Consider the following 288358-nt stretch of genomic DNA (forward strand, 5'->3'; position numbering starts at 1 on the left):
TTAACATCATATTCATTTAATGATCATGTATACAAATAATTTATTGAATGCAAATTTACTACTGTCAGAGTCTATAACAACGAGTCTTCAGTTTCGTAGGTTTTGAAAAACATATATATGAGGAAAATCAATATCCACTGAGCATATTATCATGGGGTTTTTATACGTATTTTGATTAATTTTCAATAACCTACGTATTAACGTTAACAATTCCAATGTACCTATCAATCTGATAACAATTATTTTTAAAATGTGCACAATCGCATGGTTTTCATCACTGACATGGCTTTAATATAATATCTATTGTAAATATTACGTATTTTATGGAGGAAAATATAACAATTCCATTACAATACATGTAATATTTTACTTTACTAAATAATACTATTTGAATCGTTAGCTCGCGAAAATGTAGCGTGACAAAAAATAAGAAATAATAATATTAATGATAAAAACCAAAAAAACTCGTTTGATCTAGATTTTAGAGTGACGCAATTGAATATTCAACGTCACCGCATTTTTTCACCTCATTGGAAGTAATAAGTTTGGCTAAGAAGGTATAAGGAATATATATATATTATATAAACGAGCTGCAGACTTCGCAGTATAGCGCAACTGCGCTCAGTGGTCGTCAGAACGTAAAACTTATACGGCGTATAATGTTATTGTGTTATTTTTTTTTTTAGTCCCTTTTTTCTCCCTTAACGTCATTTATTTTTTTTTCTACTCTGCTCCTTTCTCCCGGATCTTAAGGACACTGCAGCCCGCGATCACCACCACCACCGTTTTACTCAAGGATTACCGGGACCACGTTGTCTGTATATGTATATAAATAGATATACATAATGTATCTGTGTATACCTGATGCCATAATACACAGCCATCGACTATGAAATAAAAACAAACATTCTTTGTCCATATTACGCTATAATTATACACGTAAATAAAAATCAAATATAACGCATGTTTTAAATATTATGGGTCTGAGATTTATCCGGACATAATAAACGCTTGTCAATATCATGATCATATCATGATCGAAATATACCTATTGTTATACATGGGAAATTTTTGATATGAAAAAGTAGAAATGAGTAAAAGTAGTAATGATTTATGATAAAGAAGCCTGAACTAGACATGATCTCGCAGTGATACCGAGGGTAGTCACCATGAATATTTAGTCACTGATGTAGCCAGAGACCAATGGCTATACTGGCTACCCGTTGATTATTCTTGTCTGCTCATCACTATTGTCTATTATTAATTTTGATATTTTTTGTGAGATACCCACACATCGTTCGATTTTTGGGTTTACATCATTTGTGCATCAATATTATTTTACAATAGAACTACGAAAAAAGGCACATACCCAAAAGCACAAGTTGTTTACTAACTATTACTTTAATCTTAAAATTCGCACATCTCTAACTTTAGTCTCGTAATTATGTAAAAATAACGTGACATTATAACATTATGACATTAAGTATTGATTTATTATATTTTTTTCTTTTTTTGCCTCATTAATAATTTTTATTCAAACTAAATGTGTATTATATTTTTATTATAATTTATAACTATGGCTGTAGTGTGCCTAATTGAACAAGATTTATGTATCTTTATTATTTTTAAGCTTAAAAATCTTAAATTATTCACTATCCATATAATAATATTCTATGTTTGTAAATTTTTATAATTATGACTACAATGCAATCAAATTAATCCAATTTATTTTAACTATTTGTATTTATTTATTATACATTGTTAATGACAATCATTGAATTTTCAATCAAAAATTATTTTATTATATAATCTATTGTTCAGAATGTTGATGCGCATATGATGTAGGGTGTAAAACGTTTCCACCAAAAGTAGACCTTTCCTTATTCCTCCAATACCCGTTTCCACCAAAGGTGTATCTTTCACTTTTCCACCAATATGCGTTACCACCAAATAAGATCTACCTATAATTATTAAACCACGGTTAATTTACCAAAATAATTTGTATACTACGCTTATATTAAAATCTATAATGCATTAATAAGTTTATTTAAAATACTAATGCTGGATTGAAAAAATGATATATTAGTATATTTAGTTATGTATATATTGTATATACTTATATATATAATTGTTTGATATTTTTTTTTCAATCGTATAGAAAATAGGAATTGCGGAAAAAAAATCCCCCGACGAACGACCCCGGAAAAAAATCCCCAACCCTAGGAAAAAAAATCCCCAGACCGCAATATTACTCACAACCTCATGAAAATGGTTTGGTTAGCCTACACACCTACTCACAGTAAAAACATAGCATATAAAAATATTTCCAATAATTAATGCGTCAATAATACAAAATATAGATAGTAATAATAGAATGAATAATTATAATATAATAATTATCAAACAATTATCATTAAACGTAGGCACCTATTCACAGTAAAAACATATAATAATATAATTGTTTGTAGTTTTTTGAAGTTTTCAACAAATGTTTATGTGATGTTTTCTATGTATGAATGTATGATAACATTTTCAAAATATTTTAAATATTTTAGAGCTATTTAGGTATAAATCAGTTATGATTATGACTTTATATATTAGACAAAAAACTGTAAACATTTGACATTTTTAAATGCAATTATAACGGAAAACCAAAATAATTAATACCAAAAATTACGAACATTTTCTAAAAATGCAAAAAAATTTCAATTTCTATAATTAAGTATTGCAAATTTAAAACAAGGTGTCTCATAAGTGTCTGAAAAAAATTTAATATACTCTATGGGACATACTCGGTACTCGGTATTTTTTATAGATATGTTTAGTTAAAATTATAAGAATAAAAAATATTTAAAAATATAATTTTTTAATAAAAACTTTATTTTTCTAACAACTATACTAATTTATTGAATAATATTATATAATAATATAGTATAATATAATATAATATACGTATTTGCAATTAAATATTAATAATGTGGTAATTATAGATACCAATTAATGTTTAAAAAATATTTGTGAATGAGGTTGTGAGTAATATTGTAGCCTAGGGATTTTTTTTCCGGGGATTTTTTTCCGATTACCAGAAAATAGTAGTACCTATACAATAATTGTTTTTGTAAAAACGTGGTAAATAATTTTATTTGGTGGAAAGAGAAATATACACTTTTGGTGGAAACGGGTATCGATGGAAAAGGAAAAGGTACACTTTTGGTGGAAACGAGCATTACCTATGATGTATGATAATTTGGTTCAGGTAAACGGACAATGCACAAACGATAATCTACCACCGATGCGCAAACGATGTACGCTATATTGGAACAGGTTAACAGATGATACAAAAATGATATACGACCGAGCTACCTATCACAAATAAGAGACCTTAAGTCTTTCTGAGAAATAAGGATGGTCAATGGGATCGTGCATCACATGCGCTGAGGCTTATAGAAGACGACAGGGCGGGACATGGATGCATGGAAGAGTCTACGGCGTTGGATACTTCTGAGCAACTTCGGTATCACTTCGTCACGATACTGATGCACTGCCATCCAGCGGAATTGCAAAGCATGACGGAAGACTTAGATCACCGTTAGAAAGTCGTAGACCGCTCGACGATGGTGACTCTGGACGCCATCGAGTTCACAGGAAACACGCTGCATCGAGAATATTCATGCCAATAATATTATAAGGAATCTAATAATATATTGACATATTTCCGATGCAATATAATTGCAATAGTATGTTCTATACTCACAGGCATTTAAAATATTTGCATTGATTTCGAGGTATCCTTGATAGATTATATACTTAAAACATTTATCAAAATAAATATAAAAACTGAAATAAAACAATTTCGTAATACAAAATTAATTTATTAAATGTATAGAGATGTATAATTTTACTTGAAAAACTTCAGTGTAACTTTTAATCTTTAAAAGTAGGTAAAAAACTACTTTAGTAGAAACAATTTGTTTGAAGTATCAATCACTCTCCTGAGTTGAAGTGAATGCAATTTAATGTAGGAAGGTACATAATTATAATATTGCTTTCATTGAGAGTCATATACCTGATACAGTATTGTAGAAGATTAATATAATTTAGAATATAATTATTACAAAATGTATATATTATTCTGTATTTATTGTGTTATTATTCTATGTAATGTTATCGTTTATTATTAATTATATTAATACTATTGATCCCAAGATTACAAATTTTTCAAATTAAAAAAAAAAAAAAAAAAAAAAACTACTTTTACATTTAAAGGGCTGTTACATGTATAAAGTGAAACAACTTAATATATTTTTTATTCATATACCTACTAAACAATAAAAATAATCAATGATATTATGTTACTTAGCCACTTAGGCACTGTATATAATATGATTTAATATTCCTCATGCATTGTATGCGTAAAGCTGTTACTAATTAAATGTGTGATTTTACGATAAATTAATTTTAATTTTTTGAAATGACTAAACCAACGGATGAATTGTATCAGAAAATAATGCATTTATAAATTCTCTTGAGCCCTTTCACACAATTATAAAAATAAATATTTTTGAGTATAAACGCATAAATATTGAGTAAATAGTATATTTGCTGCTATCGTAGCAGGAGCTACACTTCAATTTGAGCAGCAGCTAAAACAGCTAAGATATAACATTATAATAATAATATATAATAGGTAACTTACCTTGGGTGTTAGTATATATATATAATATAATATGTCGTAGCCATTTCGTGAAATCGATCTTTTCGTGAAAAGATGACCATTTAGTGAAATAGAAAAACGTTTTTTACACTTTGTGAAATACAAAAATATTTCACGAAATTATCACTTTTTCATGAAATAGTCACTCAAATTTAAGATCGAGTAATTTTTTTCATAAGTGAACGGCCACTTTGTGTACTGAAATACAATATTTAACAACTTATTATACTCTTATAAACTTAACTTAAACATGGGCGCATAGGCCTGCCGGGCAACCGAGCATTTCCCGGTGGGCCCCCTTCGTATTTCGGTTATTGGGGCTCTTTAATATCATGTATTATTAAATTTTTTTTCATATGGGGGTCCCTTTTTAAAATTTTCTGGTAGGCCAAAAATGGCCTATCCACCCATGAACTAAAATAATTATGTATAGTAATAAAGTTTATTTATATCAAATTAATTTATTAACCGTATTGTAAACATTTTTTATTTATTAGAGCAGGAAAATGAATTGTATTTTAGCTGAACAAGTTGACAAACAAAAATAATTAACCTTGCGTAAAATTGTCCAAATTGTATCTGGAGGTCAGGGATTTTTAAGTTGTTCGTGTAAAAGTGCTTGTCAAACGATAAGATGTGTTTGTTTTAAAGGTAGTCTAAAATGTAACAGTCGTTTTCACAATTCAATTTCCTGCTCTAATAAATAAAAAATGTTTGCAATACGGTTAATAAATTAATATGATATAAATAAACTTTATTAATATACATAATTATTGAAGTTAAATTTATAAGGGTAGAATAAGTTGTTAAATGTTGCATTTTAGTAGCACATAAAGTTACCGCTCAATTTGTGACAAAAATTACACAATGTTAAATTTGAGTGACCATTTCATGAGAAAGTGACAATTTTGTGAAATATTTTTTAATTTCACAAAGTGTAAAAAACGTGTTTCCATTTCACGAAATGGTCATCTTTTCATAAAAATATCGGTTTCACGAAGTGGCTACGACAGATAAATGAATAGAATGAAAATAAAGATGTTTAAAATTAACTTTACAATAATTGTTTTAATTTTTATCAGTTTATTATAAAATATGGGAACCTTATACTTAACGAATTTCCTACCCGTTGACTTACCTATTTTCTGGTGATTATGATGATAGTCATAATGTAATATTATTTAATAGCGGATCGATTTAAAGTATTATTCGTTTTGGAATTGACAACATAATTGATCAGTATTTATAAAAACTTCATTGGCGTGCATCTAGTTTAGATATTACCAATAAAAAATGCAATACAATTTTGACTGACAATGGTTTTGTAAATTTGTTGAAATTTAAAACCACAGTAGTATTAAAAAAAAAAAAATTATCCATTGTACATTTAAAAATAATTAATAATTAAACTAACCTTAATAATTATTAAGTTTACTATATTGAGCTATAATTTATATTTTATTTCCACATAGTTTAAATCTTTCATAAAGATATTTTTAAATATTTATATTATGCAGAATGCAGATAATTGATTATTGTCGCTATTATTTTCATTATTTGTATAAGTAGCATTAAAAACTATAAAAAAAATAGTTGTTTCATTTAAAATCATAATAATCATTGTCTAATTATTAGACTCTAATACAAATCCCAAAGAACATGAAAAAAAAACATTTTGATCGAAAATCAATTAATAACTAAAATATTTATTTAGGTTAGGTAGGTTCTATCAAACGTATTCACAAAAGGTTTGCAACCAAATATTTATTTTAAATGTAATGTATTCGGTGTTCCTCATTGACTGATTAGTATAGGTAGGAATCGAATAATTCGAATGTAAAACATTTTGTTTTTAGTTTACATATTAAATGTATATGTATAACAGGCTTCTATATTTAACACAGTTTTCGATTATCTACATAAGTTTATTAATTTTCTACGTTCGCTAAATTTTGTTTACATTGAAATCGATTCTTTCGATTTTACAACAATTATTAGACCATCGTTATTTATATAGGTAGGTATCAACTTTTTTGCATTAAAACAGTTTTGCTATTTTATTTTTTAGCGTAATCAAATGAATGACTATATATTCGACTGTAAAACATTTTGTTTTTAGTTTACATATTAAATGTACATGTATAACAAGCTTCTATATTTAACACAGTTTTCGATTATCTACATAAGTTTATTAATTTTCTACGTTCGCTAGATTTTGTTTACATTGAAATCGATTCTTTCGATTGTACAACAATTATTAGACCATCGTTATTTATATAGGTAGGTACCAACTTTTTTGCATTAAAACAGTTGTGCTATTTTATTTTTTAGCGTAATCAAATGAAAGACTATAATCCAATAAGATACGTGATACTTTATTCCAGAGGTTACCAAAGTGATCTACATCAACCACCTTGGGTAAGGATAGACATACCTGTTACTTATTCTGCTCTATGGAGTATTGCTAGAAAGTTTTCGATAGCTTTTCCGTCATCATAATGCGTGGAAAGGATTTCATTAACATCTGACTCATCTTTCCCGTTAAAGATATAATTTTTTAACACTAACTTTGATTTTTTTTCCATGTTATTACATTTTATTTGCATTTTATTTCGTTTTGGTTATTACAAAAAATATTTGAATATTGCCATTATCAAAAAAATAAGGATAATAATAAAAATAACACGTTTTTTATTCAAAACATTGCGCTCCATATTAAAGCCTATTTGGGTGAGAAGTATCGTTTAAGCTATTAAAAACACCTAGATGAATTTGTAAAAATTATATTTTAAGGGTCTATGAAAATGGAAAAAAATGGTACGTGATCTACAGAGAAAAAAGTTTGGGACCTTTGCTTTATTCTATACACCTAATGCTTATAATTAATTACACGTTTGCCAATTAAAATAACTACACCACTTCATAAACCATATTGAAATAACTATTAACTAAGTACTTGATAACTCATCATGTGATTAAAGAGACAAAAATTTAAGAAAAATAATAACTGAAAAAGAAAACTGGTATGTAATTAAAATCAAATAGGTACTGAGTTACTATAAAATATATAAGATTTAGAATACATTTAAACTGGTATAATTTGCATTGATCCCTTTTTTGCAAGTTCTGTGAAGATTCAAAAAGTATCAAATTATTAATGGTCACAATATTTTTGATGAAATTAATCAGTTTTTTTGTATCGTATAACGAAAATAATTATTGGTTCATCTAATGCAAAGAACTTTCATTTCCTATAGAACAATTCGATGCTAGTTGTAAATGACATAAATAGTCACGAATACATCACATCACCTGTATTTTAAATTTAAATCCAATTAATACATTTTAGTAAAACATTGTAATTGTTAGGTAATTTTGATATTGTTACTTTTACATTTGAATAATATTAAATAAAAATAAATATTTTTGATTACAATTTTCCACCGTTTGGCTGTCGGTCGATGACAACGTTTGGCCACCATACTGCATAATATAGACAATTTCTGTGTTAACTGTGTGTGTTTGGTTAATAACGCTAATTACATAGTCACCAGGTGGTTGTGTTTTAGTGATTAACAATGGTATAGTTAGTAAGTATTCTTATGTTACACATTCTCGTACAGTTTTGATTCTCGATCCTTAAAATTTTTTTCTAATATTCGTTTTACGTACAGAAAATAAAATTTTAATTTTAATTAATATAATTTCATGTTTTCTGTCAGTTTTTGATTAACATTTTCGATTGAAAGCTAGCTCAAGATCGTGTGGCAGCTTTGCTTCCTTATAAATTCAAGAAATTCAGAGATGTTTTTATGCCAGAACAATTTATTATTGTGATATCTGGCTGGATTTATGTCCTCTGTTATCTCAATACCTTTTTTTTTATGTATATTCATGCAAAAACCTCGGATGAATAATTAATTGCATATATGGCGTGTTAGTGGAGTGGGTATCATAGTAAACAACACCATATTACCATTTATAAGAAACTTCATATTATAAAGCAAAAAAAAATTGTCATCTACAGTTGGATCTCAGTGTGGATTATGTTTTTACATTAAGACAATTACAAAGAAGCATTATAGTTACAATAAACCTCTACCCAGTTCGTGTCCCGCTATCGTTCAAGTAGCACGTGTGTGTTACCTTTGTCTTAGTTATTGCTTTTACAGCTGTCGTTAGCAAGTTATATAACATTAACGTCAACACTTATCGCAGGTAGTATGTAATATATACATGTACGCATATACCTTTCTCACAAATAAATGAACAAACCAACTAAATCGCCGTCGACGCGTTGTCGTAAATTCCAATTCAACCCAACATAAAATGTCTACACAAAACCAAACCAAAATCCAAGTATCTAAATCAAACATGCCACCTTCTTCACCAAACCAATAAACCAAAAATCCTATCTCTTATAGGTACCTCAAAAAATATGGATAACAATTTGGCACAACAAAATATTTCAACCCAAAAAAAAACTTTCTCAAAAATTTTAAATCCTAATCCGTTTCCAAAAAAAATATCAGGCCATTATATTTGATATGGAAAACGAAGAAATTCAATTAAAAGATAACATTATTGAAATAGTAAAAATAACCAAACCAGAAAACATTATATTCGTCTCCAAAATATAAAAAAAAAAAAAAAATGTGTATCTTCGCGATCTTATCTAATAAATTAATTCAAGACAATGAAATTCTAGAAGTACAAGTTCAAAATATAAATTTAAGAAAGCTATACAACCTGGAAAAAAGAATCATCCTTGCAAATGTATACCCCAATATACCACACGAAATAATAATAGAAGCATTTAAAGAACACAACATAACACCCACCAGTCCTATATCATTTTTACGCGCAGGTCTTCACATCGAAGGTCTTACTCACATACTAAGTTTTAGACGCCAAATGTATATATCACCTGAAGACGAAAACAAAATACCTAGCTCTCTACTTGTCAATTTTGAAAACGCAAACTATCGGATATTTCTGTCTAATGACGAATTAACCTGCTTTCTATGCAAAAAAATCGGACACACATCAAACAATTGTCCCAAAGTGAATGAACTTAAATCCACTGAGACAAATAATATAAGCCCATTGTCAAATATCTTAACACAGGCAGAAGCAAGTGAACCCAAAACACCTGTTGACCTAGATTTGGAAATTGAATTTTTTGAACCGATCGACTATTCTCAAACCAACAATAAAGATCAATTAATTTTGACAGAACCATCTCCAATCACTAAAAGACTAGCTTTAACACAATCTCCCACATTGTCAAGCTCAACAATATCAAACAATGTGACCCCTTCACCAAACAAAATCAAAACACATAAACCTAACCCTTCCAAAAAATCTAAATTAACTCATGTGACTGAAATCTTCTTAGAGAACATTGACACACACTTATTACCAATTAAAAGTTTTCTTGCCAACAACAAGGAGTTACCCATCAATTATCCACAATTCAGAGATATAATCGAAAAGACACAAAGCAATCTATATATAGAATATATATGTGAACAGTACAACATCTCAATCAAAATTATGTTAGATATAATTGAAAAAGTCAGACCTAAACTTCAATCAAATCGTATTAAATTACGATTCACAAAACATCAATATTATTTGCTTACAAGAAACCAACTTTACCGATAAATCATTGCCTAACATTTAAGGCTACCAAATTTTCACCAAAAATCGACATAACTGCAGTAGGGCCAGTGAAGGAATTGCTATTTTTACTGATAATTCGTACCCAGCACAAGATACCAATAATATCCCAGCTGAAAGTCACTGCAGTCAGATTAAAAGCCAAAGAAAACTTAACTACATGTAACATATATTTACCTAACCTTAATAATTTCAACCTAAATGATATTCAAGATATAATTAATTAATTTACAACAACTTTTTTTTACTTGGTGACTTTAATAGGCACAACATTCTGTGGGGTTCTCAACACACCAACGCCAGGGGTCACATCTTGAAACAATTCTATCCCTAATATTAATATGATATTAAATGATGGAAATGACACTACACACTTCACTACAGCTTCAGGCAATACATCTTCAATCTATCTAACTATAGTATCTACTTCAATAGGCTGCAATTCCAAATGGAAAATAATACCAGCAACATATAGTAGTGACCACTGGCCCATCATTATCAACGTCAAGTATCGAAATAACATGGAACATTACGAACTACCCCCTAAATGAAAACTAAAAAGTCAAAATTGGAAATTTTACACACAATTAACCGAATATGAAATAGATAAATTGTATATACCAGATAACGAAGATGCTGAAGTAACACTTAGAACTCTCAAAAATATTATTTTAACCTCAGCCTCCAAATCCATTGAGATAACATGATACAAAGGAAAAAATCCAGCGGTCTCCTGGTGGAACGAAGTTTGTGATACATCTATTAGGAACAAAAAAAGCCTATAAAAAATACAAAAATATATTTGACTTAATTGATTTTAAAAGACTCATAGCTATTGTCATACGAACCATTATCGATAACAAAAAAACTATCTTGGCAGCACTTCACTAAATCATTATCAACCACTACTTCCGCATCGGAAGTTTGGGGAAAAATTAAAGCAATGAAAAATATACCAGTAGGTACACAAAAACATCAAATTTTTACATATTGATACCTTAAAATTTAACGGCATCTATAGACATAGCAAATGAACTTGGTCGTAAGTATGAAGAAAATACTAACAACTCATAATTAGACCCACATTTCCTAGAACATAAAAGAAATAATGATTTAGCAATATTTAACAATATATTTAAAACACCGCAAGCAAACTCACTCATTGACGAAGATTTAAGAGCATTAAATGATGAAATAAATATTAGCGAAATAATGTTAAGTCTCAATAGATCCAAAAGCAAGAGCTGTGGTTCCAATAATATTCCTATGAATTTCATACGATACTTACCTACCCAAGGAATCAACTTATTATTAAAAATATTCAATAACCTTTAACGGACCAACAAATTCTCCAAGCAATGAAAGAAAGAAACAATAATTCCTATCCCAAAATCGTCAAATAATTAACACATTACTGAAGGTTATTGGGCTATATCACTCCTCTGTGCATTAAGTAAATTATTAGAAATAATAATTAATAATAGACTCAGTTGGTACCTTGAAAAAAAAACCTACTTGGGGAAAAACAATTCAGTTTCCGGAAACAAAGAAGTAACTACGATTGTCTTACCAACATTGAAACTGAAATTCGTGACACATTTATTACAAAACAAAGTATGATACTTATTGACATATGCAAAGCCTACGATACTGTATGGAAGGTATAATGTGCTTAAAACTATACACAACTGGGGGATTCACGGCAAAAATTCTGCATATCTACATAATTCCTTATCAGACAGATCATTCATAGTAAAAGTCAACAACACGCTCTCAGAAGAATTCACGCTAGTCAATGGAGTGGTGCAAGGTTCCCCATCAGTTTTACACTATTTTTAATTTCAATTAATGAAGTCACTTAGATAAGAAAACTTCCCACACATATCAATATATTTGCCAATGATATTTATTTACACTGTAAACGCAAAATCAACAAATCCATAGTTTTCTCTAAGAAAATAAAAAAAGCACCGGAACAAGAAATAAAACTCAATAATGCAATTATACCCATAGTCAATGACATAAAAATTCTTGGAATGTTTTTTGACAAAAATCTGAATTGGAATAAGCACTTGTCATTCTTAAAAACAAATACTTCCAAAACCACCAACATAATTAAACTTCTAGTGAACAACAAGTGGGATGCTCAAAACGAAATTCTCACAATGTCTACAAAATACTAATTAAATCCAAAATAGAATACGGTGCTATTTACGGCAATGCAAAAAAAAAAACAAATCTAGAAAAACTTGAGACAATTCAAAATAACAACCTACGCCTAATAACAGGTGCATTTAGAAACAGCCCTATCAAAAGTCTTCTATACATTACCTATCCTTAGAAAAAAGACGCAAATTACTCGAACTATAATACGCTTTTGTTTAACGACGCATCCAAAACTGAAAACTGCATCGCATTCGTAATAATAATTAATGGTTTAATAGACAAATTTAGATTACCTTTTCTAAATAGCATATTTACCGCAGAAACCTTAGCGATCCAAAAAACAATCCATATAACCAAAGAAATCCCTAATAACTCCTTCAACATACTAACCGACTCTCTGAGTACTCTAGCAAGTATCCAAAACCCTAAAAGAAAATAAAATAACCACCAATATTATAAACCTCTTCAACAGCACTACCAAACATATAACACTAACATGGATTCCTAGCCATACCGGAATAGAAAGGCAGACATAATGACGAAACAAGCAACCAGTGATCAAATCATTGAAATGTTAAACTTTCTCTCCAAAGATTACCTTAAAAGAGAAGCTAAAAATATCATAATAAACTTATGGCGTAAGGAATGGCATTGACTGAGGGACAACAAATTAATAGAAATTAAACCCACCACCGATAGATGGATTAACCCAAAAAACATAACAAGAGAACAAGAAGTAATTTTAACCCGCTTAAGGATTGGACACTCCTGGCACACCCACAAACACCTCATGGACAAAACTGACTCAGAACCATGCCTCACTTGCGGATCTGCAATCTCCATCAAACACCTTCTATTAGAATGTTAATATGAATATGAATTATTCATATAATGAGAATATGACAATATTATCAGACAGGTGAATACAAAATAAGATTGAATAAGGAAATAGTGAGATTTTCGGGAGAAGAGAACATCATACAAACACTTAGAGGAAGAAAAATTATCTAGCTGGGACATAAATGGAAATTGAGTGTCATATTAAAGGATGCATTTAACTGGAAACCAAAAGGTAAGATACCACTCGATAGGCTGAAGAAAAGATAGATAGATGAATAAAACAAGATTTTCTGGCTACTTTGAATCGATAACCTGGAAGATGGCAAAAGATAGTGAGAAATGGAAGATGCTGTGTAAAATATTAATGGTCCTTAATGGCCAATAAAACCAGATAAAAAAGAAGAGAGACGAGTAGATACTTAAGTCTCGTAATTTAAGGCCCTTTAAATCTTTAAAGAATTTCTTTTTTACAAGTAATAACATAAAAATCATATAAGCCAAAAAGGTAATTATCAGTCATCATATTATAAAAAACACTAACATTATGCGTTTCCCTCATTTCCCCAACAGAAAATTGTCTATTTACTATGGCCATTGTGGGGTGGTTTAAACTTTGAACAACGATACGTTGTTACAATTACCCCTCTTTTCACAATTTTTAAAACCACATTTCCAGTCAATTACATACATAGTGAGTACACTGACTTTAAATTTTACATGCATGAGTTTTGATTAGTGCAATTTATTTTTGAGTGTTTAAGGGAACTTGAAAACAATGTAATTTATTACAAAAAAATATTTTATATGTGTGTTTATTTGTAACTCAACTTAAGCATCATTTTTATGTGTGTTTATTTGGGATATTAACCGTTGGCACAATTTTTAAGTTTATTTTTAATGATATTTTGTATTTGGATGAGTACTTGAAGACGATATAGGTATTGAGTAAACGGATATATACAGGGTGATTTTTTTATCATGAACCACTAATTATTTCAAAAAGTATCAATGTTTTTTAAAATATTTTTTTACAAAGTTTCATATTGTTAAAAAAACAACGTTTTTATGAAAAAATTATATTTTTTTATATTTTTTATCCTTATAATTTTTTAAGTTTTTTACTTTTTTGAATGGCAACATAGAGTTTTAATTTCATATTCCAAAGCAGAATATTTTTCTAAGTATTTTGATACGTAAAAATCGAATTTTGGACGAGTAGTTCATGAGTTATAAGTATTTAAAGTTTAGACAAGCGGAGTAGTGGACAAACATTTTGCGGGGTAACCCCGTACCACTCCACTCCGCCAATCTAAACTTTAAATACTTATAACTCATAAACTACTCGTCCAAAATTCGACTTTTACGTATCAAAATACTTAGAAAAATATTCTGCTTTGGGATAAGAAATTAAAACTCTAGGTTGCCATTCAAAAAAGTAAAAAACTTAAAAAATTATAAGGATAAAAAATATTAAAAAATATAATTTTTTCATAAAAACGTTGTTTTTTTAACAACATGAAACTTTGTAAAAAAATATTTTCAAAAACATTGATACTTTTTGAAATAATGAGTGGTTCATGATAAAAAAATCGCCCTGTATATTATAAACAATATGTTTTTTTTTTACTATAATTATACTAATCACTTCTCCATTGAATAGTATACTATGCAAGTAATTTGGTATTGCCGATGTGTGCTGTAACTTACTTCCCGATCAGTCATAAGTGAAAATTATGTTATTTGATACTCATTCAAACAATTTTGTTCATGGATTTCAACATACGAATTTATGAAAGACAGGCAGAACATTCGTATGTTCCAACTAATTCCCTTGGTATAAATGATTATAATAAAAGTAAAAATGATACGAAACGATGTATCTTATTAATAATATTGTTAAGTCTTCAACTTTTTCATATAACTGTTCTGTGATACTTGTATGATAATATAATAATATTTAAATATCTATGAAAAAAATATTTGAAGAACAATCGAATATACATATATGGAATATTAATTTATCTTTTCAAACAAACAAATAATTTTTATTGAAATTTTTAGAAAAAAAATACGTACTAACTGAAATTGATCAGATATAATCCAAACAAAGACTATCTATCTAAGGTTATCAAACAATTTAACGAATTTTAATTTTGACCTCCTGAAAGTATAAACTAGATCAAATTGGCTTACAAAAATCTACATCGAAGTTTATGATCGGGGAATTTTTTCAGCCGAAAAAGTTGTGAAGATGAATTTATATTAACGTTTTCAAATACTTCACTTAAACGTCTAAAATTATTAGAATAAACAAAATAAAGTTGTTATTTATTTTTAAGCCTTATCTCCTCGTATGATACTGTTGGGGATTGCATTAAATCATATCACGATGTCTGTTAACTGTTTAACCTGAACTCTGAGTATACCTATGTTGCGATACACGTATTCTACCTATACAGGCACACTAACATAACTTCATAAAGAATAACTTTGGTCGTTTACATTTATAATTAATCGAAAAAGTTCAATTATTTCACAGTTTTATTTGTATTTTGTAAGTTCGTACCAATTCCAACAGAGAGCTTTAAAAGTAACTGTAAGTTTCAATTAATTTCATCAATTATCACTTTGTTTTCATTCCACCTTAGTGATTTCATAACAGTAGTAGTTACCGACTGTATTAACAGATAACTGTTCCTTATTCATGTGAAACAAAAATAAAACATTACGTTTTTGAAATAAGATATTGATAAAACAAAAATAATTAAATCATTATCATTAATCATTATAATTTATGAATGTATTTTCTCAAATGATTATACAACAATCTAATTTTAAACACTTAAACTTTTTAATTTATATCATAAAATTTAAAACTTGGTAGAGTTATAATAGATAGTATGCAATATACATGAATAATGGTCAGCGGAACAATAGATTTCATAGTCTATACAAAATCCGTGTAATCAATAGGATATCCCTACATTATGTATTACGTCAGATTTTTCTGTTCTTGCCGTTTTAGGTCATGTTAAAGTTTAATATTGTCAAAAGTTTCGAGTAAAGCATATTATATCAATGTGATAACTTAGATTCAAATGCTCATATTTTATTCCGTTAAAATATTCATTGTTATAATATAAATATTTATGAGCTAAATTGACTCACCGGAAAAAGATATAAAAGTTTTAAAAAATATAAGTCTTTAAAAAAAATAAAACTAACAGTTAGTTTGTTTCTAATTTTCAACTCAAGTGGTATTGTATTTCGTTTTAAAGTAAATAATCTAATTTTAAGTATATTATAATGTTTTATAATGAAATATTTCAATGAATACAAATATAATTTAGTACCCAGAATTCATTTCTTCTTTTGAAGTTATTCAACCATAACGCTACGTTCCTCTTTTATTCAAGGTTTTCAGATTAACTATAGAAAGCTCTCATATACTAAAATAAGAGTTGAAAATTTGATGACTTAAAAAAATAAATTAAAAAATGCAATTATGCCAAAATATTTTTAAATTATGCACTATAAAAATAACTAAAAACTACAATATGTCACTAAATAAACAACGTAATTTAACTTGTTTATGCTGATATCGAAATTCTTAAGTCCATTATTAGATTTAAAATTTTAATATCCAATTAAAAGTAGTATGATATTTTACAAAATATGATGAAATATGATATTGGAAATTGATATTTTAAATACAGATTCCACAAAAATAAGTAAAAATATTATTAAGTACACTTAAGATATCGTATTTAATATAAGTATAAAAATATTTAATTTATGTATCGATACAACTTTTGAGTACATAGAACATTTTTTGACCAATAAAAGATGTTGTTTCATTTATTCTAATCTCGTAAGAATGTCACGTTTGATATGTTACTCAAGCGTGAAAAGTGATATTTTATTTTATACGTACCTACGTTTATTCTTAAAACTAGCCAACTCACGATCTAACAGGAAATAAATGTATTTAGAGTTGAAATTTTGTTCTAATAGTAAAAGTTCGAGTTGAAGCTAGTCCATAGTATAAGTGAAATATTTTATTCATACTACATAACCAAAACGAATAATTAAAATAATATTTATTTGTTTTTTTCTGAATGATAGAGGTTGATCATATTATAGAGATGGATATGTATGAATTTTTTTTTCATGCCGTCATTGTGAATTATTAACGCACGAGAACCAATGACTTTTTAATTGTCCTAGTTTCATTAGGGGAGCAAAATTTACGCATGTATGGTTTAAACTGTAATTTAATTTTAAAAATATTATTTTTGTTTCTAATTGTACACATCACCTACGTAACGAGGTACAATTTAATGAATAATTAATGCTACTGTTGGGGAAAAGATTGGAGGGTAAAATTAAAAACGACGCTTTTTACCTCGTTCAACGGACAGAGGGTGTGAAGCGTGTATTTTATACATAAATAATAACGTGATATGGATTTTAATGGATATATTGTTGACGTCTTTTTACTCGAATCATACGCTATAATCATCATATTATTAAGAATAATTTATCCACGATAGAGGCCCATTTCTGACACATACATTTCTAAAAATGAAAGAAAAGCTTCTATCAATGGTTGAGAGGTTTAATAAAATAAGAATCATTGCTCAGTCTCAAAATACGTATGATACTTGGTTTCAGAATGTTCAAATGGGTTATTGGTTTGTTCTAAAAGTACTGAAATAGATTAGGTAACTATTTCACATTATCGGTTATGATACAGTTCTTTTCAGGTTTAGAATAAACTTATTCAATATTAATTAGAATGATATTCAAAAAAATTATAAATTATATATTAATCTATACATATATAAATGAATATCAAAGAATTTAAATTATATATTTGGTTTACTCAAATCGTTTTATTTTGATTATGTTTTAATAAAATATAATATTTTTGAATGAAGGCTATTTTGGTTTGTAGAATTTAAAATTCAAGTCAAACAAATTTTGACATAACTTGGTGATCCAAAATCCGAATATGGTTCAAATTTGATTTAGTTTGTGGTATTTAGATTTTTGTAGTACAATTTACGAAAATAACAAACTTTGATATCTATATTATATTGTACACATGAGCTTAATGCTCTAGACGTTTCAATAAATGTATATATCTGGTTTAATAAAACTTATAAGTAATAATAGTGAGTAGGTGTATTTTCTTACTCAATGTAATTCTAATAAAACAATAATCTTAATAGTATACCATTTTAATATTTGTAAATCTTAATAACAGTAAAATGGGTAAATGTAATTAAACACCAAATTGTTCGAATATATTTTAACATATTATTAATTCGGATACTTTGGTGAGTAGTATAATAATTATGCAACAATTATGTTTCATTTTTTAGATTGTTTACTATCGCTAATATACTTAACAAAATATTGGGTGTTTAAAATGCATGAATAGTAGGTACTTTCAATAAAAAAAAAAAAAAATATGAAAGCATTTATGAAAAAAATATATTTCGTTCATTTCAACACTCGTACTAGCCTAATTATTAGGCCCTAATACCACAATTAGTAATTACCATAATGCACTAAAGTCTACTATAAAAATAAGAAATAATAATATTATATTTTACAAAATGTGTAAAGTATGCTTCATTGAAAAAATATACATACATAATACCTACTACCCACAATTAGACTTAGAACGTAAATGTGTGCTTACAACACATAATGCAATATTATAATATATGTAATTATTATATCCTAATAATTGTACTACGATCAGCTTGGTTAAACAAAATAAAATTAAGTTTTGATAAATATTATCAAAACTTAGATTACGTCATTATTTTAATATTTAACTATTTAAGTCTACGTAATATTGTGTTTATAAAATATGTATTCGAGAAAATATATCAACGCCATATTATGGTTCCTTTGAGTTGGATTGATTGACGTCCCGAAAACATGTAACATGGTGGTACAATAAAATGTCATAGTTATTTGAATAACATTTCGCAATAAAAATTATCTGATTTGAAACCCATTTTTTTACAATCTAAATAATTAAATTAATGTTCTTAGTAAACCTCAGTAGAATTAAAAATTATTTTCTTAAATCTGATCACTTTTGATCCTTTTTTTATTTACAGTGATACAGATGTTTTTGACAACGTTTAATCAGAACGACATTCTCTTTGATATCCTTTCTAAAGCAATGCACTAGCCTTTCACGTAGTCGTTAGGTTTAGATAGGTATCTACCCTGTCAGAAGTGGTTTGATATTTTTCTGTTGATGGTTCAAGAAAAGCTACTCGCCCATATACCACTAGGTCAAATTACAAAAACATACCCTAATTTTTTTTTAATGCTTAAGTTTTACTAATAATCGATAATTTTAATTACACAATAAAATGAATATAATCTTATTCCAATTGAGACTGCCCAGTCATAGAATCACTTAAAACTCAAAATAATTATAGGCTTATAAACTTGGGGATAAGACTAATATTGTATTGTTACATCTAGAGCGTTGCATTAAATTGTTTATAAAACTGAATTAGTTAATATAAATTAGTAGCTATATTTGATATAAACATATACTTTTAATTAAACATTGTGATCCAAACGTACACTATATCTTCAGTATTATAATAAAAAAAAACATTTTTAAATATCTGGATGGTTTTTTATTGAGTCCAAGTTAATTGTCAGATATGTCCACGATTTAGATTATTCTTGATTAAATAGAGCATATTTTATTGTGTATATTTTAAATATAAACCACATAATCCATATAAATATATAATTCAATTTTTTTATCGCTTTATGAATTTTAAATTATTAAAATGAAATATTTTTAAATTAATTTCTATAATATTATTGGTTGATTTGTTGAACTATCATTGGCAACTAATAGGATTGCCAATATATTATTTTTATTTTTAGATTTTATCAAAAACAAAAATCCATTCTTTATTCCAATCACAAGTCATTCGTGTTTAAAAAAAAAATAAAAAAACATGTCATTGTAATTAAATTCTAAATAAAAATAACTGCATAGGTACTTATTATAAATAATAGACATGTGTTAATTAGTATCTAGAATTTACCAGTTTTAATTACCTAATTTCTAATTCTTATGCAAAAAATATTTTTGTTATTTAGAAGAAAAAAAGTTTTAGTATTTTATATAATTTTTATTGTATGATGTAAATCATACTTCCTAGCTTTAGTTTTAATATTAATTACTTCTAGAAACCGGAAGTAAATGAATACTTATTATTACAAAATGCAACTATTAATACATTTATTTCAATTTTAACTATACATGTAATTCATGTTAAATTGTCTAATATTTGTCTCTCTATTAGTCAGTTTGGTTTTAATAAGTTTAAGCTACGAAAAACATTGTTTTGAAGTTGTAAACTTTAGTGGAAAAATACATATTATTCATTTATAAGTAATGCATACATTTGGAAATGCCTAAAATATTACCTACCAGTTACCAAGTACTCACATATTCAAAATAATAACCATTACCCTAAGGTGGTTTAGTAAACCACAATTTTTTTGTTTAAGCCACCTCTGTGTGACATGCCTAATGGTTTTATGTTTAAAAGTCTTTTAATATTATTAATACAGTTTTTCTTAATATCCAGTTATGTTTTACTAGAATTGAATAACATTTTATATGGTTTAATAATTAAACGCGTAACTAGCCTTGACGATGTTGACCTATATTATATACTATACTATATAACCTAACCGTGACGACGAGGGGGTACAGATTCTCGACGATGTCGTATTATTGATGGCGAGACGAAGGGCACGAAACACACATTTTATTCGGGTTGTAAACGACGGGACAACGTGAATAATGAGCTGACGAAAAAAAAGGAGAGATGTTTTTCGCCATTTGCAACGATACCGACAAAATACAACAAAACGTACACACACATGTAAAAAGTATCAGTGTCATGATAGCGTCACTCCGCCAGAAAGGCATGTGGATCGCGTTGCGGCAAACATCTGACATTGGAAATGACAATGCTGCCAACCGACGATAGCAGTTTCACAGGTACAAGGCTACGTTATTCATGTTGGCCATACCGCTACCAAACAGCATTGTTTAACATCATTATTGCAATTACAATATTTGACTAGAACAATACATGGAAAAAATTGTTTATGCAAACATATTATTCATGTTTTTAAAACTTGTATAGTCAATCATTTTTATCAGTCATTTAGTCAATCAACTATTCATATATATATATATATATATATATATATATATTATATATGTTATAAGATTAATATAATAAGTGTTTTATATGAATCTAGGACAAAATATCCAAATTTATCCGTTTTTACGTAAATTAATAGATTACACTTTACTTTCTAATAAAATTAACTCAAATATCAAATTATTTAATTACTTATAGAAATATACCTAATATATAATAATTATATAAATATAATTAATAAATTATATAATAAATAAATGACGTTAGTTGTAATAATATCACAAAATATACTGCAAACACATTAGTCAAATAGTCAAATAATATACTACACTATTTTCTAAAAATTTAGAAAATCGTTTTTAAAAATTTACTAATTAGTAATTACTAATTATTACTAATTGTAAAATAAATTACATTAATAGTAGCTAATAACATCATAAACTATACTGCATACACATTATTAGTCAAACCCCTGCGTTGAGTTTTAATTATTGTTGATATATGTATATATGTATTATATATATATTATATTAATTACAATATATATATATAATATTAACAAAACTCGCCAAGCTCAGCTCATGGATCGACGCGCAGTATACATACACGCACATTTTTTTTTTAAACATTTTTAAATTTTTAGAAAATAGTGTAGGTAGTCATTTTTTTAGCAAATTATTCTTGTATTCATAAAAACAAATTGTTTTATATTATTTTACTATTTTACTAATGTTTGTGCAGTATAGTTTGTGATATTATACTAGTAACGTAATTTATATATTTAGGAGTTAATTTTATTAGAAATAAGTAAAGTGTAATCTACAAATTTACGTAAAAACGGATAAATTTGGATATTTTGACCGTTGGATGTTTTGTCTTTGGATATTTTGACCGATTACCGTTTTATATAGATAACTATTTATTTGATTATTTAAAAGGCTATTCTATGGTATATATATGTTATAATAATAAAATATTTAGTGATCTGAGTTGATTTATTGAAAATTATCAAGAAGAAGATGATTTAATTAATATGAAAAAAACAATTAAAAACATTAACATTTAGATAAAAAAATAGTAATTGATTTTTCGATAAATTATAGCGATTTTCTTCTGTTTTATTTAGCCAAGACTTTCAGTGTTAGTTCAAAGTAGGTACCAATTTTGGAGACATATGGATTAGTAAGAATTATATTTTATTCGTAAACATTATAAATATATATATCGTATATACACTATCTAATCCCCGTGAACTTCTTTGCCTGTTAAAAATACCAACTATATGATTCAAAATTATTGTTGGTTAATTCATCGTTTATACTCGGTTAGTCATGATCAAAACTTCCAGTGACAAATTCCCATAGATTTTCCATATTTTAATTCCCATAGAAAATTGTTAACACAGTCATTTAAAATAGGTACTCATATTCAATCATAATATTTTATCGCATTCTTAGCTTTGTAAATATGAAACAATTTTTAAAATTGGTCCCTTATAACAAATAACTGCCTATTTTTTTACTCAAACTATCAATCGAACTATTTTTGGGATTCATAACTGCATAGAAATGGAGTTATTATAACAACAAAAAACTGAACCGCCACGGGACACCTGTCAGATGTGAAACATCGAACATTTTCTTTTGGTAATAATTTTAAACTTTTTCCACAAGAACATACAAAAATATACCTGGAAGTCTCCTAATAGACGAACTATGAATCAAATCGACCATATATTGATTGAAAAAAGGTATAGATCAAGTTTATCAGGTGTGAGAAGTTACAGAGGAGCAGACTGTGATACTGACTACCTTCTAGAAATATATAAGTTTCGTCTCAAATTACAAAAAACGAGTAGACATTAACAAAAAACACTAAAATTTGACATCGAATTATTAAAAGATGAAGAAAGAATACAAAAATATATCACTGAGATTACAGGTAAATTAAAGGAAAAACAAAAAACATATGAGAGAGAATTGGACTGGAGTATCTTAAAAAAGGCTATACTTGAAGCGGCCCACACCATACTAGGTGAACCAAAAAAACAAGAGAATAATTAAATGGTTTAATAGTAATTATTTCCTGCATAGGTTGTTGATGTCAACCCCATGTGCTTATGTTTGTATAACATTATCGCACTCACGTTCGTGATATTTTGTTGATTAATTATTATTTTGTGTTGCTATTTATTTGTAATTTGTTAGGACTAACATAGGTAGTATTTAAGGTCATCCCATGTACATCATATTTTCCTTACTTCTATGCATACAATAAATTTTATACACTCCAATAGTAAGAAATTATTTGTTTTTAATGTATATATATATATATATACATAACTTTCACTTTACCTTTTCTATGGGATTACATTTTTGAGTAGAATTCACCCTGAGACAGCTGGAATACAACCATGTTTATTTAAACTGGCTATCACAGCTAAACATAAAGTAAGAATCGACAACGTACTATCCGAAGAATTTCAAGTGGTGACAGGCTTAAATCAGGGTGACGCTCTCTCGCAACTACTGTTTAATATTGCACTAGAGATAGTCGTACGAAGTATACAAAGATATAACCATGGTATCGACATAGGAACAAACAAGATTGGTATTTTAGGTTTTATAGATGATTTGAACATAGTTGGTGACGATGGAGAAAGCGTGGCACAAAGCACCGACCTCATTAACGAAGCAAAAACCCTAGGGCTGATTGTAAATAATAATAAAACCAAAGTGATGGAGCTATTACTAGAAAACAACCAGGTCGAAAATGTAGTGATACAAGGGCATATATTTAAAAAACTGCATCAATTTACATATCTGGGGTCCGCCATCAGTAGTAATAATGACTGGTCTATTAAATTAAATAGCCGAATCACCAAGGCGAAAAAAGCATCCTTTTTGTTTACCAAATACTTAAAATTAAAAATGTTTTCTAGAAGAACCAAAGTAAACCTCTACATAGCGGTAATTAGACCGACGCTAACAGATGGATGCGAGGTGTGGCCTTTGACAAGCAAAATGGAACAAAAACTCATATAATTCGAAAACAAAATATTGAGAAACATCTGTGGCGCAGTATACGACAATGACCTGGGGTGGAGAGTTGACAGGAATACCAAGGATAACCAACTTTGTAAAGGCCAAAGAATACAATAGTTTTGGCTGAATAAAAACCTACAGGAAAAAAGCCAAGAAGATGTCCAAAGAAGCGATGGTTAGATGGAGTTTAAGCAACCCCATAACCACCCCCCCCCCCGGATACACCACTGGAAACGCATATGTTTTGAAGCAATATTATATATTTCAAATATAGATACTAAAATATTTATTTGTAAATACGCTAAATTTGTATAATATATAATATATTGAACAAATAATCATTAAAAACCATAAAAATGACCTAATAATGCTAAAAATGCTAAAAATGATTTTAAAATAAAAATAACATTAACTTTGAAACACTCGTTACATGAACCGAATTATGTGCTTGGAAAGCATTATCTATGATCAACCAAAAAAAAAGATGCACTTTGCATTGAACTCCGGCTCCTATTAAAAGGTTAATTTGTTTTCAATTTTGATCTCCTCACATAAGTAAGGAGTTCGTAGTAAGTTCGTAGTAATCGTGGAATTACAATATAATATGTATAATGTATATGTAATGCCATGGTATACGAAAAAATAAAAAAAATAAAATAAAAATTGTAATGCTAAAATCAAAAGGTTTTTTTGTTTGTGCAGCGTGTATATGCGATAGATTTACTTTAAAGATTCAAGTTCAGATAATTTTATCATATTTTATGGTAGATATTAAACAGGGTAAATAAAACTAAATACTTCAAACAAGTTTTACTTTGATGGGTAATATTAATTTAAGTGATTTATCCGTCTAAACCTGTCTTTGACGGTGAATTTCTTTACACAACACTCTTTTATCATATAACCCAAGTGCTTCAGGGGACCTAAAATCATACACCGCTCGAACTAAATAATATGTACAAGTGGTGTTAATGTGTTATACGTTTCATATTATATATGATTTTCAGAGTTCTGATCATAAACCTATAAAATGGAATAATTATATCTTTTAGATAATATACATAACTAAACATAAACGTTTAGTGTCACATTTCATCATTTTTTTATTGACTATGTTACATGTGTAGAAATCTTCTATTACAATTTCTTAAAACCCCACGAACGCATTTTATACTCTGAATATTATATAGTACAATAGATAAGCTCTTTTGTAATGACAGCAATTTACATTAAAAAAGGCAGGTAAGTCGTGAATATCGCTCTGCTGTACAGTAGGTTACAAATGGGTTACTGTAATGGATGGAATTAAATTTGAATCCAATGATATTATATCATTGTATACGAAAAACGATTCTGATTTTCGTGATTTTTACATATGTTGTTAAAATTCAAACTTTAAATGCTTGTAAAAAAAAATCGTGCCAATATATTTCTTTTATATTTCATCTGCTATTGTAAAAATATGTTAAAAATATGTTAGGAGCCTTATATAAAATTTAAAATTCTTAGATATAAAAGGAAAATTTTTTATGAATTTCTAGCATAAAATAATTTTTGAATTTTCGTGATTTTTACGTATGTTGTCAAAATTCAAACTTTGAATGCTTTTTAAAAAAAATTGTGACTACGCATTTCTTTTATTTTTCAACTGCTATTGTAAAAATGTGTTAGGAGCCTTGTATTCAATTTTCAAATCTTAGAATTAAAAAGAAAATTTTTATGAATTTCTAGCTTAAAATAATTTGTGAATTTTCGTGATTTTTACGTATTTTGTCAAAATTCAAACTTTGAATGCTTATAAAATAGAATGGTGACTATGAATTTATTTTATTTTTCAACTGCTATTGTAACAATATTTTAAGAGCCTTTTATTAAATTTTCAAGCTTTTCTACCTAACAAATACAATTTTAACGATATTAATTTTAAAAAAACTAATAATGATCGAAAATTTCAAATGCCTATGAATAGTTCAACTTAAGTCAAAAAGTTGAAAATTACATGGTGGATAGAATATACTTATATAAACATTCGGTGAAAATTTCATGTATCTATGGTCATTCTTTTTAAAGTTACATCAAAAACCAAAATCGATTTTGTCGAAAAATGTGAGTGTGTAAAATTTCCCGTTTTTCCCTTAATTTTCAGTATGTTTTTCTCGATTATTTAGAAAATTATTAAGAATTTTTCACTTTTGACCCCCAAAGTACCAACTAGATTCACTTTCTGGTCGAACGAGGTACTGAAGTCAAAAATCGAAGCATTTTTACTGCCCCAAAACATGATGACAGACACAAAAAAAAATAAATAAAAAAATAAAAAAACACATCATGGTAAAATCAATACATTCATCGCTCCGCTCAGAATCTAAAATAATAATTAAAAAATATAGGATTGATCAAAATAATGAATAAGTAGAGGTGTAAATATTCAAATTGATCATTTTATAATTAAAAATTATAATTTGTAACTTTTATAAATTTATTTAAAACATCGATACCTTCTAAATTTTGATAAATAAATAGATGACGGTGATTGTTGAAAATATTTCCAAAAAGCTGATAGAATTAAATAATAACACCTTGTATACGTGTTTTGTAGGTTACATTTTAATAATATATCACTTAACAAAAATATTTAATTGCAATACTATCATATGATCTGGAAATTTTTCTAATTGTTAGTTAAAGGGTTTTCTATAAACTCTCATCCTAGATATAAATCTTTATCATTTGCTTAGCTGTAGCGAAGATATTTAGTAGGGAATATAACACTTAATTAAATAATGTACTTAATGTCCCTTATGGTAGTTGTTGTATTCTAAGAGTTTTAGCCCATTCCATCATCTTCTCTAATATATACATTTAAGCTGGCTATACATGAGTGAATTATTTTGACAGCAATCATACTATTTTTACTAGACTGTTTAGAAGTTGTATTGTTGACTAAAAATGATAGCTGCAAAGACAAATTAAGTACTCCCTTAACAGTGATAATACAATTGGTTTTACCGATTATTATCTTTTGTTAGCTATCTAAATAGTTATTGAGTGTTAAAATTCTTGCAATAGTATAGTAATAATTATCAATGTACTAAATAAATGAAAATCTAGCTCTACTGTAGATACTAAAAAATATTGTAACTAATTCTGAGAAAGTTTCATACTTAATTAGTTGATTGATATTGTTGGTTAATTGTATCATGGTGCAAATAAATGTGGTAGTACCTAGATAGGATTCTGGTCGGTTAATTCCATCAAACTATCAACTCTTAGAATTAGGTTCGACCTAATGGGAGCCGAATTAAAAGTACCAATAGTTAGACGAAAAAAGTTTTTCTGAATACAGCTTCGTGAGGTATGTATACAAAAATACATAGTGTGTTCACGCTAAGAGGTGCCACTAAATATTTCAAATTGATTACCTTGCTGTATTTAAATGTGGTTTACACTAAATGACTGATAGTACTTAAATAAATTAAATTAAATAAACTTGATTTAATAAATTAAAATTATTAAATATAATTTTTAGATAAATTTCAAAATTTTAACACTTACTAAAGTATGCACGATACAGCTTACTTTTTTTAAATAGTCACACCAACTTTTTTACATATTCAGATTGAGTATTCTTTTCAATGTATGCATAAAAATTTTTTTTCGAATTAAAAAATTGGCATATGAAATTTAACGATGAAATTTAAGCTAATTCTAAATATTAAATTAGCAACCTTATTTCAGAAGAATAAATAGAAAATAATTAAAGTAAATTACGATTAAATAGAGTTTATTTATATATTATCTGTGTGTAAACAGATATTTAACAATATTAGATACTAGTAAGCAAGGCTCATGAGTTTATAATCTAAAAAATGCCTAAATAAGTTTGCATTTATGCACTAAAAGCTGGGAAAATATGCATTGAAATATGCCTTTAAAAGTTCAGAAATATGCATTTATATGCACTAAAAATCTAAAAATATGTATATTAGAAAATAAAAATATTATGACTACAAATTAATTTTAGAATAACAAAAAATTTTTATTCATACTTGTAAAAGTTATATTTTATTTATATTTATTATACTTATGTACCTAATTTCAAAAAATAAATTAAAAATATCCAGTCTATCCAGTCCAGTCAGTCAACCGTTCATTTAAAATCTGCAATTTTTTTAATCCGATTTATTAAACAATATAAAATACAAAATACTTAATTAAATAATTTATATTAATTATATAATTTATTATTTGCTAAAAATACTCTAATATGCACAATAAAATAGAAAAATGCATAAATATGACCAATAGTTTAAAAAAAACCTCTAAATAAGTATACGAAAATATGGAAAATAAAATTTCACATACTCAACCACAGTACCTTGAAATGAATTTCTATATCACGTAGCATTAAATAAGACTTATCAGGATTGATATGCAAATGCATGCACTCACGAGTCCTGCTAACAAGTAACAATAAGTTGAATTTAGTTTAAATTTCGTCAAAAACAAATTAATTGTTAATATTAAATTGCATAAACCTAGGTACCAATTTTTTAATTACCTAGAAAAAACTTTTTATGCATAAATTGCTTAGAAAAAATACACTATCCGAATATGCAAAAATAAATTGGTATTACCCTTTAAAATAAAGTAAGTTGTCTTGCGCATGCGCGTATCGAAAGTGTTAAAAATTTAAAATTTATCTAAAAATGTTTATTTAAGTACTATCTGTCATTCGGTTATAACCCCAATTCAACACAAGGTAATGAACTGAAATATTTAGTGATACCTATTAGCGTGAACCCTTTAGTAAATTATAAGGTGAAAAGTTTTTGCTACCTATATTATCAATGATTTAATAATAACACTGATCATAGTCTGACTCTGATAAACAAGTTAATAGACTTCAACACCATTTGGGAACGATATATGTTCAACGAAACTCACGGACAAAATCATTTAAGTAATGATGCTAGACTACGACATCGTAAATCGTATTCAGGAATACACCTCACCAAGTATTATGTGATACCAGGGTAGAATACATTTATTAGAATCATTTTGTATCATATAGATTTACACAATGCGATGTTAATTTTGGATGCTTTATGCATTTTCAGTCAGTACCGAGTTGATAATTTTATTTTCCCGTAGGAATTCAAGTATACAAATATAGAAGCTGAACAATAAATACACGAAGCGTATAATCACAACGAACAGCTGTTATTATTAATTCAATAGAACAAGATACAGCGTTAAATTATAGTAAAACTGTCACGATCCTAAACATACATTAATTGAAAAAACAACGTATTTTTTTAAGTGTAAAAATATGGGTTTCGTTATTGGTTAACAGCAGTTACTGCCTGAATAAAAACAATGTTTAATGATGCAGAAAATAGCCAATAATATTAAAAACTAGCTAATACTGCAAACATATTTTTGTCGCAGATGATAACATCAATATAGCGTGCATGTACAAGAATGTTTTAAAAACCTGTCTTTAATGTTTATTCTAATGAACTTCGTTTTTGGTTCATCTTTTCGAGGCCAGTAAATACATATACAAATTTATCATGGCTTTGTCAGGATATTAATACGATACAACTACAGTTTATTGATATAAATGTAGGTATACGATAATGGATTAATGGATTGATATCCATTCAACGTCAGTACCTTTTTTTAATTAGTCCGATGATGTTTTAATTGCATTTTTTTAAATCAAGTACAGTGAACACATGTTCGTTTGTATACACGTACATTTATAAATATGGACGACGTACCTATACATATATGAAATCACTGAAAAATGGTTTGGTTATAAATTATTGATATTAAACAAAAAATCAAACTATTAATGACAAGTTACGAAATACATAATATTTACAAAAGGAAAAATATCAAACTTATGGTACTGATTAATAATATTCTTTTATATTAAAAAATCATATTACAACTTATAAGTATTTATAATATATTTTATAATTATAAAAATAACTTAACTTATACTATTACCTACCAAAGTTTATAACGACTTATAGTGTCATTATGAGATCAAATATCAGTACATTAAACTATGGAAGTAAGGTGGCAATAAGGTTGTATCAACAATATTGTGTGAAAATGAGTTGCAAGTCACCATGATTTTGTAGGAAGGCGAGAAGCTTTTCTTGTGTTTATTTAACATACTGAATTAATTTCACCTTACCATTAAACAATGTACACAAAAACCCTTAGCTGAGCAATATCTATTGCACAGAACTATATAATAATTTACTAAACACGATAAATCAAAGCCAATAATCGTGTTCTGGTAATTAGCTTGTAGTTAAAGCTAAGCTATTCACTTAATTATAAAATAGGTTTCTTTTCACAAATTTTAAATCGAATACATTTTTTTTTATAATTTATTCGATTACGTTATTATTCCAAAACATATTGTGTAATAATATTAATCCCACCAAAAACATAATACATGTTAAATTATAGCTAAGTTCAATACTATAATATATGCCTTGGTTGTTGACTTCAACGACAAAAGAAGTGAGATCTAAATGGATGCCAAGTTCAATGGTCAGTCCTGAAATTTATTAATAACAACATAAAATATAATTTTTTCTTATAACTTAGGATAATGTTTTGAAGCCTAAAGTCTGACTTGGCTATTTGTCATATATGAATTATTATTAAGTATAGGTACCTACTAAAACAGTCATGGAAGAGCACTATGTTCGATATCTAGTTCTACCAGCAAGCCAAATTTTTAGAAGAATAAAAAAGAACTCACAACTTTAGAATTTGTGAACTTGCAAAAGGTATAACATAATTCGTATATAGAAACTAGCCAAGTCAGACCTTAGGCTTCAAAACATTATCCTAAGTGATAAGAAGAAATTATATGTTATGTTGTTATAAAAAAATTTCAGGACTGACCATTGAACTTGGCATCCATTTAGATCTCACTTCTTTTGTCGTTGAAGTCAACAACCAAAGCATATATTATAGTATTGAACTTGACTATCATTTTACATATTATATTATGTTTTTGGTGGGATATCATTACTTTTTGTACGTAAATTTTTAATTAGCTACTTATTTATAATGAAATTATTTACAAATGGTTTTTGTTAAACTATTGTATTTACGGGTTATAATTGTCTTTTTTGTGTTATTATTTATATTTTCTTGAACTTTTGAAATGGTTGAGTGAATTGCCTATTCAGTATCTGGGTTTTTTTTAAGCGTTTTCTGTTTGTAGTTAATTTGGCCAAGTCAAGGTGGTATATCGTGCGCATATGTATCTCGTAAGTCTGAATATATGAGTCAAATTTGATATGTTTATGTGGAATATATTTTGAGTTATGAGGGGGTCAAAAGTGGCTCCAAATGGTTCGTGTAATATCACACACGGTTCTGTCGCCAGTTCTGTTAGCTAGATAGAACTAGGCTTGACACGCTACCACGTGTCTAGAAAAGTCATGCACTAAAGGTAATATTATCTTATTCGACGATTTATTATTTAAATCCTAAATTTTATATCTTTAATTGACTATAAAAATAATCTAATATTTAAAGGTATTTAGAAGAAAATAATATGTGTTAAATTTATGTGTAACTTACAATGCAATTACCATAACATCTCAAATAAAACATATTCTGAGTTTGACAATGTTATCAAATTAATTTATTAAATTTTAAGATAACTACACCTTAGTTTTAAATGTGTATCAGTTATTGTTTATAGCTATAAAATGTTACATATCAACATTCAACATAGGTATTTCTAATAAATCACATGTTATACTCGTATAATTTTTTTTCTCTGTTCATAAAAATGATTGTTGATCTAGACGACATTTACACTCATATTAGGACGATAACGTCCTGTCACAATCAAAAGAATATTAACAAGAAAAGAGGACTAAATACTATAATATTATAAAGATTTATAGTATTAATATCTTAAAATTAGTACAATATTAATAATTTGGCGCTATAACTAAAAAACAAAAAAAAAAATTTAATAAGATCCAAATAAATAAAATGTTTGCTCATTTGAGGCGGGTAAAGTAACCACGAATTGTTTCTAGTTTATTTTACATATATTGTGTATAAGTATTACTGATAATAGATTATTAAATGTTGGCAAGGACGTTAACCTAAGAATCGTGTCTTGTTAAAGTTTGTGGCAAAACATATACAAATTATTTTTTAATATGTCATAAAATTATACATCAATTTTTTACTATTAGTAGTATATAACAATATTCAGCTAGAATAATAGTGTAACAGAAATATCTGACAAATCAAATAAATTCTGATGTAGTCAATATAATTTATAAATACATATACTGAAAATATATTACTTACAGACGGTCGCTTGAGTTACACTTATAATATTATTTATTTTAATTTTTAATACTGACATTAAAAATTCAAATCTGATATAGATACATTTAAAAACATCAAAATTTTTAATATCTAATTTATAAATTCAGTATTTAGACAAAATTGATTTAAGTCATATAATTTTTTGAAATCACATTATTTCTATTAATTAAGTAAAGTTGTTTTATTCATGTAAAAAAATTTAATCTCAAAAAGTACAAACTCTTTAAATATTAAATAATCATTTGAAAATAGGTAGGTTCTTACTTGTTAAAATCTTAACATTACTTTTTTAAAAGTTTTTTCTTCTCAAATCAATGAGCCTTTCCTACTTTTAAAATTGTTGACATTTTGAAAAATCAAATGATTTAAAAAAAAATCAGATTTACAAATTGACTATTTTGAACTAGTCAAAAAGATTTACGACAGATTTGAGTTTTTATTTTTAGTTTATAAAAATATGTATTCCCAATTTTACTACAAGTCTGATGCAAACGCTTACAGACGTAAATTATATATAAAACAAACACAAAAAAAGGTGGGTAAGTCGTGGATGTCACTCTGCTGTACAGTAGGTTACAAGTGGGTTACTGTAATGGATGGAATTAAATTTGAATCCAATGATATTATATCATTGTATACGAAAAACGATTCTGAGCAAAGACGGGTTATCTGTCTAGGATATATTATAGATTATTAAAAATTTTCAAATCTTAGATATAAAAAGAAAATTTTTTATGAATTTCTAGTTTGAAATAATTTGCGAATTTTCGTGATTTTCGTGATTTTTACATATGTTGTCAAAATTTAAACTTTGAATGCCTGTAAAAAAAATTGTGACTACGCATTTATTTTATTTTTCAATTGCTATTGTAAAAATATGAATGGAGCTATGTATTAAATTTTCAAATCTTAGATATAAATGGAACATTGTTTATGAATTTCTAGCATAAAATAATTTATGAATTTTCGTGATTTTTACGTATGTTGTCAAAATTCAAACTTTGAATCCTTGTAAAAAAATTGTGACTATGAATTAATTTTATTTTTCAACTACTATTGTTAAAATGTGTTAGAAGCCTTGTATTAAATTTTCAAGCTTTTCTACCGAACAAATACATTTTTATCGGTATTTATAGAAAAAAAAACTAAAAAAGTTGAAAAATTAAATGTCAGTAAACAGCTCAAAACAAATCTAAATATTTTGAAAATGTTATCAAATATAGAAAATATCTACATAAACATTCAGTGAAAATTTCAAGTATCTGCGGTCATTTGTTTTAGACTTTTAGAGTTACACCAAAATAAGAAAATCACTAAATGTGAAATCCAGTGGAAATCCAATGCTGTAAAAATTTAAATTTCAAATGCTCATAAAAATTTAATTTGAATTTCCGGTGGACTTTTTATTTGTGATAAAGAATGAAAAACTTGTAAGAAATCTTGTATTAAATTGAAATTTTTTTATGAATTTCTAGCTTAAAATAATTTGTGAATTTTCGGGATTTTTACGTATTAATTTTGTCAAAATTCAAACTTTGAATGCTTATAAAATAGAATTGTGACTATGAATTTATTTTATTTTTCAACTGCTATTGTAACAATATTTTAAGAGCCTCGTATTAAATTTTCAAGCTTTTCTGCGTAACTAATGAATTTTTATCGATATTAATTTAAAAAAAACTAATAATGATCGAAAATTTCAAATGCCTATGAATAGTTCAACTTAAGTCGAAAAGTTGAAAATTGCATGGTGGATAGAATATACTTATATAAACATTCGGTGAAAATTTCATGTATGGTCATTTGTTTCAAAATTACATCAAAAACCAAAATCGATTTTGTCGAAAAATGAATGTGCGTAAAATTTCCCGTTTTTCCCTTAATTTTTAGTTTGTTTTTCTCGATTATTTAGAAAAGTATTAAGAATTTTTCACTTTTGACCCCCCAAAGTACCAACTAGATTCACCTTCTGATCGAACGAGGTACTGAAGTCAAAAATCGAAGCACTTTTACTGCCCCAAAACGTGATGACAGACACACACACAAAAAAAAAAAATACACATCATGGTAAAATCAATACATTCATCGCTCCGCTCAGGATCTAAAATATAAAAAATATTGATTAGAACATAAGTTATTTAATTTGCCAGGTCTCTTTTTTATACTCAGTATACTACAGCTATTGAGAGCTGGAGGATAATTTTGACAATTTATGTTGCAAGAATCGCGTGTAAGGGCATCCCTTCTTAAATCATAGAAAATTTTGATATTATGAGACATCAAAGGACTTATAAAGTATCATAATACAATGAGTAAAATGAATGATAAAACCCTTTGCTAAAGTGAGTGCGTTATATAGAATCGGTCAGTCTTTCATACACTTAGCGGACCTCGACCACTTATTTCGTTAGTATAAGAATAATGGCACATCCATTCTTATATTCGAGAATGAAACACGTCAATTTTAAAATTACATATTTCATAATACTGCAATACTTAATAGCGCCATTTACACATACTATAGTTTATAATTTATTACAGCTATGTGATTTCGAATTAAATTAATAAGCGACTTCCTCATTGTCGGTCTTATCGTGGTTTATATTTAACTAAAACTTAATGAGCTCTTCGGCGTGCTTACTCAAGAGTGTGTATCTTTAAGACTACGCGTGTGAGGATATGTATGTGTAGATTTGCGCGTACGAGTGTATATGATTATCAAACAAATGCGTAGGTAATATGAATACGTTCCGCAAAATTCACAACATCATATAAAAATATTTTAACCCAACTGAATTTAAAGAACTCCATTACACAAAACCGGAAAGTGTTTGATTAGTATGTGCTCATAAGTTATAAGTTATAATTTATATCTTGTCCCCCATAGATCGATTTAATGATGTGAAGTAACAGAAGATAAAATAGAAAAATAAACCAATAAAATACATTAAATACAATTTTTAAATTATCTATAAAGTATTGCAGCAATATGAATCATTTGAGTTTAAAACACATACAAACATGCATAACCTAGCACCTCCAGTCATTTATAGATTCAGGGTTTTCAAATTTTATATAATATTATAGTTAAATTAAAAGTTAACTTAAATATTATGATTCCACGAAACTACTCATAACCTCTTGTGACAATGAAAAAAAAGCAAAGTATATAAATTATTTTATTCATTCAAAAAAAAATTAACATATAGATTTATTTAAAAATATACTATATCAAGTAGAATATATTTGATATTTTTAAAGAATCTCAACTAATAAAATATGTGTATGTTCTTATGTATGTGTGTGTGTGTGTGTGTGATGTTAACAATATTTACTAATATACAATGTAGGTATATGTATATGTATAATATAATAATAATAATAATAATAATAATATAATATATATACATATAATATATATGTATAATATAATAATTATAATAATAATAATATAATATGTATATAATATATATATATGTACAATGTACATATATCAGATTGTACACTGATGTGTGTGTATAGCCTATGTAAGCTTCTTAATAGTATACACATCCATATCATTATAATATAGGGACCTATACTATACCTTTAGTAGTAAAATGTAGCTCAACACTACTTTGTAGGTCATAATTAAAAAGTTGGGTTGGGCTTTTGATTGACCTACAAAAATGTAAAGATTACGATTTTCTTCGTTGTAAATTGAGAGGCGACAATGCAAAACGTACTATTTCCATTTTTTGCTTTATCCAGAAACATGGATTTTCTATAGTAGCTTATCAGAAAGTCATAGTAAAAATCTAAAGCATTCAAAAATACATTAAAAAAAACTGAACTTACTTATGATATATGTTTATATTTCAATTTCAAATTTGGTAAATTTAAACATCATTTTATAAAGTGAATAGTGCCTAAATATACTATTTCCACCACTAAGTTCGTTTTGTCAAAATTCGATGGAAATAGTACGTATTGGTTATATTTCACCATAGCGTACTATTTCCATTAAATAGTACATTTTGACATAATTTAATGAATAAAGGTAGATAGACATATTTTTTAATATTTTTTTAACAAAACGACCTATAAAAAAAAAAGGTTAGGTTAGGTTAGTTGGTGATTTTTTAATCGCTATAAGAATAACTTATAAAGAAACATTGTATTAAATTTTAAAGTATTTTGATTGGTCCAAAAAAGTGTTTTCAGAAAAATTTAAAATTTCAGTTGTCTATAAATATCTCAAAAAAAATCAAAATATTTTGAAAATTAAATCATGTAAAGAAAATGCCAATCTAAATAACTGGTAAAATTTTCAAGTATCTACAACTTATACTTTTTAAATAATAACAAATATTTAAAATCGTTTGAGGATAAATCGTTATCTATACGCTATTTCGTAAAAATTTAAAATTCAAACGCACTTAAAATTTTTCCTATAATGATGATTCGAATTGAATTTTCTCTATAGCTACTTGAAGGAAAACTTAGTGTTGTATTTTTAACCCTTAGTTATAACCACAAAAATTTTTATGATTTTTCAACTTCAAAATTACTTGCAATTTTTAGCGTTTTCGACAGATTTCGTAAAAATTTGAACTACAAACGCCTATAAAATAATTTTTTTTAGCTCCAATAAGAACAACTCATAAGGAACCTTGTATTAAATTTTCAAGTTTTTTTGTTCATCCAAACATTTTTTACCGACACTTCAAAAAAAAATTCTCATAAAAATCGAAAATTTCAGTGGTCTATAAATAACTCAAAAAGTCAAAAAATTTTGAAAATTAAACTGTATATAGATAACACTGACATAAACATTTGGTAAAAATTTCAAGTATTTACAGTGATTAGTTTTTGAATTACAACCATATAAAAAATCGATTGATAGTTTTTAGAATATATGCCATTAGGTAAAGTGAAAGGATCACAGGAACAGTAACGCAATTCAAAACAAAAATTTTTGGCTACATTTCCGACATATTTGTGTGATACTGAATTTGAAATTTTCCATACTTCAATATAAAAGTTTAACAAAACCAATTTCTACAATTCGCTTTAAGGAAACATCGTAAATACGCACAGATGAACGATTCGTTACTTTCCAATCTTAAAAGTAAATATCTGTATTTGTTCAATAAGCGAGGTGAAATATGGAAACGATTTTATTGCTTTACAGCTTATAAGCAGTGAAAATAGTGAAAATAATAATTTACAATAATGCTTATAAAATCGTTCTGTGTATTTTTAACTATTTCATATTATATATTTTTGAAACTCACAATATTTTTTTCAACTAAATAAACAATCGTAATTCAATATTATAATTTTAGTTTCCCTTTTAAATATTGTAATTTGATTTAGAGCTATTAAATATACAACCTACATCGTAATTTCAAAAAGGTTTATCTTTTAATTTTTTTTTTTTTGTTTGTATTTAATTATCAACTTTGTAATATATGATATACAAAACGTACATATAAATACATCAATTATAGAATCAATATTAAAGTCTTTGTTTTCGTATACAACCCGTCAGCTTACAACCTTTTTACTCCTATGTTCGATTTTTTTTTACCAACAATATCAACATATTTAAATAAACATTTTCTGCGGAAAAATAAATTTTCCGATAGGGTGTCAGGATGCTGGGTGACGTAGTAGAATTCAAACTGTACCCATTCATCTATTTGACGATTAAATAAATATTGAAGCACAGAAATCGAATACTCGTTGATTTACGTGTAAACGAAGCAGAAAGCATATGTATGTCAAACATATACCTTTTATTAAATTTATATATTATGATTATTGATTATAAAAGGTATCGTTCATATGTCAATACGTTCTCAATTCCTTTTATACCGGGTATTCTTTTATCATTGAACACTCATTATTAAAAAAATTATTAATGTTTTTGAAAATATTATTTCTATAGTTTCAAGTTGTTAATAAACCAACGTTTTTATTAAAAAATTATATTTTTAAATATTTTTTTATCCTTATAATTTTTGAAGTTTTTTACTTTTTTGAATGGCAATATAGAGTTTCAATTTCATATTCTAAAGCAGAATATTTTTCTAAGTATTTTGATTTGCGGGGTAACCCCGTACCACTCCACTCTGCCAATATAAACTTTAAATACTTATAACTCATAAAATACTCGTTCTAAATTTGATTATTATGAATCAAAATACTTAGAAAAATATTCCGCTTTGGAATATAAAATTAAAACTCTATGTTGTCATTTAAAAAAGTAAAAAAACTTAAAAAATGATAAGGATAAAAAATATTTTAAAATACAATTTTTTGATAAAAACGTTGGTTTTTGAACAACTTGAAACTATGTAAAAAAATATTTGGATTTGAGTAACCTGGTCGATGATGGAAGACGTTTAAGTAGTCAGGAATAGGATAAGATAAGCGCTACATTATAAATATGAGATACACGAAAGATCACTTTCATAGGGAGATTTCTAACAACTTTGTTGAAGTTAAGATCGTGGTTTGGGTATTAGTTGTTGTTCTGTTCACCAGTTTTTTGAGAATACCCGATATCTCCAAAGGGGAAGTAGGTTTTTCAGGAAAAGCTATAGGTAATGGTGATTGAAGATTATTCAATTACTGTAATAATAGTAACGCTGGTTGGGAAATACAATATGGTTTGAATACTCTTGATAGTTCTTCAGCAAAAATATCTACTGTGTCTTTATCTGGAAACTAACACTATGATAACGGAATACTATTTTAATTATTATTATATGATATGTGTGTTTTTTTTTTTTTTTATAAGAATTTTTTTAGATTATAATATTACTGTTTATTAATTGAAAAATAAATTGTATAAGATTATTAATATTAACATTTACTGAATTACGCTTGGAAATATTTATACACCGTTTAAACACTTCTGATCAAAATCATTGTTCGTGTAGGTTCAATAATTTATTGATCGGATTAAATTTTATAATACATCCTTTACAGAAATATTATATGGAACACAAGCTAGAAGGGCTGCCTTCCTTCACGAAAATGAACTCGTTGGTATTCGGTAAATAGTTTTCCTTTTATTTCTATGTAAACATATATACAAAAATATAGAATCGGGAACCAATGACAAAACCTGATCACGTTTTGGGCCCGCGTATGAAAGTCCGTTCCGTGAGTCTCATCTGGATAAGTGTAGCCATCACAAGTGCTCGGGGGGGGGGGGGGGCTAATCAATGGTGGGTCGCCCAGAAAATGAAAATTTTGGTTCCACGGAGCCTCGTCATAATCGTCGTGTTTCTCGTTGAGTCAACTGCAATGATATATGCTGCTTGTGTCGTAACTGGTTGACTACTGACAGTCGTTGGGGTTGTGCTACAGTGGTTGTATTCCACTGAAGACAATACCATGTTGCAATTAAGTTGTTGATTGATCGTGTGTTGGTCGTAATATGCCGATATATATGGTGGAAATATCAAGGTATGACGATCGGGATACGCTTATTGTGTGCCGCTGGTGGCACTTGGTGTCTTGTTCCTTCAAGTCTGTTTGTGCAATATTGCCGTTGGATCGATGGACGTCGCGTCGGGCGTCGAATCTTCATGCCGAGTGCCCCACGCCTACGGCTATCGCGAACTGATGGTTGTTGTCACCTGTTACCTCTCGCGCACTCAATGTGCCAGGACGGTCGATTTACCATGTCACTGAGCCCCCTTGTTGTGGTTTGCGCGTCCGACATTATTCTACGTTTGTTGTACGCACCTTCGTGTTTTGGTCGGCCGAATAGTATTTCAATAGCATCAGCACGAGTTTTTGTCTTACCTACGGACCGCCGTGTTCCATTTTGTGTTGCACACTCTCCACGTGCCAGGCCGGTCGACTCGTCTTGTCACCCCGCCCCACGTTGTGTCCCGTTTGTCCGTCGGACACGTCGTTTGACAACTTATTTCTTACGCCCTCCGTTGCGCTTGGCTGGCTGACGATTAGTCACAAGTTCGCGTTGCCAGACAATCCGTACGCCATCGTTGTGCGTGTCGCCGTTTTGCTTGGCCGTCGTGCTCACTGCTCGGCCGTATCGACTACCGTGTGTTGTCTGGACCCGTTGTTTGCACACATCGTCATTAGTGCCGATTACTGTTTCGTCCCATCGATACCCCCCCCCCCCCCTACGCTATACAACCTTCCACTTGCTGTCACGTCGTGAGTACCTACGTGGTTCCCACCCGTTGCTCCGTGACCTTTGCACAACGGTGTGCTCAGGTATACCAAACGCTGCCATTAAGTGTGAGCCGTTGCCTCGTCGACCAGATTGGCATTTCTGTTTTCCAGCACCGTGGTCCAGGTGTCAGCGGCCACTATCGCCTTCGCCTTCAGATAAACTTTTTATTGTTATTTTGTTTTTCACATTGTTTATGTTCGGAACCTAGTGCCGTATATTATTATATATTTATATAATATAGTCATTTTGTAAGTATGATCATACCCCTTCCCCCCACTTTGTATGTACAAAATATATTGTTATTGAAAACGGCAATAGATTTCACCGATGTTATACCCATGCCTGGATAGTGCTTTAGATTCATTTAATACAACCTACTCATCCTATTCATATCATTAATATTTATTCTTCTTGTGTGCCACAAGTGCCGAGCGGCCAGCTAGCGATAGTTTCTTCAATAGCTCCACCACGGTGCATATTCAAAGTCTTTGTGTTTTACGTTTCACTATTGTATATTTAAAATTAAAGGTTAGTATTAAGACTGGCTTAAGTTTTGTAACTGCACCGGTATACTCGTATATACTCTTTTTATGGGAAACCCCGGTGCCGGTTGGATGAGTTTATCAAGAGTGATGAGGGAATTTCGCATTTTTACTATAGTGCGAGTTAAATGCTTGTTGAATTTTTTCCTCATTAGCCTCTTGAAACTTATTTCTTTACAAACTATCTTTGTCAGTTAACCATCTCTGACAAAAGTGTGTGATTATATTGTAAACACGTTGTTTCGTATGAAGTGTTCGTGTTGAAGAAGACCTTTTAAGGTACGTGTTTTTTTGTGTGCCGTGACAAATATTTGATGATTTTCACACACTCAATGCCTAGCCTGATATACTACAGAGTGGATCCCACAGTTTTTAGTTTATTATTTAAAAAAAAAAAATTAAATAAGTACCTATCAGATTGGTTAAGAAGCCAAATTGTTGATATTATTATTTGTTTGAGTGAATAATCCGACCATAATTTTAGTGAGAACATTCTTATCAGAAGATTTGTGTATGTGATTTGAATTATCAATAAATACAAATTGAAAACTAAAAATCCAGTGGCCTTGATAATTTTAGAAAATTATAAAATAATAATTATTAACATTTAAAAATAATTTATTAAATATTGAATAAATCATATTATTTGTTTTTATATTCACTATTAATATCATCATCAATATAAAAGAGTTATTCCACTCTAATTTGACCAATTTTTGAAAAATGTTAATACATCTTTAAAAATTATTTCTAAAACAAAACAGTTGTGCAAGTTCAATTGTACACAATTTTTTTTATTTTTAGATTTATATGACTATTTAACATAACGATTTCTAATTATGAGGTGCAAAAAATAATAGATAATTACATTTAATAGATAGATAGTTTTAAAAATGTTTTGGATTTTCAGGTTTTTGATATATTCGATTTTTATTTTATCACTACACGATTACAAGCGAGATTAACGTTGTCGTTTTCGTTTTGTTATTATAATATTATTCTGTGCGAGTGTGTGTTTGATGGACGATAAGGCGTAAAAATCGAGCAAATCGAAAAACATTGATCTCCTTGTTGGTCACATATATATATATTGCGAGTTTCGACGTGTCACTGTCGTCGACTACATAATATAAATGTACCAGCAGATCCTAATGGATGGAAATGGCAAATGTTGAAGGGATTGCAGCACCGCTGACGCCAAATCGCCGTAAATTCTGCCGGCCAGGCTAAGCGGAAACATGATAACTCGACTTTTGCAGGTCAAAATAAAGATTACCATCTATATGGGTACTTTTGATGGTAATGCGGTATATTTTATTGATTTATAAATAACGCTAAAACGAAGTCTTCAAAAACCCGATAAAATCAGATTTCAAAAAGCAAAAATACACAAGTTTTAAGTTTAAAATCATAATATAATAGTAACTGTAAAATTGAACGCAAGTTTATATTAATTAAATTTTAACCAAAAGCATTATAATCATTAAGGTTTTCTATATGAGACTTGCCACGTATTCATAATTTTTGTTTTATCATAAAATTCTATACTGATGGTTAGTTAACTTTTGTTTACCTTTACCTATTAATTTTGAAGTATTAGAGCAGATGATTTATCATCAGATTCGATTAAAAATAATTGTAATATTTGAAAGTGTCATCCTAAGACATAAACATCAAAATGTACATAACCCCTATTGGTTTCATTGTGATGTATCATCAGCTTACTAGCAATATATTTGAGTAATTATCGATGATCCGGCTAAATTATCTATGTTGTAAAATACAAATAAAAAATGATTTATTTTATCAATATTTAGAAATTTTTCATATTTTTATAACAATCTATTTAGAATACAAAAATAATTAAAATGCGAAAAAATGATTTTGGATTAGATATTTATAAATTACATTTAACAATATTGTGATTCTCTTCAAACCGTCACAGTGAGACAAACACACTTTAGAACATAAAAATCCTTATAATTTTTTTTATAGTTAAAAAACGTGTTTATATGAAAGGAGTCTGAAAATTATAATCCATAACTATTAATATTTTTTTATAATTTAAACTTTGTACTTCATTGTTTATAATGATAATTATACCTACTATAAAATGTATTACGTATATTATATTTAACTTAATAAGTATTATATTTTAAATAAAATAAAGGATTTAGAATTTTATTTAAAATATTTATTGAACTTATAAATGTGTATTTTTAATTTTGGTATCTTATAAAATACTTATACTCAAATGAATACAATTTTGGTTAAGTAATTGTTAATCGTTAACCTAAGCATTATGTTGATGTTTTGGTAGTCAAAATCATTCGTTGAAAAAATAGTATAAAATTATCTGACAAATAATTTAAACTAATCTTAGTTATTGTTTAGTTTTATTTTGGTTCTCATTAGTTTTGAAATATAATAAATAAAACTGTGGCTTAGTGAAAATAGACGCAATGTCCAAATAGAATATTGTTAAGGAAATTAAATTTAAAAATATGATAATTTAAAAGAAAATTAACATTTATGAGCTTAATTATTTATTTTTCATTATAAATTAAAGGTACATTTGTGTTTTACAAAACCAGAAAATATATTAGTTTTATTTTTACATTGGATTTCTCTATGGATAGTAAATTACTGAATATGATATTTTTATGAAGAATAACAATTTGAATAATTTTTTTTTTTAATAATAATTTTCTATGTTTAATTGAATTCCAAAAATAATTACGAGTAGATGTTATCGAGGTTAAAGTTATTTACAAGATTTTTTGAAAGTTAAAAACGAAAATTCTATAATTGAGGCGTTAACATGATATAACTCTCAATTTATGAAAGTATAGCTACTATTTAAATAGAACCTGGTATATTGTAATTTACCAACTGTAAACATTGCATCAAATAATATAATTAATATTCATGTACTTCGGATAACCTAAATAATGAACATTTAACTTACTGCACGAGGCATACCAATGTAAACTTTTCCTCTCCTAGATTAATTAAATAAGTATATTTTTACTTAACTTTTAACCTTAAATTTTCTTTTTATTTATGTTATCATATTTAGTTTCTTGTATGCAAAATGTAAATAGTTGGTGTTTCTCGCCCTCTTAATTAATAACAAAAATACCACCTATAGATACGATAATTACAAATAATTAGTAAGCAGAGAAAAATATAAGAATAATAAAATTCGCAATGTCAGGTAATTTATTGTTTATTTTAGGAACCTGCAGTTTATCAAGCTATTATGCTCGCATAGTGATTAGAGGTTGAATAAACGTATAATAATAATAATGGTAATAATAATAACAATAACAATTATGATAATCATAAGTTGAATTTATATTTTTTTAATAAATTATAATATACAATATAGATTATAATACAGTTGGTCTTTATTGAACATTAAAAGCGATTAAGGCGAAGGTTTTATTTAATATTATACTCCGGAATTAAATGCAACACGGTATGACACATCAACAATCACTTATAATTGTTATTTCTATTTATTAATTTTCACTCGATAATCGTAGTGCCATCGTTACGGCATGGCGAATGAAACGGGTTCTTTTGTCACGGATAATACATTTATATAATAATAACATTTCTTATTGATGAGGGAGGTGGTGATAGGTGTTACCCGAGTCGCAACGAAGTAAAACGAAGATAGGCCAAGAAACTGTCGAGTGGCCGCAAATTGGCACTGCGAATAAAGTCGACATAGTGAACCTTGCCAGATATTCACGTTTTGTGTGACCACATTTCTATGACATAATAATATATTATATTATCACAATCTGTGTACCTAAAATAATGTGCCGCTACAAAGACACTGAGCAAAGAGATGAAAGCTATAATATTGTATTAACGGTGCCGGTGACTTTATTCCTACGATCTATATTGTTGTACATTAATTATGACGCAGATTAGGTTTCTATTACAATGAGTCGTACAGCGTACTATTAAAATAAAAGAAGTTTGCCCAAAACTGGCACATAATGATAAAAATGTACTGTACTTTTTTTGGTTGTTTTTTATTTTTTACACCAATTTACCCACATGTTTGACATGTCTAAAACTAACTATGTCATACTGCAGATACCCTCGGTAACCATAAAAACGATGATGATAATAATAATAATAATAATAATAATAGTTATCATAATTATTACCAATCACAATTATTGTACTGTGAGTTTTTTCCCACATTAATTACCGTGAAGATGTAATATAATGACGTGCGTGATAATATAAGTATTGGTACCATTGGTACCGATATCATTATACCACACGGAGTATAAGTTGAGGCCGACTACTTGACCCTACTAACACTCGCTATATATCTAATATATTGGTGTTGAAAAGAATGAGTGTCTGTGCAGACACCCTTGACAGTGGGCTGCAAAACTACCCCAGTATTCAAGATTGTTGATGTCAAAAATGCTCAAATATTGACTTTCTTTATAGTTTTAAAATAAATGTTTTATGAGAGGAATAACAATACAACAAGCTCGTTAATATACTTGCCTATGGCGTTATTAGATTGATACATAATTTAATGGTACCATGTGGCACAAGTCATTCGAAAACCAATGATAATAGATATTATAATGCTATTTTAAAAATACTACAACTGTGAATGAGATAATTTAGAGTTGTGTAGTCCAGTATACATTTATACAATTCTACATTTTGGTTTGATATAATGATAAAATCCGAAATTATCAGTGTCTAATCAAATATTACGTCATGATATCAATATAATAATGTACGCCAGGTACCGATGTTTTGAAAGTACAATCAAATTTATTGCTTTAAGATGATGTAACCAAAAAAAAAAAAAGGATTAATTAACTATAAAGACAATTCAAAATTTTATATCGTTGATGGTTGTAAGTGATAGCATTGTTTGTATAAGTTGTATTTTCAAGAATAAATAATAAACTAAATGTGAAATCGGTCCAGCTTTTCACGCATGATGATTTGACCAAGGGAAACAGGGATTCATTTTTATATGACCACGCTCTTAAAAAGCTTTTAGACTTTTTTTAATTTTTAAAATTTTTCTCTCCGTCAGAACCATGCTTCAAGGAATATTATAAAAAAGAATTAGTGAAATCGGTTCAGCTGCTCACGAGATTTGTGCATAGCAACACATTCAGCGATTCATTTTTATGTTATAAAAAGATTATATAACTAGTTTTTATGGACAATATTTGTATAATTACTTACGTATAGCATAATAAAACTAAAAATGATTGTTCGTTCGAAATTATTTGACAATTATGATTAAATGGTGAAAATGTGTGTATATATTATATATTTAAGAAATTACGGTTTTTAAGGGGATTTACCAAGTGATTTATAATGATAACACGTTGAAGAATTGATAAAACTTAAGTAAAAATATTTTAGATACGATAGAGATTGTCTTAAGTGAATTTAAACTCCACATGCAACAGTTCCATGTGCTTTAGTATTTTTCATTTTTATCTCGATTTCTTATAAGCAAAATAATATTTCTATTATACATCGGTGGGAGGAAAATTCTCTACACTATTCAATATTTACGATTTCGAGTAAGACGTATGCAAACATGCACAATTAGAATAACTATTAGACACCTACATACCTATATAAAAATGTAGTACATGAATCGTTTTCATCGTTTTCATCTTTTAACATATAATTTATATTTTCCCGTTTCTGCTAAGTCGGATATCAACCGACTTCTACCGTTTTTCTTTCTATGGTGACCATAGATCTGATATCAGTTTCAACGTCTTCAAAATATTGATGTTTAGCAATAACGTCAACCATAACAGTAGCTTATTTTTATCAAAGCAGACTAGAATGAAATTATTATTGCAAATTGTATTATATTAAAACTGTAGGTATACTTTGACAGAAATTTTGAATTTTTAAAAATATGTTTGATAGGAGAATTGGCATTTATTATACTAATGAATTATAAACATAATAATATGCTTTCGAGAAGATAATTATATGCAACATTTTGGCACTCATCACTTCACTTCTCGAAACAAAACCGCTCCTCGGTAAACTGTAATAATATTTTTCATATTTAGACTAAAAAGGAAAAGTAAACTTTTTCATGGAAATGTGTGTCAGTGGTTCATTGTGTTCCTAATTGTATAGAAATAGCAAGATATCAATATTAATACTGAATATAATAAAAATAAAAACAATATCGTTTGCAAAGTGAAAATACTGACATTGGTTTTTATTTCAAAAAACAGAATGGTTTTTAAAATGTCTTGATTCTGGTTTCTTAAACTATCCGCCCAAATTAATCGTGCAACTATAATAAAGTTTTATCTGATGATTACGCTTCCACTTACCATTTTCGATTTTATCGAATTTGCACACAAAAAACATTTATTATATTGTTATAATGATAATAATGTAATAATATCAATACCTTATAATACCACGCCGTGACCACGTTACACTTTTATAGATGCAAATCCAGGTTTTCACACATTCCATTGTTTCTCAATAAATCACTCGAATTATTATTTATACCCAATAAACTCGGGATTATCCCCTCGCGTTAGTGACTTATTTTTGGACTCCAGTATAGGAGTTAACGCATTTGAAGTGGGTCAATATGTTAATATATTGCCAACGAATTCTTCATTAGTGTAATAGTATATACATATAATAAAAATCTATTGTTGTTTTTTTTTCAATTTGACACCGATTATTCGGAAAGATTTGAAATTTGTTCGACATTACAGTATTACATATTATATATTATTACAGTATACATTTTGTATTTTAACTGTTTATTTAAACACTTTAATGATTTTTCAATCTGGTTTACCAGTAATAGGGTTACTTTAACTTTAAAATTTTTATAGAAAAGGATATTTTAAATTAATTGTCGATGGTATAAAGCTTACATTTGTGTAAACTTTACATTTTATATAGATTATGAAGTACGATTCCATTACATACATTTTTATTCTAATTAAAACGTTAAAATAAAATAAATTATTATAATTCATATTCTATGGAAAAATTAATCATTTATAAAAATTTCAAACCATCCTATTTATATAATTATAAATGGTATTTTTATACTTGAATAAATATTTGATCTATATTTTATAAATCCTAAAATTACATAACTAAATATAGCATAACAATTTTTAAATTAATTTTCATGCCTTTATTTAACATGTTAAATTATTAATATATTTTCTAAATCAAAAATTATGTTTTAAGATTAAATTTTTATTTACTATTTATTTTTGTCAAAAAATAATAATGAAGCAATCACCCTTAATATGAAAATATTACGATAGCCTATTATCACATATTTTTTTTAAATTTATAAACCATATATGATTTATCTAACTTATAGTGATTCCCAAATGAAGTGTCGCAGCACACGTCCTGTGTGCCATGTATTTGAAAATTAAGCCGAGACAACTTGAACTTTATAAAAATACTACCATAAAATAATTATAAAATTATATTTCAAAATTTTTTTGAAATTATTATATTTAAATTTGTAAAATATTTAATCAAGTGATTAAAACTAGTTTGAATTTAAATAAAATAATATTGATTTATCATCAGAATTCTACATTTTACAAATCTTATATATTCTACAATATATTTTATTCAAAGAGTGCTGTAACTTATAATAATAAATAATACGATGGTGAGATTGGAAAGCATTTGGGAACCACTGAATTATTACCCGTATACTAGGTAGGTAGCTTAGTACACATTTGTATTCATTGCAGATCCGACACTAATTAGTTAGTTATTTTGTCAACATAGCTTTAAAAACACTGTAATCACCGGCAGTGAAATTTAATGTCAAGTTTTAGACTTCATATGCAGCTTAATTATTATACAAAATTAATATAGTAATATTATACATCGATACTATTGATACAAATATTGATGAATTGTATACATATTTTATTAATTGTCTTCTTATATATTTGCAATAATGAAGTATTTTAATTGTTGTAATTTTACAAAACATAAAATACAATCTTGGATGTACGAGAATTTGAAAGTTAGTGGTTCTATTAGTAAGTTCAACTATTGATACCTATAATTATTATAAGTGATTATAATAATTCTATTATAAATACTAGTCTTAGATGTAGTCAAATTGCCTATATAACACGCCGTGTGATCATAAATTTTATTTTAAAAGGAATTTCATATCAACTTTTTTTCACGCGAATTTACCTAGGTAGATACTACCTAAACTTTGTATATTTTACATAGGTATCGATAAAACTTATATACAATAAAAAATTTAAAACCGTAGGTATTTATATTTATAAAATTGATTATTAAGTTAATTTAAGATCGTTCATCTCACTTTATCAAATGTTAACTAATTTTATTATGTAAAAACTTAACATTTCTAAACTAGTGATTATATGGAATGATGTATATAAAAATAGTTGAAAAATTCCGTAAAATTAACCTCTTATATGTCATAAAAAAACTAAAAACGACACATTTTTCTAATTTTTTTTTTTTTTTTTTTTTATAAACATGTGACAAAGGCTAATACAGAATCAAAACTCGTGAGTAATATTTTGTTGATTAATAATAAGAAGCATTCATAATAGACACACCTCACTCAATCAATTAAAATCATTAAATATACTGTATCATAAATAAAATATTCACATCACTCTTTACACATATCATTACAGAGTTTTCATAAAAGAACACAACGTGGCAAACTATTTTCTATATTCAAGCTTCCACTTAACCTTATATTTTTTAAATGATTTTTCGTATCCTAAAATATCAAATAATCTAATTAATTATAGGTAAAAACCTAACTATTTTTTAGAAGTTTAAAATTATAACACAATATTTTATAATATAAAATATGTAAATGCAACTTTTATTATCTAGCTCTAAATAAACATTTGTCAAGAATGAATATTAAAAAAAATATAATAGTAATAAAACACTAAAAGCAATTAATTTATAATTTTAGATTCTGAACAAAGTGATGAATGTATTGATTTTACAATGATGTGTGTGTGTGTTTTTTTGTGTGTCTGTGTACTGCATAACTAGTCGAAATAATGCTTCAATTTCAAACTTTGGGGGTGGTTTCCGATGTAAAAGTGAATATCTTTGGTGTATTCAAAAGTAAACATTTTCCAACAGTTTTCAAAAAAATTGAGAAAAATATAAATAAAAAATGACAGAAAAACGGGAATTTTTACGCAAAACCAGTTTTCGACCAAATCGATTTTTTTATATGGTTGTAATTCAAAAACTAATCACTGTAAATACTTAAAATTTTCACCAAATGTTTATGTTAATGTTATCTATATACAGTTTAATTTTCAAAAATTGTCGAATTTTTTTAAGTTATTTATAGGCCACTGAAATTTTTGATTTTTTTGAAGTGTCGGTAAAAAAGTTTTAAATGACCAAAAAAACTTGAAAATTTAATATAAGGTTCCTTATGAGTTGTTCTTATTGTAGCTAATAAAAATTAAAAATCGTTTGTCACAATTTTTTTTATAAGCGTTTATAGTTCAAATTTTTACAAAATATGTCGAGTAGTAGGATTATTTACCTTTTTCCATTTTAATGGTTCTTTAGTGGCTCCAACAATAGAATTAAGTTCATTAGCTATTTGCTGCCAAAGTGCTTTAGATTTTTTGCTAGTGAACGTAGAACTAAATTTTCCCTTGTGAAGTTCCGGATGGGACTGCATGTACGAAATAAATGCTTCCTTTTGAGCAAATGAAACCGACTTCCCTTTAAATTTGTTTGACATTTTTAGAAAGGTTACTGTCTTACTGATTTAAAAATGTATAGTACCAAAAGACAATGACAAAATACCTTGTTTTATTATTCATCCAGTTGGCCGTAATTGGCCTAATTGATAAATAATTTATCGTTATCAGCCAAACACAATGTTATCTCATGGAATAATTAGCTTAATAAATGATTACAATTCGATGGTCGAAAACTCGATGGAAAGTCACTTATTCGATATTTGAATATTCGATTAGCTCTAGAGAATAGCTCAGATCGAAAAAAAACGAACAAAACAATTATCTCGATCGAAAATAGACAATCGAATAAACTTTTCGACAGTCGTTTTCGATTGATTTGAGAATAGGCCCCCAGAATCGTTTTTCGTATACAATGATAAGTAACTATCATTGCATTCAAATTTAATCCCATCCATTACAGTAACCTACATTTACAACAAAGACTATTCTCAAACGGTTTTCGACTGCTAATTCGATAGTAGTTTTCGACTATTTACAACGACAGTAGATTATGAGTCGAAAACGGTTTTCGACACATAATTTCCAATTTAATTCTATTGTTTATCAGTGGTTAATATTGTTAAACTGTTAAATATATTTTATCTCATTGCCGATTTAAAATACTTTTAACTTTCTTAGTCATTTTTTCTATTACCTATAATAGTTATACTATTAAAGTGTTAGTTATGGCATTTGTTGATGACGATTTAGAAATTTATATGCAATTGAATGGCATAATAAACATGGAAATTGTTAATGATATTGACGATAGTGAACCAAGACGAATATTAAAACAAGAAGATCCTTTTGTTGGTAGGTGTAACCTTTATTATAACTAATATTTTTTACAGCAGGGCGACATCCACGACTTACCCGCTTTTTTTTTATAATCATACCTAATTCAGTTCTCAATAATCTCTTTGTATGCATTTATTTTTATTTTAAATATGAAACATTTAGCAAAGTTATTATTTATCACACTAAGTAATATTGCATTATATTTTTGTTATACTTGCGTGCCGTTGGATACTTTATTATATTATTTACTACTGATTATACGCCAACAATAATATAATCAAATTATAAAACTGACTCCGTCGTAGAAAGTTTAAGATTTGTATTCTGTAGTTATTTAACTTGTATTTCTAAATCTTACTATAGTTAAGTACCACAAATTTTAGCTTCCCTTATAAATTATTATTGATTGATTCATGTATGCTCCTTCACACATACTTTTCATTTTGATTCACAAAATTATAAAATTCACATAATATTATTAATGAATAATTATAAAAATGAATTGTTGTTTACTTATACTCAAAACCACATTCAATATATTTCATGATATAAAATAAGGCTTAAAATCATTAATCTACATAATAGTTTAGAAATATAATCAAGTTCAGCCACAACGTCCAATGTGAAAACACGTAGGTACATTACAATCGTCCGCGCTCCGTTATCATCTTAAATAATCATTAGTCATAAATTAGATCTCAAGCATATCAATTTTACCTCATATCTGTATGAATAAATTTCAGAAAACACGGCATCACATCCTCTTTGCGCACGTCTAAATCTACGAAAAAAAATTGTTCAACACATTAATTTTGCCTAGTTTAAATGACACAAAAACAAAAGATTTTATCTCACAAAATCTATACGCCTTTCTCGACACCGATGAAAATAATGTATTCACCACAACTATAATAACACGATGGAAGATCTAGACTACTTTCCTCACAAAAATCACAATATGAAGCCTCTATCCCTTTCCATTCACATAAAAAATGTAACAAACTTCCCCGATTCCAACACTCTCCTCAAAAACATCACCAGCCCAAATGGTTTCACTTGTAAGTCTACTCCATCATATTTCATTATACAACACTCAGGTCTCTGTAACTACAACACAATTATAGATAATTAAATGAAAATTAAGTTAGTCTCCATTCGTACACCTCTCTTAGTCATCGCACATTCAGGGTTGTCATAAAAATTTACATAATTTCATCTCACTCATCGAAATAAGTTCTGCTCTTGCAAGACATGTCAAACTAGGACATTCAGCTAAAAATATATAAAATTTTAGAAACGAAAATAATTGCCACATCCCACCATTCATCTGCTAGAAAATTTAATTTAAGTGATATCTACAGCAAAATATCTCTTCTGAATACAAAATTTATAATAGAAAAAATGTACAAAAAATACTAGGCCCACCACTATGCAACAATTGCATGGCCTACGGACACACAAAAAACAACGATAATCATGAAGCTCGATGCACCTTAGACCATACCATGACCTTCAAGATATGTCCATAATTTAAGTCAGAATTTAATATGGCTGCCTTGAAAATTCAACCTATCAAATTTTCCGATTTCAACACTTAACCCAGAAGCAAATCATATGCAGAAGCCACCAACAGTTAAAATAGGAACACAGACCAAATTTCTAATACCTTTTCAAACTTCATAAAACTCTTAATTCCCCTTCTTTCTTCGGTTCTAAATGCACTAAGACAATACCTCTCCATAATTTATTATCATTGCACAACATCAGTTATTATAAAATCTTATCTACCACCTACCTATCCTCATTAACTCTAATTGAAATTTTTAAATTATATTCATTAGCTCGCATTTTTATCTTAATTGTCAAAATTACCAATACTATCTAAACTATGTTATAGATATTAGTATTAATAATATTAACTGACTTTTAATAGCACGTTATATGCTGAAACATTTTAATTTACTTACAAAACTTTAAAAAAAAAAAAAATTGTATTGTGTACAGAAATATTGGTACCTATACCTTTATCTTCAAACCAGGTATTCGTATATCTATGATAATATAAAGTATTATGAATTATGATAACTACATGCAATGTTTTTGGTAAAATTGATAAACTATGCCTTATTCAAAATGCGTCCTAATTGAAAAATAATTTATTTGTTTCAAAATAGAATATATGACAATATTTAAATATAATATATCCTAGACTGACAAATCATCTCCGTTCAGAATCGTTTTTCGTATACAATGACACCTATCATTGCATTCAAATTTAATCCCATCCATTACAGTAACCTACTGTACAGCAGAGCGACATCCACGACTTACCCGCTTTTTTATCATAATTTTATTTTATAGAAACATAACGAAAATATTTTAAAATGCTTATAAGTAATAAAAAATTAGTTTAAACATTTTGAAAATTTATTTGCGCATAGACATAAGTAATTTGAATTAAATTAAAGTAAAAATTATTGAATTTTCTATGGTAAATATTTTTTTTTGTATTCTAACAATATAAATTACTCTAATTGTTAATAAGTGTTTAATGACTTTTTTTGTTTTTTTTTTTTATAATATGTCGTCAATTTTGAAAATGTGAGGTGCTTTACACTAAGCGTGTATTCTAAACAATTCTAATTTCAAATTTTATTGAAAATATATTTAGTATTAGTAGTAGTTTAAGTATTTGCAGTTAATAGTAAATAGTGTAGTAATAGTGTACCTAAAACTGATTTTAAGTAAATATACCATGCATATTTTTAATTGGTATATTTTAATTTTTTTTCCAAGTAAGTAAATAACTGAGATTTTAAATTTTAGCCGAGATATATTTTGATTTGAAACTCACGCAAAAATTTGAGAATTGAATCATTTTTACTCTTCCAAAAAAAGAAATAGGTGACAAAATCACTCCACTCAGAGTCTAAAAATGTTAAATTTTTACAACATAATAAATTTATACCATAAAAAACCAACATCGTAAAATATTATCAAAGTTATTAAACTGACAAAAATAATAATTTTTATGATAACGTAATGTTTGAGGTTCTCAAATAATTGATTGTACATTGAAATTGCAATGCTTCCTATGTGGGTTTTTTTAATTTCAAAATGTTATGATTTAATTTTAATCAGTGGGTCATGTTTAATTATAATGTGTTCTTACACCTACCTACACAATATCCATTATATGTATTATTACTTGTTTACACATTAGTAATTTGTATATGTAACATTTCATACGAAAGAGGTTCATATAAAATATTTACAAAAAATGAAGGTAATATTTGTCTTTGTCAGTCATATATTATGTACCTATAGTCTATAGTTCTATACATATTATAAGTTATTGACTGTATTGACATAACCTATTTTATGTTCAAATAATTAAAGTGTAATGCAATGTGTATTAAATGTGTAAGTTTTAAATTTAAAAAATGTGGGTAAGTTGATGTTATCGTAATGGATGATATTACATTTAAATTCAATGATATAATACAATTGTATACAAAAAACGATTTTGAGCCGAGAAGATTTGTCAGTCTAGGATATTTTAAACTAAATTAAAGATATACGTTATGATTTAAAAAAAAAATAAAATAAAAAAGGTATATATCCACTGAAAAATAAATTCCAAATTATTACATCAGATTATTTATTATGTACCTCACTCAAAAAAAAAAAAAAATGATATATCATGTATTCTCTAGATGTGAAAACCATTTTCGTTATGCATTAATTAGTACTTAATGAAACTTTCATAACTAATAATACTTATAAATGAAATTAAAAAAATAAAAATTTTTTTCTTTGTTACAAGTTCACGTATATTTTGTAAGTACTCTGTTAGAATACTCAGGTGGAAGACATTTATTTTTTGAAAATTACACAGAACAATAAATTTCCTTACATTAATTTCAAAGTTTTAATTAGGTATGTGTAAATTTTGAATTTCTCAGTTGTTGTAGAAAATGGTTTTGATTTATATTGATTAGATTTATTCATAATTTTATATTGATCAAAATTACATTAAGTATTTCATTAATTATGGTTACTGAACATTAGTGAACGAAATCTTCCGTAGCTGTCACGAGATAATATTTCATGGAACTGCCTTTTATAAGTTTCATTCTATGTGATCATGCTATCAATGACCACACAAACTTTTCCACTTGTGGAACAAGAAAAAAAATGTATTTTCTTTTCTTATGTTATAAGATGAATATATGAGTTAATTTGTTTTACCTTCCATACAAATTATTTAATATTAAAACATATATAGGTACATATGCGAGTATTAATATTACATGAATTTATTTATTTCTCCAAGTAGATGTATTAGTGGTTTTTAATTATGCAGTATTCTGTGATATTATATACATAATTTTATATTATTTAAGGTCTTGTAAAAATATTTAAAATTTATTGCTAAAAAAAAACGATCCAAAAATTATATTTAAAATAGGGGGTTCCATTTAAAAAAATAGTGAAGTTTTGTTGTGCGTTCCAAGTCATAGGAATTTATGATTGATTAGTCTAGATTAATGTCCCACAAAATAAATTGAAAGATATATACAAGGCAATGAGTGATAAAGTGTACACTGTTATTTTGGGAAACACGGTATAGTATGCTGTACAGTAAGTAGAGATGTGAGTTTGTATTATACGGTGGTATAAAACTGTATTATACGAGGTATTATACACATGGTATAAAATTATTTTATACAGACGGTATAAAAAAAAAAAAGCGTTATTTTTAGTTATTACCACGATTTAATACGAGTTAACACCAATATAAAAACAATTATCATTTATTGTAACATGTAAGTGATAATCAGTTGTCCGAAAAATGATAAAAAAGAGTTAGATAAGTTATTTCTAGTCACTATGTATATGGACATATGGTACCTACATCGTGGTAGCATGACTAAATATTAATTTGGTGAATTAGGTCTTAAATAATTCTTGTGTTATGTGTTTTTTGAAATGTTTTCTGACCTTCTAGCCGTTTTTTCAATTTATCCATTTTAAAATAATTCATATTTCATAATTAAGAATGGAGTTAAATCCTTTGTTAAATTACCTATAATTTAAGAAACTGCAAGGTTTAATACGGTATAATACTGGTATAATACCGGTATAATACGGTATAATACTGGTATAATACCGGTATAATACGGTATAATACAAAACAAAAATAAAATACCGTATTTTAACATCTCTAACAGTAAGTATACTTTTACAATATTTAAATTGTCAATTATTTATATTATAATACAGATTAATACATTGTATACATGTGCGGCAATGTGTACAGTACCTATAAAAATTACAAATTAAACTCAATAAGAGACGGTTATATTATAATGCGTTTATCCTAATCAATGTTTAACAGCTGAAATACCTAATGCAAATATATTGAAACTTTTTTACTGTTCAGTGAGAAAATAATTTTTCTACTAAAAAATATATTAGTTATCCTTAGTTGTAATTGGTCTGGGTGGTTAATAATATATGTGTAGTTAAGACCATAAATAATAATAATAAAAATGGGAATTGGTAAAATTTTGATGAATTTTTCTGTTGTTTCTATATCGAATTTCCAATTAAATCGATGTAAAACGTGAACTTTTATGTAGCTATCATAAAAAATGTTAAAATAAAAAATAAATCATAAATCATCGAGCAACCGACAACTTCTCATTCGTTCAACGCGCGTTGAGTATAAAGAAATCGAGTTATTTTACTTGGATGATTTTGTGTATAAAATAAATAAACCCGATAAATATACTCTTTTTTGGAAATATCGTTCTTTCCTGAACATTATAAATATTGAAGTTTTTGTTTTTTACAAATATTTGTAAACATTACATAGTTAAATATACACACGCTGGACAAAGTAAAGCGTTCGTGCAAAGCAGAAAAAATAACATTAAAAATAAACAAACAAAATAACGTTATTTGAAACTACTCACCTAAAGTAGATTTATCTGCATTTCAGCATCGTACACGTGAGTCGTTTATAAAAGATAAAACACATTATTAGGTTTATATGGTATGAATAATTTATATAATGAATAATTATTTTTGTTGATTTGTATTAGATACATAGTATGGATTGAAATTTAACATACACAATTTGTATAAAGCTGGAATTCATTATTTTGTGTTTATTGATATGCACTAATATATATTATAAATGTGTATAAGTTAAAAATGTGTATCATTTTATTTGATATTTTCGTCCAACTTCAACAATATATATTAATGTCAGTTTTAATCTTAATTTTTAATCTGAAATATAATATTTGATTTAATGTTTAATGATTGTGTCATACGAAATACGAATGGATAAACATTTTAAAGACATTTTTGTTTTGGAATTATAAATCATTTTTGTAGAATAAATCATAAATATGCATTAAAAATGATATTATCATAATATTTCTTTTTTATTGGGACTATTGGTAAGAGTGTATAAGAATTATAGGTTAGGTAATGAGGTGTTATTATTGGTGCACTGCACAGTCAAACTGTCGTGACTGTATTTCATAAGAAAAGTAGGTACCTATTTAAAAATTATTTAATCATGAAAAAAAAATACAAAAACAAGACCCTACTAAAAGGTCGTATTTTAACTTAGATTAATAAAATAATTTTAAACACCAATGATGGTTATACGTAATGATGAATTCATTAGAACATTAAAATGCATTAAGATTCTAGTTTCTAAAACTTTATTGAAGATGATTAATTATTATGTATAAAAATGTTTCTAAATTTTTCTCTTATCCAAAATGTGAAGAGATAATTAAAGTACTACTAAACCATCCTAATTTATTCTCATAATGTTAGTTTTAAACAAGTTTAAATATTTCCTGAATAATTTAAAATCAAAATTTTCAAAGTACCTAGTACCTACCCTATATTTTATAATCTAGAATATTTGTATATTTCAATAAGTTTCTCAGACTTCAATAACATTTATTTTGCCAAACTCTTAACATTTTAATTACAGGTTATTTACATTCATAACTAAAATGTATATACATTAAATCTACGAAAAACGTCAACAATGAATCACCGAAAAAGTTCTTTAATAAGCTACAAATGATTATTTATGTTTTTATTTTTAATACCTACCTATTCGATTATTAACAGTTGCATGTACGTACTTTTTGTTGTTTGGTAGTTGTTAAATTATCTGAATAAATTGTTTGAAAATGAAATGATTGATTTAAATGTATTTTTACTTAAAATTAATAGTTATATTTTTTTGCTAGTTCAAAAATAATTTCATAAAATTCCATAAATCAAGTTTTATTAATAAGTGTTTAAATTTATATTATAACTGTAATTTATGACTTAAAAAAGAAGATGTCTGAAATTGGATTCATTGAATTAATTTAAAAATTTTACTCTGGTAAGTTGATTTAGGTATCATATTTTAATTAAAATTCTACAAATGTTCACAACGTTGAATGGTTGTTAGCAAAATGTACAATGGTACAAAATCAATGGTTCACGACTCAAATATAATACTTCGGTTACTCTTACCACCTGCATAATATATTTAAAAATTCTTCATCCAAATTCTGTATAAGTTAATTATTTAATATGGGAACTACAGTGGTCCAACAGTAAATATGTACAGAGAAAAGAATAGAAGAAGAAATAAATAAAAATAAATATGTTTTTTTTTTAATTTCACTGAAACTAATTGATCTTATTGATTAAAACAATACATAACAATATTAAATACCTCCACACATCAGTATATCACGTTTTATGAGTTAAAATACTGAGTTTAACTTTTTAATAAACGATGTTGATTCAAAAATTAAGTAGAGTTAAAGTTAAGTCATATAATGATAACAGTGATGTTGATAAAAAGTACATTTTGTATAACTGTTTACAAATAAAACTAATCTCGTCATCACCTTTGTCACCATGAATACACAAAACCGTGATAACGGTAAAATAATATAAGAATATAGAAACAAAATACTGTAATATTAAATGGCGTGAAAATTCATACCGACAAGCCAATAAATTTCTTTTGCTGCAACTTGAATCCGGAAATAGTTGTATGATGTAGGTCTGACGTTTCGATTAATATATAAATGACAGTCGTTTGTGTGTATTTTGAGTGCGTTGACGCCTCTCACAAGTCTTTCAGGAATATTTGAATTCGAATGCTGTTTATCACAATATAAGTCCTATAATTGCCATTAATGCAGAGGCGTATTTTGAAAGAAATAACATAAGAGATGTTCGATCAAAAATTCGTAGTTTAAAAACTATGGTGAATAATATTGTTGAATTAAAAAACAAAACGTGAATTTTAAAACCGTGTTTGGTTGAACATATTTATGATATTATATAATATTAATAATCAATGTATAGTGGTTATTGATTAATTCATTTGAAAATATTAATATTACCATAGTTATTAGGTACTATCGATAAGTATTAAAATTAACAAGTTTTTAATTTCAATGAATTCATTTTTATTATGATTATACATGAAGTGTGATTACTTCAAAATATACTCATATACTTGTCATATGAATTGATTAAATATATGGTAATATTAATTAAGGCTTTCAAAATATATAATTTTATTAAAATCATTGTTTGGAACAACACAACAAAGTAAATTAATCAATTACAGCAGTAAGCTTATTTTTTACAGACAATTATATCAAACAGTCTTCGACATTACGGTCATCATGATATTATATTATTGAATACATACTAATATTACTAACATGATATTTTATATTTTGATCATCAACAATGTATATAGTGTCCGAGCTTGCAGATTGCAATAAAAAATTATTAGAACACTTTTGTTTTTGGTAAAAAAAATTTGAAAATTTAATAAAAGAATCCTCATAATAGTTGATCATATAATAAGTCAAAAATATAAAAAAAATTCATGGTATTAGATCTTAATATTTTAATATAAGTGTTGAAAGTTCAATTTTTTACGAAATTGTAAGATAATATAATATAATATTTTATTGTATTATAATAGTACCTATTATTGTTTTATAAATGTTAGAAGTTAATGTTTTGGTAAAATTCACAAAATTATGCTATTATTAAAATATAAATAATGTTATAATCATATTTTGTATAAAAATTTAAAAACCTAACATATACATAAGGGTTATTTTTTTTTTTTTTTTATAGACGGCATTAAGTCATATTTTTCACATACCGTTAAAATAATATTTTCAACGGTTTTCGAGTCTAACGGCTATCATGACATAATATTCAATATTAATATAATAATATTACCCTATCATATTTTGACAATCAACAACATTGATATATCGAGTGTCCGAGTTTTCATACTGCAATAAAATATTATATTATTATTGCAATGGTAAAACATTGAGGTTCCAATGCCAACATTTCGATTACATATAGACACATCAATAACAATGATAACAATGCGTGTATATTAGATTTCTTCGTCATGATAGTAATAATAAAGTTCAAAGTCTCAAATCGGCCCTCAGCGATTCTTTTGAACACAAGCGCCAAGCTCCACTAGCAATTTATAATAATTAAATTTGATGAGTGGTAGGTAATTTAATTCCAAGATGCTAGTGAAGTTAGAATAAAATAACTCAAACCCAATGGCTAGTAATGGACAAATGATGTTAGTTGAAGAAATGTTTAAAAGTTAATGTGTTCGCTATGTCATTTTTTTATTCTTAATGATGCTATACCTAAGCAATTTATGGGAGAATTAAAATATGTTTAAATTGTTTTAGTTATTTTTCTAAAATATTCATAAAAGTGTTTTTATTATATTTTACATAATGTTTCTTATAAAGTAGTTATTATCTACTGAAATTTAAAGATTTAAAAAATATTTAATCCAAATATTTCATAGAATCTTAAAATTTTGGACGAAATAAGATATTTACATTTTAAACGATGAATAATGATTTTTATCTTTTTGTTCTAATTAAAAAATGTTATTTATGAAAATTGTACACTATATTTTATACTATATAGGTACAATGCAATTTTCTGTAAGTACATGTATATTTATAAATTTAACTATGCCATAATTTAAATTGTATAAGAATTTTATTATAAAACAAATTATTTATTATATCACCTTTAGTTGGTTGGTATATAAAATACTAGCTTTAATTTAAGGTATATTGCTTATTTGTATCGTGAAACATTATTCAAATCGTTTCATGTTATGATCTTATTGACTCAAAATTCATAAATTTATCAATAAATATTAATATTTCGTTTAATGATATTTTATTCTACGCAAATATTTAATTTTCCGGAAAACTGTGAAAGGAGATTTGTAATAAATTCAGAACTCAGTCACTTTAGGTGAATATTCCTCTATTAAAACCAGTGATAGGTCATGTGTGACAAATATTACTGCGGAACAAATATTCGGGGACCACAATCTCACAATGAGCGACACCGTGTTATGTTAAATAATATTTATTCTACATTTTACGCTTAGGTACATACCGTATAAATTATGATAATATTATATAATTTATGTATATTATGATGATGGTGTTGATAATAATTATGATTTTGGTCACCGATGGCATATAATATTGTATTGAGTTTACGACAAGTTAAAATTTTACTAGGTCTTTGACTCATTTCGTTGAAGACAAAATATATACTGAGTTGGCGCTTGCAAAACAAATAGAAATTGATGAGCAGTACCACGAATATTTTTAATCAGCATTTATGCAGATTTTGGAGCCATACGCTTGCGTCAAAGTGTATGTATATGTATGTTTATAAGTTTAGGCGAATACGTCGTAGACCGTAGTACCTACGAAATATAATTACGAATTCACGCATCGTAATAACAATATTATCACCGTTATAAACACGAGATTATATTATATGCCCACAACTACAGGAATCGCGTATATTTTCAGTGCTCAAAGTTCTTGATTTTAATCGGATGCAATTATTTTTTGACGAGCTCAAAATGAACCTTATTTTAATTAAACAAAAACATTGTTTATGCATTCAATTATATTTAATATATGTGTATTATTTTGGGAACTTGATTAACATCGTAAAAAATAAAAGCTACGTTTTAATATTATTTAATAATATAATAGGTACCCTTACGAATTGTAAAACAAATTGTTGGGTACGAATGTCGTTTTCCACGTTTATCTATTATGTTATATCACGTAATTAGATATACATTATACACTATTATAATATATTATAATATAATCACTAAATCACATTATAGATAGGTACACTTATTCGTCTTTAATTCAATCGAAGCTTTTACGCTGACGTATATTAGTTTTGGTCGTGTTATCCATTAGTGACTAGTGAGAGCAGTGAATAACAAATACCTGTTTAATATATTTTTCCAAAGTTAAGCGATTATAAAATTTATTGTTAAATTGCCTCCAGAATTGATATGCGTACATACTTCTGCAGTGGTCTAACTACGTGTATATGTATATTACGAAGTTGCATAAGTTCCATAAGTTACCATAAGTCTCAACTTTATTTCTCTCGTCAAAATTATGGACAATTCTATTTATGTTTTATTCATTGAAAATATATACATTATAGGTATAATATGTATCTATATCTATATGTTATATATAATTTAACTTCCGAATGACGAACCTTGGCCATAGATAAATGTACGATAAAAGAAGAATGAAATTAATGCTCTAAATCTATTCAGTATGTGTGCCTAAATTTAAATGTAATTTGTTAGATAAATAACAAAGGTCTGAAATCAAAATGTCGAGAATACAATATAAGATAAGATTTTATATTTGATCTTAGGTATTCATTTTCTACATGGTTATATTTTAATAATTAAACAATGGTTTGAATGTTTGTAACATGCCTTTATTTCAAGTGTTTTTGAATAATTTTACCACAGATCAATGCACTACGATTGTACAATGTTAATTTTAAAAAATAAGAAAAGTAGTGAGAAGTGTGAATTCCGAAACTATAAAATCTGTGTAGAACACCTATCTCTTATTTGCTTTCCAATATTGATAAAGATGTTAGGTAGAGATAATATGTATGTCACGGGGAGCTACTATATTATTACCATCGCAGGATTAATATTTCTTTATTTCAATTAAATTCACTGTTTATCGGCCATTTTCACCTTAACAGATAATCGATTTGGTGGTGAAGTGGGCTAAACAGCAATAAGAAGTCATTCGAGGCATTGCAACTAATATCCCAAAGGACAAAGAGATTTCAATATACCCGTCGTTTCTTCTATGTTATTCTATGCTAATGCATTGATCTAAAATGAAAATATTTGAATAATAAAATCGTAGTGATACGAAAAGATCCTGAAACTTGATTCTTTTAATCGTACTAGAATATGATAATTTCCACTATACAATAATATTAAAAGGATGTTAACGCACTATTTATTTTCCATCTCTGGTCCACACGCAACTTAGACCATACGTATTTACGCAGAATATTTTTTTCTATGTTTTTAAATAATCTTGGAATAAAATCACCTACTATGAAAAAGATAGAGAATAATATTTTTTATGGATTGAGATACCTATCGATATTATATTTTGTTGTTATTTGATTTTGTATTAAACTTTCAAAGTAAAAAAAAACAATGTTGTAAATTTAAATGATGTTTAAATTGTTTTGAGACTATATTTAGACAAATCCATATGTCATCCCCTCAAAAATATTATTCTCTATCGTTATTATACCAGGTGATTTTACTCCAAGATAACTTAAAAACATAGAAAAAAACAAATAGTGCGCTGGCATTCTCTTAAACGACATCCAAGGGATAGAAATTGCGGTATGTCGATCTCAAAAGTGTATTTCGATGAAATGTGATAAAATCTGTGTTATCGATCGTCTAGTAAAAGGGAGGTACATATTTTTTATACCAACTTAATGTTTTTTATTTTTTTAAAGTATAATGTAATAATTTTGATGTTAACACGATGTTACAGTTATTTTGGGTACGCAATACAATTACTAAATAAAAGTATAGATATGCAATCTGCAGCTTGAAAAACGACACTCGCCGAAACTCTTTATGTAGATTTAAATCGCAATAACAATATATTATCGTCTTGTATAATGGCCAGTGAAACACTGCGATAGCCATAAGTGACCACTCGGATTGGTGGACCCGCATTGTTCGTACTGAAGACTTGATGGGCCTCGCTTAGTCTGCCACGTGTATTTTCATCAATATTATAACCACTGCCGATAATGATGATACGCGTTCGACGTTCCAATATCGAGTAGGGGAGAGAATCAGCGGCCATGCGGTAAAAACGCGTGAAGTCGTTTTCCGCTCGTCACGATCATCGCTACGGTGGTGTTGGCGGTGGTGGTGGTGGTGAGGGTGGTACATCAAGTTCAGCCGACGTAAAAGGATTTGCAGCGTCTCATGCGGCAAACCAACTGCGGTCGATACATTTGGAGTGTATCGTCAAAGGATAGTCGTCATCGCCGAGCTGCACCATCAGCAATATCTGCCTATATATTGGCAGCTTTGTATTATTATGTCCGGGTAGGTAATACTATAAAATCGTCATATACGTCGCCGTCGGGATGGCAATCTAGTTCGACAAAGTCTTATACGGTTGATATAGTCGATTCAAAATAATTTCTCAATCAGTTGCGCCGCTGTTTTATTCAAAGTGTGTAGGGTTCATCATCACACAATTGATTACTATTTACTGCCAGTCTACAGCTGGTACATTATAAAACGATTATTAACATTAATTTACTATAAGCATTGTTAAAAGTTCATCATTATTGTAATACCTGTATGGCTGTATGAGTATCAGCCGAGATACTTTATGTTTAACTTATTTAAATTTCAGTTGCTGTAAAAGGAAATTGATTAAAAGTTTTAAACAATAATAACTAAAATAAAATAAAAAGAGTAACTTAAGTTATTATTAGATACAAATCTAAAAGTTTGTAATTTTTTTACATTATACATTTTTGTTTTTTATTATTTAAAATTGATATAAAAAACACAAACGTTTATTACAATCCACACAATTTTTTTATTGAAACTATTTTTTACGTTGTACCGTAATATCATGAAGATTATTATCATAATTTATTTAAGTTGACCCACGATTAATATCATATAAATAGACTCAATATGTTTAAACTGAATTCCAAACTTAACGAAAAATATTATAATATTAAGTGAATTGGGAATTTCGAAAAGGGTTCATATCTGAAAATTAAAATTTTTTAAGAAACTCGAAAAAAATGATTGTCTTTTTAATTTTGTTTTTATTGAACCATTTTTTTTTCTCTAAAATTACAGACTATTATTTAATGTTAAGCTCTTGTAATATATTATTCTTGAAGTGAAATTTTATTGGAAAAGTGATTTATTAAGTTTTCTGAAATCTATTTTAGTAAAAATTCGAGGTGTGCCCTTTTCGAAATTTCCTATTCAAGTATATTTGAGTAATGTTTAGGATATTTATAACAAACAAGGGGAAAAATTAGAAAAATATACAAATACCGGATGCTGTGCAGTCATTTTATGTAATTCACGTTGACGCAGAATTCAGATTAGTCCAGTATTATATAGTGATCTTATGATTAATAGTTGGTATCAATAATAAATTTATCGAATTTGGAAATTGTTAAGTAGAGAAAAACATTTACAATAACAATGTTTTTAAATTACTATTTAGACTCAATTTATAATAATTTAAGGTGCTAGATCAGTGTTCCGCACTACAATGTTCACCATTGACAAATATTGTGCAGATCTACCTACTAACAATGAATTTCATATTCTAAAATCCAACATGTTACACTTGAGTAAAATACAATAAAATACTTGTATTTATTTTTGAACTTTTTGAACTAAAAATTAGAATAAAATATAACTTGGAACTAGGTAGATTAAACCTTAGTGTAGATTAAACGAAACAGTTGTACGCTGTTACACTTTAAACTATCCTTGGGCCAAGGCCTGTTACATAATAACCACCATACTAAATGATACAAAAAAAAAATTATACCAACAATTATTATTCCAGTTGTCTATACATGTAATCCTAATATGAACATCAAATATCCCCTCACCAAAAAAAAAAAAAAAAAAAATGTTTTTCTGCGTGTAGTAGTGTAATTTTACACTACCTCTTCACTTTTTATACAATCGTCTTAAAAATTTTGCATCCTCAGGCGAAAAACTTATGGCACCCTTTTTCAACACATTTTTTTTAAAATATCATTGTAGTTATACCCAATTTTTTTCACCTAGGGCTATTATTTAGTCAAGTTCAACGGTGAAATTAAAATACTATGAATATATTATTATTATTGGTATATTGCGCATCGAAATCAATATTGAAAATTTGAGAATAGACATTTTAAACTACATATATTATAAGGTTTACGAAGTTTTATTAAGTGAGTGAAAATTAAAAATAAACCGTAAACCCACAGTATTTTTGACGAGTGCTTGAAGTTTATGAAGGCAAATTTTGTCAACAAAATATTAATATTTAGAAATGCATCGTAGGATAAGTATGATCAATTTTTAATATTTCTATCTTCACAGCAACCCCAAATTAATAAAATAATAGTTAAGTAGCTAAATAAAGTTATATTAGAACTAAATACTAATTAATATAGGTACTTAATTTATTAGTAATAATTTTAGATCGGAATTAATAATTTGAGTAATTTTATGAATAGTAATAATATGAATAATTTTAGAATTGTAGATCGGGACTGCACTGTTCAAAAATAATATTTGACGCTTTCCAAAATCTTAGCAGAGACTGGTGTGTTAGATGAAACAAAGTAAGCACAGTCTTTATAATAAAGTTACTCTAAAATGTATAGACAGCAAACAATCATTTATTAAGAATAATGTAATTGCAAAAAAAAAAAAATGCAATTCTTATACGGAATTACAAAATGTATATTATAGTAAAATAAAGTTTTAAAATATTTTTGGTATATTTTGAAATAACTCGTCAAGTTAGCATATATTAAAAGTAACTAGTTAAATTGTATTAAAAGTTAAGGAAATAAATAAATTCTTCCTTCACTTTTGACTTTAAAACTTTAAATTCTTACTCTTTGTAAAACATTTTATAATTTTATAGCAAAAACTTTAACAATTAAAATTTTAAAAATGTATAATTTATTTGTAAAATGTCGAAAGAAAATGTATTGAATCAACTTTTATCAACTTATAGGAATGAAAAATATTTTAAGTTGAAAATAATTTTGTGTTTTAACATTATAATAGTTATTACTTTTCGTGACATATTTAAGTGGTAGATTTTGAACTCAATAAAATAAAACTGATTAATTTGCTTCTAAATTGTTTATTATTTTTAATCCACATTTTATTATGGTATAAACTTTAAAAATATAGAACTGTTTATTCTTAATCATCCAAAAAATATTGTATCTGTATAATATTGTAATATCAACTCAAAACATTGTTCTATTTATTTTATAATCTTACTATAATTTAGTTATCATATTAGATTGTACTTTATTCAACTTAACAGTGATGATTTAAATCCAGTGAATATATTACTATACACTAGAATAATGTAAATTACATATTTGAATACTAAAATTATTGAAACCAACCTAATAAGCAATGTAAATAAATTATCTTTTCTCATATTTGGAATATCAGAGTTACTAAACATACTATAATACAATATATTATTACAAAATTTCTAAACGGTTCTATAATTTCTATTAATTCTAAAATTATGTAGATGTGATAATATTATCGTCTTAATAAGAAGACTTGAAATTTTACTTGGTCACGTTTGATCGTTATTCGTACCTCCAAAATACAAATCAAAACAATAATATAAGAACTATAATTAACTTTCAAAATCAGAAAAATATGTAGGTATTTTGATTAAATTACATTCTGCAGATTTGAATAGTATACATTTTAAAATTAAATATGTACATAAAATATTAATGTATTATGTTATAGGTATAGCATTTAATTTATGTTTTTCTTTTTGTATATACTTTTCTTGTCATACTTATTGTTTTTATTTGGTAAGCAGCTAATTAAACGTATTCAAATATTAATTATAATAATAATAGTAATAACAATAATAAAAAATTAACAGTAAATTAATTTCTACGGCTTTTATACATATTATTATATTGTCTTAAGTTTTGTAACAAAAGTTTAGATTGCCTTATAATATCCTTTTTGTGTCTGTCCCTCCATTGTATTTAATGCATAGACTTATAATATATATATAGACTTACTTCTATTATAAGTTTATAGGTACATTTTGTTAAAACGATAACCAACTGTGTGAGTGAGAGAGGACCTGTTACCATATTTTTAAAATTTTTTTAAATATCAATATTTTCGTTAGGTAAATTATAGTAAATTATAGTTTATACATCACATATTATTTAAAGAAATACAATAAAAAAATAATTAGATTTTAACACGCATTTATTTAAAAATGTTCAATTACAAGGTTTCTAGCAAAAATAGACCGTAATTTACTTGACGAAAATATTCATATTTAAAAAAAATTTAAAAAATCAGCCATTTGATTTAAATAAGTGTTTTTACCATATACATTTATCTAAAAATCAGATTTACAAATTGAATATATTAAATATTTCGAAAAAATTTTTTATAAATTTTTAAGTTTTTTATTTTCAGTATTGAAAAATAAAAAATAAAAAATGTAGCGCAAATATCTATGAATTATATTTAAAAGAAATTTTTTAAAAATATTGATTAGAACAAAAGTTTTTTCATTTGTCAGAATGTCAGATCTTTGTGGGACACCCTGTATATATATATATATATATATATATATATATATATATATATATATATAATATAATATATATGTAATATTATATTAATATATTTCATATATTCTGTGCTACAGTCAACAAGAACACCTCCTCCACTCAACTCAAAACAACATTTATATGCCACCGTATTTCTTTCTCTATTTTAACTTCATCTTTACTGTCTATTTACCAAAGTGAGTCTAATTATTGCGGTTTGTCTAACTCTAGGTATGACTTTATTTTGGTGTATTCATTGTTCATGTTATTGTTTAATCATTAAAACTTAAACATCTTAATTATTTTTACTGCCCATCGCGATCCTTAATAATATTAAAAATATTCAATTAAGTCCTACACCATCACATCTAGATAGTAGATGGAATAATCCCAACATTCTAATTTTATCTTTAAGCAACTCATTTAATAAACGTACATCTATAAAAATATATGATACAATTGATTACATGGGCTGGCTGATGGTTCATTAGATCTTCTAGATCTTAGACTGTCAGAATATATTTGCAGTTTACATTTTCAAGCATTGGAACTGAAAGACTTTTCTATTGTCCCGACTCTATGCTTAAGAAAATTAAATCACAAATATATAACCAAATTAAATATACATTATGTAAATATAAAATCCATAAATAAATTAAATAAATCGATAAAACTTATCTCATGAGCTGTCTGAAAACATATTGTCTTTTCTAAGTTTTTGGTTATAAAAGTATTATTTTATGTAAATATTCTTGATTATTGGAGCGGACAAACTCATCTCTGTTACCTCGACACCTCCTGTTTTATAAAAATCAAAACCTCAATTATATTAGCAAATAAACATACATATAATATAATGAGAACGTTGTAAACCCATTAATTTCGTCTCAGACACTGATAGATAGTCCATTGTATCTTCTTGATCTTACATAGTCACTATCAGAATATATTTACACTTAAAATGTTCGAGCATTGGAGTATACAGACTTGCCTTTTGCTCCAATTCCATCTCTCTTAAGAGCATTAAATTTATAATTTATAATCTAATAAGTTCTACAATAAAATGAATAATTATAAAATGCAGTCATATAAGCACACCATACAACAATAATACAATATACAGGGTGATTTTTTTATTAAACAACACTCATTATTTCAAAAAGTATTAACTTTTTTCAATTTTTTTTTTTTTTTTCAAAATTTCAGACTTACACTGTTCTAGAATTGTAGAACTTTTTATTATTTTCACCCTTATATTTATTAGGTAAACCACTATCAACTTTTGATTTTCAAATGACAACTTATACTTCAAATTTCATAAATTAAAAACTCTATTTTTTTTTATGAATTATCACGTTTAAATTTTCATTTTTCGTCAATCCGTTGATGAGATTTTAGCCCCTCAAAGTTGGGTACTTTTGGGAAGTGTTTATTGAATGTAAATGTGTCATAACTCGGCAGTACCTACATACTAGATTACAGTTATTAAAATTTTTATACCCCAGGGCAAAAGACTATATAGATCAATTTACAAAGTACATAAAGCCCCTAAATGTATTTAAAACGCCCACTTTCCATGGACTCGCGTAGTTCGCCCCACAAAGGTGATTACTCATTGTGGCATTGGTCATAATAAAACTTATCAGTTATAAAGACCAGAAGTTATACCTATTATGTAGTAAATTCGATATCATTCGACCCAAGGTATAGCGGTGATAATCTTGTTACCTGATTCTACCTACCTATAATAACCCACGATTATAATATTATTAGGTACATAATATAACTAATTGGACTGCTACTGTTAATTATCGCTTCCGATCCCAATTAATCTCTTTTCTATGCCAATTACATAATATTATCTTATAATTAAATTAAACTGTGTTTATAATCCGTAGTTGTTCCGTTGTTAATAAAGATATCTTTATTATCTATGGTTGTTACTGGTTTATCACTACTGCAATACTTATCAAAATAATACAGTGTATGTATTTACAAAATAAATATGTTACAAATAAAAACTTGTTATTGTTACTCTAGTAGACGGTTTGTAGTCTGTACTACAGTAGCGACAACTGTTAACTGTTTTAAACCACCGCTGAAGAAGTGTAGACACTGTACTCTGTAGTGTGAATGATTTAGACGGGGTTTTCTGTGTTTACCTCATAGAAAAAGAACATACGATTTACCTTGGTCCTTGACTGTTACAGATTAAAGATTATTAAAGCATGGTGACATAGCGTCAACGACTAATACTACTATAGTATTGTTGTGTACAATTTTAAGTTTACTTAACAATTTTTAAATTTCACAATTATCATAACACCCATAACAAATATTATTTGTTTAATCTATAAGACAAGTACTTGTCCTAGATGATATGTATAATATTTTGTTGTTTTAACTCACTAGGTAACTAGTTAGTGAACTGGATCTCCTGTCCATTTGGAGTTAAGAATGCATATACACGGTTGTTAATTTAGTTTAATTGTAATTTGTAATTTTAAACGTGGAAATTAACATGAATATGTTATCATGTTCATACTTACCAGAAATATAATATACTTTAATACAGGTTGAAGTCACAAACCAATCAAAAATATTTATTTGCTTAATAACATGCAGAGGAGTTAAAAAAACAAAATAGTCAACTTATTTTTTGAATTATAAATAAAACTGGTATAGGTATTCTTTCAAAATTAGTCTATTTTTCAATGTGCATGTATTGGAATTTCTTCTTTTTTTATTACATTTTTTTTTCTTTTTTTTCATAACGAAACATTGTAGGATTACATATAAAAATAATAAGCACATGCACTTTGAATGAATTAAGTCTGTTAAAATTATTTTAAACACAATTACATCTTAAGAAAACAACTTATTATAATGTCACTAGGGCCAAGCTTTTTTCAAAATTTATATTTTGCATACATGTCATATTTTTAATTGAATATCTATATTAACATTTTTTAATGCATAGTTTATTAATCCTAGTTAATGTTTTTTTTCTTCTTTTAGTAAAATTTAATATAGTATGTTCTACATTTTTAAAATAGTTACAATATTGCAGAAGCAGAATAATTTAACTTTTTAGTTAAATTACATACTTGCATTTAATACATTTTTGATGCACAAATAATTTCATATTCTACAATATTTTTTTCATAAAAACCAGGCCCGTTATGAATTTATAATTTCTATTAATATTATTATGAGCCCCTATACAATTGTACCATCATTTTAAAGTCTAGGACTATGGAAAATGTATTTCTAACTTGATGATACAGTTAAACCAAAATTTTCGTTATGCAGTTATGCAAAATATGAGTAATGATTTATGTATTCAAGAAATTAAAAATAATTCTCCAATAACCCCAGATCTAAAACAATAGTAAAATTTAAAAGTGGCCCTAATAATATTAATATAAATTAGAAATTAAGGAAATTTTTTTTTTTTCAAATTAAGGGAATTTAGGAAAAAAATATTGTAGAATATGAACTTATTTGTGCATCAAAAATGTATTATATATTTATATGCAAGTATGTAATTACTTACTAAAAAATTGTATTACTTGAATTTATTACTGTAATAGAAACTATTTCTAATATTTAACAATAAATAGGCTACAACACCACCATTTACCAAAAGGCAGATACAAGTCGAGGGCAAAGGGGACAATGCAACGGTTGCTGGTGGACAACCTTTTTTTTTTAACTTAATAAATATCATTGCCTTCCCCCATTTCTCTAGTCTGTATCTGCCTTTACAAAATATCTAATGTCAGTATTTGGCATCTCGCTATGTTAAACAATACAATTTAAAATTAAAATATAATGTTCTTTTAATATTTTATATTAAAATTAATCATACGTTATAAAAATAAATACTTAGTAGCAATCTGAATATAGTAATTAATCATAGATGTTAAGATACCAAAAATTTTTTTTTTCAATTATTTATTTGATTTGTAACAGAATATTAACTTATATTATTTAACAATACCTAAATTTATATTTTTACTAATCAATGCACCAGCAAGCCATAATATTTCATATTTATCTTTTAGGTTTAAAATTTAAATTATTGATGTTGTAACCTTATTTAAATTTAAGTATGAAATATCATACAAATTACAATACATATTTTTCATTTACAATTTTTAGTTTTATATGTGTACAAAATGATTGGTAATTGTTTTCCTTTGGAATGTTGGTTGGACTCAATTGTTTACATTTCTTTCAAATTTAGTTGATAAGGTATCTAAACAAATACAATAAAAACCTAATAGGTAACTTGAATAATATTTCACTTAAAATGTGTAGGTATTAAGTATACAAACCATATTTTTAATTTTGTTGCCTGTTGAAATATTAAAATTCAATAGGTATAGAATCCAATATTTTTATTCTTATTGTTTCTAGTTGTAAATTGGAATATTGTTTTAATATTTATCATCCAAATCATCTGGATATTTTTAGTGAATACAAATAATCTTAGAATATCATTATGAAGAATTTTAGTATGCTATAGATTTTCTAAAATGGCATTGACTATAGAGCAACTAGCAATGATATAGTCCTACTGGATTGTATTATCAAAATATTAACCATATTGACTGAAATAATAATTAACAAGTCAATAGTCCATATAAATTGCAACAAAAATTGTGTAAAGCTGATGTATTAACTGAAATCAAAATGTTTAAAAATAATGATAATAAGAATTATTTATTATAGTTTTTACATAAACAATATAGTGACCAGAAATACTATTTTTTGAAGCAAGTCCTATTGTCATTAAAAATAGTATATGAAATTGTAATCTACATTTTAATAAAGTTTTGTATTAATTTATTCAAATTTTACACTTGGTATTTTACCTTTAAAAAATAACTAAAATATTTATAGTTAGGTACTTTAGTTTAAGTTTACTTAAATTTCATAGAATTGTTATCATAAAGACACACATCTAATAAGTTGACATAATAATTTGAAATAATTAGTTTTTTAGTACCTAGGGAATAATAATAATTTAAAAAATATACAATTTTTGTAGGATATGACCTATTGTCTATGATGATATGGGCAAATTGGTATATGCATTGGCAGTTACGACAGAGGAGAAGCTAAGTTTTAAAATATACTTTTTTTTTAAATTTTTATATCTGGTCACCATACATATAACTACAAAATAAGTAATACTTACCAATATTTAATAGGACTTTCCAAGTATCCAATTTACATGCGTTATATCAATTTAAATAGGTACTTCTATGATTAATTAAATTAATAAATAAAATAAAATAAAATATAATATAAACAGCACACCATGACATATTATTATAATATAATATTAACTGTAATCTCATGTTATTTTATTATAATGCTGATGTCTGATGTACTATGCATTACTAGCTGATTACTACATAGTCATACTACATAGTAAAATATGGCGTACAGCGTACCTACTGTCAGACGTTAATGTTGTCAGTAAGTTGTCACGAGGTATCGTGTAATCACGAAACATTATATAACTGAAATCTGAATGATAGCTTGCTAGTTGCCGATCTCAGATATGTACATATTATACATAAACATAAACCTTATACAAGGTAATAAGTATAAGGTCTATTGTATTAGTATTGATATTGGTTTTGTGATTATACAGGACGCAAGATTATTATTTTGCTTCATAAATTTAATGTTATAGGTTGGGCGGAGTTACAGAATACAGGGGTATTAGGTTGTACAGGTGGTATAAAAATCCCAGTTCTGACTAATTAGTACTGATGTATAACACCTCAAAACTTTCTAAAACCAACCAACTTTTAGCAGCTATAACTCGCCGACGAATCAATGAAAATTAAAAATTTTAACGTGAAAATTCATGAAAAAAATGGCTTTATTAATTTATGAAATTATTAATATAGGTTGCCATTTGAAAATCAAAAGTTGATACCTATTTTACTATTAAATATACGAGTGAAAAAAAATAAAATGTTATACAGTTGTAGAAAAACATGTATCTAAAAATTTGAAAAAAAATCTATACTTTTTGAAATATTGAGTGTTGTTTGATAAAAAAATCACCCTGTATATATATATATATATATAAATTAGCATGAATCCACATTATTCAAATATAATTTTTATCTTTGTTTCAATTATGTCAAGACCTTAGTACCAACGTAAGTCATGTTCAACCACGGACACAGTGTACAAAAAAAGAGTGCATATTTTATTATGATAAGGTATTGTACGTATAAGAAATAAAATCATAAGGTGCATCGACCCACACCAATCCTACATCAATGATCTATTCTCTGTCATAACTCAGTTATATTAGAAATCAATGCAATTCTAATATAAAGTATACCTCCAAAACCATCAACAAAGCAAGTTAAAATAATTTCTACCAAGCTTTCCCCAAACAGAACTGTTTTTCATAATCATTTAAACAACATCATTGACATATAATACGAAAATACTGACCTAAAAATCTCTTTCTCGAGGCAATAGAAAATAACACATTCACTGCTAACTCCAAAGCGCCATAATTTACACAAGACATCATCTTTTAAATTGAAACCAAAAGAAAATATACTACGTATACGTAGGCAATGAATCCACGACCCAACATACAAAAATCTATACAGCGAATAAGAAACAAATCACATAATATACAAGATGTCTTTTTAAACCATCTGAATAAATAATGGGAAAATTTTTCACGAATTCTAAACTTAAAGTACAATTAAATCAACAAAATAAACCGTTAACTGCTTCGCAAAACACCAGTCAGCACACTTTTGGAAAATCAGAACTGAAAGCTTATTTTTGAAAACCTTAATAAAAGTGAACTTGTTGTCAACAAACAGCTCAACTAACTACAGAAGAAGACCTTTTTTAGAATTTTAAGATACAATCACAAAAATAGACCACATAAAATCAACATTATTATATTATACATTGTAAAAAGAAGTGTGAGTTACAATAAAAACACTACCGAGCCGTAAGGCCACAGGTCTTGATAAAACCGCAAACATAGCATTATTGTATTTGTCTCAAAAAGCTGTCATCGAGCTATCCAAAATCCTTACATTTTGTAGCAGCGATCCCTAATACGAGGCCCGCGGGCCACATGTGGCACTTTAACAAATTTAATGCAACTCGTTCAAAAATTAAGTTGTACATTCTAAAATCATAAATCCCAAGTTCAAGTAAAACGTTTGTGTCATTCCTGAACTTTTACTACAATAACTTTTCTTAAAAAAATATCTTGTCTCATTGTATTACAGTGGAACCTCAATAAGTCGAAAATAGAAAAGGGGAATGTAAAATATATTATATACAATTTTTTTAAATTACATTCATTTTTACATTAATCTATATTTGTGAAGAAATTATAGATATTTTTGCAGTTCTCTTCTCCAAGTGCTTGTTTCATCGATGATGGATTTCCAAAGATTTTTATGGAGGTGTTGAACTTGGGCCATTCGAGAGTAATGGGTTCGATTGTCAATTCTTTGTCACATAGTTCACAGGTCGGGCAGTCTTCTTTGATTATAAGGTACAAGTGCGTTAGACGGGAGTGTCCAATCCGAGACCTTGTGATAACTACTTCTTCATGCCTGGATGAAGGTGAGGGGGTTTTCCATTGGTTGATTGATACCTTGATTTCCTTAAGTTTATTTGTGTTTGGAGTCACCTCCCACGAGTCTTACTAATGGTTTTTGTTAGGTTGCACATTTTTTTAAGCGCGTTTTGGAATGTTATTTTGTTTATTATTATTAAGCTAGGAGATGTTATTATTGCTTTATCAACAAGTTCGTTGTCGGTTATACTAGTGTGTGAGTTTCAGTAAAAAATATCCATTTATTAAGGTATTCGCATTATATAATTTAGCTTCAAAGTAAAAATTCAAATTACTCTTAGAGGTATCTACATACAGTCAGTTTTAAAATTTATACTTATTACATATTATAAAAATAATCTTTTACTGAAAAATGTTCAATTTATTTTAGTTGGGATTCAAATGACATAAATACTTTATTATTCAGTAAATTAAATTTAAAATACTTACGAACACATAATTCGCTGCCCATTTGGAATATTTGAACGAACGATCCAATGTATATAATTAAGTTTACCTAACTCAGCAACCCACACATTAATATCATCCATAAATTTAGCATTACACCTTAAAAAAATATTAACATTTTCTTTTTTGATAATTTCATGTTTAAATGATGCTGGATAAATCATATTTTTATTTTTTTATTAAATAAATCGAAAATATTCAAATTAATATAGTTTCAAAAAAAAACATATAATTTTAAAACATTGAATATTGATAATTGTAGAATGTTATCACAATGTAATACAGCCAATGAGAGCGCTCGATTTCCTGTGGGTCTCTAGCAATGTATGGTATGCTTATATGCGGTAGGGGTTGTTAAGATATGTTATCTTCTGAACAAGAAGGCTAGATGAAAAATTAAGAATTATTGCTTTTTGTTATTTTTTGTTTTTGCTTTCCTCGACCCATTTTAGTAATAAGTTATTGGATATCTCCATGAGTCGTATCGTATGAACAGTAAATTAATGTGTAAAGGGACGTCGTAGAGGTGACACCATAATAGGCGTTTATCGTGAAAGCACGTCAATTTCATTGTTAGAGTTGAATGACTCAAGGGATGAATTAAAATTTATATGATATCCATATTGTATGAGCCTTGTGTAGTGCACGGGTTTGGCATTCTTCAGTAAAAACAAAAAAACCGATTTTCTATATTATATTTTATTTGAAACCTCCTGTTTCGACTTTTTGATTATTTTATACACGTACGTCGTAGATACAATATGTATTATTATTATTTATTATAGACGCAAACAAGACATATCTGGTAGTCACGCACGGGCCCTCTGTGTTCACACTATACAAACAACACACATACAAATATATTATTATGTTATATAGGTAGGTATTCAACTATGAAGTGAATAAGATGTGTATATTACCTACCTATATACATTATACATACGTACATATTATATATATAATACTACTCTGTGCCATACTGCCACTCAAGTTTTTCACAAAGCTTGTTGTATATTTTTTTTTCAACATAAAATACGATGCATATGCACTTGTTTTATATTAGTGCATTAAAAACACACGTATCTAGTCGAAAAGTTTTTGTAAACATTGATGAATTTTAATATGACATAAAATAGTTTTTCAGTTTTTTTAATATAATAATGATATAGGTATGTATCCTTAAAATTAATTTAATTATTATGATATTCATAGTATAAAAATGATTTTAAAATATAGAATAATATATGAAAAATACTCATAGTAGGTACTCTAGTCGTTATGAAATATAAAATTAAAATGTTCAAATAAATTGAAGTGCCTTAACATTTATTTTATATTTTAAAAAACTAATATTTGATGACATCATTGCTTATTTTACAATATCTATAAGTATTTTTTTTATATTATTCTAATTAAAAAGCCTTTTTCTAATTAAACCTTCATAAAAATAAAGCTGAAATTGACAGATCTATTAAATTACATTTCGCTATCAATGTAACATAGAAATACGATGCTGTACTGAAATATTTAGTCGCCAACAGGATTTTAACGACTAAAACCACAAAGGCGTTAGATAAACGTCAAACTGACACGTAGTAATCACAGGCTTTTCGTAAAAAATACACATATCTACATAAAAACACTGTGGGTAGAATTATACATATAAATCGTTTTTTCCACAGTGACTAAATTTTGCATAATCAGAAATGTTCTGCTCAGAGCATATCAATTTAACGCGTGACACATTATGGTGATAGCACAAAATTGTTCACCTATTTGCCACTTACAAAAAATACAAATATTCTCAGTATCAAATTTATTTGTGCTTATAAATTCGTTCCATTTCAAAAAATATTTATTTTTATTTTTTTCATCAAACCTTACAAACAAATTAAAATAATATTGTAAATAAAGAACAAAAATTATTAAATTAACTTCTTTTTATTAGTATAAGCAAAATTATGCAAGCTTTCAACTTATCTTTTAAAAGGTATATATTCTACAATACGATGATAAATTAATAAACAATTAACAGTTATACGCGTTGTAAGGGATTCCAAAACTTCGATTTCTAGTTGAACATCCACTGCTGAGGCTGTAAACTGAACCATTGTGTTTTGAAGTATCAGCAAGACATGTACAAAATAAATACTTTTTTTAATGGAACGAATTTGTGAACAAAAATAAATTTGGTACTGTGAATATTCATGTGTATAGTGTATGCAGTAAATAGGTTGACGATTTCGTGTAATCACCGTGTGCCACGTGGTAAATCGGTTTCCTTCTAGTTACCGTAGACAAGTTGGCTGAGAACGTAAAAATGCATACTATGTCCTATCAAACATATTCATCACCAACATCTAATAATAACAATAACGTCAATTATAATTAAATATGTAAATAAAAGATAGAACTGAAACGTTTACGATGATTTTTTTCGATTTCGGTTCTAATTTGGGATCGGTTATTTAAAATACGAATTACCTTTAGTTAATTATGTCTATATTGGTGATTAGTTGTAAACATAACTACAAAATCCATTTTCAACTTAAATGTGTTAATTCTATAGCTAGATTGGAACTATACGTGTATAATAAAATGTATTGTTTTTTTTTTTTTTTTTTTTTTTTTTGTATTAAATGTATTGGCAAATTTCTCAATTTTATTCAGAAATAATCCTTAATCTTTTCATAATAAAATAATAAAATAAAATTGTTCTTTATTTTACATTATATATTTTCGCTACTTACTGTACACTTGAAGTTTCTGAATAATCAATCATCTAACTCACATATAGATCTCCTCTCGTAGTCCAATTAAACGTCACTTTTATAGTTATACAAATAATCGACCAATAATTAACAGTTGCAGACTCATAATTATCATAAAGATAAAATTCTTTAATTATAATTATATGCCCACACAAGTCAAACCACTACTGAAATTTCAAATGCTCTTATATTTTCGTAATCCACATACCGTTGATTGATATTAATACTATACAATCGGAAAAATTTCGAAGTTTACGATGCTTATCGTAGCAACAGAATACCTAAAATAAATTCATGCCATGTTCGTAAACATGAAGTGTCTATGATATTTATATATTGCATTTGAGTGTTAAGAATTTTGTGTGTTTGATGGACATAACATGAAGATAACCTTCAGGAAATACTCAAAATTGGAAAAAAAAATGCTTATATTTCAGTATTATGTCACAAAAAAAAAAGACATAAGCGAAATAATTTATTTTGATAAAAAAAATGTTTGTATACATACGATATAAATGAATAAATTGATGTGAAGTACAATGCAAGTGTTGATAAGAAATGTATAATGTGTGCATTTTTAAGTTATACATATAATATGCGTTTTTTACGATAATAAGTTATGTTGAAAAAAAAGTATCTTATATCAAGACTTATTCGTCAAGTTTTAATTTGAAGAGTCATGAATACTGTAACAATTATAGTGGCAATATATTTTCATAGCCCACTGACAGTAAGGTAAACAATAAACGTATATTTGAAGAGTTTGCATAAAAATATGTAAAAAATAAGTACCTGGTAAACATTTAGAGAATTTTTTTTTTAATAATTTGTATTACACCTAAGTGCAACATTCCATGTGGGTTCAATCCATAAGCTTCACTACCAATATATATTTAGCCATATAGGTACCTATGTACTGGACTACCTCACTATATCATAATATTATTCACGTTTTAATAATTTATTAATATAATAAAATACCAATACGCCATATAAATTACACCATATAAAAGCGATTGTCACTGTGGGTAAATATTTTCCCATCATGACTATACCAACGAGAAATATAATTTATTTCTCGCACACTGTATGTAAGCACTTCAACTACATAAACCTCGTGGCCTGTATAAAATATTTACACAAAAAATATACCGTAGAATTCAACACTTCAAAATCGGTATATACTATAACAAAAATGTGGTCAAAAGTAAGTCATCACATTTGGGGGAGTTTCGCCCGTTTTTATTTGTGTAAAAACGCGTGTTTTATTGTTGAAAACTTCGTAAAAGAAAAGAAAAAATTAAAATACCAAATAATAAGCAGATGACATAATGACTGCCAAATCTATCTTTGTCAATTATAAATATTACAAGTACTAGCTTTAGCATTATAGTTATGCCCGTTTGTCGTTGTTCTAAAAACTATCAACGGATCTCAAAAAATTTTTTTTTCACATCTTAAAATTGAAAAACATATTCTGAATCTCGCATTTATCATATCGACGTGACTGTTTATAATTTAAATCCTAAGATAATGAAAATGAGTAATAATTTGATTGTGATGCATATTATTTTTTTAGTTTACCAATAAATATATCAAAATTAACAATCGGCAGAAATGAAATTTAAAAAAACAACAAAATCTCATGTTTCTGATGTGCTATGATAAATTGTGCGTTACACTGTCTATAGTTTAACATTTAACTGTTTGAAAAAAATATAGATTTGGAGGCACAACCCAAATTTCAAGTTTATACGAATGTCTTTAATCGAATTACAACAAAAAAACTACCAAAATTTAAATGTCTATAAATAGCTCAAAAATGGCTAGAATTTCCGAACTTTAAACTGTAAAGAATAAAATACAAAAAAAAAATATTTTATCATTTGAAGCAATATTGGTGCCAAAATAACTTAACTCGTGGGCGTACTGACTGTGGAGCGTGCCACATACAATTGGCCACGTAAAAAACAATTTTCTCTTACATTGATCCCTGCAAATTTCAAGGTTTGCACTTGTGATTTGTTTATTGTCATGGAAAAAAATAGTATTACAGGAAACTGAATTCTGTTGAATTGGAAAGGATAATCTGATGGTATCATTGGTATGCGAGGAATAAGAACTGATTCACCTTTTGCAAATCCAGTCATAATAATAGCATCGATCAAATTCTTTTGTAAACCTAACCGTTGTACAATTTTGGTGGACTAAGATTTCTAAGAAGCATTATAGGACAACCAATTTTTAATATTAATAAAAGTAATGGAAATCCAGAAGGGTTTAGTGAATTGAAAAATTCAACTGGATAATTAACTGCATCATCTACTTCCAATACTGAATCCACTGATCTGTATTCCATATTTTTTTGCATTGAAAGATTTCAATAATATTTTGTTTATATCTCCTGCCGTATCGTTTTTTTATGTAAATATGGCATTCTCACATAACCAGACCATTGATTTATCTTTGATATTTTCGATACCTGGATATATTTTGTCCGTGAGTTAATTTATAGTTTTTACAACAGTTCCTAATCTGGTCGGCAAAGTAATTTTTTCTTCATATTCCGAATATTTTCTATCTCCTATTTTTAAGAGTAACTCTGAAAATTGCTTAGTAGCCCTATCTCCTTTTAAATGTACTCGCATATTTATGGACAAAGAAACTTTTTCTATTATAGGCAATAAATATGATTCAGGCTGCAATTTCGTTAGCTCGAGTTCCACTTGGTACGACTGGTAGAGTTTGTCGAAAATCTCCAGCCAGCTGTACCGTGACTCCTCTCATCAATAAATTCGAATTTTTCAGATTCTTCAAACAGTTGTTTAATGCTTCAAATCCTTTCTTATGAGACATTGGGCTTTCATCCCAAACTATGAGCTTGAATTTTTTTATAACTTTCGCCAAATTTGATTGTTTATTTATATTACACGTTGGGGTCTCGATGGTAATCAAATTGAGTGACAACTTGAAAGCAGAATGAACAGTTTTTCCTTAAGCGTAGCAGCAATTCCTGAAGATGCAACTGCAATAATTGTGATTCCATATGAGCTTCTTACTTTAGCTAAAAATAGATTAATTAGGCGGGTTTTACCAGTTCCACCAGGAGCATCCAAAAATATAAAATTTCCTAAATGCAATTTGATGCTATTTAATATTTATTTGTAAACAAACCACTTTTCCTTAGCTAATGCGTGTTATTTGTGCTTAACAATCTCGTGTAAAGCAATTAAATCATAGCTTGTTTCTTTTAAATATTCCCTATTTTCTAACAGTCCACAAGATCTTGTAGGAGTTAGCAAACCATAATCTTTTGAGATCATTCCACCTAGATTCAAAACATAATCTTCAATTAATACCAAACATTTATTATAAAGTTCATCGTCTGTTATATTATTTTCCATGTGTTATCTATGGTATTGTCGCCGGATATCATCTGAAAGAATTAAATGATTATCTATTCTTTTTTAAACATAATTCTGTATGAATAAAAGTCAAAAGCTGATACTAAGCTGATTTTTCATATCACGGACATAATTCTCAGCAGTGGAAAAGTTGTCATCATATGAATCGCAAAACATATTAACAAAGGTATTCCAATTATCAGAGACAAACGCAATAATTGTATTTCGGATCTCCTGGCTTCTTTCTTGAGTCTTAAATACTCGGTAAATGAAAGGAAATTAAACGGAAATGAAACGCACCATCATCGATAATTGGTACAACTATTTGAGATGACAACATTGCATTCACAGTAATTTCTTCATCAGATGTAATTTTTTATGAATGAAAGTGAAAAAAATAACTGAATAGTTAATAATATCTTATACCCATATTATATATTATATAGCCAACGACAATAACCTCTAATCAATAATAATAATAATAATTTAATAATATATACAAATAAACATAATATTAGATATTGCTTGATAAATAAATTACGCCACTGTTGTATACTTACAACCACGTAATTTTACTTTTAGTGGTTGAATTTCCAAAAATCCTTTCTTAAAGCACGGTGAAATTATAACATCCTGAAAATTTCAAGCAGATTTGCCGTGTGTTTTGGGCTCTACGGAGATCCCTCTGGAGGACAAATTATCTATTGTCAATGATTAATGTTGTGTAAAGTTTCATTTTTAAACACAACAACATTAATCTTTAGAAGACTTATTATAATATATTAACTCACTGTTATTGTAATTATTGGCTAATTGAATGAAATAAGTATTATTTGTATTGAATTAGTATATTATAGGTTTTGAATATTATAGAATCTACTTTACATTATAATTTATAATATATTTTTATTATTTTTTTTTTTTTCAGATACAGAATATTACATACTTAACAATATAATTATCGGTAAATCCTGCAGGTATTTTTCGGTCCAAAATTTCAATTTATATATATAATTTAAAAATACAGGGTGCAATGATTTCAACCTTTTTTTCAACAATACGAGACAATGGAAACTTATTTGAGAAAATATAAATAATTTGATAACATATTTTTTACTAAACCCGTTCTACTATTTTTTTTGTCTTCACACTTTAGAAAATCATTAGATTTAAAGATCAAAGTTTTGAAAGTAATTTAAGAACAGTTTTGTGCATATTGTTATTAGAATCGTATCTTTGTTCTTAAAGGTAAACGCATAAATTAATTAAAACTTTTAAAGACACGCTACAAACAATACTTATAGTGACATGGCAATACTATTTAAATTCACAGAAAATGATACATCGTAAATATATTATAATTTATTATAATTGAAAAATATTAGCCATAGATATTGCATAACATTTTTATTTATTTCCTTGTCATCCACTGATTTTGGGTACCTATTCTATATACTGTACAGTGTACATATTATAAACTTAACACAATATTAATTTAATTTTCATTTAAAATGCATATGCATAACAATTTTTTTTTTAAACAGCGAAGATACGAGTATTAAAATTTATAATGAGCTATTTATTACAGCCATTACAGGCATATTGGGCATATTGAAGCTTAGCACATTAATAAATATAGGTAATTAATGCGTCTTAGTGAATCTCATAACAATAATACTTACTACGCTGCTATCGTTGAAAATTGGAGGAATTAGTTTTATCATATTTTAAAATATTATTATTATGGTATAATAGTCATATTTTCTATCTCGTTTTTGTTCAACCTTAGAATCTGACGTAGTGGTTTTCATTTTTTCGTGAAATTTATACCTACTATTTTATTTTAATACAGCAAAATTCTTTACACCTAACTACATAAATATTTGTCCATTAAATTGAAAATAATAATTAAAAAAGTGGGTAAGTGGATGTCACTCTGCTGTACATTAGGGTGGACCTCTAACTAGGGTAGGTTAAGTTTGAACGCAATGATAGGTATCATTGTATACGAAAAATGATTCTGAACGGAGATGATTTGTCAGTGTAGGATATAGGTATTATATTTAAATATTGTCAAATATTCTATTTTGAAACAAAATTTTTATTTTTCAATTTGGACTCATTTTGCAGATGGCATGGTTAATCAATTTTTCCAAAAACATTGCATGTAGGTAGTTATCATAATAAGGTATTATGAATTATTCATAATACCTTATATTATCATAGATGTATACCTGGTTTTAAGGTAAATCGTTATCGTTACGCGATTTCATAAAAATTTAAAAATCAAACACTCAAAAGCTGATTGACTTGTAGGTATATTTTAAATATAATGTACATTATTTTCAAGTATATCTATATATAAAAATAATAACTATTTTTTTAGAACATGAAAGATTAAAAATTCGTAAAAAAACAAAAAAGGATTTTCAATTAGCGAAACTCAATTTTCAATAATTCTATAGTATAAAATGGAGAATACGCGAAGTTGGATACTTAAACTTAAATGGTAGTTGTGAGGTAGGTAACAAATGATTTGTAAATTCTAGAAATGAATCTGCAAATTAACATTTGTATTGTAGGGGCCAAGTTCACTGAATTTGGTTCATCCATTAAGTTTATTTCGGTCACAACTTTGCTCCGAGCAACTTACAATTTCCAAAAATCAACTTACAATAATTACTTACAAATTAAGCTAAACAACTTACAATCTGTCCGGTGTAATTTGGTGAAAGTGGGGGGCTAGTACCTCCAAGTTAATTTTGACAGTTACTCCGAACTTAACGTACAAATTCTAAAAATCAACTTACAATTTACCCGGTTTAATTTGGACATAATAGGGGGGCTAACTTCACACACGTATTCATCACTCCGTTCAGAATCTAAAATCGGGTAAGTCGTGGATGTCGCTCTGCTGTACAGTAGGTTATAAGTGGGTTACTGTAATGGATGGAATTGTATTTGAAATCCAATGATATTATATCTTTGTATACGAAAAACGATTCTGAGCGGAGACGGTTTATCTGTCTAGGATATATTATAGATTACCTATTAAAAATTAGATATAAATATATCTTAGATATAAAAAGAAAAATTTTTATGAATTTCTAGCTTAAACTAATTTGCGAATTTTTGTGATTTTTACGTATTTTGTCAAACTTCAAACTTTGAATGTTTATAAAAAAAAATTTTGACCATGAATTTATTTTATTTTTAACTGCTATTGTAACAATATTTTAAGAGCCTTTTATTAAATTTTCATGCTTTTCTACCCAAAAAATAAATTTTTATTGATAATTTAAAAAAAAACAAATAATTGCATGTGAACAATTGTGAAAATTGCATGTATCTATGGTCATTTGTTCTAAGGTTACATCAAAAACCAAAATCGATTTTGTCGAAAAATGATTGTGTGTAAAATTTCCCGTTTTCCTTCAATTTTTAGTTTGTACCAACTAGATTCACTTTCTGATTGAACGAGGTACTGAAGTCAAAAATCGAAGCACTTTTACTGCCCCAAAACATGATTACAGACACAAAAAATAAAAACACACATCATGGTAAAATCAATACATTCATCGCTCCTCTAAGAATCTAAAAATTGTAATAGTTATTATAGTATTCCATCGTTATAAGTAATTATTTCTAGGTAGCTTAAACTTAACATAACCATTGTAAGTACTGTGTTTTGTATTAAATATATCCACTGAATCTGAAAAACTAATAAAATTGATTACCAATTAATCATAAAAATTTGGAATATACAGGATGTTCCATGAAGGTTAGGTGAAGGTATACCCATTAGGCGTAAAGGGAGAGTCATCGTCCTGTTTTATAGCCGTTTTAACCATAAACTAAAAAATATATTAAAAATCATGTGCTTAATGAAAATACAATTTTGAAAGGTCAACATTTTCAGCAAAATAATTCTATAAATTCTATAAATTCCAAATTTAAAAAATATTTTTCTAAACTTGTTTACCAAAAAATTAAATGCATGTAGCCCTTGCCTATGTGAGTTTAATAAAAAAATAAATAGATTTATGATATATTTTTTATCTCAACAGATATCGCAATGAGTAAATCCTCGAGGGATAAATAACTCCCTGTAATCTATATAGGTGACCAAAAAAAGTTTTGAACTTTATTATAACCAAATTATATTTACAATAAATGAAATTCACAACATTTACATTCGTATATATGGTGACTTGTATTTACAATCTTATTTATAATTGGTCAATGGTCAGATATTTCAAAGTATGTGGATCAGAACTTTATGCATTCCAACTTTTTTGTTGTACAACAATTTTTCAGTAAGGTAGTCTTCAGCAAGTGCTGGATCAAAAATACGGTAACTTACTGAAATTTATGTTTATATCACTAAAACTTTTTTTTTAAATAAGAACCACCCGAATTCACTTTCATAAAATATAGTTGCTTAAATTTATGAAATATTAGTAGATTTTTCCGAAAGTTTTAAACTTACGCATACCTATGGGTATATATAGAAAGCGAAGAAAAAATCACAGGTGCCCTTAAAAATGAAAAACAAAATGAGATTAATTTTCTCACAGATAAATGGTCTTTGATTTCTTGACATAGTTCGTTTTTGAAATATTTTAATACGCTAAACACGTATTTTATTCAATTATATTTATTTATATTGTAATGTACCTACCTATTATCGTATTGTAACCTCCCGACTGAACGTCGATTCATACATCAACGTAGAGATGAAATACTGATGTATACAATGTAATAATGTCTTTATTTTCACAATTTATTAAAACTTGATACAAAAATACAGTTTATATGCAATAAAGGTGTTGGTGAGCGGTGTTACGACCTTACTTACTCTGAAATATTGTTTTAAATGACAATGAGTGGTTTTATGACCTGCCTCTAAGTGTCTTAAATGTCCCTAACCGTATCGTTCAAATTTAAGAACCGTTTGGCTCACATTTTAGAAAAAACCGTCTGGCTCACATTTTAAAAACCGTCTGACGAGCTCTTGTCGTGGTCTCCTTATATTATATGCTCGTATCCGTAGGAGTAGGTCGTCTTACGTGGTGGTGAAATCTGGCACAAGACAGAATTTGAGTCTCCAGAGACTTTTTCTGAGAAGAGATGTGCGACAATGCTATTATAGTTTAATTATCTACGTATTTTTACGATGCCCTCAGTATGTTATTTCATATTAATTGCCTACTTAGTTATATTACCACTAATAGTAGAATCGTACACTATGTTTTGAATATTGATATGGTACGTAACAGTATCGTATTTTAAGTCCCTGTTATGCTATACATTTCAAATACGCAGCATATTGTGATCCGATTATTTATTTACTTAATGTATATAAAAATTATATACGATTACAATTTTATATTTAATGTTTAGTTATTTGCTCAACAAATTTCATGACTGCAAACGATTATAGATAAAAAAAAAAAATACATTAAATAATATGGTTTTTGACCATCAGTTACGTAGCATACTTCAAGGGTGTCCGCCAATCATCAAAGCACTTATTGCACTCGATTTGTTTCACAATAACTTTTTCTAAGATTCACTATGGTTGCAAATTACTGTTCTGCCAAAAGTTTTTCTCTGAGAAACTTTTGACAGGATGCTGCGATTACATAAAAATAACGCAAGTATCTGGAAAGTAACGGGTGTTTGCCATAGCATGCGATCACTTACATGAATCGCAGTCTGTTTTTACGGTTTTTTATTTTGTTTCATGCATGCATAATTTAATACCTACATTAAAACCGAACAATAATGATTATTGATTTTTGCAATTTTTTATTTTTGTAACGTCTTTTAATTAATAACTTGTCCACTGAACAACCCTATTCAATTTATTCTAAAATCAACACATTTTAATATAAGTATTGCATTTCTTAGCGCACACAAAGTTCCGTATTGGTTGTTATGCTTCTTCTCATTTTGACGTTTTATATCATGGAAAAAACGGTTAAATCGAATGTTATTTCTTAAGCCTAAATTAAATATACCGTATACGTACATTATCTTTTGTTGTACATATTTTGGCCACTTCTATTTTCGTATATTTACATACTTTGAGGGTAACATAATACTTTGTGTGCAACTTTTTTTACACAGCTCTAATTGATAACACCATTCTTATAATATATTATCTATTTATCCTCTACTATTTATGCAAGTAGAGTAATATTTATAACATAAAAAAAAGCGGGTAAGTCGTGGATGTCGCTCTGCTGTCAGTAGGTTACAATAAGTGGGTTACTGTAATGGATGGAATTAAATTTGAATCCAATGATATTATATCATTGTATACGAAAAACGATTCTGAGCGAAGACAGTTTATCTGTCTAGGATATATTATGGATTATTAAAAATTTTCAAATCTTAGATTTAAAAAGAAAAATGTTTATGAATTTATAGTTTAAAATAATTTGCAAATTTTCGTGATTTTCGTAATTTTTACATAATATGTTATCAAAATTCAAACTTTGAATGCTTGTAAAAAAAAATTGTAACTATGCATTTATTTTATTTTTCAATTGCTATTGTAAAAATATGATAGGAGCCATGAATTAAATTTTCAAATCTTAGATATAAAAACAAAATTGTTTATGAATTTCTAGCATAAAATAATTTAATAATTTTCATGATTTTTATGTATGTTATCAAAATTCAAAATTTGAATGCTTGTAAATAAAAATTGTGACGATATATTTCTTTTATTTTTCAATTACTATTGTAAAAATGTGTTAGGAGCCTTGTATTAAATTTTAAAATCTTAGAATTTAAAAAAAAAAAATTATGAATTTCTATTTAAGATAATTTGAACATTGCCGTAATTTTTACGTATTTATAGTCAAAATTTGAACATTAAATGCTTATAAAAAAAAATCGTAACTACGTATATTTAATATTTTTTAACTGCAATTGTTAAAATGTGTTAGAAGCCTTGTATTAAATTTTCAAAATTTCTACCGAACAAATAAATTTTTATCGATATTTATAGAAAAAAAAAAAACAAAAAAGTTGAAAAATTATAATGTCAGTAAACAGCTCAAAACAAATTTAAATATTTTTAAAATTTTATCAAAGATAGAAAATGCCTATATAAACATTCAGTCAAAATTTCAAGTATCTGTGGTAATTTGTTTTAGAGTTACATCAATATAAGGAAATCGCTAAAAGTGAAAATCCAATGTTGTAAAAATTTAAATTTCAAATGCTCATAAAAATGTAATTTGAATTTCCGGTGGACTTTTTATTTGTGATAAAGATTGAAAAACTTTTAAGGAATCTTGTATTAAATTTTGAAATCTTAGATTTAAGAGTAAATTTTTTTATGAATTTCTAGCTTAAAATAATTTGTGAATTTTCGTGATTTTTACGTATTTTGTCAAAATTCAAACTTTGAATACTTATAAAATAAAAATTGTGACTGTGAATTTTTTTTTATTTTTCAACTGCTATTTTAACAATATTTTAAGAGCATTGTATTAAATTTTCAAGCTTTTCAAGCTAACAAATAAATTTTTATCGATATTAATTTTAAAAAAACTAATAATGATCGAAAATTTCAAATGCTTATGAATAGTTCAACTTAAATCAAAATTTTTTGAAAATTGCATGGTGAATAGAATATACTTATATAAACATTCGGTGAAAATTGTATGTATCTATGGTCATTTGTTCTAAGGTTACATAAAAAACCAAAATCGATTTTGTCGAAAACTGATTGTGTGTAAAATTTCCCGTTTTTCCCTTAATTTTTAGTTTGTTTATCCCGATAAATTGGAAACATATTGAGAATTTTTTAGTTTTGACCCCCCCAAAGTACCAACTAGATTCACTTTCTGATTGAACGAGGTACTGAAGTCTAAAATCGAAGCACTTTTTCTGCCCCAAAACGTGATGACAGACAAAAAAAAAACACACACACATCATGGTAAAATCAATACATTCATCGCTCCGCTCAGAATCTAAAATTCTCAGAGATTAACATAGGTGATAAAATAATAATATTATATAGGTAGTTCTGAAATACATTCAGACATTCTATTATAAAATCAATTATTATTAAGTGGATGTCTGAACGATTGCCATTTATAATATTGTATGACATTACGGTTACAGAAAACGTCCGACCAAAAGATACATAAATTATTGTTGGTATCCTTGATAAAGGTTTGTATATTACGAGTGCTTATCATGTCGCGTCGATATTCAGTTTTTAATTCATGTTCTACGGGGTCATATTGACTTTTCATGTTAAAAAAAAAAAAAATAATCGTAGATTAACGTACCTCATAATGTTCGTGTGTAGAAAATAATACACCATAGTTGGGTTAATAATAAATTGCCTCGAGGAAAGAAAAAATTGCCCTCCTTAAAATCTAATCCTCCTCAGTTATATTGAAAAGCTGAAACAACGTCCATGTTCTGCGTATACATACTATTGACCAGTGTCCGGAACGTTCATTAAAAAAATGAATTCGTTCACGTTCAGTTCTTGAAAAAGGAACTCGTTCACGTTCAGTTCTTTAAAAAGGAACTCGTTCACGTTCTTTGAAAAAATGAACGTGTTCATAAAGTCATTCATCTAATTTTTTGTTTATAAATAGTTTACCAACAGTTTGTATAAAAACCCATAAACATATTATAGATCTCAACCCAAAAATAAAAACAATTTAGATTTTAGAGCATATACATTTTCTAAAGTATCTAAATTATATACATATTATATTTATTAAAAAATAGTAAATAAATCGAGCGTCTTCAAAATCGTTCAAATTCATTAAAAATATATACGTCGTTCACGTTCACGTTCTATTTTTAAAAAATTAGCGACGTTCGCGTATCGTTCGCTAACTATGAACGTGAACGTGTGAACATGCGTTAATGAACAACGTTCTTTTCAAACATTGCAGTATTGACCATTACCAGTGTTACGCTATTTTATATATCCAATGTCATTTGCTTCCATCTTTTGATCATCGTTGGGTACCTGCATGGAAAATGAAATACGAGAGGAGATAATTGTAGGCAGATTCTTTTACAATAAAATGACAACTCCACTCTTTTTTCGAAATAATGTTTGTATTTATTCATGTAATAGTATAATATTATGGGGAACGAAATATATTTTCTAAATGCATGGTAATGTACACACGTCAAGTATAAACATTTTATTTTACTCGTTGTACATTAAAATAATAATAGAATAGTATTGTATATCTGACTTAATTATCTATAACATTAATTTTTGTAAATAAAATATCTTATAGGCAGTTATAATTATTATTATTAAATAAATTTATAACGTTAACATTTTAATGCATCTGTATTTATAATATATCAGTATATTTATATATGTTAAATATGTTTTCAGAAATTTATTTTGATTATTGAACTTTACAATTAAATAAGTTAATTTTCACAAGTTTGTAAGCCTTGAAAAAAAAGAATATTATGATTATGTTATTACCATGATTACAAAACAAAAATATACTTATATATAAAATATATGAATACTATTGTCATAATATCGTAGTCATCATTACATTAATTGACGTTTTAATCTACAAGCTAAACCAAAGACAAAGCTGTGCAATTGTATTCTTTTACAAAATTTAATTATAATATAATTTAAGTACGTTCTTTTGCGCAATGTGGTTTTATGCTTAACACAAAATCACTAATAAACCACAGTTTATTATATCATTAGGTATTAAATAGCGTTCAAGAAATATACAGAGCACAGATAATATTTACACATACTTACTGTAAATATAATAATTTATAAGACGTAATTAGAAGTATTGGGCTGCGTATATAATATAAAGGCTAAAATTAATGAATAAATATAATGCATTTATAAATACATATTTTTATTATAACTGACTTATTACTACTTCAACTAATTTACCATAATCTCACGCATTAATATCATACGAATTATAGTTAAGTTTTATTATTATAATAATTATTATTTATTTATTTTTAATAAAGAATTTTCAAAGAATAAGCTTCCTAAACGACACATTTTTTGGCTATTGATGTTCGTAACACTAATATACTAACATATTTACTAAACAATAAAACAAATAATTTTTTTTAGATTAATCTAATACATAAAATATAAGTGTATCGATACACTCGATCATTACAATAATTGTCTATCATTGAATAAAATTATAAGCTGGTAACATAAGGTTAACGAACATAATTTATCTAAATAGAATAATGATACAAACACCATTGTTACAATTTCGTACTACTGTTCGAGTACGATATTATACAAAAACACTACATAAAAAAAAAAAAAAATAAAAATATTATATAGGAGTTGATTGTGATAATTAACTATTGTTTTTTGATATTACTGTTATGAACTTGTGAACTATAATATAATTCATATGTATAACTGAGGTAGAAATATAGAAATCAATCGCAATTTGGATCACTGGAGTCTTACGATTTATTAGAATACCCGGTATTTAGGAAAAAACACGATGTACTCGTATTTAAAAATTTTAAATATTAGTATACGTGTGTGAAGAGCAATATAATAATACAAATCTATTTACGATTATGTTTATTTGTTTTCATTTTAAATGGATTGAATGGACGGATATAGACCGACGTTGATAAAAACATTGAAAATGGTACTACAAACACAATCACATTTATACTCGATTCAAAGCGTGATAAGTATTTAATATTCTTGAATGATAAAATTAAGTATTAATGAAAAAAGTTTAGGTTCGAAACGAGTACCTATAGGTCGGTGTGATTTTTGATAGATAAGTGGTAAGTGGGATATAAGTAACATATTTGTCAGTCCATATTTGTTGTAACGAAATATCGTATTTAAATTTGTTCTGTCGAGCTGATTAATTGAGTTACGAGCGCAAAGAGAAAGAATTAATAAAACCTGATGTGTATATAAAAATAAAGAATGGATACACATTTGCGTGAAAAAAATTTACGAGCCGGGTATAATTATTATTTACTATAAAATATTTATATATATATTATGATATGCATAATTATAAGACTTTACGGGGTAAGATGAGATGTAGTCCCATGGGTTGAAATTAATTTTTAAGCGTGAAATTACATGGTTTGGATAATACGTGGATTTTTTGGAGGGAAATATATATAATTTAAAATTTTTTACGCTTCCAACGACATAGAAAATGTAATCTCTCGCTGAGTAGGAGAGGAAAAGATATGCATTAGGTTTGAACGTACGTACACAAACACTCGGATATGCCATACTGTATGTGTTGATAATAATATAGACTTTATATAATGTATAATATTATGGAAAGGGGTAAAATCGTGTACGCACGCCATTTAAGGATATGATATAAAATGGTTAATAGCCGTGGTTGTACCAGGTTAGAGTTTTATGGTAAGTGGTAGTTAATGATGTGGGAAGTATTTTAGTCGTGATCAATGGTAATAAATTCCAAAGAATTTATTTGGACGTTTATGTTTTTGATTTAAAAGCACGTTTACTCCCCGAGCTTTAAATATATAAGATTCCGATCGGATGTGCATCGAGTGGATCGCGTCAAAATTCCCTGACGATGAGTCGAAAATATAAAGAAAAAAAATGTTTTTGTCTTGGATTTTTAAGAATTTATAAAAGTGAACTTCTATTTCAAATATTTATGTTTTATCTCTTAATTTAGATTATATTATTATTATTATTATAGTAAAAAAGGTACTTGGCTAAAGGAAGGAATAATAAATCAAAGGTTGTTAAACGTTTGGGTTTTAATAATAGTAGTGTTATTAATAGTTGTGAATATGAAAGTTATTAATTTCTTGAGTTATAGATTTATTAAGGAGATTTTTAAATTGTTTCCATTCAATTTATGTATTTTTCCTAAAAGATTATGATAATATAATATATATATTATTTAAATTTTAATATAATGATTATTTTTGTTTTTTTTTTTTTCTTAGAAAAGAAATGGAAATAAAAGTATACAAAAACTGATGAAGTATATAATTTTTTGAACATAAATATTATAGAAAAAAAAAGTTTATAGGATAGTGCAACAATCCGAATGCTGCAATTGCCGGCCTGGCGAGGTACTACCGGTAACACCCTGCTGGGCTACGGATTAGGCCATCCCTGTTAAAACATGGTTAAAACAGAATTAGATAAACAATATTTTTAATCATACATAATATCAATTTGTATTATTCTATGACACATTATATACATACGCATTGTATAGATTAACAACCGCGATGTTTTATTATAATTACCATCATAGATGGAATTCGTTTAAGTCTATAGTTGTCATATATATAGAATTTAAATCAAAAATATCTTCGGAGTTCGAATAAAACATAGTAGCTTCATTGGTGCTTATAATATGTCCTCATGCCACAATAAACTGAATTTATCGTATCGACTTAATTGTCGGTTTATTTAGAAACTATTATCGGTTAATTTGTTTTGCCTTCAGCGCTAGGTGTAAAATAATATTTTTAAATTATCCACGTATCCATGACGTATTGCACAAAATAATCTAAACAACTTTTGAAAATGAGCTTATGCCAACCTCCTCGCCATCGAGTGAAGATATTTTTAAAAAACTTCGTTGCTATTTTCAACAGCTTATACTATTTATCAAACTAATAACGAGTTAAAATCCTAATTTTATACGTTTGGTGGATTATCGTTACTATTAGTATTATTATTGTTGACTTTATTTTCATAATCCTTTCTAATATAAATAATTATTATATATTGGTTCATACACATACTCGTATTAAATAGTTTATTAAATATATATAGACCATAATAGGTGTGATTGGTATAAACGATCTATCTTAGAACCTAAGTTATATTATGAAACGCTATTAGTATAAGACCACTCAGTTCTATTGCATAAGTTATTAATTATAATAAAGAGAAGCGCAGTGAAAAAAAATTATCTGAAGCTAAGAATCGATTTTCCCGGAGATTTAAAATTTAAACAACCCCCGAAACGGCTCATCTGTGAAAGATAAGGTCCGTGCAATTTGTTAATACATTCATAACCGAGACGTATTTGTATTATATTTTTTTAACCACCGTTTGTTTTCTGAAATTATATAATAATATTAGCTTGAGCTTATTTGTATTTAGAGCTTTGTGCTTAATAGTATAATTATATGGTGGGTTAATTTAATATAGATAATACAATATAATATTTGTCTACAATACATATGCCTGAGTCTCGAGAAACGCTGTGCAAATTATTTCTTAGAATATTATAATATTATCATCCCTTTTGTGTATATTCAATTATTAAATGCCGCTAATATAGTAAATTATTATCGACGATATACTTATAGACAAGTCAAGTAATTCTGAAACTTAGCAGGATATAACCCAGGGTACCTAATAGAATTATTATTGTTAAGACTATGTAACACGACAGTGTATTTTTTTCTAGTATCGAATCTATACGAGTAAATAAAGTGCCCACCTATTATATCATCGAAAGAATTTATCCACGGGCTTCAATTTATTATGATGTAGGAATATAAATACCATTAACTTCCAGGGATATTCGGAGTTAAGTCATATAAACACAGAAAACGTATTTAAAATGTTTAATAATTATTTACCAGCAGTCTAAGAACTTACGCATAAAACTATATCGACAACGCTATTATGAATACATTTGCTCAAACACGGTAATTAATAAAACGCGCACTGCATGATAATATCAGCACTTAATTTAAAATGGAATTATAAAATATGCGTATTTATTGACGAAGACGATATTTATTGTCTAAGAATAAACAAATTATTGATTTTGCGATACACCAGAGATTTGGTTGAACAGCATATTCATGAATTTGAAACTATATCATGCACCATGACGCTGCTACAGCTAGAAGCACATAAAGAAAAATAAATCTATGCCAGTGGTATTGCACAGTAAAATAAAATCGTATCAATGAAATATCGTTTTAAATTTATAGTCAATTTTAATGGTAAAATACAATTTACGACATATAAATAAAAATAAATAATTGTTATAATAGCAATAGCACCGTGTGAATCGTCCGTGAAATTTATAAGCTCGTACATAATTTTACATTTAACAATTTGTTTATTGAGTACCTAAATAGAAAACAATTATTTGTGTAAAAAATGGAATGGTTCGAAACTTATAGATATATAATATAGTGGTACATTCGAACGCATGATACATGTCTAATAACAACCTATAATAATACTACTGATGGGTATTTAATTTTTAAATTGTATAACACTGACGACGATCGTTTATACGTAAGTAATTTAAAAGGTAATTTATTCAATGCTGTAATTATTATCGCATTGGGTTGTTTTTGTTGTTGTTATCGTTGTTATTATATATATTTTTTTTTAAACTCTGTAATTGTATTAAAAAAATTTAAATGTTACACATATTACGTATATTAATACATTAAGAGGACATCCATATTTGTTGTCTCAATCTTATAAATGCGTTACATACCAAATTTACGCTCAACAATTCACGTTTGATTCCGTTACCTTAAAAATTAGAGTGAATAAAACTACTGTATTAACATAACTGTATTATGAAACTTGATGTTCAGAAAATTATCTGTATTTTGTTAGAAGTATTTTTACGGTAATTCAGTTTTTAAGTGAGCTATGAACTTTTTTATTCTACAATTTATTATATGCGCATCAAAACGAGTCTAACTATAAGCACCGATTTATATAACGTATGATTGAGTAGATAAAATTCTGAAATTTCATATTATACACTTACCTACACGAACCATTCCTCTTTATGAGCTGAGGAAATATCGCTGAAACAAAACAAAATTTATGCATTTTATAAAAATGAATTATTTGCGTGTTTCTTTTAGTACTGTATATAGATTGCAGGAAAATAAAATATAATACATTACATATACAAATAAATATAATTTGAGTTTAGACTTATGACTAAAATCATCATATTTAATTCTAACTAGAATGATTGGAAATCATTCAATCGAGCAACTGTTATTTTATTGGTGTTCCAAAAAATACTGTTGTGATTAAATATCAATAAGTATTATACAGTCATTCCTTGTAGCAGAGTTCATTGATGTATAGTTATTCTTATCTTAAAATTATGACTATTTAACCTAACTCATCGCATGCAATATTATTGAAAAACGAATTAAAAAAAAAAAGTCAATTGCCAGATGTTTTTAGGTAAATGGTCGATATTTAATATCGAAATCGGCAGTATCTACTAATACCAGCAAATTACCTTTCCTGTATAATATGTTTTATGGTTGTCAGTGCCAGTTTTGCTAACTTCCCATAATTTCATAAGATTCGAAAATTACAATTTGTATTTTAATTGTTACCTAAATATTATAATACTCTTCCACAAATCTAGTCGTTGATACTTATTAAAGGGAGGGGTATGAAGTTAAAATGGTTATAACGAAAATAACACTATAAGAAAAAACTTTTATTTCTCATTGATGTGTCAAATGTTGATAATTTTTTCAATGACTGAATTTTCGTTCTACTTTAAATAGTACTAAAAAAATACATTTGAAAAATAACTAATATTTCGCATTATTAAAATAAATATTAAATGATCTATAATTATAATTTAAAAAATCATCTAAATGTTCTCTTATTTTAAATGAGTAAAAATTTACGAAATCCAACTATTTTATGGTGTAAGAGAGTTTTTCCTGTAACACATATTTTGTACCCACTAAAAAATGCAGCATCCCCGATATACTTAAACCGATGGCATATATATGATTAAAAATTAACTTCAGGATGGCGTATTACGAGCATCCCACGACGATCGTATTGTTTTTTTTTTATTATGATTTACAGTATAAATCCATTATTGTATCCAAAATTAAAGATATTTTTACGACATGTATCATGTATGTTTATATTCACATCACATATCTGTAATTTATGATGGCCTTACTTATCATTTATAATGAGTCCACATTTATTTCTGTATTTTTGTTATTTGGTATAGGTATTATAGATAATGTTCCGACCCACATATATACTCGTACATGCTTTTGTTGTAACAGAAAAAAATAAACATCGAAATGTATATAATAATATTAATTATGCGCCATTCCGAACGAATAGTGGTGCAAAACAACTTAAATAACCTATACTTATAATAATATTATTATAGTTCCGGTGGAAGTATCACGTTAAACCCTTAAACAATTATGGTGATTCCGAAAGGTAGGTTTTTTTGTTCCTAATATTATTATCATGCATCAGACCATCTGTCATTAAAAGCACTCAGACTCATTATCCTTTTTGAAATACCATATTTTAACTGATTCTGAATAGTTGAAAGTCTTAAAGACCTAAACGCAAATGTGAAAATATTATATATGGTAACTATTCCTCAATTATTGTTTTAATATCAATAGATAACATAATATACACTTGTGAAAATATACGTCAAAATCCAGTGGTAAACACATGATGAATGTCCACCCTTCATTCCCTTGGTATTTTTTAAGTGAAACTTCTTAAGTCTTGTTTATAAGTTCAGCCATTGCGGCCAAAAAGCGTCACAGACATACATGCTCGATACTAATAAAAGTCCAATCATACGATCGGATTTTGCAGGTCGATCACCGTGTTCTTCCTAGTATTGTTAATACGCTGAAACTAACGAACTATATAGGTGAACTTACTGGAAAAAAGTAAAATTTTGTCGTCTGTTTGGAAATTAAGGCTTTAATTATAATACATAATAATGAATTTGTCTTATATTTTTATAATAATGATAATATATTAATTTTAATTGAAAATGTTATTTTATTTTATTCCATTACTAACTTAATATTTTACCATAGTGAACTTTTTTTTCATATCCTCTGTAAAGAAATTTCACTTCATCCTAGTGTACTATCACCACAAGCACAATGTTATTTTACGCGTATAGATATACAATATTATTAAAATTTAAAAAAATATTTTTATATTATTTTTATTTACAGATACAATGTACATAATGTTTTTTTTTTTTTAATTACCCTTTGCATTAAAAATAACTATGTACATCAATGACCAAATTGAAATACTTCATGTGTCCATACGGTACACAATATGGAGTGAATTGATTCAAAAAATATTTCCTATACCAATATTTTCATTAATTTATATGCACAGAATTATTTTTGAAAAATTATACAAATCGACTATAATATTATAATAGTGAGATAATATTTGCAACCCCTTCGGCACATTGGTAAGTTATATATTGTAGTGTATACGTCATAAATATATGTATGTAATGTATAGAACACAACATTGTGAGAGACCTCGTGATGCAGGTATTAACGGATGCAAAATACTCTTACTGGAGGTATGATCTAGTCCTAATATGCATTTCCCCGCGGTCAAATACGCGATGTTGGAAAACTGTTTAATATGGTTAATGCACATTATAATTGGGTACGGTGGTGCTGCTGACAAAGTGCACTGAGAAACATGAAGTATATAATATATTAATATGTACAGAACGTATTATTATGATGATATTGTATTATTGTGTCTTGTTCAAGCGGGAGGAATCGGGCAGGGGATATTTAATTAGAAAACAAATCCCCAACTAAAACTACTTTCTATCGGTGGTATATAAACCGACCTGGCGGCCTCTACCTATTATAAGTATTATAATACAATTAAGCTTGGGTATCCGAGGAGTGCGAACTTTACGTGTTAATTTTTTTGGTTCACCGAAACACGTTTATCGCATCAAAATATAATATTATTACATACAGTGAACAAACAATGTAATGTTATTATAATGTAGCCTTATTTTAAAATATTCCAATCTTTATTTATTTTTATAATTTAATCATGCATACGTGTAGAACGCAATTGTTACATTTACACATCTAAACTATATAATTATAACACAATTAAAAAACACTGTGATTATTTTTTTTATTGATATTTCTTCTAACATTAATATACATAATAATTATATCTTCAAATTGCTTGAATCTTGACTCAGGGTCGCGTTATTATTGAAGAGTGTTAGAGCTAACGTGCATTTTATAGTATATTATTGTATTATATAAGGTATTTTAATACTGCAGTATTATATTAAAACTTTACTAAGATTTTAACTTAAACTATTACAAGAGAAATTATACAGATTTGCACATCTAATACGCGTATTAACTGCGTCGATGGTCATACTCGAGAATAATTATAATGTTATTGTTCTACGGTAGAGAGGGTCTCTTTTTATTAGTACCTATATATATTTTTTTATTGTAGAGTATAGCAATACGATCTTTATGTTTTATATCATAACCCTTTAACCATATAATGTTATTTTTTAATCATGTTGGACAAATTATTGGTTCATTTGAGTGATATATTTTGAAATGTACCTATCGGTAATCAAAAGGTAGTTTGGAAGCATTATTAAGTGCCTAAGAGAGTATAGAGGCAAAGTAATTTGAACAAATTGATTTCAATAATTATCGTATTAATATTCTCAAAGACTGCACTTTTATTTTAACAATTTAAATATCACTAAACATAATAACATTGGATGAAATTGTATTCAAGTATGTATTAGAACTATTTGAATGATAAATAATTATCATGTGCGTTTTTTTAAATTTAAATATTCATCAACTAATCAGTAATTAGCCAGTAAAAAATTAAATATACATTAGGGTTAACCCTAAAAGCTAGTAAATAATTAAATATAGATTTATTATTTTGTATAATTTTATTTTAGGACTTACTAAATTAAAAAAAGCTAAAATTCTGAATAATTAAATATACGCTTATGAATTATTCGTCTACAAGGTTTTGAAAAACATTTAAAGTTTATAATGTAAGTTCTTTTAGATAGGTTGATTGATTATTTTATTAACAATTATAGAGATAACAAATTGAATTAAGCTTATTCTTTAATTGTAAAACAACGCGTAGTGTTCCAAACAATATTAACATATCTATTTTATTGAGTTAAATTATAGAGTATTACACAATATATTATAACCGTATTTGCATACAATTATCATGACTATATAGTAAACTTGAATATATAAAATATTATTTGGATAGAATATTTTTACTCGTTCTTAACATTATTTCATTTAGAATTTTTGGTAAATATAGTAAAACATAACATATACTTTAAAGTTAAAACTATATCAAATATGTATACAATATACATAATATTATAGTGCCCTCATATACATATGTAATAATCATGCGTAACCTTTTAATAAATTATTCGCCAGCATATATTAGTCTAGTCTTAAAATCGATAAGCTGTACTGTCATTGGGGTGTGTATACGCAGTACTGTTTTCCAATAGGTACATGATTATTCTAGTGTATAGAAAACAAAATGGATGTATATTTCGCTATAGCATAAATTATATAATAATACTAGCTGACCCCGTGCACTTTGTTGCCCGTTAAATGTACCATCTCCATATGACTCAAACTTTATTCAATTTTAATTGTTATTTAATTTAATTTGTATCACCTCCCAGTCACCGTATCGTCCTGTCGGGGCGAAAAATTCTCCTGAACAGAACCGTCACCCTGGTTATAGGGCGGTGTGAATAAAAAATAATTAAATAAAACATATATAAGCATTTAAAAGTAAGTAATCACTTTATTGTAAATCATGTCAATCATAATTATTAACAAAAATCAGTTTTATTTTCATTGTAGTGCTTTGTGATATATGATGTTTTTTGTTTGATTACCTGGTGCATGGACAAACAAATCTGATGGTTTCTCAACACGGGGACAGGCAACATATAATTGACCACGTGAGAAACGTGGGTTTTCCAGATTAATACCACAAACACTTAATGATTGCCTCTGAGACTTGTTTATGGTCATAGCAAAAGCAAGCCGCACTGGAAACTGTAGTTGTTTAAACTCACATGGCACATCAGTCGGAATCATTGGGATGCACGGTATGAAAACATCTTTCTCCTTTATACTTTCCTTTCAATATAGTTGCTTCTATCACGTTGTTTAGTAATTTTTTTATCGCTAACCGTGTGCCGTTGCAAAGACGCGGTGGGTTGATATTTCGCAACATTATAACTACCGATCCAACCTTTAATTGAAGATTGTAAGGTGGCAATCCTGGTAAATCCAGCGAGTTTAAAAATTCTGGTGGATAGTTGACTACATCATCTTGGTTAGTTGCCGAATCAACTGATTTATATATCCTCGATTCACCTCTAATTTGTTCTTGAATTTTGAAATTTAATTCATTTACATCTATGTTTTTTTGCAGCCAATATAGCTCGTTCGCTTAACCAATCATGGTTTCTGTAATTTTGAGCAACATCTGGAAACACCTTCTGAATAAGTTCATCTTTTGTTCGAGTTAACTGACAAAAACTTCGAGGAAAGTTGCCATTACCAATGTCAATGAGTTGTTTAGAGAATATGTTTCCAGATTGGTCATTTTGTAACTCGACACGCATATTCTTGCTTAAATGAAGTACTTTGACATGTTTCCACAAATTGGAGGACTTTAGACATGTATTGAGTTCATCAGCTGACGTTTATCGTAGAATCACTGTCAATGTTTGACCTTTTCCTGCTAATAAAATCATTGCACCACCAAATCGGTTATTATTGCTCCTTAGAGCTTTTAAGGTTCTGTCTAAAGCCTCCAACGATTTTTTATGTGCCATCGTGCATTCATCCCAAACAATCAATTGACATTGCTGCAAAACCTTTGCCATTGCAGAGTTCTTTGAAATGTTGCAGGTTGGAGTTTCATTGCTTTGCATATTTAATTCGACCGCCTTCAAAGTTGCAGCGATTCCCGACGAAGCGAGTGCAAATGTAATTTATTTTTGTGAGCGAATTGTTGCTAATATTAATGAAATCAAAAAAGTTTTTTCTGTACCACCAGGTGCATCTAAGAAGTACGATATCCCTCCAGTTTCATCATTTGTTACTTTCATAAGAGTATCAATTACATACTTTTGTTGTTCATTCAACAGTGGAAGATTTGTTTGAATTAATGCTTTCAAAGTGTTGAGATCATACAGTTTTTCTCAGTGCACCTCTTGTTTAAAAGCATCATGCATTGGACGATTTGGCCAAATTGAATTAATAGTTTGTTTGACATCATCAAGCACATGTCCTCAATTGAAATCAATACTTCGTTGTAAATTTCTTCACTGATTTGTATATTTGGATTTCCCATTCTATTCCGTATTTGATACAAAATATCATCACACATTTAATCTTTGTACTTGATCCACAAATAAATTGGATTTGATGGGAAACATGTAAATATGATTATAGAAAACAATGTTCGTATTTGGTGAGCATGTGATGATATTACAGCATCATTGAGAGTTTGATCCCAATGATCGTCATTTTCTAGCAATTGCAAACGTTGACAGGCTTCTCTATAGGATCCACACAATTCACCATCAACAGTTCGTAAATGCTGGAATGATGTTAGGCCACGTACATTGACTAATAGCAGTCGTAAATAAAAACATTCATCATTGCTTGGATGTACTGAATAAATTCGATCAATCGCATCGGTGGAATATACATCTGGGTATTTATATTCAGCTCGATTCAAACTTGCGCGATTATTAGTTGAATGTCGCGCTCGCGCTTCACGTGTTTGTGATATCCGAATTCTTCCACGTTCATTTCGGTCGTCACGTTCATGTGCACTTTGGTTAAATCGGTAATTACCTTGGTTTGTAGCATTTTGAGTTTTTCTACCTAAATTGCTTCGTCGTATAGGAGGCATATCAAATATAAATTATTGTGTCAGATACAATAATTAGTGATCTCATAGGTAACTTAACACCCTGCACAAAACACGATATACGAATTTAATTCGTGTATCAGTTGACAAAAGCAAACTCGGTAGAGTAGGTAACAGAAAATCTAAGAAAAACAACACTTACGACATATTTACTACGTTTATATGACGGCGTTAAAACGGTTTAGTATTAAACCGTTTTAATATTATTTAAAACGGTTTAAGCTTAAACCGTTTTTAGGTGTTTATATACGAACATGTATTAAATCAGTTTATATAAATATTTTATAAACCGTTTTAAATTTAATATTTTTACTCCATGACTTTATTTGTCTGTTCCAAGAGAATACTTGATAATTGATTTGATTCAAATTTTCTTATTAGATAATAATATGATTTATTCATTTTGTGTTACAAAATACAAATTTACAATAGTTATAAATCATGACAAAATTAAAATTAATTGTTTCAATTCTTGCTGAATTAAAACGCAGAAGATTTACAGCTGAAATGCGAAGAAAAAAAGTGTTTAAAATGATAATTACTAAAAGGAAGTTGTTAAAGCATAAAATGTTGTTAATATGTGCGACTACCATTCCATCAACTATTGTTCAAGATGCTCTTTCGCTTACAATAGTTGACCAAATAAATCAACGTACTCAAGTTCGAAGCTTTAATTTTTTTTTACTTTAGTTAACTAAATTAACTGTTAAGATTTACGTTAGTAACTTCCGTTTCCCGTACCGTATAAAATATTATATTATTATAAACAAAATCTGATAACACAAGTGATAACACAATTAATGCAAAACATATCCCGCGTTTATATGTACATTTGATAAACCGTTTTAAGTATATAAAACGGTTTTAAATTCTTAAACTACATAGCGCGAGCGTTTTAACTTTTAAAACGGTTTACAGATTTTAAACCGTTTTAAAGTGTTTACATGACATTAATGCGTTTTAATTTCAAAACAGTTTAGTATTAAACCGTTTTAACGCCGTCATATAAACGTAGTAATTGACAAATAATCGACCACCATAGATGATGTTCTTGATCAGTGATTACATTGCCATGGAGACGATCAATATTATATCATCCATATTAAATTAAGGGCTGTTTTAAAAAGAAAAGGGCTGTTTTTAGGGTCTTTCCGGCAATTAATTGAATTTTTCTAGCTGTAAAACCCATCCTTGGATTTAAACGAACATTAAAAAAAAAAAAAATTGGCCAAATTGGTCCAAACGTTGTTAAGTTATGCGCTTATCAACACATTTTGCGATTCATTTTTATATTATAGATGTGAACAGATATTAGTGTTTGAATTGGCATTTTTTAGATGTATAATCAATTCTTTAGGTCTCCATACAATTCTGCATGGACAATTCCATACCTCTATGTACAATCACGGGAAGCATAATTAAAGCCACTGACCAATAGCGTAGAAATAATATACAATAGATTTAGATTCAATCTCTATATAATCTCAACTTTCAGGTTCAGGACTTAATTGGTGAGTTTTTTTCTAGTCTCAATAGTCAATATCACAGATCATGTCGATTTATGTAGGATCCAAGATTTGTGGTGCTATTCACCATCTGATAGAGCGATATAATAAACATCTAGTTGTATTACAATTATAGTCATTTAATAAAATAATATATCTTATTTATTTATTTTAAACAAATAGGTAGTATCTAGTTAGTTTGTTCAATAATTAATTCATAAGTTTGTTTATACAACAATCCACCACCAGAACGTGGTTGCTCGTGCTACATCACTAAATAATGTTATATGGTATGTGCACAGTGTCCCGCACAGTCATCAATATAGTTGAAGTATTCATAGATTTATTTTGCACGTAACATAGTAATCTCAATCATGCACATAAAGGCCTTTGAAAGTCACCACAAACTTGAACTAAGTCAATAACCCTAAACTTTAACAAAGTGCATGTCCAGCGACTACATAGGTACCTAATGCAGACTAATTGATTATGGCGCAGACCAGAAATAGAATGGAAAGGAGTGTTAATAAGATTGGCTGAGTCATAATTTGAGTAAAAGTTTACGAAGTTACTTAAAATTAATGTATAAGTATTAATACCAAAAATTGATCATATTTTAAAATCAAACAAGTTTTTAATATTCCATTATCATTAAATTAACTGGTATGATTGGTATCTAACTAAAATCTTTAACACAATAATGAAAAATATACTTTAAACAATTTAACTAAGCCCAGAGTAAAATAAAATCTGAAACCTTCTATTAACAATAATAAAGATGATTTCCAACATTTAATGTATTAAAAATATCAATTACTAATTAGGTTTAAAATAAAGATAATATTCAAATAAAATCATACATCGGCTGGATATTTTAAAGGTAGTATAATACGTTTTTTAATGTTAAAATTATTTTACTACGATTTATAAGAAAATAGTTATTTTAAAATATTATGATTGGTAAATCAGAAATTTTCAAAAATTGAATAAATATTTTATCGTGCTAAGATCACTAGCAAGAAATAAATGTCAATAAAAAATATTTCACTGAGTCAAAAGTCTTGAAAAAATATAACAAAAAGTTTCCAATAAATAGTTAATAATATAATGGTTACTAAAAATTATAAAAATATTAATAAAAAACGGTTAAGTGGATATCACTCTGCTGTACAGTAGTTTACAAGTGGGTTAGTATATAATGGGTGGTATTAAATTTGAATTCAATGATATAATATCATTGTATACGAAAAACGATTCTGAGTGAGACGATTTGTCAATATAGCATATTTTATACTATATTCATTAATTGTTATATATATAAAGAAAAATATAGGTATCTATAAAATAAATTCTAAATTAATTAAATCAAGTTTATTATGTACCCGACTCATTCAGCCATTAGGTAACAACATTACTTATCATAATTAGAATATAAAGTTTATTCTAGAAATTTCAAGTACCCATGAATAATATTTTTAAATTACAGCAATGTAACTAAAATTGTTATTCTTAGTTATTTAATGTATAATTTTATCCAAATTTGAACTTAAAATAACTACAAAAAAAAAAAAACTGTGTATGATAGTTTTTAGATTTTTCGTTATAGAATTAAATATTTACGTGATAATTAAATAAAACCGTACCTAGTTTTAAATTTTCAATCCTTAGCTATAAAATTTAAATGTTATGTACATTTTTAACAAATAAAGAATTTGTATATTTTCAATTAAATAAATTGTCAAAATTTTAACTTTAAATGGTTATAAAAAAAAACGCGCTTACCTTTTTAAATATTTTCCAACTTTATCAACTTATGAGAAATCTTATATTAAATTTTTAAGTTTTTTGACCCCGATAAATAATATTTTATCAGCATTTATAGAATAAAAAACTTAAACAACTGAAAATTCAAATGTCTATAAATAACTTAAAAATTTTTGAAATATTTTGAAAATTTTATGAAGTATTGTGATAAATAATCATTGTAAAATGAATACATTCATCGCTCGGCTAAGAATCTAAAACAGTAAAAAAAAACATTTCAACTTTGAATTTTGTCAAAATTAGACATTAAACACATATGCTTATTAAAAAATTACTCTTACAGATGTATATTTTATAAAATAAATGTTTTTTTTTTAAATATAATGTTTAATTTATGATCTTTTCTACATACAAAACTTGCATTTTCAATTGCAATCTTTTCATAAAAATGTAATGTATAACATAATATATTACATTAATATTTACTATATTTTCCTACCACATTACTCATAGCACGGACATATATGGGTGGTGGGGTGGTAGGGGTTAAAACCACCCCCCTTCCACTGAAATATTTTACAACTAATACATTTAATTTATAATATTGAATATTGTATATAATATAAATTTACTTTAAAATAATTATAATGCATTAACATAGTAAAATGTGATATTTTTTTTAAATAAGTGTTTTTTTTAATTACACTTAAAATCGAAATATTATTTGATTTAACCCCCCTTCCCCCACCGAAAATTTGTTCCAGCTACGGCCCTTACTAATGGTAAATAAATAGGTATGTAATAAAGTCAAAATTACTACTTTTGTAAAAATAAAAGACAATGTAGATAAAATATATTATTTAGCCTTGAATATAGGCTGACTTCGCTCAAAATCATTTTTGGCATTCAATGGCTTATTAATTTATTCAATTCCAAACTTAAAACACATAGATACATTACAATTATAAATTAATATTTTTATTATTGTCTTTAAAATTGAAACTATAATTAATAAATTATTTTATTTTTAATCTTAACTTAAACTACATATCTTATTAGTGATGTGGATGATTAATATTACTATGTTTTATTAAATTAATGAATGACATACAAATAAAAAAAAATTCTGAAGATATTAGGTATATAAAATATATTTAATTATAATTGTGTTTTCGTGAGTTCCAATGTAGTATAATTAAACTATATTGGTTATATAATAGCCTATAAAATCTTTAAATTTTTGTAAAAATAATGAGTTGAAAAATCTAAGGTCATACCTGTGCTCTACAATATATTGGTACAATATTAATAATGTACGATGTATGGGGCACCAATCAGACATTATATTATAAGAGTTTTATTAATCGTGGAAGTTTATATTATTATATGACCAACGAATAGGTAAAATTTGAATATTTTTTGTAAACCTATACACTGAGAGGCTATGTTATATTATAATATATTGTATTTTGTTATAACCAATAATATATAGAAACCAATAACTATAGTATAATATTAGACCATTATATGTATTTATAATAATTTATGTCTTATATAATTTCAATTTTTGGAGAAAATAAAGTTTTTTTCTTTGTAAATATTATGGTGTATTTTTCATTGGCTTTTATAGATCATCTACAAACTCTTGGCCTTATGCCTTTCGGCTTATTGCCAAAACTTTCCGTAAGCTTTCACTTTCATTATTAAGTGTTTATTTCTGATCGGAAAAACTTCATTTATTATTATATTGATATTTTTATTGTAGTCTTGGATTTAAAATTTGAACTATATTTTGGGTGTATTCATACGTTATATAAACCCTTAGTTTTTACTCTAGGACGCTGAGTCATACTATAAAGTTACTGTATGCAATATTTTCATATTTACGAACTTTACGATCACTAACTATATAACTATATAATCTACACATAGATAAACCTAAAAAATTAGGGTGAACGATTTAAGAACCATATGTCTTCAATTTCTATATCAAACATGTCAAATGACACTCAGAAAAATAGTTGGTACTTTGTATAAATCATCCAGTATATTATCCTAAATTGTATAACAATGATAATGCAAAAAACAATAATTTATATCAAACATTTTGTCTCTAGTGATATGAGCTGTTGTTATAATTATCCCTAATGGATAATCAAATTACTCAAACTAGTTATACGAGTATATTAAGATGCTTAAATAGGCTTACTGATTAAGAAGTATTTTTAGTAGCTACCTTTCATAAGATATTACAAAAAAATTTGAATTACTAACAAAATGTTAAACATAACCATAAAATCATTATAGGTTAGAACTTTTATATAATTTTTTTTTTTTTAATTTTAACAGTCATGCTTTTTTGTATTTAATTTTCTATAAATGTTAATATCCAATAATTAATACTAATCAATTAATGTCTAATCAATCGATAATCTAAAAATTCTATAACATAATCACCTATATAGAATTAAAAACAGCTATTTTCTTTAAAAATAAATCATAATTCATATTTTTTGTTTGCTATCTCTGAAAAGTGTCAATCGGTATAAAGTTGGTGTATGTAGGTATATGAGTCAATATCATTATAATATTATAATAATAACTATAACCATATATATATATATATATTATACATACGGTACGGTATAGGTCACTGACATATCATCATATTGTAAACGTCGTATTTTAAGCAAAGGTACAAAAAGCCATCGTGGTAGCATCGAAAGTTTTGGCGATAACTAGATTGTGTTTCGATGATGGTCGTCATTTAATTTTAGTTCGTGCAACGAAACATTGTCATCGTTTTTGAACTATGCGCACGTGCCTGACTATAGCCGCTTGAACGTCGTCCATGTCAAAGGCCATATTACTTTTTTTTTAGATCAGACCACGCGTGAATGTCACAGAGTTAAAAGTTTTCAATGGCCAATAAATAAATTAACGACGAACTTTATTAATTAAAGAAAGGCTGTCATGGCAAACTGAGAGAAGTTATTTGACTATCGCGTAATATATTCGTGTAGGTACTTCATAGTTACTGCAAAGCCTAAGCAATAGATTTTCTGCATTTTTTTAAATAAAATGTGTCACACTCATAAAAACCTCATGGTATAAAAGAAGGTATATCGAACAATATAGCAATAGCTAGTATTGTAAGATATATCTATATGCATACATTTTATTATTGTTAGAAGTAAGTAGGTTATCATTCAATTGGAAATTATTTTACATAAATACCTATTCAGCTGTATATTGTATAGTATTCGGAATTGAAGATATAAATTGATTATAACCTATTGGTTATTATATAATTTAATATTTGGTTGAGCTTACAACGTTTTAACGGTAACAATAAGGTGTATTGACATAACTATAATTTATAGGTTTCAATTTATAATAAAATATATGTCTTATAATATTGATCAATAATCGAAGTGTTTGATGATAAATTGTACTATATAATATCGATGTCAACATTTTAATGAGAACTTCTTTATATGATAAAAGTGATTTAAAAATAAAGAATTTTCTCAATTATGACAATTATCTAAATCGAGAACTACTTAATATAATTTATTTTTTTTTTTTACCTCATCGTATAAAGAAATTCGTGTATGATGTTTTTGAAACTTTATAATTGAAAAAAAATTTAACGGGCAAATTTGTATAGTACCTAATAATTAATTATTAATACTACTAACAAAAAGTTTAATTATAATCATATAATGATTTAGAGAAAAAAAATGTATTTGATTTTGTAGAATAGGAATGGGCGATATAGAACCTAAAAACATTTCCTGGTTTCGACACTGACAAGGAAAGTACATATTCATAATATTATAATGAATAGGTACGTCAAATGTTGAGATACTATGAAATGTATTCTTCAAGCATTTATTTATTTTTTGTAAAAACGTTATATTTAATTTTTTACCTGTCAGAGCCAGTATATTTCACTTTGCCTGGCAGTAGAGACGGACCCGTGCCGAGCTGTACCCTAGCTGTTGGCCCGCAGGGTGCTGCCAGTTTCCCGACCGTCCAATTCCGTTTACGCCAATCACTGAAATTATTAACAAATAATAATATAATTGTTCGGATTTTATTCAAAACTTGTTAATTATAAATTATACAATTCCATAATACACAAAAGGATGGTGTATTATTATGAGTATTATATCAAAGCCAGTCGATGTTAAATATCATTTGTTAATATAATTATATTATTACTTAAATTATATTTTATATTTTAATAACATTAAACACATTATTTTTCAACATTAAAATTATGTACGTACCTATACGATTTTTTTTTAAGTACATACGACTATATTACTTATTATGTTTAAACAATAAATGATAAACTACTATGTTTAATTATTTCTTTTTTTTAATTTCAAGCTGTGTTAAAATCCTTATAAGATTTAAAAAATATTCATTCTTATTCGAAAATTAATTTGAAAATTTTAAAAGTAAAGTTTCACTCGGGATTTAGTGGTTTTAATGGAGTAATATGCATTTATTAACATCATATTATTTTACAAAAGTTTCAACAGTGGAACTTGTACGCTTTTTGAGCAACATTATTAATCATAAATTCAATATTAATTGGTTTAAGTGCAGGATTCATTAAATAACTTGATCGTAGATTAAAAAGAGTATTAAAATATGTTATATTTTTAATGTCCTCGGTATAAAAATAATAAAGGAACCATAAATATACGTATATAATGGTATATATATATATATATATTAATATAATATTATATATTGGCAATGAATAATTGTTATATATATTTTTTTAAATGTTAATATAATAGTATGTGTGATACTAGAACTAGATTTAAACTGGAGTGCTCTTAAGAGGGTGAAACACCCGTATTCGTTGTCTCAGTTTTACAAACGCATAATATAGCAAATTTACGCTCAGCAGTTCACGTTTTACTCCGTAATTTTAAAATAAGAGTGAATAGACTTAATATGAAACTTGATGGTAAGAATATTACCTGTGTTTTTTTTAAAATTATTTTTACGATAATTCAGTTTTTAAGTGAGTTATGATCATTTTTATTTTACAATTTATAATATGTGCATCACTCCAATTTTTAAGCTAACGGAGTAAAACGTGAACTGCTGAACGTAAATTTGCTATTTTGCTATTTACAAACGCATTTGTAAGACTGAGACAACAAATAATACGGTTATGACATCCTCTTAAGATGCCTAGTGATGGTTATCATTTAAACGATGTCATTTTTTTGTCATCTCTCATGAAAAAATTCAACGTATAGTATCTATGAATCAGTGATAAAATCTGGCATTTTTACTCTCACGAGGATGTGTGTAGTAACATCAGTATAACTATGACAGAAACTAACCATTTTTTTTTCTATTATAACGGATTGTATAATTATTTTGTGATTGCAAATAACGCAACAGGGACATCCTATATTGTATGCACAATGCATGTGCACATGTGAAAGTATCAAGTGAGATAGTAGATGGATAAAGCATTAAAGACATTTTAAGTGTATACCTAAAGGCGTGTTATTGTTCTCGACCGGAAAATGGTGTCGCCTGTAACACCGGAAATAAGTCATTCGACCCTCGGGGTCTTCGGGGATTCGTTAGCATAATAATATACTTGAATCGAACTGTACGGTAACGACAATGTTAGTGAACGGTCAGACGATGGACGTCGCCGTCATACCGTCTTTTCCAATGTCAGGTACAGTTAAATCTTCTCTTTTGACGATAAGTGGAGTAAAAAATAAATAGTTTGAAATGTTTTCAAATTCCAGCTTAATACTTTTCATAATGTATTTTTAGTTTCTCATAGTATTTTATTCCAAAACTAGTCTGATAATATTGTACCATTCCAGCTAAAAATATTTTATGTTTACTGTCATATAAATATTGTTTGTGGGATGATTTTCTGTTAAAGTTATATTGTTAAAAATGAACACTCATTCAATTGAAGTTCCTATACCAAATAATACATAATACCAAAAATATTGATTAAATTTAAATTTTTAATTAGTGGTGAAGTATAGCAAAATTTAACTATAATGAAGTTGATTAGTCAAAACAGAATAGGTATTTACTCATTAAAAATCACTTCATAAAATAAAATATAAAATGTTATGAATGAAATAACATGTTACTCGTAATAGGCATATTACGGTCGAGCCTATTTCATAAGAATCTTATGAATATCGCAACTGCAGTACTGTAATACTACAGATTATATAAAAATAATATAAAATTTTATAAAATCTGTGGTAATACCATAATAGATTATAATATGTCAGTATTAGTTTTTTTACATTATTATATTGTTATACTATTACAATGCATATTATTTTAATCATCGTAAGTTTTTATCACGCAGAATCTTCAATATAGTGAATGATGAATGGTTAGGCGTATATAGTATAGACAATGTATGTTGTATGTATCACAACCTAGTTGTTATACTTAGTGCACACTACCAGAAAATCGGTCAGTCGAGAATCCAAGCATATACCTGATCTGATGTCTATGAGAAGGGAATAGAGTTAAGTTGGTTTACGATAGGATACAGCCACAAATTGATACAAGATTGCAAATGGTGGTGGTGGGAGTTTGGACTTTGGAGTCCGCAGGGAAATCCCTGCGTACGGTGCAGTGGACGGTTTCAGTAAAACCGCATCGTAGACGTAGATCGTATACTCGTACACACGATTATTTTACGGGTCTGTACATCACATGATTACTTATATTATTACTATATTATACGATAGTAAAGGGTTTAATTTTCAATGCTGGCGCTGTGCTTGGAGATGAGGGGGCGTTTTTCAAATAACGATCTAAATTAGTTTAAACTAGCGTATATTATATATATAATACAATATGATAATAGTATAGATGTTATAATAATATATTATGGAATATAGACAAACAGGTGGCAAAGCTGACACGACCACCGCCTGCGTGTTTATTCAAGCGCCAATATATGCAACATCGTGGCTATAGATAATAATATACAGCAGGTACCCGTTTGGTATAATGTATAGGTGCCATTATCCATATATAAATATTATGTTATCTGAGAATATATTGTTATGTACCAGCAGCGTAATCACAGTGGCGTGAACTTATATGGAGCGCATTTCTGGGATGTTGTTGACTTGAGAAACCGCTTATGAAGGTATTTTGTTTTAAAAATACGAGTATATGCGTGAAAAGTTGAAATAATACATATTTTCATGGCTTTTATAATTAGTATTTTAGTGAAATTTTCATGAGTTACGAATATAATATCATTTTTTTGATGAAATGTGTAGTCATTATTTTTAATTAGTTTAAAAATGTTAAAAAGCACACCTATACTATAATAGAATTCATCCATCATTCCGTAATAAGGTACATAACCCAGGATTTTTCGAATGGAGATAGACCGAGACTAGGTATATTGGGTCCGAGATAAGTTTGGTACATTTTAAAAGCGGTAAGTTGAGCCCCGGAAAAAAAACAGGTAGGTAGATTGAGCCCAAGGAAACTAAGATCTCTTAGATTTTGTTCCTTATCAAGCATGCTTTTCTTTTTTTATTTGTGCTTCTTAATTTTATTTGTGTCTCTTATTGAACTTCAAGTAATTCATTAATAAAATATTCGGAACTGGACTGTAATAGCGTCGGTTTAATCGCGAATGATACGATTCACAACTATTGGTGGTATGCATAACGGTTATAGCGGCAAATTCCGATCAAATATTCTAGGGAAATGTAGCATCAGCTGATATATAAGTGTTTAGTATATAATCGCGAATTGATTCTATTTTCCGCGAACCAACTTACCTGTTGTCTTTTTTTCCACGGGAGCCAATTTACCGAAGAAGGGTATGTGACACAATTTACCAATGTCAGGTAGAGACCGAATAGAGTAATACAAAAAAAAAATTGACTTATCACAATTCCACCATAGATAACATTGAATTGTGTAATCTATATAATTAAGTTATTACGATTGTTAATAATGGCTCATAAAAAATAAAGCGTTTAAATATAATTTAATACATCTTCAGTAAAGTTGTTAAAAAAACATTTTTTTTTTTTTTTACATTAATTATCTCTATTCATAACGTAAAGCAATAATTAATTTTGTAGTTTAACTTAAAAACATTTTAACGTCAATCTCAAAAATATTCCACTAATGTTCTTGTCAGTTGTCACCTATGGTTGTCTAATAATCTAAATCTGGTTATAATAATATTGATTTATAATTCATTAGGTATATTCGTTGTCAAAGCCACGTGTCACATATACAGAACACTAGTCTCGTTATCATTCGGTCAATAATATATGCACGCATGTTTATCAGTATACCTTTCCGGATTTGCGTAACTAACCTAACCTTCGATATGAATCCCGACTTCCTTGTGTTTTCATCCCAATCCCTGGATCAGACCGGAAACGCAAATGTATACGACCACACATGTTCACTTTAATATATAAATGTAAAGTATGTATACATACTTTAGTGAATCCCTCGTAAATAAAACCGTCAAAGTCGAGGCGGTGGTGGATATAAGCACGGACGACCGGAAGTTCAGAAAACCGATTAAAATTACGGCATTGGTAGTGAAATAACGACTTGTGGTGTAGAAGAAACAAACGTTAAGGTTTGCGCAGATATGTGACACACACACACACACACACACACACACACACACACACTAATTTGTATTTGAGCATACGCTGCACAGACGATGGTATAATGTGTCTGTTACTAAACGATGACGGTCACGGAGATTTACTTTAAAATTACCTACCTAATGCTATTTTGTAAGTATTCTACTTTATCCCTCAAAACGACGTTAAAAGCCAATTCCCGTCAAACGAATCACGTTAGATAAAAAAAATTAAATACACAAATACCAATTAGGTATACAATATACATACTTACTCAAGAAATATTGTCCTTTCCCGCATTTTTTTAATGTTTAATATAATACATACAAATATAGATATCCTTTTATTTATTTTTTTTTTTATTTTAGCGAGGTTAAATTAAGGGAGTATTTTAATATTAATTTTCAATACTAAATAAAACTCAGTTATAAGTTGAAATTATAAGGTTTATAGTTTACCCTACTGTACAAAAATTATTAAATATCAGTGGAAAAAAAAAAATGTTAAAATAATGTCTATTTGTGGTTTCCGTATAACCGTATAATAGACGTTCATAAAGAGCCAATTTCGTATTAAAAAAAATATTATGTCTAAAATTAGAGTAAATTCCCCCTATCATACATTTACATATAATAGGTATTATTACCTAAAGAACTTCTGAAGATTTTATTAATGTTTGTATTTAAAAGGAATTTATGCCCATTTTAAAATTGTTATTTTTTGTGAATCTTAAAATATTTATAAAACTGAATAAACCAATTGGCACAAAAGATTCGATCCAGAAGAGGAAAAAAGGTGTTAAACTAATATTATTTTAAAAAAAAATAGTTGTTTTATATTTTAAGTAATTTAAAATTATTCAAAATTGTTATAGGTAATTGTTTTTTTTTTTCAATTAGAATAGAAAAATGTACATTCCGAGTTTTAATAATACAAAATTTCGTCATTATGAATAATAATTTAGTAAATTTAAGTTATGCTGTGGTAAAAGTAACTTTCTAACTAAATTAGTCAACATAACTTAAAAGTAACTTTTGACATAATTGTATACTTTTATATGCTAAACCTCGTTTACATGTGGTTAAATAAAAATGTCTACATATAGCCCTGTAAAATAATAAAATGCATAATTCCTTGAAAATGGATAGGTACTCTGAGTGAAGGAATTTTTAAGAAATTTAAGCATATCCCGTAGTTTGTAATACTATAGGGAATGTTTACGATTTCTCATAACATCAAAACAATATAATATTTTTTTACTACAATTATAATCACATGGCATTCTAGGTAGGCAATCTTGGTACGCCAAATATATGGTTAATATTTGTTTTTAGTTAACAATTAACTAGTAATAATTTAGTGGTAATTTTTTAAAAACAGTTATGATCTCACTCAACTATCCTAATGAGTAATAATTAAGTGAAGAAAAAAATAGACTAACAAAATATTAAGTTTGATCCAAACACTATATTTTATGTTTATTAAGTTATATTTTTAGGTCACATAAAAAAAATATATAGACTAAATAAATTAACTGTATTTTTCTGGTTATAAATTTTCTTAAATGGATGGAAATTTAACATCCCGCCTTATATGGTAGGTTGGAATGAATTTTATTTTACTTTAATATAAAAAGTGTTTTAAATTATAATTTATCCAAAGAAAATATACCACTTTAAATTTAAAAAAACATAATTAAGTTTGTAATAATTTTTCTTATAACTAAGTAAAAACATTATGAAATATAAGTTCCATACTAATACCTATTCCACGAATGAACACCGTCAATGATAATTTATTTTAATGTTTTTATTAAATAATAAGTATGTTATTTTAGTAAATGCTATTTATTTTACATTTTTACCACACTATAATACTTTCAATAATACCTATTTTAAATATACATTTTTATCTAATGAATATTGTAACTTATTTTTAATGTTAAAAAGGCATTTATTTGAATAATTTATCAAATATCTGGATATCGACTACCAATAAAATACGTATTTATATATATATATATTTATAAATATATTGTTATTATTGCACCTACATAATATTATACGCACCTTATGAAAATTGAATGTAATGAATATTATTATTATAAGAATGTAAAAATTTGATACTCTTGTTAAAGCTAATAACCTCTTTAGTTGATGCTTAACACATAAAGAAAAAATATTATTGTTATTACGTGATTGATGTTATTACATGTCATCAGCCATTTTTCACATATTTTTATACTGCGAAATCTTAAGATGCTTGTACTGTTAAAATATTATGAACGGTCCACGGTGGTATGACGCATAATGAAAGTAACTCATCTTGAAGGGTAAGCCGATCGTTTGAAATGTTACAAAATATATTACTCATCGTTTTATCATTATAAATATTATCTAGATTTATGAATTTGTTTTTCGAACACACGTTTTAAACATTAAATCTGATGACAATATATAAAATATCATAAGATTTTTAAAGTTCTTCCATTACAAAAATAAAAACAAAAAATGTGAAAAAGTAATGTTTTAAATATTAATAAATGTGTTGAAACACAAACAATGACTGGTATTTTTAAGTAAAATTTCAGAGAAGCTTATTATACTGTTATAAAATATACGTCACCAAAATGTTTTAATAACGATACTTAGTATAATATTATGTTTAGTTTTAAGTGTAACTCAGGGTGATAAAAATCTCATCGTAATCATACAATAGTAGCTATTAAATTTATGATAAAATCATAGCTATTATTATTGTCATTTTTATTATTTTGGTGTTTTCAGTTTTTTCTCACATTAATAACTATTTTATACTACCATGATATTTGTTTTTAATACGAATCATACTTCAAGATATTTTTTTAAGTGTTGAAATTAAATTACTATTACTATTAATAAATTACTGTATGATAAAAATCAAAATTAGAAAATACACATTAATATTATTAGTTTATTATATAAGGTTTAAATACACGGGGGATGTGGTAATTTTGAAATTATAACTATCAATATTGATCGACTACAGTTACATCATTTGTAAAAATTTATCTTACGGAGACAATGTTTAATCAAATTGAAATTACTGGTATGAATAGAAATTAGGACTTAGATGCATTTCAAATAAGTCGTCTTCTTAGCAAATATCAAAAGTAGTTCTGACATAAAAACAATTGGAGACTCCTTATGTTATATAAAAAATAAAAGTATGTGAACAGTATTGTATTTACTTAAAAATTCGTGAAGTCATTATTTGAATAAATGAATTAAACAAGTAGGTATAAAATAATGGTCAAATTATCCTTTATATAACTAAATTCTAGGGTAGGTACTCAAAACACTAAATAAGTATACACGTGAAACAGATATTTTTTTCAATATGCATAATATATTATTTCTATGCTTAGACCAAGGTACTGAATAGTGTTCAAAGTCTACATATATTTTATATTTTTATCAGTATATATGAAGCAATAATATTAATGTATTTTTTAGAATATAAAAATTGAAAATTTATTTTATTTTAGTTTTTCAGCTATTTCCGTCTGTTTTGTTTTATGCATTTCAACTTTTAAGGATATTTTTTTTAGTATTATGGTCTTATAAGTATGTGTTTGTACTTTTCGGGGATTTCAGGTTTTATGTTGTTTTAAAACATGAGATTTACACATTCTACGTAAGTTCCTTATTTAAATTTTTAAAAAAACATTATAAAAACTTTGTTACGTACGTTGTTCTCTAAAAGTCTAAAATACTGTTAAAACACATAAGAATAATAGTATCATTCCCGTTAGTGAAATTTTATAAAAAATTGTACACTTACCTAAGTATTATCACCAATAAATATAAAATTACAATACTAAATTATACGTAGCTTAATATATTATTAATTATTAGCAATTCTATAATGTCGAGAAATTTTGATGCAATACGTGTTTTATGTTCAGAGCGTTATTTTTTCTTAGTGCACACTAGGGGACATAATAACGGTTTTTTGGGCTCTATCTCTTACTATTTAAATCTCAATTACTTTGCTCTGTGGTGCCTTAAAAACGAATCACCTAAACACAGCTTGTACCAACATATTATTGATTTGTAATCTCTACAGTATTTTTTGTTTGAATGCGTTCGTTATCCAACGGCTCATGGTAATTATAAGCAATGATACTGACTTTAATGCACAATTTAATATTATATTGTTTTAAAAACTAAAATTCAATCGAATAGTGACCATAGTGACCCTAAAACAAAAAACTATACTACAACAGTAAAAGCACTTACTTTGAAAATTATTTGACGTGTCATGTAATGAGACACTGTGCCTGGAAGTCGGGATCGTACCGTTCGACGTCCGGTAACATATGCAGTAAACGGTCAACACGATGACGCACACACCCAGTATGGAGACTACGACGAGTGAGGCGACCACTAGTATGGTGATGTTTATGCCCAACAGCGTTAACGACGAAGCACCTGTGGACAAAACGATAAATTCGATAAAGAATTAGCACGATGAATTGCAATGGTATAATTATATAACGTTATATCATGACACAATATGATAAATCGTACGAGGCGTGTCACGAGGTAACTGTCTTAGAAATGTAATAATTATTATGTTAAGACATTGGAGAGTCTTAGCGGGCGATTGATAGATTATATTATTATTGAAAAATATTTGGTGGGCTGCCGTGCGCAGTTTAACGAACAGTGCTACAACCATATAGTGCGGGCGCCGATAATAATAATACATTGTTCAATTAGTTGAATTTTTTATTTTACACGAAACTAAAAAATTTCGGTGATCATTATAATATAGTACGTTTCAAATGCAAATCAGAGATTTTGGTAATTATATTATACTGGTTACTTAGTTGATACATTATTACTAGACATGTTTGAAAATTATAGATTAGTAAAAAAACATATTTAATTTTAGAAGAAGTTTAATGAAATTCAAAATATAAAGTTTTTAATATACGCACATCAAGAAACAATGTCAAAACAGAAACCTAAATGTCTGAAAAAATCGGACGGAAATACATTGTTATTTTGCATTTATATAATTCTCTATTATGGTCATAATTTAATGACGTGCTTTAAGAGGGGTTTCAATATTATAATCATATTGAATTGAAATCTCAAATAGCATAAAACATGGGACTTGATTGGAATATTCAACTATCCCAATTAGGAGCAATTTTCACAGAAGGATTTAATTGCAGTTGTTGTTTTTTTTGTACTGTTTCAGTGCGTATGTACCTACTATGTTGTTTCAAACAATAATATTAAATGGAATTTAAGATAAACGAATAAAAAATAAACAACAGTACCCGATACAGATAATTAGACGAGCTACTTTTTATGAAAGCAATCGATCTTGCTCAAAAAAAAAAAAATTCCGAGAGAAGTTTTGGTTTCAAAAAGTTTATCAAGGTTTAGCTAAGACCATTGTGAGTTATTTTACATTCTTCCAGCATTATTATTTTTTTCATTTTAGGTAGTAAATTATTAAGTATAATAAGGTGTTATATTCTTGTATTATTATATTATGTTATAATAACATTATACCGAGCATATTTAAAAAGAACCTAAAAAATGAACGTCAAATATTATTAATTATTTTAATTTTAAAGAACTCACTCCGCTCTGAATTTGAAAATCTGTACACACGAATCAAATAATAATAGCATTATGCTTTATTATATGTTATTATAATATGTATGACGTATGTATATGTGTGTAATGAGTGTGTACGCTTCCATAGGCTGTTATATAAAGTTATTGTATCATCTGTCAGGACGGAAAAATAATAAAAATAAAAATATAATAAACGCAATGGTTTTATTATTTTGATAATTGGTAAAATACGAATAGAATGCCCTCTCCTCTTTTCGATACACGTATATTTTGTCGTCAAGTATAACATTATTATACTCTACATAAAGCTAGCCTGAATGCAAAAATGATAATTTAACCGTTCGCCGTACCTTGACAAGTTGGCGTCGTCGCTTCATCCGTACCGTCGGGACAGTGGTTGATGTTGTCGCACACCAGGTCGTTGGAGATGCATTGCGACATCGTTTGACATTTGAACTCTCTGCAATTGTGGACTGGAACAACAGATGAAAAAACACGTTTTTTTAACGTGGATTTATCGAACTTTCGGTAATGTTCATAAAAAAATATTATAATATATTGATTTAGATGTCCTGCAGCGTATGCCATTAGTGCTTAGTCAGACGTGTTTTTATTATTGACCTTTATGGTTTTTATAAATTTTGATTTATTGTTGTTATTATTATTATTATTAATAATATTATTATTTTAATCGGAATTCAAACTGCTATGAAATTGTTTAATCGGATGATGGAAATGGTGCATATAATATGTGGAAAAGACAATAAATATACATTATAATATTACTCTAAGCGAAAACATTATAACATTGCTGTTTTTTTCTAATACTATACCTATAATATTGTATATGTATATATTATTACTATAAAATATGAATTTCAAATGGAGACACATGCTGTGTACTGAAAATAAATGTGGTAGAAGCGTGGTTTGATGCATTATTGAAAATATATTACATTATATTATGGATATTAATCATGTGAAGAGTGTTATTTGATTAGATACAAAATAATCATATTCGATGACGACGACTACGGCGACGGTTTTTCAAATATAGGTATTACAGTGGTAGTGTTCTGGAAGTTGCTTTGTTGATGATATATTTTGTTATAACTAAGTGGGCGTATGAATTTTATATTATAATATATTAATATATATTATACGATGTTAAAATAATTTAAATTTTGTGCGTGTGTGTGCTGTGTGCGTGACAAATAAGGCCGTGACTAAAATTCGATGAGACAGAAGCTTGATATTGGTATTTTATACACTCATGTATACGACACGATTCCAGCGCAAGGGTGGAACATTGAGTGGTGGATAGGAGGAAGAAGTATGGCGTTGTTTGATGGAGGGGAAGTGCATGGGTGCATGGAGTTTTGAATCCTCTCTCTCTCTTTCTGTATGTGTCTCTCTCATACTCTCACATTCCCTCTCTCTAAATAAAAAATAAAAAAAAAAAAATACTTACAAGGATCTTTGAAGGCAGTTATAATTAATCTAAAACCGTTGACACGCGTGCCCCACGAATCTGTCACGTACTTGAGCGTGACAAAATTCGTACGCGTAAATATCACGCCGATGGACTGTTTCGTACTGCTGCACGTGATGTCGGCCTGTATAAAAACAAAAACAGAGCGAAAAAAGTTCATGAAATGATTTGATTTTTATCGGTAATAAAAATAGTAACAATAATAATATAGGTAATGTGCGTGTGAGCACGCGCGCGCATGTATTTCAAACAGTATTGTGATATTCACAGGAATTATTTACAGTACAAATTAAAATGTTAGTAAAACAATGTTAGTAATCATAAACATTCGAATGTATTCAATTTATCTAATAGTTTTATTCGTCAATACATGATATATTATAGTATATTAATATAGTACCCAAACCACGGTAATAAAATTGACACGATTTACCTATACTAAAAAAAACGGTAAAGAGATCGTTTGTCGAACAAACTTGCTTTTTTTCCATGTCACTTTTATCCGTAATTTAAAAAATATTTTTCCTTTTTGTCCCAAGAACATTGTATCCTTTTTTAATAAAATTTTTATAATACACACTTTGGGAAACACTTACTTAAAATTATTTATGTCCAGCATGGCAGTATACATATGTCTACAATGGACTGTTAAATATTTTATACAGATAATATCTCCATAAGAACATTTGAGAAACTATATAGATAGATCTATCTCAGGATGAACCACTTTAGCTATTTTATAAATAAAATATAATAATAATTATAAAGGTATACCAAAAATTCATAATATTGTACGCTATTTCAGTACAATTTCGTTTTCAGAGTTCATTTTTCACAATGTTTCCGATTGTAGTCAATTTCAGTAAAAAATGGATATCTTAGAAAGTTAACGATGATGTCGTGTGGTATTTTATAGTAATTTTAAATATAACTTTGGATTAACAAGTAAAATAGACGGTTCTAACTATTGAAAATGTGTTACGTGAACTTATAATGTACCAATTTTTTATACCTACCAGAATTATTTATTTATTTTAATAACTGGTGAACGTAATTACGGCTCTTACAATCTAAAAAATATTCATAGATAAATTGTAAATGCAGGATGTAAAAATGTATTATGTAAAGCTGTAGAAGATATGCATATACAATTGAAAAATGTTGTATTAATGCCATTTGCTCATAACGACCAGGCAGCATAAACATATTTTACTGTATCTAATATTAATAAGCTGAAAAAAATATAAATATACATAAAGCTTGTAAAAGTGTCCTTCCTCCTAATCCCACTAATATTAATGAAGTGCACATATTTATTGATATGGAAAAAATAGTAAATACCTACCTATTAGACGAGAGTTATTTTCATTAATTGGTGATAAAAATAAAAGGTTATTGATTGTTTCATGAAAACAAAATTTATTTTTCTTAATTCAAGTCGGAAATATATACATAGTACTTATAAATATTTTTCAAGATTTTTAATCGAATGTTTACTTAACATTGATTTAAAAATGAGCATTATATTTAGTTAGTATTTTGTTTACTAATAGAGAAATCGATCAAAATATGTATGAATTCGTATTTACTAAAATTTTTGAAAAGTGTCATACACGTAGTTTTTCGTTATTGCCAGAAGAGGTTACCTACCGTTGATTTTGATTTAGCATTTCATAAAGCTGTAAAAAATGTATGGTCGAATAGTGGAGAAATTTTCACACATTTTAAAGGTTTTTATTTTCTTTCTATAGAGACGAATTTTCAGAAATTGAAGATAAGTGATACGGTATACGCTTAGTTTGATATTTTTTAATTCAGATGAAGTATCAAATTGTTTTGTTGAGTACCTACTATCCGACTGTTCAGTAAATGAATAATTAACAAATAATTTGACTATTCAACTGATACCTACGTCTCAGAAGATTTTTTCATTTCCACCAAGTTTTGAGTAATTATTAAAAGCACACATTGCAAGTGAATGTTTTCATTCGATTTTTAACAAAAATTTTAATTATATTTATCCACCAATAACAGTTAGGTTGAATGTTATAAATGAAAACTGAGGTCTGCATTAGATAAAATAGTCTTCATTTACAAACTTGTTCTAAAGATAAAAAAAATTATAGACCTGACAATGAATAAATAAGCAAAATATATAACCATATATTACAGGAATTAATCTGTGTGATTTTATTAACTTTATTGCATTTAACTATTATAAATAATAAATTTAAAAATCATATATTTACGATTTAAATTTTTATATTAGTTTTTTATTTTTATTTTTTGAATTTATAATATTCTTAAACAAATCCGTTTTCAAATTTAAATAAACAATTTTTCTTAACGATGTTATTGAAATAAATGTTATTAAAATTATTTTAATGTACATTTAAATCATTAAATGAACGATATACAAACTATATTTTAAGAAAGTAATAAAAGTTACCTCTTTCTGGCATTCTATGGGTAATTCTAAATGACGTTATAAATCTAATTTACACAAATAAATAATAAAGTGTCTCTCAAAGTATGTGTTATTAAAATGTGCAATAATATTCTTGAGCGAAGAGGGAAAGTAATTTTAAAATATTTGTGCAAAATGTGAAACGTATTTGAAGAAAAGAATCCCCACTGAAAAAAACATCAAAATGTGTGTAACAATAAACGTTCCTTACACAAATTCCGAATAATCAAGAATTATTTTACGCTAATATTCATTGGCATATTTAGTATTATATAGAAATTTATTTATATAGTGTAGAGAATGACGTAAGGTTTTGTATAATCCAGATGTTCATTTGAAGCCTTAGTATTCATAATGCTTAAGTCTGTGTGGGAAATTCACAAGTGATGTTTATTCCGAAATGACATTTATTGAACGTTTTGATTGGCGTCTCAAATGTAAAAAGGAATTTAAATTTTAGACAGGCAATTATAATACTATTAAACGTGCTTTATTTCAAAAATCATTAGACGATTAATTATTTTATATTTCGTTGCTTAAGTGTTTCCCAAAATGTTTGTAAAAATAAATCGTTTTTATCGGAGAAAAAATATTCGTAAAAATTATAACAAGATATGGTATTGTGTACACAGAAGACAGGACGATTTCTTATAATATACACATCCCCTTTTTTTTTTTTTTACTAATGTATTAAAGTCTGGTTTTTAGAATTTTCAAGTACCTTATTTACTTAAACATCATTTTTACAAATTTTTTAACGACATTTAGAAATTTTCCTTTGTCGATAAAAACTTATTTTTTTTCAAATGAAAAACATCTATTGAACTGTGAGTAATTGCTGAACAAAGTGCTCAAATCGTTAAAAAAAGTTAACGTTTATAGAACAGTTTTTTTTTTTTAGCTATTTACAGACATTTGACATTTCTAATTTTTTTAGTTGTAGATACAAATAGTTGTTCACTCTATCAAAACCCTTGAAAATGTGAAACAAATAAACAAGATTCCCTATACAATTTTATTAAGCTGTTTAAGAATATAAAAACATATCATATTCAAGATTTATTATAAATAAAATATAATCTTACAATTTATAAAAATTTTCCTGGTAGAATAAATATGGCTAAATATATTATTTTTCATATTTCATATTTTATGTAAAACTACTGTTTCATTTTATTTCCCTTAGTATATACAATTTATTAATTCTAAAAATACTCGTTTTAATTTTGATTTTGATGCATCAAAATGCATACACATGCTTTAAAATGTACAAAAATAAAGAATAAAATATTTATGATTAATGAGACCAAAATGTATCAATTAATAAAATAATGTTGTATTATATTCCTTTAAGTAAATACTATAGATAATTCTATATTTCTTTGATGAAGTGCAGAACATCATACTTTTATCTAAATGATTAATGTTTTACTAACGATATAAATGTGCGTAATATAATATTTTGTCCAGAACTCAGGTTGATAAATAATTTGATTACATTTATAATAATTTAAATCATCAGGAATATCGCAATTTATATTTCAATAAATAATAATATTAATTTAATCAGTTGACGAAGTGGAAAGATGAGACAATCCATCACCTTTTTTTTAATCATTCTGTTAACATTTTATTTATATATACGTTTTCTATTCGTTTGAAAATTAATACTTCCAATAAAAAGAATAACGCATTTTTATTGATTGGCTGTGAATATTTTCAATCAGGAAATGGACAAACCACGAAGTAAAGTGTATTTTTTTTATCATACTTTAGGTAAAATAAAAAATATTTTGATTTTGAGTAATAACCATAATAACATAACATAATAGGTAGTAGGTACAAAGCCATTTTAGTTACTACGATTTCTGAATTAAATATTTTTTGTGCTGCCTATACAGAGTGATTCTTTTATCAAATATCACTCATTATTTCAAAAACTATTAACTTATTTAAATTTTTTTTTCAAGATTTTAGACCCATCATGTTCTTGTACTATATAATTTTTAAATATTTGTCACCCTTATGTTTATCAGGTAAGCCACTATCAACTTTTTATTTTGAAATAACAATTTATACTTGGAATTTCATAAGCTTTAGATTTTTTTTCAATGAATTTTCACGTTTAAATTTAAATTTTTCGTTAATCTGTTGACGAGATATAGCTTACCAAAGTTGGGTGGTTTTGGGAGGTGTTTGTGTTTTAATACCTAGTAGGTAGATACCCTAGCAATTAGGATTTTGATGCCTCGGGGTATTATACTTTTGAAATAAATTTATCAAAAATACTGTATTGTAAGTTTAAATTTTGCACCAAAATGTATTTTATAGTACTCATTTAGGGAAGGGTCGTTCACCCCGCTGAAGATGATAGCCAATATTTGCCGCACTAGTCATAATAATATATATTATTATCAATTATAAAGACCATAAGTTAAAGGTGATAAATTAAAGCCCATAGTATAATAGTGATAATCATTGAAATTTTTACCTATAGAACATATCAGGTACAAAGATTATCACCACTATATCTTGGGTTGGACGATATCGTATTTATTACCATTAACTCTTTGTCTTTATAATAATTGATAAATAATATTAAGTATTATGGACAGTGAAGTAGTGTATTCATTGGGGAGGTTAAAACCATCCAACTTTGGGGGCCTATATCTTGTGTATAAATATAATTGTGAAAAACATTATATAATTATATAGTTTTAGAACAAGATGGATCTAAAATTTTGAAAAAAAAAAAAAATGGAAAAGTCAATAATTTTTGAAATAATGAGTGCTGTTTGATAAAAAAATCACCCTGTATGATATATTATTTTATTATTTTCTGATGATATTAATATTTGACACAGCTGTTAGTCAATTAGTCAATTAATATCGCATACCTAATTGTACAAAATTGCTCAGGAATCATAAGGTAATATTTATATTATAATATACTAATATACATTAAACACGTCATAAAGATACAAGTACATATTATTATTATCTTGTCGTATGATTATTATTTATTAATATAGTTTCTGTTGAAAATTCATTAGAAATAAGTTGGTGGTTTCCAAATTCTCTTGCGCATTAAAACCACGTAATTTATTTGTTTTAAACGAAAACGGAATCTGTACTCATCGAGATTGGTGGAGTGAGAAACTCCCTGTTTACAATCGTTAATGAAAAACACACATTGTGTGTTATTTATGTGGTTATTACTACAAAGTAATGAAGAAAACAGGGTTTATTCACATTGTATTGAAATATTCACTGACTATGTTTAGCAATATAACAGTAAATAAAATAGCCTTCACAGTGTGTTCGATAAGCACCCTCACGCGGCTTTAAGTAGAATATGTGATGGCATAATTATTATTGTTCGTCTGATACTATCATCCACAAAATTCGCATTATAGTATGATTATTCGCACATCGTTGAATTATATCAGTATTACATGTAACCTTTGCACACAGCATCATTAGTCACTCATTAGTTTTAGTTTGACAATATGATTGAACAATGTTTAATGCGAAATTGCCGACGTTTTACGTAAATATATAAAATTCAAAAGCCTGCTACCTTCTCTATGTAGGTGACCGGAAGTCTCACTGATATATTAAAGTATATTATTAATATAATATTTATAGGTACTCGTTGTCTGCTTGCAGCTGGACAAATAGTCTTAATGATACCTTTGCACTTATATATTATTATGGGCACGTCAATTTACTATAGTGTGATAATTCCTAAAACGTAATAATTTATAATGATTTATGGCGTACGTACAGCAATAGATGGATGCGTAATATAGTAATATACCAAAGGAGACTTGAAACGTGTTAACGATAGCACCTGTCAGATTCGCCGTCGAATCGGTGCCAAGTATGCGTATTACCCGTTTACTCGATCCCAAGTAGGGCTATACCTTGTTTACATGACCACCTACACGTGGTGGTGCGTAATCGAGTGATTTCTAACGAACAGTCATAAATATCTTCCATTATAAACCTTTGGAATTTGTATTTGTGATGGACATGGTAAATACATTGCTGCAAGAGGGAGATATGCAACAATTGTTGAGTATTGTTATAGGTACGTGTTTGTAAGTCTATATGTATCGTGTATTCGATGTAATAATATTATTTTACAGCAGTGATTGTTTTACTTTTACGGGAAGAGGCGGCGATAGGTGGACCACATCGCTTTGGCCGTTTAAAAATATGAAAGCAATAGGAAAACATAAATGGGATAATAAGTATATAAATTGTAAGTATATGAAAAATATTTCCCCCCTTCCCCTCTTTTGATATAAAAATAATGGTACATAATGACAACGATATAATATAAATAAACTAGAATATAATCGAACTATACCAAATTTTAATAATTTCAATATAAATATGTTTGATACTGAAATGTTTTGATTAGGCTTCAGCTGGTAACCATATTATCAAACCCCTATCTATAAATAAATTTTTAGTTTTTATAATTTACAAAAAAAAGTCCAATTTTTAAATTAAAATAAAACCTTATAAAAAAACCTTTGATAATATTCTTGCATTTAAATAACTGTATAACATTCACTATATATTTGAATAATAAAGTAGAATGTAATATCAAAAACGCAATTTTTTTTTTAAACTTAAAATTTGCTGTTATTCATTTTTGAAACAAAGAAAATATTTAATATATATTTTAGTCAACATAACGTTTAAATTTAAACAAATCAACCTCTTTGCGTAAACTATTTAGTATTTTATCGATATTTGCGTGTCTAATCAACCAACTAAACTTCAACTAGCTTCAGTAGCTAATGGACACGCCAAATACTACATAAAAGTCAACAAAATTTTTAACTAGGTCGTAATAAGTAATTTTACCAGCACATAATAAGTCATAAAATATTTTATTTTATTTAAATAGTTGAATTTAACATATTTAAACTGTCTTATTAAACGTACGATTTAACAGATTGCAGCCAAAATATATTACATTCCATTCGGATGTAAATTATAATATGTATACATATTTATTATGTTTAATAAGAATATTATTCAGCAAACTATATTCGCAAAATATTTTGATGATAACTTATTTTTCTTTCTACTACTTACCACATAATCAGAATAATATTTTATTTCACATTTGATTATTAAACAATAAACAAACACCTATTTTTTTATCCAACGTAGAAACTCTCTGAAGAGTTTTTCAAACTCTAGCTGAACCAGATACATAAACAAATTTTTAATGTATTTTGAACTTGATTAAATTAATGCAACTGCAGCAGGTATAAAAAAAAAAGTTTATATTTTGAACTATAATTGTTATTAAATAATATTTAATATAATAGTCATTCTGCAGTCGGTCATCGGTGGCATTTGGGAAATGTTGAATATTAATAATTTTTGAAATTCACTTGCCATGAATCCACATTTATTTTCCTTTTATTACAAATTTTATTAATTAACATTATGATAACAATAAATTTAAAAATAAATTTACAATTCCACGAAAAATACATACAAATTGTTAAAATGTATTAGCTCAATATAGGTACGAGCATAATTAGTATCGTACAATTGTTTTTATTTATTATTTTGTCATTTTGGTACTGATTCTTTAAACGAATATGTATTTTCATTTTCACGCGTTTTTTAAATATCAAATTTTAAACCGGAATACTAAATTAAAACGTACTTGCATTTTGATTTTTGCCTGTGCTAAATATTTGTAAATTGGCAGTGTTACACAGAGTATACAGTAGTACTATACGGAATCTACGTCAGAACCTAATAATAATTTATAATTCTATAAGTACCTACTTATATTACGGATATAATTTTATCACTTTTTTTCTTGTTCTTGTTCTTGTTCTTGTTCTTGTTCTTATTATTTAATTCCTTAAATCCTAAAGTAATTAGGGAAATCCACAAACGCAGACTATGTGATCAAAATATAATAGCTGACAGGGTGGCATGATAATATTATACTACAAATTACAATGACAACTGACAGCGTCGGTCGGTAGTGTCGGTAAAATTAATGGCATATTTGCGGTTTGAGTAAAAATGACTAAGGCGTAGACGATAATGTGGTATGGTCACTATCACTCCTAGACGAGTTCAGGAGTGATGGACGCGGTGAAATCTCATCAGAATTTTGGCAAAGCGTTTCACTCAAACGCGGCTGTTTAAACGGTCGAGTACAATGTTTTTGTGTGTCTCCGTCCCAAATGGTTTCCTAGAAACTTTGCTAATTTAAATATAGAATATTATACCAACGTATAAATGAATTATATATCACTCTGAGGTCCACCACAGCAGGTAGGAGCCATATACGCATAGTATCACAATCGCCGTAGAAGTTATAACAATAATAATAATATCTACCCGCATCACCATAATATCATATTGTACTTAAAACATATTCACACACGTTATAATAATTTATTGTATTACGAGTTTCTATTGATTAGTATAATAATAAAATATATCTTTGCAGTCAATAATAATATGATAATATCCAGTTACCATACATGACGACTGACGAATTAGAATTAAATTATTACATTATAATTATATTTCTAGATTATATACAAATTTTTTATTTACTGAATTTCTTTTCATACCGGCAAGTTGGCAACTATCATTGTTGAAACGGCTTTTTTTAATTATTTGAAAGTAAATTACAATTTTCTTATCTGAATGTTTGATTATTCTATTAAAATAATAAAGTTCTTATCCTATACTTGTATAAATAATTCATATTATGCCCATTCACAGATATTAAGTTTTTGTTACCTACATAAATTTCATTTACGCTTCTAGAATTCCTGCTGTACAATTATAATTTTAAATGCAATACATGTTTAGCTTTTTAACTATATTGTAGCCCATGGCACTACCAGCCTCACCCACTACTATTGGCAAAGTTCTATCAATTGTTAAAAAACTCAAAATAATAAGTCACCCGTCTATGATCATATAAACAACAAAACAGTCAACAACTTACCACCAAAAACCATCATTTTTCTCACTTACATTTTTAAAGCTATTTTTCGACTATATTATTTTCCTTCCACTTGGAAATCAGCACTTATTATAGCTATACTTAAACCAGGCAAACAACCTGATATGCCCGAATCGTATAGACCTATCAGTCTACTACCCAGGTTTGGAAAATTTTTCGAAAAACTTCTTCTTGAGAGACTAGTAACTATTGCACTCAAACCAAATGGCCTTACTAACTTTCGATTCGGTTCCAAGGCAAACATACAACTTTTTACTAATTCCACCACGTAGTGGACCATATTGCTACATATCTAGAAACAAAAACATATTGCTCAGGGCTTTTTCTTGACGTAGCTCAAGCATTTGACACTGTCTGGCACGACGGTTTATTATTCAAACTTAAAAAAATCTTCCTGGCACCTTATTATTTACTTTTGAAATCATACCTAAATAACAGGACATTCAGAGTCAAGTTAAAAACCACACTTTCCAGCACACCAAACATTCTAGCCGGTGTTCTTTAGGGAAGTGACATCACTCCTTTCCTATACACATTACTTACATCTGACATTCTTACAAAGGATAAGACCCTAATAGGGACATATGCCGAAGACGCCACAATCCTTTCATCCAGTCAAGACCCCCACAAAGAAAGTGACCTACTTCAAAACCACCTGAACAGCTTATCTCACTGTTTAAAATCATGAAAAATTAAGATCAACGACTCCAAATCTTCTCATGTCACTTTCACCCTCCACCCTAGTGACTGCAATCATTAAGCATACTTATTATTTCTTATAATATGATTAAATAAATAATTGCTTCAAAAATTATTATCAAAAAAATGTTTCATTAAAAACTGGACAGGTTGCATCACACTTCATCTTTCAGTTTTCGGAAGTGGGAGAAGTGAATCAGTATTATATACCTTAGTTTGACTATTATAGGTGAATGAGACCGATTAATTAATTAACCTGATACTTTTCTACGTTTTTTCGGTTGTTAGAGAGATTACGTTGGTAAAAAAAAAAAAAAAAATTGAAAATTATCACTTTCATAATAAATATTATATTCACAAGTTTGAATCTTTTCGAAAGCAATTTTTTTTAAACAAAAATTATGTTTTTTTATTGTTATTATTCATTTAAATTGCATATTGTAAAGTTAATTAGTTACTAAAGTTAAATATAAACTGTTGTATTGCATCAATTGTAATTGGTATTAAACATATATATAATGTTGTCTTTGCGTCGTCCGCATGTTCTGTTGTAGACGATTTATGCGGTGTCATCACAGACATTTGCATAGGATAGTCATGTGTCTTGGCGAATAATAATGTTACTTGATCACTCTGAACAATTTACCTCACATGCTAATGGAACGTATATATCGTACATAAGCTTCAGGGATTATTCATCTTAAATGTCCATCGTCGTATTGCGTGTTTACGACACCGGCTACAATTTATTAACTTTGGAAGTTGGAACACATTAACTCCACTAAAAAAGCATTGATTACGCCATCACGAGATACGTAAAAGTAGTTCTGAAACAGTGTTAAAGATTTCCTAGGAAAAGAAAACTCTTTTCAGATACTCGTTTTTTCTTCCTCTCTCTAAACAAAAAATACAAATTCATCTGCTGCTATTAATCTTTTCTTTCTTTTAAATCAAAATTAGCGGGGACTTATAGTTATCACTAATTATCAAGACTTGAACTTGACTAGAGCTATTATACATGTTTTTCGTCAGTATCGTACAATAGTTAGTAGTTACGAATTGAATATAGTTGAATAAAATCATTATACAAGTAAAACCTTTTCAAGCAATAGGTTTTTGAATCATTATTTGGGTAAATTGGATTGTAAGTCGTTCATTTTCATCAACCAACATGAAAATCTTTTTAGATTTTTATTTTTGACTTCTGGTTAAAGCATTTATTGTATTCTTAGTAAAGATATTCATTCGAGAACTCTATGCAGTACAATTAAAAATCACATTTAACCGCAGTCATTATCGATTATTTATACGTAAAAACTAATTAAGTCCACTACCTATAACCATCTACAGTAGGTAATTTAAAAGTTCCAACTAATAAAAAATACAGATAAAAATATATTTTTATGTTTATTAGTAAATGTCATAAGTATTAAACAAAAGTTAAAATGAACTTATTATGAGTAATATCATTTTAATACAAAGGCCATAAATGTTATTAAAAATCATAAAAGCTAGTGTAAGGATCAGCATCGATGTTTAAATACGAAAATTGGTCAATGTTAATTTATTGAAATTCTTAACACCTGTTAATTTGTTTTCTTAATATTTTTTTAGTTTTAACAACTTTTTTCCCTTTACAGACAGATAAAGTAGTGGTTGAATCAATGAAATATATTGTTAAAAAAAAATAATAATAATAACAATGTTCGTATTAGTTAAGCTTCATTAACTTTGGAATATAACGTATTTTACAAAATAAAAAATTAAAATACTTCTCTAGAAGCTTTAGATAGGAAGCTGATATTACGAACTAATGGGTATGTCACAAGTATTCAAACATCTTATCAAAATTTTGAATTATAAGATAAAATTGAAAATTGAAAAAAAAAATCTTAAATTTAAATGATATTAATAGCTTAACGAACATTTAACACTTGAATTATATATTTCTTCAGGTGTTACAAAAGATTAATAATAATAATAATATTTATAAGGCATATGAAAATATAAACACATAAAAATATTAGTATAATATACTGATAAATAAAAAAATATACATACATAAAATAAGTAAAATATAAAGTAAATAGCAGTTAAAATAAAATTCATCAGTTTTATAATTTACTTTATTTAATCAAAATCTCACTGGGAAAAATTATCATTAAGTATGATTTAGGGACTTACTTTGAAATGAAAAAATCAAGGATGAATTGGTTATCACCCGAAATTCCGGGAACCTAACATCGATTGCCGTTATTTTATTCCCGGTTAATGGTTACCAGATAATTTTTCGTTTAATATAAAACGTTATAAAAACATTAAATGTTTTAACAGGTGAATAATCGATTACTAATATTTATAAATATAGAATACCGACTACCATTACATATGAACTATAACTAATATGTTTAATTTATTATAGATACATACATAATGATAATCTAGTAGCTATTATAATCATTTAATACAATTTAATAACTAATAACTCCTTAAAAATATTTTTAAATGATACCATCTTCATTTTTTTACCCTTGTCTAAATTATTGTAACAATAATTCAAATAAAATATTTTTTTATACCTAACACAACTAATTAACGTAATAATATCATTGGTCATCACTTGGTAGCTTCGGTATTCCTAATCGTAGATTAGATACAGTGTAAAATCTAAAACTAGATTGATTTCTACAAATACACAAATATATTGTATTGGATAATTGCATGGTCATGAAAATAATATTATATGACTAATAAATATAAATTATTTTATTTTGTATCAAGGTATTGCTATTGAGGTAATTTTAAGTAGTAATAACTTAAAATAGTAAAGCTGAATTCATAGGTAGGTACATCGTATTTTATGTCGTCTCCAAAAGTTTAAATCAAATGAACTTTGAAAATGTTCAGAAACATCATAGGTAATGTGGTTAAAGAATTATGGTTTATGTAATAAGTATATAGGGCTAATCAGATTACGATAAAATTCACATGACTCAAAACTCAACAGACAATGTAGAAACCACCTTTTAAATAAATAATGACACAACTGCAATTCTGTAAGTTTCATTACAATAATTTACAGCTGCAACTGTATTTATAGATATTTAAGCATTAATACATTTAAGATACCTATGTTATGATTTTATTATTTATTATTTAATCACGAAATATAATAAAAATTTTATTAAAAACTAATACGTCGTCAATATTTTCCTTTTGTTTCATTTCCAACAGCATCTTCTCGTAACATTTTAGAACTCTCTAATTACATAATATGACATTAATTTAAGATCCTTATAAAATAATAGATCGTATTTAATTCTTGTAACATTTACATTTAAAACGTGCGTATTATGTAAATACAATTAATCGCGTTTATTGGATTAAGTGCAGTTATGATAGAAACTACGGATGTCAACGACGTGATTCATAAAGGCTATACATATTATAATGAGTATTTTCAGGTTACTTTTTTCAAATTATTTAAGTATTTATATGACAATGACAGAAAATAAAGCTTGTGATTATTTCGGATTTGTATGAATTATTTGATTGGTGAAATTGAGAAATTTTAAACAATTTTTAAGTCAAACATTTATTATTTTTATTTTTAACTTCCTCATTAAATGATTGATGTTTTACTTAATGTTTGTTTTTAAGTTATATTTTTATTGTTATAAAATGTTAAATTTTGAGAATTTGAACTTTCAGACTGTCGTGAACCTTTTTACTCTTTTGGTTTTTGATCATTTTATGTTATTGTCAATTAGTGAACTGTTTAATATAAAATGTAATTGTTCATTATAATAATGTTACTAAATATATTTTTTATTATTATTTTCCTAATAAACATTAGATGGCTTTGCAATGTTTGAGACTACACTGAAGATTTGCTGTTTAAAAAAAACTTAATGACATTTTTAAAGGATATTAAGTTAAGTATAAACAATCTCACTGAGCTGAATTTTAAAACTACTAACATTTTATAAAAATAAATAAATACTTTTAAAAGTTTACAAACAAAACGTACCTAATGTTCATAATTAATAGTTAGACGATAATTACAATGCAAGTTAAAAAAAAAAAATTAATTACATCAGAAGTGCACTTAATGTTAAAAATACAATATTTCAATAAACTAATTAAAAACAAAGTGTTTAGAATTATGCTCATAAAATATTTACATTAAAATATTGATACAAATCAATTAGGTAAATTAATAAATAAATGAATAGTTTATAATTTTATGTACACAATGAAATTGTGTTTAGACGTTTAGTCATACAAATATTATATTTAATAATATAGCATAAAAATGTAATACTATTGTAGGAACTTTAGTATATTAATTTATTATATTACATACTATATTATGTGTTTTACTTTTAAAAAAGAAAAAGGTTCCAAAAATTATAGTATATTTCTTTCGATAAATGTTAAGCTTTAAAAGCCAGCAAATAAATTAACTAAATTTTTAAAAGGAAAGTCTGGAAAAACTAAAGAAACTACTTAAAATATATCATCTGGGACCTCAATATTTTAGAAGGTAAAAAACTTGTTGAATTTACGACGTAGTCCACACTCTTTACTTTTAATTTTAAATGATAAATTCATAATTTCCAACAGTTTAAATATATAGTTAATTCTATAATTAGAAAAAATAAAATCATCAAAGTTAAAATGACAAATGGAAGTAGAAATATTATTGTATTGTATGTTATTTTATCTTTGGTAAATTAGTCTACGGTATCAATGTTTTGATTGTTAATACTCGTATATAGTACTTTTCGTTATTTATTTGTACCGGAACGGGATAAACCAAAATACAATTATCTAGGTATTATATTAATTATCTTAAAAAATAATATTCAAAGTAAGTTATTATTAAAAAAAAATCTAGATATATTAATTACAAATATGGATAATATTGAAACTTAGAATTGTATCGAACACTGGAACATATGAAACATATATACATTTTATATTTTATGATTTTATTTAACAATATTGTCTCAAATTAGTTAACACTCATTATGTATTTAACTATTATTATGTATTATTTGATTAGCTTTTTGAAAATTATTTGTGTTTAGCAAAAATATATGTTTACCAGGTACTAAGCATCATATGAATAACTTAAGAACGTATTTCAATAAGAGTCCACTCTTCAAATTAATTTTAAAAAATTATAAAAATTTTGATCCAAATGTTGTTTCTTGGTTTTCAATTGCTTGTATAATTAATACAGGATGAAAAATCGGTCAGTGGTTTTTGGTTGAATAAATATATACGATACAATATGAAATTCGGAAACACTGACAATCATGGTATAGCAGACAGATATTGTAACAAGCTACGGGCTAACGATGAACCTCAAAAAATTGAAAGCCGGAAAAAATGTATCATACCTAAATAAAATAGGTTTGATGACTTTTTGGCTATAGAAAACCAATTTTGAAACAAAAATAACTATAATTTGACATATAAAATGTACATGCATTATGCATGGGAAAAAACGTGTGAGCTTAATATTATGGATCTACTGCGTGCGTATTATGAATGGCATATAGTAAATGAACTATACGTATATTTCTGTACTAAAAATGCTGAATATATTAATAACATAAAATAATGAAATCAGTATCTAAAGGCCGATGATTGAATAATTCCAACTCGTTTACGCCAACTTGGTCACATTAACATAATTATTAGGTTTATATTAATATTGATTTACATATATGCATTTGAATAATTATTATACAACCAACACAAAACAAGCATACAAATACAAAAGTGAGAAACTGAATTACATGACTTATTGTGTGAAAATTATGCTAATTGTATAATACGTATTACCCATAGGTACATTTATGTGATATAAATAATATACGCACACTGTTTTATAAAATATTTATCTTATGTTTAAATAATTTTTGAATGTAAACAAAACATTTTTCACTGGATTTGATATTTTATTGTTATAATATACTAAAACGATGTATTATTAAAATTAAAATAAATCTTATATTAAGTTACACACATTTTATACAATAGATTATAAATTAGTTACTCAAACGTTGGGAAATTACTTCGGGCTTTTTGAACTATACTATACAATAAACTTATAACTGTGAATTTAGTTGTTCTTAATTTATTTTTTTCGTATTTAATTCTAAGCAAACAAAAAAAAAATCATCTGTAGAGATAAATGTTTAAATATGAATGAAATATTAAATAGATATTTATGAGTTCAATCTATCTTTAGAGACTCATATATTATAAGCTACTGCTATATAACGTTTGAAACAATATGTTGCAAACGAAAAGCAAACATTCGCCGATACGATTATTTAATGTTTACAAGCCGTTGCACTAACGTCTGCGTGAATTTTAGAGTTTTAATACGATTTTTGTACATTTTATAGAGTTATCTGTGCTTTCAGTGATACTCTGAGTGTACATAAACAATTAAAAACGTAATAATAATAAAGCCACTGCAGTGTGCCATAGCTCTTTCACTCATACGCAACGTTGCGTGATCTCTGTGTCTTTATGTCTCAATTTAGTCTACCATCATGTCGGGTGAGAAACATACCAAATAGCATCATTTATAATATATATGCGATCAAATTAAATAAAAATAGTTATAATAATAATAATAATATTAACATAATTACAGTAGAAAACTTTTCGGAGATGACTAAATTTGATTATTAAATCTCCCGGGACGAAAGCAAAAACATAAAATGAAAAATATTTACAGCAGTTAAACGTATAGATAATAAATTATAATTTTTACAATTCTAAATTATTATTATTGTTTAATATAAGATACATACATATGTTACATAAAATGTCCGGAATTGTACATTTCGAAATTTGTACTGTGATTTTTGTACACATCGCGAATTGTACAATGTTGCTGTACAAAGTAACTAGATTGTACAAGTTTCATTATACAATTCGCAATGTGTACAATAATCACTGTACAAATTGCGAAATGTATCTTCATTGTTCAAATCACAAGATTACTACTAGTTTTAAAGTCTTAATTATTATTAACAAATAAATAGAAATACTGAATATTTATTAGGATAAATCACAATATAATAAGTGGTAGGTTTTAAAAGTATTTTCTAAACAAATATTACATATTAGTACCTATATCATATAAAAATTTTTTTTTAAATTAATATTATTTTCAACTTCACTAATTTTGCCCGATTGTATAATACTATAATCACACTAATATATGTTGAAATATCGCAGCAGTTCCGATTACAATGCACCAGTCCGTATTAAAATCTGTTTAAATTATATTTCTGAACGACTCAACGACAGTACTTATCGTAAAGGCGTTTAGATAAACTTTATCATTTTTATTGCATTATACCTTTACGAATATGTTAGATTCTACATAACGTGGGAAAACAACTCATATGACTATACGAGATGAAATTATACATCTCATTATAGATTCACGTATTTTATTTCATATCACAATGTGTACTGTGTACACTGTACAGTAATATGTAGCTTTATTCAATTTGTAATATTTGTATAATATGTTTTTAAATTTTGTGATTTGTTCGATGATTGTAGTATACTAATACGTAAAGACCAGGTGCATCTAATTATATATGATATACTAATATGTAATATTTGTTAAGAAAATACTTTTGAAACACTTATTATATTGTAATTTATATAACTTTATATTAAAATATTCAGTATTTCTATTTATTTGTGAATAATAATTGAGACTTTAAAACTAGCAGTAATCTTGTGATTTGGACAATGAAGATACATTTCGCAATTTGTACAGTGATTATTGTACACATCACGAATTGTATAATGAAACTTGTACAATCTAGTTACTTTGTACAGCAACATTGTATGTAACTCATACATATATATAATATTCTTTTAATAATTATGTTTCATATAATGAAAAAACACTCTAAAGCATGCTGTTTTAATAATATTTTGTATGTTTACTCTCACGGTGCTCAAAAGAAAACTTGAAAAATTAACTTATATTTAAAAAAAATTCAAATAATTCATCGCATAAGATTACTGGGATAATTAAATATATTTTATAATGTTCCTATTAATGGGTATTTATGTACTCCCTAATTTGTCAAGGAAAATTCTGATTAAATCCTAAGTAATCCAGGAGACAAATTGAGTTTCCCACGACTAGTCAACATACTGTCCCACATAAAAAAAAAATTCAATTCTCCCGCATTAAACCTGTATTAGGTTTGTGGATGAAATTAGATGGCCTATTTGCATAAGTTTAACAGATATGTTTTGCATTTATATATCATAGTCGTAACATTATAGATTATGTCTTGTATGTATTCTGGTAAAGTATGAACTATATAAGCAATCTTTTTTTTCAATCATATTTTTCTCTATACTTAACACTAACATAATAATATTATGTTTGTAAGTGGTTTATTATGATGTTATAACTGTACATATATATATAATATATGTATATTGTAATCACAAAATTTCAATTTAATTTTTACACGAAACATAATTTGTTTTTTAAAATAATAATAATAAATTTCCAATAATCATCAAATTGATGTTATTCCATTCAATTTTAATAAATCTTAAAATTTGAGAATAGTTTGGCAAACTTATTCGTTCAAGTTTATATCTGATTTAAAAAAAAAAGTTTTTCTTAACATTTTAAGTGCGAAACCATAGTGACTTATTATTTAGTGGAGATCATAGTAATCTCCAATAAAGTTTAATTTGACTTAGAATTGGGACAAATTCCACACAGATCGGTAATGATAAAATAATATGACTATAATAGTTCTCACCTCACAACTATTCAGACATATTCCTAGTTGTACTTTTAGTATGTGCAATGTGAATTCATTGGATATGTAACAAGAGGGATGCCTAAAAAATACTCTCATGGCTCGGTAATCATGAATCACAAATGAGTTAACGTTGGAAAAAAATGTGGACATTTTTATTAGGTATTAGTACCCAATTTTACACTTCAGATACATTTTATTATGTATTCGACAGTAAATACTAGCTGCCTTGACTATACGACAGTTCAAAATTGATTTTTTTCGTGATGATTGTGTTATTTTTTGTCGAGATTATTAACACTGTCCTTACCACATTTTTATACAGTGGTGTGAATTATCAATAATAATAATTATTGATATAAACCTACTTTATTTGGTGTCAGAACGCACCGGTGACAACAGCTCGCAATCGAGACATACATGATATTATAACAGAGTCTACAAATCTAATAATATATGGAATAATATATGGTGCTAGCCACCTATTTATTGGTGATGTCGTTCTTTATCGATAGCGATAATTATACCAAGTGTTATTCCCAAAATGATAATTAATGGAAAATTATGCACGTTAATGGATTCGCCTCGAGGGACTATGTAAACTTATTAAGGTCGTGTGATTTTAAACGAACGATCGTTGCCACAGGAATTACTGAATCACAGTCACCATTTTCGAGTTCATCGTGTACTTTCTAATATATATATAACTTTCTTCGAAAATGTCATATTCGTCAAAATTCAATCCTGGTGAACAAAGTTTGTATTCCAAGCAGTTAAAGTGATCATCTCGATTATTGTGAGTTAAAATTATTATTAAATATGAGAATCTTTTTTTAGTACTATATTATTGTTATTAAAATCGTGATATTTTATTTTCTGTTATACCTATAGAAAGTTAACGTGTTTCAAGATTTGTATACACTACTATTAACCTATCATGATTCAATTGAAGTTTTTATATGGATGCAATACGGAATGTGTTTATTTGTTCGATATTATTCAGAGTGTTGAAATTTACTTATTCAATACAGTCTCGAGTATTTTTGGGTGAACCAAGCAAAATTTGCAATTATTTTTTGAACGGTAAGACGAGTATTATTGATAAATTTATGATTAAAAATAAATCATCGTGTTTTTGGATTTTATAAAACATCAAAATGTCACTGTAATGTTTTTGCAAGTGCAAATGCTTTTGTTTCAATATCGCACACTTAATGCTAGTTTTTTTTTATAAAGATGATCTCATTGTATTATATTATAAAAAAATGTATTATTATTAATGTTCATGGTGCAATACATGTGTTGTATACAATACATTGCTTACTATGTCTTAATTATAATTTAGAGATTTCAAATTATATTTATCGTCAAGTATTATCAAGAAGATAAAATGTGTGCAACCTCTTCAGTGATTTAATATTAAACGTAGCATTTAAATATAAAGACAAACCTCTAAAAAAAATGTATTAAGTGAATTAATGTAAGAGGCTTATTATAACCGAAAAAAAAAGTTTGATTAAATACCCAACAGTTTAAAAACATAAAATATACTGATATATTTTAGAATAAAATATTTAGGGTAAACACAAATATTTATATAGTCACCTAAACTATAATAATAAAATGAGTTTGAATGAATCAAAAATTAAAAATTTTATCATAAAGTTGTTATAGACAGTGATATAAATAAAGTTTAATGAACAATATTTGTGTACAAATAGAAAAAAAATAGACGATGGTAATAGCGATTTTTAACTATGAAAAAAAGAGAAAATTACCGTTCATCAATTATAAGCATGACGTTATTTTGAATCGTCACTTTATACATTTAAAGCACTCACAATTGGTAACACTTGATGAACTAAAGTTCGTTAAATTATTTAAAACGTTCCAATATTAGATACCTACATTACTGGTATTTTTGATAAATTGAGTGCATGCACGCGGCGAGGCAGCATTCATGAACCTATAGTTTAGACACATTAATATAGATAGACACCTTGGATCTACTACATTACAGGAATGTTATCGGACAGGCTGGAATCCGACTTTCTGTATACAACATTCTTCTTGTAATAAGCAGTTTGTACATCAAACTATTCAATTGATTTTGATCCAACGGCCATGGAATCACAGGGTTTAGTTCACAATTTGTAATCAATCTAAAAGTAAGCCCAACTATTTATACAACTATCTTAATTTGTATATTTGTATTTGAACCAAAATTCTAAATTCATCATGTAACCATTATGCTTAAGGCTTCACGAATAAAAGTTCTATAGTTTTTAAATGGGGCAGCTAATTCGATGTAGGCACCAATACAAATTAAGATATTTTAATAAATTTCATAGTACGTATTTATAATTATATTCCTGTGGGTATATACTATAAAGTACCTATTAAAATAAATGATATATATATATTGGTTGTGTATACCTGATTATATATTATAGCATTTTATATTATATATTATAACGTATTAGGTACTGGAATATTATGGTTAAGTAAGTATCTAGGTACCTAGTTAAAATATGGGTTAGATCACAAAAATAATCTATATAGAACCTATGAGATTGCTTAGTAGTTCATCAAACTAAGTTCAATTAATAACACATTGAATATTAGTATTCATTATACATCAGGTAAAAAAATCTACTCATCTTAAATTTTATACACTATATTTTAAATTCAAAGTGTTATTGTTTTTGAATGTTCTCAAAAAATAAATTTAAATACGTTTAGTGTAAATCCAAGAATATGGTAGGAAATAACAATACTAATATGAATTAAACTTTCAAACTTCTTGAAATTCAAAATTCAAAATCTAAAAAAATATGAGAGAACAGAGTTTTACCTATACCTACCTAAATTGTTTTAGTGATTGTGGGTTACATAATAATTAAAATGTATTCACATTCTTTCTCACTAACAATAATTGTCTAAAATGTGGCCAAAATGATATTTCAGTGACAAAAATTATGTTAGATATTATATATTTATATTTTGCAGGCTTATAAATAAATCAATAATTTTATGGAAATGCTTATGCTAAATAATCAAATAATTTAATTGTTATGCAATTTTACTATCTGCCTGGACATTTGGTTATATGGCTATGCAATTCATTAAATGCCCATACATTTAACCAAACACATATTGCAAGTCAGGCATATAATAAAAATGAAACTTTTTTGTAATATTTAAAAAAACATTCAACTATATTTACTTATTAATTAGGTATTCATTTATATTCGATGAGATAAAAAGTATGTATTTTTTACAAATATGTAAACAAAAACCTATGTTAAATAATTTTAACTATATGTCCTTCAGTATCTGCTAATGTTTTATAACTTAAATTAGGTATACATAAATATGGTAGTCTAACTTAAATTATGAAAAATGGGTGGGGTAGGTCTTACTTTTTATTTTTTTTTTTTAGTCTTGGACAATTCAAATTTAAAAAAAAAATCAAATTTGCTACATATTTGCTTACATCTCTTCTTGCTACTATTCTATGTCTTAGTTTGTGGGTTATGAACTGTTAAACTATAACTGTAAGTATAGTAGTAACATCGTCACTTTTCTACTTTAATAGGTGGTTAAAAATTATAAAGAATTATTGAATATATAGTTTGAGGAGGTTGGTTATTTTCTACCTACTTAAAAAATCAACCATCGTCATGCTGAACATAACTTGATGATAAAAATAATCAGTAAATGTAATGCTTTAACACCAAATCCCATTAATCTAGACATTTAGTTTTATTAGTAAATAATATTATATCAATAACATAAATGATTGTATATTAATATTAGTACACAAAATTCAATGCCAAAACAAAACTTTTAGTTTCATTATTTTTTTTTATCTCTTTAAATAACTAAGATCATAGTATCATTTTATGTTATGTTTCTTATATAATATTATAATATTTGGTTAGATGCATAAGATGTGCCTATAATTTTTTAAAGGTAGCATTTTGCCATGACATATTAAATTTTAAATTATAATATAAATAAATTGTTACCGATAAAAAATTTTTTACCCCTAATCCAGATCAGTCGAAAAATATATAATAAATAATTTTCGATGCTAGAAAATTGTTTTTAAACAGTAGAGTCGTGTGAATAATAATAAATTGAGGTACTTTATATTTTTAAAAGTTAACACCCATAGAACAATACAACTTCGATATTAATCAATAAATGTCGTTCTCCACGTTACTATCGCCTTCTAAATTGCACCTTAGCAAAGTAATATTCTACTTTACGACACATAATTTAGAATCGGTATTATCTATTAAAATATGACAGTGACATTAATTATTTTTTGACATAAAATACGTACCTATAAGTCCTATGTATCTTTTATTGAGGTATCATTTTTATTTTGTACATCTCTGGGGATAGTACGTAAAACATGAATCGACGTTGATTGTTCCACTATAGGGTTAGCTGGTAGAAAAGCAGGCAGGAAGGATTTAGTTGGTGGTGACATCCTGCTACCCAGCGAAACGCAGAGTGAGGCGAAAACAGGACAAAAATCGATGTCATGGTCGTTGGTGGCTATTGCGGCCGTAAGAAAACGCTTTACACACGATCAGGTTCGATTGCAAGACGATAATAACATTATAGTGGCACACGACCGTGGTTTATCTCTGACTGTTCTGTTTTTTATTTTTTCCGCCATAGGAGTAGTTTTTCTCCACATTTTGAAAATGGTTCGGAAGACTATCAAGTAGCTGTTTATTTATTTATTTTTAAGTTCAGATTCCAATGCTGTCGAAAATTCTTTTAGTTTGTATGTATATTAATATTCACACCCACGCGTACACATATACACATAACGTCACATATATCTACTATGTTTTATTGACGGCAATCTTTGAAAACCTTTTCCAAGTACTTCAAATAACATCTATCGTGTGATGTAACATATGAGTAATATAATGTAATACGAGTATGTAGAAGAAACGACGATTAACATGATTTCTCTTATTACATATCAATATATTTTTTAGTTAAAAGAACCGCAAATCTAGGAAATAACACAAGATATCGTTTCGAAATGTCAAAAATTTGGAAGATAATGTATTCTGCACTGTGATTTACCAAATATAGGTACCTCGTTTTTTTTAATGATAGTTACTTTTTTTAAATTCTTTTAAAAACTTTGGAATTTTTAGTAGGTATTTATAGTATAAAGATGTTTTACTTAATTTTTGGGGTTTTTATTTGGTGGATTAACCACCGAAATGGTGACTCAAGTTTTCAAACAAAAGCCCACGTATTTAACTGAAAATTATAAAACAGATGGTTTTTTGAAAAATGTGGGTGTACCTAAATTATTGAAATAGGAATAGATAGTTTTTGAGTTATTAAAATGTATGGACTTAGGATAATAGTCCTTAAAAATGGTTTCACGAAACAATAAACTATATTATTATGTAATATTTGATTTTTGAAAATGTTTATAATATTTAAAATAATCATACAATTGTATTAGTTATCGTAATTTTCTAATCATCGTAACATCAGTAATTTAATCGAGGTTAAAAAAAATTTTAATCAGCTTAAAATGATTCGAATAAAAACGACTATTAAAATAAAATAAAAAAAATTGAATCTCTACAGTATACTCTTAAAATAGTACAAAATATCTAAGTATTTGAAAATAATTTCAAAGGTGAAGTATCATTAAAAAGTCAAATGAATCATTATTTTATATAATTAGTATATACATTCTTTATAAATATAAATGAGTATGTTTGGCGAATAACTCAACTATATAATATTAAAAATAAAGCACTTAGCTATCTTGACTAACAATATGAGCTAAAAATAAAATATACGATATAAACGTAGCAAGCAAGCAGTTTTTTAGGTAAATAAAATATTGCTGTGGTCATACAATAGGAATCCCTTTTTAGATACCATGGTATTTTATGATTGAACAAAGTGTGAAATATTTACATTATACTTCTGAATTTCAAGTGTATATACTCGTATATATTATACAAAATCGAATCATAAATGATCTAAGTATTGACGTCTACCAAATAAATAGTCGAATAATATTATATATCGTACAGTATTTAATATTGATGTTCCGTATGATTTAATAGTGGAAGGCAGATTAAAATAAAATAATATTAATTTATCGTCAAGATTGGTCGACGATGGTCAGAAAAAAAAATTGTAGGTAGAGGATTATTGAAATTTCAGTGAATACGTTTCTAGTATATTTTTACTGTCTTAATACTTTATATACAATATTCATGAACGAGTTATGTAAATCTAAAAAATTATACAATCTACAAATCTACATATTATTATTAAACGTAGGGTTAGGTGATTAACGGCATCGGTGGTGTTGATGGAAGACTTTTGGCAATATTGCAGATTTCGTTCGAATTATTACGGTTTTCATGGACTTAAAAATATATTTATTTAATAATATTGTAGTAAGTATATTGTAATAAGTCATCGGCCACTGCGTTTATCTCATGTCAAGCTGAAAGATTAAGAAATCGTAGCACTGATAATGAGTAACTACTCATTACTCATTAGTAGGTAATTTAAGATGGCCTCAATCGCTCCCTCCATCGAAAAAAAAACAAATTGCGTTTTAAAAAATTTAAAATGATTTATATATTATGCGCAAAAGTATTACATTTTCATATAATAAAAAAACTATAATAGTTTAATAATGCCGTTTGGAATTTGGAATGCATCAACATATTTTCTAAATAATAATATTAATATTATTATAATTCATACAAATATAATAGAATATTATGAAAACATATTGAGATATATCAAACAATATATTAATTTTTCTTCAAAGTTAGCTCACGTAATTATTATTGTTACTTCAATTACTAAGACTCTATTGAAATATATATTTATGTATGAGTGCTAAATCATTAAATTAAAAATAAGTAAAAATCTCATTGATAATTGAGCATACTTATCGATTTATTTTTGTTATATTATACTATTTGGTATGTGATTTCTCTAGCACATCAATAAATTGTTCCGTTATTTATTTTTTAATCTTAAAAAAAGTAATTTCCGTTCAAATAATAAATTTATACTTTCTGGAATCTTCATTGTCACGTGTCGTTAACACCGTGATGACATAACTATCACACGTATTGTTTTAAATAACATTAAAACAATCTAAATTTTGTGTTCAACGTGTATTAGATCAATTCTAACGATGTCAACAGGTTTATATTTGGTTTGATATGCTTAAAATTGTCCATTACAATTAGCGCAAAAAATAAACTGTAATAAAGAAGATAAATCGTCGCTACAAATTGTATACTAGAGATTAAAGTACGCATATAAAAAAAAATACAGTTGGTTATCTTGTATTAGCTTAATACTCTTATAGTCCCTTACTATGAAATAATACAATATTTAGTCGAATGAAAAGTAAAATAATCTGACGAGATTATTTTTGGTTTTTAAGATGTTGTTATGGGATCTTGGACAAATAATTAAATACTAGCTAGGTGCGTATGTGCGAGTGTGTCGTCACAAGAAAAGTAATAAAATAGTAACATACATATATAATATAAATAGACGTATATGGACTTTGTTATAAATTATACATAGAGTTATTTAAGAGCATATTCACTCTTCTTTGTGACTTAACCGAGCTTAAAATGATATGATTTATAATATTATAATATAATAATTACATTTTGATTCATTCAAAAAGCGTAACAAAATCGTTTATTTTTGTTTTTTAATAAATATTGAAAATTGTTTAAAACGACTTCATGCTGTGATTTGAGACATGGTACCTACATAAGTTGTAACGGAGTTCCTATTACCACATAAAACGGTCCTTTTCAGGACCACCAACCACAACACAGCACGTACAAACGACACCACCGTAAGGGTTAAGTGGCGAATTTAAAAAACCTTCTGATCATTTTACATTCTCAACAAACACGGCTATGGATAGAGGAGACCGTAACGAAATAAAAAATATTATTACCATAATCAAAAACCCAAAATTGTATGAATAGCGAGGCAAACCGTACCGACGGGAAACACAGTTACGCACGGCGGCACACTTGTGGTTTACGAGTCGGTACGGGACACACTATATAAACCGGTCACATTTACGAAACATCATCATTCGTCCACCAACAACACTACCGTCAACATCCACTTGAAACGAAGTGGCGAACGGCGATACTGCAGCGAAGACACTCGTCAAAACGAGACGGCAACCGACGATACCATCACAGGAGAAGACAATTGACGATCCCGACGTGCACATCGTGCAATATTCACTGTACGTGACATAGTACCGAGGCAATCGTACTGTACAAATACGCCGTGTGCAAACATCAGCGGCCCTACACGCTGTTTTCCTCACGGTTTATTCAAAACTGCGACTGACTAAAAAGTCTCTTTTCAGAGCCATCAACCATTCTCCCTAGTGTGCCTGCGTAGGTGTCACTACGAGTTATAATAACACAACTCACGACTTAATAGAGACCGTGAGAAAGTTAATATAAGCTCATTTTCCCCTTCAATATTATATTTATTGTTTGTAAATGATAAACTAAATATTGTAAAACTATCTGTCGCGCCTCTAAAGGCCTGGTACCACCCGCCGTGGCCGCTTCTTTAAGCCAGCCACGCGGTTCGGATGTAAAAAATTATTATCATATGTTTTTAAATTTCAATAAAACATCTTGATTATACAAAACTAATAATCAGTGTATGATTATTTCCGTACACAGTACCTCGAGTATCGACGCACCGTGTCGAAGTATTAGTGAACAATTTGTGTGTTTCTCATGTATTGCATTGCGTGATTTAAAGCTACAACATTATATTATATTAAGTCATAATTTATATGAATTAATAGACCTACTACATAATACTTTAATTGTGCATATTATTGGAGTTTTTCAGCCGTTTTTAAAAATCATTCAATAGTAAAACATAATAAAAATTGTGTACCTGTATATTTTTGTATTGACTGGACATTATTAATTATTAAATATTTGGGTGTAAGAATAAGTTTAGTGTTTACTAGTTTTATTTTTTTATTCATTATATTTTTACACAAAACATGTAAATGAAATAATATAAAAGTTGGGAATATAGTAAATAATAAAAGTTTCAAATGAATAATTTCTGGATTAAGCTAACAGCAACTCAGAAAAATTTACTGGTTTAAACTATTTCAGTATAATTCATCGCTTAAAAATATTTCCACTAAGTCTTATACTATATTTACAGTGTTGTATATATTATTATTTCATATTAAATTAACGATTAATTATTCAAATTCAATACCTATACAGTGTTATTTTGATGAAAAAATCATACAAACTGCCAGTGCAATTAGAATAATAAATATTATTCTCTAATTAAAAAAATAAATATATACAATATGTTTAATAATATAAAGACGGGATCAGAGTAACATTGTCTCACTTAGCCCATTATGTCCTGGTAGAACATAGCTTATGAATGATACCAAAATCACAAAGACCAACCATAATAAGATAAAAGCCACATGAGACGACAGAAAATGAAGCCATGAAGACACAGCTTAAGAATTCAACTGCGTAATATTTTTAATTTTCCATTTGTGTAACGATATACAAAAAAAAAAATTAACACAATAATTGGTATTTTCAATTAAAACATAAAAAAAATTATCTACACCTATTATTGTATAGTATAAAATAGTAACATAGACCACTAAAAAAGAAAAAGAAAAATATGTTGGCTGACAGCCAGTTGGCTATGTGCCCATGTGTAGTGTATAAGGGATATGTGGTGCGGTCAATGTAGCAATATTTAACGTTGAAAATGGCGATAATGTAAAGAGAAAGTACTTTGGATTTCCTATGACTCTGGGGCTATAACTTTTTATTGGATTTGAAACATATGTGTGCCGTTCGGTAATCACGTTGAACAATGTTAACGGTTTTAAGAAGACTTACTACGAATACGACGACGGGTGAAATTATGTATATATACGTTCGCTTGCGGTGACACTGAATACCGCACTCTTAATATTATTATTACGACCGATGAATTCGGAAAAAGGCAAACGATTTATTTACAATTCTTTGTACGGGCGAGCGTATATATATAGCGTATGGGTACTATTGTATTTCAGTAGACTTACGATCGTCTTATTGCGGTCAGCGCGTGGCGTCGGAGTTGCAATACGTTTTCTAAATGTATAATACGGTAGGTACCTACCTAATATATATATATATATATATATATATATATATATATATATATATGTGTTGATCGACGGTGATGTTTAATAACAATATATATGAGATGGTGAGAAAAAAAGAACACAACAATAATACCTTACCGAAGGATTTCCAGAATAACCCCGGGGCGTGCGGTAATATTATATTGGATTTAGACTACGTGCGTTGTTCGGTTATCACGTTGGACGACGTCAGATTGACTTACGACGACTACAGCTGTATATTGTCCACTCTTTGCACATGCTTTGATATTTAGCTTTTAAATTTATTAATCAAAAAACGAGCTCGGGCTTTCGGAGAACTGCTGCTTATTATGGTCCATTTACTACCCACAACTGCTATTGCACTGACGATCGCCCACGTGAAATCACGATGAGTATTGAAACAACTAAGACTCAAATTAGTGGTCGAGGTATTAGATTTTTACCTTCAAAATTAATATTTTTCTTTATGCGACCAGAACACACCGCTAGACGTTATTAGATATCTAATAGATTATCTTCACACGCGTGTTTATGCATCGTTAATCGCATTGCCAAACCGTAGACCGATCGACGGAAGTCATCATCACATCGGAAACATTTAGGAGATAAAAAAAAGTATCTTAGAGATTTCATTACTTTGGGTGGCCTTGGTAGCACAAATGCTGTTAATATTTTTGGTTTTAACTTTATTACGCAAAAAACGAGCTCGACGAGAACTACTACTTGCGGTCAATTTATTTTTATATTGCCTACTTACAGCTACTATTACATCGATGATCGCACGCGTGGTGTTAGTATTTGAACGACTCAAACCTTAAACAGTGGTTGATGAACTATATTTTTCACTTTCGTAACTATTTTTTTTTTTATTCAACCTGCTGGACATACCACCAAACGTTATTTGAAATGACTAAGAAATAAAAGTAAACTTCGTAAGATTCCATTACTCCCCTCCCCCACCAAAAAAAAAACAAAATAAAAACGCAATCATTTCTAATTAGTAACACAATATTACAATTCACTTTTGCACACATAGATCTACCCATATTATATTTGTATATTTTAAAGATAGAATGACATCGACTACGATACAATAATGAAATGCAAATTGTTTAATATTTTATTTATTGCAGTCGCGTTGTTTTAGTTTGTTATAATCTGTATACTATTCAGTATTTGTCAGCCTGACATGAGCAAACAATATTAGTTAAATAAATTACAATATGATGCTTTGAATTGAAAAATAATTTCATCACTTTTCAAAAGTATTTTAATTAACTTATTATAATATTGTATTGCTATTTCGAAAATTTTTAAAAATATTTTTCTTGAGTTAACATTCTATAGTACTATGCATTTAAACATTAAATAACAATTTTATTGTTGAATTTTAGTTTCTATATATTTTTTTTTACAACAGTCTTGATTTTTATTCTATTAAAATGTATTTATTTATTGTTAATATATATATATGTTTTTAATTTCATTGCACAAGTTTCATTTGTGGTATGGGTTTGAAAGAACTATACAATATAAAGTCAGAAATGTTTTGTATTAATGTAATTATTTGAATCAAATTCAATACTGTAGAAACCATTTTAGTGATTACTTATTATACCTAAGTAATAATAAAAAAATGTTTGGTATAATATTGTATATAACGACAACTGTATATTAACACAATATATTATAATCATAACAATGTTTTATTTTGAATTTCATAAATTAAAAAACATTATTCTCGTTTCAAAAAAATCTCATATTATGTAATTTCTATCAAAATAATTTTTAAGCAAATAATAATATTATAGTAATTGATATACTTCATAACACGGCGACATAAATAGGCAATCTAGCTACACCAGCGTTGCGAGAGGTCAAGAGGAAAACAAAATTATTTATTGAAATTAAATTAAAAATTACTCTGATTTAAATTACCTATTATAAAATCGTATTCATCAAAGCAACAGAAATCTTAGTATTTACTTGACAAATGTATATTATATGCTTCCACTTTTGCTAATTTTTTCTTCGTGGATGGATTCTGAACGTGTGACAGCTAGATGGGATACAAAACTGACTTCATATTTTTGTAATATTGTTTTTCTAACGATTAGAAAAATGTCACAATTATGTACTCATGATTTCGCTTACAACCACTAAAAATTAACACTTCTCTTTACATACTTTTATATTTTATGTAAAAAAATATTCATACGCATAACAGCATTTTTTCGGCTTATATAATTTGCGAGAAGTTAATTTTAATCTTAAATAACCTGAAACTATTCACCCAAATCGAGGGATGCTCAACACCGCTGACCCAGGCATGCTGCTTAACCGCTATTTAAATATTATACTTTTTGAGTAAGTTAATCGTTACAAAATAAAACAAATAGTGAATAAAAACCTCTCTTACTTTTTTAAGTATGCAAAAAATAAGTAATTATGATGAAAATAATAATTAAAAAAGAATCACATTTTCAGGGTAGTTTATATCAATTAACAAATTTTCTCATATTTTATATGGATGGGTACTGTAATACGAGAATTAGTCTAAATACACTATACTATACAAATTAGACTTAAAGTTGCAGTAAAGTAATAATATATTTTGTTAAATACTCTGTGAAATAATAATTAAATATATATTTCAATTTTATAAACGAAATATATTTTAAAAATGTATAACAGCTAAATCAGAATAAAATATAAGTCAATAATATTATATATTAAATTACAATACTTGTTTTCATACAATATATTATAACGATCATAATAGTATTACAGTAGAGTGACTTGTATCGTATATACACAAACGTAACAGTAAAAAATAAAAATAAAACGATAGTCCGTGTAGTTAATAGTTAGTAGTTAAAGTAGTTAATTAATTATTATCTTATCATATAGGCATAAAGCTATAAAAAATAGTCAAATTCGTTTGTTGCGAGTATGATATATTATAGGAAAATGGACACCAGAGAACTAGTGAGCAATCGATTAATCGTCTAAAGAATTAACTTTTTTTTTTTTTTTAATTTAAAAACCTTATACAAGTATATATTAATGTTAGGTGGTTTAAACTTATTATCATTCACTATTCATTAGAAGAATTACAATTAAATTATAATTCAAACAATCCAATTTATAAAATATATAACGAATATGCACAGTGCCTTAATGCATAATGTGTATAAAAAAACTGAGATATTTATTTAATATATCTTAATATATTATTATCAAGTAAACAATGTCGTTTTTTGTCAATATCGTATTACAACTAAACTGTCCAAGTACATTTTTTCATAATTGAATGTTATTTAAAAAATAATCTAATGGACACTTTGATAATTTTTCCACATAGACAAAAATACTTGAACTTTTTGGTTCATTTGCTCATTTTTCTATAGTTAGAAGAGGACTATCATAGTCCTCTTCTAACTATTACATAGGTAACGCATACACAGAGTATACCGTATAACATAATAATAAATATATATATTTCAAATATAAATATAATAAAAACAAAATAATACATTTGAAATACATATTATTTTTTAGGACCCCCCCCCCAACAAAAATTTTGAAAATCCGCCACTGGGACTATGCGAACTGTATTAATTGTTTGTGTGTTATGTTTTTAACCATATTATTGTACTTGATCACTTTTTGCACGATAGCAACGATATATTAATTTTCATATTTATGAATTATTAAAATTAAATATTAGTTTATAGACAATTAACAATTAATCCATTTAATGTTTACATTGTTAAATATAATAAAGTTGATGTTAATGGCATTTATTATTAACGATAACAGCAATCTAATAAAAAATATACACCGATTTGGTCACTTTCTTTAATTTCAAGGCTCATAATCCGTGGTTGTGATTTCCATTATAATAATGAAAATGTAACTATAAATATAGCTATAGTATTATCTTAAGTTCCGTATACATTTGGGTATGTGTGAGTGAGTATATGTGATTTTTGTTTGTGGTAATCATTTGTCACGGAGAATGTTATTTTCACATGCACACACGGGCGTCCGGGCTGCTGCTGTCCTTTTTAAACGCCACCAACGTTGGCATGGCAACCACGCATTTAGCAAGCACCAGGATTAATAACAATAGGGTTACTCATATATACATTACACACACACAGATACGTACGCACTTTGATCGCTATTATCATATCGTCTTTTTACGTAAGTCTGATTCATTTACTATAGATATTATTGTATAATGCTATAAAAGTTAAAAAGTATTAAGTGAGTGTGTGCCCGTGGGTAATGATAAATTCCATTGACGTGTTGAATATTATGATAAAGTTTATAGTAACCAATTTGAGATGACGCGAGTTCAGTAAATTCATTCTTGAAATTTTACTAATAGAAAAATAAGTTTTTCGACGTTTAATTTATCAGACAATATTTTTTTTTTAGCTTTGTTAAAATCAAGTTGATTCTCATTTTAAATTTTATTAAAATACCTGATTTATAAATACGCTAAACATATAATATAATATAATTCAAAAAATATGTATATTTTAACATTAATAAAGGTTTTAAAAATGTTAGAAATGTATTGTAAATCGTATTTTATTTGAAAAGTTGAAATTATAATTCAACAAATGAATCATATTCTCATCGAATTTTCCATCATTAAATATATGTTATATAATGATACGAGCTATATATAGACCCGGCCTGTACTGACCCACCAGGCAACCTGGCAGATGCACGATGTGTTCTATGAAAATTATCTTGCATAATGCACCCCACTTTTTAGTTTATTTTCACCAGGTCTTTATTAAGTTTTGAAAAAATATTGACTTACCTATCTTCCATTAAATGATCTTCTACAGTACTGTCAGTCAGTATTATAGAACAGTATAATATTTTTATACATTTTTATTTTTTATTAAGACTGAAGAGTTAAATTAAAGTTAAACATGATCATAATTGATAATGTGTATATAAAAACAATCAAAACGATTAAGACTACGCGATCCCCACATTCTCTCCATCTTACAAATGCATAAAATATTAAATTTTATGCTCAGCAGATCATGTTTCACTCCTTTAGTTAAGAAATTAAAGTAAATTGATCTCTTATAAAATTTAAAGTAAGGCTACATTTTCGACGACCTCATAGGATTTTTACAATATTTTAATTTTAAAGCGAGTTATAAGTTTTTTAAGGTGTACAAAAAATATACAATTTTAAAATATTTATAACTCACTAATATCTGATATTCTGTTACAAATTCTCATAGAATTATTAAAACATTTTCTCGTTTTTTAATGATCCCATAACTAAGATCCGTAGATATTTCAAATTTTTATCAAGCTTTTATTTTTAACATGATAAAATTTTCAAAACATTTTACATTGTCTTAAGCAACTTATATTTACTTCTATCATTCTATATTTTAAAATTTTTAAAATCATTTTAACATTGAAAACAATTTTTTATTCGATTAGAAAGTTTTAAAATGTAATACAAGGTTCCTCACCAGTTGTTATTAGCAATTATAAAAAAATATTAAAGGTACAAAAGTACAATTGTGGTAATTATAAATATTTATATAGCTCAAAATTTGATAAACTTCATAAAAATATCGACATTTTTTTGTAGTTTACAATTTCTAAAATGTCCAGTTTTTATACCAAAGGATTGAAAATGTAAAATAAGTTTCCCAATTATTTGTTCATACAGTTACTTTAGCTTAAATCCTAATATTAATTATTCTTATAACATACAAGCTGACTGACAGACCGTCTCCGTTCAGAATTGTTTTTCGTGTAAAGTTGTCAATGATATTAACATTGAATTTAAATTTATCATCTTACATTAAAGATGATAAAGAACATGAATCCTAATGGGCCTTTACTAATACGTTATAGACTATATAGAATTAAATAAAAAAATCAACGCTATTAAATGTTTTTGCAACAGCGCCATTATAGTTTCCAGTACGGGCCTAGTATAGACAACATTTCTTTACAAACTACACAACATACATGGACATGATTAACCAGTTCATGTATTATACAAAAAAGTTCTCACTTTTTTATCAACACTGGTTTTATTTAGGTTTTTGATGACGACCCGAGTATTTTATTAATTCATAATCAGGATTATAATGTTTTTCCATAAAAAATTTCAAAAATAACTTTTGAGTTTTGATTACTAAGAATATTGCACGAAAAGTTGAATACCTACTTTTTTTTTGAATAGTCCTAATATCTTATTAAACTTAAATTGCCCTTGAATAAAAAAATAACAAATATTCATTATCAAGGTCTGTAGAAAAATATTTGAAAATTATGGTGAATAAAAATTGATAAAAGTTGTTAGTAAATAATTATTTTGTCGTATTATAGAATACAGCGTAACCTCTGTATAGTGGCCATTATCAAGCAACTAAAATAAGTCAAATAAATAATAAAAATGAGAGTAATTTTCCTATTTATGTGTATGTTGATGAATTTAGAGCTGACCCATAATAATGGTGTTTTATATATTATTTTGGGTCCGTTTTATGAGTTATCACAGTTATTTATTTCATTTTATTAATATAAACGGTATAAAAATAAATATTCAATGTAAGTTTAATACAATTATTAAACAATATAAAATATATAAGTATATACTTAAAAATGTGTGTAATTAGTTAAACAAATAAGTATCCTGTTCAATAAAATGATAAATATTTGTGGCCGCTGTAATGCTGCAAGCCTGCCACTATTAGAAATTATAATATAGCCATTGAAATATATTATATTCATTGTTTATAGTGCATACGATGGTGGTATATGATCAAATCGATATCATAATATTTCAATTCAGCAAAACTCGAGTTTTTCACCGAAACTTTTCGAATTTATCACGATAAAGTTTTAACGTGCACACGAATACCTAAGTGATGAAAATGCCTCGGCGATAAATAAGCATTTTATTGGTTACCACATGGCACATGAAAACCACGCAAACCTATATAATATATTATTATATTATTATAATGAGATTCGCAGTACAAAGGTGCAATTTTAATAGACAGAAATTGTTCAAACTCTTTCATATGCAGACGCAGCATTGCAGTGAATGCTAAATAATAGACGCCGTTGATGATCAACATTTTAAGATTTTCTGAACTTCATTCACTCTAAATAATTAAATTATGGGTTAAAAACGTGGTTGAAAAGTTTTGTATACCACAACGATTATCACTAAAGAGACTAGTTTGATTGTATAAGTAATTTTATTATGTTTGATCGTTTGAGAATAAAACATAAACATAATGATATAATAAAAAAATCTTAAAAGTACCAATTTATTGGACAACTTAAAAGTTGTTTACCATAAAACCTATATTTTTTGAAAAAATATATCCCAACTAACGTCTAACAGAATAATTAAAAATGTTTATAAATTTGAGAAGTCTGATAATATCACGAATATTTGAAATTTTGTTTAAAGAAGATACGTGACTTGAGATGAACTCTATAGGTCCCGTTACTTTTTATTGTACTTAACTCATGACTAAGAAAACTGTATTCATAAACATTAGTGTAAATAAAAAGAACAACTTACTCAGATATTTGTCAATGGTCAGCCAGTTTTGATACCTGGTTGTACCATGGGAACAGCAAACATTATATTGCACTAGATTTGAAATGTATTAGTATATTATTGCCATAAGCGTGCGTAGGTATTCTTGGCAGGGGAGGCAATACTTTAGCTAAGGAGGTCCAGACTCCAATCCCCCCACCCGATTTTCACCAATTGGTAGATATAATATAATATTTTGGTGTAGAGGAAAATCTCGCAGGGGAGGCAACCGCCTCCCCTGCCTCCCCCGTGCGCACGCTTATGATTATTGCTCTAATAGTTTGATAGCAATGCTATTAACATTTAATAACACTGAATAGTATAGCGTGTAGCGTTTATGTAAGTAGTAATATGATACCATACCAAAGTATACAAAACTAATCGAAATTATGGATTGCGAAGCATATGAATAGTAGGGGAGACCGGGTACAAATGTAACACGGGTCAATTGTAACATTGTTGATTTTCTCTTCTAGGTTCGATTTAAAAATATGGCGAAAATACGATAGTTGTCCCACTATAATAGCAACTAGTTCCCCTTTATCAATACGCCGATATCATATTGTCCTTATCAGAAAAATAATAAAATACGTTTATCAAATCAGATTGTAAATAAAATATTTTGTGGTATTTTATTATTTAAACGTTGTTATTTATTTATAATTTTTAGTTACTGTTATATTTATATATGGAAAGAAGTGTTCTTTAACTTGATTGTCTTGTCTGGTCTGTGCGTAGTAAGTATTTATTTTTATATTTACTTTCTTACATAAATGTTGATTGGGGACAATTGTAACAGTTAAACGGGGACAAATGTAACATTTTATTATTGTTTATTAAATTTATATTTGTAAGAATAAGTTATTCATTATTCTTTGTTATAGGTAATAGCCATGCCACGAATAAGACAAAGAACAACAAATAGAGGCACTGATAGTGAAACCTTAAAGAGAGCTGCAGAAATCTGTATAAACGAAAATAAATCTGAAAGATCAGTTGCAAATCAATTTGAAATTTGTCATGTAAGTTTAAATCGCTACATAAAAAAATTGAAAGCTCACCGTGATTCTGGTGGTCCTCTACCTGAATGTGGTTATCACCCTCACACCCGAGTATTTAACAATTTACAAGAGGTCATGTTAACAAATTATCTAAAAAATTGTGCTGACATGTACTTTGGTTTGAGCACCAAAGATGTGAAAAAACTCGCTTATGAATTTGCATTAAAATTAGATTTAAAAATACCACCTAGTTGGACCAAACATGAATTTGCAGGTGATGATTGGTTTTCTAGTTTTTTAAAACGCAACAATACATTATCCATAAGAAAACCAGAGGCTACAAGTTTAGCTAGGGCAATGAACTTCAACCCAGTAAATGTTAAAAAATTTATGGATAAATATGATTCAGTTCTTATCAAATATAAGTTGGAAGCACATCAGATATATAACTTAGATGAAACTGGGATAACTACTGTGCAAAACCCTGGTAAAATAGTAGCACAAAAAGGAAAAAAACAAGTAGGAGCAATAACATCATCCGAACGTGGAACATTGGTTACAATGTGCTTAGCAGTAAGTGCTCTAGGCAATACTATACCACCTATGTTTATTTTTCCGAGAGTGAATTATAAACATCATTTTATTAGAGGAGGACCACCAGGGTGTATAGGCACATCAAATAAATCAGGGTGGATGCAAGGAGACCAATTCTTAGAATTTATGCAACATTTTGTCAACCATGTAAGACCCACACCAGAAAAAAAGGTGCTGATACTTCTAGATAACCACGAATCACATTTATATCTACCAGTAATTGATTATTGTAGAGAAAATGGTATTGTGTTGCTTTCATTCCCCCCTCACTGCTCCCACAAACTTCAACCTTTAGACAGGTCAGTGTTTGGTCCATTCAAAAAATTAATTAACCAAGAAATGGATTCTTGGATGAAGAGCAACCCTGGGAAAAGATTTACTATATATGATTTACCCTCTGTTACTACTAATGCCCTTGTAAACGCAGCTACACCAAAAAATATTATTAATGGTTTTTCTGTGTCTGGTGTATGGCCATTCAATAGAAATGTGTTTAATGACGATGAATATGCGCCATCAACTGTTACAAACATTGTTTTAAATAGTACAGATAATATGCAACCTAATGAAACACCTATTAACACAGAAACAGTTATAACAAACATAATAACTGAAACATTAAGTCAAGAACCAATAACTATATCACCTGAAAGTATTAGACCTTATCCTAAATCTCAATTAGCAAAAAAAATGGCAAGAAAGGGTGGGAGAAAAAAAGGAACAACTAAAATACTAACAGACACACCAGAAAAAAATGAAATTGAACAAAATGCTAACAAAAAAAATAAAATTGCTAAACGCAAACTATTGTATACAGAGGCTAGAAAAATTAAACAAACATCCAAAGCCACAAAAAAAAAGAAAAATAAGATAGTTGATGAAAGTGATGAAGATGATGATGCTTTTTGTATGATTTGCTCAGAACTCTATTCAAAAAGTAAAAGTGGAGAGTCATGGATTCAATGTCATAAGTGCAAACTTTGGTCTCACGAAGCTTGTACTAAAAATGACTTTACTGTATTTTATATTTGTGATAATTGTGAGGCTGATGATATTTAACTATTAATGTTGTAACATTGAGACTGATATTGTTTTAATTAGTTATTTTAAGAGTTATAATATTTCATTATTTTAATTTTATTACTAAAGTATGTTTTACTACTATTTTTAAATTTTTATATTTAGTTATAAAGGCTCAAACTATAAAAATGTTATAACTTGTTGTTTATTATTATATAAGGTATGTTCTACCACTGTTTTTTAATATTAATATTTAGTTATAAAGGCTCAAACTATAAAAATGTTATAACTTGTTGTTTATTATTATATTAGGTATGTTCTACCACTGTTTTTTAATATTAATATTTAGTTATAAAGGCTCAAACTATAAAAATGTTATAATTTGTTGTTTATTATTATATTAGGTATGTTCTACCACTGTTTTTTAAATATTTATATTTAGTTATAAAGGCTTAAACTATTAAAAAACTAATTTTGATTAATATATTATGTATGTGTTAATTGTGTTACATTTGTCCCCTACTACTGTTACATTTGACCCAGAACCGGGTACAATTGTTACATCTTTTTTTTTTTTTTAGATCAGATTTTACAGATTCACTTATGGAAGTTAATGTTCAATTTACACATATTTCTTAAGATTACAAGTTACTGAATCATTTTAGTGCAAAATCAATGCTAGAAAGTTTACATTTTCCTATAAATAAATAATAGTATGGGAAATGTTACAATTGTACCCGGTCTCCCCTACCCAGTTCTTAAAATTTTATCATATAACTATGAAAGTATTATTTGTTATAATTTAACTTGTGCATACTAAATTCAGATAATTTAAAAAAAATATACAATATTGATACATTAATATTAATTGCTAAAATGTTTGAATCAAATTGTGGTGTCATACAAACTTAATATTACTAGAATTTATTATCCTTAGTACATAAAGTTAAATGATTCAAAAACTATACTAATTATTAAAATTTAGTTTGTACATATTATTAACATTAAAAAAATCTTATTTCTATTATTTTTCAATAAAAATGGTGGATATTACATTTGAAATAGAAAATTTTAATCACCTTAAGTTAGTTATTAAATTGCATAAAAAATATAAAAATTTAACAAAAAAAATCTGTTGTTTTGTATTTTTCCTATTACCTTGTATTTGATTACTTTGTCTAAAAGTTCTAATTTTAATTAACTCATTATTGGTGAACTATCTTTTATTGTATAATCTATATAAATAATCTTGGAAATATATTGTATTTATCTATCATTAAAAAATAAATTTTTCATCCCTTAACAGTTTCAGATGCCCAGTGTATTTCATAATAATTTAAAAATGAAGCTTTACTACAGTAACAAAATTAAAAAAAAATTTCTGAAAACTATAAATAATTTAAACGGATTGATTTAAGAAAAAATAAAATTGAGCAATTCGTATATTTGATTTCAAAAATATTTTTGTAAATAGAAAAAGGTAAATAATACCTACCATGTTCTCAAATGTAAATAATAATGCGATTTTTTTTTAATTACTCATTGAGCACAACTTCTGCAAACATGATATGTGGAAATAAAAAAAGATAAAAAATACTTTGATTTCTAACTTTTAACTGTTAAGAGCATTATATTACTATGCAAATTAGATGAATAAAAATTATTATCATACTCAAATGCAAGAAAACTTCCATCCCTTGTTAAAAAATGATCGATAAACAGAGAATGTATCAATAGCAAGCTGTGGTGATGGTGAATATAGCACTAGGCTGAACTTAAAGATTTAATAAAAATATAATGAATAAGTTTCTTATCATACAACATCATGACGTCGTGAATCGTCTATAAGACTTTTATAAAATAGTTATATATATATATAACCGATTAAGATTACGTTACTTAGAGATTTTAAAGGACGAGCTATGCAATTTTACAAATAGTATAATATTATTCTAAACTATACTAGGTACATTGATTTCCGATATTTGGCTGTGCTTTTAATGCGGTTACCTGAAAATTTCGAGTATTGAATATCATTCTAATATTCTAATATAATTATTTTGTTCGTATTTAAATTTTAAATCTCTATATAAATATCATACCTTAAACTTATTTGCATTGTCTTTCAATAATTTGTTGACGTCTAATGGTACACATTATTACATTGCAATTATTTTTATTTAAAACTAGGTTTTAAATTATACTGTTATAAATCAATTACAAATATTATAGATTTTAAATTTATTTTAAAAGGATTATTTTAATTTTTAATTTTTTCTAGTATTAAATTTATTAAATTATCATAATTAAAATTATGATGCATTAGCTTTGGGTTTTCGATCAGATAATCAAAAACAACCTACTAACTAATTTTAAGTCCTAAAGGTGAAAAAACATTTTCTTTTTCTTTATCAAGTTGATGTAAATACAGTAAAACATACATTTTGAGCAAGACACCAAGACGTATTAAGAAAATATGAATAAAAAAAAGAGTGACAACTTCAATCGTGTTTATATGTATATTTTTTTATCACTCGGTTCAATGTTAAATATATAATTTATTTCGATAGTTTGATTTTTTTTTATCAACTATAAATTAAAAAAAAAAACATTTTAACAAGCGACGAGGTTCATACCCACGTAAACATGTGCAATATGAATATATCGTTTATTATATAGCTGGACGTTGCTAGCAGCTTACATATATTAAATTTTCAATAACAAAGTGTAAACTTTAATGGATACTATAATCATTGCAAAAATTTATTTTCATGATAAGATTATGTAAAAAAATGTATCTGCATATTTAATAGCTGTTTAGACATTTTCTATTTCCTTTTTATTATATACTTAAATATAGTTTGAAATAAATGAAAAATGTATTAATACACTTTTGAAAGAGTATTTTTATAAATTAATATACCTACTTACAAATTGTAAAAAAATTTAATAGCGAATACAGATCTGTTCATATAATATACTTACGTAGTCATAATTATGTGACATAATTAATTCATCACATCAAATATATAGATAAGTTTTCGTGGAAATATCAATTACAAAAGTTATACATATTAATATTGAGATAACCTTAAGGTTTATTTATTTTTAATATTTATATTTATCACAAATAGATAGTAATCAAGACGCGATCTATTTATATGTTTAATATTATGTCATTATAGTTAGTAGTTACACGCTATACCTCATGCATCCTCTCAAAAAAGAGATATGAGTGGAATACTACAATGTGAAGTGGGTGCTGGTTAGAAACTAGATGACGCAATCGGACAACCTCACAATTTCTGCAGATACTTTCAAATGAAACTATGTATTATATAATTCTATTTTTAAAATCATAAAACCATCATAAATATGAAGCATCTATAAGAAGTCCAGTAGTATTTATTGCGTTTTAATATTTTGAAAATAAAGTACCTTATTCGTTGATTTTACATTTCATGTATTATGACATTTACCTGAATATATACAGGGTGATTCTTTTAACAAACAACACTGATTATTTCAAAAACTATTGACTTTTTTCAAATTTTTTTTTTTCAAAATTTTAGAACCATCTTGTTCTAGAACTATATATTTTTTTAAATATATTCACCCCTATATTTATCAGGTTAACCATTATCAACTTTTGATTTTCAAATGACAACCTATACTTAAAATTTCATAAACTAAAAAGGCTATTTTTTCAATGAATTTTCACGTTTAAATTTTCATTTTTCGTTAATCCGTTTACAAGATATAGCCTCCCAAAGTTGGATGGTTTTGGGTAGTGTTTGTGTGTTATAGGTGTATGTTAGGTGGTATTTACACACAAACGCCATATAAGTGTTGTTTGATAAAAGAATCACCCTGTATATTTTAATAATATGCAAAAAATGTGCTCTCTATCTCCGAGTTGTTAAATTTAATGCATAATATGCATACAAATGTTTTGATTATGTGTTTATTGTACATAGTTACGGTGTTAGAAACAATTTATTATATAATTATTAAGATCTTTGACTTAAAATAAGTGTACCTATATACTGAGAACACTTATTGTATTTAAATTCTGTAAAAATAATGATATTTTATTCTATTTATTCGGTTATTGTAAAAATCAATTTTTAATAATTCAAATAGAAACGTACCTATGCAATGATCATAACATGATATTAAGTGAAACATTTTTTACTACTATACGAATTTAAATTCAATAAAAGTTTATTAAAAATAATTTATAAAAATAAAATTTATAATAATATTATTATGATGTATAGGCACGTTCTTAGATAGTTCTAAATAATTATCGCCTTAAAATGGTTATTTTAAATATCAAATATATAATTTCACCGTATAATAAAACAATGAATGTAGTTTATAATTGCACATTTAAAATTGTTTTAAATGAATTATTAACAATTATTTACGTCAAAAAAAATTTTTATGTGTATTCGTGGAATTGTAACCACTCAATTACAATTTTATACATGATAATTACAAATGTTCAAAAATCAACTAACGTTCATATTTTTGGTGCGTTATACTTATAACATATTAAAAAATTATTACTGAGGCATAAATGAGTAAAATTTTTTTTGTTTTTAAACTATTTTTAAATTTTGACGTCAACGGCTACCAGTTACGTTGCAGGTATTTATATATACAGCTTAAATTTAATTTTTGATATTATGTATCATAATGGTTTTTAATAGTTATAAACGAAATACGAGTACAGTGAAGCATTTTTATTTGATTTAAAAAACTTAATAACTATAAAGTTTTTGCTTGAAAAATGAGTTTTCTGATAAGTTGAGGTTGAAATTAAGAAGACTTAATTTAATCCTATCGGGTAGGATGCGTTATATATTTTTAGCTTGATCTTTCGGGCCCTACTCACAAAAACAAAAATAACATGCACATAGTATGATATTATAGTATTATACACTTTTTGCTTTGCCATTACTATAATCTCATATATGAAGTATAAACATATATACTGTTTAATATAGGCTTAATATAGGCATAACATTTTGTTGTTATGAACTGATCACCATGATTTTTAATATTATTATCAGTTTTTGAGTGGTATCCTACTGTCCGGACCAAGTCCAACTAGAATGCGCTATTTATTTTCTACGTCGAATTATAATCCTGTTCTGGTTGCGCATACGCCGCCGGGACCGGTTGGACCATCGGCGCGTTCACTCACGGATTGAGGCGTCTCAACAATGTGTATGTAGTTACCGAGCCGTCTTACGCCACGCCAATGTAACGCATTTTTATTTACCGTGCGTTCTTTTGTCACGTGGTTGGTTCTGTGCTTTGGGTTTTATGACCGTGAAGCCAGTGCGCGCGATATGGCCGATATGGCATGTTGATAATCCTTTTCACTGTCGTTAACTCGCGAGTCTTCCACAGGTATCGCCATCGCACGCGTTCGTACATTCACGTTCCTAAAGTCCATAATCGTCATCATAATATCATCGCTCATGTGTTGTGCTGTCGCCATTATTGGTCGTTGCGCACATGATTCGATCGTTCGCGTTAGCTAGCTTATTGTCGTTATACGCTTAGATTACGTGACATACGCGTCGTCGAGAACCGTCGGGGTAGTATCAATTTTTAGGGTTCCGTACTTCAAAAGAAAAAAACGGAACCCTTATAACATCACTTTGTTGTCCGTCCGTCCGTCCGTCCGTCTGTCAAGAGCGTTTTTCTCAGGAACGCGTGGAGGTATCAAACTGAAATTTGTATATGATACTCAGGTCTACTGTCCCTGGAAGCTGTAGAAAAATCAACCTTCTAAGCCAACGCAATCAAAAGATACAGCCATTTAGGCCGCAAATTTCCGCAAATTTTCGAAACTCGCACGGGAATCAAAACCTACAGGGTACTTCCCGTGAACTTAGAATCTTGAAATTTCGTACGAAGTCACGTCATATAGTACAGATATAGGAAAAATTACGAAAACCGTAAATTTTTAGTTAGATCACATATTTTTTTTTTTTTTCAAATAATTTTAAACTTCTAATCCTTTTCCTCATGAACGCGTATTTATGATCCTCCAGCTTTCCATATTTTGATGTTATAAATTTAATTTTGCAATAAAAATACCATAACTATGACTCGATTGTCGTGATGGGTGAACTTTTACTTATATACCTACAGGTTTGTACGGACTACGGAACCCTCGGTGCGCGAGCCAACTCGCACTTGACCGGTTTTTAGTTTACCGGCTCGTTGTTTAGATTTTTACCTTGAATCATAAACCGCCGTATATGCTTATTCTGTGTGAGAACATCGCATTAGTCGACACGTCGCACGGATTTCGACCCAGATTGTATTACCAATTTCTTCGAAGGAGAAGCCAACCAGTGACCTGCAGGTCAGACGTATCAGTCCGTATTATCTTCTGTATTATCTTGCATCGGTTGTTAATATCAACACCGTGTGCTTATGTTTTGTACTTAGATCATATACAACGGATGAAGCCATCGGGCTAATTCTTGAAGCCAGAATAACCCAGAGCCCCGACTGTTTGTGCGTATGCACGTAATTCTGATTGGTTGATAAATTATCACAAAAAAATAATATCATATACTATTATCATTTATCAGTCATTTACGCATGCGCAGTAATAACCAAGGCTCTAGCGTTTTCAGTAATTTTGGCTTCAAATCTGATATACCGAGTGGCTATATCCACAGTATATGATCTAAGGTTTTGTATAATGTTATTACACTCACGTTGGTGATTTTGTTGAGTAATTATTATCTTGTTACTTTATTTGTAATTTGTTAGGACTAACATAGTATTTAAGGTGCTCTCGTGTACATCGTATTTCCCTTACTTTTATTCATACAATACATTTTATACAGTCCACTAGTAAGACATTATTTGTTTATTTTTTATTTTTTTTAAGTAGAATTCACTCTGATACAGTTGGGATACAACCATGTTTTATTTTAACTGGCTATCACAACTAATCACCTACTCAAAGTTTTGTATCAGTATCACGCAAACGAAAAACATGTCGAGAACACAACACAGAAATCCTTAGAATATTATATAATATATATAATTACTCAACACACACACATTCATATTTAATATATATACATGTGATAATATATCGTAGGCAGACTAAAGCTGACCTAAGGATCTAAGGATAAACTAATATTTTACTTCAAGAAGTAATTCAGATTTTAAACTTTTTTTATTCATCTTCTAAAATATGACTTAAACGGATTTTTTTTGTTTTTTTTTTTTTTTTTTTATAGAAGACCAGATTTACTGTACACATTTCACAGTCACATATTATATAATGATGAAAGGATTAATAATATGAAAAGCTGAAGAGATGAAAATGAATGATTTAATAGGTTAATTTCAACTTATTCACTCAACTAACTAGTTAGTTACTTATACTTGATGTTTTAATGAACTTCACTTCAGTTTAATTCGTTTTCCTGTACGATAACTTAAAACAAACATATACAGTTTATAAAAATTATTATATGTGCTAACCAGGGGCATTATTAAGGAGAATAAGAGAGATAGATCCCCCCCCCCCCCAAAAAAAAAAAACTTTTATTTTACTGCTAAAGTTTTATATTGATGGGGTAGATTACTGTATGAAGCTTACAGATTTTGCTAAAAACATAAAATACTTCCTCCAACCCAAATTCCTAATTAGGCCACTGATGCTAACCCTTTTGGTTCATACAAAAATTAATTTAATAATAAAAATAACATACAATGTCATATCTGCAATGATAAGCCAATGAACCAAATAATATGGAGCAACATATTATAAAATTATTTTAAAAAACGTAAGTGCCACGGCGAAGGCAGTGCGAGATCCAATGAGGACTGTATGTTTGATAGAGACTCGTATTTTCGTATTTGTTTCTAAATAATAAAAGTGCAATAAAAATAGCGCGAATTGTCAATTTTCATCTTATTTTGATATTTTTTGTATCAATCGAAGGATAGGATAGGACACGGTAAAGTTAATTTTTAATTTACATGATATTCAAAAAATATTTTGTTAAATATCGTTTATAATAATTATAAATTCATATAATATAGAAAAAAAATGATATTCTAACTACAGAGAATTTTGGATTTATATTTATAGGAAAAAGCTAAATTATCATATTAATTAGGTATTAATAATATTAAGGAAACGTTATTTTCCCATATAAAAACATAATTCTGAGTCCATGAATTATGTTTTTATGTTCATGTATCATTATTGTTATGTTAATATATCGAATCTACGATTTTATTCATTTATTTTAATTTTATTTTAGTGAGATCAATATAATTAAATAATTACATTAATTATATTAATAGAAATTAATACGTATACACGTATACCAACTGACTTATATGATATACCTTGATATACTTATTATGTTATATTAGTACTAATAATTTGAATTTTTTAATTCACTTAAATACAATTTTAAATATGTGTCTGAGCTAAGCATTTATATTTATTTGATTAATTCATGGTCAATTTTTAAATAAACTACCTACTGTAATATATTATACAATAATCAAATAGATGAAAATTAAATATTAAGACATACTTCAGAGTGAAGGATCATTGGAAAAATTTCTATATATAGTTCTGTATAGTTTTTTTTTAAATATACCTACTCGTATTTAAAAAAAAATTTTCGACATTATATCTGTATACATGGGCAAAGTATCACAGTATTGATAAGTATTTTTTTGTATATGTTTTATTGTGTTAATATGTCTTTGGGTCTATTACTTTTAACTAACGAGGAAAATTCTTAGTGCTAAGTTTTCTAACGACAGTTAAACTATAACAAAAAATAATTGGTTATATTATTATTTTATACGTATGCCACAATTTTAATGATAGTTAATATTATACCTACTAATATTTCTATTAAAACTATATATCATTTTGATGTACATATTATCAACTGATAATATTATTTTACATTTTAGTCGTTTAAAAAAAAAAATTGACTTAAAAAAACTTAATAGCATCATTATTAAAGGTAATTAATTAAAATAATAAAGGTATAATAAAATGAAAAATACAAAACTGCACTTTTCACAAAACTAATAATTTGGTTTTTATGGCACTTTTGCTTAGAAGGGCAGTATAGTTTGTTTTATAATGAGTTCAATATCATCTTTAGTGCAATGAGTATCACAATCGAAGAGTACGCTTGGTGACTGTCGAATAAACTAAAATTAATAAGCATTATTCTAAAACTCTATATTCAAAATATATTCATTATTCTATAATTATTCATTATTTTAATAATTTATGTTGGATCAATATAGCATACTAATAAGTATTTAACATTAAAATTGTTATAGATCGTTTATTTATAGATACATAACATAAAATAATGTATTAATAATAATATTGTAATATATAAATAATATAAATTTGCAATCTTAAAGAAAGTATTGAAGAGTTCCCAAAGTGATTTAATATTCTTTGTTGGAGCTCCCGTTACAAGTGCTCCTATAAACCTCCTTAGAAACTACTATTTCTATTTGAATCGGTAGTAACATTTATAATACAATAACAGGAAATAATAGGTAGGTACACACAAATATTGTACAGTCAACTGACTCTAAAATCAATTTGAAACGATGCCACGGCGTATATTTTTTTCGATCGTTATTATTTATGAGTAGGTACTAATTCGGAAATTTGAACACGCAACGGACAATCATTACAAATTGTTACAGGGTAATAATGAAGTAGTTCGAGACCGCTGAACACGTGTACAGTGATTTGAAAATATAACTTTTAGGTATGAGTCCTCAGCAATTAATTAGAAACGCGTATGATAATAATTAGAGTAGGTTGAATTTGATACCAGGCGAATAGAATCTTGTAGTTTTATAACGTATACCATGCATACCACGTTTGTGGTTTCCGAAACAATGCGAAACGAGTCGTACTATACGGTCACTACTGTTGCCATACTTGTTGGTATAATATTCCTTTAACTATAGCTATTATAATAATACATCTACACCAATTGGAGGTCAAATAGTACGTAAATGGCTTACGGACATAGTCTGTGGCAAGCGACCCTTTTGCGTATGCATATTTTGGTGGAAAATCACAATTTTTTTTTTGTCGCGTGCCCACCCGAACCGCTTACTCACTTATCACAAACTATGCATGCGACCAAAATGGAAATCGACCCATTTATTTCTGACCACGCTATACACTACCCTTCTTATTATTATTTAGGTAACTGTTAATGAATTTTTTACCTTTGAAATTATTTCAATAATAATATAACAAACACATGTTGTATAGCTATACATAGAGTAGTTTTCCATACTTCAATCGAACATAATATCATAATTTTACTTATAACAACTAGTTAGGTACTTCGTAAAACGCGAGTTGAACACGAACTATTTCAAACATATAACCTAATGTCTAATATGTGTATAGAAATAATTCACCGATCCGTCAAGATAGTCAGGATAGACTATGAGCATTCATGAAATGATGATTTATAATGACATTTTCTCTTTCCGAAATGAGAATTTCATTAAAATCAATCATTATATTGTATAGCATTTGAGATGAATCGATTGATAGAAAATACACATCAGCTATATCATAATAATAATATATAGGGGTATTACTGTATTACACATTTATACGTATAATCTAAATTAATTTCCGGCAACTGTGAAACGAATATCGATAATATTAAACATCTTTACTGGACCTTGGTGTCGAAGAGTAAATGCCACCCCCGAGGTCAACGCTTTTGTAGCCGTTAATATTCCGACTTGATTGAAATGGTTGAAACAGATATCACAAAATCCACTGGGACTAACAGTAATGAAACACAAACTGAATGGATTATTTTTCATAACTGGTGAGTATATTGCGATTGTTACGCATCGACACAAGGTTGTAAATGTTTCTACGTATTTTAATTTAACCAACATTTTCGATCTGGGAATACAAGTTGAATAATATAACACGATACACATAGTAAGCTTTTTGCTAACTAATAAATATCTATGGACTTATTTTTCACGTTATTGTTCTTCAAATTAAACTTGTCGAATAAATGTGAAAACAAATAAAATCTTTTTTTCACTTCCTATCATAATGTTCTCAAGTAATTTTTGCTTGCAACATTAATTAGAGTAAAAACACCTCACTTATCCCAAAATATATACACTCCCCGTTTGAATATATTTTAAATAATATTTTTTAAACACTACAATAGAGTATATAGCTTACAATAAGGAAACAATTGGTTGTAAATAATATTATAGAAGCACTAAATAGAGTTACCGTTTACCACGCTACACAACTATTCTGTTAATATGTTTTTACAATGTTTAAATATCTATGAAGATACGTGAGTGACCGATGACAGATTTGTATTTTATAAATGTATAAAAGAACTAAGCACATTGACCATTTTTTAATTTGTGAAAAATAAAAATTTAATATTGCTCGCTTAATAACCTTGAGATGAATATATGTATTTTGTATTTATTTTTGCTTAGACCAGCACAATGGTATAATATTGTTTTTCAGTAGACATTATTCATCCATGATGTCCACTCAACCAAAATATTTGACTTAAGAATTAATCAATAGGTTCGTATAGATATACCATCATTCATGAACGCATTCAAAATTTAAGATGCTTTATTTATAAATATAAACAGCTACCAGCTCAAGTTATAAACAATAATTTTTTATGATGGTATTTACTAGTGAATTCAAAATAATAAAGGATGTGTTTTTCCCTTTAGTATAATATGTTGTTAAAAGACACTGCAATATAATTTATCAGTTTAAATTATTTTGAATGCTGTTTAGTATGTTTCGTTTAAATTATGTTTTTTTAGAAAACCAATACATTTATACTACAAAATGTAATCGATTGACTTACCTTATGTTGTCCGACCGCATGGGCACCATCAAATATGAACAGATGATCGTTGCAATCCAATTGCAAACGATCAAAATGTATCATAAACCTCTGTAGGATGGAATGTGTTTGGAATGTGGTCACACAGTCCAAGTTCCGTTCGTTTTGCGAGTTCAATACCGCACCTTCGATCTTTCTGTATACTTGTTGCAGAAAATGGGTTTTGCATATAGTTTGCATTTCATCTGTAACAGCACACCATGAAATCATTTCGTGTTTTTCCAAATTATAAGTAAAACTGTTAATTTTGGAAAAGTGCTATCACTTGACTTGGATAATAAAAAATAACATTTTATATACCTACATACTATGTTATAGTATGTGGGGAGACAATATTCTATTCGTGTAGATATATACATACTAAATATACTCATACATTTTCACGGACATCCGCCTCAATCATTTATACATGTCGGATAAATGCCATTAAATATTGGTCACATACCTATGATTTGAAACGAAACCATGCGATTTGATGAAGTCTATGTTGGTTATGATTGCTTAGAAAATTATATATGTACACCACTGTGTCATGTGATTACAATATAATACTAATTTATGTCTATAATAATATTAATGAGTAAACCTTTGACGAACATTATTAATTAATAATGTTATTTGTTATAATAATTGGATTTTTAATTGCATGTGGACTTCAAATTGAAACAAATAGTATTACATGATATTAATAAGTGTATTCAAATATGAAAATATCAATTCTTTGTAACACTCACATTATCAGCTGCCTACTATAATTTATTATTTAGAAAAATAAATTATTTGACATTAGTTTCAATGGTGGTTGAAAAAATGTGAAATTCATAATACATAATATTATTAGGGAATATTTATAATTACACATCATATAATAACTAGATACATTATTTTATATTATAAATGGGCAAGAAGAAGGTATATGCGTTATACTATTTATATTCAATAATCATTATATATTTATATGTATGTATATAATGATTTTCATAGAGATGAGTAAAACCAAAGATAACAATTTTTACTGATAAGTTCGCTGAACTTATTTTTGTAAATGTTTAAATAATTTTAAAATTATACATACATAGTATATTGTTTTGAAATATTCTATGAGTATAAAATATTGAACATTTAAGTGAGTAAGCAAACGGCTGTAAACGAGTTATATCTGTTAAGTGTTAGGTCCTATATCTCGCGAAAATGTATATAATACTACAGGGTTATCTGAATATCTGTGGCGAGCCTACACTGTAGTTCGGTGAGATGGAAGTAATAGTTGAAATAACTGAACAAGTATTTGAATATTCGTGTTTTAATTCAGCAATGTCTGGATTTGTTAATTGATTTAATTTGTGAGATTCACAATAACATTTTAACGGGGTTTTAATAATGTGTAGCGTAGACTATCGAGATGTGATTTGAATGCTAATTTATTGTAGTTGGTTGATGGTGTCGGTTTGTCTTATGAAAGCTATAGTAGCTCAGCGTATCTCAACGACTTAGTCGATGGTCACTATCCCTGCCATTATGCCGTACGAGGCCAACGGGCGCGGCACGTGCCGGATGTTCTTCGCAAATATATTTATTAATACAGATATATGAGTATCCGTTTACACAAAACACAAAATCCGCCATCCCCCACTCCGGGGAATGGCAGAAACCTACGGGTGCCTAACCTAACCAATAGAAATTCTGCCAAAACTCTCACCCACGTATAACCAACCTACCGTTCCATAAAACTTACAGTACTATCCCCTTCCCAATGGCCTTAGTTGCCGCGGGATAATTAGAAAAAAAAACAAAATGCCTACATGGTCTATTTCAACTATTATTCATATGAGTATATATGTAAATATTAATGCGTCGTTCAAGGTTACACGCTATTAACGCGCCATTTATAATTAGGTATATTAATTAACTTTTTTAAACATTTATTATAGTCCATCGAAGGTTGTTACTCATACTCATACTCATAAGGCCAGTATTTGTTATTTTTTTACATTTTTTAATACGAAGATACGTTTATTGCTAAATATTGTAACGAATCATTTAATTAACAGTGCCAGTAGACATATCAATACCTAATTAAAAATAAGATCGGTAATTTATCTTTCCAATAATATTGGCATGGTTTAATTGGAATAAATTGTAAGAAAATGTGCACATAACTGCAATTACATAAAAATATAGAAGAATGTGTGTGTTTGTATATGTTAGTATTATGACTTTTTTCGACTGCAACGTCGGTCATAACTATGAAAGCGGTGGGTGAAGACAAAAAAAAAAATAATAATAAAAATATTAACAAGAAAATGCAATTACACGAAGTTTTAAGCATTATACTTGCGTGAAATGAATTAGTGACCACGTGGAAAGAATAAGAGAGGAAAGGCAAATGCAAAAAAATAAAAACAAATTCGAATACCACGTTGTTTTTGACCGGAGTCGTAAATCCTAAATTCGTTTACACGCCATACTCCACCGTCAAGTTAAATTACGAAATGCACGAGTAATATATGTAATCCGCTTCCATCTCCAACGCCATTACTGGGGTATTTATCGTTTTTATTATACACGTATTTTATGAAGAACTGTTTTTGAGTTCATACACGCGCGCGCATATAATAATTTAAGCTCACGAATATATTCAGTGTTATAACGTTCTTTTTGAAAAGGAATTTGTTACATTCCTCGTTCCTAAGAAATAAAAGGAACTAATTCCAACCCTTCGTCACATTTTCAAGAAAAAACTCTCAGAAACTCCAGGTTACTAAAAAAAAAAAAAAATGTATTATACGATACGATTGTGTTATTTGGTCTATTTGGATATTATTCAGGACTGTGTACGAATATATAAATGCATTATAGCATATTGTATTCAGTATCTTTATTTATATTATTTAATATGCAGATATGTTTTTACCCAACAGAAACGTGTAAATATATATTATTAAATTCATAGGTATAATCCTCTCATCTGAAGCCGTTTTAATATCGTTACGTACTCAAGTATGCGAAATAATTTTAATGATAACCTAATTCGGTCGAATAGGATTTTTCGAATGCTTTACAGAAGAACAGAAGTATAAATATAATATATATATATATATATATATATACGAAAAGAAAGGGAGGTCATACGAAAATTGCATGCAAAGCTTTTAGGAAAAAAATAAAATTCATTTTTTGTCATGAAAAGACTTTTTATGAAACACGCTAGAATAGATTTCAGACGTATTTGAAGATTTATATAACCGAGTTTGTAAAATAATAACGATTTATTGATAGAAATATAATGATTATAAAATTTAAACAATTTATATCACAACATATTAAATGTAAAGATCTTTTTAAATTGTATACAATATGTTTTATTTATATTTTAAAATTTGCATGAAGTATAATTTTTTGAAATTAATGTTCACATAGGTATAAAATATGTGTTGTTAGTAGGGCCTATTATATATCCATCCTAATCTTTATACTATAGGGGATGTAATAAGATTCAATATAATAATATTGTGGTTTTCGTTAATTTTTTACGTGACTTTTATTATTTCTCTGCTATGAAGCTAATTTATGGCTATTGTTTGTTGATATAAGATATTAATATTATTTTTTTAATTTCAGTATTTACAAAAAGATCAACTGATGTACAGTTAACATACAACAAATATTTAACATAATAATAAATATATTAAGATAACATTTTTGAAACTAAGTACTTAAGGGGAAAATCCATCTAGTTACGGAACTTTCTGACATTAATGTAAATGGGGTAAATTAATTAATAGGTCACGAAACCAAGTTCGTTATAGCCTTATAGGTGCCTTTTGGGGTCACCAGGAATGATGGGAACAGATAGTTCTGAGATCAAGGGGTTACAGTGGTTGAGTAGATTCAATGAGAGCTATCATAAAAGATTTTGGTAATATTTTTAGCGGGTTGAGTTGAGAGAACTTGGTGAAGGGTATCATTTAAGATAAAGTATGGACGGAAAAATAATATGGATAAGCAATTGACGGAATTGATTGTTTAGAGCCTGACGTTTGTAATTATAATATAATATAATCGTATATTTTATGGTTTCAGTATTTGCATACAGTTTTTTGTATATACAATTCCGTTGCAAATAGAAGATACGTAAAAGTATTAGATCTTACGTAGTTTAATTTTTTTTTTTAGGTTTTTATATAAATTATAATGTTTTAATTAAATGAATTAAAAAAACAAAAACATAATTACCATACAAAATAGTATTTCTCTACAATCACTTTAAATTTAATAAATTATACATTTATATATTACATTTTATATTGCATCAAAGTTAGTGAAATGTAACGAGTTTTAGTACATTATAACAGTATTATATTATATGAACTGTATCTAAATCTTGACTGTTTTAGTACCTAAGTGATTTCATAATATAAAATGCTAATAATATTACCTATAGTAAGTTTTGGTTTTAAATATTATTCGGAGCTATTAGATAGGCACGTTTAATAACATACGCTGTTTAAAGACACATACAGAAATGATGTTATTTTTAAGTGATTTACTTTTTTTTTTTTTTTTTTAAAGACGTTACTTCGATATTTGAAAAAATAATTTAATTAAAGTTGTACTAATACATGTAAATATTTAAGAAGCATAAGGGTTCAATAGACTTCGTTCTTAGTTGATGTTTACATAGTTTATAGAGTTAACATGGAAAATTCATGAATATTAACCATAAGGGTTTTTTTTTTTAAATTTCTATATTCAAAAAGTTTCAATGGAAAAAAATATTTTAGAAAGTTCTTGAACTCCACTTAGGACATTTTAACTTTTCAATGCTAAAATTATATTTAATATATTATCTACCTATTCTATATTTTTAAAACTTTTTGCTAGGCTGTATAATGAAAAAAAATAACCATTTAATAGAGATAGAATTATTGGTTTTTTATTTACCTTTCGAAATACTGCAGGATGTAAGAGTGACCGGAGACTACTACGTTCATGTAATACGTTTACGCCTCTTATTGCAACTAATATTTCCCAGTTATGGTAACTAATTTATATAAATATCAATAGTATTAATATTTTACTGTTTGTACTTATATGTTAGCAGTAATTCATAATTATAAATACAATTTTAAATTAAATTTAAAAATGATCAACATAGATGGAAGGAATCTATTAGAATTCAATAAAAATCATTGATGCTATGTAAAGCAATTCTGAAAAGAAACAGTCTTTCTTAAAATTGTATATTTGTATAAATTAAAAACAATTCGCAAATTATATAATTATGATAGTGATATTTATACTATTGTTTCATACATATTATTAGCTCTATAATAAGATAATAATGTATAATTTATAGATACATTAATAGTTTTTGATGTATTGTTTTTATCAAAATAACTTTTAAGCAAACTTGGTTTATAAGAAATTAAATTTGTTTTGAAAACCATATTTGTATCACAAATATTCCAAAAAGTACTGAGAAATTCTATTTTTTTTATCTCTCAATGTACAAGATATAGTTGCAATTATATGCCAGAAACCTCCTTGGATGTTGATAATCGGAGCATGTATTCTAATAAAAAACTGTAATCAGGTGCTATATTTTATTTTTTTGTTTAACACATTTTTTAAAATAAAGACATTAATTTCTTCAATCTGATTTGGAAAATATTTTTTCTATATTTAAAAATGTATTATAATTTATAAAAAATTACTCAGGAAAAAATAGTATTACATTTTTACTTTATAGGTAGCATAGAGCATGGAATAATATAAATCACAAATTACAATAATAACGCTAACTAGGAAGTAACTAGACATTTTCATCAATAATCTGCTTTAATGATTACTAGTATTCACGAAAAAAATGTTCAGCTCTTTGAAGATCAGTGAAGTTTTGTTACCTAAAAGAAATATTATTTTAAAATATTCATCATATTCAATATATCAGTGATCACTTTGCGAAGACAAGTTTTATTTGTAGTCTTCTGGTACTTTGTCCAATAGATTATCAATGAAACTTTGTACTACATAATTTTTTTTAAACCCGACTACAAAGACAAAATATATATCACATTCACAAATATCAATATATATATATATATATATATATATAGTATAGAATTGTGCACATATTGTAAATACAAAGGTAATGAAGTATGTTTACTAACTCTTATGATCTAATATTTCAAATTATAATAAATAATGACGTACCCACATTGATAAATTGCATGGATCTACATTCTACACCAATATAAGTCAAGAATATTTTTAAAAAAATCGAGAAAATATTGGAAAATAATAATTATAGTATTATTACTAATGAATATTTGAAACAAACAAATTTTAAGACGTAGCGTGAAGTTTTTAATATCATTACCTATTGGTTGGTGTAACAATTAGCGATTTTTTTTTAAGATTTAACGTGATATTATTTAATATTTATATGGTTTCATGGAAATGTTTTAAAATATATTAATTTTTTAATTTTTCATTCTGAACTGAAAACATTTTTGATTGAATAATATTACACAGCATTTGAATACCTAGTTAAAATTTGAAAGCGGTTTTTGGTGTTTAATAATATAAGCGTAGGATATTTGCACACATCACGTTTCATTTGTGCGCTCGTATTGTTTGGCAATATTAATACAATGTATGCGAGAGAATTTAATAACGTTTAGCGGAAGAATCTCATTTTTGAAAATGCCCAACAATAATGATTTACCAGGTAGATTATTATTATATAGTTGAACGTCGATTCTAAACAATTCTATTGTTAGGTACCAGACTATATAAATAGTAACTACACCAATTAAAATATTATCGTTGTGCTCGTTCATAATATATTTAATAAATAAACGAATATCGATTACAAAGCCTATTATGTATACGCATATTATATACATCCGGCTAATACAATGCATGCACGTTGATAATAATTCGTTCTCGTTCGGGTTTTACCTATTAAATGAATAGACGAGCATCGTACGTGTATTTTAGCCTGTAGGTTTATGTCTTCATTTGGCTCGTTATTGGCTGATCGAATTCGAAAATTCACGAAATGTGTATTATACACGTGCGACGCATGGCAGTACATCACGTAAACGTTGGCGGTATATTATATAGGTAGCCTCGATTTCATACCGATATACCAGTGATTTTCTAAATATTTAAGCACCGTATAATACTCTGAAGGGCCAATGTGTCATAAAATATACTGGCATACCGAATAAACTAGAAGTTAAAAAGAATATTGTTCGTATAGTGTGAATATAAATCATAGCTTTTGGTATCTGCCCAGTTACAAAATAGTAGATATTAAATATTTCAGTTTCAATAGCTCAGACTCACATGCACATTTTTTTTAAAAGATTCATATGAGTTGTTGGGCAACTGTCATAAAATATTCAAATTTAATTATGTTTTGTAGATAGGCATTCGCATTTTATGCAATTACGGTTTCATGAACACCAGTTACTTGAGGTATGATTTGTAATATAGTTTATTATATTGACATTATGTTGTACCAATTTACTATATAATAATGGTATTTCGGTATGTTCTACTTTAATGGTATTCCAACAAATATCGGTCATATACCTACTGTCACATACCGGTACCAATTCCAACACCACAGTACCAGTGTCGAATATCAATACTATCAACTCCACGTAACATCGGTACGTACCTTTGGTCCTACCAACATACAAAACTGTAACAATAAAATACAACCATCCTATTGCAGTCGTTGTGAAAACGAAATCGCATTTCACCATATTAGGTTTGAGAAATAAAAATATTGATTCTCATCGAACAGAGGGTGGGCTTATTTTCTCTACGCCAAAAACCTTACGGGCCCGTGACCCTTTGCCCTCGCATATAAATATATATATATATATATTACTATATTTAAACATAGGTGCCACCCGCTGCGGTGGTGGATTCACTCCGAGTGGTTTTTTCACAACATTTTTCAGTAGCGGTGTCAATAGCTGTATGGTTCCGATAAAGGCAATAGTGTATTCGAGTGAGTGGTGTATGTCCGGAACGAGGGTGAGTTGCTAATGCATTTCCGGATTAAAAGTTGGAAAATAAATATTTTCTTTGAAACGCACACATATGAGGTGAGCATTGGTGACGATGAGCGCGCGTGACAATGGCGGAAGGAAAATGAGAGACTGAAAAAAATCCAAAAGAGAAAAAACGAGTAAACGAATGGTGATGTAGCTAGAGTTTATAGTGATGATTTGGCCTCGGGGGACCACAACTTTAGAAAAGGTTACGCTTCTTCACGTTTTTCCTCAAACGGTCTCGTATAATACAGGTATATTATTTATGTGGGTATAATATAATATAATAAATAAAGTCAGATTTGGCTTTCGAGTAGTATCCGTTTGAGTGCGCTCATTCCCTCTTCCCGCGCAAACCATGAGTTCTTTCATAGCGAGATTTACATGTCCCGAGTTTAGCGACGTCTTATTATAAATACCTACCTAAACGTTTCGCAGATGTGAGGTGAAGCGTTATATTGGTCCACGGTATGATATAAAATATTTATTTTATCCGTATTTATAAACAATAAACATTCACCTGCCCAACCTGCCAAACCTGACGACCGTCAATATACTTAGCGTTTATAATTCACGAAATTATGGCATATATGTGCAGTACACATGTATTCGTGTATGAGTGAACTTGCGTTTTATGTACACATTATTTCAAAATACTATGAGAAAAATAAACATTACCTCGATATAGATGCTCATTGCTCCGGCAATTATTATATAAGTGACTAAAATTAAATAAAACCATAAAAAAATATATTTCCAATACAATACTTAACCAAAGAATTCAAGTTGAAGTATTTATGGAACACTTGAGATCATTCAGCTATTAATCAGATCAGCATAAATAATGAAGCTTAAGAAATACTGATATAAAATAATAAACTAATTAAAAACGATTCAAGATGTTTGTTTTTATTCGCTCGATGTTGTATACTGTGATAGAACTTGTGTGAAATTACAACATTAGACATACTATCACTTAAGTTCTAACATTGAATATTAGAGAGTTTTTATCACGGGAATTTAAATAAAGGTTAGAATTAACAATAATAAATTTATTTGAACGGACTAAGCTTAGGTTAAGCACATTTGTCTTCAAACGATTTTTTTATTGTTAAAAAATTAAGGATCATTATACATAAAAACTTGAAACAATCCGCTTTTACTCAAATCATTCAATTCTATGCACAACTAAACGTAAAAATATTTTTAATGATTTTAATCTATTTACACGTGATTGTAATATTAATATATAAAATAATATTATAATTATTCGATACGTGCGATTTTGTTTTCAAAATATAAATTGAACCTACCCACAATATTAATATGAACTTGGAATAATATAGTTTTTTTTTTCCTGAGAATTATTAGACTTCAAGAATTGTTTGTCTTTGTTTGTTGGGATTATTTTAATAGCTCTGAATACCCAAGGAAAAAGAAGAAGAATATTTTCTTAATAATATAGGAATAGCTTTTCCACTCAGATAGCTTTTTGTAAATAAAAATGAGGTATTAGTGAAATCAAACTTAACATATAACATACTGTTTGATTAAGAACAATCGAGCACAGCCTAGTGGTTTTATGAATTTCTTGTTGTTTTATTTATAAATTATTTTAGGTTGGTCAATTAACTGTGCTATATTGTTTTACACGCACACAATAGTAGGTAGGTGCTATGAATAAACAATGCTGTTATTCGTAAGTATTTTTTGTAAAAAACAAATTTAAATTTACAAATAAAGCATATTTTTATGTCCATTACTAAATTTTTCTAACTTTTAAGTGGATATAATATTAAGAGGAACGTTTTTAGTTCTTTAAAAGATAAAATTAACATCATATGTTTTGCCTTTTTTAAATTTAGTTTCATTTTAGTTATTGTAGTACGTAACTATTAATAACTACTACCATTACTACTAGTTAGTAAGTATAAAATATAAAAATCTACTATTTCAAATATTTCTGGAAGGAATATCCTTATAACAGTTTTTAATACAATACATAATTATTATAGGCATTGAAAAATAATTTTGATAATAGGTGAGCTTTATCAGTAAAATTTAATACAGACATAATTTTAAACAAAATATAATACTATATGATATTTATATTTTACACATCATAACATTTTAGAAATTTACTAATAATATGATACTGTAGTTCTTAACTTAAAATAACAAAGCCATAAAGCGTACTCGGAAATATATGACGTTAATTCGTAATTCATTTTGTAAACTAGTTATTACCAGTTTATTTTACCGTTATTGAGTTTACGCTACCGTGAAATGATCACTTACAGCAGTTTATGGAAATATTTCGCCTGAAGTCACATCCGATACGATACTAAATGTATTTTAGTCTACTGATAATAATATGACGTCTATAACTTATAGGTACTAGACAATTTATAGTTTCTTTCAAATGTTCTCTTTTATGGTTATTACTATTTTTATTTTATACATTTGCCTACTAGTTTTATTCAATTTATATTTTCTGACAAGAACCATATATTTGTGAACGTTTCATTTTTTTAAATTAATTTTATTTGTATTTATTTATATGATTTTTATTGCATGAGAAAAATAAGAATAAAAATCCTGCAGTACCTACAAAAGAATATTATATTCAACAAACGCTTGCGAATCGTATTAAAAGCAGTATAACGTACCTATATACTAACGGTTTGTTCATAGTTGTTACAATAATACTTCTACAGAGTTCAATACATCGTAAAATAAAATAAAACAACAAAGAAATAGATCTGAAGTAAAAACTTAGTTTAACTTGCATTGCATTATATTACAAAACATTTTTACGCGTATGAATACCGTAATGCATGGGAACGCCCACAATATTTTTCTGGTGCTTATTTTTTTTTTAACAAATACCTAGTGGCTAGTACCCACCACGGAGCTACTATGGCGATTGAAACGCAAACAAATCAGTATTTTTAGAGTCTCCATTACAAAGGAAAATATTTTAACAACTATACAACTGTTGGTCATTTCTGAGCACCAATGTCTGTAAGACACACCACATTTAATAATATTGGCGATTGCAAATCCATATTTTCAATTTACACTATGATCGGTTGCATATTTGATAAGGTAAAGGTAGACGGCCGAAACTATAAATACAAATTTAAACACATTAATTTTGTGTAAATGTGCCACTGAGGGTGAGCATATTAGACTTAAAGTGTTTAACAAATATTACAAAAATATGTGTAATTTTTTTACGATCTCCGCAGTCACAAAACACGCATTGCGTTTTTACTAGCGGCGTGGCGTGGCGTTTACCAGTACGATACAAGATAGGAAAGTACCCATTAGTTAATAATTTTTGTCTACGTAAGAATAAAATAGCTTAAATATACACAACGAACCAGTGGGCCCACAAACATTGTGTTAAAATTCCTCAATACTTTGGTTTATATCTACATATTCTAATTGCCTGCATTCTACTATAATTATAATAAAGTGTATAAATAATTAATCAAATAAAGTGTATATAATGTATATTATAATTCAACTATTATTTATTATCTTTTATATTTCAAACATACAATGTTGTCATATCAAACGCTTTGAAAATTGCCATGCAATTATTTTTAACCACTATTAATACTCAAAATTTGTATTTGTTTTTATATACCTACTAAAGGATCTAGAGTTATTTTTCTCAATAATAATACGTACAATATTAAATTGTTATGTAAAGATGTTATGATACAATACTACGTGTAAAATAATACAATGTGATATATTATTATCATTTTTAGAAGTTAAGATTTAAAATGTGATGTAGGTAATTAAAATATTCATTGAACTAATTATCTTAAAATAAGCTGTATTGAAAAATTTGGGAGGGCCGATACTTCACTGTTATTCTCTTCATCATTTATTGATAGACACATAAAATAAAAGGGTTGAGTGGAACCGACGTTAGCCGAAATCCCTAAAGCGAAACATAACAAATCCTTACCAAATAACATGCATTACCTATACATTTCAGATTTTTTGTGTAGTCTAAAATGGATAATTCCAACCTTTATAGTGGCGACGTAAATGTCAAATAATTCTATATTTTTTTTTTCTACTCTATAGAAAAACTTGAAAAACTAATGTTTTTAATATTGCATTATTTTATTGATTAACTCGATAAAATATGCTAAATTAAAGGTAGATGAAATTATTTTACGATTTATGAAACATTTAGTGCATTTTTAATGAATTTATAGTTTATAGTTTATAAATTATTTATAATAGTAAGTTTTTGGTGTTTTTTATACATATATATTATAAAAAAAGTAAAAACTTCAATAATTATTTTTCTATTCATAAAATGTAATACATTTTATACATTTATAATTTTAGTATAACATTTTAATTTAAGAATTTTTGAAGAATAATATCATCCAATAATAAAATAGTATAATATAATAATACAAGAATCTTATAAAGAACAATTTAATATAACCAATTTGTTACGAACCACAATAATTAACTTAATCATTTTTATTTCCTATGTTATAAATTGAAAACAAATATTATTTTATGAAAATCTAACTTTCTAAACCAGGAACTTAACCCAGAGTAAACGTAAAATAGAAGATCATAAAAAAATATATAAATTCAGGATAATCATAATTATTATCTATTAAACATTTGATTTTTATTTTCTAAATTATCAAATAATTTAATAAATTAATTCTGATTGTTTCATGAAACTGTTAAACGGGTACCTATTAAACGTAGATTTTTACAATCCGACGAAGAATCAAATCTCAGTTGAATTTATGGAAATATTTTGTCCAAACAATAATTTGATATAGTATAGATGTTTGGGTACATTTGACATATTCATGTTAAAACGTCTAGAACATTCTGACCACGACTGACTAACAGTTACTGACGTATCTCATTTGGCCATTTATACCTTTTACCTTTCAATTAAAAGTAATATAGTTGTGGAGACCGTTGTATACATGTCATGCTGTGGTTTAATTGAAACTACGTGCACATACTGCACATAGGTATTTGAGTGAGATCGACCAGTCGGGTCAGAACATCTATGAAATGGGTGTTAAAAGCATGACGGGTGTATTAATTTTGTGGTATAATTAAATTGAGCACGTATCATGTGAGAAGTGATTATAATAATAATACTAGTAATATGGGTTATAATATATAACACTTATAATTTGTGACTTAAAATTATTACTAGGACATAATTTATAAACTTAATTATAATATAATTTATATTCTCAAACGATTAATTAATCGCGTGAACATTAAATATGTCAACTGCAATCACGATAAGGTAAACTACAATAGGTAGAACAAGAATTTAAAAAAAAAAAAAAAAAATAGAAATAAAGTGATTTTTTATACTAGCTTGGTACCTATATAGGCACTAAATATAACGCCGTTTAAGTAATGATTTGTTTTATTACACACGTCCAACCACCTAAATAACGGTGTAGCGTCGTCGGAATGATTTTATTTGGGAGAAAACAAAATACGAAACCCGAAATATTGCAGTAGTAGACAATGTGCCGTAGGCGAGAGATTAGGGAGTAAAAAGGGACAGAGCTATATGTTAAATGTAATATGAAATATATAACAGAACACGTGTGGCGAGAGTATTATCTCTCCAAGTATTGAAACGTCTCTCTGAAAAGAAAATAACATCACCACCACCGCCGCTGGGCGTCCGCTCACTATGGTTTAATAATATTATAATAATTTGTCAGTTGGCCGTGTACGATAAACGCATGTACCCTAAAACCTTTCACTGTAGATCTCATGGAAAACAAAATTTCATTATAATTGTAGGTATTATAATATTATTTAAATGATTTAGTTTGCAATATTTTAATTATAAAAAAAAAAATACGTTTCTGTTAATCACGTTTTTAATTCATACATATTTCAATTTTGTTCTGAATTTAAAAAAAAGCCTATTTGTTAGGTACTAAAATGTATTATTATTATTTTTATAATTTTTTAGTAAACATTTGAGATTGTTTTTTTTTTTACATTATAGAATTTGAATAGTTACTTCATAATAGTTATTAATACTTTGAAAAAATAACGTATTAAGTTTGAGGTTATTGAAACCGTCAACTTGGAACATTAGCTGCGTATATAGATATAGATTGTCTGTCTGCAGTATACAGTAATAAACGTTAGTATGAGAGTTCAAAAATCACTTAAAATTCAAAAATATTTCAAATACTCTTAAATATTCTTAAAAGTTTTTCATTCCAATAGTCCATATTTTAATGTTATCAAAAGATTGGTATTTTTTTAAATTTTAAATAATATGTTATGTATGAAATTTAATATTCGTGAAATCATTTATACATATAATTGGAAATTTTTTCATTTTCTTTTTAAAAATAATTTTGGATTTTATGGCACGTTGCATATATTTGTTCTACATAGGTAATTTTGAATACAAACCGATTAAATAGATTTAAAACAGTAATAATTAAAGATTGATAGTTATCTATATAATTAGCGAATGTGTATTCATCAGTCTATAACCACGAACAATATTGAGTGCTCCAACAGTCATAATACGGTTTACTTATTAAAAATCAATGTAGTTACTAGTTACCTATATAAAATGCAAGTACCTACTAAGTATTACTATAATAACAACAGACTTTTTTTTAGTTTTTAATGTTTTCTGTTTTATTTTTACTGTTTAGAATATTATTATTAATTTAGGTTATAAATTATTTTTGAACTTTTCAATTGGTCACCCGTGCAATATTAATATATTACTTTCGTTGCAAATGTATAAAAAATAAAATAAAATCACAAGCTTTTTTTTATAAAATATAGTTTTATAATTACTATTAATTAGAACATAAATAAAGTTAAATTATTAAAATTTATTATTAACAAATGGTTATACTTTTTGCTATTTTATGTAATCCTGAACAGTGTTTACAATTTTCAAAAAATCATAACGCTTTAAAATGTAAACATAAGTATTTAAGGATTGGTAAAAATTATATATGTTATGTATATAATGTAAAACCGAATTCTTCACTATGAAACAATTTTGTAAGGATTAAGCGTGTAAATAGTAAATACTCGATTCAAACTATTAACAGTTATTTTGTCAAATTAATATTGTGCGTTTAATGGTCTAATTTACAGTATATTTACGATAAAAGTTGCTGTTTTAACCGATTGAATTCTCAATTCTAATTATTTTCAAGTGGGTACTGCCCACAAAGGTGTGTTATTTTTCAAAGATTTAGATCAAAACATAATATTGACAATCGCTTTTAATCCCTAGTCTCCATTAGACCCATCTTTCAATTTAATTTGTGGTTAACACTGCTAAGGATATCTAGGTCATTTGGTAGTATATTATTCATGTAGGTACATATATTTATGCCGATATTGAAACTATAATGTAAATTATTTTACCTAAAATACCTGACCTACGATTCTTTAAACTAGAAACTATTCTGAATATAATATACAAAGCATAAACTCTTGTAATGAGATGTGATTCATACTTGGGTTGAGGTTCAGTTCAATCCATTCGTTAGGAGTACATCGTGCAATTTTTATCGTAAATTAATTTGTGTTCGAAAGCAGCAAACTGTGTTCTGTACATGTAAGTACGACGCATCTATTTTAAAATGTATACTGGTATTCATTTTAGAATCACGAAATACGAAAATAGTAAATTATTACTACTGTTATAACGAAGTTCTCCATTTCTCTATAATTCAAAGTCAAAAGTTTTTATTTAATTTAATTGGAAACTGATTGAAACTTAAGTCCCTGAATAGTTTCTGTTCATACACATATGTTTATTTGTGTTTGAATTGAACATTTACTATATATTCTGGCATAATATCCTGCATATATAATATAGGTATTTACTATCGTATTCTCTATTCAGCTCCTCATTTATTTATGTAGCTTAATGTATTCTCGAACAGACAGACTTTCGGAATCTTTTATCATTAGTCAATGATAAATTATACCTTACTCTGAGTACATATGTATGATATCATCAAATAAATTATAAGAAGGTAAAATTGTTATTTGATGACATGAAATCAGAACAAATTGTGTTTGATCCATAACACATAATGTAAGTAGGTAATTTCATGTCATAGTGCATGCTGAAGCTTTGAACTAATTTTGGTCTATGGTTGAATATTTATATTTAGTTTTTAATAAAAATATTACAAATGTACTGATTACAATAGTTTTATTTTAATTTTTTATCAGTATTTCATGGATATCATAAATAATATTAAACTGCATATAATTACTAATTAAATTACAATATCTACCAGAACTATCGGAGCTTGTATTGATAAGACCTAAAATGATGCTCTGAATCAAGGCAAAAATTGTTTATTTTATAATGGTTAGTTCACTTTACTTTATCTGTTCCACTTTTTTTTTTATAATTATCATGTTAACGGTATATCAAATATAAATATGTTTTAATTATATCTTATGATTTATGAAACATTTTTCAATTCAACGGAAATATTTTTAAATCACATAATATTGATAAAAATTAGAAATTTTATATATTTTTAATACAAATACCGAACAACTGTTAACAAAAAATATTTGAATCATACCAGTATTATACATATACTACCTATCAGTGGCGGCTCGTATGCTCTGAAAGCGGTAGGGCGATATAAAATTGCTTATTTATGGAAAGTATCGAACACAAATAATATTAATACTAATAATTTATTTTAATCTGCTTAATAGTTTAATGCATATAAATCATAAATTATTATATATATTTTAAATTGTCAACACTTTTTTATAGATAGAATTGATTAGAGTTACGACCGCACAAAGTAAATAATAAATACGCAAGTTCGGAATCCGTGCATAACGGCCAACGGGCGATTAAAATCATCGCCCCGGCGGCAGTATTATTATTGTGTTCCCCCTTCTTAGTTTTTGTATTCCAACCATAGTAATGACGAGCGACTTTTAACATCGCCCAAGCATCGCATGTGCTGCTCGCCGGTCCTGGCAAATTGTTATTGGTTATCGATTCTCAGAAGCTACAGCGTCGAATGATTTATTTTTAAACTCCCATTATCTGATAATGTTTTCATAATATGTATTAGTGTAAATGAATGAAACACAATTTTAATTTTTTACAATATTATACTAAAATATAAATGAGAAATTTAATATTTAACTTGTAAATTGGTAAAAAATTATAATTCTAGAAGGGGGGGGGGCGATCGCCCCATCGCCCTTATCAACGAGCCGCCACTGCTACATATACCATAATGTTGATCCATATTTTCAAGTATAACACAACACATAATGCAATATAAAACGTGTGTAAAATAGAATACATTGTACATTTATTAAACATTTTTTCCATAATTATATATATTATATATATATAATATATTTTGTTTTTTAATTTTAAGTTCATTTTTCACACTTATTAGCTTTTTTATTTTTTTAAATACACAATGCATAAAGAACGTCTGTATTACATTAGCAATATTTTTGTCACTGAGAACCCACGTGGTCACCAATCCAGGAATTAATTGGTTTTTATGTTCATGTATAAAAAAAAAACGAAATATAAAACAGACCATGGCCTTTATGCTAGTAAAAAAGGACAAGTTTGCAATACTTATTTTAATGTGATTTTATGCAGCTTAACTTGATGGCACAAAGTATTTAATCAAATCCATTCAAACGCATCACAATAGATTAAAGTTGTCGTATATGACCCACAGAAACGTGGTTTATTAATAAAGTTGTATCGATTACCCGTCGATTAAGATGAATTTCTGAAACAGTTTAACGGTATAACCCCGCCGTGGACGATTGCTATTAAAGTATTAATTATACAAAATAAATTATAGGTCCTCTGTGAAAGTCTTGTATGCGCAAAATGTGAATCTGTGTGAGTACTGGGTCACATATAATATTATAATACTTTTGCTATGCCTTCGTACATAATTTGAAAGTCAAATATTATATTATATAGGTTATATAAGTCTAAAGTGTGTAATATAACTGTATATGCTTAACACCAAGACATATTTTTAAATTCGATGTAGAAGATTAAATCGGAAGTAGTGTGGTTCAAAGACAGAATGTATACTTCTAGATAATGTAGAAAATATAACATTCCAAGATTATATGAATTAAATAGTGACGGATAACTTGAGAAGCAAAAGGATTGTAGACATTAAGTGATCGATTAAATGGTTCTTAATTATTAGTTTTAGGTACTTTTATATTTTTCACAGCTGTTGTACGGAATATTTAACTAAAGCGCTTATAATTATTGAAATATGATAATATTATTGATATGTAAAGACACGTTAAATGGTTTGTGTGGAGAACACAAATTACACGCGCTATCATTGTGAATTTTTATTGTATCAATTAAAAGGATTAAATAACCGTTGTTATAATTGTCACTTTCGACAAAAATTTGGAAATCAAAAAAACCGTTTAGCGAAGATAAGAGTTAAGTAAGACGATTAAATATTGCATAGAGCAACGAGCTAGATGGCCGATTACTTGGTGATTTGTGACGGCACCGTTAGTTGATTTTGACATGAAATCTGAAACGTAGATTGCAAACTGCATAGCTATAATATTTAGTCATAAAGATACAAAATGTACTTAGTAATATTTATAATTATTTTTGTCATGCACTGGGATCATAATTTTTAACGTAAGATGACATTAATTTTGTTATCTCCTGTACTATTAAGAGTAAAATAAATCCAGTAAAATAGAAACCTACAATATATTTATTTGAAATATGAAAATAAATTAAAACTAAAATAAATACGTAGAAATGAATGAATAATATTAGGTATAGAATTTGGGATTTATTTATATAACATAATATAATATTTAATTAAAACCCTACCAAAACAATGCAACCAATGAAATAAAATATGCTTTTTCCCTATAATTTTTATATGGAAATCTTTACTATATGATTAATTAAGGAAACATTTTTTATTAATTTAATTTAACATGCAATCTTAGACTTTCTTATTAATCATGTCTATACGTATTGTCATCCAAAGATATTTTTATAACGGTTTAGCTATTTCTTATTCATTAAAACACTATTTTAATTTGTATTATACATATTTTCTACCTAACCTATGTGATAATATGCAATATGGTCACATCAATAATAGCATACATGAACGCCTTTAATTATTTAACAAAATTTTTTGGATGAAAAAAAAACTTTGGATCTTATAACTTTTAAAATAAATAAGCATACTTTTCTTTAAAAGTGAAGTTATAAACTTATGAAGTTATGAATATTAAAATATACTTAATGAATAACAGTTAAATTTTGATTAATATATTAGAGATTAAATTATAAGAGTGATGAAGAGGCATTTAGTCTACTAATGAAAACATAATGTGAAATATAACTAATAATACAAAATAAACTTATAAATATTAAGAGGTACCTATATCGAAATTTATAAAAGTAATTTTCAAATAACACAATTTTAAACAAAAGCATTCTTTATGAGTTTAAATTTTAAAATGAATTAGTCAACATAATATAACGGCAAACAAATAAAAGCTGTTTATTTAAGTGCTGAAAATTGTCGATAAAATTTATAGTTTTTAATCAAATGAGGGTTTACTGTTAAAAAATTACACAGAATCACACTAGTTCATTCACTTCTCAATATTTCAAAATTAAAGGAAAAAAATGAAACAAATTAAAATGTATAAGAATTTTAACTTGACAATAAATATTATCGCAATGGTATAGTCAAAAAGTTTTTCAACAATTTATATTGGTGAGTAATGATTTTTACCTCAAGAAACCTTAGCGTGTGAGGCTTAATTAATTAAAAGTTTGAATGTAATTAATTTAAAAAATTTTTTTTGATACAATAACAACACAGTTGTTGGTATGTTCTATGAAAACTCATAATGTATTAAAGACATTTACTATTACAAAATAGAAAAATGTTAAATTATTAAAGTATTAAATTATACAATTCAATTTTTTTTTTGTATAGGTATAAATCTATTGAAGAAAGAAAAAAACTTATATAATATATCACAAAACAATAAAAATATAAATACCTACGATAAACATTGTGCCAACGAAACTATCATTTAATTTTAATACTTAAATTTAAAACTACTCTACCCAATCCTAATCGTACATCCGAACATTATATTGCCTTTTTTTTTTTTAATTAGAGTTTTAATTTAAGTTAAAAAATTCAATTTCTACAGGATTTATAAATAATTACATTTATTTTAATTCTTTGATATTAAATCAACATAAGTAGCATCGATATAAATAAATCAAAAAGTTAATTTCTTCAGTTTGAGACATAATGACTCTCTTAAAAGTTTTTAAATTTGTAATACATATTATATTACATTTAAATTACATAATATAAAAGCTTGAACAACTTTTTTAATATTCATGATTGATATTAATAATATGAAACATAATAAATTAGTTTTTTACCAAACCTACCTCCCAACATATAGGAGCTATATACAAGCACGTAGTCAGAGGGGCCTGGGTGGGCTGGGTCTACCTTAAATTTACCCTGGCCTAAGGCCACCTTTCCCTCCTCTCCGAAATTCAAAACATAATAATTTTTACAAATTATAAAAACTGTGATTGTGCACATTGAAATAAATCTATTGTTATTACTACTAGGTAATACAATTATTTTTATAATAATTAATTTTTATATTCATTGATAATGTTTCTGAAAAGAACAACTTATAGGGTCTTGATAGACATTAGACGTAGACCAGTTTTATAAACAAAAATAGAATATAGACTAGCACTTATTGCGCATCCGACTGCTATCTGTAGACCGTCAACGTTTGAGCCGTTACCTATTAAATATAATTTTATGAACGCTTTCAAGCTTCAACGCCATTGACAAAGTTGACGTAATTATAGTATAGATTTTAGTTTTTGTTATTTTTGGATATCGATAACCATTGTTTGATAAATAAATTTGAAAATCAATTATTACTATTATTTTTGATTAGTATTCTTCCCTGCTAAGAAAAAGTGCCATAACTCGAAAAAAAAATGAGTTAGTTACGGCATCTGATACGTTTATCAGTTTTACACTATAAATGTAAATAAAATATCCTTAAATTACTTTAAAATCAAAAATCTAGATTTAAAAACACCGTAGGTAGGTAACGAAAAAAAATTAGAAGTATTAAGTAAGAACGCCGCATCTTACACTTACTAATCATAAACACCGTAAATATGTTTATAGATACGGCTTTATTATCTAACATTTTGACTTTTTTTCTAAAGTAACGGAAATATATTATATTAATAGTTTCCAAATTATCTTCAATATTATTTGAAAATAAAATTGATTAATTTGTCATAAACTATAATGCATTATCCAATTCATAATTATTAGACGATTTTTTTTTTTTATTTAACGATCAAATTTATAATTTGTAATAAAACTCATGTTTATAATTATTGCACTTGATATAATTTGTTGCCATATTTAAATAACTTATTTATGTACATTTATATACGGAATTTTATTCTAGTAAATACATTTTTAGACGATTTATTATTATTAAGCAATAATGCCGTAAAGTTTGCTTACAGCGTTTATCCTTAATACATAAAAGTAACAACAGCTTATATTGCTAAATAATTACATAAAAGTAATTTTAATTAGTATACTAAGCGAACAACACTTTTAAATTATTATTTCATTGCATTCCTTGTCAAAAAAAACTATAAAGGTGGATATGTTTTATACTAAATCAAATAGACTAACAAATAATAAAGGTATAATAAATGAAAATACAAAACTGCATTTTTCTCAAAACTAATAATTTACTTTTACGACACTTTTGCTTAGCAGGACAGTATTTATGAATTAATTAATTTTTGTTGATAAAAGTTGAACAATTTAATCTGCTTATAGGTACCTATTCTTAATAATATGTAAGTAGATTTATTTTTCATAGCATGACAAATGTATTCCAAAAGTAAAGATGCAGGTAATTAATTGTTATTTTTTTTTTAATCAGGCACTATCTATTTTTTGTAATACTGCAGTCTAAAAAATAGATTATATCAATTTAATCTCGATATATAGTTTAACTAAATAATATTTTATACTCGTAATATAAGTATAATCTACTGCACACGGCACTAGAATAATGTTTAAAATATTTAATATAATTAAAACACAATATTACGTACGTAATAGTATTATGTATTGTCTTATATAATTTATTGTTTTATTAGTTATACCAATGCAGGTACTTACTTGTATTATAAATGGTATTACGCAGTTTAAATAATCAGTTAAATTAAATTATACTCTAATTTTCTAAATATCGTTATTATCCAATATAATAATATAACAATAATTATTTTTAAACAATGGCTTGTACTTCAAACATGAAAATATTTGTAATTGAAACGATTCTATTGATCACAAAAGCTTACAATAAAAGCAAAATATATAAACCAATATTGAATAGTTTAAACTAATTATTTAATCTTATTTAACCGATTGGTTCTGTTAAGTTCTATTGGTTCTATTCAGTTCAGAGTTTCGGACATTGTTTCATTATTATAATAATTATTTTATATGTAATGTTATCGTAATAATTACGTTTTGTGATAAATGATCAGTTTCATTCGGCAGAAAGGCAGACAATGAAATATACGACTACGATGCATTTAAAATGTTAATATAATGTTATTTAAAATAACCCCGGGGTGGCCAACTCATTTGCAAAGGATAAAATGTTATCCAATATTTAAAATATAAACTTGGACTATGTATTTTTATTGTAAAGAGCAATACATCCTGGGGTGTCTATATAAAAAGTACAAATACATCCTGGAACGTTTGCATATATACTTTTTATACAGATAACAAATGTTGTATTGTTGTAACCTATTTTCATACAACAATACAATGTAATACTGATTGCTGAACACAAAGTGTGTACTTGCATAAAATACTGTTTTTTTTTTTTAACTTTAACTGTCATATATATTTGTATTATCCAATTATATGTATTTTGAGTAAATACACAAATTGTAGGATAAATTAATTGGAATAACATTCCTAAAATTTACGAGTTCTAAAATTTGTAGAGTAATTAAAATTATGAAAATTAACTGAGATTAAAATTATGCATAGTTATCTGTTAATCTGTTATATAAATTTAAAATCGTAGATTTACGATTAATTTGGTATCAGTGAATAATAGGTAGGTACCTAATATATTGCATGATTACGGCTTGTATCAAATATCGAGAAATGTGAACAACGAGTAAAAATAATTTACTTACTAAATATTTTTTTATTTATTTTTTTAGTGTAATAATGACCTTATAATAACCAAATTATTTAAATAGAACGTAATGACAATTGAAAATTATTTCAAAAGAAAGTGATTTAGTTTTTCTTTAAACATTTTTTTTTTTGTTTTGTTAAATGTTATATAAATATATAGGTCAAATTAATTTAACGAAAAATAAGTTCGATTTATTTAGAACTCGATAGTATATTATAACATTATTTTATATTATATAACTTCTTATGTGTAATTTTTTTGTCACCTAACAACTTTATGTTATGATTACTTTGTGTAATGTGTGTCATAGGTGAGATTTTTTTCGCTTCTAATATACGAACTATATACTTTATACTTTTTTTTTTAAATTTAATTTAATTCTTAGTTTCAACTGTTAATAATAACAAATTATTTCATATTATTTTAATTTATGAACACTTATTCACATTATCCTATAATCCATACTGACTGTAAAATATACATATTCATTTATTCAATTTGTGCAATATATATTGTAGTATTTATTTAAATATTAATTTACAAACCATAGGTTGTTAACTTGTAGTGTGCCATTCACACGTAATCAGATTCAAAAAAACATACAACATTGACAAAAAAATGACAAGAATATCTTTAAAAATATCTCGATATTTGAATTTCACAAGCCGTAAAAATTATACCCACGTACTACATGAATATCAATACCTTACTTTCTTCATGTATTTTTTAAATTAAGGTCAAAATAAATTTAACCAAACTATACGGTCAGCCAAACAATAACTGTACAAAGTATGAAAGTTATGAATAATGTTGATATATTTTTATCATATATCTACTTGTAACGACAAACTCTGTAATTTTATACCTCTAAGGTATGTAGATACCTCAATAATGTCTGTCTAGCCATGGTTCAATTTATCAGGTCCATTTACTATATTGTTACCCAACTCAAACCTTTAAAATTGAATACGAAACATCTAAAAATTCGCACCATAACATAAATCTGTAGGACGGTTATGCCATTCCATCTATCAGCTTAAATCATAATTTATATTATATAAGAAGCTTATTTTACTTCATTTTTCTCACGCATATAGACTAGTCAAAATGGTTATAATTTATAAGTAAATAGTTATTTCAATAGGTAACTATATGATTTTTAAGTGTATAAAATGGTCGAGTTGGGTAGAACAATATTGATTTGTTTTATCTATGTTATATCTAAATTTGGTTTAAAACAGAATTTTCAAGACTGTACTGTATACTCAGTTAAAAGATACTGTGATGATAAATATATGATATACGATAAATACGATAATGAACAATGTTAGATTGAGAAGTAAAAAAAAATATGTAGGTATACCAAAAGAATAATTTAGTTACATTATGATAACAAAACATATGCATAGGTACCTATAATAATAACAAAAGTGAAAAATAGAGTAACCCGTTCTAACAACGATTTTATTTTTTTCACGTCCATTTAAGGAAGGCAATATATTAATTTTTAAAAATACGAGAGAAAAATCAAAATATGTAATATGATTTTAGAATTTAAGACCGAAAATATAATTTATAACGCTATTGTTATATCCACTCATAAGCGATATTTTGAAGTCATATAAAAAAAAAAATAAATAAAAAAAATGAAACTCATTACGGTTTGGGCGTATTATGATTATAATATCATAATATATAATAATATATTATAATCCCCGCCACAGAAAAAGCGCGCACGACTTTGAATAACGTGCGAAATTATGAAAGGGGAAAAAAATCGAAACTTAATGTGCGTGTGTGTGACGTGTGGCGCCAAACGGCTGAAAAGTGCGTATGCACTACTCGTAAATTACCTACGAGTAGATATTTAACCACTTTATGGTATATAGGTACCTATGTGATGTTTATCACTGTACTACAACTACAACTAAAACTATTCTACGACCATACCATACACAACTACTGGATGCTACTACACCAAAGAACAACTTAATTATTAATTTCAGAGTAAAAATGATGTGTACTACTGCTTTTACTAGGCACTATAATATTATTATAGTATTACGACGACGACGGCGGCGGCGGCGGCGGCAAATGCGAAAGCACACCTTTGTGGCACGTGGCGCTGGTCGTGGTGGGGAGAACCGTCGACGTCGCATCAAACGGTCGTTTAAAATTCGAAATAATAATATATTGTTTACCTACATCAGTACGTCAGTCGACAATAATATTCGCGTGTTGTTACACAGTGATAATATTGTTGTTATCACGCTTGGAGTGAAAACATCCGAGAAAAAGTTTAGTTATGGCGTTATCGTCGGTACGGGGTATTTAAAAACATGGAAATTAATTGTTTTTTGCTAACATGACTGAAGCGAGTTCCCATCGTACACACAACACACTACGTGCACAGACAACGCGTTACGCGTGTGTACGAAATTACATATTCATACTCGCCCCGAGCCGTTATCACCGTTAAGCGCCTACTAATCTTATCGCGTCCAGATAGTGGGTCAAATAGCAGCGTGGACGAGGATATTGGAAAGGGACACTCGAGCTAGACTCGGACTCGATATAGTTTTCCCGATGATCCTGACCGACCATTAGGTTGGGTAAGGTTAAATCGAATAAAATGAGATGTACTCAACGGATATCGGTCGAGGAAAAACACTAACGAAAGTATGCACATCTATTAAACATTTTGTTTATGTCAAACGAAACAATATTATAATGGGTACGTATATGGATTGGGAATTCAGAGGTTTTCGAAGGCGAGTACTCACAAAATTTGTTCTTCTCGGCGAGCGCGCCGTCCATCAGAAGTGCGACCGTTAGGAAGACGGCCACGATTGTGGATAGCGTCGTTGCACCGGGTGGAGGACGACCGGGTCCCCGGTCCGGTGGTGGCCGCATGGCCGGGCGTTCGTCCACTACGGCTCCGTGATGCCGGGACGAGCGCGTGTCAAAAACCGTCACGTCCGACCACTGCCACCGGTCGGCGACGTGTGTGGCGGAACGGTGATGACGATGACGACGTGATGCGCCCAAGTCGACTGTCGGTTCACGGCGGAGGCGGCGGCGGCGTGTAAAGGTGATGGCGGCGGCGGCAGTGAGCGCGCCGGTGTCGCGGTCTGGCCGTATAGCGTGCGCACGTCGCCGCGCGGCGCTTCCGAGGCGGTGGCGGCGGCGGCCGAAAAAACTCTCGCCGCCTCCCTTCGCCACGCCGTCGCCTCGACCGACCACGACCCCTCCTCACCAACAGCGATAACACCGTACACTCCGCCAGCCCGACGAAAATCGCGCGAGTCCGCCGGGGCGCTCTGGCGCTTAGTTTAATGACGCGAAATATCACCGCCCTCTCCCTCCTCCACGTTATATTGATCAGCGGGCCGGCGCACGAGGCGCACGATAGCTGCGCGCCAGCAACAGCAGCGCAGCGTACGCTGGACGCCTCTCGTCCATCGCCGCCGTGAATCGTCGACCACCGCCGACAACGCTGTCCCGCAGCAACCGTTCCGCATTCGTTTCACTAATTTTATATGGGCACGAAGTTGTATGTGGACGAACTGTGGTGAAACTGCCAGGAGGGCACTCACTAGTGGCCGCCGTGGATTATTCGTACGGAGTTTTTCCTTCTCAACTATAAGATAAGGTCGAGGCCACGGTTGCGCTGACGAGCATGCATCCTACCCCCAGCCCACATCTATTAGACTGTTTGATAGGCCGTTGTGGTTGGGGGGGGGGACTAAAACTGATTGAACAATTGATGTTGCGATTACCTTTAATGGTTGCTTTGACGCTACACTGAGCAATATACGACATCGGCAACGTGCAGTATACCATCTATAGCAAGTAAGGGTTGGGTATAAGTTATGTGGTAAAGTATAGCAGTATAATTCACTGTTGGATTTTGGACATTCTATTAAATGTGACGATAAGAATGCAGCGACCAGTGCAGCGGCGTTTAAAGTTTGGAGCCCTAAGACATCATTATACGTACTTACAATAATATATAAGATTATGCCTTAAAAAATTCAAGCATTACTAATGTGATAATGCAAGTTTAACCATGTATACAACTATTGGAAATCTAATGCTAACAACATTAGTAGCTTTTAGAAGCAAAAATTATCATAACTAAAAAAATAAAAATAAATATTGGTTTGATACATGTTATATCATTATGCTATGACAGAATACCTTCATTTAATCGTATGGTGTTAATGATAGAAAGTGGAAAAGAAGGAGTTCGATATATATTGTGTACTAGGTGTCTATCTCTATATACTGTACTTAATCATTCAGTAGGTCACTGTGATGGATGCGTTAACATATTTGCAGAATTCGATAGTAAATAACTGTACACGAATAACGATTTCGTATGAAATCTGTCCGAATTCAGTGTAATGTCTTATAAATATATGGTCATTAATTATATTTACCATTACTTATTATTAGGTAATAAGTTATCAACTATAAATAGCCGCAATACCATAAAATTAAACTAAATACAATTTAATAATATAGGCTGACAGATAATAACTTGTATTACGAAGTATATTATCCATATATGAGAATATTAAAATATATTAATATTATTACGTATTATATTTATACACGATTTAATAAGAATTTTAATTTTAAAGGTCTATGGAAAAAATAAAATCGTGGTTAGTAAAAGCTATAGATAAGAAATCTTTTATACCATTTCAAACATAGATATTAAAATTAAAATATCAAACATTTTTAACTTCTAAATAACTTACAATTTTTTGTAATTATTTTCATTAATTTAAATATTTTTAAATTGTATGTGAGTTCATACATTATATTTTCAAATTTTTTTTGGCTTTGTCAAAAAAATTATTACATCACTTTGAAAGTTTGAATAAATAATTTATTATTCAATTTCAGTATTATCAAACTGTTTTAAAATGTTAAATAAATAGCTAAAATATATTTTAAATGCTTTGAAAATTTAATTTAGAATATATAATGATAATTTCAGTAAATATGGAATGTTATAAACTAATTTAATTTAATATTGTTTGAGTTATGGCAAAAATATGTATAGGTATGCCGTATGCACGATTTAAATTATTATAAAAAAATCAGACTGTTGTGGTATCGGTTCTAGCTTTCCAAAATCACATGTTATAAACTCATTTATAATAACATTATTATGTTCACCAGTGTGATGATGATATAATTTTTTAATCAATATTCGTCTCATGAAAATCGCGATCATGACAGTCATCATAAATTATAAAATTTTATATCGAATATAATAATACTAATTTTCTTCATGTTATTTTACTCACTTTGATTAAGTTCAAACCATTTTATTCTTAGGTACGAGAAACTTTTCAAAATCGTGTATATTATTATTTATTATTCTACAAAGAGAAAATGTATCCAATTTCCCAGTTTTTAAATCGTACAGTTTGCTATCAATGTGCAATTTTGACACTGTTTAGGAGTTTAAGCCAAAATCTTAAAAACACAAATTGACTATTCTTGATTGTGAGTATTTTTTTAAGTGCAAATATATATTTGGGAATTATGTGGCTCGTCAAACAAATTTACTACGTTCGTTCAAAAGCAATCAAATAGTGTAGTGTTATATATTAGAAATTTGAAATATGTAATTTTAAGAAGATTCTATTCACTATAAATAGCAGGTAATCAAGCTCATAATATGTGATGCTTTTAAACCGTTTTGTGTCAATAAAATTTGTTATAAATAATTGTTTTAAATTGATTAAACACAAAACAATTTTATATTAAAACATATTATTAAGAAATTATAGTGCACTACCACTTATAAATATATGTGTTTAAACTAGGTTTATAAACTTGTCTGATTTGGAATTATAAATTTGATTTTAATGTGTTGGTTGTAAGAATCATCACGCCTATGAATTAACATGTTTCTATTCTTTATTTTTTATTTTAATAAGTATACAATTCAGAAATATATAACTTCCATAAATGTTTTATTTTCAGTTCTTGTTTTTTTTTTTTTTAAATATGGTTAATATGGATTCAATGAAAAAAGTATAATTAGTTAACTTGGCATTTTATTTTCAGAACTTGGTAACGCAAATTTTTACAGACATAAATTATACTAATATAGAAAACCAAAAATGTTCATATAAAATTAATTGTTAAATAGTCTTGATATTAGGTATGAATGTTAAATTTTCAATACTTTAGGTAGTGGAAAAAATCTAGATTTCTAGCTTAAACCTGCAGTTTTTTAAAAATTTGTTTTACACTCCACTGTTTCCTCGCAATAACTAAGTATTAAATTAGAAAACAATTTATTTCAAGTATAAACCAGATCAGTATTGTATTATATTGTGGGTATTGCTAAAATATGATCAAATATATAATGAAAAAAACACATATATCTCTTCAATAAGTGATATAAAATATAAATGACGAGGACGACACATGCTTTACTAATACCAAATATTATGTTCACAAAGTCACTAGTACTTGCGACATGTGACAAGTGACAACTTTTATATAAAAATCGTTCATGTAGGTAGAATTTCGAAATATAATATCGAAAAGAATAGTGCTTAAGCTGTATTAGCTTAAGGTACAGTTATATACACATATGTAATAGGTATGTCAATCTAGTATTGGTATTTGGTAATCACGTTTATGATGTAACATTTAATAAGTTTGAACGTTGAATGTCAACAGACGATTAAAATTAATTGTTGAATTGTAATCAACCAACACATTAGCACTATTGTTATTTTCAAGTCTCGATCAAATTTATAACAAACGCAGTGCATGCATGTATCTGGTTACATATTTTTCCAAACATAATGTATTTGAATTTATGTAATTTAAACCCTAAGTGTAATATTCAGATAAAATATAGAATGCATGATTATCTTGTTAACTTTTAAATGTATTATATTCAAATACATTGTGGAATTAGATGATTCACATTATGGTTAAAATTATTAGATTATAAAAATTTGCACCAGAGTTGTTTTTTTTTTTTTTGCTTATATAACTTTTATAAATGTACAAAGGTAAGCAATTGATAAATCACACCAATTATTCGTCAAAATTATGTAAATATAAAATACGTATATTATATTGTATACCTACAATTTATAATAATATATATTTAAGGAAGTCAGAATTATATCGATTATTTTTTTTTCTACTCTTAAGCATCTGTATTCATAACCTTATAAGTAAAATATGAGAACAAGGATCGATAAAATCGTTAAAATATCTGATAGATTACCTAACGGCGATCATTTATTAAATGATTGGCATGATGCGTCACTTTTCATGATTCACACCATTCTACTTTAATGTTTACCGTAGTTAATGTTATTATTGTTCCCCCTATTCGACCAGAATTGAATTACTTACGTGAAAATAGAATTTTAGAAGGTGCGTTAAACTTTTAAACATCTATACATAAAGTAACTAATAACATTTTAATGATAAAACAAATTCATCTGTGACCAAAGCGTAACTAAGTATTTTAATCTTAGCTTCTCATAAATTACACCAATTTGTAATTTTTAATGAAAATTTGCTGCACGCGTTAGTCTGAAATTCTAAACATATTTATCTGCTTCATAAATAGGTATTTTATTATTGAATTGTATTTTATAGGTTTTTACTTACTGATAAACCATAATATCATACATTATACATTATGTGTATGGATATAGTCATATTTTGGTTATATTATGTGAATTACAATAACATTTGTTTTTTTATAGTCGTTATTAAGAATACACATACAAACATCACGAGAAGCAGGCTTTCAATATCCCCTAAAAAAAATTTTGGCTGGGTTAAAATTAAAAATATTAAGTATACTTTTTTTTTTTTATTAATTAAAGGCTTCAAATTCAAAGGTTTATTAGCCTACAATGGTTTACATGTTTAATTTGTAAATATAATGGAGAAAAGTATACTTTTATAATATATAATTAAATATAAAATTTGAGTTCATAGTGTTACTTTTTTAACTTCAATTATTATCACTATATAAAGTGATGTGGGAATCATTTTCTCATAATTTTGAGTCTTGTTTTTATGCTGTTTTACATTCCTCGACGATTTTTCTATGTGTTGACATTTTTTTGGGGGAATCTTGTTCTTAAAATGTTTCATAAATAATTTATTCAAAATCACAGAAGTATAAAAACACTTACGGTTGATTAATAACTAAGCATTTAGTAGAAAAATAAATTGATATAAATGATACATTTTTGGTAACATGTTGTGAAAAAGGGAAAATGGGAAATGATATAAAAAGAATATCGTTACTCTTTTCTTATCTGAAATGGATGTTGTGCTTAGCGTACTTTTATTTGTTCCTTTATCCCTAATGTTTTAAAATATTTCACATCTTCTTTACAAATATATGCTCCTTTTGGTCAATCATTGTTCGGCTGTCTACCTTATTGAACTGATTTTTATTATATGAACGTCTTCCATTAATCTTTGTACAATCTACTTTAAGTCATATTAAGAATCTTAGAAAATATCATCTTCTTGTTAGCGAGGTTTTTATTATTCTTTAATTTTTTATAAATTATACTTTGTCTGCTTGTTTCTTACCTTTTATATTTACTTTGGATTTTTATGAAAACCAGAGATGGTTTCTGTCCAGAAACATATGCATTATCCTTTTCAAAAACTTGTCTTTTGTAATGGTCGGGGATTAGTAGGCATATCAAAACAGTGTTATAACTAATCCACCCCAAATAACATAAATCGTGTTTATTATCTTTTAACGTTGGCTTCAAGTTTTCTATTTCTATTATTATTCTCTTAAAAGTATTTTTGAAGGTTACAACTGGGGTTATTCCCGTGAATAGAAATTATTATACTATTCGGGTAAAAATTTAAATATGAATGGCGAATATTCTGTTTTATATAATTTATTATTATGGTTATCAACATTTTTCCCCGCATAATAACCAATTATTTTTCATACAAAATGTTATGATATCATGATATAGTGATGATTCAATTTAAATACCTACATTTTTCTGTCTACAGTGAAATAACTGTGTATTGCTATATTTTTGTTGCCATAAAATATTGATCCCAATTTTTGTGTTACAATACATTTAAATCGATATCGAATATGATTTATTTTAAATAGAATAATATATAATATTTTGATACATACAAAAAACATCAATAATATAATATAATACATACACGTCATATCATTAATCCATTTGAATGATCGATTTAGACTATTGATCATCAATCTACCATATGAATACCATACAAAATTCACTTAAGTAAAACAAATATGAAATTTTCAATTTCGTTACATATTCATAAAATCTATAAAAATAATTCATTAATTGAAATTTTTATTATTTGAAAGTTTTTGATTACTGTATTATTAATTTTATTATGTAATATTATACATTTTTTTTTTTTTTTGGTTAGCAATATAAAATTAAATAATTAATACAACAGTAAAAAACCTTTAAACAATCTAGACTTCACTGATTAAATATTTGTTTAGATTTTTTGAATAATTTAGCCTTTGATATAGGTTGTAAAAAAATATAAGACTATATTATGATAGGTACCATACATCAGTTTACAGGTAAATAATGAATGTGTTAATCATATATTTTTAAGAATATGTAATTTATTTTTATTAATGTTCGTAATCGTATACGTAGTTATTTATTTATTTTTTATAAATATTTGCAAAACATTTTAATTTAATTTTAATTTTAACTAATGATGCATTTTTATTATTATGTCTATTTATACTAAATGCTATTTTTATGATATTTTTACATATTCAAGTAATTTTATTATTATTGCACAGCAATGGGCCATAAAATTAAAAATATTAAAGAAAATTATTACATTTTTAAAAATAAACGTAATAATATGATGATTGCACACAGAAAAAATCGTAAAATATTTTAATAAAATTATATATATATATATATATATGTTTTTTAAAATATATCCTTTCTAAATATCTGATGATTGTTTTATGTTCTACACTAATGTACTATTTATTATAGACTTATTATTTTATTATTTATTATTTAACACTGATACATAATATAAATTTTATTAATTTGCACTTAACAATTAACATGTGCTTCTGTCTTACAATGACTCTGACTATATGTATGAACAACTGATATTATTATATAATACAAGATAACAACTATTGATAACACAGTTACCATACAACATCCTTCCCTTTAAGATACAAAATACGAATGATACAATAGATACATTAGCAGTTGTTTTGAACAATTAATACACTAATAAATTATGATTTACATTTTAAATTTTTTTTTTTTTTTTTTTAACAATATTTCAAATAATAATAATTACATTAATAAATAATGATATAAATGACAATAAAAATAATTACATTCAAAAACAACAATTAATAATACTGATTAATTACTGAGATCATAAATATCTAGCTTGGCTGGTTTTTTAACTACTCTTCCAACTTTTGTTTTTGTTATTTCACCATTCAATCCCTCACTCACTACTTTTTCATTACTCTGACTATCTTTAATTTTTTTCTCATTCACCACTTCTTCATTACTTTGACTATCTTTAATTTTTTCCTCACTCACCGCTTTTTCATTACTACTTACTCCTAATATTATATCATCATTGTCTTCATAATTTTCAATATAGTGTTGTCCTTTTGTGTGACGTAAATGATATGATGTACGCCTGACTATTTGCCCATTTTGTAGCTTGACCACATATGACCTTGGATAATTATCTAATTTACTTAAAACTTTACAAGGTAACCATACTCTTCCTTCATTTACAACCACATCATCATTTGCATTAAACTCATCTTTGGATTTAGTTCTTTTATCATAATAGTCTTTATATTTGGCTTGATAGTTTAACATTCTGTTTTCATCATTAACTTGAATTTTAGGTTTTAAAGTATTCTCATTTACTGGAAACTTAGTTCTTAATAGTCTACTCATGACTAATTCACAAGGTGAAGCTCCGATCTGTGGTAAAGTTGTACACCTATACTCAAGCAAAATGTCTAATATTTCTTTTTTTTCAAAATCAGCTTTCCTAAGCATTTGTTTGGCAGTTTGTACTGCTCTTTCTGCCGTCCCATTAGACTGAGGGTATCTAGGACTAGACGTTAGTAATTTTATATTATACATTACACAAAATTGCTTAAATACATCAGAGCAATAAGGTTGATTATCAGAGTATATTATTTGCGGATACCCATGTGTACTGAAGATCTTTTTTAACTGTTGTATAACTTCTTGAGCTGTTTTAAAATTTATTTTGATTATTTCTAGCCATTTTGAATAATGATCAAATACAATAACATAATCTTTACCACCATAAGTCAATATGTCAGAACTTATAATTTCAAAAGGCAGTTTAGCCACTTGGTGTTGCTGTAATGGCTCTTTTGTATTAGAATTTTTAAATCTATCACAAACTTTGCAACTCAATACATATTGTTTTATTTCATTATCCAACCCAGGCCAGTATACTAACTGCTTAGCTCTAAGTACAGTTTTATTCACACCATTATGTCCTTCGTGTAACTGCTGTAATGCCAACCGTCTCAGGCTGTAAGGCATAATAATTTTATTTTTAACATAAAGAACTCCTTTTTCAACAACAATATCATTACGAAGACTCCAATAATGTTGAATCTCACCACTAATCTTATTTTTATCCTTTGGCCAACCTTCATTATAGTATTCTAAAATTTTCACTAGTACTTGGTCATGCCTAGTAGCCTCAGCTATTTTTGAAACATTTATAGTATTATTAATTGAATGTACTACCCCTTCAATATTAATTTCCTTGTCAAATTCATTATTAATATAATTTCTCGACAACAGGTCTGCAATATGCATTTCTTTGCCTGGTAAATAATTAATTTCTAAATCATAGATCAATAGCTTGAGTTTCATTTTTTGTAATCTATTTGATATAACTTTATGAAAATTTTTTTTATAAATCGATGTTAGTGGTGAATGATCCGTCCAAATTTTTGTATGATATCCATAAATATAATTATGAAATTTGCGACACGAAAACAAAATGCTTAACATCTCTTTGTCAATTTGTGGGTACTGTTTCTCTGAATCTGTTAAACTCCTAGAGGAAAATGCTACTGGCTTTCCTTCTTGCATTAAGCAGCAACCTAGTCCACTACTAGAGCTATCACATTGAATACTTATTTCCTTTTTTGGATCAAAATTAACAAGGACAGGTGAGTTAGTAATTATATGTTTCAATTGTCTTATAACTTCACTATGAATGTTAGTCCATGTCCAGTGCACATTTTTCTTTAACAACTCTCTTATGGGAGCAATCAATTGTGACATATTTGGTATAAATTGCCTAAGGAAATTGAACATCCCTATAATTCGTTGTAGTTCTACTTTATTTTTAGGTTCTTTTAAACTGTTAATCGCCTCAACTCGTTCCGGGTCAACTTTCATTCCCTCCATACTAAAAATCATACCTAAATAATTGATTTCTTTCTTTTTATAGATACACTTGTCTGCATTAAATTTTATTCCAACAGACTTTGCCCTTTCCAATACAGACTTTACCGCCATATCATGTGTTCTTTCATCCTCAGCAGCAATTAATATGTCATCAAAATAAATTTTTATATTTTCAATATCTCCAAAACACTTCTGATTCTGTTTTTGGAACTCTTCAGGAGCACATGACAGCCCAAATGGAAGCCTAGTAAATTTATAATATCCAAAAGGCGTACTAATGCAACATATATTGCTGGACTCTTTAGACAGCTTAATTTGCCAAAACCCATTTTTAAGATCTAACAATGAGTACCACATTTTATTACTTAAGCTCATTCTAATCTCATCCATTGTTGGTATTAAATGATGTTCTCGAATTATGACTTTATTTAATTCTGACGGATCTAAACAGATTCGCAACTTTTTATTGGGCTTTTCAACAATAACAATATTACTTGACCATTTACCTGGTCTATCTACAGGTACTATTACACCATCTTTAGTCATGATATCTAGTGTTTTTTTAAGTTCACCCTTTATGGATTCTGGTACCCTCCTTGGTGGATTAATCCAACCTTCACTATTCTCTCTAATTTTAATATCATACTCCTCTGGAAAATTTCCTAAACCTTCAAACACATCTTTATAATCTCTAACCAACTGTTTCTCCACATCATTACTATTAATACTATTTACTTCTATTTTACCAACCAAACCAAACTTAACACATGTGTCTAGTCCTAAAATAGGTATACATTTATTTTGTATTTTATCATCAACAATAACAAACCTGAGCTTAACATTTTGATTGGAAATCAAACAATTCATTTTTACAGCCCCAACAAATTTAATAACATATCCCCCATATGCTTGAATCTTATAATTAATTTTTTCAACGATTTCATTCCTTTTGATATTATTAAACAGACTTAAAGGTAATATATCAATGTCCGAACCAGTGTCTAACTTAAAATGTACATCATAATTATTAATTAATATATTCTTAAACCATCCATTCATATTATTAGGGTTAGGACACTGTTCACTTACATTTGATACTATTACTGAACAAATATCAAATAAGTTATGCTCAGGCTCACTATTTACATTATTATTTTCATAATATTCACCAATATTCAATACCTTATGTTGATTATTAACTCTACATCCTACTTTAAAATGATTGGGTCTTCCACAATTGGCACAATTCTTTCCATATGCCGGACAGCTTCTTGGTCCATGTTTATACCCACATTTCTTACAGTTATACTGGTCAGTTTCTGGTGTTGACGGCTTCTCTACTTGTGCTGAGTTTGACTGCTTCCTCCAATGTTTTAGATTATTCGATTTATCACCATAAATTTTTTGAACATTTTTCTCTTCAACTAATCCTCCGTTATCAGTTAATAAATGCTGCTGATATCGAGCCAATTCTGCGGATTTGCAATGATCTATAGTTTTCTCAAGACTAAGATCTGGTGCTCTTAGGAGTCTTTCTTGTAGACCCAAGTCTTTGACACCCAGTACTAGCCTGATTCGTACCATATTCTCTTCCAAATTACCAAACTCACAGCGTTTGGCTAGATTGCGTATGTCTCTTAAAAATTTATCAAACGCTTCCCCTTCTTCCTGATAACGACGGAAAAATTTAAATTGTTCAATTATTACGTTACCCTTAGGTTCATAATACTGTTGTATTTCATGAAATATTTTTTTAACACAGCCAGGATTATTATCACTAGTAATATTGATAGATTCTAAAAACTCATATGCTTCATCACCAATTACACTTAAAAGTATTGCAACTTTGAGTTTATCTGACTTTTCATCTAAGTCATTGGCCAATAAATAAAGTTGAAATTTTGACTTAAATAACCTTAAATTACGTATTACCATACTTGGTTCACTAATGTCTAGTGGCGACGGAGCAGGAACTACTTGACCATTCGACTGCGCCATGTTTTATGTTCTACACTAATGTACTATTTATTATAGACTTATTATTTTATTATTTATTATTTAACACTGATACATAATATAAATTTTATTAATTTGCACTTAACAATTAACATGTGCTTCTGTCTTACAATGACTCTGACTATATGTATGAACAACTGATATTATTATATAATACAAGATAACAACTATTGATAACACAGTTACCATACAACAATGATAAAGTTTATAATTTTATAATATTAAATTAAACAAATTGTATTGAAATTTAATGATATACCTAGTTGTATAAAGTGGTAATGTGAAAAAGTTAATGTTATTCTATACCATATACTTCTGACATATTGGGTATCGAAGCTTTTATATAACAATAAATTATTAATATTTCTATGAGTCGATATCATAGTCATATATCCGTTAATCAATAGTTTCATCTACCTTATTCATTGATATCGATAAGTATTTTTATCGGTGAGGAGGGTATTTGTTGTGATTAGAATCACGTATTGACAAGTGGAGAAATGCTAAAAGGAATTCGATTGAACAAATTTGTTTTCATTAACAATAAAAATTGTAACATGTCAATATGAGTTGTTTGTTTACTAGTTTAAAAAACTTATACCCACCCGGGTTATCAGAGTTTTAGCCAAGGCTGGGCAAGTTAATGATTTTTTTTAACTCAGTTAAGTTAAGTTAAATTAAAATCTAAATCAAGTTAATAGTTAAAAGTTAATTCAAAATGTTCTATCAATTGAATTAAGTTAAGAGTTAACCAAAATTTAATACTAACTTTTTAACTCAAGTTAAGTTTAAAAAAAGATTCTTGTTTTCTTATAGGTAAAATTGAAATAATCGGTAACTAAAATTTTTTAAGTTATTAGACCAAAGAACTATTACTTTTTTATGTGTGCAAAAGCTAACAGTATACACATTTTGTTAGCATACTTATAACCTTATAAAATGTGTATCTACCAGAAATTTGTATTCCTACAATAGTTCACAAAATTAAATTAAATTAACTTAACTTGTTTAAATGTAAAATTAACTCAAGTTAATTCAAATTTAATTCAAAAGCTCCTAAAGTCATTAATTGAGTTAATAAACATAAAAAATAAATAACTTATTAACGCGTTAATGCCCAGCCTTGGTTTTAGCTTATATTTATCATTTATACTTATCATAAACCTAAACAACCAAAACAAAAAAAATTTTACAAATTATTACAAGTTATTACTAATAACTAATAAGTAAAAATTAAGTATTAATAATAACGAAATTGAACGTCGAGATCCATACGTCACATGACTGCGTTTTACATAAATGTCTTCATTCTATGTTATTATCTTCGTAAAAACTATCCTTTTTAGCGGGTTTTCACTTTTTAATCGCAAAGGCTATTAATTCCTCATTACGTGGGCCTTGGCATCGTTGACGATTTTATGCGTTTTAAAATGACCATTTTGTTTATAATCACATTTATTACTTATTATCCAATTATGCTAAGATATATTCAGAAAAAAAAATACAGGTCTATAGTTAAATGAGAAAAATAATTGGTCCATGTCATGTTTTTGCCTCAAACCTTACAGCTTTATATTATGCTAACTGCAGTTGATATAAATATGAACCAACTAAAAGCTATTTCGATTTTTACAACCTTTTACAAAACCGCAATTATATCATTGAACATTATTCTTTTGCTGTTATATTATTATCATGACTTAATCTGAATAAATATATTATATAATATATATACTAATCTATATTGATATTAAAATTAAAAAAAATATTTGTTTATAATGGATCAGCTCAGCGACTACACTAAACGATCTTAAAAACTCTTTGATCAAAGCTGTATATGCAAAGAAAAATACTGTGAAAGTAACATAGATTTATATAATTTAAAAAAGAATTATTGGTCCTAATAAAAATCTGTGATTTTCAAGTTTACTTCTCAGGCATAATATTTATAAAATAAACCCAGTCTCAATTACGAATAGATATGCAATGATGTGACAAATGTATTAAAATCAAATACAAATCAAAGTTATAATACATTTTTTTTTAACTTTTAAATATTACTACACCGGGTATTAAGTAACAAATTTGACACAAAGTTTGAATTATATAAGTGGTGGAATTCTTTGAAGGCAACGAAGTGCATGTGTATATAATATTCTTTGTAGGTTTATGAAAAATGAATGTATGTTCATTTGAAATGAAACTTTGGGAAGTTGTTCAGTACACTCTCGCAAAGGTTTCTAACATATTACGTCTTGGCGTTTTAGAATCTAAATTAAGACGTTGTTATGTAATAAAAATAACTATCAGCCATTATTTTGGCAGAATATAATAACATTTTTATATATTTTAATAATTTTATTTATAATATGTGTAAGGTCATACTGGTTTTCTGTTAAAAAATTTAAAATTAGTTTATAAAATGTACTTTTTATTCTCATACAATTTCTTATCAGTGATGACCATTCTGATTAATTTATTGTGTGATTACACCAAAAATTGAGATACGTTAAATTGATACCATATTTTTATTAATTGATCATTTTTTCATGTACGAAATTAGGTTATGCAGGTATATCAAAAACCACTAAATGGTACATTGTAATATCTAATATAATGTATAAAATCGACAAATTGGTATAATTTTGAAACTTAGGGTAAGACACGCAATAAAAATTGGTCTCAATGTTTGTTAAACAAATTCTACTTCCTTCTTAATTTTATATTATTCAATACAAAAATGCCTATTCAAATATAATATATGTATTATGTATAATAGTTGCAATTTATTATAAAAATATTGCATTCTAAGAAACAGATAAATCTTGTGTTGTTAAACCACTAGAAGATGTTCAAATCTAATTCATTGTTATTTTTATCGAAATGTATTTATTATTTTCACCACTAAAAAACAAGTTGATTAAATTTTTATTATACGATTAAACAAGGATAAGATCCAATCGAAAAACAATGGAAAATTAAAGTCGACTTTTTCAATAAATAATATAATATCGAAAATATTTTAATATTATGTTTTTTTTTTTTTCATATGTCTGACTCTCGGAACGCAATATTTTGGTCATCACCCCATGTTTTGGAAACCATGAATTTAATCTTTTTTTTTTTAAAAGATTGATATCTATTATATTTATGTTTAGTATCTTAAAACTATAAAAAATAAACTAAAAAGTAGATTATGAAGTATACATAACTATATACAATTTACGTGGCATCTGGTGTATTTAACGGTAAAGTTTTGTGCCATGTCACAGGAATGGCAACCCATGAACGAAACAGTACTAAAAAAAGGTTTGCGTGTTCTAAAAACGATTTATGTTATTTTACATTATCAACACATTTTAATTTGTTATAGATGGTATATTAATATTATTTATACTCTAGGAGATTATCCGCTTACATTCCATTGACAAAACCATTTAATTCTCAATGATGTTTAAGATTTTGGAAACTGCTTAATTTGTATAAACATTTTATAGGATACACTTGAGTTTAATTCAAGATTATTTCATTAATTATTAATTGCAATTTTGATAGGATTTTAAAGGTGATATGTATAGTTACGAATAATGAGTCATATATGTACTTTTATTTGAGGATTTGTGGTAATAACATTCTAGGTATTATTCAATTTAGGTATGGGTATAATTGTTTATGTAACTGCAAAAGTACAAACATAGCGTTTTGTAAATCATAGTTATCAGTTATAAATTATAACTAATAAGAAGTAACTGATAAGTCTTTATATATTAATTAAATCTTAATAACTTAAGAGGTAATTATTTATTTTTGATTTATTATGTAGTTAGGTAATTAAATAACAGGTGTTTTATTTGTGCATTAAATGTGACTAAATAAGCCAACAATAAATAATATACGTATACCTAAATATTTAAGAAATAGTGTAGTTGGAATTAAGAAATTATTTAAGAGGATAATATATTTATTTTTTTATCGGGCCCAGTTAAAGAAATTAATAGACATTTTGACAAAAATTAAAATTAAAATATATTTTAAATATAACAATTAAAAAAAACACATTTGTAACTACAAAGTTACACGCAAAAATTATTTTAGCTAAAAATATCCACTTAGTCTATGGTTATATAATATATATAGTTAATAAATCAGATTTATAGCTTTTATTATGCTGTTTAGCTATCTATCAAAAAATTATCTTACAAAAACTTAATAATGTATTAAATAAGTTATTATTCGGTTTTTTTTGTATTTAAATAACTATTTTTATATTAATAATATTTTTTTTAATCATTTATTTAAATATAATACAGTTTACATTCAGATAACTACAATACGTATGTAATTTTCATTAAATAGGTACGGCATATAGTGACAAGACTAAATGAATATTATAGGAAACTCGATGGTGTCATCTGATATATTACGTTAAAAAATCTCTTGACCAGGTTCACTTAAAATATCTAGTTGATTTTAGTGGATTTTGTTAAAGAATTGTCGGTTTATTAATGGATTTTTGTTGAGGAAATATTGAAAATATAAAAAAATGAAAATGTATGAATTAACATACAATATTTTTAACTATAAATTTAGATTCTCAACTTTGACTATAATTAATGTGGGATTTTTTCGCAGAAAAAGTTTTTCACAAAAAATGGATGGATATGTGGACTTTTAAGCTCATTAAATGAAATATTTGACGATGTAATGTAAATGCAGTGTATAGGGATTGGATCTTGTGATTAGGTTTGAACCTACATTTTATAAACCAATATTGTATTGAATTCAATTTAATTTCGAGGTTTCCTGATGCAACTATTGAGTCATTGTCAAGTAAAAAAAAAAATACATTATCATTGGCATATAGTCGGATCGTATTAAATAAAGAGAAATGGGTCAACCGTAATATGCATATAATATATATTATATTCGAACCGCATTGGAATACTTTGGGTTTAATATGGTATAGTCTGATATAGTGATATGTTGAGTATAGGCTTAAAATATAATAAATTAATTTCAATACGATTTTAAAAGCAAATACTAAATAATATCATTATTCTTGAAGTAATTCATTAGATATTAAATAATTAAGATAAGAAATACTTATAAAATGTATTTCAAATGTAAAATGTATACTATATTTTAGAATATACTAGTATTTTAGAAATGTAATAAAATTGCATTGAACTAGTACCTACGTGGACGATAAAATAGAGACAAATAATTTTTGTTTGTAGAAAATATTAATTTGCTATTTATTTATCTACAAAAACATACTAGAAAATATACTGAAAATCAAGTTATTTTAAAATTGGAGAGAGAAAAGATAACTTAGAGTTTAAAATAATTATGTTATATCCTTTATATGAAGTATCTCGCATTATTGATCCATAAAAAATAGTGTTAGTTTATATTGAAAATTAATAGTAATTTTGGTAGTGTAACACAGAACTCAATAACTTATGTCAAAAAGAAGAGAATGAACATCTAAAGATTTGGAAAATAAATACCATGAACAATTTTCTAGTGCATCTAGCATGAAGAAATAATTGTATAGATGGATATATATTTTACATACATGATATCTCTAATAGGAATATATAGTTATTTAAAATAATTAGCATTTTTATCATACATTTTTCGTTGGAAAATAGCCATTTATTTTACAATCACTCGATTTGTTCTATATAATTAGATAGATCATAGATAAGGATGCTATATGATAGCCTTATACTCAAATATATAATGAACCAAAGAAAATGAAGGACTAGTATTTATGATTTATTTTTGTTTTTTAATCAGAAAATTTAAATGGTATTCATTTATATATAATAGTCAGTTATAATTGCATCTAATGGCTGACACATATAAAAACTATCATAAGTAAAGAAAGTAAATGTTATGCTGGCTATTGTAGGTTTACTATAGATCTAAATTTATGATGCTGAGGGATTAAAAAATAAACTCAAATGTCATTTCTAGACAAAGTAGTATGAAAATGAGTATGCAATAATAATCACTGATAGATTATCCGTCTTCTAGATTAGGAGTAATCCTGTATGTTTTTTATACGTTTGAAAAATGTCCCTTATTGAGGAGACATGATATTATCATGTCAAACACATAATTTATCATAATACAATTTTGATTTTGTTGCTATTCGAAAATTATTAATCATAAAAATTTCAAACATTCTACTGATATTTTAACTATTATTTTCTATATCTAAATGTCAATTTTAATTTTCATTGCTTAAATTTTAAGATTAACTTACTGAGGGGCATAATATATTATACGAAATTAAATATTAACAACAATTATTTAACGATAATATGATTGACGAGAGTAAATAGATCCTCAAAAATAATCTATAATCTATAATACTAAAATATGGATTTTGAAACAAAAATTGTTCAATGTATACTAATTATTAAATTTTAGATTCTGAGCGGAGCGATGAATGTATTGATTTTACCATGATGTGTGTTTTTTTTTTGTGTGTCTGTCATCACGTTTTGGGGAAGTAAAATTGCTTCGTTTTTTGACTTCAGTACCTCGTTCAATCAGAAAGTGAATCTAGTTGGTACTTTGGGGGGTCAAAAGTGAAAAATTCTTAATACTTTTCTAAATAATCGAGAAAAACAAACTAAAAATTAAGGGAAAAACGGGAAATTTTACGCACATTCATTTTTCGACAAAATGTATTTTGGTTTTTGATGTAATTTTAAAAAAAATGACTATAGATACATGAAATTTTCACCGAATGTTTATATAAGTATATTCTATCCACCATGCAATTTTCAAAAATTTTCGACTTAAGTTGAACTATTCATAGGCATTTGAAATTTTCGATCATTATTAGTTTTTTTAAAATTAATATTGATATACATTTATTTGTTAGGCAGAAAAGCTTGAAAATTTAATACAAGGCTCCTAACATATTTTTACAATAGCAGTTGCAAAATAAAAGGAATACATGGTCACAATTTTCTTTTAAGCATTCAAAGTTTGAGTTTTGACAACATATTATGTAAAAATCACGAAAATTCACAAATTATTTTAAGCTAGAAATTCATAAAAAATTGTCTTTTTAAATCTAAGATTTGAAAATTTAATAAAAGATTCCTTACAAGTTTTTCAATCTTTATCACAAATAAAAAGTCCACCGAAAATTCATATAAAATTTTTATGAGCATTTGAAATTTAAATTTTTACAACATTGGATTTCCACTGGAATTCACATTTAGTGATTTTCTTATTTTGTTGTCACTCTAAAAGTCTAAAACAAATGACCGCAGATACTTGAAATTTTCACTGAATGTTTATATAGGCATTTTCTATATTTGATAACATTTTCAAAATATTTAGATTTGTTTTGAGTTGTTTACTGACATTTTAATTATTCAACTTTTTTAGTTTTTTTTTCTATAAATATCGATAAAAATGTATTTGTTCGGTAGAAAAGCTTGAAAATTTAATACAAGGCTTCTAACACATTTTAACAATAGCAGTTGAAAAATAAAATAAATTCATAGTCACAATTTTTTTTTTACAAGGATTCAAAGTTTTTTTTTTTTTATTGATCTTAAACAAAACAACTCGGCAGCAAAGGCCTTTAGTTCACAATTCTTAATAAAAATTTAGATAATATACATAGGGTTCATAGATACAATTATATTTTGTTAATTAAATTAGTTAGTTTAAGAAATTTAAGTGTTTTTTTGTTCTGATCAGGTTGTGGTCCGAGCGTTGAGTCGAGGGTATCGGTAAAGTTGAGGTCCATTCGCTGCTGGTCGTAAACGTGACATTCGTTCAAGATGTGTTTGACGGTGAGATGTTGGCCGCAGGCTTCACAGGAGGGGGGTTCATCGTTAGACATGGGATATCCGTGGGTAAGTCTAGTATGTCCTATTCTTAAACGATTTAAGGCGGTTTATTCTTTTCGATTGAGGTTGGGATTATCCCATCTGAAAGTTGTTGTCTTGATCTGGTTTAATTTAGTATTCTGATTATTCCAGGATATGTGCCATTTTTTTCTAATATATTTTTTCATTCAGTTTTTAAAGTCATCGTAGGTTATGAAATCTAGTAGTGGCGTGTTTGTGTCGGAGATGGCCATATTGGCATATGTATCCGCGGTTTCGTTACCTGGGATACCGGTATGCCCTGGAATCCATGTTAGTATAATTTGTTTTTTTTTTTTTGTTTAGCTTCGTCAATTTTATTTTGGATGAGTATGGCAATGTCACCGGGGTAGGTTTTGTTTTTAACACTGTTTATGGCGCTGAGGGAATCACTAAGAATTAAAAAATTGGTGTGTGGTGAGGTGTTTATTACTTCTAGGGCTTTTAGAATTGCCAGAGCTTCCGCAGAAAATATTGAACAATCATTGGGAAGCTTGAAAGTTAAGATTTGATTTTCATGTATGATTGCAATTCTTACCCCGTTGCATGACTTTGAGGCGTCAGTATAAATTTGTTGAAAGTTCTTGTAGTCTTCTAGGATTCCTTGAAAGTGTCTTTTAAATATCTCGGGGGCTGTGTTCAGTTTGGATAATGCGCTTAGCTCGGTATTGGTTTGGTAATTGTTTTCCCAGGGAGGGGCTATGTACGATTCACGAGGGATGATTTTGACTGAGGAGAATTGGGTTTCGTTGGTCAGCTTGACAATTTCGTTGTTTATGTTACTGTTTTTGACTCTGTTACACCTAACAAGTCTAGCGATGTTTTTGATGGATAGCTCTATTCTTCTCAGTGAAGGAGGGGGTATGCCGGCTATGTTATAGATGCTGAGTGTAGGGCTGCTCCGGAAGGCTCCTATTGCTAGTCTTGTCCGCTATTATTAACTGTATCAATCAGTTTTAGGGTAGATTTGGCTGCTGTTCTGTATAATATTGACGCGTAGTTAATTTTGGATTGAATGATTGCGTTGTATATTTTTATTAGAGATTTGGAATCACCTCCCCATGAAGTGTGTGATAAGATTTTAACTATTTTTAGTGAGCTGCTTGTGGTTTTTTTTAGGTGTTTTATGTAGGGTGACCTGGTTTGACGTTTGTCAAATATTACTCCTGACATTTTAACAGAATCTTTGTTGGCAATTTGGGTACCGTTTAGTTTAATAACTAGCTCATTGACTCTTTTTTTTGTAAAAGTTGTACAAGAGGACTTCCCAGGAGAGAAGTTAAATCCGGTTTTGATTGCCCATTTTTCTAAGTTGTTGGTTGTTAATTGTAAAAATTTTTGTACAGTTTTGACTTTGTTGCTCTTGCACCAGTAGTTGAAGTCGTCGGCGAATAAGTTGCATTTTACTGGAGGGTTGCAGTTTTGGGTGATGTCATTAATTGCAAGCAGGAAAAGTGTTACTGAAAGAGCAGAATCTTGAGGAACTCCATTTTCTTCGGTGAATTCCCTGGATAAGTGGTTATTGGCTTTTACTTGGAATTTTCGGTTCGAGGTAAAATTGGTTATAATGTTGAGCAGTCTACCTTAGCATAGAATTGTGTTTAGTTTGATAATAATGTTATGCCTCCAAGTTGTGTCATATGCTTTGGCTATATCTAAGTTAATTATATGCTTGTTTTCTAATGTTAGTTTGATTTCTTCGTTAATTTCGTATAAGCTATCCATAGTGCATCTATTTTTCCTAAACCCGTTTTGATTTGAGGAGCAAAAAGATATTTTCTCTAAATACCATGAAAGTCTGTGATTTATTATTTTTTCAAATAGTTTGCACATGGTATTTAGAAGAGTGATGGGTCTATATCCCTCAGTTTTAAATTGGTTTTTTCGGGTTTAAGTATTGGTATTATGGTCCCTGCTTTCCATTTTTTTGGCCATTGTCCCTCGTTCCATATTCGATTATTATTTACTTAGGAGAAATTCGAGAGTTTTAATCATGGTTGAAATATACAAGGTTATTGCATATCGACAAACATTGTTATCATCGAGACAAAATGGCTGCGTAAAGGGATATCACAAATTACAATTATATCAATTTTTTTTATCATAGAAATTGGAAAATACGCTATATAATGTTCAAAATTACCGCGCATATATACTCGATTATGATTGGCTCCCTTTACGCTGCCATTTTTGTTATTATCATTAAATATTTGGTAGAGAAGGGTTATATATGCAATAACCTTGTATATTTGAACCATGATTTTAATGCTAAAATTTTGAATGAACGAGTAGGGGATAGAGTCGGGTCCGGGACTGTTGCTTTTACATTTTTTTAGTATATTCGTTAATTCATGTAGGTTAATTGGCTTGTTGATGAGGATTTGGTCTGCAAGGTTTTGATTGTCAGTATTAATTATATCTTCTTTCTCACATTAATCTTTGTGAGCTAGAAAGTCGGGTTTGTAGTTATTATCGCTGCTGTTGTTGTAAAAATATTCGCCTAGGTTGTTGGATATTTGTTCGATGTTGTTTAATAATAGATTTGTGGTGGTGTTGATTAGATTAATTTTTCGGTGTCGACGGTATCCTTTAAGAGATTGGATTTTATTCCAAACTAGTTTGGAGTCAGTTTTTTCATTGATGCTACTTGTGAATTTTTCCCATGTTAACTTTTTGCTGGATTTTATCAAGAATTTTGATTTAGCTCTTAACTGTTTAAGTTGAATGAATTCCTTTTGATTATTAGTTTTTTGGAATTTTTTTAGTGCATCATTTTTGTCCTCAATTGCTCTTTTAATGTCTAGGTTCCACCAAGGAACTTTTGGTTTTGGAGTTTTGGCTTTTGATATTCCTATACTTAAATTAGCAGTTGAGATTATTGATTCAGTGAATTCGTCGACCTAACTTCGGTGTTTTTGTTCTCAGATAAATTAATATTAGTTACTTTGTCTTCGAGCAATTTGGAAAAAAGTAGCCATTTAGGGTTTTTCAAGTTCCATCTCTCGAGTTTGGGGTACTGTCATTATGACAGATAACGAGTTGTATGACAATAGGGAAGTGATCACTGCTGGTAATATTGTTTGATACCGACCAGTAGAGTCTTTGAGGGAATCATTTGAAAAAGTCAGGTCAATGTTTGAAGGGTTACCGTTAGTTAGATTTATGCGCGTGGGTTCCATACTGTTAAGTAGTACCAAGTTTTCGCTTTCTAGGATTTTTTCTATTACTTTTCCTCTATTGTCTGTATTTTTAGAGCCCCATATGATATTGTGACTGTTGAAGTCGCCTGTTATAATGAAGGGCTTAGGTAGTTGCTTAATTATATTTTCGAGGTCATTTTCCGAAAAGGTATGTTGGTTGGGGAGGTATATATTGCCTAAATTAACTTCTATATCATTAAGTTTTACTGATGCTGCTATTGCTTCAAGATGAGTTGATATAAAGATTTGTTTGGAGGGGTATAGAGAACTAATGTATATTGTTACTCTGCCACTGGCTCCGAGTCCGGAGGTTCTGAATTTACTATATTCATTGAAATAAAGGAGTTTAGCGGCATTTAGATCAGTGAAATTAGTTTCTTGTAGGCATATTATATCAGGTGAGATATCAGTTAATAGAATCTTAAATTCATCTAGCTTTTTATAGAAGCTATTCATATTCCATTGCAATATTTTCATTACGTTTTGTTTTATTTTATTTATTAGCTTAAATGTTTCAACTATCGCATCGGTGTTTGTATGGCTTCGTATTATTAAATGTTGGTTTTATTCAGTTTGGGCGGGCTTATTGGACAGCGCTTTATCGAGAAGAGAATTACAAAGTCGCATCAATCTGTTTTTTATGCCTGGAGTATTAATTGTAGGCTTGATTTTTTCAATGACCTCGATCATTTCAAGACATGTAATGTTGAAATCATCTAAAATTGAAGCTGGGTTGGTTACGCCGAGAGAGTTTTCAATTATGAACTTAAACTGTTCATAGTTAATTTTTTTGTTGGGCATTTCTTCAAATTTAGGTTTGGAGGGTTCAAGAATTTCATCGAGCTTTAAGACTATATTTTCTATAGATTGATTTCGTTTTAATTTTTTGGTTGCTGGTTGTGATATTTTGGTTGTATTTGGTTTAGAAATAGTTTCTTTTGATATATTATCTTGAGTAGGGGATTTGGAGGTAGGCGGATCGTTGGTTAGGATTGATGAAGTTGAAGAGAGTGCAGGTCTTTTTTTAATATCCATTGTATTTGGAGTCAATAATGTGATGTCATTTGATGTTGTTTCCATCGGGAATGGGTCATCGAGGAGGGACTTTTGGGTTGAGGTTTGTGAGATGCTATTTGTAGAGGTGTCAACATTTGTATCTGTAAACGTATTACATATATTTTCATTTATATTTGTATTTATGGCTTCTGATGGTGTGTTTTTGCATTGTTTTGTTGTGTGACCTTTGCGTTTGCATAAGAAACAGTGAATCGAGTCGTCGTCCAAGAATATTCTGTGAGATGTATTTTCGAGATTGATCAGGATGGATTTTGGTAGTTTTTCGAAATCATCAGTTTTGATGTAAACTTGGCGTCTAAAGCTTATGATATGGGCTAGTTCTGGGATGTTGAATCCCGCATTGATATGTGTAATTGGTGATAATATTTGGATTTTATGATATTCTAGGCGTGATGTAATATACTCGTTTGGTATATCGGGTGAGGCATGTGATATGATTATTCTTTTAGCCGAATTTATTAACCGTCTAATTTTGATCGTCGTATGTGAGTTTATTATGATGTTGGGATGGTTATCTACAAGAAAATCAACAGTGTTTTTGTTGTCGAGATATATACAGAATCGGTTGTTGGTTATCCGAGAAGCAAATTTTGTGTTTTTTGGTGGAGTTAATTTGCTAATTGCAATTATGTATTCAATCTGGGGAATGTTGTCGATTGAATCGAAGACTATTACGTGTTATTTTTTGGGTAGTGTAGAGTTGATAGTGGTTTCGGCGAAAGATTTTTTTCCAAAAGCGTATTTTTCTGGTTCATTATTGGTGTTTTGTTGCGATTAGGAATTGATATTATGCTCGCTCTGTATATGGTTGGTCTTGTTGATGGAATCGTGATTAGAAATATTTATATCGGTAGTTTTAATTGCGTCGCTGTTGTAATCGTTATCGGAGTGTTGAGATGAAAAAGACTCATTAGTCGCATTATCTGCTATGACAACGGCAGGTCCAGATTTAGATATTAATGGAAATATTTGTTTGTTAGTTGAAACTTTGGATGAGGCAATAAGTTTTTCATTAAGCCTATTGGATTTGGAATGTGGTTCACCCATTTTTTGGGCGTTTTATTAATTTATAATGTTGAAATGTGAATATGGATCAACGGTTAAATATTTATTCATATTACCTGTACACATGTAGAGCTTCAGTATGCTTACGAGAGCTATAAATGCGAGAGCGCAATAACGATAAGCGTGTTGCTCGGTCGGGTGTGCACACGTAACTGGATTCAAAGTTTGAATTTTGACAACATACGTAAAAATCACGAAAATTCATAAATTATTATATGCTAGAAATTCATAAAAAAAATTTTCCTTTTATATCTAAGATTTGAAAATTTTTAATAATCTATAATATATCCTAGACAGATAAACCGTCTTCGCTCAGAATCGTTTTTCGTATACAATGATATAATATCATTGGATTCAAATTTAATTCCATCCATTACAGTAACCCACTTATAACCTACTGTACAGCAGAGCGACATTCATGACTTACCCGCTTTTTTAAAAAATAAAGGTATAACAAATTCTTATTGGACAAAATTTTTTTGTGGAGTATTAATTCAATTATTTTATACGGCCCGTTACTTTATTACAATTTTGTATTATTTATGTGTATTTTTTTTTTCTTGTAGATAATCCATAATTAGCAGTTAGTGACACTAATAAAGTTATAACATATAATTGAATGTTTAAAGAACATTAAAAAAAAATTAAATTCAAGATCACAGCAGAATTTTCTTCTGAGCTTTTAGTGAGTGGTTCTACGAGATGAAAAGTCATGATGCAAGTCATTAATAATTAGTTTATAGTGACTTTTGTGATTAAATTCTAATATTATACATTTTTCATTGGAATTATGATTTGAATTGTACAGATGCATCTACATACATTACATTATCACATTATGCTGTTGTCTCGTATTTTATTAAAAACAAAATAAAATAATTGAATTATTTAATTAATTCTAAAAAAATATATACATATAAAACGCTATATTATTAATGGAACTCTGTATAACAATATTTTGCTTTGTCGACGAGTTTTTAGTTCCTTCCAAGTTTTATCTTAATATTTAATGATGTTGAGTTGAGATTATAATTTAATATTATGTTACAATAAAAGGAACAAAAAAAAAATAAAAATAATAACTGTTAAGTTTATTTCATGATATCCATATTATTTTATTATTATTGTTATTTCTATGTGGATAAAAATATTTTTATGGTTTTTACTTGACAGACTATTTACTGAAAATAGCAAGTTAAAACTATTTTATCAAATATGAATTTTTGGTGTATAATATGAAATAATTTCAGTATAGTTTATAGACTGAACTTTAGTGACGTAAATATAAGTTCTATACTATAGAAGATAGAGTTTCTGAAAATCAAGTCATATTTAATATTTTCTACGTTATGAATTTCCAAATAATTATATAAGTGTTTGGAAAACTTGCTATGCATAGATAATTCAATGATAATTTTCATAGCGTTTTAAATTTAAATTTTACCTAATCATATTATTCAGGGGCTATTGGTCTTTAGGAAAAAGTGTCAATTAATAATACAATATAGTATATATTATGTTTGCATAATAAAAATTAAACATCATACCTTTTCACTCTATATTTCTATGTTATTATAAATTTGATAAAAACATACATTTGTATTATAGTCATCTGGATTTATTCAGTAGGTAGTTTAATAGTATGCTAAATTTAATTGCCATACAATTATCACAGACATAATGTGTGTCTTATATTACATTATTTAAATTAGTGAAGTAAGCATAATTACTTATTAGGTATCTATTTAGTAATGGGTATATTTTGATTATGGTTTATAACGGTTTCACACATCCATGGCCCAGTACATGGTTACTTATGTCTTATATGTAATATTAAATTTTCATCTTGGCTAACGGCCCATAATTTTAACAACATGTTTGTTTAACTAAATAAACTTTGTATTTCAGATTCAAAATATATTGGATTAAAGCATAATATATGATGATTTTACATTTAAAAATGATATCAGTCCACTGATTTTTTTTTATTTCTGGTCCAAACTCCCCATAGACAACAAAAATTAACAACATAGTTAAAAAAAAAAAAAAAATGTTTTTAAGTAGGTACCCTTTTAGAGTAAAATCACTCATCAAAAAAGTTTAAAAAAGTTATAAAATAACGTTTATTAATTTATTTCAATATCTTCTCAAATCAATTCAATTTTTATTTAAATTTTCTACAAAATTTTTAAACATTTTTCTCTAAATTTTTTATAAAAAAATGACTTCACATGAATTTGTTGTATCCACGCACACGTTTGATTCTTAAAGGAAAACACATGACCTTATGTATAAACAATATAATATCCTCTTAAACATAGCATATTTTATATAATTGAATGATAGCTAGAAATGTACGTAGTATTTATTCCAAATTGTTTTTAATTTAAGCACTTCCAAGTCCCGATATGTATTAAGTTCCTTACTTATTGAAAACGTTTGATATTAGATTCAATGAAAATAATAATTTTTAATTATTAAAAATTAAAACAAGGTTACATGAATTACATAATAATACACGTAAATACTGTTTAACAAAGTTCGATTTTAATGTTGTAAATATTTCTTCTTAATTATTTTATTTATAATAGGTATTAGGTAGGTATAATATTATATAACATAGTAATATGTTTAAAGTAAATTATGGACATTTTTAATTGATTGAAAATAATTATTCATCACGTTCTTAAAAGAGTAACATTTTCTAAGGAAAAACGATAAATGATGACAATGTTTCAGAAAATATTTATTTTAAAAAGTTCAAATCGATAAATATGAAATACCTAAAAGGCGGTAATAGAATATAAGATAAAAGGTAAAAACAAAATACAAATAATACAGCATAAAATAAAAAACAATATATTTTCCTTTTGATATTGTATTAAATTAAAAGATAATTTAAATATTTTCACTCAACATAATATCATAGTATAATTTAAAAATTTTCAGAAAATTCATTATCTTAAAAAACTAAATGAAATATTATATTTCTATAAAAAGAAAAAAAAAAAATTTTTCAAATTTAATCATTTTGTATAAAACGCAGAACATAATTAAAATATTTAACTTAACTCTTAAATTACGAATTCACAAGCCAAATAAACATCATAACATATTTGAAAACTAATATCAAAAAAATAATTGATGTTTTATCATATTTTGTTTGTTTTAATTTATCAATTTATAAGTATTAAAAACTGTAAATAAATTCAGTATTATTAAAAACTAAATTATATTTGTGTGAACACTAGTACTCCAACTAGTGCGTCAAAATAAATGAAAACAAATCTGTACACACTTTGCTCTCCGTCATAGTCAACCTCTTTCAGTACATATAAACAACAATCCTATCTTAAACAGCCAAATATCTCGTACTAACCTTCAACAAACGCGTAACATGGGCTAAACACATTCATACGACAAAATTAAAATTAAACCAACGTCTCTACTGACTCAGACCCATTATCGGTCAGTCCTCAAAACTATCACTCAAAACCAAAATTCAAATCTATAATTTCCTTTTAAAACCCATCTGGCTGTACGGTATATAGCTCTGGAGCACTGCCAAAATATCAAATACAAGAAAAATTTAAGTGTTCCAATCAAAAATTCCCAGACTCATAACTAATGCTCCTCCTTATGTCTCAAATCATACTTTTCACATTCCTAAAGTCACTAAAACAACCAAGTTGTACTACTCCAAATTTAGAAACCGCCTTAAAAATCACGCTAACTCCATGTCAAAAATTTACTATCGATCATAATATATATAATATATATATATTATATCGATAATTAATAACTTATCAACTATCGATTAGTTTTGTGTTCAATCAATATATTATTAAAATCATTTTTAAGCAAATAAGTTTCAAAGAATAAAAAATATTTTTCATAACGCCATTACAATTTTTAAAGAAGAGTGGAATTTGAATTTTGAAATATTTAAAAATCAGAATTCAAAATATAATGATTAATATAAAATATGACATACCTATAATATGATATATTTCATAGCATGAATAATGAATATTATACTATTTAACACCAGCAGAGTAATGTTTATTTACTTGTTACAAAAACACAGTTATAATGTCAATTTGTATAGATATACTTTTCTTTTTAAAATACGAACGATGCAATATTTTTATCAAAACTTATTTATTACCAAGATAAACATACCATATATTTTTCAGCACATTATATTAAAGAATTTTGAAACAATCAAATACATAAAAAATATTGGTGCTTATTATTTAATTATCAGTGATCTAATACTGCATTGATACGAAATGTTTGAATAGCATTTTTAACATGCCAATTTCGCATTAATTGTACATACTCAATTCGTAATAGAACATTCTTAGAGCATGCTTATAAAATAATTAAAAATTAAAAAATATACCGTTGTACATGAGTTAATCTGCCCTTTACACGTGGTATACTTGAAATAAAACCTCTCGAGGCATCTCGAACCTAATTTAACTGAACTGAACATGAGGCGCACCAGATAACACGTTATACGTGACCAGTGACTTGTGATTCTAAGAAATTGTAGATACTTGTATCTACTCGTTTTAGGAAATATATTGTTTTTATGCATAAACAGTTATAATGTAGGTAACAATTTGTTACGTTTTATGATTAAAATACAATATACATAATACTATAAGGAGCAATAAGTAACTGCATATAAAATATTATCAACCCACAATAACAGTGGAGTAGCTATATTGCCTATCTAAGACGCCGTGTGACTATGATTTTTAAAATTATCTATATTTATATGTATAGGTACTAGCTTTTTATTAAATATACAGTACCATCACAGTTGTGATCATATAATGACTGAGGTGTTTATTTATAACACATTTGAGAGTTCCACCACCGATTAGGCTTGTCCGACGGCCTCCTCAATCCTCAAGTCTCAACAAGCAACCTATAGTCAAGACCACACACAAGTATACATAACTTCCCTGCCACTATTTTAAGCATTACAATTCACATATGAGTCTTATAAAAATCGACCACTTATATTTAATTTGAAATCACACCAACATCTATATTTTTAAGTTGGTGATAGAGTACAGTAAGTGCGAATTTAAGAAAATTATAGAGTTCATACATAAATTAAAGTGAATTATTTAATTTCAAATAAATGAACATAAAATATTTATCCAAATCAAATCGGTTCTTATGTTTGATTTTTTTCAATCTCTTCTTGTTTTATATCAAAAACTTTTACGATTCACGATCTTTTATTTCAAGGAAATAAGTGAAATTTTTAAGTAATTTATATTAAGAATAAAGTGGTTAAAGTTATTAATGCACCACGAACCACCAGAGTACAAAAATAGCTGATGCAGTAATCACCTCAATAGCAATTAGTCTAGGTTTGAGCCATGATATAATATGGTATCGAAACTTTGGATGAGAAATTAAGAAAGACTACGTGAAGCTGGGCGCTAATTGGTAACAAGTCACCAATTGGCAGCTTAAATCATAATATGGTCTGTACTCCAGAGAAAGGGAAATTGTTGTAGCTATTATTACATCGACCGCGGTGCTTATTTTTGACGACCATAAGGTCTCTGACATTCAAATAAGACATCATTCAAGTAAATATCTTCCACAAAGACACTCTGTTATTTACAATTTAGATGGTCAAAATATAGTTGTTTTCAAACAAACAAACGGGTGTATCGTATTTTAAACTATACCAACACTCCAGTGTTGCTCAAAATTCTTGAAGCTGTTCTAAAGCTATAAAACAAATTATATACTAAGAAATACTATTTGAAATATATCATTATAATTTTACAAATATTGGTATCGTACATGTTAGCTTATGGTTTGTAAATACTATACATTTTAAATTTAAAATATTTCACAATATAGACGTTTTATCGTAGGTATTTTTAATATTGTTGGTTAAATACAAATACTAATAAAATATTTTATGAATTTTACGTTCAAAATAATAAGGTTTAAAAGGTATTTCATGTCTTTGATCCATATAAGATCAAATATCTCCGATACAGAGTTTTTATTAAATTTAAAATGATTTTGATATATTTCAGGCTTTTAAATAATGAGTAATTGTAACCAACGATGGCCCTGTGCTTTGCTGTCACGAGCACAGCCACTGTATTACGTGTATACGTACTTGTTTATTATTCGCTTTGTTGACTACAATACCCGGAACAACGATGAAAGTTTGCAGTTTATTTTTAATTTGTTGTATTTTAAATTTTTATTTATTTTTCTTTAAAAATAAATTTTTTGTGCAAAAAACTGGAAGTTATTTTTCAAAGAAATTTTTATAAAAAAAAAAAAAAAAAAAAAAAACATAAACTTCAACTGTTTGTCACAATAACCAATTTAGTTACGTGCAAATGACTGGACAAAGTATTATACAACGAAAGTACTACTTTATGTTTTTTTTTTTATGAAAACCATTATGGTCGTATTTTTTTTTTTTTTTGTTAACTGTGTAACGAGACAGAATGTAATATTCCTGTCAATAGTCTTTTTCGTCCGCCGACAGCTATTAGACTGCAGTCTGTCTGGCCGCACGAGTGGACAACAGAGGGCGCGCACTCACTACATTATTATATCAAAAGTGTTAAGTTAAGGCCACTGTGTAAACGTTAGGGTAATAAACATACCCATCCATGTATAAAAACAAGTATCAGTTAATATAAAGGGTTACCCTATATATACATCCCGATGGACTTCAAGGAAATAACAAAAAATCTCAAAAGAACATGCATATCCCGGTGTCCCGTGCGTTTGCCGAGGTAAACGGCGATATGCATATAATCAAGACACCAACACCACCGTCGATATCCGCACCTTAGCATAGAGATGGGATTTTCAACTCAATAACATGAGTCAGTTCACTTGACTCAGTTCACTCAAATGAGTTGACTCGGGGAGTCAACTCAGTGAGTCAACTCCCAATTTCCATTGACTCCTATTAACTCCAAGTTATCAGTTCATTAAATTAAACAACTCTCGTATGACAATTTATTTAAGAGTTACTTCATAGTATATTAGATTATCTATCACTAAATATATGAACTATTGATTTATAAAAATGTATGAAGACCCTTATTCAATATTAGTTTTAATTTACTAAATTGTTTTTGTCATTTAATGCAATACAATAATATGTCATATACTTGTGTATTTACTAATATTAAAATATTATACAATGAGGAATTAATTTGAACTTTTATTTTATATACAAATTTAATTTAAAATGTTATATGTGCCTCATGAGTTCTTAAGAGGACGCTACACACGCATGTGTTGTCTCCGTCTTACACGCGTACTACATCGCAAATTTTCGTTCTCTAGATTCAATAGTGTGATGTTAGTTTTGATATTAGAGTGAATTGACCCATTATCAAACATTTAGGTAAGAACATTATCTGTGTTCTCATGTTGGTTTTTTACAATATTTTAATTTTTAAATGAGTTATGAGCATGTTAAGTGTGAATATTTGAAAATTAAAATAACTCATTTAAAAATTAAAATATCGTAAAAAACCAACATGAGAACACAGATAATGTTCTTACCTAAAAGTTTTATAATTGGCCAATTCATCATACGCGTTACTAACATACCTTACGTAACGTATATGGTTACATATTAGAATAATATTATTGTGTAGTGTGTACTATCATCTTAATATATTTATTTATTATGTAGTATGTGTAGATTGTGGTGAAGGCGAATTGTCAGAGTTAGATGAATCAGTACTGAGTCAGTAAATCTAAATCCGTAGTATCACCCCATAATTCATGAATTGATAAGTGGTAACACAAATAAATTCACGAGTTGTAGTGAATCAGTGGTAACACTGAGTTATTGAGTCACTGAACTAAAGCAAACTGATTCAATTCGTTCAGTTCACTTAAAAGAGTCAACTCTTTGAATCAATTCACTCACGAACTACCCATCCCTACCTTAGCAGTCAATAGCCTGGCGACAGGTGGAGTTCGGGTTCACAAACTTTTCACCAGGCTAAGAATTAAAATCATAGCACATTGTCCTGATCAGCAAAAACCTCGTGTATCTGTGTACTGCCCCCCGACCCACCGCTGCCGCTGTCCACTGCTGCCAATCCAAGACGCCGCTTCCGTTCTGCTGTAAAGCTCACGACGACGCCGACGAATCACGGATCAGGACATATTGCGGTACGTACCCACACAAGTCACTCGACGCTTCCATGGGCTACGCCGTAAAACGCGTAGCTTACTGTGTGGAGCTTTTCGGCTAGTGTAAGTGGTGCTAAACCCCTTTGTACTTAGGTTACGGACTACGCCGTAATACGCGTAGCAATACCGTGTACCGAAATACGCCAGGTCACACCACCTTTGCACCCGCTGTAAATCTGGCAGGACGTACCTTAACATCAGGTTCCGCGAGTTATTGCCCCGAAGTAAATATATTTGTTTGTACGTCTTGTATTATTATTAATGTAAACTCAGTATTGAGTAAAGAAGTATATAACAGTAAAAATGTTATACAAATTATACAAATTGTTTAAATAAAACTAAATCCACCTAAATGTTACGTTTTATTACAATTGAATTATCAAGGCATTTTCTTTTTCTCTTAACTCATTAGAAATTTGTGTAAATAGTATAGCCGGTGATTTATGAAGTTTGATATTTGAACAAATTTGATTGTTCCAAATGTTTTTCATGAATTAAAATTTATATCTCTATTACAAATTTAATTAATTCATCTCTAAAATGTATATAATATTATGTAACTATTTTAGAAAAGAATAATTTTAACAAAAAATATTATTATTTAATATTAGTTTGATTAATATGGGTTATTAAACTGAGTAGAAAAAGATATTTTTTTTTTTTTTTATTTGAATTGGTTCATATTATATTTAAACTAAATTATTATGATCTGATGATCGATGGAACAAAACATGATATTGACTTTTAAAAAATTTATTTTGCAGTTTATATTATAATTTACGTATTTTGTAATTGATCAGTTGTTATATTATTACTTAACCTCGAAGGATATTCTAGTGAAGGCAAAGTATGCTAAACCACTTTTGATGTACACGCCGCTATCATTTAGTGCTGAATTTATATTTTTATCGAAAATCAAACTTTCATTAAGACTAAAAATAATCGCAATAAAATTAGGCGATCGACTGTGTGCTGGTTTTTTGTTAGTGTTGGGTATTACCCTAGAAGTTTTTTATCATCACATTCCACTCATTCTCTTTCCATAACCAAATCTTCATTAAATTAATTCACTCAAAATGTCATGAACATAGAAATGTATATTTCATCGTTTAAACAGAAATGATTCAACAAAAAATATATTAATTGATTAATATATTACTTTATAAATAATTAATAATATATACGATAGAGTGGTATGAAGGTGATTGGAACTAAGTAATTATGGTACATTTGAATTTGAAATAGCTGTATTAAATACGCGGTGTCCCATATTTATTTATTTATTACATTAATATATATCCCATATCTTATCTTAGAGTCTTAGACCGAAGGGCTTTCAATTAATGTGATGTTTTTCTCCTGTGTCCGGATATCTAAGCCAGTTGTTCTTAGAATGATTAAAACATACAATATTCTATCAATTGGATACGTCCCTAATAGAAATTTATATTAAAGTCATCAGACAAATCATATTTAAGATTCTAGTTATACACATAGTTAAATCTTTAAATCCAAATCACTCTTATTTTTTATAGATACTTTTACAAACATTTATGTACACAACTTCATGGTATCAATGTCATTGTGATATTATACAATTTTAAATAGATCATTTTATTTTATGATTATTAACTCAAGTAAAATAATGTATTATGATTCTATAATGAGAATATATTTAAAAATAAAAAAATTAAAAAAAAATAGCTATTATTTATTATAATCTTAATATTTTAGGTAGGTATATTAAGTAAATATAAAACAAGTATATTATTTTCAGTAGTTTTTAATGTAATCAATCAGATCCCGCGGCGTCGTCGGTTTAACGTTGAAAAAAACATGCAGTCAAACCATTCAATTGTGCGGTTTTTTTGGCTTTTACGTGCACCACAGTTTGAGAAACTCTGTTCAAATCCTATAGGAATAATATGTTTTTGGAAAAACACAATTTTGTTTATTTTTTTAAATTCTAAAAGAACACATTATAAAAATAATGATGATTATTATTTATATACATTTTTAATGACTTAGAATTTTTCTAACATCAGTATAAGTAAGCTCTGATAGGGGATAAAACTAAATTTTACTTTTAAGTTAAATTCTTCATAAGCTATTTTATTATTTTTTAACTAAGATTATATAGTTTAAAGTTAAGAAATAATAGGTAACTTACAGACAGCTTATCAAAATGCAATAAATGTATGTAGTTATTGAGTTATTCAAACAAATCCTTACCGTAAAAAAAATATATAAATATAATATTAGACAGTACTACAGTGGTACCTAACCACCCGAGACATATAAATAAATACTAATACCGAACAATTTTGATTTAAATTACTGCAATTAAGTACAGACAATCTATTAAGTTAGTGTTAGCAATGGTTATGCTCAAATCTACCTTCTTTTTTTTGTTATCCTCCATAAAAAAGTATAACTTAAAAAATATGTTATTTTCAGCATAACCTAAATGTATAATGTGGTTATTGTTATAATTCACAAACCAATATCAAAATATAACCATCGTGTATATACAGAAGCTTTATTAACTGTGCGTAATAATCGAACATATTCTGTAGACAATATCCGTAATAAATATGAACTTACTATCTATCCAAATCACCAAGCCTAGACATAACGAATTAAAAAATTAAAATTAAGGTAATTTTAACTTTTTAAATTTAACTTTTATTAACCTAACATTTAACTTGCCTGACTTATTTTCATTGATATAAACTTAATATAAAACGAGTTATTTTTAATCAAATTCAAGATCAGTTAATTTATAAATAATTAAATAATAAATTAATTACAATTATTATTGATAATACATAGGTATAAAATTTTCTATAATATAAAATTCGAAATATAGTATTTATTGTTCCATTAACCAGAATTCTTTAAGAAAAATAACCTAATTAAATATATTTAGATACAGCAATAGCCTTATATCCATATAGGTATATAATATATATTATATTTAATATTATAATATATGAGTGTATCGTATATATTTAAAGATATACCATACCATACTGTGGTATACGCTGTATACGGGTATATTATAATAATAACAAAAATATTACTAATAACTAATTAGTAATGAGTAATATGATATATTCATCAATACCTAATAATTTAATTCTATGTATAGATAAGTTATTTATATTACAGTATATTGCCTATTTTCAGTGGTAATTAATATTTATAGTTTTTATTTTTTTAAACCATATTGCTGGGTATATATACATGTATATAGTTTAAAAAAAAAAAATAGGTTAACTGTTAACTTAAAACTTTTTAAGATGTTTTCCATCAACTTAACTGAGTTAAAAATGATCATTAACTTGCTCAGACGGTTGCCTTATAATGATTTCTCAAATAGGTACTCCAAAAATTATACACTTACAAAGGTATTCAAACGAATATGTTTTTATAATTTTTCGACACTAGTGTAAAATATACATCGAATACATATATTATTTGATACTAATGTAACATTCGTTACACCTTATGTATATAAATATTATACCCACACTTAACACACACTATATGATTGACCAATACATAATATACACACTCAACTTTTTTATACCCATGCACATAATTATTTATTATTAAAATGACACACAGCAGTTAGTTCGAAAGTCACCATCAACAGGAACGAACTCACCAAATACAGTTATTAACAGCCATCTAAATTAGTAAAGTATTATTTTTAATATAATAATATTAATATGGATCTATAAACCAAACGTGTCTTATTATTGATAAAATACCTCATACATAGTGCTCTAACCCCCAGCTACGGAATACTTTTCCATAAGGAATAGAAAACCTTCCCTGGATAACTAATATCGTAACAAGGTCCCCCAACCACGTTGCACTAACATAATATAATATATGGCTCAGACCTAAATATTTACCGATTAATTCGAGATTTGGATCCCATAGAACTTGCATATTTTTTACTTTTATTTTAATGATAATTTTATCAATATGCGACTTGATATTATATCCAAAGATCTTATTTATATCTAGAGTCGTGACTACAGTGAGAGGTTTTTCGTAGATTTTATAAACAGTTCTTAAATTTGACAAAAACACAATGACTATTATTCATAAGGATGAAGTATTATACAAAACATTATATAATCAAATAGGTATACGAAATATTATATTTAAAATAAAATTAAGCAATACAGATCTAATCCCATATTAAATGTTCAAAGATATTTAAAACGAACTTATTCTTTTCATTTGAAGGGATATCCTATTAGGTATTATAAGTTTTTCTTTAAATTTAAATTTAAATCATTACTGATAAAATTGTATAAACTATTTTGTTATCACCGCTTACAACTTTTTTTTTTAAATTTTAGTTATCGAATTTGTTTTTAAAACTCAGAAATTTTTTAAAATGTTTTATTTTCCTTGTTTTAAAATAATTAACTTCTTTGTTTTTAATAAAATACTTTAAAACTCATACTATAGTACTTAATAGATTTTTCAATCACACAGTCATTAGATAACTTAGCTTCTAAGTATAGTGTAGTTACACCATTTGTATATATATTTCTGAAAATAATCTCATGGCTTTAATTACACTAAACTATTTAAAACAAACTAAAATCAACTTTTTATTTTAATGTTACCAAAGAACACTTTTTATGTCCTATGGTTATGACGTAAAAATGAATTTAAAAACATTAAATCTAAAATAAAATGTTGAATATAGCTGTTAATTTTATATTATTATTATGTATAAAATTAATCTTACCGTAATGTGTTATGTTTTATGGTTTAAATTGATATATATATATATACTTAAATTAATAATTGCAAGGTTACAATTGTATTTATAAAGACATACATTAAGCTGAATAAAATTTGTTTACTATTTCAATAGTAATTTTATATTCGTTAGTAGGGTACAACAGTCATTATGACATTAAACTATAGTTTTGATATTAAAATGTATATGGTATAATAATTGTTTTTAAGATAAAAAAAATATATACAGATAAACAATTTATTATTAAACTGTATTTTAAATAAAAATGTTTTACAATAATAATAAATAACACAATGTATTCATATATTATAATATGATCTAAGTAAATTAAATAAATTTGTGCGTAAATAAATTATTACATTTTATTTTTATTTTATTTTCCATTCTGATTCTCAAATAGTATAATCGATTGTATTTTCGACATAATATGAAATATGGTAAATAATAAATACATGGAACAAGTAATTAAAAAAAAAAAAAATGTATGGTAAAAGTGTATGGTTAAGAAAATAATCTAAACCTACTCATATTTTAAAATGTGTCAAACACATTTTTCTAAACTTAATACAATTTTAAGGTATTAAAAAATAAAAAATAATAATTTCTGAATTTTTGAAACTGAATAAAATATATTGTAAAAGAATGCATTTTAACCACCTCCAGGAAATATACATAAATTACATCCAAAAAAGATTCAAAAAATCTTTTATAACAAGTAGTGTCGTTCCTACAACTTTAGCAGTTTTTCTGGAATAAAGATATAGTTTTATAATCAAAACATCAGAAGCCCAGATGGATCACTAAACACTATTTTTTATAGAAGTTAATTTTATTTTATGGACTTCCGAATGAATCCGCTCCATTCACTAACGTTGTTTGGAATTTTTACAAAGAACTTACTGTCACCACCTACTCAAATTCTCAAATTAATAATAATAACATATAATCTCACTGCGATACGCTATTCTTTTGCAGTTGAAATAACACTGTTTTCCGACCAGCCATTACTATATTAAATTATTACTTATTTTTCTCGAAATACTCCGCCACAGAAATAATAATACAAATAATAATAATAATAATAATGGCGATGGTGATTTCGTTATTATTGTTATTATTATAACTTGGCGTAACCCAGTTATATACATTTCGCCGTCGAATATACACTGGTAAAGTGATCTTACAGGGATTATGTATGTTTATATATTGTATAGGCGTACCACTGTGTGGTGTATTTATTATGATGCGATGAACTAATGCGTTTATCTTCGCAGAAGCCCGAGCATGTGAGGGTAAAAGAAAAGTTTAATTTCGATTTTTTTACCCCCAGTTCTTTTATTTTCCGTGTGACTTTGCTTTTGTTTAAACAATGATTTTTTTTGTATATATAATATAACTGGACAATAATGACCACAAAACGACGATCAAAGAGCATACACATAAATTATAATAATAATAATAATAATAATAATAATAATAATAATAATATTTTATAAAACGGTTGTAAAACGTTTGGGTCATGCATATAATGATAGTAAAAAAAAAAATATTATATAGAGAACTGCCGACTACAATAATAATATGAGTATATGACGCATAACGATGTTGGCGATTAAAAATCAACTGCGCCTGCACGTGATGGTAGGATCACGACGTTATTCGTTTGAGACGAAATTCGTGCCATGTATTATATGAGCAAATATATTATCAAAGAGATTTAATATTATAATATCCTTTTTAGAATTAGAATATTCTATATTTATAAAGATATGAGCGCGCTATATTAGAACAGTCTGCTGCGCATAATAAGAAAATTATAGAAAACACGACGTTGTTTTCTTTTACTAAGTAACATACTATACTGTTAAATACTTAATGTATTATTTATATTATACATTTTTTAGATATTTATAAGACATCTTTCAAAGAATATTTAGTACCTATAAATATAAACAACATTATAAATACAATATAATATTAACCAATAGCATATTGTGTTATTGAACGGTAAAATTACATACCTACCTATCATACTTACATCTTAGATTATGCATGCCAGAGTGGTCCAATGTCCAACCTTATGTAGTTTGCTAGCCATTTCATATATTTATACAAAGTGACTTATGAAGCATTCTCGCCATATCTTTATGCTTAAGTTATATTTTATATATTCAAATTATGTTTTGGGGGAATTTTAAGTACACTTTAAGAACATATTTTTGAATACTTGAGATTTTTTATAATCCATAGAAATTATGCTGTGACGTATAAAATTCTATTTATCAAATAGAAACCTCCTTTTTCAATCTTTAACCATCATCAGATAGTTTGTTGAAAATTTTGATATATCTAAATCAAATTTCGAGAAGGTGGTTTTTGTGTTCTATGACTTGTTTATTACTAGGTAAGAATTGTATTTTTGTGGTGATAAGTTCAGATGATATGGAGGGTTGGATGATTTGAAAAAAAAGTAGTAATACATTAAACTAGGCACTATAGATTTATAATTTATAAATACAAATAATCCAAGTATAATATATACTATATCTAATATTACATGCAATTTTATTTTATGTTATAAAACCATTTTGTAAGGATTATAAATATATTTTATAATATATTTATATATATATATATATATATATATATTATTTAATATATATATACATACATTATTAATTTTAAAACAAAAAAATTCCTAAAGATTTCGTCCTCCATAAGTAGGAAAGATAGAAACGTCATAGCAGCACTACCACTGGTAATAATTTGTTTGATTTGGTGTAATTACATTTAATAATCATAATGTACAATTAAAATATAAAAAATTATTAATCCAAGTTCATATTGTTGATAATATCTCAGAACATTAAAAATGTAATATTAATAAGTCTAGGTATGTACAAAGTAAATCAATACGCTATATTGGTGTACTAATCTCGCACTATTAAACAATGTTAACTAAACAGTTTTATTCTCTATTGGCGTGTCCTCACTCTGTCATGATTACTTACGTCTGTTTTTAGTGATACAATAAAGCTTATCTGCTAGAAATACTATAATAATACTATTTTTAAAACACAGAATATATCAACAAAGAGTGCTTTGAAAATACAATCCAATGTGTCTGTTTTTAGATACAAGCTGCAATGATATTATTACTATTGTTTTTGTTTCTGATGTTGTTGTTACTAAAACTACTACTTCGTTCACGATGGACTGACTTTGTAAGTGTCCAAACGGAAATAAAACGGGTTAGAGTGACGATAAAATCGTAAGAAAACAATATTGGGAATTTTGAGAAAAAAATAAATATTTGACGTCATCTAGAGTAGTTTGTAGTTCTCTCTCTGTGTATTTAACGAAATATTAAATAGAAATCGAAACGACTAAATAAACTTTACTATAATTGTCTAAATATTTTAAGAAAGTAAATGCATAGCATGTATTCATATAAATATAACTGCATGATTACGTTTAACAAAGAATATTAAAATAAAATATTCGTTAATATTTTTTTTAAAAAAAAACAAGTATTTTAATTTTTTTTTAAATTAATGTACTTTATTAATCTAAAAGATAAAAAAAATCACATAATTAATACTAAAATAAACTGAAAATGTATTTAAAATTCTAATAATTCTATATACCAATAACATGAATGTTTCTGCAGTTATAACAAATATTATAGTTGGTTGCATAATTACAAATCTAAATAAGAATTATTTGTCCTTATATGAAATGCAATTTTTATTAAACGAATAGACTTAAATAATTAAACTAACGAATATTATGTTAAAAAAAATTTAGTATTTACTAATTAATGCTATTATATACATTTTAAACACAGAATCTAAAAAAAAAATACTTTACGATGATTAGATAATATATAAACAGATGGTGCTAGTCCTATTCGAAATGTAATTAAATAATGACCTCCTTTTCTAATAATTGCACCCAGTGACGCCGATCCATATGTCCAGGTATTGCAGTTGCAATACCTATTAAGGGTGGGTGGGTGTAATAAGCCTACGAAAAACACGGGCTAAAATTATAGTTGTAGTACAAGATAAGACGTTACATTATAGCATGCAAGCTGCAGCTTTCACGGTTGACTTATAAATATAAAGTATAATATGACAATCTTTAAATTTAACAATTAACTGTTTAATAAAATTCATTTGTAACATAATCGAAAGGGACTTATTTTACTAAATGAATATAGATGGTAATTTATTATGTTTAGTGAATCCTTCAAAACTGATATACATAATTTAATAAGCTCCTGCATAGCGAGGTTGTGTGATCGGAAGAATGGCTTTAGGAACCCTGAGGCTGTACCCCGAGCTCCAAACCAAAGTCCAAAAACTTCCTAATTTGCGATGCTATGCTGTTGTTGAAACCATGGAATGCACGGCCTATATTACTTTTCTTTTCTTCGTTTACTGCATTATTCTGTTGCGGGTCATTTGTTTCCCAAGCCCAACGGATTGTCAGGTCCAGAATGAGGCCGTGATTTTTACTTCTTTCTATAACTATGATGTCTGTATTTTAAACGACTGTGTTTAAAATCTTTAATGGAGATTAAGATAGGGTAAATCTACGAGAATTTGTAACACGAGAAGTTTTGAACATCAGTAGCTACATTTGGTATTAAACGACAAATTAAACACAAATTTTGAATCATAGATAGTTGGTATTTTTAAGGGAATATGAAGTGCAAGGGTATCAGTTATTATTATAAAGTTTAATATAAATTACTAATAATACGTAAAAGCATAATATTATACTTTATTTAATGTAAAAAAAATACTGCATCAAATACTGGCTTGAAAATCTGTTGATGTCAATAAAGTCTAATCGACTATAAGCAGAGAAGTATATAGTTACCAAATAGTTTTAAGAAAAAACAAATAAATATTAAATAAATTATTTACCAAAAAGAAACAGCCTGTCATTACTCCGACGAAAAAAATGACCAAGGTAAAGTTCGACCGAAGACGCACACACACTGGTGAAAAACCGTACGGGTGCGACGTGTGTGAGAAATCGTTCCCTCACAGAAGCATTTTGATAAGACATCGACGCACACACACTGGTGATAAACCGTACGGGTGCGACGTATGTGACAAATCGTTCAACCAGAGAGGCTATTTGATAATACATAGACGCTTACACACTGGTGAAAAACCGTACGAGTGTGATGTGTGTGAAAAATCGTTCACAACAAATAGCCAATTGATGATACATCGACGCACACACACTGGTGAAAAACCGTACGGGTGCGACGTGTGTGACAAATCGTTCTCTCAGAGAAGCATTTTGGTAAGACATCGACGCACACACACTGGTGAAAAACCGTACGGGTGTGATGTGTGTGACAAATCGTTCAGTACAAGTAGCAAATTGATAACACATCGACGCACACACACTGGTGAAAAACCGTACGGGTGTGATGTGTGTGACAAATCGTTCTCTCGCAGTAGCGATTTGATAAGACATCGACGCACACATACTGGTGAAAAACCATACGGGTGTGATGTGTGTGACAAATCGTTCAGTTCAAGTAGCGAATTGATAAGACATCGACGCACACACACTGGTGAAAAACCGTACGGGTGCGAAATATGTGACAAATCGTTCAACCAGAGAGGCTATTTGATAATACATAGACGCACACACACTGGTGAAAAACCGTACGGGTGTGATGTGTGTGATAAATCGTTCAGTACAAGTAGCAAATTGATAACACATCGACGCACACATACTGGTGAAAAACCATACGGGTGTGATGTGTGTGACAAATCGTTCAGTACAAGTAGCGAATTGATAAAACATCGACGCACACACACTGGTGAAAAACCACAGAATAAATCATATTAACAAATAATGTTTGCACTGATAATATATTGTATTTTTTATACTTTATAATGAATATATTATTTAACACGCTATTTATTCATCACTTGTTCTTAATTTGGTTACATAAAGATAATTCATACAAGTTATTCTTACAACATATTTAACTTATATATTATATACAATACATAATAATCTACATATACCAAGCATGGAAGTATGATAAGCTAGACAGTGATAACAATAACTAATCACTGTTGCAGAGGTTCAGTACATTTCGTATGATTGACAGGTCTGTTTTACGTATGCAGGATTATTATTTATATTAGGTATAATAATAATATTATAATTAAGAGTGAGAAATACCAAAGAATATCGGAAAAAACCTACGCTTAAAGACTGTAGTCATTGACGCAGGGGCGCACAATTTTGCAATGGGACAAAATATATGTAGCCCTATCTAGAGTCACATCTTTGAATGCCCTACACTGATAAATTATGATACTTTTAAAGTTGTCGCAGATACGCAATCTTGCAATACAACTTCTTGAGACAAAAATTTAGACCCGACTTGGTAGGTTATTGTCTTCCCGCCACGAATTCCTGTGATTATATGCCATATTGAACAGGTTTGGGCTATTCCAAGAGAAGTATTAGAAGTTCAACAGAATAATAATCCAGCAAATAACATATCCAATCTCAGAGGGTTCCCAGAAGACGATTATAACTCATTTGCAGCGGTTGCATTCCTCTTACTGTTATCAAATCCAACATTGAGGAATCAAATAAAAAAACTTTCACTAAATCATATCTTGAACGTGATGATCAATAATTACTGGGCAAAAAGACTGCAAGATTTGCGAGAATTTATGCTTTTCGCTGGGGCGGCTTTCATTTGGGCGAATAACCCAAAATAACATATCGTTTGGGCGAATTTATATACATCATTTGGGCGAAATGTACACACACCCCTAATTTATCTAATACATCGTTTGGGCGAGCCGAGTTATTAAAAAAAAAAAATTGTTATATAATATTATTCCTAAAAAATAATTTATAAAATTATGACTAATTGTCACAATATTATATTTAGTCATCATATTGATTATAATTTATAGACTATATAATATACGTTTTCCTTCCCATTTTTAGAGACTTAGGACTCTCAGTTAATTCTAATTGGTATATGGTTAAAAATGTGTTATGTTGTAATTGTCATATATAATTTATTATCTTATAATTTGTTATTAGTATGGTACCTCATATCCATTATATTATATTCTCATATAAATTGTCATATTGTCATAATATTTTATTAAAAATAGTACCTAACTAGTTTTTTTAATTTTAACTCATATTTAATATGATCGTATTTATTATATGTTAAATATAACATGTTACTTCCCTATTATTATTCAATAATTTATAAATTCATCTAAACGATCGGTTAATTTCTCGCCCAAATGATACAGCTCTACTCAGGTAAATTTTGGGTTATTCGCCCAAATGAATGACTCCCTTTCGCTGGACACGAGTATACGTTTGCAGCAAATAATAACATAACAATACCCAACTTCTTACAATCAATTTTGAATAAAACTAATCAAATTAATGATATCGTTACGTTCAAGGGTGTTTATATTAAAATTTGCATTGTATGTTCTTTTAAAATTGTCCAAGAATTTCAATCAAATATTATACGAGTACCCATCAAAAATGATTCGACAATAACGTATGAGTTAAAAACACTTATTGATTTCTAACGTTCAATTAAAAAAACTCTTCTATATATATAAAAGTAAGTGGCGGTTTCTATTATCCTTATGATCACGAAAACTACCCGACTGATTGACTTGAAATTTAACATAGATATTCAGCTACATCTGAAGAAGGTCAGAACCGACATGAAAACCCCACTCGATGTCTTTCTAGGTAACCAGGTCGAGACGACTTCATGTATATATTTTATAATTATTATTATATGTTATTATTATATGATTATGTTTCTATGGAAACTGTTTGTTAATAAGATTAATATAGGAAAAGTTAAAGTAGCTGAATATCTATGTTGAATTTAAAGTCAATCAGTCGGTTAGTTTTCGAGATCATAAGGATAATAGAAACCGCCACTTATTTTTTTATATATAGATAGATTGATTAATATAATTATGAGTATAATTAATAACTTTACTATTTAAAATATTGATTTTTTTTTTGTACATTGGTTCCCATCATGGATTGGTATGCCTAGTCCCACATAATTGAAACATTTTATTACCGGAAAATATTATTTATAAATAAATACATATGTACATATTATGGCGATAAGATAATTCTCAAGCCCGTTCGGATTACCGCGTCTTTCGGATTAGCCTGCAGTGTTCGAATTATAGAGACCCTTAGATACTGTACTTACTACTCATATAACTATCTAGTTGTATATATTTAATCGGGTTAAATACACCGTAAAGTATGCATAAATATCATAGGCGTGTCTAGATCTTTGGTCAGAGGGTCCAACCTGATGCGTACCCAAAGGGCTAATGTGCCCTAGCCCCCTTTTTTGAACAATTTTACTTAATTCATGGTGCCACTTGAAATCGCAGAGGGTGCAGGTGCATACCCTGCACTCCCCGTGGACACGCCCACGATAAATTTATAAAAAATCAAAATAGTTAAGATTAGCAGCAAGTTCTTTAGAAAAACAAATTTTACAAATAGGAAGAATTTTGTCTGTTCGCTGGGTTGCGTCTAGTAAACGAAGTATAAATGCTGTCTTAAATAATTATTCGGCTCTTTATGAACATTTTAAATCTGCTTCAACAGATGTAACAAGAGATTCGAAAGAAAGAAGCAAGTATAACGGGTTAAAATTAATGATCTCCAGCGTCGAATTTGTTAGTAATCTTAATGCAATGGCAGACGCTTTAGATGAACTAGGAGACTTATCGGAGTATTTGCAAAGGCGTAATATCACTCTTGTAGATGCCGATAAATCTATTAGAACAACAATTAGAGTATTTGATTCGATGGTAAGTGAGCCCGGACATAAATTAGCCGGCACTTTAAAAGCGATTGAATTAAATATTTATAAAAATGTTCCTATTCATAATGGAAAGGTAAAACAAATTAATACGAGTCAACTATACAGAGGTTTAGCAAATAATTTAAGAAATCGGATGATAACAACTAATTCATCACATGTAAGTCAACATGAAAAAGATCAACAGGATAACATATATAATTATACAAATTTAATCGATAGTCTTAGCGTACTAGATCCAAAAAAATGGCCTACTTCCGATAATGATGAAATCGAAAATATTACATTTGGAGATGATAAAATACGTCACTTATGTCGCCACTTTCAATTAAATAAAGAAAATGATATTGTTCGGGGTTTTCAAACATTCAAATTGGAAGGAGGAAAAGAAGGTGTTCCAGACGACTTACAAATACTTTTTAAAACCGTAGCGACTATTCCGATATCTACAAGTGAGTGCGAGCGAAATTTTAGCTCAATGAATGAAATTATAACACCTCTCAGATCTTCATTAAATATTAGTACAGTCTCTGCACTTTTATTTATTAATTGTGTTGGCCCTCCACTCACTGAATTTCGTCCTGAAAAATATGTACGGTCATGGTTAGCCAAAGGTGGACATGCTGCTGATGACAATGCAAGTCGCAAACGTGACAAAAAAATTGACGACAAATATTCAGAATTATGGAAATTATATAAACTATGTATTCAATTTGAATTGTAAATTTTTTAAGCTTAAAATTACTTAAAATAATTAAAATTAAAAATTAATATTATAATACTCATATTAATTTTTTAAACGTTCCGGTTCGTAAAATTTTTCATTTCGAGCACTGACGATAAATATATATATTTTATTCTATAATAAGTATATTATATCATTACGGTATTTTCCGTAAGGTATTGAAAATGTAAGGTAAGCGAATGTTACAGAAGAAAAAAAAACTATATTTGCACCCTACCAGCAAGCACAAAGCTCATTAGTAAAGTCACTACCTACAAAATGTCTGTCAGCCACTATACCATCTTCAATCAGTTCAATCTAAATACTATTCAAATTTTTTTTTAGGGCTTTTAAAAAAATATAAAACATACGTAGTGTGATTAAAAACGGTTCGTATGGATCCATTGATAAAAATACAACTATTAACTTCTGATTTCTACCAATAATAATGTTTTATGTGCATTTGTCATTAAGATAGTAAAAATCTATAGACATTTTAAATCATATATTATATTTAATAAATAAAATACTGCGTATTTATAAATACTTAATTGTCGCTATATTGCTATAATAATCAGAAAAAAATCAGAAAACGGCCACTTGTTGTGACATAATATAATTACAACTAGGTACACTGAAATTATTTAATTTAATAAAATAAAGTTATTTCCTTTAAAACAATGATAAAATATAATATATTATTGGTGTTGTATTTCTGTAGTATAATAACTATTTAGAGAAATATGTGAAAGCGTCATTTTGCTCCCAATATTCATAACTGCAAATTTAGCTGATATCTTACTAAACTGTATGTATTTTTTTTTTCATAAATGAAAAAAAAAAAATGTGTAATTACTAATTTATGATTATGAATATATAGGTACTGAATTTTTTTTTGATCCTTTATTTTATTTCTAATAATATTATTCATAATTCCTTACAATCACAGAAATAATTAAAAAGTTATTGTGTTACGGAACAAACAACCATTGATGATATAAAAAGGTGTTTCATGACTAAATAATAATATTGAGAAAAAGATGCGTTGTGACGAGTGAAAATCACACATGATGAATAGGAATGCCCGTTCAACGGTATGATTTTCATTCGTCTAAACGCACTTACGCGGACCAACCAACGACGGACTAGATTGTCGAAAAGGGTATAAATACAGGACACTTTCGACAATCTAGTAAGTGGATGAGACGTTCGTAGATTTTAGATAAGGAGGAGAGGAGAGCTATCGGTCTGTAGTTTGCGGGTATTTTATGATCTTTGCCTGGTTTGAGAATGGAAATTATGACTGCTTTTTTCCAGGCGAGTGGAAAGTAGCAGATTCTGAAGGAGCTGTTAATGATTCGTGTTAGTGATAGTAAAATATTGTTGGGTAGAAATATAAGAGCCGTGTTGGTGATGAGATCGTCGCCGGGGGCTTTCTTTTTGCGATCCCTAAAGGATATTGCCTTTCACCAACTCTCTACTTGACCTACATAAACGACATACCAACGACTCCTAAAGTTCATCTCTCGTTATTCGCCGACGACACGATGTTCTTTACTTACGACAAAAACCAAAAACGTGCAGCAATTCAATTACAACAACAACTTAACGTGGCGACCATTTGGTTTCACAGATGGCGAATTAAAATAAACGCAACCAAAACTGTAGGTATCATTTTCGGACGTTCAAATACCACACATGTACCACCATTACTACTCGACAACCACCCCATTAGCTGGTGCAACCAAGCGAAATACCTCGGCGTTACCATAGGGCGCAGACTCACCTTCGGCAAACACATCCTTAACATCACTAAAAAGGCCACCCGCACCCGAGGTATGCTTTACCCCATAATAAACCGCACTAGCCCCGTCCCAATGACAACAAAACTAACCATTCTTAAACTTTACGTCGCTCCAATCCTAACGTACGCTGGCTCTTCGTGGGCTTCCTTCATAGGTCCCTCACAATCGAACCGCATTGAATCCGTCCAAAACATCGGCATACGCACTATAACGGGTCTGCCTTCCTTCGTTAAAAACTCGGTCCTTCTAAAATCCACTAATTTCAAATCTATTCAAAATTCTATTCGTCCCCAAACCAATTCAATGTTCTACAAAAACTCTTTCTCAAATCACGACCACATCCGACTTCTAGGCAAAACTCACACTCCTCCAACTACCAAACGCATACTCAAACCCTACCCACTCACCTGGCTAAATCAATAAAATAACTAAACCTTCCAAGTAAACTTCCACCCACTAGTAGAGGCATAAGCCTGGAATAGATAACGGCATAGCCACCCCCCCTCAAAGCAAAGCAAGCAAGCAATCTAGTCAGTCCACTTCAAGCCTTCAAACCGTCTACACTACCAACGATTCAGTTTAGTTCAGACAATCGAAGACCCGGACCACACAACAACACTAGCAGCTCAACGACGATACGCCGCTCCACGGCTACAAGCATCGTCTGACCGACGAACACCGGCGCAACCACCGCTCCACGGCGAATATCCGTGCCGACCCGCAGCTCGACGACGATACGCCGCTCCACGGCTTCGAGCATCGTCCGACCGACGAACACCAGCGCAAACCACCGCTCCACGGCGTGTATCAGTGCCGCGGCCAACAGAACAGTCCGGATTTCAATAAAACGGCCCTTTTCAGGGCCAACACTTTCACCACCCAGGGCACTTATTTAAGTTGACCTTCCCGAGCCAGGTTCGTCGTCGGGGTACCACTTACCTAAGTTTGTACCGACGACGGCCGGCTCCCGAGCCCAATATTTGTAAAATTAAACAAATCTAAAATCATATTGTATTGATAGAGTCCGGTAACTACCCGACTACTACCCAAGCGCCCCCGATTGTGTCGACCCACTTATATAAGTCTGGTCGACACAAATCGACGCTTTACTCACCCTTACATTGTATATATATATATATATATATATATATATATATTATAAATAGAAATAGAGAGATACCTAATTACCAAAAAACCAAAATCTAACATTTATTTAAGACACGGGCCGTCCATCCGGGCGAACCGTTTCAATTGTTTAGTTACGAGACTCATACGATTGTAGTAGTCGGCGTTAATTACTAAACCACCGAAATCAACAGTGTTTAGAACAAATAAATACATGTGATTGTCAGATTATGACCGCATCATTTATACACTAACTTATAAATAGGCACGTATATGGCAAGGCGTATTTTGTAATTTATTTACCGAATAACAAATAACAATTAAATATTATACATATTGACTGGTAAAGACGTATCTTTTACCAGTCAACAAAAATGAATAAAAAATAAAATAAATGATAATATTACCAAGACCAATTTCCCTAACACCTCCACCTTCGAATTTTGAGTTGAACCCATATCAATCATTTTTACCTGCCTGTACCTCACATAAGATCGTTTGTATCTTGATGGTTTTCAAATTATTCCAAATTAAAAGATGGGGATGCAAGAGAAATGCTGGACTCCCAACTTCGAATTTCGATTTGAACTCAATACCTACCAATCATTTGTACCTGTTTGCACCTTGATGGTTTTCAAATTATTCCAAATAAAATAATAAACATACTTACATAAATATTTCAAGTTCAAGCTTTGACAAAATTCATCAAATACTTGAACATTTAATACGTAGTTGATAAAAACAAATTGTAATATAGATTATATTATTCACGCGTCTCTAACGGCCATCTGTTTCTAGTGACCACTTGTGGTTGATGATTCTGGTTCATGATAGTAACAGGGGGGAGGGACAAATAACGGTGACAGTATGCCCATTGACATCGATATCCACACGCGTCGCTTATTTCTACGAGTGTAGCTATGACGATGAGCGATGGACAAGGACCCGATTGGAGCCCAACGTACAACGTATCACGGGCGTCCATTACTTCCATCGTACCAAAAAACAACGGTCGTATAACAAACAATAATAATATATAATATTATGACCAAACAACACACGACACGTGCATAAGAAACGAAAGTCGCAGAAGGAGCCATATCAGATTGACTTAAGAATTACGGCGCAACGACGTGTTGTAATTTGGCAAAGAACGTTGGTTATCTGACTGGGTCAAAGTGTCCAACGGTGTCTAAGACGGATGTGTGTTATCGGCGACAGCAAACTAGAACGGAGCGGACGGAACGACCGGTTCACAAACGCACTGCAAGAACATCGATCGCGGTGCGTGAACAGTTATTATATTTTGTTTTCGTACAATAGTTATTTCAAACATATCAATATAAATTGTTTAGTATTGCATTATTGTATATTATGGTTTTATTGCAAGCTTTGCGTATCTCCTCTAATCTACAAAATATGTACATTACAAAATTTATTAATTCATTCAAGCCATTGAAAATATAACATTATTTTTTATATTATATTATGTTGGGTACATTTAATTTTGCTGACAAAAAATTAATGAAAATATAAACCATATTTCAAATTTAATACAATTACATGAAAGAAGAGTTTCATGCATCGTGCTAAGAAGAAAATAAACACATTCGCAGTCGATTATATTATAGTGGGTAGTGGGTAACAACATAAATGTTATGGCATATTACATTATTACTAGGTACTAAAAAATAATGAAAAGAGCTTGTAGTATTAAAAATAAAATTAAAATCATTATTTTAGAAAGGTCTTTAAACATAAAAACAGTCAACAGATGATGAAGCATTATTCTAAAATGTCTTACCAATATATACATATACATAAAGCGTTAGCCAAAAAATGTTATAATCTTATTCGGTGGTGCTAACTGTGTATCGTTTGTTTTGATCACAACAGTTTGTTCCAATACCTACTGTTCAACTGCCTTGCAGACGAAAAATATGATTTTATTTTTAATTTATAACATGAATTCTGCTGTATTTTTATGGACAAAGTTTTTTTTTTTTTTCATTATATTTTAAATAAGACACAACGTATACTGTTGAGGTACCTACAGATATACAATGCTTAGAGGGACACTGCCCATATTAAGAAGTATTAGTAGATAATTTAAAATATTGGTCTTTAGATTTAATTTTAAAATGTCTAAATTAAACATTTCTTAAAGTTAACAGTTTTATTATTTTGTAAAAAGATGGCGGGATAGGTGTATCCTTTACGAATTTATACTCATATTTATAATTTTATGTGTAAAAAGTAAGATTATAAAAATAATCATTGTAAAGATAATTAATTCCCAGTATAAGTTATTAAGTTTTTTTGTCTCGTGAAAATCGTATAATTTGATTTATACTCTTTCTCACAAAACCATCCTTTTATACAACGATTAAATGATTCAACATGCTAACGCTTCAATACTCTTATACAAATCTAAGTCTTTGGTATTTTTTTTTAAACAAAAAGGTTAGAGTTAAATTATTGCTATGTTCAATCGCAGGTTATAATTATATGCCAAACATAATATGGAATTGACAATTTATATAAAAAAAAAAAAATAAACAATGAACCTCTTAATTAATGTACCTCTGACGTAGGCTTAAAATTATTATTTTTATAATATAATATTTAGATAACTTGTTTTTTATAGTTAAGGCAACGTTGACTTCTTTGTTGTTAGCTGGTTTTTACTATAAGAGGTGTGGTTGGTTCGGTATTCATTCCACATCTACACGATGGGGTAAGAATTTGTCACTAAAACAGTAAAACCCATGGGCTCATCTATCTATAATTAGATAATAGAGACGCCAGTCAATTTTTGACCTCAGAATATGTTAGTAACTGAGGCCAATCATCGAACCACATCAGGCCACCTTTATATTTATTATTATAAATTATATTGAAACAAATTTGAAATTACGAAAACAACTTTTGGAGAGTTCTAACAATCGTAAAATTCTAATATTTAAAATTTTTAACTATCTCAATGTCTATACTACTCTTATAAATTATCCTTTTCAATTTTTTTCAAATGATCCAATTTTCTCAAAAATTAATGGATATTAAAAATACAGAATGTTTAATTGAAATAATTATTGATCTTATGGTTTTATATTTTTTCCATGTTGACAGTATTATAAATGGATATATTTTTATTACATCAATATTATTATTGTTTTATACATGCAGAGTAATTCAAAACGTTGAGGATTTTATTATTATGTTATACCTAAACTTTTTTCTTTCTTTTTTTATATATGATATCCTATCTATTACAATATATAATATGTTATCTTAATTTATGAACAGATTTACAGATCGTCATAAACTAATGTTGCTTTTATGGATTTGGTCATAAAATTATACAATAGTTAAAAAACTGTCTGCAAATAATATACAAATTTATTACATACAACAATCACCAACAAAATTAATCTTGACATCCAAACGTTTTAAAATACCAACAGTAGAGTAATATTATAGGGTTAGTTTTTCTAATATTATTTTATCATTTGTGTTTGTAAAAATAATTTATGAAAGCATTATAATATGTAAGTACGCTATAGTACATAACATTATCATAAAATACATAACTATCACATAAGATGTGTAATATTATATTATACTAATCTCTTTGTTTTTGTGCATTCATTTATAACAGCCCGACTAGCACATGGATATTCATAAAATAATAATATTATATCCATTAAGCCGTTAAGTGATGATAAGTTAAGAATAGTTTTGTTTGTTCTACACATCCGATCACGGTAAAGCACGAATAAACAAATACCTTTTAGAAACACGATTGCGCATAGAATATTTTATGCAATGTTGCTACATTTACGTTGCCGGTATTTTGAAATCAATAATTTTTATGTATCATTACACCAATTATTTTGATATCAGATGTAAGCCGTGAGTCGAGCCCAGCTTTATTGACTTATTTTCATAAGCATAACTATATATTTATACTATTTTAAAGTGACTATAATATTGACTAAGCAATCATGTAAGTTTTTTGACATGTTATATTTTGAATTATTATAATTATTAGGGCTCGGAAGTTGTAGGAAGTGCATATTGTTCTGTATGTCTCAATTTATAGTAGACCTAGCTAGAAATTTGAAATATACAATCGCGAGTTAAAAAATTGAAAATGCATATTTTGCATATTTTGCCAATTTTAGCTAAAAAGTGCATATTTCATTAATTTTATACACATATTATGTATATTTCATATTTTTCTAAAAATAATTGATTTTTTTCTTTCACAACTTGTTTATTTCAACTAATATTGAATATAAAACTCAAAATGACCAACGAAGGTATTTATTGTCATCGCCATTGTCAATTATGGAGTTAATAACAGTGATGTACTGATTGTGATACGCATTTAGTCAATCACGCTAGTATGCCGAAATACTTATTTGTAGTACTATCTTATCGGCGATAAGTTATCGTAAATATAATGATGGTTTCATCGTTTATCGTTACTGTTGATTGTACACGATTGATGTTTGACAGTGACAGTTTCGTTTTAGACGTCGTATTGTTAGTGGGTGAAGTGCGTATATTTTTGGAATTCAGAATAATATTTTTGCATATTTAACATTTTTAACGCATATTTTGCAATTTTTTCGTGCATATTTGCATGCATATTTTACCTTTTTTAACTCCTACTACTTCCGAGCCCTAATAATTATTTAAAAAAAAAATGTTTGTATAATATAGTTCAAAATTGAAAGTGGCAACGTTGAAGAGGTTTTTATGCTCAATCGTGTAGGTTTATTTTTGTATTTCAATTTCTTTTGATACGCTGAAAATTTTGCTCAATCGTATCGCAAAAAAATGTTTCATGAGCATTGCTCAATCGTGTCTCAGCCAATTTTAATAAGTAATAATCTATTTTTTTCAACATGCCAAACATGTGGGATGACAGCACAGCACGTTGATTGGCTCCCAAGATTGTAAATAAACACTTTTAAATTATTCATGAAAACCTATCCTATAAATTCTCATATACTAATAACAATCGTAAGTAATATCCATATAGAATTTGAAATCATTAATAAAATTGTTCAAAATTATTCAAATTAAATTTGAAATTAATAATGCTAACTGATTATAGATATAAATTAATTTAGAAGTATTTCATTATTGATATACAATATGATATTTACTATTTCAGTAATATTCATCTGATATTTGAAATTCATTCATACAATAATCATCAAAGAACTGAAATTAATATAAAATATAGATCATTTATACAATTATATAATATTTATATAGCATACACTATACAGTAATTTTCAAGGTATATACTACCTATAAAAAGTTAAATCTTTAAAATATATTCATAAAAATTAATATACATATATTAACACATATGGGTAGGTACCTATTAGAAATTTATTCTCACAGTAGCGACAATTTATTAATTTATTACATTAAACAAAACTGTGCACGTGCGCGTGTACGTACACGTACACACACACGTACACGTACACGTACACACGTACACACATTTAACCTGTGAGACTTCAAGCTTACTCCTTGGAAGTTAAGTCATCACATTAGATGTATCGCATTGAATGTGCGTTTGCATTTTGTTACTTTGATGTAAGAAAATTAGATAACGTATGGGTACGTACAAGAACTCATTTGCGATTTCCCGCTTCCGCTCAATTATATTATCTTAATAAGTTTACAACTTTATCAACATGCTTTTGTTAGTAAATAATAGGTATACAATATATAATATATAATATAAGTAAACCAGCACCCTTATGTGAATTCTACAAACAGTTTAATAATAATGTGACAAACGGTGAAAACTTTCAATCAAATCCTTTTGTAAAGCACAAGGCCTTATACATTGTATCAATGCGTTTTCATGAATAGTTTAGGTTTACCTACGGCATACATAAAATATTATTATTATTATTATTATTATTTTATTATTTATACATTTAAATATAAATCGTATTCGTTGTGTAATATAATTAGATAATCAGAATTTTCAGTAAATGATCTATACATCATATTATTGAAAATTATTTGTAATAATTAATTAGTGACATCCAATAGGACCCGACTGCTGGGCCGATGTGCTACTATTCTACAGTATAGTGGGCCACGGGCTGTGGTTATGTAAAAGTTATATATTATGTTAAATATTTAGTAATTTATAACATATATAAATATTGCTAGTAATTTTTCATATATTTAAAAACTAAATATTTCTTTTTCAAGATACGCTGTAGACTACCGATTATAAAAAACTAGTTTTTTATTAAAAACTATACACACTATTTTTACTGTCTATGATATTCACTTATAAGCTTTATTATTAATCCATATATAAAAAAAAATTATTACACGAATTAAATTTTTAAGATATTTTGAATATTGTTTTTAACACTCATCTATATCTAATACTTTATATAAATTATTATCATAAAAAAAATATGTAATTTTAAGATTTAAATTGTCGTACTGCTACTAACTTTTATTGATGTATACCTATGTGTTGATATTTTTCACCTTTTCTTTTTAACCTGTGACATAAAGAAAGCTCCTTAATCCTAATCCTTATAAAATGTGTAGGTAGAAACACTATCGAAAAAAATTAAATAATTTGTTAATATAATATATTATGTTGGACTGTTAAATGTAAGTAAATTTCCGTTTGCTTACAAATAATACTGTTTCAGTCCAGCCATATAGCTTTCCAGCTACGCACAAATTTTTAATTTGCAACCTAAGAAGATAAAACTATTAAAATGACAAAATATGGTTTTTATCATTATCGGTAAAATTAAATCACGTATTTCCAGTAAATTGGTTTTGATATTGTCTTCCTACAGCATTGTCTCTATTTTGCCGATACATTGTGCCGTATAACAATATTGCCTGAAAATAAATAAATAGAAAATGATAAGATCGATCGAAATCATCACGTGGACTAAGAGTGATAAACAAAAAATCAATCATTTCACACGAGAGAAATGGGAGAGATTTATAAGACATTTCCCGGTGTAATTCTTTAATAAACCGTGCCAATCGACTTTCGTTTATATAAGTTATTTATTTTCCAGTGGGCTTCTATAATGTTTTAACTTATATCTGGAAATACAATCATAATAAGGGCGTGAATAATATATAAAGTGTCACTATGGACATTCTGAATTGTTGTGGTTTTTTTTTTTGTAACTTTTGAAACGTAATTACATACTACTGCTATAGCAGTAGTAATTTGACTACTGTTATAGCAGTACTGTCCACCTACATAGTAACTATCAAGTACGTATATCACTACTGCTATAGCAGTACCATCAAATAAATTATTTAATATTTATATTTATAAAATAAAAATGTACAGTTTAAATCAAAAACTTCTGTTTATTTTTTTGTCTAAAAAACTAAAAAAGTATATTGGTACATAGTAATAAAATAACACAGCTCGGTAAGCTTATTAAATATGATCTAACTAGATCAGTACAAGTATAACAAATACATATAAATGATTATAAAAGTATAAAATTGATTATAAATTATTATAAATTATTATAAAAGTGTTCTTCTTCGTGACAATTCAAATAATTATACACTTTTATGAAAGTCTTCAAAACATATTCCAACACAAAGTGGAACATCGCATTCTCTGCATTGGTATTGAGTTTGTTTTCTGATTTTGTTTTTTCTACACACTTTGCAATTCTTGTAATACACTTCCCTTTTGAAGTTAGGAGGAGGTCGAATTTTTTCGTGGTAATGCCCTGATAACCTTTTTTTGGGTTCTTTTTCATTTAGATTTTTAAAAAATTGTAAGGCTGTTTTGTCTAGTGGAACTTTCAACATACTTTTTATCAATATATCACGAAAATCTTTAAAACGCATAGAACCGCAATCAAATCGTATTTTGTAAATGAAAAATGTATTCCAAACAGTGATGTCTAATAGGTGAAATAATACTTTCTTGTACCATCTTGATTGTTTTCTCGAACTACTATAATACTTAACCATTTGGTCTGCTCTATCAATGCCACTCATGTTATCATTATAATGAATAATTTCATTAGGTTTATTTTTGTCGTGGCCAAATCGATTTTTTGTATTCGAAATCATGGGATGGTATTTTGTAGTTATTGCAAGTACATCGCGTTTATCTTTCCATTTGCTAACATATACGTTCCTTTGCGACGCCATATGTATTCTCCAGTCTTCAATTTTTTTGTCAGTACACACTTAGGATTATCTTTGTGGTTACTACGTAAAGTTCCAGTGGTATGTGTTTTTCTTAGTAAAAGTTGATTTGATAGACATACACTGTTATAATAATTGTCCATAAAAATAGTATGGCCCTTGTCAATAAAAGGTTCTAAAAGACGAAACACTAAAGTATTAATTTTTGAAGTAGGTCCAGTTAGATTTTCATCTCTCTTTCCCTTATACATTTCCATATTAAGTACAAATCCACCAGGTGAGCAAAGCTCAAAAAACTTTATTCCATACCTCGCTTTTTTTAATCGCATGTACTGTCTAAACATGAGTCTTCCACGGTGAAGAAGAAGAGATTCGTCTAATGATAGAGCTTCATAAGGAGTGTATGCTTGTCTAAAATTATTTAAAAGACTATCAAAAAGAGGTTGAATTTTTTTTAACGGTCCGCTTTCATCCTTTTCTATTGATTGATCACAATATTCTACACTAAAGCACCTCAAGAGTTTATCAAAACGCCTACCCGACATTGTTTTTGATATTATAGGATGATAATATAGAGGGTTGTTGGAAAACATATCCCTGATTACATCAAATTGTACAGAACCAGCCAGCAAACAAATCCCAAAAAATTTATACATTTCGTCGAAATCTACTTTATTGAATTCCGTATTACGAGCATATTTTTTATGTGGTCTTGTTTGACTGGTCAATTTTATACCATAGTTGTTCGTAGATAAAACTATCATATTTGTTATTTCTTTAGTCCATAACATTTCAAAAATGTGTAAAGGGTTATCTTTAACGTGATCGGGAATATCGAGTTTTATTCCAGAAGCATTACTATCGAATTGGAAATCTGGAATGTCTATCCAGTTCTCGACCCATTGATCATTATCATTTTCAGGTATACTATTATAACTGTCACTAGAGCTTACCTCAAATGACTCTTCACCACTTGATTCATCCTGGATTTCTGCATTAGAACCAGATGGTGCTGGTAACACATTTTTATTGTTACTCGGAAACCTGTAGTCGGGATCGATATCTGAGTCGTCTACGAATGATAAGCTGTCAGAGTCAGATTCGAACGATTCATCTAAATAACCACACACTTCTTCGATGTTTTTTCGTGACATAATTTATTATATTATATAGGTAATATATTCATTTACATTTTACAGCACTAATCACTCGATAGTCGACACACAACTGCAACTGGATAACCAAAACTAAATATTATGACGAAACAATCGATAGTTTATATAAATTATAAATAGTGAATTCAATATCTGATTGTTATTCGTTAAAATAAACAGCTGTCGTAAATAATTGTCAATAATATTACCGATAATATTATTATCATAAACAGCAAATATAAAAATAGAAATAAGTGGTTGTAAAATACAGTGCCCAATGGTCCGTTGAGTTGTAGTAGGGCAGTGGGAAATTCTCTACCGTATAAAACCATCGAAAATAGTACTGCGATTATAGCAGTAGTGAGTTTTAATAAACGAATATTGAACTACTGCAACATCAGTAGTGATATACGTACATCAAATTTAAAAATTACTGCTATAGCAGTACTGTCCATCAATGTGTTAAACAAAATTAGAATGTTTTATTCACGTCAGAAACGATCGAGCGACAATATTGTGGATTAACGAATATTTTATAAATAAACCAAAATACATGTTTGTAAGTATGAAGTCCAAGCTAAATTTTCTATAAAGGGTATATATTATTATATTGAACATTTCAAAAATGAATTATAAAATATAAATGGCATATTAAATAAATGTAACTGAACTGACTCATTATTATAATTATTTTCTTAAATTTTAATGCATATCGCAATATCATTTAACCAATTTTTCATCGAAATTTTAAATATAATTTAAACAAATTAAAACAATAATCAAAACGTGAAAGTTATTATATAAAGTCATAAATTAAAATCAATAAAAAAGCAGGTAAGTCGTGGATGTCGCTCTGCTGTACAGTAGGTTACCGTAATGGATGGAATTAAATTTGAATGCAATGATAGGTATCATTGTATACGAAAAACGATTCTGAACGGAGATGATTTGTCAGTCTAGGATATATTATATTTAAATATTGTCATATTATATTCTATTTTGAAACAAATATTTGATTTTTCAATTAAGACGCATTTTGCATAAGGCATGGTTAATCAATTAGTGTAGTTATCATGTAGTTATCATAATTCATAATACCTTATATTATCATAGATATACAATATACATATACCTGTTTTGAGGATAAATCGTTATCATTACGCGATTTCATAAAAAAGTAAAACTCAAACGTTCAAAACATTTTTCCAATAATGACGATTCAAATTTTCTCTATAGCTATTTGAAGCAAAACTTATGGAAAACTTAGTGTTAAATTTTATAACCTTAGATAAAAATACAAACAATATTATGAATTTTTAACTACAAAATAATTCGCAAATATTCATGGTTTTGACGAACTTTTGTCAATATTTAAAATTCAAATGCTTATAAAAATTTAATTTGCAATTCCTGTGGACATTTTTTTTTGCGATAAAGATTGAAAAACTTGTAAGGAATCTTATATTAAATTTTTAAATCTTAGTTTAAAAAAGAAATTTTTTATGAATTTCTAGCTTAAAATAATTTGTGAATTTTTGTGATTTTTACGTATTTTGTCAAAACTCAAACTTTGAATGCTTATAAAAAAAAATTTTAACTATGAATTTATTTTATTTTTCAACTGTTATTGTATTAATACTTTAAGAGCCTTGTATTAAATTTTCAAGATTTCTACCTTAAAAATAAAATTTTATTGATTTTAATTAAAAAAAAAAACTAATAATGATTGAAAATTGCATATACTTATGAATAGTTCAACTTAAGTCAAATTTTTTAAAAAATTTTATGGTGGATAGAACATAGGTACTTATATAAACATTCGGCGAAAATTCATGTATCAATAGTCATTCGTTTTAAAGTTACATAAAAAATCAATATCGATTTTGTCGAAAACTGATTGTACGTAAAATTTCCTGTTTTTCCGTTAATTTTTAGTTTGTTTATCCCGATTATTTAGAAAATATTAAGAATTTTTTACTCACACAACTTTACTACAAACACAAAAAACAAATATTCATGGTTTTGACGAATTTTTGTCAATATTTGAACTTCAAATGCTAATAAAAAAGTTGTATCTACAACTTATACTTTTTGAATTATAACAAATATTTAAAATCGTTCGAGGATAAATCGTTATCGTTACGCTATTTCAAAAAAATTTAAAATTCAAACGCACTTAAAATTTTTCCTATAATGAAGTTTCAAGTTTTATCTATAGCTATTTGAAGGAAAACTTATGGAAAACTTAGTGTTGTATTTTTAATTCTTAGTTATAAACACAAAAAATTTTATGATTTTTCAACTTAAAAATTACTTGCAAACAGGGCTTGAAACCGGTATTTGATACCGTTTTTGAATACCGTTTAAAACCGTTAAAAAACGAAATCGATATCAAAACCGAAATCAAAAACAAAAAAAATCAATAACGGTATTCAAAACCGAAATCGAAATCCTAATAACTAAATACCGATATTCAAAACCGAAAACGAAATTGAAAAAAAAAATACCGATATTCGAGAGCAAAAACGAAATCGGAAAAAATAAATACCGATATTTGAAAGCAAAAACGAAATCGGAAAAAATAAATACCGATATTTGAATCCAAAAACGAAAACGGAAAAAATAAATACCGTTATCCAAAACGGAAAACAATTTAAAATGAACATATCACATTTAAACTTAAATAGCTAAGCTGTTATAATTACGGTCAACTGAGGAGTGTTGGGTCGTCCGAAGGAAATAAAGTATAAATATAGGAGTCGTGAGATGCGGGTAATTAGATTGCAAATTCACTCTAAAGTCTAGACTATAATAATATTTATATATAGGTAATACTCTATAAACAGTATTATATTCTATTCATTATAAGGAATAAGTAATAACCACGAATTAAGATATATATCTTAATTCGTGGTAATAACTAATAACTTATATGACGTAATAGTATGTAAATGTAAAATGTTGTAACGTATGCCTAATTAAATTGTATATATAACTATAACTGTTTAGGTATAACTTTGATGTAAGTACTTTGGTAATTTATTTTATAAATAAACAGGATGTAAAATAGGTTAGATCATATTTTATGGTGACAGGTGTATAATTTATAAATTTTTAATAATATTATCTCGGAATTAAAAATAAATCATAGTCTTATCACACCAGCACCTATTTTTCTTAAAAATTGTACTACACTGTAAATTGAGTCCAATCCCATGTACCAATGGAGTACCATTTATGGAAATTTGACCATTGTAATGAGAATATATACATTATATTCCCTGTATAATTTTTCAGTAGTTACAAGTTACTAGTAAAATATTTTATTTTACTTTTCAAATTGCTGTGTTGTTATGTAAGATGTAACTTATATTTTACTAGTAGTTAGTACACATCTCAGATTCATGTGCACACTTCAAATTTAGGACTGCACGCTTTGTGTCACCATTATTTAAGGATGTTATTTGTGTCCAAATGGACACATAGTAAAGTCCAATGGACGCCCATTAGAGTAAGATTTTTCTGACTGTTCACTATAGAATTATAGTATTAACTATTAATATAATTTAGTGTTGAAGTTTTAGTGGCCACCTCATTAAATGAAGAAGTCTCTTTGGGTGTGTGTTGCTCCCCCGCTAACCGCATTACCGCAAGGTGAAATAGTTTAATATTTTCAACCAGTGGGGACCACGGGAATCGAAAATGAACCCAAAATCGAAAAAAAAATACCGTTATCCAAAACCGAAAACGAAATCGGAAAAAATAAATACCGGTATTCGAAAACAAAAACGAAATCGGAAAAAATAAATACCGTTATCCAAAACCGAAAACGAAATCGGAAAAAATAAATACCGGTATTCGAAAACAAAAACGAAATTGGAAAAAATAAATACCGTTATCCAAAACCGAAATCAAAATCGGAAAAAATATATACCGCTGTCCAAAACCGAAATCGAAATCGGAAAAAATATATACCGTTATCCGAAACCGAAATCGAAATCGGAAAATTTTTTTTCGGTTTCAAGCCCTGCTTGCAAATATTCGCGTTTTCGACAGATTTCGTAAAGATTTGAACTATAAACGCTTATAAAAAAAATTGTGACTAACGATTTTTAATTTTTTTTGCTACAATTATAACAACTTATAAGGAACCTTGTATTAAATTTTCATGTTTTTTTGGATGTCCAACATTTTTTTATCGACACATCAAAAAAAAATTCTCAAAAAATCGAAAATTTCAGTGGTCTATAAATAACTTAAAAAAAATTTAAAATTTTTGAAAATTAAACTGTATATAGATATCACTAATTTAAACATTTGGTGAAAATTTCAAGTATTTACAGTGATTAGTTTTTGAATTACAACCATATAAAAATATCGATTTTGTCGAAAACTGGTTTTGCGTAGAAACTCCCCTTTTTCTGTCATTTTTTTTTTTTGTTTTGTTTTTCTCGATTTTTTTGAAAACTGTTGGAAAATGTTTACTTTTGACCTAGGTTAGGTCACCAAGGATATTCACTTTTACATCGGAAACCACCCCCAAAGTTTGAAATTGAAGCATTATTTCGACTAGTTATGCTGTACACAGACACAAAAACAAACATAAAAAAAAAAAACACACACACATCGTTGTAAAATCAATACATTCATCACTTCGTTCAGAATCTAAAAACATAAATTTTTAATTTTAAATAAAATACATAATATATTAAGACTAGCAAGTTATGAATAAATTAATACAAATTAATTTGGCTAATGTTTAAAATCGTATTTACCCAATCATTTTTTGTGGAGGTAATCAAAATTGTGTTTGAAAATGAAACCAGTATAATATTCTATTTTAAAAACATTTCGAATTTCCTAAATGTTAAATATAAATCAATATTAAATAACAAAAAAAAAAGCTTTCAATAAAATCAGATTTCTAACTAGCAGTAATTCTAGGATAACGAGTCAATGTTTAAATATAATGATTTTTTAATATTCAATTGTTTAACCATTTTGATTATAATATGTTGATTATATTTTTAATATTCTGAAGATATAATGCATTTTTAATTCCAAGTTACGTAGGGTTATACTTATTTATTAATTTTTAAAATGCACTATTAATGGAATTGTTATCATATCAAGATATTTTATTCCAATGTAGCTCCATTTCGATGCATTTTTGAATTTTCTTTTATACATTATTTTGCGTAATTTTGAGGACTAATTTTTATTTTTTGCAGACAAATAGTTTAATTTTTAGCAAACTAAAAAAAACTTTGTATAAAATTAAAAAACAACAATTTAACTTTTTAGGGTACCTACCATTATTTTGTGGATAATTTCTGTAATTTTTTGGACTAGTAAAGTTCATTTTTTAAAAATATTTCAATTTACCAAACTAAAATTATTTCATACTATAAAAATCAAACATTTTTTATTACATAATTTTAGAAAGTCGATTAAGTAATTTATTTTGTAATATCCTTTTGTATAAACATGTTATTACATATTATTTTGGCCATCAAAACCCACATAATAATGTTTAAATATTCATCTGTATTGTGGTTTCCTAAATTATGAAATGAAGAAAATGCCTTTTTAATATTTTATTATTTTCATCTTCAATGTAAATCATATGATATATAATGGTATAACTTTTTTATGTCTAAAATTAAAATTATTATCTTTAAAAATTGTAAAATTTCTAGTTTTCAATATTTAAGTTTCTTTAGTGTATAAAATAATTTGAACACCGAATTCTGTTAACTTTGATATGGGTACTGGTTTAAAGTCATCATCATTCTTTTCCCAATGCCCGTCATTTCTTAATGCAACTGCTACATAATGACCAATACCTGTTCTTTCAGTAGTATGAAATACTCATTTTTAATGGTGATTCTTGTTGATATGCTTTCCAAACTAAAAAAAACATCACCGAATACTGCTTTTGGTAAATCTAATAAGTTTTTAGTCATTTTTTTACCATCTTGATAAAATAACTCATCTAAAATAAAATGTATAAATGTTTAGCAACAATTTAAGTAATACCTAATATTATTTTTTATTTGTGGAGGATACAGTAGGCTTAATAATGATTATTAAAAAAATTATTTTCCTATATTTTGCCAAACAAGTTTTTAAAAGAAATAATTAAATTTCATTTACATTCTTTCGTTCAAGACCACTATTAAACATAACATGAATATATTAATTATTTTAAAATTGTATTTACATTGAATTTTTTAATAATATTATTAATTAATTTTCTTATGAAGCCTGTTTTCATTAAACAAAAAAAAAAAAAATGTGCAATACAATTAAATTGTATGACGATATTTAGAATTACTAGTAAAAATTAGAAAAATGTGTGTTTAGTTGACCTTCTGGTATGTTTGAAACTTCAATTAAATGTGGCTTTTTAAAACTGTTTCAATAGTACATATTCCTTCGCAATCATTGAAACTGCATAATGATGATGAAAATGTAATTAAATCATCAATATGTACTTGTAAATCCCCAAAATCCGCAGATTGAGAGGAATACGGAATACACTTAACTGATATGGTTTTCATTATCCGTTGACACTAGTCATTAGAGCATATATGAATTTCATTGGCCATAATTACGTCATTCAGTAATTTGTTGATCATTTCCCTTATGTGGCAGTGGCAGTCAACTCGTACAATGGACCGTAAGAGTTTATAATGTGGAAATATATGGTATAAAAATTTAGTAGTTCAATTTTATTGTTATTGATTATTCTGCATCTCAGTTTTTTTGAACTACCATTTAACATAATTCCCAAAGACTTTTTATTTACTTGAGAATTAAGGTCTACATATTAAGCGTTCGAGTCATTTGAGAAATAATATGATCGTTTTTTCTTTAACGATTTTAGTTCTCTTTTTCCACGCCAGTTTTCTACTGCTATCATTTCATCATCATTTATTTTCTCAAATACCACTGAGGGTAAGTTTTCATCAAATTTTATTGGAGCATCCTAGAAAGTTAAACAGTTATTACTAATTGTTTTGTATGCAGATTTTTTGTTTTTTTCTTTCATCAGACTGTTTATGTTTTCTCTGTATTACCTTGGATTTTACAAGATTATAATTCATTAGCTTCGTGCAAAATAATTGCCCTGTCCAAAGAATCCAAATGACTTTGAACAAAATCGTCTACTCGATATGGTAACTCTTTAAATATATTCTATGTTTTAAATTATTAAAAACAGCTTCTGATGCACTACCAATTGCAAGTTTTTCAGGAAACATGAACGCTTTACACATGACGTTTTCAATTTTTTTTTTAATTTGCTAAAAAAACGGTTTGTCCGTAAAAAAATAAAAATTAGTCCACAAAATTACGCGAATTATCCACAAAATGATAGTACAATAAAAAGTTAAGAAAGTTAATTTTTTTTAATTTTACCACCATTTCACCAGCATGTTACTGTTTTTTTGCAATTTGCTAAATAACTATTTGCCCGCAAAATTACGCAAACTATCCGCAAATAATGTATAGAAAAAAATTTGAAAAATCGAAAATGTACTTTTCCAATGTGACAGTTATAGATTTTGGCCCGAAATAAATTTAATTTATTAGACATAATGATAATTTTGGATAACTGTATAATATGTAAATATAGATTCACTACATTATACACATTCAAATATTGATTACAGCCAAATTATTATATTTTTTAATAACTTTAACATGTTTATTATTGTAAGAATAGGTATGCCTGCTACATATAAATAAAACACTTTTAACTTACAATTTTACGATACAATATGCTAATAAGGATGTTGTATATCATTAGGTACGCTTACTGTTATCAAAATAAACTAATATCCATGCTTAAATTATAATTTTGGTATTCGTAATATTCCATTACATATATATTACACAATAAGCTAATTATTATCAATACTTAAACCCAATTTAAAATTATTTTTTGTATTTATGTTACTATAAATATTATAGTATAACGTTTTATTTTTAGAAATAAAGTAATAATAGGATTATTCGTAAATGATTAAATACCATAAATATTCATATCTTTATTATAAACTACTTTGTTAATTTTATAAATCTAATTGTATAATATTTAACATCAAGAGGCAACAACATTCTTATATAAGATATCACTTTGAATTGAACTACACTAGTTAATGAGACGAAAGGAGCTTTAAACATTAGATGGTGGATTAATCTACTTATAAAGTCAGTATGGTTAAATTCTATGTTATCAAGCGTGATTTTATTTTATATTAATGGTTTTAGTTTTAAGACATATTATATATATATATATATATATATATATATATATACTTATATATATAAAAGCAAGAAAATAATGAGAGAAACTGATTTAATCCAAAAGTTTCGTTTTTGTTTAACAGGATCAAAGTTGGCGAAATTTTCGCATTTCTTTTGATTATGAACTGTTTATTATTCCACATTGATAAAAAAGACAAAGACAAAAGTTGGAAATATTGTCTCAAAACATCATATTACAGCTGAGGAGTAATACTTCGTCTACATATTATTATTAGGTATAATCAATCGATTCATATCTATTGATATACAATATGTACCAGCTTTAAAAAGTAAGCTGTATTTAAATTCACGTAGGTAGTGTACAATATATCATATTCTAACGGTGGTGAAATCTGTTTACGGACGCAACGTTTCCGATTACTTCGATTGAAAAAATCGTCTTCCGACACTGGGAACTGATACGACTGTAAATTATATGAATACACACCATATTTATATTATTTCTATAACATTTTTGTGAACGAGTTTTATTTACATACCATTATTATTATTATTATTAAGAATACAATGTGTGATTGTCATAAAATCCAAAGTCAGCTGTGTTGACGGCTGAACTAGCATGAAATCATAAGTTATTTTACCTATATCGTAGAAGCCATATCCACTGCGGAAAACAGGAGCAGACAGCTATAGGCAATTTGAAAATAAACACTCACTTGTGTAATCCCAAAAAACAAATAGAACGCGATAAGTATAAATCGTTTTGTTTTATTACATTCGTCTGGTCAACATAATAATTTTTTTTTTTTTAACTAACGAAAAAGGCACTCATTCAGCTATATGATAAGTTTTGTGTATAGATATTGAACTGAGTAGGACACTATTGTAGTGTATACATTTTTTTGAGCAGTAACGGGTTTTCTGTCACTTTTTAAGAACAATTTTTAGTTTACTAATATTAAAAGTACCTAAGTAATTACTTTGTTTGTCAGCAAGTAAAAGAGTCAAACTAATTTTTCCGTGATAATATTATTAAATAATTATTTGTTAGGTTAGGTTATACTATATTATTATTGACTTCATAACTAAATTTGAATGTAGGTACCAAACATTTCTTTGAATAGATTCGTAATAAAACAATTTTATTGTTCTAAATACATTGAAAATTTAATTTAATATAGAACAAAATTATGAAAGTAATAGCTTAATGTTTCATGTTTTCCCGATTAATATTTTTATAAATTATTAAAAAACAATTAAAATATCTTGAAATAATTTAATACACAACTTCATAAAAACGCTTATATAAAAAATATTTATAAATTATATTGCATTTCGATATTTTCAACAGCTTGTTAGAAAAATGTTGAGGAAATTTGCATTAAATATTCCAGTTTCTTTACTTAGAAACAAAAATTGTATCAAAATAAAAAGTAATAAAACCAAAGTCTAGTATAAATGTTTAATGAAAATATCAATTCCCTACGGTTATTCCTGTATGAGGTACAACAAAAAAACTAAATCAATTTTCTCGAAAACTGTTGTTAAGTAAATACTCCTATTTTCCCACTGTTTTATTTTTTGTAAGTATTTCAATTATAAAGAAAAGTACTTGGAATTTTTTTCTGTTAACTCACTAAAGCTTAAACGACTATGCTACTAGAAATTATACTTCATATGAATAATGAAGTTGATTCTAATCCATGCTAACAGACATAATCCCATATCTATTTTTATAAAAAAAAATTCATATTGTTCTTTAACCAATACCTACACTCATTTATCTGTTAAAAATCTAAAATAAAAAGAAACAAAAAATATCATTACTTAAGTATTTATTTTATAGATTTTTTGTTAATATTCTAATACATTTTAAATGTTTTAAACAGATATAATATATTTATAGATAAAATGTTTAACATTTTGGTTTTAAATTTGTTAACATTGTTTATTTTGAATAGAATTATAGTAATATCTTAATATTATATTATAGCGATATATTCAAAAGAAGATCATTATTATTTTATGGTAGGTATGTGCATAATATAAATATTAGTCCATTGTTTCCAATATGTAAACTAACACACATTGATTTGTTTAAATAATATAATTAAACACTGTATTCGTTACGGACCATGTGTATATCATTAGAACACATCAAATAAGCACAAGACTGAAACGTAATCGTTGTGTGCATAATTTATAACCTTCATGATAAAAATGTTCAGTGACATATTATCCAATATTAATATCAAGATTCAGGTCGTATTATTATTAATGGTAATCTATATTACGATAGCAATCACCTAAGGTCAATTCATGGTGTAGTATAAGTTGAACATTGTCTAGCTGTAAATGGTCAATGTGGAATTTTAGTTTTGAATAGGGCCAACATTTATTTCAGCATTTGATACACGAGTGGTGGTGAAAGGAAGAAGATCGTATTGCTGGAATAATGAATGGGAGACTGACTAGGGTAGGTTAGATTTGAATACAATGATAGGTATCATTGTATACGAAAAACGATTCTGAATGGAGATGATTTGTCAGTCTAGGATATGTTATATTTAAATATTGACATATATTCTATTTTGAAACATATATATTATTTTTCAGTTAAAAAATTTTTCAGAAAAATTAAACATTTCAGTACTCTATAAATATCTCAAAAAAAGTCAAAATATTTTGAAAATTAAATAATGTAAAGAAAATGCCAATCTAAATAACTGGTAAAATTTTCAAGTATCTACGACTTATACTATTTGAATAATAACAAATATTTAAAATCGTTTGAGGATAAATCGTTATCGTCACGCTATTTTGTAAAAATTCGAAATTCAAACGCACTTAAAATTTGTCCTATAATGATGCTTCGAGTTTTCTCTATAGCTATTTGAAGGAAAACTTATGGAAAACTTAGTGTTGTATTTTTAATACTTAGTTATAAGGATAACGTTTTGATTTAAATACAAAATGTTTGAATGCAATAAATATTATTAGAGCTATATTTTTAGGAATCCTTCAATTTTAATATTTATTTTATTTTCTAACTCATTTTAGAAGTTTTTTCTTTTTTCTTTTATAAATTTATTATTATAATTACTTCATTTATCAATAATTAATTTAAAACAATAAACTTATTTCTGAAAATATTATAGTCATCGAAGTATAATTATTGTCAATTTAGTATATTAATATATTTTGCTAATAATGGTAATAACGGTGAAATAATAATAACATTTAAAATAAAATAAAAATTGGTATTTCAAAAATCAATAATTACTTAATCATTAGCCATAATATCAAAGTTTATAATTGTATTACAGTATTGTGTAATCTTAGTTACAATATTTTAATTACACGGCGTGTTGTATAGGCAATTTAACGGCATGCATGCGTTGAAACTATGGAAAACAGCATCACAATAATTATTCAATTGTTTAAAAATATTTTTAAAAAAGCAGGTAAGTGGAGTCGCTCTGGTGTACATTAGGTGGTGTGGTGGACCTCTGACTAGGGTAGGTTAGATGTGAATGCAATGATAGGTATCATTGTATACAAAAAATGATTCTCAACAGAGATGATTTGTCAGTCTAGGATATAATATTATATAATATTATATTTAAATATTGTCATATATTCTATTTTGAAACAAATATTTTATTTTTCAATTAAGACGCGTTTTGCATATGGCATGGTTAATCAATTAGTGTAGTTATCATAATTCATAATACCTTATATTATCATAGATATACGAATACCTGGTTAGGTTAAAACTAATGACAAATAATAAAGATGGTAACACGGTTTTAGGTAATAAGTTGCTGTAATATACAACTAATTCTAAATATACAATATAATCTAAAAATCACAGCAACCTAAAAGGTATAAAAAAGTATAATAATGTGTATGTGGCTTTCCTGGCCCAACAGATAAAATATATGTACGGCCCTCTTGGCCCAACAGGTAAAATGATATGGGGTGCTGCTATTTGAGCTGTAGTTCGTATACAATCAATAAATGTAAATATAATATGTATAAATGCTGGACCCTTATGGTCAAACAGACAAGTATAATAATATATATAAGTTATACCTACGTGGCATTCTGGCACGACAATAATATTAACAATAATATAATATATACAGCTATTAGAGTAGTAATAATAAATAATATATGGATATAAAATAACAACAGTTTAGTATAAAATAGACTCACAGTTTTATCGTCGCACTGCTGGCCAGCTGCTACTAAGATCTATATAATTAATAATAATAATACACGACACACTAATTAAAAAACAATATAATATAATTTGATGAACGAAGTACAATAAACGACAAATTTACCAATTTAATAAATATAATTTTTACAGTAGTGGCGATTCACGCCAGCGGTATATCGTATATGATAAGGTGGCGATTAGTGCGCACACTTAGAAAAATACAATGTAAATTTAATAATATTATAATAAATGCGGTGATTCGCACCAAGTGGTATATAATAAGGTGGCGATTCGCGCCTACACTGAAAAATACAATATGCAATAAGAAATAATAATTATTATAAATAATATGGCGATTCGAGTACACATTCTTATATTCTAACGGCGATTAGCGCTCGTAATAATATATTATATTCCTAGTAAGTACTATGGAACGGACTGCCGGCCGGACGGCTGGTGTTAAATGATAATCGTCAACCGATCCGGCGGCATACGATAGCGCTTTAATCTGTATATTATATAATATTTCACAACACGATTAACAAAAAAAATAAAACAAAAAAATAAATAAATAATTATATGCGTGATTGTGTGTGTGTGTGAGTCGGTCGGTGTATTAATTGGTCGTATTATTGCGAGCAAGGTGGTGATAGTGGCGGGAACACCTAGCCTAAAAACATTATTAACAAAAAAAAAAAAAACTTAATAAAAAGTCATAAATTAATTCTAAATGCCTACACAAATTATTAAGCTTAAGATTAGTTAACATTTATAAAGATTTATTGTTAATATTTATGTTATAAAAACTGGCGAACCTCAAGAGTCCAGATATCGAAACTAGTGCAGCTGCTCTCTCGGAAGTCCTGCGAGAAACCTGTGAAATCTGCATGAAGTGATTTGGTCCCGCTAGACACAAACCACCTCCGTGGTGGAATGAAAGACTGTAGATGGAAGGTCAAATTACGAAACACAAGAGATGCGCTGAGAAGGCGATCCATCCGTGTCACATTTAGGAGACTTAAGGTCCAGTACAAAATAAATTTATTCGTGGACAGACGTACAGCCTGATGATAATTCGTCACGAGCACAGGGAAATAACGAACCGTGGGGACCAGTCTATAAATGGCTAAATACCGGTGGATCTAGACTTTCGAAAATGTCGTACACAGTCTTCCTAAGTGAAAATCACTAGTCTCGGGAGATACCGTAGAAAACGAAGATCCTAGGCAAATAGCCGTCCGCGCGGAGACAGGAGAATATGGTGGGCGCCTTCGAGCCGAAGGAGCTAGCGGTGTCTGGCCCTAAAATAGATCTGTGCAACATTGAAGAGGTAAAGGGAGCCATCTGGCAAATGTCTCCCAGCAAGGCCCCGGGAAATGACGGCATTACTGCCGTCATTCTAAGGCAGGTTTGGCCTGTCCTGGTGATATATATCAACGGCGTGTTCAACAAATTTCTGAAGACCACAAGGTTCCCTAGTGGCTGTAAGGATACGCGAACGTGAGCCATCAGAAAATCACCTGGAAAAGATCTCACGGAGGTTAAGTCATATCGCCCTATAAGCCTCCTCCCGGTGATATCGAAAGCACTTGAACACGTTATAGTAGAAAGAACCCGTAGATACGCGGAACGGCGGAACCAAACATGTCGAAACCACAGTTCGGATTTACGAAGAACCTCTCAACGATCGACGAATGATAGGCCAGAAAAATATTTTCATGCCGTTTTCTTTTATATATCGGTTGCCTTTGACTGCTTGTGGTGGGCCCATTTGATATTAGATCGCATATCTAAACTGCTGGGATAGGCTCATTGACCTTACAAAGAGCTACCTTGATGGTCGAAAAGCGGAATTAACGATTGGTGACCAAAGAGTAACGAGGACCCTCACTACAAGATGTCCCCAAGGTAGCAAGTATGGGCCTGATATTTGGAAGCTAGCGGTGAATCAGCTGCTCACGTAGGAACTGCCCGCCGGTACCGAGATAGTCGCGTACGCGTACGATCTTAACCTGTTGATATCTAGTGAAAACCGTACTGAACTGATCCTACGGGCAAACGAACTTCTCGAGAGAGCATCACTATGGGTGAAACAGCGGATATTTACCTTCTCGGCGGCGAAGTCACGAACTTTGTGGCTTAAGGTTCGCTTTCGAACCCCCTAGACTTAAGGCTTGGAGGCACTAAAATAAAATCCAACACCTCGGCGAAGTACCTTGGTGTAAATTTCCAGAGCAGGAAATTTATCCTGCACCTAACGGAAAAGACAACCGACACCAGAGCGCTATTCAGCAGACTTATTATAGTGGCAAAGACGAAGTGGGGTGTCAATAGGGAGATCACACTACAATTAAATAATGCCGTGTTTATGCCCCAGGTGGCATACGCCACGTCCGTATGGGCCAGTGAGTGCACGGCACTGGCACACCATCACGCACGGGCAAACAGCACACATCGCCACCCGCTGTTATAGCGATAACGGGAGCGTATAAGACCACGTCCACGATGGCGCTCCAGGTGATTGCGGGAATACTGCCTGATCTTTTACTGATCCAGTCAGCAAAAATCGAGACCGGACTGCGGTTAGGCAAGGTGCTATGACGGCATCGGAAGCCAGATTGGGATAGAGCTTTTTTTCAAACATTTATTGTACAAACATTTTTTTCTACTTTCAAAACTGACCAAGTTAGAGTTGGTCAACATTTTAATTTATGCTTAAATTAACTTTATCACATCCCCAAAACCCCACTTAAATACAAGATCACCAAGCTGAGGTATTCAGTGGTACCTAATATCGTGTCACACTGTACAATATATTAAAATATAAAAAAAACACTTAAAATAAACCGACATTTGTATCTGCTTCTAAATAGTTCAATTATATATTAGATACCTTTTAAGATGTAGAGAAAATTCCGAAACGGTAAAAATATTTAAAACACGTTTATTATTTTTTTCTGTTTTTAATTACCAAGTTTATTAATTTATCATGTTGATAAATGGTATTGGCCATTTTTTTTCATTTTTTTATGACTTAATTACTTTTTTTAAATTCTTATTCCTAAAAAATTATAAAGAATTAGATTCTAGTCCCCCAACAAGTGGATTTGAGTTGGTCACATGTTTAAAGTGTAGGTATGTTTATAGTTAACTACTTCTATATCGGAGACGAGAGGGGTATTGAATTGTTTTGTGTCAGCGTTATTTGAATATTATTGCAAAAAATAAGTATTAAAATTACAGTACGTAAGGCATATCATGGGTATTTAGCAACACTTTATCTTAAACCATGATATTAATATAAAGGTGAGCATCAATATATTCTAATGTAAATAAAACCTCATTGTATTAATTTAAGGCAACGCATATTTCCAAGTCACTCGGGAATAGAAAACTTTTTTAACCAGGTGTACGTCAAACAAATTTTACATATATATAGGAGAACTACGTATAATGGTATATACGTACTAACCAGAAACACGTGTGCACACATGAACACATACACAATATCGTTGTGGTTTAAAAGAGGGTATTAACTATGAACTCAGATGAAATACTATGTAAAATATGTACCACAGCTTTACATAATGCAAACTGAATATGTTTTACTCATACTTTTAATGCGACCATATAAGATAATATGATAAACCTAGTATCTCTGTACGGTCGAAATATTATAAATGCCAAAAGTCCACATATTGTGGTTGAATTTGTAGTCAAGTATATGTTCATCTAGTTTTAAATTTTTGAGAATTATTTCTAAAAGCAGATCAGAATTTGTTGATAATTTAGACTCTTTAGAGGGATAAAAGAATCTAATACTTAACAACATAATCAAAAAAAAAAAAAAAAAAAAATTAAAAATTAAAGAAAAGGGGGATTATAACCAAGTATATCCGAGACTTTTATGGATATATTTTACTACGATGCAAAATATGATCCTTTTGAAATTGTAAAAATGTTTTCATACAACACAAGTCACAGTTAGTTTCACGTTGAATTTTTGGACATCAATAATACAAGTTAAATTAAAAATATATATATGTTATGGTAAATAATGTTAGGTGGAAATTAACGTTATTTGCCGTTTATTAACGTTATTTAATAAATACATTGGTAATTTATTATCGTTATAAACCGGATAATCACGTTAATGTCCAAATACACAGGTAATTGTTGTTATAGACCAATTATGCACGTGAATCTCAAATAATAAAATTTGAAAAATGATGTACCTAGGTATTTTTGATTTTTTAACTTGTTCAATAACATCATTGTAGTCTTTATTAGACAAAAATTAGGTACTGTCATCTTGTTTGTTCGTAAGAATATTTTTCAGTTTTTCGTTGAAAGTTGTGCGAACAGTCTGTATATCGGTAACCATTTTAAATAAGTGGTAAATACGATGACAGTTGCACACATACTAAGATAATAATCTATGTAATAATCTTTATAAATTTTCGATAGGTATGATATTTTCAAATGTAACCTCAATGGCTCCACTGATGTTATAATATGTCTAGTAATAAAATTGTATACTGTATAGGTCCAGTGTCCACCTTATCTGTGGCTGATAATGTTTTATTGATTTACCCAATTAGTACCACAATTAGTTTAGCAATCACTTTATCATTGATTACGGCACAGATGCGGTCGGCACAGTTGCGGTCAATACCTTTTTGGTTGCACTTGCGGTCACTATTTTTTTTATATATTATTTGAACTGGTTTTTACAATACTGATATAATAATAATAAAGTTAAACTTAAACTATATTAACTTTCCTTCGAACTTTTACAGGCTTAGGACTGGCAATAAATATTATTTAATATTTACTGGCGTGCTTAAAAGTTGTTTTTTTTTATATATATTTATTGTAAACTATTCTGATATAAATATAAAATATATAATTATTAGACATGTCAGTTAATTGTTATTGCCTATTAATTAAGTTTTTGTATGAAAGAAAGTATTGTTAGACATTTTTTTAAGTCCCTGTCCTCTTCATATGATTTTAATGTTTTTTCAATTCTACTGTCAAGTGTACCTAATGTAACATTTTTATAATTATCATCGCATTGACATCGATAACGTTGTACCAATTTATAAATATAAAAATAACATAAAAGAAGGAAAGTTTGATTTTTAATATATTATAGGTTTAACTATTATTATTATATCAGTATTGTAAAAACCAGTTAAAATTTTCAAATTGCTCGTTGACCATTATTTTATAATCAAATCAACATCTCCCAAATCATACGGTTATTAACGTTATTCACTAGAAAATAATGATAATTTCCGCATTCCTAGGTAAATAACGTTAATTTCCGATATAACATCATTTACCGTAACACACACATAAATATATATAATATAGGTTATTAAATGTATAAATAGATAAAATAAATTCGGTATTGCAACAGTGGTAGAATTTTTTTTTCGATTCTATCACTTTAATTTGTAAATTATTGATTTTTACAATGACTGCTTGATTGACCAAAAAAGTATAGGAACCTGAAGGTTCTATTTTATAGATTATACAAATAATAATTTCTAACGGTGGTACTTACAATTTTTGATTGATATCAGAAATAAACTGATCATGGCTCAATTCCTCAAGGCAATGTTTAATTTAATAAAATAATTGTCAAACGCCATCTAAAATCAATAAAAAATATAATAAAAACAAACTTCGGTTTACTATACATAATAATTAATAACTATAACAGCACGAAATATAATACACACACATTTTATAGGGTTGAGTGGTGCGTCTAATTCTACTTGAAGCCACAGGGGATGGCGTAGATATTGTAATTTTGATTGATACGATAAAAATTACAAATAAAGGAATTTAACCAACCAGACCCTGACAAACAAATAATTAAATTTAATATAATGGCACCTATGCCGTGAAGTTTAAATAACATGCATCTAACTACATACACAATAGTTGCTTGTAAACACAAAAAATGCCCTTAACCGAGGGAATAGAATTATTAAAGTATTTTATCAGCCGTTGCGCCTCCATTAATATTTAGCAGGAATAAATTATAATACAGCATAATATAGTGAAACTAATAGTGGCTTAAGACAAATGACTGATTAAAATCAGAAACAAATGAAACATATTTTTCACGTGTTGTTGTTTTTCGTTGAATATGAAAATAAGATATAAAGCAGATTAACGAAAATAAATGACACTTGTAATTAATTATCTATTTATTAATTTATAGTATTTGTTTTTGTTTTATATATATAGCATTTATATTAGGATTTTTGTTAATTGTATTGTATATATATATATATATATATATATATATATATAAAAAAAAAAAACTAGCCCATAAGTATTGTAATACAATTTTTAAATAATAACAAAATAGGTAAGATATTTATTATTTATTTAAATATCTAATGCCGTCCAAATTTAAACTTAGAGTAACAAAAAAAAAAACTGTCAACTTATTTTTTTTTTTAAATTTATTTGTGACAAATTATAATATGGATAACATGATCAGATACAGTTTTAAAATTCTAGTATGAAGTTATAAAATAAAAATAAAAACAAAATATTTTGTGGAAATTTCAAGTAACTACAGTTATTCATTTTAAATAACAACAAAACAAGAAAATTGTTCGATTATATTTTTTAGTTTACGGCTGGAAACCTAATGTCAAAATAATTTAAACTTCAAACACAAAAATAAAAATTAGTTGGGCTTTTCATAAACATTGTTTGTTTAAAGTTGGAAAAATTATGAGAAATCATCAAATCTTAAATATAAAAAGTGCTTTCTTTATGAATTTCTAACTCAATTTCGTGATTCGAATATCAGAATATACTCATAAAAAATTACCATCGAATTACGCTCAAATTTTGTTTAATTTTCATTAACAACAATTTACGAGAAACCTCGCTTTACATTGTTAAGCCTATAAATAGCTCAAAATAGTTTAGAATTGTTAAAATATTTTGAAAACTGAAAAGTGTATAGTTAACAGTAATATGGTAATATAAACATCCGGTGAACATCTACAGTCATTACTTTTTTAGTTATACTACGATTTTGACGAAAATTATTTTCCATAAATATTCCTGTTTTTCCTTAATGTTTTAACTTTACATTCATAAAATATATTTATAAATAGAAAAAAACACATTGTAAAATCGATACATTCATTTATATGCTTGGATCTATAAAAATTATATATATGATAGATTCTAAATTGTTAGTTAATTAAATCTGTCAGTATTTTATTATACTCTATAAATATGGATGTGTTCCATTTTTTTTTTTCATTTTCGATGAAATAACCTAAGTTCTGCTATTTAATGCTCGCTTTACCTCAAGTTCATATACCATTTTTCCGTTTCTGTTTAAACTAGACCATAACTTTAATTTATTGAACATTCATACCAAAACTAGTGAAGTGGATTTTTGAATGTTTTTAATAAAAAATGAAAAATATAAATAAAATAATACATTTATTCTGTCTCACGGTTACAGTAGTATAAAACATCTCAAGGATTAATACATAGGGTCTTTGCAATATTATTATTTTTAATTATAAAAATGAAGTTCTAAAAACAAGTTAAACGATTTTAAATTACTGCTTTATCAGAAAATAAAAATGGGATGATCACATTTGGTGAATATGACAATGTATATATTTATGAGTGTATATTTAGTGTATCTTTTTACACGTTACAGTTTTTTGGGTTTGAACTGTTTGGCCATCGGTATATTAAATTACATAGATATGAGTAGACCGATGTATGGTGAAGTTACTCCAGCATCATTAACTTACAATCCCAAAATAATATCCCATATATCTCTATAGTCTTATACAACCTATAGTAAACACCGAATACTGTCTATAATCAATGTAATAACCACCTATGGTCGTTGGTACCCACAACGGTGATATTCACTCGACTTGGAGGCGTATGACCATGGACAAACAGCAGTACCTAAGTAAATATATTATAAGCATATATCGAGGGTGTTATAAATAATTTAATATTATAATGTATTCAAATTTAGAGCGTTTCACTGTAATGAACACGTACGGAATTTATTTTAAATATAATACAATAATATAAACAGCGTTCGACAAAGGAAATTATACAGTAACCTCACCGGACCGAAATAGATAAATATATATCTGATTGAATTTGTAGTTATAGCTCTTACTGCATATTGATTTTGAAATACTGTGTACCAAATGCCACAAGAAATTAAACGATGCCGATTTTGACACATGAGCACTGGCTATAACCCATAAGTTATACACAACAGCTTGAATCTCAACAAAATAAATAACTTTTCGTAAACGAACCAGCTTAATATAGGCACAATTTTTTTTTATTAGCATTTGAAGTTTAAATATTGACAAAAATTCTTCAAAACCATGAATATTTTTTTTTTTGTGTTTGTCATTACGTTTTGGGGAAGTATAAATGCTTTGAATTTTAACTTCAGTACCTTGTTAAATCAGAAAGTATATCTAGTTGATACTTTGGGGGATCAAAAGTAAAAAATTCTTAATATTTTTCTAAATAATCGGGATAAACAAACTAAAAATTTACGGAAAAACAGGAAATTTTACGTACAATCAGTTTTCGACAAAATAAATCTTGATTTTTTATGTAACTTTAAAACGATGGACCATTGCAACATGAAATTTTAACCGAATGTTTATATAAGTATTTATGTTCTATCCACCATGAAATTTTTAAAAAAATTTGACTTAAGTTGAACTATTCATAGGTATATGCAATTTTCAATCATTATTAGTTTTTTTTTTTAAATTAAAATCAATAAAAATTTATTTTTTAGGTAGAAAATCTTGAAAATTTAATACAAGGCTCTTAACATATTATTACAATAACAGTTTAAAAATAAAATAAATTCATAGTTACAATTTTTTTTTTATAAGCATTCAAAGTTTGAGTTTTAACAAAATACGTAAAAATCACAAAAATCCACAAATTATTTTAAGCTAGAAATTCATAAAAAAATTTCTTTTTCAAACTAAGAATTAAAAATTTAATTAAAGATTCCTTACTAGTTTTTCAATTTTTATCACAAAAAAATGTCCACCGGAAATGCAAATTAAATTTATATTAGCATATGAATTTCAAATATTGACAAAAATTCGTCAAAACCATGAATATTTGCGAATTATTTTGTAGTTAAAAATTCATAATATTGTTTGTATTGGTATCTAAGGTTATAAAATTCAACACTAAGTTTTCCATAAGTTTTGCTTTAAATAGCTATAGAGAAAATTTGAAGCATCATTATAGGAAAAATGTTTTGAGCGTTTGAGTTTTAAATTTTTATGAAATCGCGTAATGATAACGATTTATCCTTAAGCCAGGTATATGCATATCTATGATAATATAAGGTATTATGAATTATGATAGCTACATAATAACTACACTAATTGATTAACCATGCCTTATGCAAAATTCGTCTTAATTGAAAAATAAAATATTTGTTTCAAAATAGAATATATGACATAATTTAAATATAATATATCCTAGACTGACAAATCTTCTCTGTTCAGAATCGTTTTTCGCATACAATGATACCTATCATTGCATTCAAATTTAATCCCATCCATTACAGTAACCTACTGTACAGCAGAGCGACATCCACGATTTACCCGCTTTTTTTGCTTTTTTTTACAAAAAATTTGGCTTGGGCGCGAATTTTTTTTAGTTGTATGAAGTTTTCTATGGTTTTATTTTATTTATACGTGTTTAAGGTGTTCTTTTTATTGAATATAGCTCTTTTGATCTCATCATTCCACCAGAGAACTTAAGGGTTTTTGTTATGATTTATATAGCTGCCGGTTGATATTTTTGCTGCTGAGGTAATTATGTCAGTTAATATTTTAACTGTGTTTTCGATATTAGGTTGGTAATTGTTTTGTATTTTGGTAATTTCTTATTCTATTATATCACTGAATAATGTCCAGTTTGGTGTTTTTAAATTCCATCTACGGTTTTTATTCATATTAGTATCTCCCATCCTGGCTATGAAGTTTGTGAGTTTTGAGAGATCATCACTGCTCTAAATATCAGGCAAAACTTTCCACTTGAGTCTTTGGGCTAGAGAGGATGTGCACATTGTTAGGTTGATACAGGATAAAGTTCCATTGGCTAGGTTTATGTGGGTGGGAGACGTGTCATTAAGAATTACAATATTGTCGTTTTCTAGAATTTTTTCAATTATCTTGCCTCTATAGTCTATTTTTTCCGATCCCCACATTGCGCAATGTGCATTAAAATTGCCTAATATTATAAATGGCTTAGGGAGTTGTTTAGTTATGATTTCGATGTCAGATAATTCGATTTTTGTTTGGTTAGGTAAATACAAATTGCATACATTTAAATTTATTTCATTAAGTTGTATTGAAATGGCAATAGTTTCAAGATGGGTTTTTACATTTATTTGTTTGCTGGGGAAGAATGTTGATACGGCATAGACAACCACACTTGAACGGCAGTTCTCACGGCCACTAATTCAATAGGTATGACAAGACAAGATAACACAAAAAAATATGCGATATGGTAGAAACAATACGATTTTCGACAAGTATTGTCGACGAGTATGTCGATTGAAAATGACATCGATGACGCATAACAGGTTATAGGATCGATGTCACTTTCACTTGTCAAAAATATAGAATCTCCGACAATGAGAACAGCACCCAGAGCGGAAAGGGGTATATATACGGGTGCATTTTACCAACTAATAACCTGTACTCCTTCAATCATCAAAACACCAAGACCTCAGAAAATCAACATACTCTGCCGTCTACTGAAGGATCAAAGGAGAACAACCAACGCCGAAGATAAACACCGCAACCACCAAAACCGGCCGCCGCTAGTGAAGGCTGACTTCGAGCAGGACCAGCGCAATCCAGATCACCGGACGGCGACACAGCCAGCTGCCGACATCGATATCTTAATTGATTTGATAGAGAAATTTTCTATAATATATTTGAATTGGGAAAATGAGATATTGATTTCTTCGTTTTCAGAAAATAGATCTTGTACGGATTTCAAGTGATCCTTGGTTTTTGTAGCAATATTTTCAAGCGAATTGCTCTTTTTTAGTTTTTTATTTTGATCCTATGGTATTTGCTTGTTTTTTTTTTTTTGCTCTAACAATTTATATTCTAAGTTTTTGGTCTGTTTAGTTTTCTCGATGTTTAGCTTTGTGTCTGTTCCGTAATTGTTGGAGATGTAAGGCAACTTGATGATGGAAGGGTTTTTTTGATTTGTTCATTGGGTAAACTTGTATTGGCCATTAATTGGATTAATATATTTGAGTTTTGGCTGTTGTTAGTTATGGTGAAAGCATTTAGTGCTGTTTTATCTTCGTCATGTGTAGGATTTGAAACCGTGGTGAGGGTTACTTCTATTGTTGGTTTTAGTATATTTTGTTTATTAATGGTCATGGTATTTGGTTCTTTTTTGCAGTGATTAGATGTGTGGCCACTTTGTTTACACGCGTAGCAAGTGAGAGTGTCGTCAGTTAGGAAAGTTATGAAATCTGTGTTGTCATATTTGATTATTAGCGATCCAGGTACATTTGCTGTGTCATCAGGGTGAATACATACCTGTCTCCTAAAACTACTGATGTGTGTGAGCTTATCTTGGAAACCAGCTTTAAGAAAGGTTATTTTTGATACTGTCTTAATGTTTTCCCAATAGTAGGTGTTCAGTGATTACTTCATGAGGTATTATCGGGTGGGCATTAGAAATTTTAAATCTCTTGGCTGGGTTTACAAAACGGCGAAATGGAATTTGATTTTCATCATTAACAGATATATACGAATAGTTTTGTATCAGTTCGTCAACAGTAAATATGTCTCTAAAATATATACAAAATCTGTTGTTAGATATACGGGACGCAAATATGATGTTTTTAGGAGATGTTATTTTGCTAAGTGCTTTAACATATTATTCTATTTGCGGTATTTCATTTATCGTGTTTAGTATAATGGCTTATTCTTTTTTGGGAAACGTTGTGTTGGCTGCTGTTTCGGAAAAATTTTTGTGTTGTTTGTTTTTGATAGTGATGATAGTTGAGATATTTCTCGGTTATTCTGGTTATTCATGGTGGATAAAATATCCATAGACATTTTATCGGTTTAATTGGCCGCGGTGTACCGATAACCGGTGTAATTAAGCGTTGCTATTACGGGTAAGATAAGATTACATACCTATTTCGCTGTTGATTGTTGTGTGCATGTATAAACTGGTATTGCTATCGGGAGCTATGAAATACGGAACACACGAGTGTTTGGGATGGTAGTCAAACACGTACTGCATAATACTTTTAATGTAGTCCATTTCAGCTGGAACATCGTCAATAGGTAAAAAAGCTAGAGCATCGATTTTTCTACAAAACAAACTAAAATTTTCATTCTCCATATATAAATTTACTAATCCAAGGGATTCTATTTTCCTATAAGTAATTTGCGTTAAATGAAAAAAAACAACCTTTTATATTTACATGTTCACCTAATATAGATGTGACTGCATTTATAGCTGCCTTTTCAAAGTCAATATGAACAATTATAAGGTCTGGGTACAATATCTTGATTATGGCATGCATTAAGTAACGATTGTAACATATATTCATAA

General features: G+C 27.6%; 6 protein-coding genes and 2 pseudogenes across 9 annotated transcripts; 3 read left to right on the top strand and 5 right to left on the bottom strand.

The window, feature by feature from the left end:
• Positions 1-23354: 23354 nt before the first annotated feature.
• LOC149062379 (uncharacterized) lies at positions 23355-24683 on the top strand. Its single transcript, XM_089215306.1, has 2 exons — positions 23355-23389; positions 24023-24683. Exons 1-2 carry the CDS (start codon positions 23355-23357, stop codon positions 24681-24683), a joined length of 696 nt encoding a protein of 231 aa, XP_089071432.1.
• A 70118-nt stretch (positions 24684-94801) lies between these two features.
• Positions 94802-203525, bottom strand: loaf (low-density lipoprotein receptor domain containing lost and found). 4 transcript variants are annotated; one of them, XM_089216575.1, is made up of 8 exons: positions 203261-203525; positions 176983-177206; positions 125478-125622; positions 124357-124479; positions 122648-122839; positions 113633-113758; positions 99396-99435; positions 94802-96742 (listed from the first exon to the last, which is right to left on the bottom strand). In XM_089216575.1, exons 1-6 carry the CDS (start codon positions 203388-203390, stop codon positions 113652-113654), a joined length of 921 nt encoding a protein of 306 aa, XP_089072701.1. In that variant the 5' UTR covers positions 203391-203525; the 3' UTR covers positions 94802-96742; positions 99396-99435; positions 113633-113651. The 4 variants fall into 4 exon arrangements, with proteins under 4 accessions (XP_089072701.1, XP_089072700.1, XP_089072699.1 ...); XM_089216574.1 differs by having other exon boundaries at positions 124357-124485; XM_089216573.1 differs by having other exon boundaries at positions 124357-124488.
• LOC149062380 (uncharacterized) lies at positions 104610-105374 on the bottom strand. The gene is made up of 4 exons (XM_089215308.1): positions 105207-105374; positions 104900-105158; positions 104673-104835; positions 104610-104619 (listed from the first exon to the last, which is right to left on the bottom strand). Exons 1-4 carry the CDS (start codon positions 105372-105374, stop codon positions 104610-104612), a joined length of 600 nt encoding a protein of 199 aa, XP_089071434.1.
• On the top strand, positions 162998-165884 carry LOC149062381 (uncharacterized). Its single transcript, XM_089217522.1, has 2 exons — positions 162998-163153; positions 163301-165884. Exon 2 carries the CDS (start codon positions 163310-163312, stop codon positions 165068-165070), a length of 1761 nt encoding a protein of 586 aa, XP_089073648.1. The 5' UTR covers positions 162998-163153; positions 163301-163309; the 3' UTR covers positions 165071-165884.
• A 20308-nt stretch (positions 203526-223833) lies between the features above and the next one.
• On the bottom strand, positions 223834-224640 carry LOC149062382 (uncharacterized). Its single transcript, XM_089215309.1, has 2 exons — positions 224540-224640; positions 223834-224422 (listed from the first exon to the last, which is right to left on the bottom strand). Exons 1-2 carry the CDS (start codon positions 224638-224640, stop codon positions 223834-223836), a joined length of 690 nt encoding a protein of 229 aa, XP_089071435.1.
• Positions 224641-246246: 21606 nt separating this feature from the next.
• LOC149062383 (uncharacterized) lies at positions 246247-247155 on the top strand. Its single transcript, XM_089215310.1, has one exon. It carries the CDS (start codon positions 246247-246249, stop codon positions 247153-247155), a length of 909 nt encoding a protein of 302 aa, XP_089071436.1.
• Positions 247156-268896: 21741 nt separating this feature from the next.
• LOC149062384 (uncharacterized) lies at positions 268897-269828 on the bottom strand (annotated as a pseudogene).
• An 18428-nt stretch (positions 269829-288256) lies between these two features.
• The window catches only part of LOC149062385 (uncharacterized), a 657-nt pseudogene continuing 555 nt past the window's right edge, over positions 288257-288358 (bottom strand).

The sequence above is a fragment of the Diuraphis noxia genome, unplaced genomic scaffold, assembly GCF_037042655.1.
Source record: "Diuraphis noxia isolate RWA-SAM2 unplaced genomic scaffold, SU_Dnox_SAM2 contig0001, whole genome shotgun sequence".
In the NCBI taxonomy this organism is placed as follows: domain Eukaryota; kingdom Metazoa; phylum Arthropoda; class Insecta; order Hemiptera; family Aphididae; genus Diuraphis; species Diuraphis noxia.

Coding starts and splice junctions, on each gene's coding strand:
- LOC149062379 (XM_089215306.1), top strand. CDS start 23,355: ATGAATCAAATCGACCATATATTGATTGAAAAAAG. Junction 23,390..24,022: donor CATATATTGATTGAAAAAAG/GTATAGATCAAG, acceptor ATTTTTGAGTAG/AATTCACCCTGAGACAGCTG.
- LOC149062382 (XM_089215309.1), bottom strand. CDS start 224,640: ATGGATAGCTTATACGAAATTAACGAAGAAATCAAACTAACATTAGAA. Junction 224,423..224,539: donor GCATATGACACAACTTGGAG/GCATAACATTAT, acceptor CCACTTATCCAG/GGAATTCACCGAAGAAAATG.
- LOC149062381 (XM_089217522.1), top strand. CDS start 163,310: ATGCCACGAATAAGACAAAGAACAACAAATAGAGGCACTGATAGTGAA.
- LOC149062380 (XM_089215308.1), bottom strand. CDS start 105,374: ATGGCAAAGGTTTTGCAGCAATGTCAATTGATTGTTTGGGATGAATGC. Junction 105,159..105,206: donor GAAAAGGTCAAACATTGACA/GTGATTCTACGA, acceptor ACATGTCTAAAG/TCCTCCAATTTGTGGAAACA. Junction 104,836..104,899: donor GGCTGCAAAAAAACATAGAT/GTAAATGAATTA, acceptor TATATAAATCAG/TTGATTCGGCAACTAACCAA.
- LOC149062383 (XM_089215310.1), top strand. CDS start 246,247: ATGACCAAGGTAAAGTTCGACCGAAGACGCACACACACTGGTGAAAAA.
- loaf (XM_089216573.1), bottom strand. CDS start 203,390: ATGCGGCCACCACCGGACCGGGGACCCGGTCGTCCTCCACCCGGTGCA. Junction 177,207..203,260: donor CGCCGAGAAGAACAAATTTT/GTGAGTACTCGC, acceptor GTGCTGTTACAG/ATGAAATGCAAACTATATGC. Junction 122,840..124,356: donor GACGACGCCAACTTGTCAAG/GTACGGCGAACG, acceptor TTTTGTCCACAG/GTGCTTCGTCGTTAACGCTG.